Consider the following 288358-nt stretch of genomic DNA (forward strand, 5'->3'; position numbering starts at 1 on the left):
GGAAGCTTCCCCTGTGTCTGAAAGAGCCAATGCCAGCCGGCTCCAAGTCGGACCCGCCGCTGGCCAAGGCCGAGCCCATCAGCAACAGTGGTAGTGCTTCTGCGATAACAGATTTCAGAAGGGAAAAAGAAGTTGCTGGGGCACAGAAACTGCAGCTGGAGAGAGGAGTGAGAACATGTAAGAGAAAAAACCCTGCAGACCCCCAGGTCAGTGAAGAAGGAGGGGGAGGAGGTGCTCCAGGCGCCGGAGCAGAGATTCCCCTGCAGCCCGTGAGGAAGACCATGGTGAGGCAGGCTGTCCCCCTGTAGCCCATTGAGGTCCACGGCGGAGCAGATATCCACCTGCAGCCCGTGGAGGACCCCACGCCGGAGCAGGGGGATGCCTGAAGGAGGCTGTGCCCCTGTGGGAACCTCACGCTGGAGCAGGCTCCTGGCAGGACCTGCGGATCTGTGGAGAGAGAAGCCCACGGAGCAGGTTTTCTGTCAGGACCTGTGACCCTGTGGGGGACCCACGCTGGAGCAGTGTGCTCCTGAAGGACTGTGTGCTGTGGAAAGGACCCATGCTGGAGCAGTTCGTGAAGAACTGCAGCCCGTGGAAGGACCCACGTTGGAGAAGTTCGTGGAGGACTGTCTCCCATGGGAGGGACCCCATGCCAGAGCAGGGGAAGAGTGTGAGGAGTCCTGCCCCTGAGGAGGAAGGAGCGGCAGAGACGAGGTATGATGAACTGATTGTAACCCCCATTTCCTGTCCCCCTACGCCGCTGGAGGGGTAGGTAGAGAATTTGGGAGTGAAGCTGTGCTCAGGAAGAAGGGAGGGGTGCAGAGAAGGTGTTTTAAGATTTGGTTTCATTTCTCATTACCCTACTCTGGTTTGATTGGTAATAAATTAATTTAATTTTCCCCAAGTCGAGTCTGTTTTGCCTGTGATGGTAATTCACTGAGTGATCTCTCCCTGTCCTTATCTCAACCCATGAGCCTTCTGTTATATTTTCTCTCCCCTGTCCAGCTGAGGAGGGGGAGAGAGTGGCTGCGCGGTGCTTAGTTGCTGGCTGGGGTTAAACCACGACAATTAGGCTCTGGAGTAGTCTCATAGGTGTTGGGAGCAGGGGAGAGAAAACAGGAATTTTTTAATTAAGCCTGAAGAATACCAATGGGAAACTTAGTATGGAAGATTCCTGCATTTGCAGGAAGAGGACAGTTCTATTCAGTCAAATCCAATTGGAACTAATCGTGTTTTATACTGCAATAAGTGGATAAGTATTTCTGGATGAATAATTTATAACATCCTCTATGGCCAAGTAATTTGGTGTGAGGGAGGAATATGTATGAATCTTTTTTAAAGAAATATGACAACACTTAAGGTTTTCCTCAATGTTTTACTGTTTCCAGCTGCTGCTTTTTTATTATTAATGCATTCCCACCTGAAAACTTTTCATGCGAACTGCGGTTGCAGTTGCAGAATCTGCTAGATAGTGGTTGCCTGCTCATTTCTTTTGCCTTCTTCCTGGTGCAGAATGTTTTCAGATTTTCAGAAATCTATCAAACATTCTTTGGGAACCCAGTCTGCAGGAGAGCTGCCACATCTTTGGCCTCGGTCTCCCTACAATTTGGAGCATCTCCTGATTGTTCACCAGTCCTGTAGGGTTAAGAGTGTGACTCTTCAGCAGTGTTGTGTGTGCATATGTTGGGTTGGTCTCCTTGAACTAAAGTACTTCTTTCCTTCAAAAATGTGCTTATTCTGCATTTAATGGGAAAAAATACTTTAGCCAGTGCAATAAATGAAAATTAATTAAAATGCAATTAAGTCAATTTATGACAGCCTCTTATCTTTAGAAATTTCAGGCTATTATTCTGAGGAAATTAGGCATAGTCTCTCTATAATTAGTGAGAAAATATACTGAAATGGATAATGCATGTCAGAGGCTGCCAAAATACTTGTTTTTAAAACAAAGATCCTTCAGGGAATGTCCCAAACTCCCAGTTTTATGGAGCTTCAGAATTTGTTTGCAGACCTTTACATTACCAGGCCTGCACAATTACAGGGATTAAACTGTGCCATTAAGGCTGCCTGTTTTCTCCTGATGCTTTCCCTCACACACACACTGCTAATGCCAGTGCAGCTACTGGTTCTGATAGTGGGAGCCCTATCACAGAAGAAGCTCCAGGCAGCTGCCAGCACTTTAAATATTGGTTGTCTAAACCTGCTCAGAGCAGGTCTATACACAATAAGCAGGTGATGCTGGGGTTGGAAGGCATCTTTGTGTTCTCTACTGCAAGGTTCCCAGTGAATCAGTATCAACAATGGTTATTTCTCCCTTCCTTTCTCCTCTCCCAAAAGCTTAGCCTGCAATGTTCATGTGGAGTTTTCCCTTTGTTTCAAGATACCTATGACTTTGCTTCTGTGAGGTGCTGATTCTTCATCTGATTCAACCACTTTTGCTGATTCTTTTCCCTGCTCCTGTGTTGCAGCATGTCTGAAAACTGTGAAGAGCAGTCTGAGAAAGTCTGCGAGGCTTTAATGCATCAAATGAAGTCAGCCTGTAGCCTGCCTGCTTTCCGCTCTCATATTCTTATCTCGCCATACTGAAGTTGTGTACTGCTACCGAACTTTTTAACAGAGACAACAGACGAAGTTGGCAAGTCGTTAAGAAAAATGCACCGTCTGCATTCCCCCATCCCATCTCTGTTTTTATCAGTTACAATTAAATTTTCTACAAAATCAGAAAATGGTTCATTCAGCAGCTGGTTTGCTTTGTGCATTTGGTGGCATTTGATGCATTGCCAGGTAGTTAAATTGTTGGTCTTGTTAGCTAGTAGGGTCTGTGGAGAAATCTACGAAATCTACAAAAAACATTAATTATATTAGATTATTTACAGCTTCCTTTATTCTTTCACAGTAAACTTTGTCTTAAATGAGCTGTGGCAGCAATGGTACTTTATCAGCAGATTGTCAGAATTGCCCTGTCCTGCAAGCTACTCATGGTAGTTCTGCAAGCTTTACACAGCTCTGTTTCAGTTTCACTGATGGGTTTTTCAAATGGGACGTTAACTTCCAGCGGCAGCCCGTTGCTGCTGCAAAGCATAGCCTTGCTGGTAGTTTGAACCGATTACGTTTTGGGTTATCACAGCATGCCAAATCCAGACTCTTTGGGTTAGTGGCACAGCTAGCATATGCAGCTTTGAAATAATACCTCCCTTGGCGTAGGTCCAGACTAAGCTGCAGTTCATGCACTGCCCTCCAAAACAACAGGCTTTGTTAGGACAGAAGTGATTGTATGAGACATCAGATTGGCAGGTCAGAGAAGATCAGTGTTAACACACCCTTGTCTGCTGACAGTGCTGTTTAGTTTAATTCTTGTTTGTTATATGCCATGTCAGAGTACAAAAACCCTCTATTGATGTGAGTACACTTACAGGCAAACATTCTGCAGAATCGGATCCCAAATATAGGCAGTTTTCAATTCAAAAAAGTCTTGGAAAAGTTGTTAGCGTAGGCAAATGCAGAGATATAGCAGAAGTTTTAACATAACCATACTCACATAAGGTAATGGTAAAGAAAAGTTTTATATGAACGTACCTGCTTCAAATATAACCTAAACTCTAAAGGCAGAAGGGCTTAGCAAACACAAAATAGGCAAGTAAACGTTTTTTCTGTATATCCACAATTTTTATGACATAAACATTCTGAACTTACAAATTGCTACCCATTTTGAAGAACTAAAAGTCTTTCCCCTCCTGAGATACAGTAAACCAAATGGAAAATTCTAGTGGAATTCACTGGTAATATTTCCAAATGGTAGATTTAAGAGCTTTTCCTTAAACTGGATTTTAAAATAATTCCAAAGGGACTCTTTAAAATGTAGTGTCTTCAACTCTGCACTGTTTTCTTACAAGAGAATAATTGGTGGAAAAACAGACTTTCAATTGTGTAAGACAATGACAGCTTGCATGCTAATTGTAATGTTAATTAAAGACACAAGTGTTAACGAGGACAACAAAAGGTGCTCTCTTGTGGTATTTTGAAATGTGATAAAGTGCTTAGTTCCATAATGTTTTCTATTCTATTTATGTAACATAGAAAATTGTGCCTTCCTGTCTTCACTCCTCTTTTGGGACAGTTCTGGGTTGTATATTGTTAAGTGACTTGATCATTGATAGCACAGTAACACCTGAAGGAGGCTACATTGTGCAACAACCACAGCTTTGAAAGGGTTTACCGGAACACAGCTTCTTCACAGATTACTTACAAAATGTTATGTTACCACGGTGTCTGGTGACCATAAATGCATTTGTCTTTTGTTAAAGATGTTGTAGACAATGTAAATAAATAACTTTTCCTTTGCTTTTCTCCTCATCCCCAAAAATCCAGTAGTAATCTGAAAAAAAAAAAAAAAGAAAAAAAGGCGCCCCAATGCTGATATAACATTAAGGTGTCAAGTTTGAATACAGACTTTGGAAATGAAAATTAAAGGTACAGTTGACAATTCTCATGGTTGACAACATTGTCTGTTCAGTAACACATACGTTTGGTATTGCGAATGACTTGACCTAGTCAACATGTTCCAGATACAGTTATCAAATGTCCTTAAGCTTATTAGACTCTTAGGTTTCAGTCTTGCCGTTTTGGCTACTGTACAGCACCAGGGACATGGTAACAGAAATATATTAAAATACCTTCCCCCTCCCCCCCACCCCTGCCCCTCTTTTGTTTAAAATAAATTTTAAAAACCACAAGCCAACCACCAAACAGCAGAAGTGTGGCACTGTGGGCAAAGTAAATTGCATGAGACTGTCTCTGGTTTTGTAATGACTACCACTTTCCTCCTGAAAATCTGTCTCCTTGGCAAATCTGCTGCCCAAAAAACCCTGTTTTCAAATATTTGTGCAAATGGAAATAGATTACAAGAAGGTGGCAGTGCGATTTCTAAGTATGAATGAAGCTGCATATGTATTTTTATAATAGCAAATGTTTGTGTTTTAAATCTCTTCCTTGGCATCACTTTTTTGTTTAGGTGAATCTAGGACAAAGAGGCTGACCAAATCCAGAAAATGAGTATTTAAAATAAAGTCACATGAGAATATGCTTCTACTATGGTATATAGGATACATCTCTAGATTGACCATCCTCTCGCTTGGATTTTGTTGGTGCGTTGGTAAGGAAAGTCTGGAAGACCTTATTGCTTTATGAAAAATAGTTAAGCAAACTATTGTCTCTGCTCTGCAACTGTTACAGGCACAGAATTAAAACCTGGGCCCTTTGTCAGGGCTTTTTGTTAGACTTTATAGCCTAAGGGGTAAAAACCAACTCGCATTAGAGTTACTGTACACTGTATAGTGAGATTGATATTCAGATGTTTTACATAACAGTGTGAAGCTTCTACCTAAATTTTGGGTTTCTATTTCAGATCAAACAAATTGCAGTAAAAGATTATACAATTCCCACAGATGCACTTCCAAGAAGTTCCTTTATGCAGAGCTGGAGGGGAGGCAAGATGTTGGCATAGCTGTTGACCTAAAAACCTGCTATGCCAACATATTGTCATCTTTCCTGTCTGTTTGCAGCAGAGGGAAATTCTACATTGTAATGGGCATTTGGAACAGCTTTAGTCTTTATAGATAACTTGAAATGTCATTTCTCTGGCCCTGCTTTTGAGTCAATGTGGCAAGTGTTTATTAGTTGTATAACTACTGAAGAAGGGACAGAATTTGAAAGGATTTTTTGTTACTCAAATGATAAAAAGCTTAACTTGCTCTGAAAAAGTTAGTGTAGAGATGCAGTAAAAAAGGGGCTGGGGAGGCTTGGGGAGGCCATCAGGGGACAGGACAAGAATTGACTGTTTCACTGCCTGACCTGTGCATGTTTGTAGGGAGATTACGAGTTGTCAGTTAGCAGCCTGCATAGCAGTAATTCTGTGTACATATTTTTTCCCTAATTCTGATTATATACTCCCTCCCTATATACTTTTAATGTTTGTACTTTGTCTTAAGAGCCATCTAGTAAAGGGTTTTCAGCAATGAGAATACAGTGGTAGCCAAAAAATGAACGAGCACCCACTAAAGAAATTATGTAGCTGCACTTCACTGATCTGTTTCCAACATTTAAATAAGAATTAAAAAACAGTAAAACTTGATCTTGAAGAAGGTCTCATGATTGCTGTACAGGGAACCTCAAGAAAAATATAAATTACATGAATGATGAAATTGCTACACATACTTCTTCTACATAAGATGTTACTTCACAAAATCAGAGTTCTGCTTTTCTTAGAGAATCTAAAATTAGAGTTTTGATCAGGAGTAGTACTGCTACTTTAAAAAACCATAATGGAGCAGAGCTTGCTTCCAGGTTGTGTACATTTGCAGTAGTCCTTTTACACTCACAACTCTTCCTGTCACTCAAGTATTGAGTTTGACCTGTATATGAAAAAAAATGATATATCTCTTAGGACTAGGTTGTGTCACTGCTAAACCTTACTTTGGGTTAGTTAGTATCTGCACCGACCATAATAAAAGGACTACAAGTTAAATGTTCCTATCACTTTCAGCTATCTAGTCTTCAATTCTTTTAATCTCTACACTTAAGCCATGTATCTGCAGTGGGAGGTCATGCAGGTACTCTATGAACTTCTCATTTTATTATTCTAATGCACTCATGATCACAAACATAGAACAGTGCACTAAATATAGTTGTAGAAAATTCCATCATTCTTGCAAACATACAGAATTCTCCTCTCCTGATCCATGCTGAAATTAATCTGGTATATAAATAACAAGGTCTGAAGGCCAAAGCACATTACATCATTACTTTTGTTGTTAAAGCAGGATGCAGACACAACTAAAAGTTCAGCTTGCTATCCTGCCCCAAGCCTACCATGGGTCCACAGAGCAGCTGTCATCTTTCTTGTGGCAAGATGATTTCTTGCTCTCTAACAATAAGTATCATCCCATTATTTGAGTGCCTAGCCTGTTGTTACTGGACCTTTTATCAGTGCTACTGTTCTAGCAATAAAATAAATCCTACTTGGTTTTCTGAAAGGAAAAAATGGTGGGAGGCTATCTAACCTGTTAGAACGAACTAAAGAGAAATGGAGAAAGGTGTTTGATACAGGAAAACAATTATAATGATCTGGTCTTCATTTTAGTGGCAATCAAGTCTTCAGGTAACTGCTGTAGAACCAGTGTTCTCTCTAGCACCTGACTAGCAGAGATGACAAAAAGATACAACTCATCTTTCTCAAACCTTAGAAGAGAACTCAGACCTCTGTATTACTGACTTCTAAATGCTGTGTTTTGGCTGGAGCTTAGTGAAATCTGCTAAAGTGCCATTGTTGATTACTTTCAAGGGAACAAATTTAAAGCATGTGTACACAATATTCCAGTCCTAACCAAAGTACACCACTAGTGTGGTATCTCAATGCTAGCAATGGAACTGGTTCCGTGTTTCTCTTTCATTGCCTCAGGATCATCTTAACTCTGAAAATAACAGAATGGATCATACTTTGTACTTCCTGATGCAAGTTTTACTTGCTTAGGCAATATGGTAGACCTGCTGTCTGCATGTTGTCTTACTTTTTACAGAAATTCTTTCAAGTTCAGGTAAAGTATACCCATTTGAAGATTGCATTATCCTAAATGTAAAGGAGGTTATTAAACATACAGTGTACACTTTGAATTTAATAAAATTGCACTCCTGCTGTCTTCAATAGATTCAACAGAATTTAGGCTTGATATTTTATCATCAGAAAGAAAAATCCCAATCTTTTTGGCAGTTTTGCTAATGTTTAAAAGCTTAAACTTTTTAAAATTTAAAACAAATTAACTTTCCCAGCATTCATCAAAAACAAATGCTTCTCTGTTTAGAAAACACTTTTTCTGTGCTTTCCACAACAGCTGTGGCTTAGAAGAGTAGCATACTAACCCAGCACAGTGCCATTGACTCCCGTCTTAAGCCAGGGTATCACTATCTGTATGTCTGGCAATTGCAGATTTGCAGGGAATGTACTTCCTTGCTGATGAGTTTCTAGCCAATACCTTTTAGTTTTTCTTCCTAATAAGCAGTGGATATAGAATGTAATGCAAGTGCCAGGAAAGCCCAGTTTTTGCGTAACCATCTAAATAACAGGTCCTGGGTCTTGCAAAATAAAAGTTTCTGTCTAAAGGATAGTTTGCATGTCCTAAGACAGTTTTGGTCACAATTCTTAAGTGTGACATACACTCACAATATTTTTCCTTTCCCTACTCTTCTCTAAACTTGCAAGATTTTTCAAAAGCTATTTGTATTTTTTTCAACTTAAGCTCACTAAATGTGACACTGGAATGGTTTCTGTATTTTTTGTCTCAATTTAGGTGCAGATAAGAGTCTTTAAAACTTACAGCATCATTTAAGAAAGTAGTTGCTTTTTTTCCCCTCCTTTGCATTTGTTAAGAAGGAAGAAGTTATTTTACATTTGCATACTAATATTTCATAGATGTTTCATGGCAGCTCTTTCATTTTGAGCTCTGTTTATGATTATGTTGTTGAATTGTATAGTCTGTATTATGATAGGGCAGTGACCCTCAGAATAGTCTTGCAGTTGTGGGCAGGCAGCCTTCTTTCATGCTAAAACTGCTTCAGAGCCTTAAGTCTGTTGTGTGTCATCTCATGAACCAGCTAAATTAGAATAGGTCTCAAAAAAACCCAGCCAAACCCAAAAACCCAGAAAATTGCAGCTCCAAATTTAAAAGGAAAAAATTAATATAATTCCATTTGAGAATCCTCAAGTGTTTAGTAACAGGCCAACAAAAGACAGGTAAGCTTTTTCTTTTCTAATTTGGAGTCACATTTAAAAAAAAAAAACCTCCATGATTCAAATACTCTTTGTCTGACCCTCCTCCCAAATAAATGTCACTATCATAATGCAAACATGTTACTCCTACCTCATCACTTCAAGACGTTAAAAAAGATGGTTCTTGCAAAATCAACCTGGGCAAGACATTCTTGGATCTGTACTGACATGCAGACTATAGTTTTCTTATACCCTTCACTCTGAAAAATAAGGCATTTCAGCAGCAGAGCATGAAGTTTTGGTATGGGTATTGACTGAACTGACTAAAGCCTTAACCAGTTAACTAGACAGAATGTAGCAGCATTCCTTACAAAAGACAGCATGTTATAGGATGCTTTTGATGATAATCTGACATTGTATATATTATAAATTCCCAGAGTTTATCAGAAAAGGCAACTGTTTAGGTATTTATTTTAACGTGTTAGGCAGTTTCTTTTGTCTGCTGCTTTAAACTGGATTTCATTCAAATAAGAATGGATTGGAAACCAAAACTCACATCTTGTGAAGCATTTAGAATTTTCTGATGTTTGCTGGACTGGGCCAAGAAGTTAAAATTTTTTAAACATTCTGAAAAGTTGTGACTTGGCATTTCTGAAAATTTGCATTTCAGCTGTACTGAAACTTTTTGTTTCAGCTCCAACTTTACACAATGCAATATTTTAGTAATACACCTGTAGAACCTAAAGAGTCTAAACAATACTGAGCCTTATCCTCCACAAACTATGTAGAAATAAGCATATTCTGTGAAGAGAGATGAATTATGGCAAAATCTTATTCTTTCTGTAGGAAACAACTGTGCTGTAGAAACAATGTCTACTATACTATAGATACTGTAAATCATATCTACTATATCATAAGAAGCATTCTCAATAAGTGCACTTCAAGTAAAGGGTAACTTTTTACATACAACTTGCTTTGTATGTGTATAGATTTAAAAATTATGTTAAAGGCAGTCTGGTATGTTCAGGAGAATGATAAACGGTGCAGAAAAGAGCTGAACAAGAACAAAGTAAATGATCCATATCTTTCTTGCCAAATACAAGACTGGGCAGAATTATAAAGAAGAGGAAGGCAAGGGCCTGGGGTGAGATTCTTACCTTACTGGTGTGAGCATAACTACTGTTCCATTCCATCCTTGTTTAGGATGAAGATACAGCCATGGAATTAAGTTTGCTGTTAACAAGGTCTGGTTTAGAACTTCTCTTTTATGAACTACAATCCTTAAAAATGCTCAGGTACTGTGCTTCACTTACTATCCTAACAGATATTCCTTGTTACTGGCACTTATATACTCTGCTTCCCCTTTGACACAGCACTAGAGGGAACTTGGAGGCCTCTTTGTGTTGCCAGAGAAGAAGAGAATTTGTCCAGGAGGGAGCTGGGGAATGCAACACATAAGCACTCCACGAGGCAGACCAGTGGGTGACCTTCATTAGTCATCAAGATTCAAAAGCAGTTGGCAAGCTTGGCTTCTGTGATCATGGAAATAGCTAAATATAGCACAAAGGTTGTCCAAAATAAGAAAACAGTGGGAGGTGGGAGGAGGAAAGGTAATTGAAAACTAGTAACACAAAGTATCTTCAGAAATAAGTGGAGGAGGAAGCAAAGATACTTTGTATCTCCAGTGATGCCATTATCCTCTGGACTGCATTTGGCACTTAGAATCTCTACCTGGTTCCACGTGACTACATTTGTATATAGCACTGATTTTACCCTGCCCTGCTACCTGATAATTACCACCACAATTGAGACATGCAGTGAGGCAAGAAAAGGCACAGAACAAAGGCTTCTGTTGTTTCATACTTTTGTGATCATGGCACAAATAAAAACAAACTGCTTGTTTCATTCTGTTGACTTGTCCGAAGAATAGCTGTCAAAATTGTTCTGGAAGACAAAGGCCTATCCTCATCCAGATCAACTGCAAAACTTCTTTTCTAGGGGGAGATTAGAACTGTTCTCTCACAGCACACACAGACCTACCACATAAGTCAAAACAAGAAATGGGCCACAAACGAAGCACTGTATTTAAAGCCGTTTGTCAACCATTGTTTGCTTCTTACCTTGTAAATTTTTTCAGTAAATGACAAAGATTTTGCCAGCGTGCCATAATGAGTGCAACTGGAAATACAGAAGCTGGCAAGGTGAAGTTACCCCTCCATTACACAAATGAATTTGAATCTAGGTTGGCTGTTGGTCTTAAAACATGCTCTTTCATAACCAAGTAATTTCTTAGATTGTTTCCAAAAGCATACTCATGCTAGTACTTGAAGAATACTCAGTTTTCGATAGCTCCATTGACAAATGTTCCCTAGCATTAAGTATTTTAGATGTACCTAGAACCAGTTTCATTCATGGCTTCTGACAGCTCTGTGGAGCCTGTCTGATCTTTAATTATTCAGGGATAAGTTGTATTATTTCTGATAGATGGTTTCTACACTATTAACTGATTATTAAGATTAGTTACCTACTTAAGTTGTGAGAGCTCACTTTTTGTATTCACTGCTGCATTTGTGTTCTTTTAGAGCTGAAAAGTTTTCCAGTGCTGAAATACATGCCCAACTGGAGAGTAAGGAAGAGGAAAATGGACATAACTGAGTAGGAAATGGAATGAAACTGTCTACTTATTGCCATTCAAGGAGGAAAACGTACGCTTACTTGGGAAAGACAAGACAAGGTTAATAATGGTACTAAAGAAAGTAGTTCTGTTTGCTCAAGAACAACAAGGAACTGGAGGAAAGTTGGCATCCACAGAAGGAAAATCTTCAAGGCTCTTTCCTCCTTTTCCATCACCTGATGAAACTTGCTTATATCTGCTGCTGACCTATATGCATGTGTGTATACAGAAAGGTTTATTGATTGATTCATAGGTAGATAAGTATGTTTGCGCGTGCACAGTAGCAATTCTGAAATATCTTGGTAAGGATCTACTTAATATATTTGAAAATTAACACAGTACCAAGTTATTCTTCAGTTAACTTTCCAACCTCAAAATCAGTCCTTCTCGAACCACAATAAACACAAAAAAGCACAAACACAAATAAACATCTCTTTCATTCCCTCACACAGCACAAAAAGGAGTAGCTACAATTTCTGTGAATAAAGCCAGCATTTCTTACATTTCTTACATCCCTATTTTATAGTCAAAAAGCTGGCAAATAAATTCATATCATTCATAAGAAATTATCATTAAGAGCACAAGAAATTGCTCATGTCTATCTCTAAATGCCTATTGTTTTCAAAGTGTGTATCATTTGGACTAATTTTAATTCAGGCAGTACCTCTTCAGGCAATGTACTGGGTTTACTGAAGTAACCATCAGCTGGATGGTTGCTAATCTGGGCTCTTGGCTACTCACTTATGCAGATATCCCATTTTCAGGCATAATATACATACTGCAGCAAATTGATGTGACCACTTCTCTACCAGTTGCTAAACTATTCTCCAGCAATATCTCAACAAACAGTACACACACTCCGCTGCTTCCATCTTCTGTTGAGTTTATAGAACAGGATGTAAGAATTCACCTGTATATATATTTAACAGTGCTTGGATGAGCATATTCTCATAAAGAGGTCATAAAGCAGATCAAAAGGGAGTAGAAAAGCCCATCCAGAATTTGAGTGGCATGAAAGTTCTCCACTGTAGTGTTACTTCTGACCAGGGGTGACTTTGCAAAAGCCTCACCTGGGAGAGCTCTGCAGCTGCTTTATCCAAATGTCCAGACCTGCTGTAATGATGCTACAAGATTGCATCCTTTTTAAATACTACTCTCTTTGACTTTAGACAGGGTAAAGAAAGGATGAAGAAGAATGCAAACAATAAAGACATACTATCCGTAACTTCAGTACTGTTAAGGAAGCTTATTTGAGTAACTGTGATTTTATGCATACTGCTTACCTTGATCATGTCTCTTCAGTTCCCGGCATATAGCTCTTCAGGGCAGCATATTTCCCTCTAGCTTTTCCATTCCAAAACTGGGACAAAGTTATTTCCAAAAGCAAAAGTCTCCATAGAGTAACCAGCACCCTCTTGTGTTCATGGTTCGCAGAGGCCAAACCCTGCACCGGGTAACTCCGGAGCCTCATTCGCTGCTCAGTGCACCTTCGCCTGCCCCACATCCTGAAGGCTCGCACATGTTCCTCCAATAGTTGGCTGTTGCCCAGACAGGAGAGCAGTAACTAGCAAAACTATATGTATCTCACATGTTAATTTGTGCAAACACCATTAGAAATCTTCAATCTGAACAATTTTTGACCTAGTATTTCTTTGGAGCTACCACCACTATGCTTTCCAGGAACCATGGAATTTTCTCAAAAAAGAGTTTACACCATGTGCTGATTTGGGCTGGGATAGAGTTAATTTTCTTCATAGCAGCTAGTATGGGGCTGTGTTTTGGATTCATGCTAAAAACACTGTTGATAATGCAGAGATGTTTTCGTTACTGCTAAGCAGTGCTTACACAGAGTTGAGGCCTTTTCTGCTTCTCACCCCACCCCACCAGCAAGTAGGCTGTGGGGGCACAAGAATTTGGGAGGGGACACAGCTGGGACAGCTGACCCAAACTCACTCAGGATATTCCAGACCCTATGACTTCATGCTCATCATATGAATCTGGGGGAAGAAGGAGGAAGGGGGGGACGTTCGGAGTGATGGCGGTTGTCTTCTCGTGTAACAGCTACATGGGATGGAGCCCTGCTTTCCTGGAGATGGCTGAACACCTGCCTGCCCATGGGAAGTGGCGAATGAATTCCTTGGTTTGCTTTGCTTGCGCGTGTGGATTTTGCTTTACCTATTAAACTGTTTTTATCTCAACCCACAAGTTTCCTCACTTTTACTCTTTGAATTCTCTCCCCCATCCCACCAGAGGGGAGTGAGTGAGTGGCGATGTGGTGTTTAGTTGCTGGCTGCTGTTAAACCATGACACACCATGTCTTCAACAGAAGGCAGAAAGTCCTCAATGGGCTCTTCAAATTGCCAATGCTTTACTCTGGTAAGGATTTATGAGATGTAAATTGCACAAGAAAGTGCAATAGCAATGAAATGACATAAGTAGATCCAAGGCAGAACAAATACAGAGTTTGGCTAGGGTACAGCACTAGCATCTAAATAAAAGCACAACTGATGCAACTACCAGTGGATCAATTCTCTTACTTAAAAAATGAAGAGGACTGCTAGCCCCTAAACTGTCCATAAATTAAAGATTTTTTCTGTTCATATTACTTTATACAAAAAATCAGAATTGCATAATTTGTAAACAGCTCTCTGGAGAAACTACTCAACAGCTATAGAGTTTAATAGAGAACTGCATATTTTTGCAGCTTTTCAAAATCCTCCTACAGAATTATGTAGCATATACCGTTCTTACTGCACAGCAGTGATTCTCCAATAATCCTCCAGTATGATCACCATTTTCAGTTTAATTCTATGGGTTTCTCTATGAACAAAGATGTCAGTCCAAGTATTTTGCACATGAATATAACCATAATTTATCAGTTTTTTATTTATGCTTATCTACATATATTTTTGTCATCTTTGCTAGCTGAGTTTCGAATAACTTTTCCACATAAGGATATTAGTAAAACTAGGTAAATTTGAATCCAATTTAAATTCACAAGGTGCCAGATATAAAAAGACGTGCAAGAGTTTGTAGTAGGTGAATTGAATACAAATAAAATATATTCTGAAGAATATGAGAAGCAACAATAGTGCTGAATGCACTCATGAAGATACATTTAAATAAAAAATACTTCTGGCCACAATAATTAATTCAGCACCAGGGAAAAGACTTCAATGAAATTTGTGGACCTGGCACTTTCACGATTACCATCAAAAGTAAGTAAAGCATCTCAAAAACCCAGCTTTGTCTCCTGAACCACAGTGCTCCTTACATATATAATGAGGGTGAAATATTACATAATAAAAACAGCTAGATCAGCTCAAATGAGGGCGTGACATACTCCAAATTTCTGTCATCTAATGTGTACCAGGAATACAGCAATGTGTGGGTATGAAGAGATAAGCAGCTGGCAGCCTGCTCTTGCAGCCTAAGCGAGCCACAGTGCACCCAACTTAGGTGGTGTGCCTTCACATCCACTAGCCTCCATTGGTGCATTATGGAGCTCTACCTGTACCACCAGTGTTTATAATACACTGTCAGGAGAAAAAAAGTCCCACCCTTTTTTGGTGTCACACCTACTGCTACTAATAAATGAGCTAATCCATCTTTGATTCTGCACGTCTTTAAGAAGACTTAAAATCACCATCTTTTGCCTACACAAAGTAGCCTGAACAACATAACACCCAGACTGTATTGGTCTGTTCTTCAGGTGAGTTTAGTAATACAGTTTAAAAAAAAAAAAAAAAAAAATCTGTGCTCAAATGCAGAAAAATATCCCCCCCTCCCCCCCCGCTGGACTTTGTAACTATGACTGTTAATTTCATGAATACAAGAGAAAGGTGAGGTTATAACAAACCTACAGCTTGTACAGCATCCTCCATGGATATGGCACACAAAAAGTTATAATCTCTCATTTGCCTTTATGCTTTTCATTATACTCTTAATTTTAGTTGCATTTCGTTTAATACATCAGCCCGTTGTCATCATTAGTCTCATTTCAGTGATCTCTGCTTGGCAAGGATGTGCACATTGGTCTAAAGTGTTACCTGTTTTATGGATAAATGCAAGCAGACAACAATGGCCAATGTTGTCTCCCAAATTCACAATGAAAATGCAATTATACTTTAAACAAATCTTTAGATTAAAAAAGGCTTTATCTTGGCCTGGAAGATACTGAAACAGATTTTTAATGCTTAGTTATTGCATTTCTCAACTGACTCTGTGGAGTGGTTTCTTTAATTCCTTATAGATGTTATGAAAAGGCGATAAAAAAGGAAAAGCGTGGCAAACCTGTAAAGGAGAGTTCTACAACCTTGTTGCAAATATTCCTAATCTCACTGACTATTCTGAAGGCTAAAAAAAAAGCTGAACAAATGCCTAATTGATCTACAGATCTTTTTGGAAAAAGCAGATAAGTTCCTAGCTGATACAACACAGAAAAGTGTATCTGAAAATCGTGTACCATTACTTAACTCTAAATACTCTGGAAATTCGGTCAGGGGAAATGTACTTCGCCCAGATCAGTGCAAACAGTCCCGCCAGAATTCCAGCTCCAGAAGACGGAAGATCACTGCATCTAGTGTGACCTCTAGTGTGAGTAAGACTGTAGTGAAGAATGGTAAGGTATAATGTATTTTCATAGAATCATAGAATGGTTTGGGTGGAAGGGACCTTTAAAGGTCATCTAGTCCAACTCCTGCAATGAGCAGGGATATCTTCAACTAGATCAGGTTGCTCAAAGCCCCGTCCATCCTGACGTTGAATGTTTCCAGGGATAGGGCAGCTACCACCTCTCTGGGCAACCTCTTCCAGTGTTTCACCAACCTCATCATAAAAAATTCCTTCCTTATGTCCAGTCTAAATCTACTCTCTTTCAGTTTAAAACTATTACCCTTGTCCTATTGCAACAGGCCCTGCTAAAAAGTCTGTCCCCATCTTTCTTACAAGCCCTGTTTAAGTATTGAAAGGATGCAATAAGGTCCCCCCAGAACCTTCTCTTCTCCAGGCTGAACAATGCCAATTCTCTCAGCCTGTCCCCATAGGAGAGCTGTTCCATCCCTCTGACCATTTTTGTGGCCCTCCTCTGGACCTGATCCAACAGGTCCATGTCCTTCTTATGTCCTGGGCCCCAGAGCTGGACGCAGTACTCCAGGTGGGGTCTCACCAGAGCGGAGCAGAGGGGCAGAATCCCCTACCTCAACCTGCTGGCCACACTTCTTTTGATGCAGCCCAGGATATGGCTGGTTTTCTGGACTGTGAGTGCACATTGTCGGCTCATGTCCAGTTTTTCATCCACCAGTATCCCCAAGTCCTTCTCTGCAAAGCTGCTCTCAATCCCTTCATCCCCTAGCCAGTATTGATACTGGGGGTTGCCCCAACCCAGGTGCAGGACCTTGCACTTGGCCTTGTTGAACCTCATGAGGTTCACAGGGGCCCACTTCTCGAGCTTGTCCAGGTCCCTCTGGATGGCATCCCTTCCCTCAGGTGTGTCAACTGCACCACTCAGCTTGGTGTTGTCTGCAAACTTGCTGAGCATGCACTCAATCCCACTGTATATGCACTGAGGAAGATATTAAACAGTACTGGTCCCACTACAGACCCCTGAGGGACGCCACTTGTCACTGATCTCCATCTGGACCTTGAGCCGTTGACCACTACCCTCTGGACGCGACCATCCAGCCAGTTCCCTATCCACCAAACAGTCCATCCATCAAATCCATATCTCTCCAATTTAGAGAGAAGGATGTCATGGGGGACTGTGTCAAAGGCCTTACAGAAGTCCAGACAGATGACATCCGTAGATCTTCCCTTGTTCACTGATATAGTCACTCCATCACAGAAGGCCACTAGGTTGGTCAGGCAAGACTTGCCCTTGGTGAAGCCATGCTGGCTGTCTCGAATAACCTCCCTGTCCTCCATGTGCCTTAACATGTCTTCTAAGAGGATCTATTCCATGATCTTCCCAGGCACAGAGGTGAGGCTGACAGGTCAGTAGTTCCCAGGGTCCTCCTTTCTGCCCTTTTTAAAAATGGGTGCAATGTTTCCATTTTTCCAGTCACTGGGGACTTCACCTGACTGCCATGACTTTAAGTATCATGGAGACTGGCTTGGCAGCTACATCAGCCAATTCCCTCAGGACTCTGGGATGCATCTTGTCAGGTTCCATTTTGCTAACCACAGGTTCATTTGTCTACTTCAGACGTTCTTGAAGTGTGGTTTACTTTCTTAATTTGGAGATCAAGAGAGCTGATGACAGTTCAAGAAAAAAATGTTCCTCAAAGCTGCTCAAATACTGGGGTTTTGCCATTAAACCAAGCCATGGCCAAAAAATAAACCAAAGAACCTTTACGGAATCTAAGCCAACATAAACTTAGAGGAACTAAGTAGATCTCTAACAAATTTGCAACATCTAGGATTTTTTCCACAGAAGTTCTTAGCTCTGATTTATATAGCTAAAAGCAAGTTTTGTGTGTCATATCTAAGTGCCACAGTCTCTTGTTTAAAGGCAGTGAGAAATTATTGGGTTTTTTACTGACATGGAAAAAAGATGCTTAGCTATATTAACCGCACCTCAAAAAACCACCTTCTTTGCTCCTTCAAGTTAATCTGTAATCAGGAGATGACTTCCAAAGTACCTCCTTTGTGCCCCAGTCCTTTGTTATTTAGGATAATAAATTTTGCTTTCATATGTCAAAAAGCAGTGCAGAAAAAAACCACAACTGGTATATGTTAATCTAAACTGAGTAATCAAAGGATACATTTATAATGCTGTATCTTCAGAGAGGTATTCTAAAGAACCAAAGGAAAGAAAACAACTTTTGAGGGCAACAGGTGCAATCTGAGAAGGAGAAGGGCTCTTTGCCAGGAACCTTGCAGAGGGATGCCTGTCAACAGCTGGCTCTGCCCAGACTCAGGAGGCCAAGATTCACAGAAATCAGCATGCGAAGAAACTGCTCCTCTTCCTTGGCAAACTCCTCACCCAGAGGGCAATAGTCCCTGTATATACATACAGGAGGCCCTATTGTGCTCTGAAGTACAGCGGCAGAAGTCTAGAGCCCTCAAGCTTTTAAAGCATTCAGGCCAAACATGCAGTTGGTGTCTGCGAGCAGGCCAGACCATAGCGCTGTTATGCCTGCGTGGGCAGTTTTTCCTGGCTGAAGCTGAGATGCTGCTTAAGAGGAAGCCCCACGTCTACTTCTCCTGCCCAGCTCAGATGGGTAGGAGATGGTGCTGGCCTCCCAGCCATTAGTACTTAGCTCAGGTGGTCCCTGAACACAGCCCTGCAGTGGGGTATTTACAAGCCCCCCCACCCCAGGCAGAGTGGTGATGTGCCATGCCTTGGTTCGTACCCTGGCAGACCACACACAAGGTTTGATATGCACCTGGTCTAAGTGTCTGCCTGCATGTTCTCAGCCCCTTGGTGGGTGCACAGAGCATGAAGTCCCTGTCCAACAGGGACAGGGGCAACTGGGCAGTTACAAGCAAATGCTGGGGAGACTGTGCAACATGGCTGCTGATATGGTGAGTGCTGTGCCCTGGATGCATGTTTTGCAGCAAGGGCCGCAGAACTTCCACCTGTCCCAGCAGCAGCAGGGGCCTGTAGGCACCTGGCAAAAAATGCAATGGGTTTCAGTCTCTTGCTGCAGAAGAGCCCTAGCTTCTGGAAACACTGGATGCTGCTGCAGGTGGGAATGCAAAGCAGATGGGGCGAGGGAAGAGCAGGATGTCTCTAGTCCTATTCACTTTCTTTCCTTTGATCTCAGAAACACATTTTGACTTGACCACCTGTAAGTCCTGGCTATTGCTTTTTCCTAACAATATAGGCAGGGCTTAGGAGGGAAACCATGTAATAATATAGCAAAACTATAACAGCAATATATGTGCATATGTCAGTCAGCCCAATATGAAGTATAAAAACTGGATAACCAATAAAATGAACTTATAAGAGTGCAATGGGCTTGGGCTGGCTTCAGCCCACATATTCCTACCCAGTGACTGGGGATGCTTATCTCCAGCCCCCACTGTCTTGATGGCCTCCCCTGAAATCCCTCCAGTTTGTCAATGTCTTCCCTGTATGGAGGGCCCAAAGTGGACACAGTACTTAGGTGAGGTTTGACCTTTGGACTGAGCCCTATTCACATCACCCTGGGTACTGCTGGCCCTTCTTGCTGCCTGGGCACAAGGCTGTTCCCTGCTCAGCTCACTGCCCACCAGGGCCCATGGCCCCATCCATGGCATAGTCCCATCACAGTCATGTTGGAGCCTGCCAGGGAGAGGCAGAACTGTTACCCAGACCTTGGGTAAATGCTCACATCCACATTCCCCACCTCTCAGGCTGGATCCTGTGTCTGCAGTGCGGAGTTATTTCTCAACATTGAAATTAGTAGCTGCAAGAAGGAGAACTACAGCTTATAGAGAAGCAAGCACCTGCCTTTATTTCACAGTTAACCTCACAGTAGAGATGGAGATTCATTCACTCCTTAATGTGAGAGGATGACCTTACATATTTTTGCCTCAGTTTTGCATCAGGACACTCCTTCATACATCACATACTTCACTGCAGTGCTTGTGGACCTGACATACCTGTCCTGTTTCCATTTCCATGACCATATCTGCCCCTGAGTCTGGGAGGATTAAGAGCAGAGAGGGTGGTCTATCCAGAAATGCATCTGTCAGTCACTCTGTATCTGCCTCTATTTTGTGGTCAGTACACTCTTCTGAACACAGCTCTAGAAAGCAAGAGCATGTGCAGTGAAGTGACTTCTCAGAAGTAATAAAACCAGAAGTAAAACCCACCTTAAACCCTATACCAGTTTTCTTCTAGGCCCTGTTCTGATGCCCTGTTCTCTGTAATGTCTGCTACACTGGCGGGAAATGCTTTGAAAAATGACATCTCAGTCAGCATATTTCGGAAGTCAGAGTCTAGACCATCAGGTTTCAGCTTACAGAGTAAACAGTTCTGGATAGAGCTAACTGTGATAATACAAGTGCAAAACGGGACACTAACAGTACTAGCACTGTCAAGCGTTACCAAAAAACATTTTTCTTTATTGCATGTTTGTCCCAAGAGGACATGGCAAAACATATACTGTGGGATGAGCTGGGTTGAGCGAGCAGTGTTCTGCTTCCAGCTCCACTGGAAATGCCCTTGAGCTAAGAACATCGCTCTGAGCCTGTGCTTAATGTGCATGTGAAGGGCATATGGTTAACATCTGCTGTGAATTTTATTTTGCGAATCACCAAATTTTTGGGAAGTCTTCCAGCAGGAAAACACTGCCATAGTATCTTGACCACTCAGAAACTCTTCAGCTTTTCACAGATGCAGTAACACATTAAGGAAAAATGATCAGCAGCCCCAGCCTGTGATGATCCTCTGTCCATCTCCACACCTGTTGAGCTGTCTATGGGCACTGGTGACTCCTCAGCTGAGGGATATAGAAGGCAAGCAATCTCCTTCCCAAATACTTCCATGCAGTTGTTAATAAGGAACTCCACCAGCACTTTCACCTGCACACATAAAACCACTGATTTCAATCCAAGGGGCAGAAAATGCATCAGCCTTTCTGACTCCTGACCCTTTCTTATGTGCAGAAAGCTGCATCCATGTCGATGCTTTTACAAAAAGCTCCTCCACAAGCATTCAAGAGAGGAGACAGCAAGGTACCCCTCAACAGGAATGCTCTGATTGGCCCAGATTGGCAGAGCTGGTTGATAAATTCAGTGTATCTTGTCTTTTACCTCCATCAGCACCTCCAGCAAGAGCAGGTTCTCCTCGCTTAATATATTTGGTCCAATGCAGATGGCAAGATTGCTGGAGTCCATCCTGCTTCTTGATGAGTTTTGCTTGATGTGGTGCAGCAGAGACAGCAACCATTGGAGGATGAGGAGATTGGCTCTAGGCAGTTTGTCAGCCACCCTAAGGGAATAAGAACATAATGTAACACCACTCCAGTGGCTGCTACTTCTTTAAAAGAGCGGATTTCATTAAACTTGTAGAAATGACATGACTTCTAAAGAGAGGAAAGCATGTGCTTTTTCCATGACTTAGCAGCACTACCTTTCAAAAATCACCACCAACAGCCAGTAGTGGGTTAACTGTAAGGTCCACACTGACATGCTAGCATTACTGAAGCCCATGTCTTTGAGGAGATCAACATTAATAAATCATATGTTGTCAAGAGAAATCACTGCAGGCTTTGCTAAAGCAGATGAAAGCCTGCAATTGTGCTGTGTAGCTTTCAAGGCACTCTAAGCCAGCTTTCAAACGTACTTTTCAGGAAAGAAGCACGGTCATGGTTGCAAGCTCCTGGTTTCACTCAAGCCGCCTCAAAGGTAGACTTGTTGTCCAAGCCTGATTGACAGCAGAGGGACTACTTTCACTAAGACAATGCAACTGCTGGCCACTCCTTACAAGAGTCATTTTGTGGAGCAATCTCAAGTGTCTTAAGGAAGTGTTCTGACTAAAGAAATGCTTTTCTGTGCCACTTTCCCCCTAAATCCCACTCCACAGCAGCAATAAACAGCTGTCAGAACCAACAGGATTTTACAGGAAACTGTCAATTTGCAGGGAAGTCCCAGGCCTCTACCAGTCCCTCCATACTGGTGGCACTACTTGCAAAACTCACTCTTTCAGTTCTTCCAATCTCTCCTTCTCAGTAAGGTTCTCCAAAGGTCACATCCAGTCCTTGATAGAGGTAGGCCAACAAGAGTTTCAAGGGCATGTTTCAGAGTAAGTCCTGCAATGCCATGAGCTTCAGATAAGGCTTTATACGCTCCCTCTGATATCACAGGGAACATCCCAGTGACCCTGGGCAGGAAGCAGGATGGTTTCAGCAACCTTCTCTCAGAGCTACCCATCAACGCTGACAGAGCAGGCAGCTGCCAGGGTATGGGCCAAGCGAACTTGCATTAGCCTGCTAACAGGACTCCCTGCTCTTCTCTGCCCTCTGCTCTCCACTAAATCTCAGTGTGCCTCCCTGAGGAGAACACTCAGGAAGACCATGAAGTGAGTTTCCCATGGACATGCCAGAAACCAGGGGCAGAACAAGAGGAACAGAAAAGGAGACAGAAGAAAACACCAAACTTGGAATTCTAAGTCTGAGAACTGGCTACACTGTGGCTTTAGCATGGGCTCCCAGCTAGGTCAAAGCCAGTCACTGGAGTGGGACCTGCAGCATAAGAGGGAGCTCTTGCAGCCTGAAATCAAAAGAATTCACCTTCTCAATCACTGCCAGCAGGTGCACAGTTTGGCTTTCCCAGTCATCATCCCCTGCTGTGTCTAGGGCCTCCTTCAGCTCCCAGTGTGCTTTCTTGCTGATTCCTAGTCTAAGTATTCCCTCAGCTGATGGCCCTTTCACGTGCAATACATCCAGGAGTTCCTGCAGGAAACATGGGAGAATGGGCACTTTAATGAAGAGAGGCCCTGTGGCATGTAAAGCTCTCTTAAGAGACAGAAACAAGTTTGGACAGGGAGGCACACTCTGCTTTCACTGGGATGGGATCTAAATGTTGCTCCAGGGAGATCACGTTGGGAGAAGCCTCATCTTCCACCAGCACAGAAGTAATTTTGTGCTGGGGAACTCCCCTCACTGCCATGAAGGCAGTCCTGCTTCCTTCCTAGAGCGAAACAGAGCACAGGTCAAGTCTTCATGTCCAAATCTCTCCCTGGCCCTTCCCACTCAACCAAGCCAGGATGTGTCCCCGGCAGAGACTGCTTAAGAGGTGGAAAAAGCCTGTCTTTTGGAAAAACTCCCTGTGGGGAAACTGTCCAAGAACCTTGTTAGCCCAAAGACAGTGTTTAGATAAGGTCAGTGGTAGCCCTTTGCTGAGGACTTTTTTCTCTAGAAACACAGAAATCCCTGGAGGTTTCTGATGCTGAGAAATGTTCTTTGAAGGATTTCTGTGAGACCACAAAGATTCATGCAAAAGACCACATCTACTTGTCTTATTGACAGCTCTGGGTTTTCTCCCCTGGAGCTTTCTTCCAACAGAAGTGGTCTGGGCCAGACAAGCCCGGACGTGGCTCCTGACATGTTTAGGCTGCAACCTAACCTGCAAGGTGTGGCTGTCAGAAGTGTGTGCTGGGAGGAAAACACCTAAATCACCATCTCCTGAAGTCCATGGTATCTTTCCTAGGAATGCTGCCTCTCAGGAGAAGCCAAGGGATGGGTACTCCCTTGCCAGGCTTGCTTGCCTGGATCAGCTGGGACAATGTGTCATCTCCCCACAGGAACTAGAGGCTGGACAAAATGCCCTTCTGCAGCCAGATCCAAACTGCCCTGGCACATCTGCAGCAGTAGAGGTCTGTCATAGAGCAAAGGGACAGCATAGCACCTTCATTGTCTTTGTGGTTTCACCTGCTGCAAATGAAAACAAAAATCAGTTTATAAAAAACATGTGAGTGCTCTCCTACCCTCTCCTGTGTGCCATGCAGCCTTAAGCAGCGCAGCAGGAAAAGCAGGGGGCAAACAGTTGAAACTGCAGCTCAGACTCCATGGCATCTGTGGCTCCTCAAAGGCAGTGTGCCATCACAGACTGTCCCGGATCTCGCCCTGCCCTGCTGACGCTCTTCTCCAGGGTGGTCACAGCAGCAGAGGTTGCGTGTACTCAGCAAAACAAGTTCAGCCACTGCTGCCAAGGTGGTTTCCTTGCTCTTGCCAGAAACATCCTTACTTGGGTTGCCAGACCTCTGTTGCAACACTCCTGGGAGAAGTAAGCACAGCTCCTTCTGCTGAGGAACATGAACATACATGGCTCTGACAACCAGAGTGGAGGGAGACACCACATGTAGGTCCCAGCACTGTCCTCCCTGCCGCTGAGCACAAGGGAGAGAGGTTGTTTGGATGGCAGGGACCTGCTGAGGGCTCAGCTCTCTCACTCTGCTGTGTGCTGAGGGCTGTGACTTGCTCTGCATGAAAGGCAGCAGGCAGCATGAGTTCAGCTGAAGGGGAGGAAAGATGGCTGTTCCTCAGGTCCTTTTTTAACCTCTCCTGGCAGAGCCCACTTTCACTGCCCGAGGGGACCAGCAGAGGACACTGTGTGGTGTCAGCCTGCAAGAAGCATGTGAGGGTTACAGAGCAGCCCCTCAGCACAAAGGACCACCAGCCAACTGCCTCAGCCAGGCAGGAACCTGCCAGAAGCTGGGAAGGAGGGAGCACAGAGCCTTCCTCTAGCTAGCCAGAAGTCCCACCCCCATCCTGTCATGTGCTCTGTTGTGATTGGCTGCCAGGACCACCCTCCCCTTCCAATCTACCCAGTGGTACATCAGAACAGGAAGTCCCTCCCCTCTGTGCACCAGGAGCCGCCATTTTGTTTCAGCCACCATTTTATGGCAGGGAGCAGCTACTGTCTTGCCCTGTGATTGGCTGGTTGCTCTTCTACCCATGTGTCCTTTGGCCTCCCTCTGATTGGCTCTCTGCTTCCTGTGGAACAGGAGATGCTCGGCTATGGGTCTACGGGGGTGGATACATAAAGGAGTGTATGAGTATGTATAAATATATATTTTATTTACTTATACATAGATATGCTAGTTTTTATATATATAATACATCTACATTTATATACTTGTATATTGAATATGTATATATGTCTATGCATTTATAAAGATACAGAAATTAAATACACTTATACTTGTAAAAGCGTAGGTATGAAGTAGCTAAACATCTTTTACTAACACCTAAAGGAACAAATAATGAAGTTTTAATATCAACAAAAAGTAATAAAGTAAAAGGCAAGTTTGCCCTCCCCACGCACAGGCGCTGTGGGGCTGCAGAAGAAGCACCAACACGTCAGGGGACACCAGGAGAGGGAGCATGGACTCCTCCAAGGAGCCAACCAAGGGGGCCCTCTGCATCAGTAGGAGCACTGGTGTGTTGCAGAGCTTTTCCACTCAGACCATGATTATTTTGGGGCACAGAGGAGCGGCAGGTGGGACGGTGGTGATAACGGGGCTGGTGGGGCTTATTCTGGGGCCTTGGCTTACAAGCCAGCAAAGCAGTAAAAACGGTTACAACAAAGTACTAATGAGGAAAGGTAAATGAATTTTACATCACTTCAAGCATCATGGTGGCAAGGGGACAAAAGGGCCCTTAAGTGCAGACTGGCCCACATGGTGAATGTCTCACATTGGGGCAGAAGGTGACCCCAGGAATTAATATATGCATCACCCTCCTGTCCAAGGGGAAAAAGGGTTGGAGGATCTTTTAAGCCAAACAACAGTCTTAGATATGCCAAGAGCAGTTTCCTCCTTTTACACGGTGAACATTATTATGGTGTTAGGGATGTCAGAAAGGTATTTGGAATAAGAAAGCTTTATGGGCTTTCTCATACACTCTATAACTTTGGCCACGGCTGTAAATATTATTGCTGGCTCTGTGGGGACAAGGGGAAGGTGCTCTGGCTGTAGGTCTGGGGAGTTTTTACAAAAAGGCACAAGGCCCTGGCTATTAAAAACCAAACCAATTGTTTGGCTATGATTTTCGGTGAGACGTTGTTGTGGTTTGACCCCAGCCAGCAACTAAGCACCACGCAGCCACTCAATCACTCCCCCCCGCACCCAGTGGGATGGAGGAGAGAATCAGAAAAAAGTAAAACTCATGGGCTGAGATAAGAACAATTCAATAGAACAGAAAGGAAGAAAATAATAATGCTAATAATAACAATAATAAAATGACAGTAATAATAAGAAAAGAGTTGGAATATACAAAACAAGTGATGCACAGTGCAATTGCTCAGTACCCGCTAACTGAAGCCCAGTTAGTTCCCAAGCAGCGATCCCTCCCAGCTCCACCCCCCCAGTTTATATACTAGACATGACACCACATGGTAAGGAATACCCTGTTGGCCAGTTTGGGTCAGCTGTCCTGGCTGTATCCCCTCCCAAGATCTTGTGCCCCTCCAGCCTTCTTGCTGGCTGGCCATGAGAAGCTGAAAAATCCTTGACTTTTAGTACAAACATTACTTAGCAACAACTGAAAACATCCGTGTGTTATCAACATTCTTCTCATACTGAACCCAAAATGTAACACTCTATCAGCTACTAGGAAGAAAGTTAACTCTATCCCAGCCGAAACTAGGACAGACGTGTAAGGTCTGTAAAAAACCATCATGAATGTAAAGGCTGGAAGTGTGCAATGTGCTAGAAACAAATCTGTAATGTAAACAAGCACCAGGTATCAAAAATCATAGAATCATAGAATCGTTTAGGTTGGAAAAGACCTTTAAGATCATCAAGTCCAACCATAAATCATGCCTATGATCAAAAATCCAGGAGCAGGGCAGGGTTATGTTGTCTATGACATGGAACATACGCAGGAAACTAGGACACATTTCCCAAACTAGATTTTTACATGGAGATAGCCCTGGATGACCCTTCAGCTGAAGAAAGGGCAGAAAAGAAAATTGAAAGAAAACAGGAGTTTAAAGGTGACACACGTTGTGCACTTTACTCAGTTCTTATTGACACAGAGTTCAGGGCTACACTTTCCTAGCGTGCAATGCCAAAGGCTTTGATGGCTACTTTATTGTCAGTCAGTTTCTGAAAGAAAAAATGGATGCGCCGTTAATCACCCAAGCTGGTAAACTCATGTGTATACATCATAGAGTCTTTAAATTTTTTACCCACAAAACAAAGCAGTCTCCCCCACGCTTTGGGTATTGAGAGCTGCAATGGTTATTTGTCCCATTTTTTCAAAACTGCTGAAAAGGACCACATAAAAAAAACATGTTTTAACACATTGATGAGCACGTGAGCGGGTTACAGTGACAAAATGGGATGGGGAGCTTGCAGAGTGCTTAGTCAGGACCAAACTGCCTACACTGTTGGTCCCCAGAGATGCGCTTTTTGGCAGCAGTATAAATGCCATTTGTCTGTATTACAGAGCAGCCCCTGATGAAAGGCTATATTGCTGTTGTTTTACTAGCCTCTATCCCTTCATCAACAAAACAAAACAATGCCTGCGTGGGCACACCAAAGTTATTTTTGAGAATGTTGACACAAGCTACAGAATATACCTCCACCACCAGCTCCATACAACCCAGGGGTGCCTTGAAAACCAGGGACACCACTGCCAGCCTTAGCTTTATAATAATCCTGAGCTTGGGCTCTATAATAATTTGACATGGATGGGTCAAAACCTTTCTTGGATCTTTCCTTCATTCTAGACACCTTGATGTGGTCTCCCTTTTCAAGCAGAGGCACAGATTCTTTAATTGCAAACACACCCCCACATAGGGTTTTTCAAACCCTTACAGGGTTTGAAGGGTTCACGTCCACATGTTGGGCTCTGATCACTCTGCAGAAGTTATGACTGTCGTTCTTTATAAATGCTGACAACACATCAACGCAGCAAAAAGTGTTGCGTGCTGTAAAATATCTCCAATCTCTTGGTTTAGAGTGCCCTGTTAAAACACTCTGTGATAGAAGCTTTTGCTTCATTATTTGCCAAAAAAAAAATGGTGAACATTACACTGTTTTAACAGCTTATTTAAAGGTTGGTTTAAAAATTCTTGTGTTGAGTTTGTCTGTAATTTCTCAGCCTAGCACTCCCTGATAAAAATTCTTGTAAAGGCCCCGGCTATTTCAGAACCTGTTTTGCCTTGTAGACCAACGGCCCAGGCATGCTTGGGTAATATGTCTGCAACCATTAGGTTGCAGTGCTGTTGCATTTGGAAGACTGTTGCATGTCCACCAAGTCTGCCTGCCACTGTGCATCCACCTCTGCCACAACCACCTTAGTTCTTTTAAAGTGTTTTCTTGCTGCCTTGTGTAAGCTGTAAGAGTCCTGGTTTGCAAGCCAGCCTTCTCTTCACATGGGCAATTCACCTTTTAGCAGCTTCAAAAAGGTCATTTATACCCCCATAGCTTCCCAGCTCCTTAGGAGCATCACAGATGTCTTAACAGAAGTGGAGGTGTAGACACATCTACTGACACAGCACTACTAAACGTGTACAAAATATAATACTAGACTATTAATTTAACACAAATACAGAGAATATTTATTAACAGGGTGTGAGGTGTGCTGGTTGCCAGTCAGGGTTCTCCAGGCTTTTTGCTTTTTTGCCGCTGAACACCACTGTCACTTCCATACCTGTTCTTTTTCTTTGGCTGCTGCTGGCTTGGACAGGAGCACCAGCAGGTCACAGCACGCTTCTGGGTTCTCCATGATCAGACTGCCAGCCAGAGTTTTTTGAAATGTTAGTAGGGTCATTGACCTTATAGACTGTAGAGGAAACACATATAGCACCAGTCTGTGCCCTGTCAGGGTCTTACAGGTTGCTGTAAGATCCACCAGAACCACTGGCAAAGGGAGCCCCCTGCCATCATCTGCCCTCTCTGTGCCACACCTTGAAATGTAATTTGTGGTTCACAGACCCACCAGCTGGTTCTCTGGGTTGGCGTGAGCTTTTTTGGGAGTCCCGTAGGATCCTACCAGCCAATCACAGTAGATCAGAAGAGGGGAGGGACTTCTGGGACAAAGTCTGGCTGCTGTGTGGTCCTTCCATTGTTCCCAGTAGTGCCTGCAGGGGAGAAGGCATTCCCCCCCAGGCAAACCAGGCAGGATCTCCAACCTCCCATCAGGTCAATTACAGCATACAAAACAACATTTGCCATTTACTAGGGGGGAATTAAAAGGGCAATACTTGAACATTTAATCAGTATTTATGTTTTCATTTCCAATCTTGTTACAGCTGGCACTGCAGACAGACCATGTGGAAGGGCTCCAGGCAGGTCCCACACTCCTTCTGCACAGTCTTGCCAGAATCATGGGTACAGCCACCAGCTGCAAGAGGAAGGGCGCAGCTGAGCATCTCCTCCAACTGGTTATCCAGGGCTGCCAGGCTATTTCCCAGGTAAAGACACTGTGTAGGAAGCACTGCATTCCCCTGGGCATGCATGGCCTTGACTTTTGGCTCCTCAACAAATGGCCACCCCCACCAGCTGTGGCAGAGCAGGGTCCCCAAGCCCCTGCTTACCACAGCACAGGGGCAGCTTGTTGCTTACTCAAGAGCAAACAAGAGTGATATTTAAGGCTGAGCAGCCTTAAGTCTCCAATGGCTGCAGAACACACTTTTTCATTTGCGCGTAAGTGCTGTGCCCAAACATCATCACAGCAAGGGCTGTCTGCTCCTCAAGGGAAGGTGAGCTGGGAGCCGAGGTGGACCCCAGCACAGGCAGTGCCCTCACCAATGGGGCACAGCTGGGTGTTGGTAACAGGGTCCATCACCAGTCCCAGAGAAAGCAAGTGATAAACCAGGTCCAGAATCCATCTGGGGAGTGCAGTCAGAGGAGATGGGGCTGGAGATGGGACTGGAGACAAGCTACAACATCCAGACGAGGGGGCCATGCAGGAGACAAGATGCCTACAGCATAGGTCCGAGCTGCCTCCAGGAGACAGGGCTGGGGACTGAAGGCCCATGCCTGAGCTGAAATGGGGCTCACACAGGTAGGGTGAGGGATCGGGGGGGGGGGAATCAAGGCCCCAGGTAAGGCTGCTGAGGTACCTAAGTTGCGTTTTGTGCAGCCTCCCTTCCCAGCAAGGGGTGTCATCACGCCTTGCAGGGATCTAGGTTTAAAGGTGGCTTGCTGGGGGTTGTAAGGAATCACAGATCCTGTAGCCAGGCAAAGTATAGCTGTGTGCTCCGGCTTGCTTTATGAAAAAAAAAAAAAAAAAAAAATTCCAATCCCCAAAATTGAATAATCCAGCCTCCCATTCATCACAGTTAAGCTAACACACTCATTTAGACAAGAAACAGCTGCTTGCTGAGAATTTTATTCCATTACAATACTGCCACCTCTTGTTCATCTGCAGGTTTTATTTTGCCCAGCTCCAGCCCGCGGTGGATCCACAACCAGTGCAAAGGCATTAAGCCCCCACTACGTCTGTTAAACTGAAACCTTACAAGGAATAGCAACTGAGTGGATACATCATGTACTTCCATAGAAGTTACAAACAGGTAGAAAGCCTGAAAACATCCACAGACACGTTACATCAGTATGGACTGGTACGTAACTGTTTTGTCTGGTAATTCAAAGAATGAAGTACTGAAAGAAGGCAGGGCAGGGGAGGAAGCCAATAGCAAAACCCAGAACCCAAGCAGCAGCAAAACCCACCACAGCAGAAAACGTCATAGGATTTTTCCAGGGAGTGTGAAATGTACTGTGTCCATGCAATGTTATCTTCAAACTCGCTGACTTCTGATGTGAATCTCCATTGTCCTCTCAGTACGTGCTCCATTTTCTACCCCAGAGGTTGCCACCCAAAGGCATACATTTTCCTGATGCTGCTTAATGAAGAGCGGCACCTGTTTTGCTTCCACCAGGGACACCAAGTCTGTGAATTGTGTGGAAACCTCCTGGAGAAGACTTGGCTGCAGATGAGCAATGTAAGTTGATCATCTTTGTCTTTGAGTTTCTGACTAGGTGGTTTCTGGGAAGAGGTTCAGCATGCCCTGAAAGCAAGTGGACCAGAAGACGGTGGATCATACTCTGTGCTAGAAGGAACAACATGGGGAAAGCCCACAGAAAGCAAGGAGAAGAGACAAACAGCACAATCCAGCTGGGCCCCTTTGTCCTGCAGCTTGCCATTCAACTAGCTCGTTTGGTTGGGGTTAGACTAGTGACAGAGATGGGTTTTCTGCATGGGTTCCTTGATTTCTAGCACTATATTTCATTTTTATGTCTTTCAGGTGGATTTAGAAGTCAGTTATAAATAACACCACCTTGTGAATTAACACTTCTTTGCTATCCTTTTTCATGATGTCTCTTTGTGTTGCAGTCTTGGCATGTACTGTAGTTGAGAAGGGGTGTAATGTATTTAGCCAGACCCAGGTGCTCGGAGCTGCCAGAAGCCCCAGAAGCTGATAAGGAGCCCAGGCCTACAGCAGCGATCCCCTAGGCAGTGGGGACAGCAGAAGCTGCTGGTCAACCCACTGCACAGAAAGAAGGGACCTGCCAGCCAGTCTGTTAGGAGCAGTTTTCTCTTCACATCTCTTTCCAACTGGAACATCCAGTCAAAAAGAAAATTATGATCTTGAAATGGAGTTGCCAGCAGGCAAGCAGATTTACCATTGTTGAATCCTAATGGGCTGACACTTGAGTCAATGGGGTTTTTTGACTTCATACTCAATAAACACATTATTTCTGAACGATAGGATTGAGTCCAAACTTTCCTGCAGCCCCCTCTGCTGTCTAAACCCAAGAAGAACCCTTAAAAGCTGCGGTGCTTGTTTTGAGCGCTCAGTTAAGTTGTGTGTAGGGCCCACCCTGACAGCGGTAGTATGCTCCCTGGCCCCCTTACTGATGTCGACTAAGACAGCCTCACTTTCTGTTCTCATTGGTGCCCCAATCCAGCCACAGGGCTCCATTAGCTTTTCTGCAGACTCTAGAGTCAGCAGAGGCACAGGATAGTCCAAGAAAGGTTTATTCCTGCACAAGTCTTTCCATGACAGATCAGAACCATGGCAATAGGCATTTGGTCTCTCCACAAGCTGCTCTGGGATGCTGTCCCCCTTTCTGCTATCTGCAAGACTGTCCTTCTGTTTCATCCAGCAATCTGTTGAGGCATGTGTCCTTGATGTTGATCTCGTGACTGACCTTGTACTCTGGATCAATGCCCACAGAGAACTGGGTAGGAGCTGCTCTGCTCCTTCTCTCTTTCTTTTAAGTGGGTGAAAAAGTGATACCTGCAGAACCCAGACCCTTTGCAAAGAAGATGTGAAGCTGAGGTTGCTACAAGGCCACATTAAGTTCCTCTTGAGCTGCATGGTCCTCAGCTGTGTGATAGGAGCCAACTCTCCCACTTGGGCCAAGAGAGCCTGTCCTGCTGCGTGGGGCTGTTCCTCCCCAGAGGCATTTGCCTGTGTTGAACTGCATGGTTCACTTTGGACCATTGTCCAGGTCATTAATAATATGTTGAATGGTACTGACACCAGTTTTGCCCCTGGGATATACCACTGACAACTGGTCTCCAGCCGTCCATATCCTGTCAGGCACTGGGGTGCGTCCTGGAGGGGCTGCTGGGGGCTGGGACCATTAGGGGCTGCCCCCAGGGTGGCAGGGCAGAGCCTCACAGCCAGACCCGTCCCAAGCCCCAGAGAGGGAGCAGGGCAGGCCAGGGGGGCATCAGACACCTCCCCAGGGATGGGGATGGGCTAAGGCCAGGCTGGTGTATCAGCCCATGGGGCCCATGGCTGAGCAGGACACTGCTGTGGGGAGCTGGAGACCAGCACCCTATGGCATCAGTGGGGCATGGGCTGAGGGCCCCAGGCAGGGCTGAAATGGGGTCCTGGGCGATGGGCAGGGTGGGGAAGACATGGGAGGGCAGGAATGGCCCTTGAGACCCATGGTTGCCCTTGGGGACATTACAACCTCCTGTTCAAAGGACACTGGAGACCCCCCAGGGGTATAGGCATTCCCCTGCTTCTAAAACACTGTGACGGAGTGTCTACACCCCTCAAAAGGAAAGGTGAAATCAAGAGATCTTTTAAATGAAAAATGCTGTCATCTCATGTCATTGATTTTAGGAGTGAATAATACGCAAATGCCAACTCTATCCTGACTGTCACAGCACAGGTTTCCGTCCTCACCTGCTTTTTTCAATCTGTACAATAGAAATAACTGTAATGTAATCTAAGTGGCCGTGAGCATAATCAGTGTGGTAAGAGCCCTCAGGCTGGTGCACACAATCTCTCAGAGAGTATTCTCATAATAACAGTGTCATGCAAGTGGACCATAAATCCCAGTTTCCTTAAGTTAGGTTTTGGAGTTATGGTTTTGATCTTTATTTAAACCATGTTTATAATTTTAAGCACTATGATCAGGCAAAGCAAGAACTATAAAATTAACACACAAGCTGTATCATTCTTGATATATTTTAGTCCAGTATTTCATGTTTCAGTCCAATTTTGTGTAAATAAACCTTCAGTAAAAATGTTACGTGTTGAGACAATCTACACGGGACTCAGTTCACTGAGATGGCTGTGGTACCTGGGGCTGGACTCAGTGCTGAGGGGACCAGTGAACAGCCAGCCGACATGCTCCGTGCCTGAAAGCATCCAGCACCTAAATATAAGTGCTTTTTATTGTGTGTGTGTGGGAACCAAACCCAGATGCTACAAAAATTATTTCATTCCACAAGAAATCAAGAGTAAATGCCTCTACAGTGTCTCTGGGAAATACTGTGAAGACATCCGCAAGCACAGTTGCCCATTTACAAAACCTAACACATACCTCCAGCCCTGAGAATGCACTGTCACACCTTTCTCTCCTGCAGGCCAGCACCTACCTATGGGCGCAAAAGCTGCAGTCACAGCTGGTCACCACCTCTGCCTGGAAAATCCCACTGCTCCATCCCTGCTCACTTCATATCCTTTTCTCTTTGTAAAGTCCTCCCTGAATAGTGTTCCCATGTTCCCATCATTTGCTGCATGACTCCTGCCCTACTTTAACACTCCTCTCCTGCCCCCCTGCAAGACACAGAGCCCCCCCCCCCAGATCAGTACTACCATGCCCGTGCACCACATCCCCCAGCCCTGTGGCCCCATCCGCTCCACCAGCCTTCACACTCTCTCTGGATGTTTCCAGCTGCCATTTATTTTCTCTTTCTCTGGGCTAAGAAGAGCTCATCCCTGTCCTGGAACATAATAACAACAATAACAATAATAGTAATAACAATGACAACAACAACAACAGCAACCAGCAATAATAGTAATAATAATAGTAATAATAATAGTAAAACAAACAGTGGCATGTGTCTTTCTGCAATCAGTTTTTCTGTACCTGTTTCAGCCAGGCTTGCTCATGTGCTCTTGCCCTTCAAGAATAAAGCAAGTGCCTTACAGAAATCTCTTTTTTCTCACAAGTCTCTGGATTTCTCACCTAAATTTGCTCCTTTCAGCATCAAATATGAAACCTGTTTGGAGGAGTGCTTTTCCCACATGTCTGCCTTGGCCCATGCAGCCCGTCATCTCCCTGCTGGTAGAAATCAGAGCTGATTCTGGCACAGACACCCACAGATGAATTGTGATCCAGGGAGAGGCACGAAGTTCCTTCAGTGGTCCCTCTTTTATGGGAGTAAAATGCAAAGCAGCAAAGATGATCCTGCCCACAGTGGTTGCCCCCCTGCATTGCCTTCCCAGCCCAGTCCCTGCAGCTGGGATGAACCCTGCCCTCTCCCAAGGGAAAACCTGAGGTCCAAAGTGCCTGTGCTCATCATGGTCCCTCTGGGTGCTGGTGGGGCAGGGAGCAGCCATTGGCCAAGCCAGTGCCAGAAGACATGAACCTCAGTTTCCAGCCCTGTCCTGACCTGGCTGACAGCCTGGTGAAAGCACGCAGTAATGCAGGTGGTTGCAGTAATTTTGGAGTAACCCTCAGCCTCTCCATCTGAGTGCTAGGGATTCCCGTGTGTGAAATGAAAACATCTTCCAAAACACCATCATCAGAACAGTGACTTTATTAACAGAGACAAACAAAGGACTAAAACACATTATGAGTTTGCTGAAACACACAGTATACCTATGGAGGACAGACATATTTATATACATCAGTTCATTGTAGAAACTTGAGCAATTTGGTCTAGATGACTAGGATATCCCCTGGTAGTTTGCAACGGATCCAGACAGCTTTCTCTCCGTGGTGGCTCCGGTAAAGCAACCGATTTCCCCCCCAGTCCCACCCCAGCCAGGCTAGTGCCAGACCCCTGAACACCACCGGTATCTCATTCGGGACTTTCTCCAGCGCGGGGTGAGCACGGTTGGACTCGGCCTGAGACCGGCAGTGCGGGTAAAACCCCGCCGCGGGCTGCCCGCCGCTCCCTCCGGGGTGTGCCGAGTTGGGCCCTCTCAGCTGCGGGGCAAGAAAAAGTGGGGCAGGGTGCTTTGAACACATCCGCTCCCCCCCCCCAACGACCGAGGGGATACCCTGGCCCCGGACCCTCCGGCCGGCAGCGTGTGGATGTTCCCCGCCTCGGGAAGGAGCCGGGCACCCGGGGGCACGGCACGGGGCCAGCCCCGCGCCCGGGCACGGCTCGGCACGACTCGGCTCCGCACCGGTACGACACTTCAACTCCCGGTACCGGCACCTCTACTCGGCAAGGCACGGGCTGGGTTTTTCCTGGACGGACAAAATCAAACGGGGAAGGAGGGAAGGGAGGGGAAGGGGGCGGGAGGGGGGAGAGAAAGAAAACAGCTCCACGGGTGTCGGATGTCACGGACGGCGTTACACGGGCGACACGGAGGCTTCTCGCTGCCTTTCTCGGGCGGACGAGCCGCGCGAAGTCGCCGCCGCCACCCCGGGCAGGCACGTCGGGGTGGGGAGACGTCGGTGCCTGCGCTCCCGGCGGCTTGTCCCGGGGCGTCCCCGCTTACAGGCACTTGAGGAGGAAGGAATTGCACGAAGTCCCCCGCGGGCAGTCGCAGAGCTTCCCGATGCGGGCCCCCTTCCTCACGGCGCACTGCTCCCCGGCGTCGCACTGCGGGCAGCGGCAGGCGGTGAGGGGGACGCTCCGCCGCGTCCCGTCTCGTCCCGTCCTGTCCCGTCCCTTCCCGCCCCGCCGGGGCACTCACCATGGGCACCTGCCCGAACTTCTTCTCGTAGTGCGGGACCCGCTTGCTCTTCAGCTTCTCCAGCACCTCCTGCAGCGCCTCGATCTGCCGAGAGACCCCCACAGGCTCCGTCAGGCCGCGCCCGGCCCGGCGGCGCCCCCCGCCCCCGCCCCGGCCCCGGCCCCGGCTCCCCGACCCACCAGCTCCTTCTCTCGGGAGGCGCCGCCGCCGCCGCCGCCGCCGCCGCCGGGGGGCCCCAGGTCGCGGGTGCGGCGCGGCGGGGTCGGCCCCTGCCCGCGGGCGCCCAGCAGCAGCGCGGCCGCCACGGCGCAGAGCGCCAGCGTCCGGCAGCTCTCCATGGTGCTGCCGCCCCGCCGCCGCCGCCGCCGCCTTTATAGCGCCGCGCCCGCCCCGCCGTGCGTCAGCGCCCCCCGCCGCCGCGCCGCGCCGCGCCTCGGCTCGGCTCGGCCCCCCCCACCTCCCGACCGCACCGCTTCTTGCCCCAACGCCACCCCGGCACGGCTCGCCCCCTGTCCAGGCAGGCTCGGCACAAACAGCGGAGCCGGCTCTGAGGGTGAAGGAGGGGAAAGCGGCCCCGCCCGCCCGCACACCCGCCCGTGTCTTGTCCACGGCGAAGGGCTGCGTTGTCCCCCTGTTGTGCAAGAAGAGTGGGAGGCTCTTCCCTCCACCGTGGGGGTCGGGAAGGAGGAGGGAGAGGGAGGCCGGTGGACACCCGCAGAAGCGAGTGGAGGTTGGGCCGTCCGGGAGACCAGGCTTGGAAATCAACCCAGGGACCTGAGAGGAGGGAGAGTTAGTAGCCCGGGGGCTAAGGAAAAGCATGGTGTGTTGGGAGGAAGACCCGGGATAGGAGGATCAACCTGAAGGAGTCGGGCAGGGGGAGAAGATAAAGATGGTGAGCAACCAGCTGATGAGGATGGGATGCTTGAATGAGGACAGGTGGGGCTAGCCACCCACAGGGTGGGAAGAAGGCTCAGGGCCACGGAGAGCAAGGTAAGCGGCAGCATCAAAAGGCCCAGGATAAAAGTAATTGCTGGTACTCTAAGAAGAACTCTGAAATGGCGCTTGAGGCCAAATGTCGCATTACCGAGCAGGTGCTCAGCGAGCGTTATCTGTCCTGTGTGCGAACTAAGGCCACCTCCTTTTGGAGAGAGAAAAAGCACAGTCACCAAAAGGAGACCTTAGCATCAGTGCACTCATCTCCATTCAGACCTTCTTACTGACTCTTGGCTCTGCAAGCTCGGTGGCCTCATGTTCATCAACACCATGGCCAAAAAGCTCCCTGGCAGGCCTAAACCTGCCCAAGCCTCATGTTCATGGTGGGGGACAGGAGGAAGACGGGAGGAGCTTCCCCCACTAAGAAAAGCAGTGGTGTGCCAAGGAGAGCAAGCAAGACGAGGGGCAGTGCTCAGCCCTCTCCAGGCTCACGTCTCCAGGCCAAGGCTGCGGCAGAACAGGGGGGAGCTGAGCATCAGCTTTGCTGTCATGAGACATTTGACCCTCTGGCGTGATGGTTGTGGGGACAAGGAGGCAGTGAGCAGGGTCTGCCTGCGAGGAGGCTCCACTCCCAGCTCCCAGCTGTGCAGTGGCATGGGGATGTTCCTCCCCTCCAGCTAGCGGCAGCAGGAGCTGGGCTGGGTCTCCCTAGGTGGAGGGAGGATTATCTGGAGAAGGAGGAATTTGGAAAATCTCGTTAACAGAACTCTCCTAGCTGGTCATTTCTAGGGGAGCTAGGAACAGCCTGAAAAGGCAAAGCAATGTGAGGAAAAAAAAAAAAAAGTTGCTTAAAGAAAATTAAACAGGCCCAGGGACATATTTTTCCAAACAGGAAGGCAGTGTTTAAAGGGACCAAGAGGAGTGCGGCTTAACAAGTAATTTTCAACAGCACCACTTTGTTTCAGGCAATAAAAAGACTCCAGTGTCTCTCACTATCATGCTGCTTGCCTCCCAAGCTGTGTGTTCACCTCTTGCTGTTACCTCCTCCCACACTCTCCTATTGATCATCACATCCAGCAAAGGTCTCATTTGTAATTGCTGTTCGGAGTAGACAGCCTCTGTGTGTTTGCACGAATCCTCCAGTCTCATTTTGCCACAGGGAAGGCTAAGATGTCAGATATCAGGCTGGTGGTGAACCAGTCATAGCAAATCCCATATCCCAGGCTGGAGCAAAAATGCAGCTACATGAAGTACTGGAAATGGTGGGATTGCCAAAGCAAATTTTCTTAGAGCACAGAAGTAACACAGGCTAAGAAAAACACAGCACTTCATACAGAGAGGCAGATATATGGCCTATTCAACTTCAAAAGCAGCATCTGTGAAGCCTGACCAAAAATTCAAGCCATATTTTATAGTATGAGGATTACTCATGCAGTGTTGAAAACTACCAGAGATGCTCGGAAAACATCACTGTTTCTTTCCAACTTGCACTTCCAGTAAAAAGCTGAATTTGTTAGTTCCCCCAGTAAAATTATTGTTGAATCTGGAGGCAATTCCAAATTTCTATTTCCAAAAGTCATTGTATCTGTCTGGCTACAGACACCCACAAAACTGTACATTTCTGTGCCTGTTACTGTCTGTATCACTGTCTCCACAAACATCCCTGTCTCCTGCTCCCTATTCAGCCGTTCTTGTAAACTTTTTCTCCAGCACTGGGGGGTAAAAAAGTCATCAGACACAGGATAGCTGAATATCAGAGTGTCAGAAGCTACCATGTCAAGGAGCAGAACAGGGTCAAGGCATAAAAATGCAAAATCACTGTTTACAGGTACAAAAAGGCAGGTACTTTTTGACAGCATCAGTAGCCAGTCATAAGACAACTGGCTGTGAAATTAGGGGAGTCTGTGGCACTACAGAGCTCAGCTCCAGATAATCTACACGAAATGCTGTCAAACCTCAGAGATGGAAAGCTCTGTTGTAGCTCTGCATTAATTCAAGCTTCTCAAAGTTAACTGACTTTTCTCTCCATATGAATGTTACTGCAGATGAGGTACAAACAGGACACAGCCAAACTGCATTAAAATCTGTATATCAAGTGGATAATTTTTGAAGTTGTACACGCTATGTGCTTCTTATAATCACACTCTTCCATCATGATCCATTAATTGAATGTAATTCTAAAAGTGGGAAAAGAATGGAAGTTTCTGTTGATGCTGGTGTCAAAATAATGGAGTATCCACTGAGCAGCTCTGATGCATTTATCTGTTCTAGTTTTGGCTTGACGTAGACACAGAGTTGGATGGATTATATGACTACTAGACTGTAGAGATTAGTGTGAACCATTTGTTCAAGTGTTCTGTTGAATCAGAGCCATGAAGGTGGACATCCGGCTTTAAGTGGATGCTTTAAGGCTTTGCTTGAAAAGCAGCAGGCTTTTCTAAGTGCTTTGTTGAATTGCCTTAATTTATAAACCTCAAAGAAAAAAGTTAACATAACATACCACTGTTGGTTTTCTGAATCAAGACATTTCTTTGGCTGAAATCCGGAACAGCGAGGAAAATCTAAGATAAATTAGGGTTCTGCCACATTTGAAGCAATAATAGAGTCCAGAGGCATACTTGAAAGATAACATCTGTTTCAGCAGGAGATACCAATTCAGGTTGATGAGTAACAGATTGGAAAAATGCCATCTAAATAAAAGATGGGTTCTCACAAGAACAGCACATACACAAATGCCAACACAAACACTGGAGCTATAAACTCCTCATTAAACTAACTCCAAAATGGGTGGAAGAGGGGTGGGAACAGGCACCCAGCCAGTGGCTTCTCAGAAATTACATTTATAGCCTCTCCACTTCTGCAGGCAGAGCTATCACAGAGGCTGTGCACTAGCCACATCTCATGTCAGCCTTGGAAGTAGGCATGCAAGCCTCACAATGATTGTGTGCCAGAGGCTCTGCCCTTGACATTTGTTATACAACCTGCCACCGATTTTGGTTGGTGATCACGTTGTAGCTCCCAGTGGTTCCGAGCACCTTCCTAGTTGCCATGAGAATAAAAAGGAAAATGGCAATGGGTAGGTTTTTATGATCCATCCTGAATTCACCATCTCAGCCCACGTAATTTGAGAAGCACCTTTGTTACTGCCAACAGTACCTAGGGACATGACAAGCAAGCAGCTTAGCTTACCTCTTTCACAGCTTTCTACTTCCTTCTGCGGAGGCTTTTGAAAACACCGTCAAGGTCATAGTATCGGCCCTTTTAAACTCCTTGTACTCAAATGTTGACCTCTCCTAAATAGGCTATGTCCAGCTATCAGAGAGCTGGAACTAGCTAACCTCTTGGCCTTACCTCTGCTCTGAAGCAGGAGGGAGGCATGCAGCTGAGAAGAGCAATCCCCGAGGCAAGACTAGATGGGAGCAGAAAGGTCCCCTGGAAGCCTGGAGCATTGACTTTGAGGTCCTGGTCCACCACTGCTTGTGCACTTGATAATGGCAAAGCCATTTCTCTTGTTCCTCAAATTTCATCTGCAAAATCAGTGTCATTCCAAGTATCATCCTTTCCAGTAAGTAAAGAGATTAATGGTTGTGAGCTGCTCCAATACGACAGTGAATAGGTGACACATAGCCGAGACGGGTAGGACAAGTCTCGAAATACGTCACCCACACCTCTTACATTGCCTCTGCTTTCAGGAATCTTCTGCCCTTGCAGTGGCAGCTACCTTTTATTAGGTTTAACATTTCCTTTCATTAAACATCCAAAAGAGATCCTACTGGTAAAGCAATGGCAATAGGAAGTGAGAATGACTATGTAATGGAGTCCGTGTTAAATAAACCTAAATAAAAAGTAGCTGCCACTGCAAGGCCCCAAGATTCCTGATGGCAGAGGCAATGTAAGAGCTGTGGGTGACTATTTCAGCAAACCCCTGGGCAGCAAGAGGCCATCTTTGCCATCAGAGCGCCATCACACACAATGTGCACTGCGTATGGTCACTGCCTACATACACAGCACAGCATGTTAACCTGCAAAAGCTCTTCCAAAATAGTCTGCTAGGCAGCAGGGGAGTGATAACTGCTAGTGATTCCTTGAATTATTCCTCTGCAGTGAAGGTCCCGCTCTCCCCTAACCAGAACATGCCAATAGGATGCTAAGCCTGTGCTGATGAATTTCATTTGTTTAACAAGTTTCCAAAGGTAAGTATTACTAAGGCAGAACATTCTTATTTATTCAGAGACATGTTTTCGCTTGGCTTGCACACCTATTTAGAGGAAGAAATTTTGATAACCGTAAATAGCCACGCTTTCAGACGTAACAATCAGCAGGGAGTTATGAATCTCAGAAGCATGAATCCTCCCAAACATATCTACTTACACTGTCTGTATCCCAGGATTATCAGTAACTGCCTCCGACTCAGAACTTTATTACCAGTCTCGTTGAAAGAATATATTCAAAGCAAAAATATTATTCTGAAGTGATCAATTTTCTTAGCAGAAAAAGGCACTACTCCTTATGGCTTTAGGACTAACAGACTGGGGAAAGTGACCCTCATAATTCAGAGCAGAAAGACAACAGGTGCCTGAACTGATTACTCAACTGTAGTAGGAGAAAATACAGAGTGTTTATTTTTATTGGAAACCATTAATAACAGACATTTCAGGGTCTGAAACCTTTGTTCTCCCTGGCTATATTTTACATATACATATTTAAAAGTAGGGTGTTTTTAAAGGAATCTCAGAAGTCCAGCAGCCATAAGTAATGTCACTGTACTTTTAGGATAAAGAAATCCCAGGGCCATACCCAACATGTTTACAAATTCGTGTAGTGAGACAATAACAAGAATCAGTGGCACAAAAGCACAGCCCTGTGCCTAGCTGCCATTTACTGCAGTATTTTACTCTCTGCTAGATAAATATTTTATATACTAAGAACATGCATTTGAGCACAACAGTGAGATTACATGTGTGCAGACCTACAGAAGTAGTAATTCTAGTGGTGCAGAACACACCAGGTTTCGGATAGATCTCTTCTCAGTAAAGTGAGAGAGAAAACTGGTCTTTAGTGCAATGTAGTGATGTATCAGACACCCCACTGCTCAGCATATGCTGGGCAGTCTGTATACTACACTGAAAATCCCCATTCCAAAGAATTATTTCATTTTCAGTTTTGCATCTGCCCAAGACACAACTGAGAGGGCTAGTAGCTAGCAGACCTTCCTTCTTCCTCCTGGCTCCAAGGGGAACTCCCCTGCCACCCAAGTCTAGGAAGACTACAGCTAGCGTGTTACCCAGGATGATTACTCCTATTAGCAATCTTTCTTCTCCCCACAGGCCAGCACAGGATAGGACCTCCTTCCATGTACATTAACTCTTCTTCAATTTAATTCTCAGTCAAGAAATATTTCTGACAATAGTTATCTGTGCACCTGTAAGGGCAAAGCTAGGTAAAATCACCTTCCTAGTCCCAGCTAGCACAGTATTTACCTCCTTATTCTAGGCACACTACATGCCAAGCATTTAGTTTCTACAAGGTGCAGTATTTCTAAACAGAACAAATGAAATGACAGGCACTGAATTCTTGAAAACCATTACACTGCAACAAACTACCATAAGTAAGATTAACCAAAACACTACAGCATCTCAATAGCCCTATAGTCAGTGGGATTCAGGCATGTGCTCTGGGTGAAGCATTGATCCACATGGGAAGAATGCTCCATCTTCATGAAACTAAAATTGCCAGAAGGATCACACAGCAAGCTGTTTAAACACCTTTGCAGCTAAGCCCCATCCTCAGAAGTGCTCTCAGCAAGCTGCAGCTCCTACAGATATCAGCATACACTCCCTCCCCAGCTCTTCCACAAAACACTATGCATCCATCACATTCTCCTGTTCTTTTCACTTCAGGGAACCGTACAGGAGAGCAATGTTCTTTGGATGAAAGCCAGAGAAAGGCCAAAATGCCAACAGCTGCATGAAATCTGTAATTTCACGCTGTGTTGAACTCCCTGGCAGCCCTTACAGCACTTCTCTTTTGCAAAAATTATTTACTAGCAAATGTGGATTTTTTTTTGTTGGTTTGCAAAAGTATTTTGTATTTATAGGAGACATATAAAGAAGAATTAAAAGAAATAGAACAGCTGATAAGCACCAAATATGTAGCTTATTTTGCAGATTTATATAAGAGATAGTATCAATGGTTTCTTGTCAAACATTAAACATAACACTAGAAGTTGCAGTTTATTCATGCAGTGCAGTTATACAAGCACTGTGACTGATCTCAAATCACAATCAAAACTCTGAAGCACTGTGTGATGATTACTCAGTGAAAACAAATTATGACATTTCCATTAAAAATAGCATTGTACAACACTTTATATTTTAATCACCTCAATATTGTAGTTAGTTTGCTGTCCAGCCCCAATTAAAATATACAAGGTAATTCTGATGAGTGTACGTTTAAGTTTACATCCTGAAAACCCCAAATTCTGTCTTCTTCGTAGGTGCATTTAATGCTGCACTGAGACTGAGGCCCAAAACTAGTCTTGTGTCAGCTGGATCGATAATTCCATCATCCCATAATCTAGAAAAAAAAAAAATCAAACAATAATAATTAAAGGAAATCAACATATTCAGTGGGTAGATTTTCAAGCACATGAAACTGGAAATAGTTACACTAAAGAGAGTAGACTAAAGAGCTAAATTATAGTCGAAGCCATGAGTTAATTCACCTTAACCATCAATGCAACAGACTGGTGTGTGTTACTCTGGTGTGTGTCTTACAGAACAAAGAATAAATTTTGGATAAATGAAGAACATCAGGTCTACATATTTTAAACTAGATTCTTCATACTTATTTTTAGTACAAAGTCATCACCTTAGAGAAAAGAGACCCTCTGTTTTTCAATATTCACATGGAAAATGACCTTTTGTCAGTGACCTATCTTCTTCTATTAAGAATCCTAGTATTTTAAAGGGCTACATCACATCATTATTTATATTATTCAGTCTAGTTCAGCTGCCAGATGAGAATGATAGAAGTGTTTATTCTTTCATCATTAAAAGAGCCACAATAAATTCCAAGTATTTCCAGTATTTGTTGTATTTATTTTTTCTGAAGTCCATTTCTAAACAACTCTAAGATACCATCCTTAACCCAGCCCTGAAGGCAATTAAATTATGAATGAGCAATTACCAAATTCCCAAGTTCCCCAAAATCAAACACACTTGTAAATAGTCTCTTTGATATTATCCAAAAATTAAAGTACTTCTGGTTATCAGTTCTCAATGACAGCTCCATCCAACCCAAAATAAAATCCATGTCAAAACCCCCAGCAGGCCACAAAACTGTAAATATTTTATAACTACTACCTGCCCAGCAAGATAATTAAACAAGATACCGCACTGCTCATTGCAACCCAGTCTCGCTTAAATAAGCATGCATTTTAATCAGGGTCTGCAAAACATAAGCACATATCTTTAATTAAGATAGCTATGCTCCACCTCCATCCCATCTTTCCCTAGAGAGACTTACTTTGCAATCTTTTTGAACTTACTTCAGTGTTGGCTAATGTTTAATTCTTTGTCTGTGGAAAATGTAAAAAATACAAGGGTCATGAATAGGGAGCTAAGACTGACTATCGAAAGCATAGCCATTCCTTTTGAACTAAAGTTTCCAGCTGCAGATTTCCTAGTTTGAAGATTAATTGAAAAAAATCTTTTAGACGGGAAATTATAAATTTTGCAGTCTTCTCTCCATACTAAATGTGCCAACTTCATCCCTAAAAGAAAGAGGACTGCAAACTGTACATAAATACATGCTGATAAGCTCAAGGCAGCAGCAGACATTTCTGAGTGTTTTCCATCTTTGCTTTATTTTACCATTTGCTGTGAAAGTAGTATTCATCAAATTAGATAAAAATATTAGGAGACTGACAATGTATGCTTTTTATTTTACAGCAAATACATGTATCTATCCTAGGATGCACAAAGTCGAATTGTAATAAAGGACACCTGTTACAAGATGAGGCACGAGGGTTCAGACTCAAGCTTAGGAGCTTGTTCTCCAACTAGCAGAGACAGAAGAAAAAAGATACCCAACTCAGAAAGAACACTGCACTATAAATATATCTTACTATGGTATAGCTCCCCAAGCAAAAGAGACTGTTACCCTAAATGGGGCACAAGAGCAAAAATGAAGTACAAAATGAGAAAGGGGTTTGGAAAAGGGAAGACTTTGCTCTTGGGAAAAATTGTGCTGTTTCTTTTTGGGGACTGAAAACAAAAGCTTGATTACAGAGATTTTACACCACAGCAGCCATGGCACTCACTGACCTGGCTAACAGGTCCCAACCAGCATAGCAAGAAATCTGGAAAAAAAAGAACTTCTTTCAAGGGGAAAAAAAAGCTATAAACTCAAATTACAAATATAAGGACACTGTAGCTCTGTCTAATCTGTTCTCATTTAGAATTCTCAGTGAGTATCTCCTTTCTAGTGGGCTTGTAAGCCATGCATTGGAATATTCTAACAGCCACGCTTGCATCTGTGTGGAATTGGTACCAGCAGCAAATTCTGTTGTAGAAGACACACAAGAATTGTGTATATCATATTCTGGATAAACTGCATGGTATAAGCTCTTGCAGTCTGGTTCCTGCAAATAACTCCTTTCCTAACTGTAGCTTTAAATTGTAAGTAATAACTCATTAAAATATTTTGGCATATTTTAACAATACTCCATTGAAAAGAGACTCAGAGCAAGTGCTTCTTACCATACAACAAAAACAATTAGAAGCTTTTTTGTTCAAAATAACCACAGGACCAAATACAACTTGGGTTTACTGAGACTTATTTAAGAGTTGTTTGAATTCTCTGTTTTTTCCCCAAGATAGCGGTTATACCTGTTTGTATAATCTAGCATGATAGAATGGCCAAGGTAGAGTATTTCCTATACTTTAAACATCATGAAGTATGCATTACCAAAGTTTAATGCATACGCTTTCCTTCTTCTATTTTAGATCTTGATTAAGTTTTGATGAATATAGTTAGATTAATCCACCGAAGGGATGAAGAAGATCCCTATTAATAGTGAAAAGCAAAGTAGTTTTGTGAGGTCAAATCGACCACAATCCCTTTGTTTTCTTGGGGCTGTGAAAAAAACAACTGTTAAGAACAATCTCAAATATAGTAATTTCTATTTTTAAGCAAATTTGAGTTTTTTGACTGTTACAGGGTTGTTTGCTCTGCATATCAACTTTTTTAAATGAACACTTGCAATTAACTTTTTCATTTATGAAACACATTGAAACTGAATGAAGGAATTCATACTTCTTAAAAGTGTTTAATAAATCTGCTAAGGGCCTTAGGAGCGCAGGGATGAACTGAATCAAAAAGAATCATCAACTTAAGGTGGTACCTTCCAAGCTGCAACTTCATAATGAATACCACTGTAATAAACACTTCTAAACATGAAGCACATTTTAATGGCAGATTTGGTTTTTTTATAGCAACACAATTAACTTATACTGACAACCAGAAAGATTTTATGTTGCATGGAAGTCAAGCTGCTTTCATATGGTCATCCCTGGCTTCTGCTTCTCTTTATTTAAAGAAAACTACACTCTCTACTGGCTTGTAACATTAATAATTAAACTATTAAAACCCCATTGCTAGAACATGTCACAACTACACTCATAAAATATCTGTAACTGAGACACTGTGAGTAGAAGAAATGAAGTCCCCCCAAAGTAAAATTCTTATGTAACTTGTTAAGATGCAAACCACAGAAATACTTTTAGAAACCTGTAAGCAGATTAATATAACCCATTAAAAAGCGTGCTGCCTAATGACTCCTGTTGATTAAGACTGCTCACTGTGAAAGGTTCTAATCAAATAATTGACTGAAGTTTGATAAAAAAATACAACTGCAGGGAACAGTATTGACATCCTGTACATATAACAAGTTATAATTTATAAGCAAAATTATATAAGCAGAGTAAATAGGGAAATTGCTTGTATTTTAAGATCATTAGGTGTCCTGGGTTCAGCTGGGATAGAGTTAATTTTTACAGGAACCTGGGAGGTGGGGGGGGCATAGCCGGGGCAGCCGACCTGAACTAGCCAAGGAGCTATTCCATACCATGTGACATCATGCTCAGTATATAAATGGGGAGCGGGCCGGGGGGAGCTCTCTCGATTTTCGGTGGTGGAGCGTCGGGTTCCGGGTGGTGAGCAGTTGCACTGTGCATCACTTTTTTTTTTTTTTTTTTTTATATTCTTTCATTAGTACCGTTGTTGTTGTTGTAACTTTTTTTTTTGTGTGTTGTCCCAGTAAACTGCCCTTATCTCAGCCCTCGAGGTTCCAGGTTTTTTTTTCTTTTCTCTCCTCCGTCTCCTCCCTATCCCACCGGAGGGGGGCGGGAGGAGTGAGCGAGCGGCTGCGTGGTCCTTTCTTACCGGCTGGGCTGAAACCACGACATTAGGGCATTTACCTTCCCTCTCATTAGTACTACTAAAAGCTTGATTCAAAGCCTAATGAAGTCAACTGGAAGGGTCACAACAATCTCAATGGACATTAGGGGTGAGGCAGACCGGTCCCCTTATCTTAGCAAGAGGACAGCGTGAGGCAGCCTCCAAACTGGCTGCACCCAAGCAGCGATACAGGCAGCAGCCTTTCTGCCCATCTATCATCATTCTTTCCTCTCGGTAACGCAAAGCTGTTTGAGTTTGTTGGAGGGATCTAGCTAGCATCTGGCAAAACCAAGGCTGTCCAGATTGACTTTCAATACAGCACCCTGACATTTGGTTGACAGTCAACTGTCTTTTTTACCATGCTTGGGACCAGACAGGAAGCATCCTTTAGTGCAAAGGGAAGAGATTACTTCTCCCTGACCTACGGCAAATGCTTGCCAATAAGCAGCTGATGGTGCTGGCTAACAAATGGGTTGGCTCCAAGGTAGAAGGTGCCTAAATCCCTCCCTCAGGTACATTACTTGCTGCAAAAACTGTAATCCCATTGCCTCTGCTTGGGCAGCTGTCGTGGTTTCAGCCCAGTCAGTAATGAAACACCACACAGCCACTCACTCACTCCTCCCCCCCTGGCCCTGGTGGGATGAGGAGAAAATATAAAGGCAGGCTCATGGGTCAAGATAAGGACTGGGAGGGATCACTCACCACTTATGGTCACGGGCAAAAGACACGCTCAACTTGGGGAAGAAACAAAATCAATTTAATTTACTACCAATCAAATCAAAACAAGGCTATTAGGAAGTAAAACCAAACCTTAGAACACCCTCCCCCCACCCCTCCCTCCTTCCCGGCTCAACCCCACTCCCAGTTCTCTCTCCCTCCTCCCCCCAGCAGCACAGGGGAACAGGGGATGGGGTTGGGGTCAGCTCGCCACACCTTGTCTCTGCCACTCCTTCCTCCTCGGGGGGAGGACTCCTCACTTGGCCCCTGCTCTGCTGTAGGGTCCCTCCCACGGGAGACAGTCCTTCATGAGCTTCTCCAATGTGAGTCCTCTCCGCGGGCTGCAGTTCCTCACAAACTTCCCTGGCGTGGGTCCTTTCCACGGGCCGATCTTCAGTCACAGGCTGCTCCAGCGCGGGCTTTCCCATGGAGTCACAGCCTTCTTCAGGGGCATCTGCTCCCCCGCTCCCCTCCATGGGCTGGGGGGGGACAGCCTGCCGTCTCACCACAGGCTGCAGGGGCATCCCCTCCTCCCCCGCTCCTCCTCCCCGGACCTCGGTATCTTCATAGGGGTTTCTCTCATGTTCCAATCCCCCTACTCACTGCAGGTTCCCCTTCTTAAATCTGTTCTCCCAGAGGCGCAACCACAGTCACTGATGGGCTCGGCCCTGGCCAGCGGCGGGTCTGACTTGGAGCTGGGGAAGCTTCTAGCAGCTTCTCACAGGAGCCACCCCTGCGGCCCCTCCCCTGCTACCAAAAAAACCTGTGCCACACAAACCCATAACAGTAGCCTACTCCACAGTAACGAAAGCTTTTGAGCTATTGGTCCGAGATCTTGCTTAGGAATTAGCAATAAGTGAAGGAACAAGGCACACATAATATTGGCAGGAAGGCATGAAATCAGGGCAGAAAATGTTAAGAATATGTACTGATATACCCAACTGTCTCTACAAGACAGCAGAGAACAATTAAGAGCTCCTAGATGTCCTGGTTTCAGCTGGGATAGAGTTAACTGTCTTCCTAGTAGCTGGTACAGTGCTATGTTTTGAGTTCAGTATGCGAAGAATGTTGATAACACTGATGTCTTCAGTTGTTGCTCAGTAGTGTTTAGACTAATGTCAAGGATTTTTCAGCTTCTCATCCCCAGCCAGCGAGAAAGCTGGAGGGGCACAAGAAGTTGGCACAGGACACAGCCAGGGCACCTGACCCAAACTGGCCAACGGTGTATTCCATACCATGTGACGTCACTTCTAGTATAGGAACAGGGAAGTGGGGGCAGGGATTCGCCGCTCGGGGACTGGCTGGGTGTCGGTCAGCGGGTGGTGAGCAATTGCACTGCGCATCATTTGTACGTTCCAATCCTTTCATTATTGCTGTTGTCATTTTATTAGTGTTATCATTATCATTATTAGTTTCTTCTTTTCTGTTCTATTAAACCATTCTTATCTCAACCCACGAGTTTTGCTTCTTTTCCCGATCTTCTCCCCCATCCCACTGGGTGGGGGGGGAGTGAGTGAGCGGCTGCGTGGTGTTTAGTTGCTGGCTGGGGTTAAACCACGACACTAGACAATGCAGACTGTACCTACATGGATTAAAGACAGAGAAAAACCAGCCTGCACTGTCTCGACCTGAGCCAGTCACACACTGTTCTCACAAGCACTCCTCAGTGAAAAGGTGCATTTCACTTTCATTGCACCTCAGCTGGATTTCAGCTGTGACATTTGACTTCATGTCTCAGCTGGGCTTATTAGCTTGAGTGCAGCATCACATGGACCCAACCACATGCAACCCAGACCCATGTTAGTTCTCAGGCAGCTCGCATCTGTGCCTGTTAAGTTTCCCTTCCAAGCTACAGGCACAATAAGAAATATGTAACTACCCTGCTTTTTTAAATTAAGGACAAGACACCTAGTGATGCCTGAAATAAAGGCATGAGAAGGAAAACTTAACTGTATTGCTGTAGTGATGAACTTTTGCTTGCTTGAACAACTTCGAAACTTTGGTATGTACGAATAAGGTAAGAAAACCTTGAGCTCTGTCAATGGTATGCACCAAAGGCATCAACAGACAAGAAGCGTTGGGCCCTGATGATAAGCCTTGAGTCCCGCTGAGTTTTTGTAATTAAAACCTGCCAAGGCCAGCTAACTAGGAAAAAGAGATGACCCACACTGCGCATGCCCAAAAGGTGGACACTGTGTAAATGACAGCATGAATATGTATATGATTAGAACAATGTAAGCTGTTTGCTGTAGGTAACGGGATGCACACTAGGAGACATTATCCCCCATGCATGCAGCACTGCAATAAGGAATGCCTGCTTTCTAAAACTCCAAAATCGAGTCTCAGAGAGTTTCTTTGACCAGCTTTTTCAGTAACACTAGCATTAAGAGCACTTCCTAACCCCTAGGCTAGGCAAACTTGGGCTGTTTACTGAGGTGCCTTCTGGATTTGCAACCTAACTTCACAAAATGGCCAGGTATTCTGGAAACATAAACTGGTAAAAGTTGCTCAGTAGACAGCACAAAACTGGTGTTAAATACTCATGTTTCATGTCCAAAAATCACTGGACATTATTAAAAATTTAGAATCTGACTTTTTAAAATTCTAACCTTAATCATAGAATCATTTAGGTTGGAAAAGACCTTCAAGATCGAGTCCAACCATCAACCATGCCCACCAAACCATGTCCTGAAGTGCTTTGTCTACACGCTTTTTGAATACCTCCAGGGATGGTGACTCAACCACTTCCCGGGGCAGCCTGTTCCAATACCTGACAACCCTTTCAGTAAAGAAATTTTTCCTAATATCCAATCTAAACCTCCCCTGCTGCAATTTGAGGCCCTTTCCTCTTGTCCTATCTCCAGCCACCTGACAGAAGAGACCAGCACCCACCTCACTACAACCTCCTTTCAGGTAGTTGTAGAGAGCGATAAGGTCTCCCCTCAGCCTCCTTTTCTCCAGACTAAATAACCCCAGTTCCCTCAGCCGCTCTTCATAAGACTTGTGCTCCAGGACCCTCACCAACTTGGTTGCAATCTTACATGTGAACCTACTTTCTTGCAGGTTAGTAACCTACTGTTGTAAATACTGACAATGGTCTGCTGGTTTTGGGGAGAGGACAAGGTTTTATATTGCTAATATACTGAATATATTTTATGTTAAATAAATCCAATGATTTTCAATCATGAGTGCAAAGAGACTATGACTGTGTTGCCAGTGAACATATAAAAAAAAGCAAATGTAAAAAAAAAAAAAGAAATCAAACCATTCATCATCTTCTGCATGGCAGGGATTAATTTTAAATACAGAGAGTTTGACTCATTTTTTAAATGTCGTTATATCACTGGAAAATTCTCCTTAAAATCCAGTTATAAAAGATGATAATATGTGTTTTTATTTTTCCTTCTTGCCTCAGGGCACAAGGTTTTATGACACAGGTACTAGGCTTGATCTTTAAGGGGTACTAAAAGAGATAGCACAAAAGTTTTTAACAGCTGACACCATCTCTCAATTTGGGGAATACCCTATGAAATTTACATCAATTAAAAAGATTTAAAAAAAAAAAATCAAAGTGAGTGTGCCACCACAAAGTCCGTGTCAGTAACAATTCGCGATGTCACAGAAGTATCCTCATTAATTATATGTAAAACCCCCAATAAATTGTAACTTAGTAGCAGTGGGGATTGTACACATGCATAAAACCTCAGGAAGTTGAGAGTATCTATGACTCTCTGCAGCACTACCATACAGGCCTCTGCCAGAAGCGGAGACCAAACCGTGATGAGACTAAAACCCTCCCTAAACCCACTCTATGACTGCACCACCGAAATCTGCCTACATGACACCACAAATCCCGTGCTACATATCCCACTAAGAATACTTATCCCATCACAGCACCAGCCAGGGCAAAATGGCAAGAGCTTCCATTTAATGAAGGCATTCATTTGATTAAACATTAAAATGAATATGAATCCCCCAGGTACGATTATTTCAGTTAAGTTCATTCCACAATCCCAACAGAAAACTGAGTAAAAGCTACCATTAATTTTGTACAGATCATGATAAACAATTCATAAAGGAGCTCACTGATGCTATGCTGCTGCTGTTGCTGCTGTATCAAATTTGTCATACATCAGATTAAGCAGGTATCAAGTTAGATAAAAAGGCCCCCAGATGCCTTCTCTTGTTGGCATCTCTATGACATCGACAGAGTATCTTGCACCCACTTGTTCAGGTAATTTCTGCCTATGATGCCCACATCAAAATTTATCATATCGCAACCACTCTGTACTCTGTTTGTTTCCAGACTCCCCAGCTTGCAGGTAAGAAAAGCATCAGTAATTCTAATTCAGATACACAAAACCATACATACAGCAGACTCCACAGCTGTATGCGACTAATATTCTTTCTGCAAAACATGAAGCCATAGAGGCACAGTAAAGCCCCGTTATTACACGTTACCGTCTTACCATCGTTAGCAGCTGAGAGCCAGTGGAGAAATAGCTTTTGGATATCACAAGCAGCAAAATGTGCAGGAAGATTAATACAGACAGGATAAAACTAATGTAGAGCAACAGAGGCCAAGAAGGCCTCCAAGCTAGTTTCCAGAGGTAACACTCCAGGATGCCACCTTGCTTCATCAGCCTAACTAGTTCCTGGGCATCTACCAATATCCCATTAACCTGAGCACAAAACACTGCAAAGGACTTCTCAACAAACATGAATAGGCTGCACCCATCAGCCAATGCCCTATCTGAACTGCTATCATCCAATACAGTCACCTACCAAGATCATGACCTCAGACTTGCAAATGGCTTCAGGTCTTCCTGAAACTTCTCCTTAACCACTGGCCTCTTCTACTTGCAGAATCCTACTAAAATGAATTCTTCCTAACCCACATGCAGCCACCCATCACATTGTCCAATGGGCTTTAGAAAGGTGACCAGAATCTACACTGGGGAGAATGATATAAAACTTATCCAGAATAAAATACATAGAATATAAACTCTATGCTACCATATCATTACTTACAGAACCAACAGAATAATTCCTGCAAGTGCATGCCTCCTTCTGAAACAGTACATACTACAAAGTCTTAAGAGACTAGACAGACAAAACATTGATTTGAAGCTTGTTGTGTTGTACTGCTGCACATCAAACCCCATCTTTGTTTCAGATTGCGCTGTTCTTCAACACCAAGATTTAGATTTTATTGTTATGTCCTGTGATTACAATTAAGTTTTGGAAAAGTCATTTATATGTTACCTTGCACTGGAATAATAAGGGTTTCCTTCCTCCTCGAACCTCCTAATGATTGGCTCCTTCAAAGCTGCTTCGTCTGCCTCAGATAACTAAAAAAACAGGCAAATAAACAAACACAGATAAGATATTCTTTAATATCTTCTTCCACAATGACAGAAGAGCTTTATATGCAGCATCAAACTCAAAGAAACTGCCTAAATGACCTCCCCAAAGTTTATCCCCCTTTTTACACACAATTATCAATTTAGCATATTTGACAATGAAATTAAAGTACCACTTTTCCAAACGGATGGGTGGGAAAAGGAGAGTAAAAATATACTTAACTGAGTATAAGAATAATTGGGGATTAGCATGTTAAATATTACTGAAGCTACTGTAATGAATAAACCAAATTCTAAGTTGCCTTTGGCAAGTTTTTTTAATAAAACAAGTCTGTGCTATTCTAACACTGGGTTTCTCTATGATCCAGAGTGATCACCACTGTGATTCAGAAAATTTTCAAGTTTCTAACATATTTTACTGACATTAACTACAATTATTTTTCTCAAACTTCTTTCTGGGTATCATCTTTACTGAGAGGGTTGTCAGACATTGGAACAGGCTGCCCAGGGAACTGGTTCAGTCACCATCCCTGGAGGTATTCAAAAAGCACGTAGACGGGGTACTCCAGAACATGGTTTAGTGGGCATGGATGATGGTTGGACTCGATGATCTTGAAGGTCTTTTCCAACCTAAATGATTCTATGATTCTATGATCTTGTCCATCTCAGGGAGTTGGGAAATTAAGACAGAGAGAGAGGAGGGTGAATATATTGTATCCACAGAAAGCCCAAGTAAAGTGTAAAAAAAAAAGAACTGTTGAGATAACATGCACGTACCGCTTCATTACTATGAATAACTACCCATGATAAATACAAGCAATTTTAAGACATCACAATAAAATCACTTCTTACAGAATCAAGATGCCAGTATAAACATAAACCATGTAATTTAAAAAACACAGCAGAAAAGAGTGTACAGAGAAAACAGAAAAGATTATTAAACAAAATACCACTAATTTTCAATTAAAATGTTGAAATGAGTCCAAATCCTTTTTGAACCTCTACAGACTTCTGCTGTTATAAGTTTCATAATTCTCAGTCACTGAATAATTTGAAGATCAGCTTTCTATAAAACTGCCTACTTCAAAAATAATTGGAAAGACACTTTATTCTCACATACTCCTCCTCATACTCTCAAACCAGAGAGGATCCCTGGCTGCTCACCTTGAGCAAAACTAATAATCTGGTGCACAAGGCACAAAGATGATGATATGAGAAATACTCCTCTTTTTAAGCAAAGACAAGGAATGTCATGAATGATCACCACATTTAGAAGATGTAAACAATAACATTTCACAAATGCTTTATGTTTGTCAGTGCACTAGGTGGCATTGGGAGAACGATAGTTCATTGGTGTCTCACTCTGCAACATCCTTCCCTAGCTCACAAGTATGCAACTCCAGTAAAAGAGTAGATGATAATGACATTACTGCAAATGAAAGAAGAGAGACATACCTGTTTTCCCTCCCTTGCTTTTTGGTCCTTAGCTATTGTAGCTAGAACAGTGGCAGCTTGTTCCCCTCCCATCACTGATATGCGAGCATTTGGCCATACATAAAGAAATCTTGGACTGAAAAAATATATATTAAATATTAAAATAAGACATTGCCTTATTTCCTAGTAAAGAACTAATTCTCTCTCAGCTAAGAATTCATTTTTATGCCTGACAATCTTATAATGTATTGGTTTTTAAAGAATGCAAATTAACGTGCTTCAATGCTTGCAGCATTATGTTTGAAAATGTGAAAATTCTCATTTCCTATATTCAAGCACCTTAAAAATTTGTTTCTCTCTTTCTTGAGTCTCTTCACCCCTGCCCCCATGCCCTCCCCTTCCCAAATTTTTCTCTTTAAAAATATCACCAACAACTTCAACAGTATCAGGGACCTTGAAAAATGAAAAAACCATTTATGCGCATCATGTCCAAAGGGTCAAAAAAGTAAATCGTTAGGGGTTCTGCAAACATTACTCATAAAAACAGGCTCATTAAAGTGAACAAGAATTTTTTACACAAGCTGGTACTCTTCATATGAATGCAGAATAGAGGACCAGCCCATACTGCCTAATGATTGTTTAGGACTGTATAATTTTTCCTCCAAGAACTAAAATGGGAGAAAAGCATGTCAGCATGCACATTAGAAGCACATTATAAGATCTCTTCCATCACCTATTTCAAGGTTAATCATAAGCCTATCAATCTCTACAGGTTTGTCAGGTTGCTATTTTCATATGACCACTTATGACCATGACATTGAGAACTCCTGTTTTCCAAATAGCAGAACTTCTGCAAGTTTAGATAGTTTTTCAGAATGGTACTTCAAGGTTATGTTCTCTTAGTCTTACCTCCTGTCATAATTTAAAGTAACACTCACCTATATGCTCTTCCACACATCCCATAGTTTCCAGCTCCATAAGAACCACCAATAATCACTGTTATTTTAGGTACATTGGCACAAGCTACAGCAGTTACCATCTTTGCACCATCTTTTGCTATCCCTCCAGCTTCATATTCTCTACCAACCATGAAACCTGAAGAATTACAACATGAAAAAAAACCTCACTAGCTTTGTGTTATTATACTGTGCTGTATGTCATACCACGTGCTTTACAGCACATGCAGAAAAAACTGAAGAACAAATCATAAGGCAAGGCCTTCACCAGCTGCTGACAGGCTGATTTCAGAAGAGGCTGGAGATGTAGGTACAAGAAAGCACAGAAGATGCTATCTAAAAGCCACAGCCTCAACAGTTTACAGCAAAGCCTATGACATAGCAAAACTTCAAAATATTGAGCTTATTCACCTGTAATATTCTGCAAAAACACAATGGGAATATTTCTCTGGCAACACAACTGGATAAAATGTGTACCCTGTGGAGAGGAAAGAAAAAATAATAATAAAAAAAAGTAAGCCATGAAAAGTTGGATCAGTGAAGCTATCACTACCAGCACTTTGAAGTCTGTGGCATGTCTCCTTCCACTGAAGTCCATGGGAGTATTTGCATCATGAAGCTCTGTACTACTTCTGCTTCATCCAAAGACAACTGCAAAACATGCATTCACTCTAGCAGAAGTAAGAAAATGCCAAAAAATGTGTGAGTCCACGGGTAAAGCAGAAATAATATCCTTAAAAAGCATTACTGCTGATACTGAAAAGCTCAACTGTTTTGACTCAGCCAATAAGTAGTTAAACGACAGACGGCTTCACAGTGTGGCATCTGACATCGAGTTTTGTAAGACTGTGTCATGGAACTTAAGACAGCCAGAAAAAAATATCTCCTCATTTCCTGTACAAAAGAAAATTATTCTCTGAAATTGGGAAAGGCCCACATATACTATTTGCTTATGGCCCTGCCAATTGCTGTAACCTTTCTTTTTTCTCAGGGCAGATGCCCTCTCCCTATTTTCTAGGAAAAGACCATTTTCCTAGCAAATATACAAATAGTACATTCCAAGCTTCTGTTTCAACTAGAAACAATCTAAATCAATAAAGTCCCTCAGGCTATTTACACCCTGCTGGTAAAAAAACATGTATGTAGCACAGCAACTGGAAAAACCTCTAACCTATTCACAGTAAAAAACCAGCAAAATTTATGAAAACAAAAAAAGAAAGAAAAACCATAAAGCATAATCTTTAGCTAGCTTTTTCAGAGAAGCACTCGAAAAGCATAGTGATGATCACAGGAAAAAGATGTGTCACAACTCATTACAAAAATCGGTAAGGGAAAAAAAAGGAGTATTCTTAGATTATGATGCTTACAGAAGCAACATTATCAACAAAGGTCTCTCTAGAAGTGAAACAAGTGAAACTTGACCATCTCCTCTTACAGTACTGATATGCCAGCAAAAGTCAGCAGAGAAAGATTCCTTACATCTTTTTCATTGGTAGGAAAAAAGTTGAAGCACTAAATTATCAGCAAAATACTGAAAGTATTAGAAATATTGAAAGAGTTATTTTCAACTTGGAAATAACTGTGTTAAAACAAATGCTAACCGACAACAATGCCACTTACTGCAGTGCCCCAAGTTGAAACTATTCCTTCAGTACATGAAACTCAATTTTGTGTATTACTTTATTACAGCAATAAATCAAGTAAAATTACTTCCTTTCTCCAAATCTCTCATCAAGGCTTCCTTTTTCCTATAGATTTTCAATACTGATTTCCTCACCATTAGTTTGAGAAGCCTGCTAGAATAAAACTACTATATATAATTGCTATTACAAAAAATTCAACTGACAGTAGTTTTTTGAAGAAATAAAGAACTAAGCCAAACAACACAGAACAAGGTAAGTAATCACTCTGCCATACCCAGAAACTCTTTATCACCACCAATCCTCCAAGCCCAATCTGTAAAGCACTGTTAGCCATAATGCAATCACAATATTCCATCAAAGATGCCCTTTAATTCACAAAACAGGTTCACAGATTTTTATGAGACTGCCCGTGTTTTCACTCATTAGTCTAAGCCAGGAGCTGCTGCAGCAAAGTATGAAAATTAAATCTCTGGTAAACCAATGAACCGAGTACTGGAATCCAGGTTTGAAAATTTCCAAATTGTTATTACAAAAACAATGATGTGGTTTATTGTAGTACTTCACAGTGAAGGTTAGGAATTATAACTAATAGGGTATTTTATGCAATCATTATAGACTTTTCTTGTAATAGCTGTAAGTTTCAGGATATACTATTTCAATTGTGTTGTAGTCACACAAATGCAAATGCTTTTTTTCTAACTAAATTTCCCTATTGACCTACCTCTTTTGTATCAAAAGAATCTACAGAACAATGTTTCTAAAATATGGTCAATTATTTTTACATTTTATTAAGCTATTTCATGTTTACATGAAAAATGTGGAGCTGGTCCACTTCCATTAAAAAAAGTTCCTAATTTCAACAGCAAGTTGCCCACCAGAGTTTTGTTTCTCAATGGCAAAGAAGCTAATAATCTATTTATTTACCTTTTTTGCTGACTCTGAGAAAAGAACTCCATTGTTTCCAATAATTCCTACCGGATAACCAAATATTCTTGCAAATCCTGAAGGAGAAAGACAAATTTTCAAATTTTCACATATATTTTTTTTATCATAGCACAGCTATATTTTAGCATAGCAGATAAAGGTAACACTTTCTCTTGGTAACAGAAACTGCTGTTCTATTGAAGAAAAACATTATTAAAAATATCAGTGGGTGACCCAGACAGAATGAATCCAACTATAAAACCAGTAGGAACATACACAGAATAAATACAATACAATATAATACAATACAATATAATACAATACAATATAATACAATACAATATAATACAATACAATATAATACAATACAATATAATACAATACAATATAATACAATACAATATAATACAATACAATATAATACAATACAATATAATACAATATTTCTAAATACCTGTAATTAAAGTATCCCCATACAAGGCTTTGAATTCATTAAATTTACTTCCGTCTACAATTCTAGCAATGACCTTAAGAAAAAACAGAAAAATAAAATGAAATTCCTAACCCTTCAGAGTTTTTAATTTGTTTAGAAGGAAAGACCATGCTAACATATAACTTAAAATAAATGCTTTCCATTTACACAGCATCAAGCAGCCCACCTTATAAACAGTCTGCATGGCAGGCAAAGCCCGTTTACTTTTTAAAGTGTGATTTACCTACACGTTTATAAAAAATGGCATTTCAAGATTAAGAATATTCTAACCAAACAGTTTAATTATACAGGAACAAAGTTTTCCTGACTAGTTAAATTTCAAAGAAAAACTGCCACCTCTGGTTGTATTAAACATTAATCAACAGACTCACATTTGTAAAGAGAAAAACATATATAGCCATGAGTCACTTTCTTAGAGATTTTATTTTCAGCTTTGCTTAAGTTTGTGACATATGAAAATAACAAAGATCTGTTCTGAAGTTTCTCTGAGATGCAAAGGAGCCATTTTATACAAATATAGATCCACTGCTAGCAAGACATTTGCCAGAAGATATTTATTTCAACTTTAAAAAAACATAAATCCAAGCTATTACAACTTTCGAGAGCATAGTGTGAGACTCAATAAATGTGTTCATCTTTTTTTCCCTTAATGGAAAGCAAATCCTAGTAATTTCTGACAAAGTATTTTAGGAAAGGTACATACTAAGACTCTTCCTAAAATAAATACTTGGTTGGTAGTGAAAAAGGGTCTGAATATGGGATCTACGCAAAATATGAGAAAGGATGAGGTCTCGGATGAAGGTACCAAGGCAAATAATTACACTAGACTTGCAGTAGAGTACAGTAGTCTCCATATGCGGTTGGGAGAGCACTAAATTGCTTAGCATGCTTATACTCCATAAATTTTTAAATATTTGATCTTTACTTTCACAGGATTAACGGAAAAAGAAAGCTATCACATCACTCAGCAAGTCTATAGAATGCTTTGCCAACGCAAAGCTCCCTATTTTCTGGCAGCTTTTTCAGAATGTTACCAATCTCTCATCCTTCTTAAAAGTATAACCAAAAAAAATTATATTTTCAACATGTCATTGCCATTGCAATGGATCCACTGGACAAAAATACTAAAAAATACGTTAGAACACTTCATGAAATTAAAATACTCACTATATATCCCAAATCAGATTTCTGTAGACAAACTATGATGATATAAAGAGTGATTTCCTGCAAGAAAAGCCAGTGCATGCATGTATGGGCATGTGGATCCTGCATTTATATTCATACCTCTTTGACATCAAAGTTTCTTTTTAGCTGGTCGCCAACTATTCCATATATTTCATCAGCAGGAAATAAAGGTTCTTCTGATGGTTCTATGGTAACCTGTAGCAATTTAACAAAACAATTTACACAACAAAGGAATTATTAGTCCACGTTATGACTTAAAACCCCAAACAATTAACTTGCCAACTGCTTTGAGCACAGTCTTCTCTTCATCAACCACATCAAAATGCCTGTACTGGCTTGTCCTCATTTTGCATAAAGATCAAGTTTCTTAAACTGAAGGTTGTTAACACTTTCACACTTACTGTTACCTTTGATTCTACTCCTGCATATAGCTCCATAGGTGCTCCACTTCCATGTTACCAAAAATTAAGCATGTCCTCCCATTTGCTCACTTTCCCCCTGTGTCCTATTAGGCAGGTATTATTATGAAGAACTGATGAAGATTTTTGCCACGCAACTGAATAGAACATCTTGCCTTCCTTCAGCTGCTAAGCTTTTAATCTTCCGTTCACGCTCTTGCATCTCCTACCAAAGCAAATTCAGGAAATTTCTTCCCCATATGCCATCCTGTTTGCTACAAGGAAATTTTAAATCAATACAATACAATAACATGATTTAGGTCTATCCCCTTAGTTTTATACCTTTCATTAATAATCACAGAAAATGTGTGTTCAAAAAGGTGTTTTAGCAGCTATCTAGTTCTAAGTCCATGGGAATTATCATGTGGGCTTAAAATTAAGCTAAGCACCTTGCAAGACTGGGTTAATCTTAAAGTGCAATTCCGTGATTCTGAAGCACTGTTCTAGTTTCTTCACTCTTGCATGTAATCCCAGTGATTTTATTGGGAATAATGCAGCAGGAATGTAATTGCAGAACTGAAACATTAGAGAAATCTTTAAGGATAAGAACCGTAACTTCCATTTTCAAATGTCTAAAGTCAGAGACAAAAAATGTATTGTACAAATCAGGAGAAGAAAAGCATTCCTAATTTAACAATGCAGTGTTTACAGATTCTACATACTTACTCCTACTTTCTTTTGGAGATTTAAACTTCTCACAGCTTTCCTTGCTAGATGAAGTGCATGATTGTCATCCAAAGCATAATGATCTGTTACACCAGATTTTCTGTATATAAATAGCAGTAGCAATAAGACGACTTAATTAAAAAATCTGACAATGAAAACTTGAGGTTTTAAAAACTTCTAAGACCTTAAAAGTTTTATCTTTATCTTTAAAATATAGATGCTACAAGACAGCTCTCCATGTTTTGTTATGAAATCACTTTCAAAATTGAACCCATGCCTGAACTTTTCTTTGAAACAGTGTATTCAAGTTATCAGACATGACATAAAAGAGCAACTCTAGGAAGTAAAAAACCTAAATGACAATATAAAAGATGGCAAACACTGTTCCAATGGAAATTAAAATTAATTTGAAATTATAAAGAAAACATGTTTACAGAAGTGTTACAAACTGCCCTTAAAAATAATTCTTTATTCACTTCAGTAAATTGAAATAAAAATTAAGCATTTGTTGTACAGTAATACTTAACTTACTGTACAGTAATACCTTTGTTTACTGTTCTTTTCATGTTAGAACTTGAAAGTGCATAGTATTGTTTTGTAACAAGTATTCTCTTACAAAAAACACAGAGTATTTTCTTCTTGTTTGTAAGTTTGAACTGGCAGTAAGAAAGACACAATCTGCAAAATATATTATCTTTGTCAATGTGTATTAATCTATTAACACTCAGCATTAAACAGTATAGAAAAGTCCTCCATACTATGCGTGATGCTGCAGTACATTAGACACATAGTATTTTAAAGTAGTAAATGAAGGAAACAAGATCCTAACTAGAGTAACATAAGGTAACTATGCTACTCTAACAACAAAATGATTCATCACCACCAGATAAGGACACAGAAAATCTTAATTTTTAAAATCTAAATATAGTTTAAAGAAGACCTAAATATAAATTGATTAAAATAAAATAAAATAAAATACACCCTGTTAAACTCTAAAGGATGGAAGAAATTAACTCTGGGAAAATATTTCTTTAAACCTGCAGTGAAGATCTGCCCCTCCAAGATCCTCTGCTGATACCTCTTCACCTGTCGCTGCTTTAACCTACCGCAAGGAAAGGAAAATGAGCTTTAGAGTTGACGCTTGTCTTGCATTAATACTTATACTGGCTTAGTTATAGCAATAAAAGAGTTCTTTACAAAATGCTTCTTCATTAATATTTCCTCATTTACTCTCCCTCAGAGCACTTAAAATGTGACAACACAGAATCTTGTCAGAATTACTTAATTTCTCTGATTTTGCATCCTTATTCTAGCATTAATATGTAGTTTTTATTGAGAAAGATTCCCCACTTACTGTTGTATTTATTGCTGTGTCCATTATTACTGTGAGTATGCTTACGCACCCTTTAGATTTATGAACATGCCTTTTCACAAAAAATTACCGCTTAACAAGCAATTTCAAACATGATACTTTCCTGCATTGTTTCAAACAAACAGTATCTCAGTTGAAACTTAGCATTCTTTGAATTTGCTTTCTCTACACAAACTCTTCTTCTGTGAATTTTAACTTACTTATTTAAATATTAACCATAAAACAATCATTAGCAGTTTTTATTTTCTAAATCTTCCACTAAACACACAATAATTTAGTAAGAGTAATTTTCTTTTAAAAAGCTTATTAATGGCATAAAACTGTTTGGATCAAGAATGTCTCCGTAAAAATACCTGCAATGCACAACCTAAATCCTAGATCTGTCAAATCTTAGACCTGACAGGATAATTTGAGACTGAGTGAACTCCTCCTTAAAACAAAGCAGTATCATTTACTGCATGGTAAAAAAAACCCTTGATGCATTTCCACTCTACTGTAACTGCTTTGAAAAGGATTGCTTGCAAGCTGGTGAAACCATTATTCATCACGTACAGAGAGTACAGAGGCAGTGTAAGAGACAAGGGAAGATGAAACTATCATCACTTCCAAAACAGATTTCAGTTTCCAAGTTTCATGCCTAAAACTGAAGCACACTAAACATGTGTGTATATATATATATGTACACACACATACACACACACTTCCAAACTGTCAGATCTGTAAAATTAACTACAGATATTTCTTCACTAGTAGGATTTTTGCTTTAAATTTGAATGGCTACCCATGTAATATGAAGGTGTGGTACTCTGATAGTAATTAATGAAAAGTTTCTGTCAGACATATAATTGAGTCTTCATTAAACAACCAACAGAAGAACATACTTTTAAGAGAAATTAGGAAAAATTTCTTCACTGAAAGGGTTGTCAAGCACTGGAACAGGCTGCCCAGTGAAGTGGTTGAGTCATCACCCGTGGAGGTATTTAAAAGCCGTGTAGATGTGGCACTTAGGGACATGGTTTTGTGGTGGACTTGGCAGTGTTAGGTTTACAGCTGGACTCAATGATCTTAAAGGTCTGTTCCAACCTAAATGATTCTATGACTCTGTTCCATGATTCTGTGAAATAATTCTATACATGTCTCTTTACACATCTGACACAGTATGGAGCTGTAACATATTGTGATTCTGTGACTACTGCAGAACTTCGAACAAATCTGAACAGAGCACTGACTTCCCTTAGCGCAGAAATCTAGACAGTCATTTTAATAAACTTTACAAAAATGGCTTTTTTTCCTCTTCAGCAGAGATGAAGTCTTCCTTCTCCAAATCACAGAATCGGAGTTGTGGAGTCTGTTAGCCACCCCAGGAGACTGTCTAGTTTAACTCCCCTGCTCAAAGCAGGGTTAACCAGAGGAGGTTGCTCATGATCATGTACAGTCAAGTTTTTAGTATCTCCAAGGATGGAAAGACTCCACAGCCTCTCCAGACAACTTGGTTCAGCATGACCACCTTTGCAGTAAAAAAAGTGTTTTCTTGCATCTAAATAGAATTTCCTGTATTTCAGTCTGTGCCCTGTAGCCTCTTGACCTGTCACTGGGCACCAGTGAGAAGCCTGGCTCTACTACCTTTACTTCCCCCTGCAAGGTATTCATACACATGGATAGATTCCCCCTGAGCCATCTCTTCACCAGGCTGAGAAGTCCCATCTCTCTCAGCCTCTCCTCATATCACAGATGCTCCAGTCCCTTCATCATCTCCACAGACCTTCACTGACTCACTCCAGCATGTTCATGTCTTTTTTGGTCTGGAGAGCCCAGAGCTGGACCTAGCACCCCAAATGTGTCTTATGAGGGCTGAGTAGATGGGAAGGATCACCACCCTTGACTTGCTGGAAACACTCTCCCTAATGCATGACCAGGATGTTGCTGGCTGCCTTGGCTGCAAGGGCACATTGCTGGCTTATGTTCAACTTGGTGTCCACCAGGACCTACAGTGCCTTCTTCTGCCAAGCATCTTCCCAACTGGTTGGTGTCCCAGCCTGTTCTGGTGTCCAGGATTATTCCTTCCAAGGAGCATTTCCCTGCTGTGTTTAACTTCAAAAGGTTCTGTTCAGCCCCCTTTTCCAGCCTGTTGAGGTACCTCTGAAAGGCAGCACAATCATCTGCTCTGTTAACCACTCCTCACATGTTTTTATCATCTGCGAATTTGCTGATGGTAAACTTTGCACCATTGTCCAGGTCATCAATGAAGATGTTAAACAGTATTGGTCCCAGTACTGACCTCTGAGGTATGCCACCAGTGATGGACCTCCAGCTTGAGCGCAGCAGTTCAGCCAGTTCTCAGACCGTCTCACTGCCCATTTACCCAGTCTGTACTTCATCAGTTTGTTGAGGATATTACGGAAGACAGTATCAAAAACCTTGTCAAAGCCAACATAAATAACATCCACTGCTCTCTCTACTTCCACAGAGCCAGTCATCTCAGCATAGGGGACTATCAGTTTGGTCAGGCCTGATTTCCCCATTTTAAATCCATGCTCACTACTTGCAGTCACCTTCTTGTCCATAGTGTTTTTGGAAATAGCTTCCAGGATTATTTGCTCCATCACCTTCCCAGGTACTGCAGTGCAAGAGCATTCTACAAACCGTAGTTTAAATAGTACTGACTTTCTTGAAGTTCATTAAATTCTAACAGACTGCAAATAGAGCCTTGACAAGATATGTGGGGATTTTTAAATAAATCCCATTTCAAGCTACTTCAGCTAGCAATCAGGAGAAATCAACCCAAACTTTAGATAACATGTACGTTTCCCACAACAGATCAGGCTGACGTGTAGAAGAGTCCCCAGCACATAAATATACATGAATTTGACAAACTTACTGCTTTTTACCAGACTTTCCTTCACTGCTGAGCACAGACTACCGAGATCTATCTGTTCATGAAGTCATCACCCATCACCTTTCTAAAAAGAAGGCCAAGGAAACTTGCACTTTAGACTTTGGACTGTACCTGCAATTAACTTTTTTTGGCATACATGTCCCAAGACTAATTATAACTAACATCAGGGGTTTTCTTTCACTTCCTTACGATGTTTTATTTTAGGCAGGCAAGTGATAAAATCCAATCCAATTTTCTTCGTATAGGAAAGACATTTGGGGGAACAGAGCATACACAATAATAACTACAATACCTGCTACAACATGGAATGGAAGTTTCTATGGGAGTCTGAAGTAATTTTGATGCTTAGAGAAAGGCAAGCAAAATATTTTCAGTGAGAATACGAAAAGGTCTACCGAACAGAAAAGCTGACAGGTAGTGATATTAAAGTTTGATCTATACGCACAAAGATAAGGATCATTACATCTGCAGGTTGCTAAGGAACAAATTAAATTGGAGGACAGTTGTGATATCTTCCTCTGGAAATGGTGAAAAGTTTCTGTCCTTTCTAACTTCACAACAGCCTTGCAGTCACTGACTTGCCTAGCCAAGTCTTCCCTTTGAGACCTGACTCAGGCCACTCTTTTTCAGCTGCCTATCCTGGCAAAAGTCTCCTGTACTACATCTCAGTGATACACACGTATGACCTAAATTCCCTTGCGAAGTTAAATGATTACCATCCTCTTAGAGCAAGAGTCTGGCTCCCTTTTTTTCAGCTTCCTAGCCAGCTTCCTGGGTAGTACTGGGTATTAGCTGTCTTATTTTGTACCTGCTTAATGCTGGAGCTTGAAAGAAACTGGCTTTGAGTAAGCTCTCCAGGACACATTACTCAGTGCACCCAGTGGGTCTCCCAGGGTCTGATGAACCTCTCCAGCTAAAACATAGCTCCAAGCAGAATCACTCAAGGTGCACAGGACTCCCCAGTACTCTTGCCAGTCAAAATGCCATGTCAGAAGAGCTGAGTTTGCTCAGGTCTTTCAGATTTACTAGCTGAACTTCTGCAACAAATTACTCTGAACCTGAGCAAGCCCCAGAGGCAGTACTGCCACTTTCTATGCCACTGGCTCTAAGCTAAAGAACTGTGCTGGACTTAGACAGGGTTTGTGCTTAAGACAGCTCAGGTATTCCTGCAACCACGGCAGTTACTTGTAACACAATAACCAAACTAGTAAGAGTCTGACATAAAAGTTAATGTCTTTCATCGTCCTAATTTCCTTATCTCAATAAAAAGATGCATGAATCACCCAATGTTACTCACTCAACTAATATCTTCATTCACATTTATGCTACTTTTCATCAAGAAACTCCTAATATATAAATTACAGTGATAAATTTACAGAAAATCGCTTAATTTTGAGGGAAGATTTGTCTTTGTTTACCTATAAACAACAAGCTGAAAGAGACTAATAAAGGTAAAAAGGAACTGAGACCTAGGTAAGGCACTTGAAACAATTACTGCCAAAGAAATTCCAACAAAGCAATTCTAGATTTCTAAATTCTAATGAGCAGTACATAAATTAACGTTAAATGACATAGTTGCTATTAATTACTTCATCTGCTTTTGCTGATTACTTTATTCTTCTTGTCAACTTGGAAAGCATCCACTGAAATAATAAAATAATTCAAGCTAAATGTGTTATTTTATTATGGCAGACAACAAAATATCTTTGTACTTATAGGTGTGTGTCCCCCCCCCACTGCTTTTGATATGCCAGTTACATTCTGAATTTATTTAAGATGTTCTGGAACAGTAATTAGCATTTACCAGCCATAGAAAAGTATGTCTGCATAAATTATAGGACTTTTTTTTTTTTTTTTTTTTTTTTTTAAGATGCTCAAGGATTTAAAATCCATCTATACATTGAACTTTGGAAGAAAAAAAGGGGTATAAAATGCTAAATCAACTTTTAGCATCAAGATGACACAGTGAGGAAAAAAACACCCTAAAGCAAAGGAAAAGAATGAAATGCAAAATCATACTGTGGAAATGAGAGCAGTGCTATGCAAGTGAACACTAAATGACATCACAGGTAAGTTCTTCATGCTTTTAAGGAAATTAACACAATCATGCCTTAGGAAATGGTTAACGAAAAAATCTGTCAGTGGTTGTCTTCCTGTAGTTTAGGGGACCTGCTACATTTTCCCAGTATCTTAAGTGGTGGAGAGAAGTGACTTCCAGCAAAACTCCCCCTCCTCCGTTACTACAGCAATTTAGTGGAGCAGTATCTTCATCAACAATACTGTTACAAACTGATTTCTCCATTTAGGCCTGCTCAAGTTGGAAGGACGTTCGAGAGACATTTGATTTGCACTTGGCTTTGTCACAGGAAGCACACCTCCAAGTTCCCAAAAAACTATATCCAAAACAGAGCCAACATGCTGCCTCAGACCAGTTTGTTCAATGAGACAAATATTTGACTATTTCAGCAAAGCAAGTTTATCCAGTCAGACTTCATTGAGACCAGAATAGTTGTGCTGGGTGCTGCCCCACCTGTTACCTCTAGCACTAACATAACATCTACTACTGGAAATTTCTTTCTTCTCGTAAAGCTTGTGTTAAGTAAAATAATCTTTGTCAGCAAAGATTATTATTTGTATCGGTATAAAACTGAGCCTATGCTAGAACATACACTGGTACAGCTGTTTTTAAAAAAATAAACCCCACTCAGGCACTCCCTTTCCTGTTGGAACCAAGCTACAATTTTAAAGCTGTCTTATGCTGGAATATTTTGCACAGTCACATGAGTTCTACAACAAAGCAAGTTTTAATTCACAGGAGTTCTTCAGTTTCCTTAGAAACAATTTCCTTACTAAGAAAGTTAGAAAATGATGACAAGCTCTGTCGTAAGTCCTTTGTCTGTAAACTGGCATATAGTTCAGTCCTGCTCTTAAGTTCTCTATCTTGACTCTGAGATATAATATACATGCTTTTCATTTTTTTTATTTCAAGTCAAACCTAGACACTGCATAATTGAATATAGAAAGCATTTTTATAATTTAAAATGTGCAAGGCAAAAGCAATACTATAAAAACACCTTAACAAAGTTTGATTTATATATACACCTTTAACAGATAGAAAAGATTTAATTTAAGATGGAAACATTCAGATATACTTAAAAATTGCAAACTAATCGACATAATATCTGGAACTATCTCACCAAGAAAGGTCTCAATAGTTTAAGCTGTACAACTGTCAGTAGCACAAATATTTGGGGGCTATGTTACTAGAAAATTCTGTATCCTTACCAGTGGTGGCCCTCCCAGGAATATTGTTCCCTGTTTGCCAACAATAATACTTTCATCAGCCATGGCAGGTACATATGCTCCTCCTGCCGTACAGGATCCCATTACTACTGCTATCTGTTGGGAAGACAAAAACCACAAGATAATTAATTGTCCAACCCTTAAAAATAGCAAATGCGCATGCTAGTATTATATATTGTACTGATTTTAATACAGGTTCTGGGAGAGCACTGAAAGATTATTTTTGCCTGACAAAGCAACCTTTTTATTTATGTTTTAGCTTTTCTTCAAAAAGATAGGGAATCTCTCTAGTTTTCAGTAGTCTCTTAAACTATGATCTTCAGGCCACCTTGCAGGAAAATCCACATATGAAGTACCACGAGCTATGTATGTGAAATATTTGAAGAGGTGCATGTTCTACCATGAAATTTGTTTTTATTGATGAACGGTAAAAGGTTGAAACCTACAGGTTGCTCCTGGTATTTACACTTAAGTCAGACCTTCGGTTGTTGCTTATTGGCTTAATTTCACCAACATTAACATCCTTTGAAGAAAACTCCTCACATCTGCTAGTACATAATTTCAGTTCTTCAAGGGATCAACTCATTAACTCTGTCCCTTCAAGGCGTGTTGAGTATCTCGTTACAGGCTTTAGCACAAATAATCTCTGCTTCATCCTTATGCCTAATTTTGAGATGAACATCTATCCAATGAACATTTCCTACCAGTAATATTTTTGTGACACTTTTACAAAACTGACTTGACCTCAGACACCATGAATACTGTAGCAGCATATGATGGTGAAAGTGAAGTTTCTCACTTAACTTGTCCTTCAGGGGAGCTCCTCCAAAGACCCTTTCAAAACAGCTTGTGAAGCAGAAGAAATGGAATAGTTATATGGAAAAGGCAGACAGTAAGAAAGTAATTGTCTAATCTATTGCTTTCTTTCACAACCACAACTGCAACCCCCCACAAACACAAAATAATGTTCTTTTGTGTTAACTTTGTTTGGAAATATTTCTAAAGCAACTTCAGGTAGTGTTCTGTGTTAAATAATAATTTAATGTTTGTTCTTAAAAGAAAACAGACCACAGAAATAAAGCTTCCAAATCACATTACCTGTACCTAAAGCAGGAGTAGATGAACTATGTCAACCTGCTATCATCAAATCAAACAGCTTTTTCAGCAAACGGTTTTCAGTATCTTAAACTGTATTCAGAGTCACATGATTAATCTGCAGTATTTCTGTTGTGCATTTAATAAATACCTCCAGGTAAATACAAAGATAAAACAAGCCTCTAGCAATGGAAGAAACCTGGGGAAAAAGTTCATTTGATTTTTTTCCCCAGGATTTGTGGTTTTTTCCTTAATTTTTTTTCTTAATTTTACCTGGCTCATGCTGAAAAATGTGCCTGCATTTAAACTTTAACTCCTCAGGTGTTACTTTTTCCAATATATAAACTGGAATATGTATATATTGGAAAAAACCAAAATCTACTTGTCAAATAGCACAACCTCAAATTCCTGACTAATGTACTACTTCCTGACTTCATTCTTTGAATTACTGCATAGGAAATTACTTAAGAGCACAATAAAAATCAACAGTTCTGAATGCATATGCAGTATTTCATACCCACTGATCAGCTCCCCGTTGTATCCATGCAGCATATGAGTGTGACAGCGCTTAGGAAATGGCTAATGAGAAAATAATCATAGCTTTCTGATTCACAGCCATACAGACATCAATGCAATTTAAAGCTGCAGTAGGAGTATAATAAATTAGTCACAGGTAAAAGTGGAGGGGGAAATTAAAAGCACCATAAGCAACTGGAAAAAGGAGAAAAAAGGAAGCACTTTTAAGGGCAGAATTGAGAAGGGCTGATGAACTGAAGAAACAGACCTTCAGGAAGGCCACAACAAAGAATAGCAGGTAGAAAACTAACAACATACAGACTCCAATGTCAGAAGAATAAACCAGAATGGAAATCAGAGGGAGCATAATTTCCTAACACCATTTCCTAATGAAACATCCTCTCAAACATGGAAGATGATTCTCATGCCTTGAATAAAAGCATGAGAAGGAAAACTTAACTGTATCGCTGTACTGATGAACTTTTGCTTGCTTGAACAACTTCGAAACTTTGGTATGTACGAATAAGATAAGAAAACCTTGAGCTTTGTCAACAGTATGTGCCAAGGCGCCAATAGACAAAAGGCCTTGGGCCCCGATGTGCATCAACAGACAAGAAGCCTTCGGTCCTGCTGAGTTTTTGTAATTAAAACCTGCCAAGGTCAGCTAACTAGGAAAAAGAGATGACCCACACTGCACATGCCCAAAGGGCGGACACTATGTAAATGATAACATGAATATGCATATGTCTAGAATAATATAAGATTTGTTTGCTGTAGGTAATGGTGTGCATGATAGGTGGAGCGATCCCCTGTGCACCCAGCGCTGCAATAAAGAATGCCTGCTTCCTAAAACTCCAAAACCGAGTCTCAGAGAGTTTCTTTGACTGTCTTTTTCAGTAACAATTCTAGTTATCACAGTCTGTTAGCACAGAATCAATAGCAGATTTACAAATGTTAATAGTGGCTTTTCGAAATGAAACAAAGGACAGAAACATCTCCCAAACAAAATACACACGTATTACATCCTTTAAATGAAGGAAGCACTTCAGTATAACACTTTTCCCAGTCTTCTATAAATATTTTAAGAAAGGTAAACTTTCATCAGTGTCATACCAAGAAAACTAAGCTTTCATCAGTGTCATAACAAACAGAAGCGTGTTTTATTAAAAGGCAAATCTTTCCTACATTTAGTTTTTATTGTATAGAAGTACAATGCTAGTCTTAATGCAACACTGTGTGGTAATCAAAATAAAAACAAATTCAACTTGATAAGGAACTTTACAAATACATTAATGTTGTTTCAAGATATTTACGAAAACACCAGCATGACCTTAGGACCAGGCATATCTAGAAAGGTCCTGCCTAACATCAGTAATTCCAGCCTTGCAAACTGGGTTTACATATTCATCTTTGACATAACATTAAAAAACCACTACTCCCATACCACACGATTGGAGTCTCTGGCAAAAATAAGGCTTACCAAAACTTCTCCTAAAAAGATAATTCTGCAAAACAGCCCTGTGACCATTTCCTTTGACACTTGCTGTTCCACAAAAATGCTGGGACCAATTTTACTCACACGTATAAATCTAAAGTACAACCTAGACTTTCAGTGACTCTGCAGGATGGTTAGCTTGTAAACTGTCTTTTTTCCTAAATATTTTTAACTAAACAGTGCTTTTCATCTGGAGACCTAGCTAATCACTACAATTGCTCCACTTTTATGGTTGGAAAGAAGAGAACTGCAGAAGTTAAATTATGTCAGACTTTCTAAAGAGATTTAGTGTATTGTTGTATTCTTCAGCCTTGGATTTCTCTGGAGGCAATGGATTTCAGGATTCTTTGGTAGACAAAAAGATGTTTCAAGAATTGAAGTCTGACTTGCTTCCAAAATGTGCCAAAAAGGCAGCAAGGTAACAAATGCAGTTTACTCAAAAATCATGCAAAGCCAATGTCTGCCATGTAAGGAGGAGTCAGATAGAATACTGTATCCTTGACCGGTGCATCTGCTTCACGTTGAACAGAAGTATTAGCTTCTATTTCCTCCTTCTGGACTAGGAGATTCAAACAAGCACAGCTTCTCACAGAGAATAAATAAAAATGGTTCCAGCCCAACCATGCCTCTCAATGACAGAGGCTGGTAAAAATGAAGAAGATAAAGTCTTATTTCCACTTTACATTAAGATTGAGTTCAACAGTAAAGTATGTCAAAACAATATGTTAGTGAAATACTTCCATGACAGTACTCAGATGAAACAGCAAGTTAGCCAGACATTTACTCTGCTTGAGGATCCAACACCTATTTCTAAGCCTAATGTTCTAACACAATTTTTCTTCTCAGGTGGAATAACCTGAAAATCTCCTTCACCTTCTTTCATCCAGCCAATATAAAGTGATAGGCATTGAACTGACAACTACATCTAGGAACAGGCTCTTGAAATTAAGATAATTCAGCAAAAACACCAGCTCACTGCTCAGCAGTCAGAAAAATCAAAGATGTTAGAACAACTGGCAAAGGAATACAAAAGAGAATAGTGTATATCATTATGCTCCATCATTATTTGACATATTGAGTAGTGCAGTCTGGCTCCTTCATCTCTGTTGTGGTTTAACCCCAGCCAGCAACTAAACACCACATCGCCACTTGCTCACTCCCCTCTGGTGGGATGGGGGAGAGAATTCAAAGAGTAAAAGTGAAAAAACTCATGGGTTGACATAAAGACAGTTTAATAGGTAAAGCAAAAGCCATGCACGCACGCAAGCAAAGCAAACCAAGGAATTCATTCGCCACTTCCCATCAGCAGGCAGGTGTTCAGCTATCCCCAGGAAGGCAGGGCTCCATCACACGTAACTGTTACTTGGGAAGACAAACGCCATCACTCCGAACATCCCCCCCTTCTTTCTTCCTCCCCCAGCTTCATATGCTGAGCATGACATCATATGGTGTGGAATATCCCCGTGGTCAGTTTGGGTCAGCTGTCCCAGCTGTGTCCCCTCCCAACTCCTTGTGCCCCCACAGCCTACTCACTGGTGGGGTGGGGTGAGAAGCAGAAAAGGCCTCAACTCTGTGTAAGCACTGCTCAGTAGTAACGAAAACATCTCTGTATTATCAACACTGTTTTAAGCACAAAGCCAAAACGTAGCCCCATACTAGCTACTATGAAGAAAATTAAGTCTACTCCAGCCAAAACCAGCACAATCTCAAAGAAGATATAACAAGACCTGGGAAAAGGTTTACAGAAGATAAACTAGGACCATCAAAGGGATGGAACGCTTTCTGTAGGAAGAACAGCTAAGCTTGAATTCTTTGGCCTGCCAAAGGGTATAAAAGGGAGGTATACAAGAGGGCTACACAACCATATGAAGAGGCTGGGAGTTGACTGAGTAGACAGCAACTCTGTAGGAACAACCTGGTCATCTGCTTTCCTCGAGCGTTCCTTTATTTGGAAGAGGTTATCTTCAAAGACCGTGGACTCCTCTGCCCTCCCTGGCAGCCTCTCAAAGGTACCTACTGACAATTCCCTTAACAAGCCCAAGACTACTCTCCTGAAGTCCAGGGTCTTTATCCTGCTACCTGCCTTCCTCACCTCCATTGGGACCTTATACTCTGCCCTCCACTTTCACTGCAGCCAAGGCTGCCATCAGCAATCACATCCTCAAGCAGTTCTACATTCTCCGTGAGCAACAGATCCAGAAGTGCACCTCCCCCTAACACGCCACCTGCATCAAAAAACTGACCGCAATGCACTCCTGCAACACACATGACACAAAACCACTTCTAAATCCAGGAACTGTGACTAACAGTAATTCTATGCGTCATTAATACATTAGAAAATAATCTCATTGTTAGGGCAGTTTTATCATACAGCACCTCATTCTATAAAATGGATATAAATATATATGCATACCCCTGTTAGTAGAAAGTATGTCTCATTTACTAGCCATCATGAAAACTGTCCTCACCTTTACAGCGTTGATGCAGAATAATCAACTGTTCCAAAAGATTTCCTAGTGCTTCCTCACGTGGCCCTAACATACCATGTTGTCAAGTCCCTTTTTCTCCTACTCCAAGATAGGAGCAGATAGGTTATATCATTAACACTAAGGTCAAGAAAGAAGACAGCTTCTTCAAAACTATAATGACTTTATGTGGACAGTTACTGTGTTTACAGTGCCTCCAATCCCCAGACTGGGCCACCAGGTCAGCACAACACAGCGCTGTCAAAAACAAAGCATGGGTACAAGCCTTGAAACCAGAAAAAGGCAGCAAGCATAAAAAGTAATTAGTACATTTCATTCTTAAGTAAAAGCAAATTACCTGTGGAATTCCTTGTGAGGACATGACTGCTTGATTATAGAAAATACGGCCAAAATGATCTCGATCTGGAAATACTTCTGCTTGCCGAGGTAAATTTGCTCCTCCTGAATCAACTACAGAGTGAATGAAAATATATTAACATGTCTTTGAACAGTGTTACATACTTAAGTTGTTGGTAAAGTATCTGCACATTACCTAAAATATACAGCAATTACAATCACTAACACTATATGTATTTCTATGACTCTAGGTATATCAGGACATCCTTCCTGGAAAAAAAAAAAAGACAAATCGTTAACAACCCCCCACAAAAACATCTGCCCCAATCATTGTAATGGAAAATAAATTCAGACGTGCTTAGAGATGCAATCGTACCACCCTATAAACTCATCTTACTGCAAAACATTTAAACTAAGAACATCTTCAATGTACAATTTTAACTCAATTATTCTATTGCAATTCTGTCACAAGTTCCAGAAAAGGGTGAGACTAACCACCACTGAGTTCAAGAGGTATAGCATGTGTACCTTCATACCTTGATTATATAGACACACCAAAGACCTTATACTATCTTTAGGAACCTTCATTCACTATGTGTCCTTGCCTCTTGATGTGGCCCTCCAGCTTAGAGGTCTCTAACTGCAGCTACCTCTCCACTCCCAAATAATGAAAATACATCATGTCGTAAGACTCCAAAGAAGAACAGAAGACTAGAATGAAATGCACAAGGAGGCCAAGCATCTCCAAGAACTCTGGCTCCTGGTAATTAATATCAGCAACAGTCCACATGCACATTCTCATGCTGTGTGACTGCAGCCGGTAATGCCCTACATTCAGCTTTACAGTGAAGCAGGGTTTTGATTCCCTCCACCGCACTTGCAGAACCACTCTCCCAAACCACCACCGACTCCGGCAACTAGACAAACTCCAACCTGGCCATCCCTGAACACAGAATAAAACACCCACACCAGTGACTGACTCGGTGACAAATGACACCAGGTGTCCACATCAGAATTAACACCTAGCTGGCTACCACTGAGAGAAAAGGCAGTTAAAATGGCATAAAAAGTACATGGTCAGCAAAGTGCTGACTAACTACGAAGCACTCCCTCTTGATTGCACAACTGAAATGAACTGAAACAAGCCCAGGTACAGAAACTGCAAAGGTAAACTAACTCACCAGGTTTGAGTGATCAGCAGTATATATACAGGGACTATACACCTCAAAGGTGGAACAAAATAATTAAACTTTTGTTTCAAGGCATATCTATGTCCCATGTTCCTCATTCCATAACATCTTATCACAGTAGAATCACACATAATTGCTCACTGATAACTCACTAAAAAAAATAAAGAGTTGTCTGAACAGATAAAATTTGCTGATAATTCAGACTAAAAAAATCATACAGTTGTTTTGCAAGCAGAAAAGCTAAGTTTCTTCTATTTTCTAAGACTAAGATAAAATTTGGCCCTCCCTTTGTCTCCAAGACTCTTTCCATTGCAGTATGACAATCCCACAAAGTCCCCACCCACACTGTCCCTCTATCCACCCCAGCAATACTTTCAAGCTCACATTTCTCCTAATCCCTCTCTCGGTATTCTTTGCATCTTTGGCCTGTCAGCAGGGCAAGAAATTACAAATGCTTATGCTGGCCAGGACCTACATTTATGCTGACTATTTAACTAGTACAAGTGTTGCAACTAGCAAACCAATTAATGCCTCTCAGCTGCTACGTAAGCTGCTAATCCAAGCAAAACAGAAAAGGACTAACCCACCCTGGTTTTTAAATGGAGACAGTGTAAGAGTCTTTCTCCTCTGACACTGACTTACACAAAATCCACGGGAATACACACTGTCTTAAATCTGTCAAATTTGGCTGAAATTGGCTAATGGATTTTAAAGTTATTAGATTGGGAATTGAGGCTGAAAGACAGAGATTGGCAAAGAGCTCTTGTATTTGTACAAAACCAGGCTAAGAAAATACTACCTGTAATACACTAAAGACATCTGTCACTCTGATCTTAATCTTTAATGTAAGTATACATAAGTATACTTACGTAAAGGTTTGGCTAAATACTGATTTAATAGACTAAACTCAAAATGCAAAATAATACACAATGAAATTTCTGCTTCAGTAGAATTCATCCTAAATTGTAAAAATCTGTTGATCCAAACTATTATTGACACTTTTGGCACTGAGAATTTTCTCCTTCTTTGGTATGTTCTTTCATACAGCTACATGCTCCACCAAAAGGCAAAGTAACTTTTTTTTTTAACTGTAATTTGAATTAAGACTGGATAAGACTATAGGATGGACTGCTCAAGCATGGCAGAAGGGAAAGGAGCAAGAAAGAAGTGATACAATGGCATAGTCGTATCTGTATCTTATGAACCGAGCCTTACAGCAGTGCAGAAGATAGTGCTGAAAAGCTATGGGTACTGTCCGGTTAAGACTTGCCACCCATCTATAGAGGTAACACAGTATTGATGAAAATACATTTGAATATGCGTGTCTAAAATACATACCTGGTTAGTCAAATCTGGGGACACATCAGTCTCAACAACATTTATTTAGTGTCTTACCTAGAGATACTGAGCTGCCCTTAACAAAGGACATTTGTTATTTCTGTAATGAGACTTACCCAAATATAGGCAAGGGAGATGGTTTTGCATCGCAATTTCTTGAGCACGTAAATGTTTCTTAACAGTGATGGGATAATAGGTACCACCTTTGACAGTTGCATCATTAGCAACAATCAAGCATTCCACCCTAAAAACAGAACAAGTTTATGAGAGAGGAAAACATTTCTATTGAGTATGTTTATTAAGAACTGCAACATGCCAAGGACTCTTGAAGCCCTGATGCTCAAGAGCAGCCATCCTCACCTGCATTCCCTCAAATGCACATTTTAACAGCAGTCTCAGCACTATGATGTCTTATTTCACAGTCCCTTAACTCCCTAAAATATTGCTGTATAGCATCGTATTTGATTTCAACAGTAGTCTTGGAGGTATTGTTAGTAAGCAAAACTAATTCTTAGCCTAGAATACCGCGCTATTTTTTGAAAACTGCCTTACTGACGCACTAATCTCCTTCCTTCATCAGACACCAGAAATTCCATGTGTGTTCTGCTTTAATATGGGATATGCTAACTAAAAAAAAAAAATATATAGAATGACTTCCTTTTAGCTAAGACTGAACAAATTAAGATACCAATTTTGTTGATTTTTTGGGTGTTAGAAACAAAACACTAAAAATGCTAATAGCTTAATACTGGAAACTGAACAAAATTATACCTTCTTCCTTTTCATACCATCAATAATGTAGATCACTGGTATCTCACCCAGATACTCGCCCAATGCCTGTGATAATGCCTCCTGCCGGTACCTCTTCATTACCATACAACTGGTAACCTGCAAACTGGGAGAACTCCAAGAACGGAGACCTGAATAATGACAATTAATATAACACAATTTTAAAAAGGAACTGGCCATATTTGCCATTGAAGCTCACTTAAAGGTTAAATATTTAATAAAGAGATTTTTGCTTTAAAAAACAGATAAGTATTTCAACAAACACTTCTGTAAAACTCCAACTGTGTTATTTGCCAGTGTTTATGGAAACTAAAGAGAAAACAAGCCTGTTGCAGTACTTACCCACAAAAGAGAACCTGAAGTGTTTTTAGAAAAGGAAAGTACCTACCCGGGATCAATAAGCCTGTCAATTCTCTCTCTAGGTAACAGCTTTCCCCTTGATGTGTGAAGCTTACGAGCTTTTTCTCCACCTCCTGTGATAGAATAGTAAATTGTTAGATTTACTATGGACACAGATAGACAAATCACCACTTATATTAAAACTTAGAATGGAAGCACTGATGAGTTTCCAGTTTTTGAAGTATGTACCTTAATAATGAATTTAATAAATAATGGTTTCTACTTCAAACAGATTTAAGGTATTGATAAAAATGCTTGCTTTTCAGAATCTACTCCATTTCTCCCCTCATTTATATAGTTAGTCTTGAGGTAAAGATTTTAATAAACATAGCTGTCTGGAACTTTCTCCCACTGCTTGGCAATGAACAGAAGGGCTGAAAACACAAACACACAGACAAAAGCACAGCAGTAAGAACTACAAAAAATACTATACCCCAAAATTTGTTCAAAATAGCTATGCTGAGTCCAATCTTGAAGACCCAAGACAATCTGGATTCATTTCCTTAGATCACTCCAAAACAGAGCTCAGACACACAGCATTTATTATCGAGTTTATCTTTGCTTCATTTCAACCCTTTACTCGAGGTCATCCTAAATCATATCTTTTGCTCTCTAGAGCTTTGTGTCATTCAATACTTAAGATTTGTTGACACACCTCAGCCTCTTTGTAACAACAGCTTATACAGTCATTGTCTCTCTGTGTAGACAGATCACTGATCCACCTCATCACTCTAAAATTGTTTCCCCCATCTAAAATAAAGAAGGTACTATTTTGCTAACATTCCTCCTGCGACTTCAAGATTTCTTTGTCATCTAAGCATCACTGAGACAGACCTTGTAAGCCTACCTTTCAAGCCCTTTCTCTCACCTCCTTCCTTGATCACTATGCACATCATTTCCTACCTGTTAGGCATGCCAGAAAGCCCACAATTTATTTCTGATTCAGCCTGTTCATTAGGTCTGTATATCCATCCTAAGTGTACATCTTGTAAACTCTTTCTGTACAAGTTTCTTAAGATACAACCTCTCACATCCACCCACAGAGTTAATACTCTCATCCAAGTTCTCAACATCCCACATCATGGCAATTATAACATTTTCTCTGACCTCCATCTTGCCTTTCTCATTTACACCCAGAGTGATGCTGCAAAAATAATCTTCCATCCTGTGACTTCTGTCATCTCTGTGCGCTCCCCCTCTTCACACACAAATCATAAATGCTTGCCTTCTAGGCCCTGTAGCCATTTTATTGAACATTTCTTTTCCAAGATCAAGATGTTTGCTCTACCCTATACTAGCCTCCATTCTGTGGACTGAGAAGCAGTGTCCCTGACAGTGAAACAAACTTGGAAGCATTTCGTTTGAAATCCCTTTTTTAATGTCTCCTTTACAGTAATGTCTATAAAAACTTCACTGTTACTGCTGATATGCTATGATTGCTGCCAGTCACGGAGACTAAAAGTATCTCAGTTGCTTCTTGTGCTTGCTATCAGAAATCCATCTGTTGTAATTTAGCACAGCCTGTAAATTCTTTGGGGCAGGGACCATCTTCCTGTTGCACAACTGGGGATTACCCAGCAGAGTGGGATATGGGTTCACAAAAGCCCTACCCACTGAAGTAACAGATAAAGAATGAAGCATTCACTACAAAGACCTCAAGCCAAGAGCTCACTCTCTGAAAGACAGTTCTTACAAAGAAAAAGATCTTGCACTTCTCCTTCCAAACTATTCAACCTAAGTACCTAACTGTTCTCATCTACTTAAATGATAGGCAAAGCAATCTCAATCAATGTCACTTCGTGTATTAACATCCTGGTAGAGCTCCCTCAGATGGGGGAAAGATGAGGGCCATGTTCTTGTCCTGTTAGCATGTAATGGGCAAGAACAGGAAAATGTGCAGCAGTGAAGTGGGTTGTGATCATTAGTTCATGAGCCATGTAGGGAATTGTTGAACAGTCTCCACACGCATAAAAGAGAGGTAGTCCATGGGTTTCAGTATCTCCTCAGGAAATCCTGGAGCTTTGTTTCACAGCAAGCAAGAAAAAACACTAAGCACAAAATCTTAACTGTGCTCCATTTCAAAGCTGTAAAAGGAACTGCATTATATAAGAAACAGTGTATGAAGAGACAGTGTCATGATGGATACAAGAAGGGGAGAATGAAAGCTGCACGCTCAAGCTCTGGCAGCACAGTTAAGCATTTATAAACCATTTTCATTTTATCATCCCCATTAATTACAGTCAACTGTAATTAATTTGGGTAATCTTACAAGTCAAGAAGATGAAACACAGATTTCAATCTTTTAAAGTATTACAGACTTGCTTTTGTTTGCCAGCACAACTACAGCTAGAGTCTTTAAAAATCCTATTTGCGCATGAAGACTTACAGGCAACTTGAACAGAAGCACACTTGCCAAACCAATTTGTTATAAAAGCAGGCAGCAGTGGATGAAGCAAGGAAGCAGGTGAAGTGGAAAGTGTATCAGTAAAAGCCTTTTATTAATAATCCTATCTGTGTTAAAAAATATTGCCAGTAGAAACATACAGTCCATTATTACTAAGATCTTAACTGATTAAAAATTAACCGACTCTAAATATCCAGTTCTCACTATCTACTTGCTTACTTTTTGCCTCTCTGGCAATGAAATTAATCCTTTGTTTGACTAAATCAGCCTTGCTTTCATTTATGTCTGCTTCCAGTAATTTAGGGAATTGCTTGCATTAGGATATTGCTCTGATATTCAACTGGCAAACAAAAAAATACGTTAACACACTAGAGACTGTGGCAAACAAAGAAGTGGTAATGGTATGCACGTTTTTCTTAGCTAGCCTGAGTTACTTAAAAAAACCCCTAAATTTTAAACAAAGTTAGCTTAGATGTAAACCTTTTAAGATCTTCAGCTGACAGAACACAGTAAATGTAGATTTAAATAGATAAGCTAAAATTTCAGTATGACTACTATAATCCAGCAAATATGTTGTATCTGAGTGAACTGATTAATGAACATATAGCTATAGGGGAAAAAAAATCCAAAGAATAAAACTGGGTTTTGTACCAAATTAAACAAGTGTTCTAAAATCTAGACTATCATACTTACCTAATCTGATTTTTTCTGCTTGCTCTTGGAGTTTGGTTACCAGCGCTTTCATTCGTTCATAGTTTTCCTAAGTGAAGAAAACCCCAGCATTTTAAGTTTAACCAAGAGCGACAGTATTATTTTTTAATAAACAAACACAGAAAGTACAAAATTGATTTCTCTTCCAAATTTCATTTTACCTTATTAAATACTGGCTCTGTATTGTCTTTAAAGTAATAACATTTCTACCTATGTATTGGCTTTCCTCAAGCATCCCAAAGCATTTAATAAACATGCATCACAAAAACTCTGAGTGCGTTAAGACTGTAAAAGACTAGTTCCAAATTTAATAAACAAAAATAGAATTAGTCGTTTCAGAGTTAAGTGCTATTTTTCAGGTTTTGTTAATTTTTTTACAGGTTCGTTTACTTTTTAAATCTAATTTTGTAAAAAACATCACGTGGATTCAAATTAAGTGCGGCTATGTCTCTTGTACCAAAAGATGAATGACCTAGACCAAAGAGAATTTGCTAAACACTTTTTACATTCCTGTAATTCCTACAGGTAAAAGAAATCTTTTAAAAAACAAGAAGTCTGGTCTTCTTGCCAATATCCCTCTTAGAAAAACAAAGACTCTTAGTTCTGAATATGAGTGATCCAGTACTGAGCTCACCATTTCTATCAGAATTATCCAAAACTCTTGTGTGCTCATTACAGCAGGTTTTTTATCATTTCTTAAGAATTAAAAGGTCTTAGTCAAGCTTAATCTATTTTTCAGACATATTAAGAGCAATGTTACCTCTTTGAAAACCGTAACTGCAATAAAATAACATAATAACTGCTGCATAAAAAAAATCATACTGCCTTGTCTAATTCTCATTTAGAAGATGTTAGAGTCTACTTTGACAGAAAAAACAATCTGGTGACTCTTTATATTTGGACTTGAACACTCACAATTAAGGTTTCCCCTAGAAGCAACAAGTGTTGCAGTTAAGTTTGTTCAGCTCTGTCTTAATCACTGAAAGGCACCAAGGTGTAAAGGAGAAAGAAAATAAAAACATGTACACAGGCACCTCGCATTCAAACTGGTTTAGCTGCACGGTAAGACTTTCAAAAGAACATATTTCTCCCGCTTTGTAATTGCTATAAATAGATTAAAAATACTCTACTGAAAGGTAAAAACCTATCAGGTTAAAACAGGTCTTAGCAATTTCATCAGCTTGTACACATAGTTAATACATAAGGTCAGCATTTAGAGGTTGTCCAGCAAGATCAAGGTGGCATACTGAAACACTGAGTCCAACTCTTGTGCCTCCATTGGCTCTTGGGCAGGATTCCCCCTGTTCTAATGAAGTGCCATCTGCCATATGGCTCACAGCCTGCACTTGTATGAATTTTGTACCACCCAATTGCTAGCCAACACCTAACACATCTCAAGATACCAACTTCAGTTAATGAATCTCTCTGATGTGTGGTGCCATTCTGCAGCCTCCAAACTACTGAGGACATGGGGTGGGGGTCACCAGACTTCTGCATCTCCTCCCTCCCTTGTAAAGCTGTATCAGCATGTCCACCCTATTATTGCCCTTCCAGTCTTTTTCTTTTCATACTTCAATCCTCGCTCTCCCTGCCCTACTCACAGTACAGCTCCAACACCTACATCTACAACAGTTTTTCTTCCTCCTAACCTGTGAAATCACACTGCAATGACCTACTAGCAGTTTTACCACCATCACAGCATCCCCAAAACCAAGAACAAAACAAGCCACGTCTTAATTTGACTCCGATGCTCCTAGGAGAGACTATGGGCAGGAACTCCAGCCACACACAGTCACTGCAGCCACACACCTGCATGCAGCACTGAAGAAAACAAAACCTGCTTTTAATCCTCTCCAAAAGACTCTGTTTACAAGTTAACTTTCTTCCCCTGTGAAAAATCTATAAAACAGCCCTTGTAATGCCATACTTTTAAAAATCTGCAGTTGTCACAACACACATTTTGTTGCATGTGTGAGTGTTTAGCTTGTCCAGCTGGCTCATTTCACAGCATTTCACATAAAATATTTTCCCCATTTCTCCTCATTCACTCAGCCTGTCTTCTCTAAATACACCCATCTTTTGCACACGGTACTGAGCTTAAAAACTCACCTTTAACATAGGAAAAAAAAAGCAGCTAAAAATGGCAGTGGAAATTAAAAGGGGCACAGCAATCACAATCATAGGTTTATTAGATTCTGAATTAACAACCCACTGTAGCTACTTTAGCTACATAAAAAATTGTAAAAGGACTTTTTAGATAATCTATAAAAAATACTGTACTCAAATATCTTAATTTCTTAATCTTAAATCTAAAATCTTAAATTCACTTTGTTTCTATCATTATCTTTCATGTCTTTAAGCAGAACACAACATCATTATACTTTACAAAGGAAAAGTAAAGATGCCTTGAAATCTTACTGTAGGTTTTGAATACACACAGAAAAGCCTCCTCTCAGAACCAAATGTACTAGTTCTACCATGTATTTATGGGCTCTTCATTAACTAATGACAAAAAGGCCAGTGAAATGACACAAGTTCTTTCTGGAAACTGGCCCTTCCACCACGAAGTTGTATAAAATTGTGCTGTTAACATGAGGGCTTCTACAAACTTTAAAGCAAAATCAAGAGGCAAAACCTACAAACTAATCCTACAGTTATTGCACGAGTAACTGAATTACTGCTACACAAGCAAAGCAGCTGTAAGAGCTAATTCTTGGAATCTTTACACATATTTTCCTTTATTTTCCAGAATTTAGACTCACTCATTTTTGGATTACATTTTTACCTGTCTGATTTGAAAGACAGTTTACATTACGAAGGCCAGCCTGTCTAGCTGAATTCACAGCCAGAAAAGCAAACATTAGCTAAAGAAGGCGAGACCTTCATCACATATTGTTATGCCTCCTTGTGTTTGCACTGTTATTCTCTGTACTACTTTTATTTCAGATGGTTAAGTGCCTCACAGCAGGGACCTCAGCTCCTCATGTCTGTAAAGCACTACATGCATTTACAATGCTCTATAAATTATTTCTACCAAATACTAACACCATTAGCTATTTCACCAAGCCTTGCTTTTCTTTTGAGATCGAAAGGTAGACATACACAAATGCAAATCTAGCAAGAGCTTAGCTGAGTAAACACATTTATTAAAATATTACTCTTTGGGGTTTTTTGGTATGCAAAATATAAATATACACACATATATATACACACTTCATATATGCAAGCTTTGTGTACACTACATACTGAAATTTCACAGAAGTTTCTATCACCTAACTTCTGTTCCAACACTTGGTTTCTGCAAAACCAAACACAGCACCAAAGGAACTATTTCAATAAGAATACATGTTGTTGCTTCACTTGCTGTTTGATACTCTACTTGGAACAAATTTGAAAACAAATGTATGCCCACCTGCCAGTTTGGATCCACTCCCAAAACTGTTTTTCTCAGCCTAACCTTAAACATGACTTTTATCTTGCATATGATGACGTTAATAATGCCCCATTAAAAATAAAACAAGTTACACCAGATGCAAGTACTGTTCTCTTCAAAAAGACAACGGGAATTCCACCTATGCCTCCTCCTCCAAAGAGGATTCTTTCTGCCGTATCCCGTTTTCTGGAGGCACGCCCATGACTCTGTAAAACTATCCCACCTGTCTTCAACTCAGGAACTGATTTGCAAACACAAGAAAATTTCCGACTTTCAAATCATCTGACACCACCTTCCACTGCCTACAAATTCCCTGTTGCCACTTCATTAGTACGGTATCGATCTTCAATGCCGAAAATGCAGCAAGAGTTGGCATTCTGGTTAAAAAAAAAAGAAGTGTGAAAAAAATGCCTAACGAAGCAGACGACGTTACAAACCCACATTCTTTTTATAGGGTGCCTTTACACACAGCCTGAATTAAGTAAAATTAATTTGGCGTTTCAGAAGTATGAAAGGGTGAGCAGCGCTGTAGAACTCGGCCCGCGTGCGGGCTGACCGCGGGCCTACGCACAGAAGCTCACGTTTACACGTACCGCTGTTACTAAATGGCCACCCCAACACCAGCTATTAAATGGCCGCTGCCGTACTTTCACGCAGGGCCCACGCCCCCGTCCCGGTTTTGTTCTCCCGCGGACGCTCCCGGCGCCCCGCTGGCGGGCCGGGCCCCACAGGCGGGGCCTGCCAGCAGCCACCGGCACGTTTGTCACCACGCAGGCGTGGAAGCGGCGGGCGGTCGAGCCGCGGGCCGGGGCAGGCCGGCAGGCTCGGCGCTGCCCGCGACTCGGCCCCGCCCGCGACTCGGCCCCGCTCCCAGCCCGGCCGCCGGCGGGCAGGTGTGGGCAAGGCCCCGCCGCGGCCTGGCCGGCCCCTGACTCCCGGGGGTCGCCGGGGCTCGGCACCGCTGCCCGCCCGCAGCCGCCGCCGTACGGGGAGGCAGCCCCCGCCCGCCAGAGCCTACCCTCCGCGGCCCATCGCGGGGAGGGAGCCGGGCCCGCCCGGGCCGGCCTACCTGGTAAAGCGCGGAGCCCGCGTCGGGGCGCGAGCCCACCGCCGCCACCGCCTCGCCGCGGTAGGCGCGGGCGGGCGGGGCGGCAGCCGCGCAGCGCAGGAGCCGCCGCGGGCCCGGCAGTCGCCGCGGGCCCAGCAGCATGGCGGCCGAGCCGTGCCAAGCCCAGCCGGTCGTCCCAGGCCTGCCGCCGCCGCCGCCACTCCCCCCGCCGTAGCCAATGGGCAGAGCGGGGCCCCGGGCGGCGGGGCCGGGCCGGGCCGGGCCGGGCCGGGCCGCCGCGTCCTTGCCCGCGCCCACCGGCGCCCCCGGCCTAGCGCTGGCCCCCGCCCGCTCCGTCCCGCCGCTCGAGGGGTGGCTGTTACTTTGAGAATTAAAGGTCGTAAAACGGCAAAAGCCTTTCCCGTTACAGGTCGGCGTCAGTACACCGCAACTGCGTGCTCCATCCCACGCCCCTGGCCCGAGGTGCAAGATCACGCTGAAGAATGCCCTTTGAAAGAATCTGGATCGTACGCTTCACTTTTCAGACAGGATTACGTACTTGTGCAACCCAGAAAAGCCCTTGCCCTTCTTACAGGCGTGGGGGGGGGTTGTCTTTAACTGCAGAAATGCAGTAATAGTGGCAGATTTTTAAAAAATCCTAGCCTCTCTGCTCAAGTTGCTTCCTCCGTTGAAAGCTTTGCTGTTTCTCAGCATTCCAGTTTTATTTTGTTCTTAAGCAAGGCTACAGAATTTACAGAGAGAGAATACTGGGAAGTCAGATACCAGGTAAATTAAGCTCTAAACCAGAAACAAAACCACATCACCACCACCGACGCTCATGTTAAAGTGTATTCAGTCTGTTATCACCATACAAGCAGGCCTGTACGCTGTATGCATCCCAGGGTTGCAGGTAGAACTTTAGCCATTAATTTAGCCCACGCTTTTGTTAACTTACTATACCTATGAGCATTTAAAAACTGCAACTGATATTCTAAGAAATGGAAACATGGGTGATATAAAATAATTTATTCACATAATTTACACACAGAATATGACTACTTTTCTTTGAAACAGCTTATATGTGATGATACAGGGTGTCAGAGAACTCTAAGCAAAGCAGTCTTACGCCACATCTTTGTAAAGTAACAGGCATTGAGATTTCACCAATCTTTTCTTACATCTTTAACCATTATAAAACTTTCATAAACACCACAAAGTTGTCCTATCTCTATTCAAATTAAATTTGTTCTTTAAAAAAAAAAAAAAATCCTCTAACAAAGTGCATGTGATTTACTGCAGGGAAAAAAAAGTTAGCCCCAATTAATAAGGTAGATAAGGCACCTTAAATCTTAGTAATGAAATAGTTGGGTTTTTTTTTTCTATGTAATATGAATGAAGCTAAAATGTACACAACTAAATGTAGAATGGTTATCAGCTTAGAAAGTACTGAGGGCAATTATTTTATAGCCACTCCCCACAAATCTATTTTTAGGCTCTGTCCATGCAAGTGATTTAAACATGCCACATGTATCAGGATCTAAACACTTGCATACATAAAATAATATCTACAAGATATACAATACATAGCATTTCATGTATAGATTAATCTATTTCATAATGTTTACAGTAAGACAATATTTAGATAAACATTTCAAGTTAAATGGATTAGGCAAAGCACAAGATACTGTATGAACAGAAACTTGGTGGTGCTGTTTCTTGGCGTTTTGGCGGGGGGGGGGGCAGGAAGATGACAGTATGCTTTCAAGTAAGTTACTTTACACTGGGATTGTTAGTCCCTTTTCCATCACCTCAAGAAGATACTGCTGCTGGCAACATTTGATTGACAGAGGCCTGTTAACGTAGTGGTTTGCAGTAACAGTAGCTTTTCTGTGTATCTTTCCTTATTGACAAAATTTTAAAGGCTCCTTCAGAAGCCTTGCCAATAACTTCTGAAAAGGCAAACATTCTCAAACTTCATCAAGTATTTAAAAATTAACTACTTATATGAAAATATTTACCAGTAAATTATTATCCAGCCCAAAGCCGAAGATAGGTTTCTTGAGAGCATAACAATACCATTTAAACATCAGTTTCACGTTCATAATAAATCATTTGTTTTGCAAAAGTACCTGCTGGTATTAAGTAACAGGAGAAAAATTTAGACTACTTTAATCTACACACTCATTTTTGTGTAGGAAGGAGTTACAGAATAAATATTGAATCTTTCAGTGACCACCTGACTTTGAGACTGCATGAACCTAATTACATCATCAAGACAATCTTCTTGATGAGGCAAGTAAAAAATTAGAATAAAATCTAAAGCTACACCAGCACTTTATAGCAAGTTACAGAACAAATAGACATGCAACATGAGGAAAACCATTCAAATTCAACTGCTTCAAAGTAGCAAAGGCTCAAAGCAACCACATGGAATAGTCATGGTTTAACTCCAATCTTTGTGCTACTTTGCACAAGGGAAACCAAGGAAGTTAGCAGATCTACAAACACCTACACTTAAAACCAAGGAAAAGAAATGGTATCTATCCCCTTGCTTTCAAATTTAGAAGGAAATTAGCATTTATACTAGGAAAGATTAGCCTTTTCCTCCCACTCCAATAGGACAGTTGCAAAGGTTAACATCGTGTAGTTGTGTAGCATCTTTTAGTAAATTGTGTTTTTCCAGTTGTTCTCAATACATTTTTAGGGAACTAAACCCATTTGGCTTTTCAGGTTAGGATCTTTTAATTTATGTAATTAAAAACTCTTACAAAAATACATAATTTGGAGATGCTAATAAAAATACCTGCAGTGCTGAACATATCTGTATATTTACTACACTACTTCCAGTATTTGCATCCTTATCTACAGAGATTACACTATACATAAAAGGTTCATTCTTCCTTCTAGCATACTAACATAACATACTTCACAAAAAGAAGTAAAGAACTTGTATAGCCAGTACAACAAGCATTAAAATTCAAAGGGACACTTGTCACAAGATTAAGCATTTTTTCATTGCACTTTTCTGGAAGATAGTCATGCACCCATTATCAGCATCTAAACAAGTGAAACTATAAGCCAGCAGCCACAGGTCTGGTCCAATGACATCAATGTAGCGGTTTAGATTACGTCAACATTTTAAAAGTATCCAGGTCACTTCAAAAGGAATCAGTTTCATCTTTATGGAATTTACTAACAACGGCTTGGCTGACAGTGTGTGGCATAATGAATATCAGAACAAATCAGAACTTCTTAAAAATACTCTTTTTGTTGCATTATACTCTCAGATCCCAGGTTTTTATAAAGCCAATTTCCTATTCTGAATCATCCACTTCCATAAAGATGTCACTGAAAAAATACTCAGAGATTCTGGTTGGCTCTTCTTCCTTCTCTTGATCTTTAGCACAAAGGGGTGGCTTCTCAGATGGCTTGTTACTTGGAACCTAATAGAAAAAGAAAAGGCTGCTCTTAACAGTCTTAATCTGTTTGTGTGTTTAAGAGTGTGTGTGTGTGTATGTATGTGTGTGTGTATATATATATATGCACTTGAGCTTCCAATTTAGATAGGAAGTTAAGCCAAAAAATTCAGAGTTTACTGAAAATGCAAAACAAGTAGATGTATATGCAGAGAAGAAACAACTTAGTTCCCTTTTAAGTTTCCTAGACATGCACAAGTCAGGATTTATTCACTGGAGCAGATACCTCTCTCAAAACATGAACACTACATGCCTACCTACCCACTCCTGAAACAACTAATTCACTGTTCTTCACATCCCAAAAATGGAAGGGCATTCAAAAGTAAACACATACCACATACCGTAACTGCAGCATCAGCAGCTACATTCTTATCCTCCACAGATGATGATGTGCTTGTAGAGGGAAGGAAACAAGACTCCCTGTCATCCTTAGAGGATGGAGTGGGTTTTTTTAGACTTAGCCTTGGAGTCACAATCCGAGGTTTATGGATCTTCCCTCTATTCCCTTTGACATCTTCTGCAGATTCAGAACTACTTTTTTTGCAAATTAAAGATAAAAATCCCAATGGTTTTCGTCCACCCCTGTTGAAAAAAAAATACAGTCAGGATGTCATAGGATTGCTCCGTAAAACAAAGATGTAAGTAATACTACAGGAGCCCAATTCATTACACAGGAAACAAACACACACCTCTGAGATCTGTGAAAATGCTAAGAAAAACCAAAAAGTGATTCTGAGAAAGGCTTTTGTATTACTGAATATTCTGGTACAAGACTTTCTCAAAGAGTTACAGAGACTTGACAATCTGCAACCCTGAGAACAGAAACCTAATATTTGCTACCAAACCAGAGCCTGTAACAAGCTACCAGATCTTCAGAAAGAGGTTCCAAGAGGAATGGGGACATACTCCTAAAGGAACAAACTAAAAAAAGCATCCTTCATGTAATAAATGGAAAAAGAAACTTGATTCCCAAGGATGGGGCCACAGCAGACTGTCTTAAACACCGGAAAGAAGACTACCAGCTGCAGGGTTTCAGCCTATTAACAGCATCATACCTAGTACCAGTGAACTTAAGGAAGTCACAGTAACGACAGAAGTACACAGAGTACCAACTTCTTGTGTTGTTAAGAGTTTACAACTTAGAAAGTAAACTTTAAGGCAAGGATTCTGATGTTAATGCGTCATCAACCCAATTCCTGTGGATGTCCCAGGTACAAATAACCAGTTTTAGTACACACACAAGCATAATGAAAGAGTAAATGACATGTCATGGGTTTGTGTGGCATGGGTTTTTTTGGTAGCAGGGGAGGGGCTGCAGGGGTGGCTCCTGTGAGAAGCTGCTAGAAGCTTCCCCAGCTCCAAGTCGGATCAGCCTCTGGCCCAGGCCAACCCAATCAGTGATGGCGGTAGCGCCTCTGGGAGAACAGATTTAAGAAGGGGAACCTGCAGTGAGCAGGGGGATTGGAACATGAGAGAAACCCCTATGAAGATACCGAGGTCAGTGCAGAAGGAGGGGGAGGAGGTGCGCCGGAGGAGGGGATGCCCCTGCAGCCCGTGGTGAGATGGCAGGCTGTCCCCCCCCAGCCCATGGAGGGGAGCGGGGGAGCAGATGACCCTGAAGAAGGCCGTGACTCCATGGGAAAGCCCGCGCTGGAGCAGCCTGTGACTGAAGATCGGCCCGCGGAAAGGACCCACGCCAGGGAAGTTCAGGAAGAACTGCAGCCCACGGAAAAGACTCATGTTGGAGAAGCTTGTGAAGGACTGTCTCCCATGGGAGGGACCCCACAGCAGAGCAGGGGCCGAGTGAGGAGTCCTCCCCCCGAGGAGGAAGGAGTGGCAGAGACAAGGTGTGGCGAGCTGACCCCAACCCCATCCCCTGTTCCCCTGCGCTGCTGGGGGGAGGAGGGAGAGAGAACTGGGAGTGGGGTTGAGCCGGGAAGGAGGGAGGGGTGGGGGGAAGGTGTTCTAAGGTTTGGTTTTACTTCCTAATAGCCTTGTTTTGATTTGATTGGTAGTAAATTAAATTGATTTTGTTTCTTCCCCAAGTTGAGCGTGTCTTTTGCCCGTGACCATAAGTGGTGAGTGATCCCTCCCAGTCCTTATCTTGACCCACGATCCTGCCTTTATATTTTCTCCTCAACCCACCAGGGCCGGGGGGGGAGGAGTGAGCGAGCGGCTGTGTGGTGCCGGCTGGGCTGAAACGACAACAGACACGATCAGAAGAGACCAGTGAAGCACCACAACCAAAACCAGTGAGCACAAGAGCAATAGACAGCAGGAACTCAAACACTTAAACAAACGTTATAGAAAGGTACATTAAAAAATCCACAGTCAGATGGATAGATAAGAGGAATATCCTCTGAGCTGTCAAGATTGAAACTCCTTTGGGGAAATGACGCATCTTAAGTTAGTCCTAAAAATCCAGTGTGTTGAGTACTATACCAGTAACAAATCTCATTGGCAGAAGGACAAGAATCAAAACTAGTGGGTTGGTGCCTATGTCACAACATTAGACTGAGCTATGGAAAACAACAATTATCCTAAATCTGTATCATAGCCAATGGATGTCTACCTCACAAGAGGCATATGTCAGTGTTTAAATAGACATACCATACATCAGTAGTGTCCCTTGGTCAATTTGCTCATTTAATGAATAAAATAATTCATATTTCAAAGCAGACAGTTTGATCCTTTCTAATTTGCTGAAGGGGATAGATACTGTAGCTCTTAGCCATGTAGGTCACAAACAATGGTACTGCCCTTCTTGTCATACTAAGTGGAAAAAGGATATAAAAACCTCAGTGTCCTGGTTTTAGCTGGGATAGTTAATTTTCTTCTCAGCAGCTGGTACAGTGTGTTTTGGAATTAGTGTGAGGATAATGTTGATAACACACTGATGTTTTAGTTGTTGCTAAGTTGCACTGATCCTAAGTTAAGGTTTTTTCAGTTTCCCATGTTCTGCCAGCAAGCAGGTGGGCAAGAAGCTGGGAGGGAGCATAACCAGGACAGCTGACCCAAACTAGCCAAAGGGATATTCCATACCATAGAATGCCATGCTCAGTTGCAAGGGGAGCTGGCTGGGAGGGGCAGATTGCTGCTTGGGCATCGGTCAGCAGGTGGTGAGCAACTGCATTGTGCATCACTTGTATTTTCTTGCATTTTATTTCTCTCTTTTTTTGTTATATTCCTTTTCATTACTATTATTATTATTATTAATACTATTATATTTTATTTTACTTTAGTTAAATTGTTCTTATCTCAACCCATGAGTTTTACTACTTTTTTTTTTTTTATTCTCCTCCCCATCACACTGGGAGTGAGGAGGAGTGAATGAGTGGCTGCATGGTGTTTAGTTGCTGGCTTGGGTTAAACCACAACAGGAAACAAGGTCTTTTTTACAGAAGAGGCTGACAGAACATTATTGCATAAATACCTGAGTAATGGCATTTTTGAAGATGATGATGCTAGGCTTCCAGTATGTTCCAACTGTCCAGATTCATGGACATCCCCCTGCTTTCCTTGTCCACTTATTTCTGCTCTTCTGCTAGAGGTTAATCTAGACATCACCTCCTCTTCCTGTTTGGATGCTGAATTCTCAAGTGGTGCTTTCCCTAAGTTCTCCAAAGTCTGAAGTTGGCTTCTCTCAGCCAGTGGTGACATAGACTTAGGCACCAACACAGAGTTAACTTCTTTTTCCTTTGCTGAAGCCTGTGTTTTTTGAAAAGGATTCCCTATAAAAGGAGTTGAAAGACATTCAAGGACTTCAGTTACTTAACTTCAGTGATAACACAACAGCCCAAAAGATGCGTGTGATGTCAAGATGGCTTGCACCATTAGAAGAGAAGGGCTGAATTTTTGTTCAGCTTTTTTGACATTTGTTTTTGAAGTCACCACTAAGAATTAGAAGTTCATGGTCTACAAGTCACAGACTAGAAGTGTGGTTTTACAGCAACCCCCCCCCCCCCCTTTACAGCACACCATAGGACTCAGTCAAGTCTTCTAGCTGTTTAAGCTTCTACAATTTCCCTTTGAAGTCTTTTTCAGGGGCAAAAAGTAGTTCTCCAAACCCTTCACAGATCACTAAGGATTGCGTTGTCAGCAATTCTGCTTTCTTTCTGATTCTTCAGAGGCAGATTTCAAACAATTCAAAGCTTTCAATTACATTGTGCATATATTTTTTAAAGAGACAAATACAAAGTAAAATAAAAGAAATTATTTTGGCATAGTATGGTTAAAGTACCAGTTAATACCTTTGGTTATTAGCATCTCCAACAGATGGACATACTTGCTTAAGAGAAGGTATCATGTTTAGTCAAAAAAACTTCCCAATTTCACAAATAGACCAGCTACAGCAATGTTTCTAGAATCATGATTAAATTAATAGCCATTTATGTAATCCAACACATCTAATTTATAGCAAAAAACATGGAATGGTGGTATTAGGGTATTACTGGGAAAATTTGTTTCTTCTTTTATGTTAGATAGCCTCAGACAGGACTGTTTAGCACAATGACAACCAGTATTCAACTGTAATGTATTAAGCATTTACATTCATTCTACTTTGTTTTAGGAGTTTAAGTTTACCTACCAGAAGCTATCATTGGAGCATTTGTGGATTTAATTGAATAACCCTGTATTTAAAAAGAAAAAAAGAAGTTATTTCTCTATTTCTCTCAATATAGAAAAGACAATGAAAGTTGGTAAAGTCATATCACACATATACAGTTCTAAGAACAGGAGTGATACAGAAGACTACATCTTCAGTACAGTTTCATTCATCACTTAACTCATTTCCTGAGCAGGCTTTTCAAGGAGTTCTTATGACAAATGACTCAAGACAAGGATGTCAAGATGAGAGATCAAAGAAGGAAGAGGATTGTTATCCAGTCCTTCCTAGAAAAGCTCTCTGAATCAGGTGGGGAATTATCACCCATTCCCTCACACAGATACACTACACAGTCTTAGCCTACTCACAAAAAAACAGTGGTAGTCACTGCAACAAGCTTGGTCATATTCTAAAAGCACAGAGGGAAACTGGAAATATGCTGGCCAATTTTTATTTGCAGCTTGTTCTTTTAAACTAATACCCACTATGTTAAAAAACGGTAGGTACATATCTAACAACTTCATGTAACAGACACCATGAGGAATTGTAACATTGTTCAGTGAACCTAGACAGTCTGCCAGTCATCCAATATACATCCAGACTTTCCCCTCCTGTAATGTCATTGTCAGAAAGGCTGTGGGGTGAATGAACCAGGTAAGACATATACCAGTCTGCCTACTAGGAAGCCTAATAAAAAAACCTGAGTCTACAGATTCCCCAAAGAATTAGTACTAAATCAACAGCCCCCAAACTGTTGTAGAGTTCAAAATAAAAAACAATCTGTGGGTGTTGATTGCCCTTAAGTCGTACAGGCAGTACATTTTTAAGCAAGTGATACCGTTAAACAATAAACATAATTAAAATGCTCTATTACGTGTTATGCATCTATACTATGCATAAATACTCACTTACCAAATTATCTTCTCACCTTGTAAGTGGTTTCCAAGTTACCTTCCACAGCGACAGTAGACAGAGTTTTCTTGGCAGGAGGAAAATCATTCACTTCAAGTTCAGCAGCTGACCTTTTTTGAGTTGTCTGCGAATTTGGAACAGGCTCTACTGATGCACTCTCTAGTTGTTTTGTTTCTATACTGCTCTTCAAAGGTGCAGCAAATTCATCAGCTGCAGTTGTCAAGGATCCGGTGCTGTTTATATATAAAGTCATTATTGTGACTGTACAAGAAGCCAAAATTTACTTTGTATAACATTTCTGTATGGAAATTACACATGAATCCATGGTGATACTCTTTCTTGCTTAATGTCAATATTAGCTTCAAATGTACTATTTACTACCAAGAAACATTTTGCTGTGCTATCTTGAATTACAGAATTGAGTTTTTCTGTCATAATTGAATCTAGTTACTTTAGAAGCTGTTCTATTTGATTTCCACTTGATATTTTCATAAAATGTAAAAATACGACAACTGATTAACTGCCCTAGAAAATCCTAAAATCCATTATTATTTATATGAACAGTTGAATCTTCATCCCCATGCCCCCAAACCCTTCCACTCCCCCCTCCCCCCAGTATGATCTCAAAAGACAGCAAGACATCTAGGGAAGCATCAGAGACTAGGGAAATAGGGTAAAGCAGTAAGGGAACAGTGAGACAGAAGATGCACCCTAATTCTGCCTATCAGCAATTCTGTCCATCATTAGTTCCACAGGAGTTAGAATTCTTACATTGTGTAGCCAAAATTCACTCAAAGACCTATCCTTTCAATAACTAAGGGAATGCCATGAACATCTGATGTCATAGGGCAAGGTCCTCCACAATGATGCGGAATTGCATCACACTGCTAGTTATGATCTGAGGACTTACATTAATATAGCAATAGTATTTTTTACAACTTTGCAACAATTCCTATTCTTCAAAATGTCTTTTTCCTTTGATGTTGGGTTTTTTCCTCCCAAACTGACCAAGAGATTTAGTTCAACTGTAATGTTGAAATAACAATTTTGTTACACTGCATTGAAGAGTACTCCTAAAAGAAACTCAAACCCTTTGTATCACAGTACTGCAAACCAGCTATTATTCTGTTGAGTAATTAATTTGTTTCAGTTTTCAGCTCTTCTGCCTTTTGAACATGGCACAAACTCAAGAGAATGATATCTGAATTTATGTCCAATGATTATCATGTTCTCCAGAAGACCACTGACACTAAAAATTTGGAGAGCAATTAATTTGCAGAGCTACTTTACAAAACTGTTAAACTAATGTAAAAATGCAAACATGCTTAGATTTTTCATTTCAATTACTTTTCATAATGTTGAAATGCAAACATGCTTAGATTTTTCATTTCAATTACTTTTCATTCTAAGTATCCATGGCAGAATAGACTAAGGCTGGACAAATGACCTCTACTAAAAAAGACGACTTGCTCTAGAGGATAAATCACAATTAAGGTTGACACCAAAATCCCAGCTAACTAGAACACTAATTGTAAACCACTGATGAGATCTTTCTCAAATCTGATTAGAGCCCTTTTCACTTTCTTAATTGTCTGACCAATCTGCCAAAATGATTTCCTCTTGCATTTCTTCTTTTGAGAAGGTCTAATCTATAATGCACATTCTGGGAACAATCAAGGTTCACAAAAACTGTTTCACTTTTCTCAAAAATAAAACATTTACCTTTCCACTGCAGTCATGCTTGTTTCACATGTACTTATTGGGCTGATAAATATTGGGGCTGGTAGTAATGGTTCTGGAGTTTGTTCCAGCAAATCAGATGCATCAAACTCTTTTGAGTCAGCTGGGATTTCCACCAACGTTAAAATGAATGTCTGTTCCTCCTCTGGACTTCTATGATCATCGTTCACTACTATAATTTTTTCAGGGAAATAAAAGAAATAACAAAAATCTGTTATTCAAGTTTGAAATTACACTATTCTCTTCACGCTCTCCCTACCTTGAGTAATTAAATTTTAGGCACTCATTTTTCCATGGAAAAAGGTGCTGGGGATATTCGTGAAACAATATGCCTCCTTTCTTCTTAGACGAGATACGCATTGTCATCCCCTGGAGCCTATTCATTGCAGTGGAGTCCTGATTACCATTCAGAATGAAGAATATTAAAATGCCTAGTAGGGATGGAGCTTTTTTAATGGGTGTTCTAGCATTAAAGAACAATTTGCAGTTTAATTAAACTTGGGTAATGGTGGTCAAATGGCCTTCTGTCTTTAATTGCAACTGTCAGGTATTAAAAGTAACTTCTTTAAATGGCAGGAGTCTGCCATTTTGATGGCAAACACAAGGATTTTTCCCCTCACTGCAGACTTGCAGAAGAGGACCCGAGTATAGTCTTGAATAAATTAAAAATGTAAATAATTTTGTCAACAGATGGACACGAACAGATAACTGCCAACTGCCATCCGTTAGAATGAATTTAAGGAGAAAACGTTTATAAAGTATTCAGAAGATGAAAAACAACAGTGCCACTCCATTACTTGACAGCTCTCATTCTTGATGATGTAAAGCTGCTATTACTCAAACCTCAACTCAGTTTGGTTCTTTATCTAATGAAATATGATTTAAGGTGCTCTGTCCCAAGATCCTTGCAGTAACAGTCTAACAACAGATGTCTAAGAGGAAGTATTAGCCCTATCTTTTGCATATGCTCAGGAGTTACAACTTTGGACTGCAGCTTCCATGTAAAGTAAGTATTCTGGGCTTCTGACACAGCAATTTTCCCATACCTTAGACAAGTATTGGTTTCAAACCAGCTCCATTTCAAATTGTTTTAGGCAAAAGCAGCCATCACCTTCATACCTTTCATCACATCTAATCAGTTAGGCATTAATCTGCTGACTCACTACAGCTAAAAAGAAAAGTCTGGTTGTCATCTTCCTTTTTCTTCCCCTCTTCTTCTTTCTCCCCTGCTCCACACTTGCACAGCCCAGCCCTCCTACTCACACAACTCTGACACTAGCATGCACTCCACAACTTCATGAGCCACTATAGCTCATTAAGCCAGTGGAAAACTACACAGGTTCTCTCCATCATGTTCAACTTTTGACGTGTGAGTCAGAGGCTCATAAAAGGCTCTAACAACTGCTAAACCTAGCATGAGGTAAGCAGCAGGAGCTAACAGCAGGGAGGAGAGAGCAAGAAGTTTCCCTTCCACTGATACTTAAACTTAATGAAGTACCATTCAAAAATTTCCCAAGTCTAGTTTGTGTTAATGAAATGTAATGATAAGAAGCTAGGGAGGGAAATGGCACTATGCTGTGGGTCATTATTTTTGTTGATGAAACCGATTGATTAATCATGTCCATGAAAACATTTTAAATTTTTTTTATTCATCTTCAAGTAACCGCAAGATACACAAGTGTGGGTTTTTGCTAACTTAGAATATTAGCACATTATACCTGAAGTCTCTTCTGTGCTGCTTACACATTGGTTTTGAGCATCCTGAGCACAAACTTCGTTCTAGAAATAACACATTTCAAATAAAACAAGTTAATAAATTTCAGAAATAACTCTGGAAAACAGGAAAGATACAAAGCATGTCAAATGCTGAAAAGCCAAAAAAATCTAATGACATCATCATAATTGCATTTGTTAGCTTTTACTTCTAGTTATTCTAGGTTGAAGGATATTAGCCTGACAAGACAAGAAACATGGGCAATATAAAATTTATATGCAGCTCATTGTCTGTATTGATGGTTTGTCAAAATAAATTTATACTTCTTACAGCACAACTCTGTCAGAGATGACTCACACAATAAATTGCTCAGTGGCACTAAGGAAACAAATTCCCCCAACCATTACAAAACCACTGAGTGCCAAAGAAAAACACTAAGCTTTGCAACTCACCTATCCCTTCCCTTTTATGGCATCTACCTGTGCTAAAACCAAGAATACTCTACGGCAGGTTGCCTCTTCTCACACTCTCTGCTAGTCCTGTAAGAGCCAAATCATTCTTGCACGTTGTTCTAACATGAGATCAGCCTTGACACATCAACAGGTTGCACTGGGGAAACAAGCTACTACCCATCAGCTGTTCCACCGTAACTGCATTTACACTGATCTCAGGCAACACTAGAAAACTTGATGAAACTGAGAATGAACCTTTCTCTCATGAAGAAATAAGATACTACTTGTTTATACCAGAACAAGGATATACAAAACACTGCAAAGAAATGGGTGTGAAAGACATACTGATTGTCCATGATAATATGCGTGTAAAACTCTTAACTGGGTTTTGAAATAAATGGAAAAGAGCATAGCAAAAGATGAAGTTTGTTTTAAACAAAGCAAATGAAGGTGACAATGAAAATGCTGTGTTCAGCAGTAACATTTTAACTTAGTTTCAATTTAAACAAATATAACAGTAAGAGGTCAGACTGAATGAATACTTGAGTCCTAGGTAACTTCTTCCATCAAAACTTTAAAAAAATTGCTCAAAATTTTCCTTATCTCTCTCTCTCTCTCTCTATATCTATATATATCACTCTTATTGTTGAAATGCTATAAACCAAGGCTTGCAAAGATTAAGTTTGTCTGGCAGATTAAGTTTGGTTATGCCTTTGCAAAAAAGAAAGCTTCATTCACTAGCTGAAGTACCAGGTCTTTAAATGGGTGAGTATATTCGCACTGAAAACCTCTTCCTTTACAGAATTTCAGAAACTGGGCACTTCCAGACTGTAATTAAAGTTCTTTACCTGAGTAAAGTTGACTGTGTATATATTGTGCTCAGGAGGACAAGGATTTTGCTCAGGAAATCCATCCACAGAACTTTGATTTGTACAATCCTCTACTCCAAGGTGAGATTTTTCAGGTTTTGGTGATGCATTTATAGCTCTCAAGTCTCCTGAGTTTCCACAAGCATCTCTCATCTCTTTTTCTGTTCTGTAAGGTATGTATCTAGTTAATTTGAAACCAATTGAAGATACCCTGTGCATGGGCTAAATTCTGTATAATTAATTATTTAATATAAAGCTTATGTAGTTACAGAGAAACAGGGCACCTCTTTAAAAACTACATCATTCTACTAAACAGAAGGCATATTGTCAAACAAGCCTACATAAAGTATTTCAGGAAAAAGCGTCCCTAACACCACTAATGGAGACTTTACTACTAAAAGCATGACCGAGCAGGAAGCCTTACAAGCTCATTAACATTTCTAAATTGATCAACTCCTTAACATTTCCTTTCAGATAGTTTCATGGGAAACAATTAAGCAGCAAGGTGATTACTAAGTTCTGAAAGAGCAAACTAAGTTAATGTTCTACCTCCAAAAGCTGCAGGACAACATGCAAGAGAGAAAAACCTTAAAAATAAAAGTCTAAACTGTACACCTACGTGCATAAACACACACAATATCTGTAAGCACACTGTTTCCATTACAGACACATACTACACATGCACTTCAGCTGCATATTTTAAGAGACTTTAAGAATAAAGTCAGTATTAACTGGTGATCCTTCCTACCTCTCAGTTTCATCTACTTGCTTGATAAGTTCTACACTTCTAGTTGCAGAATCATGAAGAACTGAAGAATCACCTGCAGCTGGTCTGACCTGTTCTAGTTCCACCTTCTGCATTTCAGCAGTACCTCCCAGGGTTGTAGACTCTTAAGATATATAAAAATAAAAATTAAAAGAATATTTTGTGTGTGTGCGTGTGTACATACATATGCATATTATTTTTACATATAAGCTTCTGTATATTAAAATGTATGTATGTAGATGTGTATATATAAGCACACTACAAAATAATTAACAATTTTGCTGTATATGTACACATGTATATATATGTCTTATCTTGCCTTTGGTATGTTGTACATTTTGCCAGTGATATGAAGATAATTAAGAGTTTAAATACCACCTTTTTTTGTAACTGCTTTAAGAATATGGAAACAATTCTGTATATCTCCCTTCTGGTTTTAATAGAAGGGAAAGACAGTAATAATAGAAAAAAGTACATTGTATTGTACTGTATTTCTGTAATCGGCAGTCCAGTAATTTAAGGGCTTTCCAGGTAATTTAAGACCTGCATGGAAAAACTGCTATTCAGATTTCATTTAATTTTATACTGAAAGGTATGCTTATATATAAAACTATACCATACACGGATGCCCCACATTACAGTCGTGACAAATCATCTGTGAACATGAACAGAAGGTGAAGACTTCCAGCTTAGTTTCATTTCATGAAGAGAAGTGAATCCACCAGAAGAAACCATTTTCAGAACTCTAGGATAAGAAACAGGCTTACCACTTTCAACTTGCTCCAGTTGTTCCACAGGTACATTTGTATTAAGTGACTCCTGAATTATGTTTTCATTGGACCTCAATACTCCAAAGGCTGCCTCAGGCTTCAGGAGTCTGCCTCTTGTCAGTCTCATACTATTCACTGTAGGCAAAGAGCTATCACTGCAAATAAAAAGGAAAAATGCCATCAATATAGTTCTTGATTTTTGACAGTTAGTGCAGAGAAGAGATGAGAGATGGAATAGATGAGATAATGAAGAGCTGAAATACAGGCTGCAGGTGGCAGAGGAGACAGAAGACTATTTGGCAGAACAAAAAATAAAGATCATCTGGGAATTGGAACAGGCAGGTTGTCACGGTTTAACCCCAGCTGGCAACTGAGCACCATGCAGCCGCTTGCTCACTCCCCCCACCCCCAGTGGGATGGAGGGGAGAAGCGGGGGGGGGGGAAGTAAGACTTGTGGGTTGAGATAAGAACAGTTTAATAGGACAGAAAAGGAAGGGAAAGTCATACTACTATTACTACTAAGAGAATATACAGAACAAGTGATGCACAATACAATTGCTCACCACCTGCTGACCAATGCCCAGCCAATCCCCAAGCTGTGGTGCCCCCTGGCAAACTCCTCCCAGTTTATATACTGGGCATGATGTAATATGGTATGGAATACCCCTTTGGCTCATTTGGGTCAGCTGTCCTGGCTGTGTCCCCTCCCAGTTTCTTGTGCACTCCCAGCTTCCACTGGCAGGGCAGTATGAAAAGCTGAAAAGTCCTTGACTTAGTATAAGCACTGCTTAGCAACAACTAAAACACCAGTGTGTTTGTTATCAACATTATTCTCATCCTAAATCAAAACCACAGCTTTATACCAGCTACTAAGAAGAAAATTAACTTTATTCCAGCCGAAATCAGGACACAGGTATACTGCAAACTAGGATGTTCCCTACCTACAGAAAAAAATGAGAATTGAAGTATTTAAAAAACATGAGAAGATCAGAAATTTAACACTGATCACACGGTAGTAAGTTCTGATTAATAATACAATAAAAGAACCACTGGACTTAAAATATATTTGATTATAATTTTTTAGAGGAATATAATCTGATAGTTTGTTCAAGCAATCAACAAATTAAATAGTCTTTCAAATAATACATGATCACCAGCAGATTTTTTCTGAAAAGGTGTTCTATCAAGCTGTTTCAACATTCACAAATGCTTGCGCAAAATTAAAAACAAAAAGCATTAAAAAACATAATGATAGAAGATCAACTGGTTCCTTGACATCCCTTTGCTCTAAATCTTTGATGTACATCCCACGGCAGCAGTGACACTTAAGCAATTTGCCTTGGCCTGATTAGCTGTGAAGTACTTTGGGAAAATGAGTTTCATAATTAACAGTGATACACAGCAACTAAGCCTGAATATTCTTTTCTCCCCTACCAGGGTAAACTTAACTTCAGGAGTGAAGAACAAATTCTACGTCCCCAAAATTATATACCAACATCTCACAAAAGTTGCAAGAAAGAGACAAGAGAGGTTTTCCAGATTACATACCAAATTACAGAAACTGAGAAACATTCACTAAAGCAAGACTGCTTGCAATTCAATAAAAATGCCAGAAAGAACCTAGCAAAACCAAGCAGTGTCAGAGGATCTCTCTCCCTAAAGAAAATGAAGTAGTAATTTCACCTGGTATCTGTAGCATTTTTCTCAAAATATTCTTCGACACCTATTCTTGTGCCGGTGCTCTGATCCTCTACATTAATGTTGCTTCCATCCTCAGAAGGGACCAATTCCTTGGTAGAAGTGTCTGAAGAAAGTAAATATTGACTAGAAGTTCTATTTTGTTTGGAGTAGGCATGGGTTACAAGGCTATTGGCAATGTCCAACTCATCTTTAGCGGGTAACATGTGTGTCCATTCTGGTCAGAACAATAAACAGAATAGAAAAGCATAATTTAAAAGACTCAGGTTTGGCATGTGCATAAAGCTATTTTACAGATGTTCAGCTTCAAACCTCATTTAACAAAGTCTGCATTCTCCAAAGATGCAAATTCAAATCCCTGGTAAATGCAGTCCCTAAGATCACACTTTTGATAGTAAGAATGCAGAAACTAATATTCAACCAATGAAAGCAAATAATAAATTCTAAATAAAAGTCTAAAAAAAAAAAAAAATAGACTAAACCCAGGTAATTTCAGGTTGTAGCTAGTTAGGCAGAAAAGGCTATGCGTCACGTTAAAGGCCTGAAAAGACCACTGATAGTTATGGTCATTTAAGCCCGATTCCTTTCTTTTGTCCAATTTATGTGACCAGATTAATTCAAACATGTCCTTCCTAAAACAGGTCTCAGAAACACGTTTCCAGCACAGTGATGCAGTTGGCAATATCCAGGAAGGTGCCTTTTTCCAGACAACCTGCATTGCCTAGTCTCACTAGGTGTTACAATTCAGCAGGACTAAAAACATAAAAGACTCTTGACCTCCTGCTGTGCAGGGGCATGTGGAAGAAGAGCTTTGCAGCCACTGCTCCATGCATCCTTAGGTGGACCCAGAAAATACAAGCAAGGCTTTGTCGCATAAATCAGATCATACCTTCAGTACTTGTTTTTAACTGGAACATAGGATCACCCATTGCAAGTAAAGTCATGGCAGCTTCAGTGCTTCCATCATTAATTCCTGCAAAGTTGTTCACACACATTAAAAGTCACAAGCACCTTAACCAGAAATCCACTTACCCATATTCAAAAAGCATTTGACACTATCATCAATATAGGGAAGTACATATTTTTTAAATTGTTGCCATTCATGGATCAAGATGCTTGTAGACAGACAGCAATCCTCACCTACTAAATTCAAACTATTGTAAAAACACTGAGCAGCAACATTATTCCCTTTAATAGCGTACTGGGTACAGGTGGCAAGGTGTTGGCAGCAGGGGGGCTGCCCTGGACACAGCCAGTTCCAGCTGACCCACCACAGGACACAGCTGAGCCTGTCAGCCAAGACAGTGGCACCTTTGGGAAATAGATTTAAGAAAGGGGAAAATGTTGCATAGTAGTGAAGAGTGAGGGAAAAAGTGTCAGAAACAACCCTGCAAACACGAAGGTCAGTAAGGAAAGAAGGGGAGGAGGTGCTCCACGCGTGGGAGCAGAGATCCCCCTGTAACCTGTGGAAGAGACCTTAGTGGAGCAGGCAGATATTCCCTGAAGCAACTGCATCCTGTAGAGGACCCATCATGGAGCAGACTTATCCTGAAGGACTGTACCCCACAGGAATTGCCCCAGATGGGAGCAGGGGAAGAGCATGAGGAGGAAGAAGCAGCAGAGATGAAGTGTTAGGAACTGACTGCAACCCCCATTCCCCATCCCCCTGTGCCCCTTGTGGGGAGGAGGGAGAGGAGTGGGAAATGAAGGTGTGAACTTGAGCCTAAAAAGGTGGGGAGGGGAAGGTGTTTCAGTTTTTGCCTTTGTTTCTCACCATCCTACTCTATTTTGTTTGGCAAGAGATTAAATTTGTTTTCCGCAAATTGAGTCTGTTTTGGTAAGTGATCTCCTAGTCTTTATCTCAACCCAGAAGCTTTTCCATTTTATTTTCTCCCCTCATCCTGTTGAAGAGGAAGAGTGGGAGAGCAGCTGGGTGGACATCTTGCAGTCGGCTGAGGTCAGCCCACCACAAATGGAAAAGAAAGAGGTAGCAGTTTAATCACAGAAATCTATAACCTATAGTGTTGATCCACATTCTAGTTGAGACTCCCAATTCCTAATCTCTATCCACAATACATCCCTTTGCCTATTACTAACTGGTCATATCCAACAAAACATTTCCATCCTCCAAAACTGTTGTACTGAAATAAATGAAAAGAACAAAATAGGCTTCCCCTCCTTCAACTAAGGCAGTAGCCCACTCAATTTCCAGTGCCTAGGAAGATGTATTGAGAATGTATTTAAATTTACAAGTGAAAGCTATTCTAAAAATTAATAGATCCATAAGAGTTTGTAACGTATCTCATATGGTAAGAACACTTGCTTCTGGAAGACTGTGATCACAGTCTGTCACACATGCTATTCTACCAGTTCAGGATATTTAAGTCACAGACCACAGAGATGACAAAGCTATGAACCTGCCCACTCTTTGTATCACTCAGTCACATGTCAAGCAAGCTGCAAGTAAGCACTTGCAAAGTTTCCTCTTCTGGTACAACTAACCAGAGCATGGGAAAGTGATAGACAGGATACACAAAAGGCACATTCTGACCCTGCAAAACAGAACCTTGCAATGCTTGGTCCCCCTACTTGATAGAGAACAGCAAGAAAGAAAATGGTTTAAATCTCCAAAACATAAAAGCATCCAGTATCTCACGAGCAGGTTTTTTTATAAGATACATAAACCTCCAAACTTCCAGCAAGAATAACTACATATTGGTAGCAAGTTAATGGGAAGGATACGAACAAGATAGTTTCATATGTACCTTTATCCACCTCTGGATTTTCATGTACAGTTGTTTCCTTAAATAAAAAGAAAAGCAATATCAAAGTTCTATAAAAAATGAGTCCACAATTTTATTTTAATGCTTACAGGTAAATTCTCTGCCTAAAGGTTACCCTGGCTTTGAAAGGGTATTTTAAAGGCTAACAATATTTACTTACATAGTTTTCCCATAGCTGTGTCCCTCATATCTGTGTGAGACTGCTATTAAGCTATACTGTTACAAGCAGACACGGCAGCCTGACACTGTCCACATAGCTCTGTATGTGCTATGAAACAAAAAGCAAAAAAACCACAACAACAACAACAACAAAAGACATTCTTACAGATGTTGAGGTGTTTACTTTTTCCTCCCTCTCTACCACTGGCTGGACAGATGCATGCGAGAGACTTTCAACATCAGTAGCCACCTGCACATCTGGTATATTCACAACTATTTCCAGCTGTAAAAATAATTTTAAAAGTATTTCAGTTCACCAGCCCCAAAATAAAATTTGTCAAATGCAAATTTTTATAAACCGCATATACTTACCAGATCTTGAACATTTAGTGGGATCCTTCCCAAAAATCAAGTCTTATACTACATACCTTCTGATTTATGAAGGCAGCAGTTGTATGAACTGGAGGCAGAACTGGTAGTGCTGCTTGTAACTAACTGGAAGCATCAGACCTTGTTTCTAGTTGTTTATTACTCCACCAAACTAAGTTATGCAGCTGAGATCTTTCATGGTGGCTGTTTACCTCAAATGGATTTTGTTAGTTTTCACACTTTTTCTGCTTTTTAAGTCTTCAGGAAGGAAAAACAGTCCAGCCTTTTTCCAAAGTAAGACCAGGGAATACACCCCCCCCCCACGGACACCCACCCACCATTTTAGCTATGATTTTTTTTTCTTCTTCAACACTGTCTTTTCACTGAGAACTTCAGACATTTAGCGTTTTCAGAAACGAGAACTTGAAATATGCCAGGAAGGCTAGAGTATTTGCAGTGAGGTTCTTATGAAAAACACTGGTCAATCTGGGTAGCTTTCAAAGGCTTGCACTTTTACAGATACTTTCCACTGATCTATTTAAGTTTGGCAACAGCTGAGTCTTCAGGTATCTAACTTTATCACTTACTAGTACTCATGGCTCCTCTGTGTTAAACCGGGAAACTTGATCATCATCCCCACACATAATACATTCCACATCTTTGAAATGAAGGGATTCAGCAAAACTTTCTGTGCAACAACTTTGCTGTCCATTATTATTCTAGAGGCTCCCTTAGTGTATTGACTGAGCTTTAAATTCTCTTGCTGTTTCACCCAGAGAAAGAAACAGTGTGATTAATTCAGGAGACAAAAAAGCAGGATTTCAATGGGAGAAGAGAGCAAGATGACTAGTAGTAGTAAGCAAAAAGAATTGCAGTGAATGGGAAGAAGTAGTGATGAAGATCTGAGGTATGAATGGAACAGTTTGGATAAACAGATTTGGAACAAAGCAAAAAGAAAGGAAAACAAAAAGAGCTGTGAAGACACATCACTGAGATAAGACAGGCTAAAAGGGACAAAAAATGCAAAGAAGTCACGCTGAATGATAGGTAAAAAAATAGAAAAATGTCTGAACTTTTCAGCACAACCCATTTCAAGGCCTTGAACAGAGTCCACTGCTCCCAAACCTCAACAGTTCCCTGATGACAAAAAAGTATGCCATTTCCTCTCTAGTGACTGGTCTTACTAGACATGATACCAACTCTTGCTACAGTCTTACAGTCTCGAGTTTTACTCTAGTCTAAGAGTACAATTAAAACATAGGCCTGCACTCTAGGCTTAAAATTTCCAACTCTACAAATGGTCCATGAAAGAGTCAAAACATACGGCTTTTGAAAAAAAAAATAGACATAGATGTAGATGGTATCTCACTGACAGCAGCAGGGACCAATGCCCATGCATCTGCCCATGCCAAACAGAGCAGGAACACCCCTGAATGGACTGCAGCCCATGGAGGACCCACGCTGGAGCATGGACAAGGAATGGAGTCCATTCCATTGCAGTGTCAAACTCTACAGCCTGAACCAAAGGGACAAGGGCTGGAGATTTAAATGGATATACGTTTAAACTTTTTTTAATCCATTGAGTTGTATCCTATAGTAAGTACTATAGCAAGAACAACATGAATCAGGGGAAGACAAGCCTCACAAGAAACAAGGCAAGTGCAGCAGTGACCAACCTAAGCTGGCTTTGGTGCCCAAAAACTCAACACAACATGCCACCTCTCCTGAGCAATCACATTAATACATGTAGCCCAAGGCATGGACTAAATGTCCATCAAATGTCCTTTGAGTTATTTTAAGGGGGTGGCCCACAGACCAAGGGAATGATATCCATGTATCTATCAAAGGACAGGAGGAGAAGTTGTGGTTAATAAGGATGTACTGGATAGTGTAGGACCTGAGCATGACACAAGTGGTATGAAATAAAGGGTGAAGGCTGTACTGGGCATGGCTGGGATGAAGTCAATTTTCTTCAGAGCAGCCCACACGATGCTGTGTTTTGGATTTATAACTACAACAGTATTGAAAACACACCAGTGTTTTTGCTATTGCTGAACAGTGCTTGCACAATGTCAAAGCTTTTTTTTTCCTACTCCAGCAAGTAGGCTGGGGCTGGGCAAGAGGTCAGGAGAGCACACAGCTGGGACAGCGGACCCATAATGAATGAAGGGATATTCCATATCATATAATGCCATGCTTAGCAATAAAAGCTCAGGGAAAGGAGGAGGAAGAGGAGGGCATTTGTGGTTATGGCATTTGTCTTCCAGAGTAGTTCTTACATTGGCTGAGGCCTTGTTTTCCAGGAAGTGGCCTGCCAATGCAAAGTAGTGAATAAATTCCTTATTTTGCTTTGCTTTCATATGCAGCTTTTGCTTCACCTATTGAACTGTCTTTATATCAATCCATAAGTCTTCTTACCTTCCTTCTGGTTTTCTCCTTGTCCCACAGGAGATGGGAGTGAGTGAGCAGCTGTGTGTGTGCCTGGCTGTGGGTCAGGGTCAGCCCAACAACACAGTTAAAAGTTTCTTGGTGAGGGGGAGACCAGATAGAGAAACATCTCCCTCATTCCCTCATTTCCTAACATTCAAATGTAAAATTGAAATGCTCCATGTGTTCCACCTTGGGCCTCAAAGCACACAGTAAGCATGGTAGTCTGTGCCTTTTCAATCCCAATAAACGAACTGGTGAGCACCCTGCAGACCTATATACAGTTTGTAAACATAACTGGAACTTAGACTGATGTCGTATTCTGTTCAAAACCAAGTACATGTGCCAAGTAACATCCCTGCTACTCTGAAGGCCATTCATTATGGATTAAACTAAATTGGGATAAACCCCAAGTATTCGGAGATGCGATTAGAATAAAAGCTGTTTAAACAATCAAAACAAAACTACATATGCAGAACCCAGCTACATGATACCTCCTCCATGGTTTCCTCTATCTGAACAGGAACAGGTTTTGGAGATCGAAGACCTATAGGAACAAATACTGGAGCTTTGTTTACTTCCTCTGGTGCAAAGCATTCATCTTCATCATCAGGCTCGAAGTCATCTGGCTCCTCCTCCTCCTCCTCTTGAGAAGCCCGGAGGGTCACCAAGGTTATCTTTGAACTTCTGTGCTTCTTCCCAGATTTCCTTCTACATGTAGTTTTCAAACTTTTGCCTCTAGTAGCACTCAGTTTAACTTCTTGCCTTTGATTCCACTTCTCACTGCAATCAGCCTCACATTCAGAGGCAGAAGAAGCAGCAGTTCTTAGCTCCAAAACATGTTTTGGCAGTGCTATCCATTTTGATGACCTTCTGGACAACCTTCTAAAGTACAGAGCAAAAGCATGTTTACAAAAACAATGAAGTCCAAGACATTCAAAAAAAAGGGGTACCACAAATCAGACTAAAACTCAATGAATAAAAATGGATCATCGTGACCAACAATAGAATCTATTTACTTTCTAACATATAGTGACAAAAATGCATTCACATACAATTTAATCAGAAATAACATGTATGCACAAAGTACTGATGTGTATTAAGCAGTTTCAGAGTGTTGGAAAGCTGCACGATTAAATTTACAAGACACAGAATTCTTTCATTAGAAAAGGATGCATTCATTTTCATTTTGAGAGATGTAGAAGTCACATGCTTTTTACACCATGGGAACATTTCCAGTTCTCTTTTGTTAAAGCTATACTAGAAGCCCGAACTATGATACTTAAGTTGACCAGACTGATGTCTAGAAACTAGAACTGTTAGATGATAACTAGTTATCTGGTCTGGTTTCTCAGACAGCAGTCTCTTCAATAATCAGCTGCTTACTGTTTCCCTCCTCAAAATGATGGGCATGACCACTTTGGGTACCAAAAGTAATTCCAAACTTCCCCCTAAAAACATCCTCCTTGGTAAACTGGTGGGGAGGGGAAAAAAATAGCAGCAGAGGACACTTCCAGCACAGTTTGTTTAGGTTAATCCCACAATCCCTGTGGCTCCAATATGGGGACTTCACAGTCCTTCCCGTTAAAACCAGGAATTCCTGTTGAAACCAAAGGTGGACCCTGGTATGGGGTGGTGGGAGTGCTGGCTGTGTTCATTTTATGAGAGTGCAGGCAGGGTAAGAGACATACGGCTATCTGTATGCATCTAGTAGAGTTCAAATGGAAGACACAAGGACTGACATCCTGCATGCATTCACATAACACACTGTAGAATTATGGCTAATTATGTTTTTAAAACAAAAGCCAAAACCAATCAGTTGAGCTTACAAGCCAAAATTAGTTGTTTTACCTTGTGAGATTGTCTGAATTTTCCTGAGAAGTAGAAAGCTGAGAATCATCTTCTTGTTCTACTTGACTCTCGCTCTCTGACGAAATCTCTGGAGACTGGAGTCTACTATCCTGCCTGATTCTTTTACAAGATGTTTCTTCAACAGAGTCTGTAAAATTGTGTTTTCTTGTAGCCTCTGAGAAGCATGCAACTTCCACTATGTTACTGGAGTTTTGCTGAACAGAGGAGACAATTACCACTGTATTAAGAGCCAAACATTTGTAACTGGTTTTGGTGACAAGAAGATTTAAAGAACTAAGTTTGAGGTTATTTAAAACATGCCCAGCTGTCACCTCTGACAGCTTAGGACGTTTCTCCCCATCTTCTTTAATTCTGGGCTCCATAGCAGAAGTGTCATTAGATGGTATTATCTATGATGCCTGAGTTCCCAGCGCTGCTACTAGTTAATTGACTGAGGCCTTGCTCAACTTATCAAGAGCAGCGACTTTTCAGAAGCTGGAAAGATGAGTAATTTTCTAAAACTACCTATTAATTTAAAGAACAATTTGAGGGAAGGAAAAATTATTTTTTTCCACCTTGTGAACAAACTAGGAAGAAAAAACTACCCTAGTTTACAGAACAGTATTTAAATATTCAAAACACATACAGAAACATATCCCAGAACATAAAAAAACATCAGCACAGTTCTGTCAACTATGGATACTAAATAATATGTTAACTGAAAGATTTTAGTAATCCATCCAGAAAACGAGGAACACCAGATAAACTTGATTAGGTATCGCAACTTTAGACAGAGAAGGAACTAGTCTGGGCTAGGTTAGCCCTGTTGAGCAAATTTAAGCAGAAGGTCTGAACTTTGTTCACACACATTTCAAATTGTAAGTGTATTTATATGGACTTTAGGTAGTATCTAATGTTAGACAGCTGTCTTAATTTCCATTGTTCAATGAATAAAAGACATTAAATTAATTGGTAACAGTGTTAGCATGTATTTATAATGCAGACTTCTGACCGTATAAACTGTAAAACTTAAGACAACATTGTACATTAAACATTCCCACTTTTTTAGATTCTAAGTCCATCTACTCAGCATAATTTCCGATAGTGAATTAAAAAAAAAGAAAGAATCACATTAACCTTTCCCAGCCATATACTGGATTTCTGTGCCATCTATGGTTCCAAGAACTTAAACAGAAGAATTGAGGTATAAATTGGCTCAAAACACATGATCAGCACTTACCATTGATACACCTGTTATTTCTAACTCCAAACACTCTTCTGAATTTCTGTTCTCAGCATTGTCCTCTTCTCTGTTTTCACCTCCTTCGGGATAATCTCTTTTTCTAGTAACTCTCATTAGGTTTGGCCTAGGGTTCCAGTGGGGTTCCCTCGCTTGAGGCACTGTATCATTCTGTTTACTTTCTTCTCCAGAACTTAATATATTATTGGACCTACAAAAATATTTTTCAACTTTTACTTCTCAGGAACTACAAAATACACTCTACAAGCTTGGCTTATTATCAAATATTTAGTACTTCCAGCCAGAAATGAACTTAAGTGCTCTGCATTTTTATGTGTTTAGTTGGAGAAGTTTAAAAAAACATAAAGGAATAAAAAATGTGAAAAGCTGATAATTTGCTCTTCTGCAGTAGTGAACCTTTCTGATTACTTTCGGAAAAATCTTACGGAAGGAAAACAACATTAAGAAGTCAGATAGAGCAGAAAATTTCAGTTATACCACCATACGTCCCCAAAATCAAGCAACCATAGGAACATTATGTTAATTAATTCCAGTGCTCAAGGCACTACTGTTTTTAAACAGGATGAAATTCTAGCATCTGTTCAAGCACTTTCAGATCAGTAAGACAGAAATCTTGGGCTTTTAACCTCATGTCGCGGGAAAGGGCAAAAAGGAGGATCCAGGGAACTAAAGGACAGTCAGCCTCACCTCAGTCCCTGGGAAAGTGATGGAACAACTAATCCTGGAAACCATTTCCAGACACATAAAAAACAAGAAGGTGACTTGCAGTAAGTGAGCATGGATTCACAATGGGGAAGTCACACTTAACTGACTTGATAACCTTTTATAATGAAATGACTGGCCTGATAGGTGAAGGGAGAGCAGTATATCATGTCTACCTTGACTTCAGTAGGGCTTCTAACACTATCTCCCCTAACATCCTCACGGGGGAGCTGATGAAGTATGGGCTGGATCAGCAGACAAAGAGGTGCACTGAAAACTGACTGAATGACCAGACTCAGAGGGTGGTGATCAGTGGCACAAAGTCTAGTTAGTGGCCAGTAACTAAGAGTGTACCCTGTGGATCAATACTGTGTCCTGTCCTGTTCAACATCTTCATTAATGATCTGGACAATGGGACAGGGCATACCCTCAGCAAGTTTACAGATGACACAGAACTGGGAGGAGCAGATGATACATCAGAGGGTCATTCTGCCAACCAGAGGGACCTGGACAGGCTGAAGAAATGGGCTGACAGGAACCTCTCGCAGTTCAACAATGGGAAGTGCAAAGTCCTGCACCTGGGGAGGAACAACCCCAGGCACCAGTATGTGCTGGAGGCACCCAGATTAAAAGCAGCTTTGCAGAAAAGAATGTGGGCGTCCTGGCGGACACAAAAGATGAACACGAGCCAGCAATGTGCCCTTGCAGCAAAGAAAGCTAATGGTATCCTGGGCTGCACTAGAAGAATTGTTGCCAGCAGGTTGAGGGAGGTGATCCTTCCCCCCTATTCAGTGCTGTGAGGCCACACCTGCAGTAATGTACTCGAGCAGCCAGAACTGGTCACTGGAGAGACATGGACTTACTGGATAGAGTCCAGCAAAGGGCTATCAAAGGTGAAGGGACAGAAGCATCTCTCCAATGATGAAAGCCTAAAAAGAGTGAGGACAGTTCAGCCTGCAGAAAGAGAAGGCTTGGTGGGAGTGGGTGAGGAAATCTCATCAACGTATATAAATACCCAAAGGGAAGGTGTAAACATAGATGGAGACAGGCTCTTTCCAGTGGTGCCTAGTGACAGGACAAGAGGTGATGGGCACAAAATGAAACACAGGAGGTTCCCTCTGAACATCAGGAAACACTTTTTCCACTGTGAGCGTGACAGAGCACTGGCACAGGTTACCCAGAGACTGTGGAGTCTCCATCCTTGGCAATATTCAAAAGCCATCTGACATGGTATTGGGCAACCAGCTCTAGGTGGCCCTGCTTGAGCAGGGAGGTTGGACCAGATGACCTGCAGAGGTCCTTTCCTACCTCAATCATTCTATGATTCTTAAATTCCACCATCACAGAAGCCAAGACGACTGCAAGGTAAGGCCCTTGCCTTGTTAGCATAAAGACTCTGGGATATGATTTCAACGTAAGTTATAAAAGAGATTTTAAGCAGAGGCTCAGAGACAGATGGGAACCAGAAGCTAATTTTAGAAAACAGCAAAAGTAAATTGATTTGAGGCTGCTCTGTGTCCGTTAAGATTGAGCAAAAGGTAGCTTATAACATAACCCAGAACTGTTACATGTAAATGGCAGTATCTGCCTCATATTACACATACATAAAAAGCATCCCTTTCACCAAGGAACCAGGACACCGCACATCATTGCATGAACTTCTCCTGCTGGAAAGAAAAAGTGAAGACACTCAGAATACATCTTAGACAGAAAGCTCATTTTATGTTACTCTGCCTACCGCTTCTCAATTATAAGTGAGTACAAAGGGCACTGGTCAGTCTTCCTTTCAAGGGTCCACATTCATAGTGCACTGTACCCTAAGAATGTATTACTGAGAAGTTCAGCTGTCTGAACTCTGATTACTTGCTTCTACTCTCACCTGCAACATACCTTCTAAAAAGGAAAATGGCCTTGAGAAAAATTCTGTTAAAAACTCTTATATTACCTAAGGATGCCATCTAGTGACGTTCACAGCATATAGCATATAACAACTAGTACAGTTCAGAGCCTACACTTCAAAAAGCAAGTGCTGTATGAAAACAACTGGACAAATACACAAAGTTTTTAAAGAGCTTTTTTTACTTTGACAACCAGGAACTTTACCTTTCTATGCTATCCTGAATGCTTTCTATAGCATCTGTAGATAGATGTTCTTGTTCTCCCTTGCTGTGGCAGTTAGGTGATTTTTCAGAGGAACAGAGTGCTTCTGACTTCATACTTTTTGGATTTATGTCTAGATTGTCATTCTTGGCCAAATTCCCCACAAACAACAATACTTCTGTGTCATCCTTAGATTTGAGAAAAAAACCCAACAATATTAGCACAAAATACATCACCTGTAAAACAAAGCATGGCAAGTTATGATCAAGATGTTAATCTGAGACAAAACTTTGCTTAAAAACTTTCAAGTAGTTTATGGCACCCATTACTGTTCCTTACTCCTTTAGAGGAGGTATTTACCTAATAAAAACAGATACTATAACCAATACAGTCTTTCATGAGCAACCACCAAGGAGTTCAGAAGAAACCCAGCACCAGAAATATGGCATTGTCATGGTTTAACCCCAGCCAGCAACTAAGCACCGTGCAGCTGCTCACTCACTTCCCCCCCACCCAGTGGGATGGGGGAGAAAATCGGGAAAAGAAGTAAAACTCGTGGGTTGAGATAAGAATGGTTTAATAGAACAGAAAAGAAGAAACTAATAATGATAATGATAACACTAATAAAATGACAGCAGAAATAATGAAAGGAGTGCAATATACAAATGATGCACAGTGCGATTGTTCACCACCCGCCGACCAACGCTCAGTTAATCCCCAAGCAGTGATTTCCCCCCCCCCCGAGTTTATATACTAGATGTGATGTCACATGGTATGGAATACCCTGTTGGCCAGTTTGGGTCAGCTGCCCTGTCTGTGTCTTGTCCCAACTTCTTGTGTCCCTCCAGCTTTCTCGCTGGCTGGGCATGAGAAGCTGAAAAATCCTTGACCTTAGACTAAACATTACTTAGCAACAACTGAAAACATCAGTGTTATCAACATTCTTCTCATACTGAACTCAACACATAGCACTGCACCAGCTACTAGGAAGAAAATCAACTCTATCCCAGCCAAAACCAGGACAGGCATGCAGGTAACTATTCATGTATCACAAATTTTGTATTTCAGTCATGTTCAAGTGAAGTCTTTAGATTTATTAACAGAAGACTATATATTATCAATGTGTCATTAACAGAATTTTAGAAGACCTCATAGTAGGGTGCAAATACTAAAGAATGTAATTCTTACGAGTCCAAAATTAATTTATCCATTTAAAACAGCTTATTCTGAGGTCTTAAAACAGCTGGTGTGGAACCAAGCATCAGAAAGTATAGTCAGAAGTATCTGAAGAGAATTCTCACTTTTGAGGAAAGAGGTTCCTCAGATTCTTCTACCACAGGCATATTCTCTCCTTTATTTGCTTCTTCCTCAACTGGAGCAACAAGTTTTTGTGCCACTGGAGATTCTTTTTCACTATATACTCTTGCTAGGTCTGGTCTAGTTCTTGGAGATCCATTCCTTATGCATTGTCCTGGTTTCAGAGCACCCAGCTTGCCTTCTTGGGAAATGGATTTTTCAGCACTAGTGAATTTAAAGCAAACAAACAAAACAGAACAACAACAAAAAACCACCTAAAAATGATGTCACTTGACTTTGGGGCCAGGGGGAAGCAATTCTGCACTCATTAAGTTTTGAATCAACGTTAATACAAGAGAGTTAGAGACTGATATACTGTTTTGTTTAAAATCGAGAAACTTATCTTTTCAAATATATATTTCTCACTAGGGGCATTTACGGTTAACTTGTGAGAAGGAATAAAAGGATTTCTTTGTCAATGCATTTTTAACATCAAGAAAAAAGTTGTGCTGCTAACTATACCAACATCAAAGTATCTGCAGTCTCATACACGCTTAAGGTCTTATTTTAACAAGAGCAGCAGTAAAATAGAAGAGCACACTGGGATCTCTGACACTTTGCAAAATTTGTAGCTGTGTATGGTAGCTGTACAAACCCAATAAAAGAAAATCTTGGTCAAAAAGGGCTATAAGCTCGTATAGATCAAGTATGTACCAGATAAACAATGACAAGTAGCTCAGCTCAACTAAAAATGGGCTCTGAAAACCTGGGAAGAAGCTGCCTGTAGGCACTGAAAATTAAACATTGGGGAAAGACAGGTAACAAGGAACAAAAGAATTGACACTTGCAAAGGTGTCTCATTATGCACCAGATGGAAGCTTTTCAAATGCAATTTTGCTAAACTCTAACCTCACCTGCTTTGTTCACACAATACGTTTTCAGAAATAAAGGGCATCTGAGGCACCTCTTGCTGTTCCTGTTCCTCTTTGCTCAATACATCTGCTTGACACAATACAGCTTCATTTTCACCCTTTAATTTCCAATAAAAAAAGCATGAAGAAAAAGAGAATCACAAGTTTTTAAAACAGACATGTATTTTATAAAGAAAAAAACCCCCACAAACCCCCCTACAGATCTCTGTGCTATCTTCCGGATCTGAATCAAAAAAAGAATCACATTATATTTATTGAGGGTAACCTGCCTGAGCACATAATTCAATTTATAGGCAAGCAGGAACTGAAGTCTTCTTAGTCCTGGCCTAGCTAGGGTTAGGCTTTTAAATACTACATGCACCCAGGCATTATGGGTAACACTTTTCTATTTAGCATTCAATCAACTCTCTATTACATGGAGCACTATGGAAACAAAATACTTTGGTAAATGCAAAAGCCTTCAAAAATTGGACACTGCAGACAGAGCACAGCACAGACACACCCAAGCCACTATAACATAACCTCAGATTCAGAGGGGCTTATTAGTTTTACTTCTGTATTTGCTACACTGTTTCCACAAAGAAGCCACCCGAACACATCCCTCAGCACTTCAGGACTGTGACAGCTTTATTAGTACAAAGGAGCATCAGACCTGCTGTGGTTCTATAGATTTGCACAGCACAGAGCAGATGTATGTCCATGGTCCACAGGCCACTGTCTAGAACAGACAAAGCTGAATTGTTGGCTAGGGGTGATCTGACACCATAGCACTGAGAGGGAAACTACAGATCCAGTGCACTCATGCTCCTCTCTGGGAAAGCAGCACACAAGTACTTCAAGCCAGCTCTACACAGATTCAAGAACAAAACCAGCTATAACCACTCCAAAAAAACAAGTCACTCTTACAATGCTGAGCTGTGTTTGAGATCTAATGCAAGTCTACGTAGAGATGCCTATATCCATGACATGATTCATGAGCAACCCGCAAAACAGTCAGAGTTCATCATACTATAATGGCTTTTGAGGATTTCAATACCTTTTGCAGTGCCTAGTAAAGTGTCTGTGGGCATACAAAGTGTAGGTGAATGACTCAATTTACCTGTGTAAAGTAGAGGAGCATCAGGCACTGTAGTGGTGAAGCCAGTCAAAGCTTACCAAATTAGTAAGACTTTTTAAAAAAAATTTTTTTTTTAAACAGAAAAATAGCTATCCTCTGCCTTCTCTTGATACTCCATACTAGATTCCTCAACACAGATTCATCCAAATGAAAGATAAAATGAGCAAAAAAGCTAATTTTTATGCATTGCAATATAAAACACATTTTTATTCTAGAGTTTACCTTAAATGTGCATAATCCTTTTTCCTATTATGCAATCCAATAAAAATCAGATCCTTATTTTCTAGAAGACATTAATAGTACAAGTTGTAGACTTCACTGATTTCATACCTGCAATACCTCAACATACCAGGGTTTGGGGATATTTTTCATCTAGTATGGTGTTTCAGCTTCAGGGAATACAACTTAAATGTTCTAATTTCACTTCATAAAATAGAACATGCAACTTGGAAACATACTTTTGAAGGCAAAGTACTTATTAAGACTTACAATGATGGTATTGGCAGACTCATCTTTTTGCAATACCAGCTGCTCTGCTCCAGGCTTTTCCTCCCTCTCATCTTCTGATATTTGTAATTCCTTCTTTCCAACAGCTCTTACCAAGTTTGGCTTGTACCTCTGGAATCTGCTCCGTACTAACTGGACAGGTTGAAGAGGTGTTTGTTTACTTTCTTCTTCAGTGGTATTTTTACTATCAATGCAAAGTCAGACAGAAAAAAAATAAATCTGAAACTTAATACAAAAGTATGTCATTAACAAACATAAGTTCATTATATTTACATATTAAAACCAACTGATTTTTTAAAAGAAACCATGTAAACGTAAAATTCGGCTGAGTTTAAATTACAAACACGAAAGTCCATTTCAGCAAAAAATTTTAAAGCACTGGTCTCCTAACTACTTCTACAACAGAATTAACTCACTTGGAAGCATTAACTTACTGTCTGCTTATTACTATAAAGCCAAAGCAATTTTCACATGGTTTCTCTGATAAGCAAGCTTGTATTCCTCTGCTTACGTGAAAATGAAACTAGTGTTTCAGATGATGAAACAGCTGTAAAATGAATGCTCATTAATTTAATGCTTAGCACAGAAGTAACTGGAATTTTAGTATCACTAGTGTCAAAAGTATGAGAACTGAGATTTTGTTCAGTATTTTTATTAGATTTTTCTTTGCCGGTTGGCACAATGATTTCCTTCTAAAATACTTTCATTGTTACACTCAAGAAAGAAAAGTAGCGAAGCACTTACCCTGCATTAGTAGTTGAGGTGTCATCTTGGTTAATTTCAGGTAAACAAAACTTGAGTTCACCATCCTCTGATCTTGAAAATGTCTTTGGGGCCTTACAACCTGGCCTCTCAGAAACCTCCTGAGAGCCAAGTGACTTCTCCTTTTCTAAGGATTTCAATGGTTGCAGGACATCATATTTTCCTGCTTTCTGAAAAATGTAAACACAAGAACCAGAAAAAGTCATGATACTAAACCAAAAGGAAACATTACAATGTCCATGAAGTTCAGTACTAATCACTCTCTGAAGTGTTTCCCACAAAAATCCCTCTGTAACTGCTAACTAATAATTTCCTAGTCTTTCCAGGACAAACACACATTTGTTTCTTTTAAACAAAATAGCTTGAAATCTACATTTCTTCTCTGCCATCTTCTATTATTACTTTTCTGTCTTCACTATCAACTCTCCAAGGCCACCTCAGGTCAGAAAGACATCTGGACACATAACAAGAGATACAGAGTGGATGTAATTTTTTTCTCCTTGCATACAAGCAAATGGAAAATACAGGAGTTTTCATGTAGAAAATTTTAGTTTTTGAAAAAATAGTTTCAAAAAAGATTAACTTTGTATTTTTTAAATCATCAGTATTTCATTTCACAAACCCAAAAGCTCAAATGTAACTAAAGAAAAAACCAAAAGCCTTACATCTGTATCAGGAAGGATGTTACATTCACTGTCACACTGTGTCAAACTTTCTTCTTTGTTGGTATCTTTCTGTGATACACCTTTATTATTTACATTCAGCACTTCCTTTCTACTAGTTGTCATTCTTAAATTTGGCTTTGGTCTCTGGAATCGACTCCTCAGTAGCAGAGCTGATGATACAACAGTTTTCTCCTCTTCCTTCAGAGGACCAGACTCCCTACAAACACAAACAAAAGAACAATCAAAGGCATGGGACAACAGTGATTGTCCAAGTCATGCATGACATACTTGTATGTAGCTTTCTCCAATACAGTAGCCAAGTATAAAAATCCTTAGCTGTCTTAGAGCAATAACAAAGTTACTGACATTGTGAAAAAAGATTCAATAAAAGCACATCAAACACCACCAAAAGCCTGTGTATCTTATAAATAGGTGAGCAAAGGTACGTTAAAAAAAGATGCCATTTCAGAACAACTGCAACTTCCAGTCACACTTTGAGAGGCATATACACATTTTGCAAATGCCTTTGTGTCATCATGTTTAAAACTACCCAGTAAATCTTACAGCACAGTTTTGGTTTTTTTTAAAGGACACTTTAATAGGAAACCAAACCCTACACTCAATGACTTACATAAGCCCATAGGGATGCACTGTTAGGACTAGTATGGAGAAGATAACCGCAGGAACTGAGCATCAGAAAAATGTATTTATTTGAAAACTGGGCTCACGGTCTAAAGATCAAATTAATGTCCAAGACCATATAAATTCAGTGCTTTTGAGCTCTTGGGTTTTTGTTTAAGTCCAGTATTGTCTTGATTAAACATCTCACTATAGATATAAAACTTGTTTTTAATGCTGGAATTGAATGTAGAAGTGAAGAATACGTAGAGATATTGATGGTTCAAAACAATGCCTTCTCTCCATCTAAAAAATAACCTTACCCTGTATTGAAATCTGAAACTTGTTTCAAGACATCTGACAATCCCTTTCCACTTTCATAGCTTTCTGCTTCTGAGGACTTTTCTTGGGAACACTGCCTTGTATGTATTGAGATCATCTCAGAATCTGTAGAGACATCCCCTTCTAACATCACACGGCATGGCTGAGTGTCTTCATGAGCCATCACATCCTAAAAGGAATAAAATTTTCACTCTATTAAGATGAAAGATGTGCTCAAGCTCCCTTTTAGAAGAGCAGGGGAAAAAGTCTATTTTAGTATCTCTACAAAAATACTCAAAAAGATCTCTCTTGCTTCCTGTGCATCCAACTAATATTAGTAGATACTTTGAAAGTAAAAATTTGTTATTTTTCTATATATTTTTTATCTGAAGTGATCTCTTTTCCAAGAGACCTTTTTTCTCTGCACTTCTCTTTTTAGATCTGGTATTGCAAATAACACAACAAAGTGACATGTAATCCATTTATCCATGGAAAACAACGCAAGTGCAAGCATGAAGAATTTCTATGACGATTGAGTTTATTCTGAAAGAATAAACAAAGCATGCAAAGGCTATGCTTACAAATTATGTGGTATGTACCTAAAGGCTTCTACTTAGGACCCAGCAAAAGAGCGCACCTAAGCAACTGCTCGAGAAACTTACATTTTTGAGGCATGGATCATTGTTTTCATCCCTACGGTGTATCACACCTTCTTCTACTTCTCCACCTTCAGTCTTCTCTTCGGGATCTTTTTCATCTGTCAGGTCTTTTTGCCTTGCAACAGTTCTTCTTGGATTTGGTTTTGGGCTCTGCACTCTGCCTCTCTTTAGAGGTATTGGTTTCAGCACACTCTGTTTGCTGTCTTCTTGTAAACCAGCTCTTTCATTAGACCTAGAAAAATACATAATATCCCTAAGTACCACATCTGAAAGTGGGAGGACTCTTGGAGAAGTGATTTTTTTTTTCTTTTTTTTTTAAACAGTTATTAACATACACTTATCTAAAATGGAGCCATGCATTACTAACTTCATGAAACAATAAAGTTAGAAGTGTATCTGCTAGAGACTGAAAAAGTCCCTGACAGGTTTAAACTTGTTTGCCCTGTTCTTTTTCTTTTCCCACTGGAGACAGGATACCACACTAGACAGACCTTTTGTGACCCATAAGGGCTCTTCTTGTATTCCTATCTGGTCTAGAGGCAGATGGACCTAATTTAATGAAGGGTTAAAAATCACAAACATTCAGAAAATAAATAACTTCATAATCTTACTAATGTAAAAATATCAGATGCACATTATTACAACTGCCAAATGCTTCTATGCCTTTTTACCCTGAGCACCAAGTTACATAGCATGTTAATGAAAGAACTATCTGCTGAAGCATTTTTCTGGCAGATTATCAAACCCAGTTTACTTCCCTCCACACTCTTCAACTATCCCCCTTTAAAAACAAAAGTTTGGGGGAGTTTTCTTGTTGCTCTTGTTGCTTTGTGGTTGTTGGGGGGAGGGGGCTTTTTTGGTTGGTTGGTTTTTTTGGTTTTTGGTTTTTTTTAATTTCTCCTGTAAAATGTACCCCTCCTTTTACACTACAGCTGCCATTTCTCCACTGAAGAGAAATACGAGAAACACTTCTTAATTAACATGTGCATTAACTTGCCCACATGTTGGAATTTTTTCTCCTAATACCAGATACCTAACACTTAACTACGCTTTAAGAACAAACACTTATTCCTATTGTTTAAATACTTAATCACTGAAACTGATGCATTTCAGTATTAAAGCTAGCGGAGAAGGCTTGTTTTAGTTTTCAAGGAACTAACTTTTCAGGTTTTTTTGCATTTATCACAACTGACATCTCATTTAAAAGCACTGCTTTAAAAACAAAAGTGCTTAATCTATTTGTTTCATGCATTAAAAAAGATTCCTATTCTTTCCTCAATTTCTGTTTCACAGCGGAAGTTTCTTCAGAAACATCTATAATTACCACACTACGTAATACTACCAGAGTGAGAGAGATGGGAAGTTGCTGGAGAGCAGCACATGTCTTCTCATTTTTCACATACTTACTGAGACACTGTGTCCATGACTTTATCATCTTTTTCTGCAGCTTCTTCGCTGGTAGCATCAGACTTACTACTTTGGTCAGTATTCTGAATAGAAATAGAACATTAAGACATTAACTCTCTTACATTTATAACGTACAGCATTACCTAACAGACCAGGTAACTGTCCACAACTGGATACAAAACGGATTGCTTATGACAGACACAGACAATTACAGGGTACATTTCACACAGTCAGAAAGGTGCAGCAAAATCTAGATCAAACAACTAAAGCTATATTTGCTGCAGGACATGAAAGATTATTCGCATATACTGTTTGTGTGAAAAGCTCCCAGCTTAGCTGAGGCCTCTAAGCAGTTATCACACTGTCACTGCAGGTTAAGTAAGTGGCTGATTCCTGGTCATACACAGGGGAAGAAAAGAAAAAACGAAAAAGATAACATTGGTGTTGCACCCAGCAGCTTTTTAGCTAACACATTATCTCCAGTTACCTTAGTCTATTAGATACCTTTTCGGTTTCCCCCTTAGGTTGTGGATGGGACATCTTATCATTTCCTGCATCTTTTTCAGGCTCTTCTTTCCTTCTGGATGCTCTTGTAACATTAGGCTTAAATCTTTGTCGACATCCTCTAACTATTGCCTTTGCAATTACAGTTTTTTCAGGTACTCTGCACAAAGGATCCACAACAGTGACATTTACTCTATAAAATTCAAGCCCATGTAATATTCAGTGACTTGCACAGCTTTCTTTACTGGAATTGGGTTGTCTTCAGAAAGATTTGCACAAACTTATGCAAGTTTCTTCACATGAGAACCAAACTTTGTTTAGTCTTACAGAGTGTGAAAACTCAATTTATCTACCTACTAAAAAGACACAAAGTTATCACACAGGGAAAGAACCTAACTAGACTGTATATCATAGCTGCTTCTGCAAGTGTCAGAAGCAGAGCCATGAGCTGACAACTGAGGGTGGAAGGAAGGCAAAGCTATAGTTACCACTTCCCCCGCTCCCCCTCCCAAATTCCAAGCAGAGTTGGTACTTCTCAAAAGTAATGCATTCCTCAACTTCCCAGAAAAGAAGCACATACCTTCTATCATAGTACCACTTGATATCATCCAAGAAAATGCCAGTCAAATTTACGATTAATATTAAAACTTCACCATTACTGTTGTCTTTTTATAAGAGCACTATATAGAATAAATTAACAATTATAGTCAGTTAATTCCAGGAGACTGGAAAAGCAATTGCAATACCTACTCAGATTTACTATCCAAATCAGTGTTCTCTACTTCTGTGGCTTCATTTCTGTTTCTTCTACTGTCTTCCTCAGAGCACTGGAATTGAGGCAAGGAATGTTACTGTTGGCCAAGTGTGCAGATACCTCAGAAGCAGTTCTCAGAATACCATGTATCAGACTGTAGCTGGTCCACAGTATCAGCATTGATCAAAACAGATACAACATCAAGAGCATAGCATATTAAGCAACATCCTTCCTTCTGACCTTTTTATCTGCATTCACAAGGTTTGGAGAGGAAGTCTCGGCCTCCATTTTCTCTTGGGTTGCTGCTTCTCTCTTTCCAGATGATCTCACTAAATTTGGTTTAGGTCTTTGCAAGCGCCCTCTGTCTAATGGCTTTTCAGTTTTGCTTAAGATATAAAAAAAGGTGTTATTATCAAAGAGAAACTTAAAGTCTTATGTGGTCCAAGATGTACTTCAAGAGCACCACAGACTGCATGGGTAATGCAGCAAGACAATAAACTGAAAAAATTATATTACATCTTTCTGATATTAGAAGATATGCTACTACTTAATGCAAAGAGTGTCAAATAACCTTAGCCTTACTGGCTTTCAGTGGAATCTACTTTAAAATATTCAAAGGAAGCATTTCTTGCTGTTAAATAGGAACACCTCTTTCTCCTAGGGATTCACAGTTGATGTCAGTGTGAACAGGCTTACTGATTTCAATAGAAACAATAGAAATCTGCTCCAAAGTAGAGCAGATTTGCTTATATACAACATTTTGCATCTGTCTCTCCTGTCCCTCCATCACAGAACTATGAGCTGCTCTTTTCAAACACCTTGTCCTACTGCCAACATTCATACATTACTGAAGAATGGGGTACATACATCAATCTCTGTGTCCTTAACCATTGCGATAATGTGTCCTGGGATTCACACACTGTTTGACAGAGCCCTGCAGCTTATCAGTAATATTCAGATTGGGAACTACTACCTTTTCTTATATTCTTCCTAGGACAGGACAAATAAAGCTTTGACAGTCTTTACCATAAGAGTGAGTTGCCCTTCAATAAAGGAAAGACAGAAGCATGAAAAACAATTTAGCATTAACTAGTAGCCCATCCCTAAATCACCTTTGAAAAATTAAACCATGGAATAGGAAGTTGCTGATCACACAAAAACGGAAACTTTAGGGACACACTTGTTTAAACACCACCGCTCAGTTACAGCAGTAAGCGTAAGAACTAGTCACAAAGATTAACTTAATAAAGGAGCACAGGTAAGACACAGACAGCTTGGATTATCTTCTAGAGAGGTGTGTCTCAACTTAGACTCTTGCACTGAGTTCCAAGGAGCAACAGTTTCCAATTAGGATGGTATGAACACACCATACACATGATGTGTAGAGCTAATAAGCTCTGACGGACAACTGCTAATTTCAAAGAGTACAGCCAGGCCCTTTTATTAAAAAAAAAAAAAAAAAAAAAAAAAAAAAAATACAGATCAACTTTCACAAGCAAGGTTCACCGACAAAATGGCAGAACTTCTTCAGAGAAATCTCTCATTCTTGCTGACTGTAGAGGGGCTAGCTTTTTCCTAAGCTTGGTTAAGCCTTCCTCCTCGTTCCCATGCAACATTTCAAATCTTAGTCAAAGCATTGCTCCTCTGTGATCAAAGTTTCTGTAAAAAAACTTCATTGAATATGGAAAAAAAGTTATCATGATCTACCGTCTAGTCCAACCTACTATGGTCAATCAGAATTATATTCAAATTAAGTAAATGCAGGTTTAGACCAAGTACCACCACAAGGTAAAAGAATTACACTTACATGATTTCAGACTGCGAATCACTTTCTGATGCACTCTGCTTTTCATCCAGTCTATGTAAGTCATGTATGTCTTTGTTCTAAGTAAGAGGAAAAAAAAACAAAGTTGTAGTGAAGAAACGATAAATGTAGAACTCTTTGCTGTAAGGTGAAGAAAAGCAGAAACAAAAACAAGATTCACAGAATGGTTGAGGTAGGAAAGGACCTCTGCAGGTCATCTGGTCCAACCTCCCTGCTCAAGCAGGGCCACCTAGAGCTGGTTGCCCAATACCATGTCAGATGGCTTTTGAATATTGCCAAGGATGGAGACTCCACAGTCTCTGGGTAACCTGTGCCAGTACTCTGTCACGCTCACAGTGGAAAAAGTGTTTCCTGATGTTCAGAGGGAACCTCCTGTGTTTCATTTTGTGCCCATCACCTCTTGTCCTGTCACTAGGCACCACTGGAAAGAGCCTGGCTCTGTCCTCTTTGGGCCTTTCCTTTAGGTTTTCATATAGATATTGACGAGATCCCCCTGAGCCTTCTCTTTCTCCAGGCTGAACTGTCTCTGCTCTTTCAGCCTTTCATCAGAGGAGAAATGCTTCAGTCCCTTCACCACCTTTATAGCCCTTTGATAGGGTATCTCCAGTATGTCCATATGTCTTACACCAGGGAGCCCAGAACTGGTCACAGTACTTCAGGTGTGGACTCACCAGTGCTGAATAGGGGGGAAGGATCACCTCCCTGAACCTGCTGGCAACACTTCTCCTAATGCAGCCCTAAATACCACTAGCCTTTTTTGCAGCCAGGGCACATTACTGGCTCATGTTCAACTTGGTGCCCACCAGGATGCCCACGTTCTTTTCTGCAAAGCTGCTTTTCATCTGGGTGCCCCCAGCAAGTACTGGTGCCTGGGGTTGTTCCTCCCCAGGTGCAGGACTTTGCACTTCCCTTGTTGAAGTTCATGAGGTTCCTGTCAGCCCATTTCTTTGTCTTTTAATTGGATGAGGCTGATAACAGACTCCTCAGGCAGTATCAGCTACCATTACTTTCCAGGTCTAGTATTTAATTCATTTTCCTAGAGAGCACTAACCATCACTCTGAAAATGAAAAAAAAAAATTTGACAACATAGCAAACTAATCACAATTAAAGCAAAGATTTTATGGAATCTGTTTAGTGAATTAAGGTAAAACTAGTTTTAGGTCAGTGATTATGTTCATATACTTTTAAAATTAATTAACCACAGCAAGGCAAGAGAATTAGAACTGACATAAAAGGTCTTTTGAAATTATCAGTTTTAGAGATTATTATGCCTTTTTCTCATGTCAAACAGCCATAATTAATCAGCCAGAGAGCTTAGCTACTCAGGCTACTGACACCACTATAGGCTGGTGTATACAGCACATTGCCCCGTTCACTTCATTGATTTTTATAAATATTATTCCAACTAATGTCAGGAGATTGTATTGTTGTAAGATTTCCAACTACAGGCATTTAGTATTTGTGAAGATCCTAAGTAGCTGATTTTCTGTTAAGATGAAGACATTATTTTAGGTAACAGAATCCAAAATAAAAGCCAAATGACAAATAATTTGCCCGTCACATTAGGGAAACACACTTAGAATTTCCTAATCTCTCACCACAAACTTTAGCCGTAAGATCATTTTTCTTCTTAGAAAGCACAAGAGAAAGTAATTAATTCCCCCTCAGCACAAGTCTTTAAACAGTATGATATTAAGTTCCAAAAATGACAATGATGGAAGGACAGAAGGATGATCAGAGGAAGGGAACTTTATATGAGGAGAAATGTAAGATTAGGACTCCTCATCTTAAAAACAATATTACTGGAGAGAGGAAAAAGTGGCATTATAAACAAGAATAGCTTGGAGAAGATGAACAGGAACATAACAATAGAAGTACAGTGCATCTTAAACTACCAGGCATCAGGTTTAAAACAATCCAAAGAATACAGTCCTGCTCAAATCAGTTTCCAACATTGTGCTGGCACGGCAAATGAGATGATACATAACACAACTCCAAGAACAAGCGCCTCAACTCTAAGAGCCAATAAATCAACACTGTGCATGAAAGACTGAAAGACTTAATGTCTCAAATATTGAGATGGGACAAGTTCTGGATAAGGATGAACCCTGCATAGCAACAAACTGCAGGTAAGAAGTCGGTTAGCAACAGGGCACAGAGGGTGTGCTGTTCTCTGTTCTGACACACAGAGCGGGGCAGCTCACCATGTATGGCCAAAGGTCAAAGAACAGTCATGCCTCCAGGGAGGGAGAAGTTACTCCCCAAACGATCCCCAAAGCCCACTGACCCATTTCTCAAAGGTTCTGGAAGCACAAACCACGCGTGACAGCTAATTAGCCTAATAAGTTCAAGTGCCTGTCCAAAGGAGGGGCAAGGAGATAATAAAAGGGCACGAACTGAAGCCCCATGTGTGTGCGCCCTCCGGAACTGGACCTCTAGGCTGGCTAGACCAACACTGGACCCAGGACTGGTGAAATCCTTCTTTTCTTCTTTCTGTCTGTCTCTCTCCTCCCCACCCTCCCACCCCCCCTCCTCTTTTTTCCATAATCCCTACACCTCACCCCTTCAGACATAAACCATTCACCCAGGCTGGGACTAGGAATGGATTCAGCCACCCCTGGGCTCCTCTCTGAGAAGGAGTCTAGAAAGCAAGAGAGTCCGCTCTGAACCTCCTGACTCAACAGGAGAGACCTCCTTCTTCCCTGAATTGATGTACGTGGTTACCCTGGGTTACACGGTTTACTGAGGTAGTTCCACTCCAATTCCTGTTGTGAGAAACCCTGCCACCTACTGTTACACCTTCCAAGTTCGGTTTGCTTCTGCCGTGAATAAAACCTTCAACCGATCTTTTGGTGTCATTTCACCTTAATTTAGCCCGAGGAATTCTGAACTCCCCACAACCCTTCCCTGGTCTGTCCAGCACGGGTCATAACATTGTGACCAGTGACTATTAAACTAATGAATGCTTGTAACAAATTTGTTTTAACATGCCCTGGTCAGATCTGTCATTACTTCAACCCTTCATGCCCCACGTTGGGTGCCAAAATGGACTGTCATGGTTTAACCCCAGGCAGTGACTAAGCACCACACAGCTGCTCACTCACTCCCCCCCTGCCACCCAGTGGGATAGGGGAGAGAATCAGGTCAAAAAAAAAAAAAAAAAAAGTAAAATTTGTGGGTTGAGATAAAGACAGTTTAATAGGACAGAAAGGAAGAAACTAATAATGATAATAATAACAATAATAAAATGACAATAATAATAATAAAAGAATTGGAATATACAAAATAAGTGATGCACAATGCAATTGCTCACCACTCACTGACTGACGCCCAGCTACTTCCCAAGCAGCAATCCCCTCCAGGCCAACTCCCCCCAGTTTATACACTAGACATGACATCACATGGTATGGAATACCCTGTTGGCCAGTTTGGGTCAGGTGTCCTGGCTGTGTCCACTCCCAGCTTCTTGTGTCCCTCCAGCCTTCTTGCTGGCTGGTCATGAGAAGCTGAAAAATCCTTGACTTAGTACAAACACTACTTAGCAACAACTGAAAACATCTGTGTGTTATCAACTTTATTCTCATACTGAATGCAAAACATAGCACTGTACCAGCTACTAGAAAGAAAATTAACTCTATCCCAGCTGAAACCAGGACACACATAAAAAATAAAAATACCTTTGTTTCTCTAGTTTCTTCAGATTGTCTTTCTTTGCCTCTAATCTCTGAAACCGGTAAATCTGAAATCTGGCTTTCCTGTGATGTATCATCTCTAATATCTAGGGCTCTCAGTTTAGCAGATTCCATTTCTAGTATAATATCATTGCTATCTTCGAAGCTGAAATCAACAAAAGGACATAAAAACATTGTATTAGTGTATTTTAATAAAAAAGCTATTATTGTTTATAGATAGATCAAGTTGCACAGAAAAATTATGCAATTTTGCAATTAAATAACTACATGTGTTTCACAGAATCTAACAAGTTTTAGTGATATTTGCAGGAAACAAGCTTTAAAACAATGTTTGTACTTTTGCAATGCTATTACAAGATGTTAAAATCCCATCTGAATATTCTAGACTAGATAGTTTTTTAGAAACAGACTTTAATAAAATAAACACTGTATGCACAAGCTTCCCCCCCCCCCCCCCCCGATCTTCCATAACAATCTATGTTGAGTTCAAAGACAAATACTGTTCCTTCATATGCTTCCAATGAGGTATTAAGGCACACAAAAGTTGCTGGGAATCTGTATGAAACAACAAACTATTACAATACAACTAAATACAATAATTAACATGCAAAACTCTGAAGTAGCACTAACAGCTTCGTAACATTTTTTTAAATTTACCACTTTCTTATATAACAAGTTTAATACACTAAAGCAATTCACTTTCTTTCTAGTAAAAGAATGCCCAAAAGCTTGCCTCCCACCCAGGTTCTGCATAAATAAAAGTCCAAGCAGCATTCCTTTCCCACAAGAACCATCTTACTAAAAACAGATATAAATTCCAAGTGTATAGCAACACTACTTGGCAACATTACCAAACAGTGCTTTGACAGAAATATTAGGAGTTAGGATAAGCCAATAGTCTCCACGAACACTCAAAAAAAAAAAAAAAAAAAAAAAGGAAAGGAAAGCCGTTTTGGATGGGATTTTAGTATTAATATAAATTAATTTTGCAAGGACTGCCTATCAGGGCAGAGAATATACTGAAAGTGTAAATGAAAAACAGCTTACTAAAACTCTGGACAGTCCTCAGAAACCAAAAACCTGCCCATTCTGTGCCAGTTAACATGATGGTAAGCATGAATAAATAAAACCAATATTAAACCTTTAAACTATTTTTTATTTTGCCTAAGCTTTCCATTGTAAACATTACCTGCATAAATTGACATCATTTTCTCTCTCCATTATGTCATCCATTGGTAAACAGGACTCTGATCTCTCTTCCTCTGTAACAGCAGTCTCATCTTGGTTTTCTTCAGTAACACTACCCAGTTTTTCTCTACAGGTGGTATGACCATCATTGTTTGCATCACATACCACTTTTTTTTCTGCTAATGAATAAGAATTACATCAATTTGGACATTCTGGGCAACATCTTAGAATTCCGATTCTCAAATCCTCGCTACAGTGAAGCAAGAGTTAATTTAAGACAAAAAATCCCAGTAGAAAATGCCTAAGTATTAAGATTCAAGAGACCTGTTCCCTTAAAATAAAATGTTTAGATTTAGTATGAAAGCTGATTTTGAAAGGCATTGTTCCACAACCTCCCAAGGCAGATCAGTGATATAAATCAAAACCCAAGTTCTCAAGTTTGCAATGTCTTTATATAAAATTTATATTTGAACATTTGAATCTGAGCATTTTTGCCTCTTACTTTTCTCAGAGGATTTTCCTTCTTCAGCTATTTTTGAAGGTACAGCCATTTCTTCTGGAAGATTCTCCACTTCCTGTTCAAGATCATCTTTTCGCCTCTTCTTTCTCTTCTTTTTTGCTAACGCTGGCTCTAATGCAACCTGTTCTTCTGCCTGTTCAGAAATGCCCAAAGATTCCTCGTTTTCCTTCTCAGCTGTCACAGCATCTGCTTCTGCATCAGAAATTCTGGCTTCCTGAAGATCATCTTGATCATTAGCAGCTTCTGTGCTGGTAGCTTTTGCTATTGAGACAATATGGTCCCTGGTTAATAGACTCATGGAGTATTAGGAGCCATAAATCGCAAAGATATTTCCACTAGCAATGTCTTGTGAATTCATACTTCACTGCCAATATACTGCCATGAGCAGGACCATGAGAAGTTAGCCACTGACTTAACAGAAAAGCTTCAGCATAGATTAACTTCAACACTAAATTCAAAACACATTCTGTACATGAGACAACACTTCACCAGGGTAAAGTCAATACAGGATATAAAGCCAATTTAGTAAATGTTCTTGTTCCTATACTTTTTAGCAGGCTACACAGTCACTTCTGGATCCAGGAAAAACAGGCATTCCTGGCTATTCCTGAAAAGAATTATCATCTCTCTGAAGAAAGAGGAGATGACGGTTGCAGAAAGTATGCCATGAAAAAGTAATTTTGATTAATAAATGTATTGTAGTTAATCATTCTTATTTACCTAAGAAAGCTGAATTATTATCTAGCTAATAATTCACAAGTTCTTTTCTCTGGGTTTAACAAGTTTCTAAAAGTCTCCTCCCTCCCCTTTTCAGGACATTTTGTCTTGATCCTGTATTTATGCAGAATGTCAACCACCAAGAACCTTTCCCTGTCCTTTTTATTATTCTTATATGAACTTGGTCCGCTGTAATTAAGAAATCCCAAATGCATGAGAAATAGAAAAGCATACTCACATTGCTTTACACATTAAGTACCTTTAATCTACCATTAAAGTCTACAAACAGAATTTCTATATGTGGCTGTGAGTCCTAATAGGTGGGACATTTTACTTAATCAAATCTGAAATCAAGGCTATAGAAAAGCAGTAACTATGTCAATTTTAAGAATTAAACAGTGATGTTGCTTCCTAGCTAGCATCCCCTTTAAAAGGTTGTTCACTTGTTTGTTCCACAATACCACTTACAAGAAAATGGGGTTTTGTGGAACAAACAAGTGAACAACCCCACAGAATTAGCAGGGAATTTATGAAATGGTGTCAGTATAACCGTTTTTAATTTAAGCATAGCTATGAAAGGTCCTTTCACAGGTACTCAGGTAATAAGACACTACATGGTGATCAATAGTAATTAAACGTAATCTTTATCCTTTATTTTCAACAGACCAGAAAACTAAAACAACATTTACAAGACTCCCTGAAAAGAATCACACCCTTCAGACTTAGGGATTCAAACTATAATTAAAGGAGAAACAGAACCCTTAAGAGAAAAGGGTTTTAAATGTAAGGAAAATTTAAATTAGAAGTCACAGAAGAGCTTGCCAAAAATACTGTTTTCGCCCAAGGATTCTAGAAGTTAATTTGTTAGCAACTCATGGAGACACTTATCAACTCTCAAATTAGAATATCCCATTTAGAGTATCAGTGCTTCAGTCTGTGGAAGAGCACTAATCTCAGTGTGGTCTCACATTCCTGCCCAGAGAACATGCACCTCAGGAAACCAGCTGCTACCTATTACTACCAACCTGCACATCAGTAAACAACATCTGAAAAAATTATGCTATGAAGCTATTGCCCTGTCCAGAACAGGGAAGGAAAACACTCCCTACGTGATTTTTTTCCTCTGCTAGCAACAGTATTACAGAGCAGTGGTCAGTAATGTATCTCAAGCATTCTTTTGAAGTACCTTTTGGCTTCTTCCGAGGCCTTGATAGCTTCTTCTCCTTTGGCTTCTGGCTTTTAACAGTCTTTTGCTTCCTCTTTTCCTCATCTGCTAAGACCTTCTCAAGCAGCTGGGCAAAGAATTCAAAATCAAAGGGCCGCTTTTCTTCTATCAGATTAAAGCAAAGAAATAAGAAAAGATTTCAAACCTGGTATTTTTTCCAAGTTTCTGCTTTGTAAAATAATCAGTGGCACATAATTATGATATAAAAAAGCAACGGTTATATAAATTGAAACAGATAATTCTTTTTGAAAATACTTTCTGTACCACTTGAGCAGGGACTAGAGTTGACATATATATGGATTATGGTAGCTTGGTTTTGAAAAACAAATGGTAAAAAAATCATAGCACTTAGTAGTTTAGGAAATTTGAGAAGCGACAAATACGTGAATTGTACCATAGTTTCAAATAATGTATTAACATGCTGATCTAGGACTTATGTAGCTCATTCAAATAACACACAAAGCCTTTAAGGATTCTCAAAGCAGTTTACAGTAAGTAACTGTACTAGAAATTCCCATGAATCAGAATAATCTTCAATTGAATATACATATAGAAAAGTTTATATTAATCTCATTTATCAGACATATAGAAAAGCCAGAAATTAAACCTAAAGATCTTTACTGTGAACGATGCTTGTTATAAAAACCTAAGACTCCCCACCTTCTGAACTCACCTATGAGCAAAAACTTTTCCTTATAATTAATTCAAGCAAGGCAAAGCGCAAAAATTACCGTGAAAAAAAGATGACTACCATTTAATGACTCATTGTAGGGTGGGGTACATTTACTTTACTTACTGAAAGCTTTGTCTATCCTCCATCCATTAGTTTTTTCCTCACGTTTGAACTTATTCTGAAAGCAAAGGTATATTTGTCTTTTTTAGTAAACAAGAAATGCAATATATTGTACAAAATGGCAGCTCAAGATAAGCCTTCTTCAATGCAACAAAATTTTCTACGAACTAAAGTTGTTAAAACCTACAAGCACACTCACAGAACACAAGTTCGTAATTAATTTTTAAACATAAAATCTGTCACCAATTGATATCACCCGTCATAATTTTTTATTATTTTCCATATCTTTGTCCTTACTTCCAATCTAAACAGGGTTTGAAATATCAAAGGTTTTCCCAGCCGGATACCATGGAAAAAGCAACACAGAAGACCCTCACCAAACATCTACTTATGCTTATCAGCATTCTTCAATTAAAACAAAATCGAGACAAACCGTGTCTAGGTATGCTAGACTTACTAGATATGTCGATCACAATTCAACCCAGCATATTAATGTTTCCGATACTTACTACCCCTTGGAAACAGGTATTAAAAAAAAGCAATTAGCATCAAAATTATCAGTATTAATAGAGGAAGCATAGGAAGAGCAAATGAGAAACAGAAAAGTGAAAACAGATGTTTAACTGCTTTACTGAGTGCTTTAATTTTTACCTTAATTTCTGCTCTGGCTCTATGAGGAAAAAGCCGTCCAATCAAGGAGAAGTCTGTTCCTACCATACTGATAGCTAAAAAGAACATGTCTGTTTCTGGAGTGGGGGTGGGAAAGAAAGAGATACACACACTTAAGTATTTAGTTAACCATCCTTCTTGCTATCTAAAATAAAAACACCTTTTAAACTTAATGCAACAAGATCAATAACTTTAAGGTTATCTACTGTGGCTGCAAGTTCAGCTGAGCTGGAGTGTGTGTGTTATTTTACCTAAGTACCTCTAAAAAGATTTGCTGAATGAACTAGTAACAGAAAGAACTGTCTAATCTATTACAAAACTGCAGAATGTGAAATACATTTTGTAAAGCTAGTAAATCAAAGCTAACCAACTCCAGAGTGTCAATGTTCATTTTTATTACGGACAAAACCACAAACAGAAATCAGAAAAAAGCATTTGTAAAAATACCATCTCCATTATTATTTGCTAACAGGAAAACAGTGCATTCCAAAAGCAGCACAGTGAATTCTGAAGCTAATTTTTCCAGCTACAGTTGTAAAAAAATACTTCCAATTGTAAAAAGTCTTGCACAGTGTTGTCAGCCTAGAGATAATAATCAATTCGCAGCAGGTATAATAAAAAAAACACAACCCACCCACTCATAAAAACACAGCTGTCCATGTGCACTGAAATCAGCCCACATAGAGATGGCTTATATAATTTATTCCTGCCCATGCTGGAAGAACCAAGTAAAGAAGCTGTTAAGAAGTGCTAACTGTTCCATATAGAGCTCCAATATCTGGACACCAGAATCCAAAGTTACGCTTTTGATAAGGCAGACTAGCATTTCCACAGCATCTAAACGTCCATGACAGAAATTCACAGGTAGCCAGCATATCATAAGGCACTGGATTTTTTAAACATGCTGATTTTCACAGTAAACATCAGAGCTCTGCTTGTTTTAAGAGTTTAGAGGGTTGAGACCATGTCACACATAAGTAGGTCCATTTACTCCACTGGAAATAAAAATTGAGTACAAAGCATAGATGGAAAACTAGGATTCTTCTGCAGACTCAAACCTTGAAACCAAAAACATACTCACCTTTATTTGACCACGGTTTAGTGTAAAAACTCTTCCTGAAGCTAGAATATGTAGTTGTAGAGCCACGCTCAAAGATGGGATCATTTTCTTCTACAACACATGGACCTTTTGTTCTTAGAACCTCCACAGTTAAACTGAAAAAGCAAACACACAAAGAGACTTACCTGAAAATATTTCTAATAAGACACATAGCAGATGTTTATAAGGCAGTTATTCAGATTTTTCCTGCCACAAGTCAGAGTTTGTACTGTGTAACCAGGTTTACTGATTACATTAACATGTATTTTAATAGCAGAATGCAGCAAGAAATCATTATCCTATTCAGCCTGTGCAACTAAATTTGCTTTTCCGTTTTTCTAAGATACAGTACAGACAGACATAATTAAATACCTTAAAAAAAAAAGATTGTCTTTTTAACATTCAAGAAAATTATTTTGCAAAACCACAAGAGCCTCTCCATATCCTTTTAGAACACTTTTCAATTCTTTTACCAGGACTGCTCTATCCTTACACCTTGGCCTAAATCTGACACTAGTAATACATTTGGGGAACTCAATAATTTGATAATTTAATACGTTAAAAAAGCCATATTCTCAGCAAAGTCACTGAAAAGACTGATAGCTAAATAAAGCAGCAATGTGCAAGATGCAAAGACATAGCAAATCATAGTGACAACTGAGTAACAGTAAGCAGACACAGGCAACTGTGAGAAATGAAGTTAACTATATAGAAGACATTTGGAAGTTTGACAAATACTCAGTATTCATTCACTGTAATAAAATAAGACATGTTCCTCTCCATCTCCTTCTCCAGAAACATTTTTCATAGAGAAAGTTTGCCACTGCTGAGATGCAGGTAACTGCTGCTCACATTTTGCCACATATTTGCACTGTTTCCTAAGTTAGGATAGTTCAACTCTCAACACATAAATGCACTCACATTTGTCCCCATCCAAAGTAACTGTTTCCTTTTCACAGACTAAGCAGCAAGGTAATACATACTGTCCATGAGTCAGGCTCAGAATTTGTTACCTTTCTTCATCCAGAATAATTGAGCCATCTTCTGCTACTTTCACACGGGGAGCTAGAAGTGGACCGTCCTGACTCTCTTCCCCATTCTCTGCTTCTTCCTCATCTTCTTCCTCATGATCAGGGGTATTCTTCTCCTCCTGTCTACAATTTTAAGAGACCAAGAAAAAAATTACTTTTGTTAGTGTTTTGAATTGCTGCTCTGTATGCCAGACATTCAACGATTTAATGAACCACCCTGCAATACAACCCATCAGCAAGTTAGTCAACACAAACTCTGGAATATGCTTTTCATTCTATGGTAAAATGGACAAATCCAAAACCATATTGAAAGCAAAATGCTTTTTAACCACCCTCCCCTCCCAAATTACAATTTGTTATAAATAAGGGCTGTGATATTGAAACAGAAAAAAAAATACCCACACTGTTAGTATTACCACAGAAACATGGGGGGTTTTTAAAAAATACCAGAAGACTTTTTGACTATAAGTACTTCCATAACCAAGACTTACTCTTTCATTTGACCCAGTGCAGAACTTTTTTCTGTTCTCTTTTCTTCTGCCAGTGAAGACCTACAATTTTATAAAAAGCTAGAGATGAACATTTGTACAGATACTTTTCTGCTTCATTCCACAAAACCTGCTTTTAGTGGATAATGGACAAAGAAACAAGGCTTTTTTTCAATTCTTTGTACCACATCTAGATTTGAGTCTAACCGAACAACCACCACTGCTTAATGAATTTTGATTTTTTTTTTTTTTTGGTATAAGCAAGGACAAAAAAAGATATTTCAAGCAGTAATCCATTGTAAGGGTACAGGGAATGCAAGACCACCTGGTTCAATACCTGCTTAAGTGTAAAAGAAAAAAAACAACAAGGAAAGTGATAAGTAAAACACACAAGCACACAAACATTAACAAGCTGGTGATAACAGACAATAACAGAAAACTCATCTGCTACTGAGAGGAAGAACAGGACTTGGATAGCTGTACTTATGTGTATGTGATTATTTTTGGTAGTTGCAGGTAAAAGGCCCTGCTCTGTCTGTGGTGGTCTGTGCAGCCAGCAGCATTAGTGTTCCCTGTGTATGCGCACCTCTGGGATGCTCACTCAGTCTTGCTACTAGTGAAACCTGTAAAGGGAACACTAGCAGATACATCCATCCAGCTAGAACGGAGAGACCTTGTGTGTCCTGCAGTGCATTTTGTACTTCAGCACCTAGGAAGGAGAAATGCTTAGCTTCCTGTAGTCCACTAGATTTGGCCGGTAGTCATAACATCCCTAGAAGCCATAACTAAAAATTTAACGGCAGCTAGTGTCAAAAAAAAAAAAAAAATTCTATTATTCTGCATTTGTACAGAGATAAATCAACACTGGGAACAGGTTCATGCTTTTATATTTCAACAAGTACCCTAATCTCCATTCTCATTTCTGTATGAAGATTGAGCAGACGTGAAAATATCTAGAAGCTTTTGTTACCATTGCAACAATACTGCATCTGTGCTAATACTCCAGATTTAAGAATTCTCCTTTTCACAGTTATTAAATTGGTAGAAAGAGAAAAATCATTTAACCTAAGGAGAGAGAAAGAGAATCATACTTACTTCATAGGATTGTTTTCTGGCAGATAGTATATCAAGTCTCTCATGGTCATTTTAGAACGATCTGGTGGAGAATGTCCTTCAGTTATTGGAGGTCTGTGTTTCAACTGTTTCCATATATAAAAAAAAACAACCTTAAATTCACCTTGAAAGTACTTCATGTTTCACAAATGAATATTTTTCTTTGTTTACAAAGCACTCCATCCATGAAGTTTTGTTGCTTCCCCACCCCCAACAACTGAAATAGGTTTATCTTAATGTCTCCCTTTGTCAAAGAGGATGCCACAGACCCTTAAGTGACTTACTCTGTCAGAGAAATTCAATACTTGGCACAAGTAGAAGTGAAAAGCTATTCAAAATTACAGAACTCTGTTGTCAACAATCAAGTTGAAAAGCTTATAGCATACTTCCCCATTGTATTACCAACTGTGAAACTTTTACAATTGGAATGTTGACTATAACATAATAGCAGGTCTCATGTCAAAAAAGCTTGTGGGTCTAATCAAATGAAAAGATATACAATTTCTTGTGAAATCTGTATTACAAGGGAACACAGTGCTACTAATGCTTATAAACAGACTAAACCCATACAGAGTTATGAGATATCATAGACTACTAGCAGTAAGCAGCTGATGATCATCAGAAAACACAACTGCAAAGAGATAACGTATGTTAGGTGAATCACAAGTCTTTGCCTTTCACAGATCAGCACTGCTCAACACAGAGGCCTACCATCCGCTCCTTCTTCAGCTCTTCTTTAAGCATTTCTCTTAACTTCCGAGCTTTGAGGATCCTTTCACGGTCAGAACACGGTCGTTTCTCTTTTATGGTAGCAGGTTTCATAAGTAGTTTTTCCTCCTGTGCTCCTGATCTTTCCTGCGTTGGTCTCTCCTTGAGTGGGGAGGGTACATTCTTCTGCAAGGAATCATCATTTTTTTGAGCAGCTACACCTACAGTTTGCTCTCTGTTCACCGATTTTTTTAGTGGGGAAAACTGTGGCACTTGTGGCACAGGTGTTTTCTTTTCAGGCAGCATGGGAGACTTTAAAGAGCTTTCAACATTACTCTTTTCTGATGGAGAGGAATCCTTCTGAAGTGAAGCACTGCCATCAGGAGGCTGTGATGCTCGCCTCTGTGGCTTTGATGCAGAACACTGAGCAGATGAAGGTCCAGCTCTGGGTTTGACAAGATTGGGCATGGTGGAGATCCGTTTTCTTCTCTGCATAGGCATCTCTGCAGGTTTACTAGCTTCTCTGGCATCATTTGAGCTATCAGCTGTGTCACTGCTGGAAAATTAAAAGAGTATCCTGAAATACTTTACCAGTGAGAGATTTGTAACTCTTACTTTCAAGGTATGTTTACGTACCATTCGCTATAAACATAATGCTATAGGAAAATACAGTTATATACAACCAATCTGTAGCTGCTACTTTCTCATAAACTAATCAGCTATAAGAACTGGTATGTTATTTTCTAATCTTAATTACTATTAATGTTACTGTTACAAGCTAGCTGACCAATAACACTAAACTCACATGTTCCTTCCCCCCTTGCTGCCCCCCCCCGCCTTTTTTGGGGAGGCTCTCTACTTTCAGCTGAGAATACCAGATATCATAATACAATAAAGCTTTATAAAAAATAACCCACATCATATAGGTGACAAAAACATTTTAATAAAGCTACATGCAACAAGCAATTTGATGATTTTTATTACAATCAATCTGAACATTCCTCTTAACACATTTTCAAGTAGATGATATGTGAACTGTGAATTAGAAAAAAATTCAGCAGTCAAACTGGCTGCTGTTATTCTACTGCTCACACTTAACACATCAAAAGTAGCCTTTTAGAAGCAACAACTTTTAGCTTCCCTGGAAAGCTTTCTTATTTAAGTATTTTTTCCATCCCTTATGCAGAAAAAATTTTCAAAGTTCAAGCAAAATTGCCAACCATTATTATGATCTTCCTCAATCTGCAGACTCCTTCAGCGTTTGGCTCCTTTGGCTGTTGCTCACAGTAAGACTGCAGCAGAATTATAACTGAGTCATAAAGATTTTTTTTTTAAATTTACATTGTAACTATGCCTTGTTTCTGTACATAAAGACAACCACACCCATGGTTCACTTAGCCATCTTCTAAAACAGTCAGAAGCACATGCCTTTGAAGGAATATAAGAACAGCATAAACATACAGTGAAACTTTTCCAAATCCTTTCCAGCTACTGTCTGCAACTCAGGCAAATGCTGCAGATGATGTTTTTGTCTTTAACAGCCTCTGTTAAATGGCTGAATCAATTTGTCCCCCACTGAGTTCATATGCATTTTTAGTACACAGAACATCCCTCAGCGAGGAGTCTGTGTGTTTTGAATGAGACCCTTGCGAGTTCCATTCAACACCTTCTGGTTTTTGTACAGCAAGAGACAGTGGAAAGTAATTCTTCATTCACTTTCTCCATACCACCTGTGGTTTGTGGAGTTTTTAATCAGAGCGCCACACCAGATTTTTGAACAGTTAAATACATCTTAGCAGAAACTCTATTTAAAAAAAAAAAATTCTCATGCTCAGAGAATTTTCATTTCCCTGGTAATCAGCAAAACCCATTCAGCATTCAGAAAACAAAACAAAGGAAAGTAACTGACACTACAGATACAGGTTTGAGCAGCTACGAATAAATGCCTTAGGTTGGAAGGATAAATATGCAAGATATTTTCACGTTGGCCTTTACTTTTCTTGCAGACCACACAACAAACACATTGTGCTGTATGTCACCAATTACTGCACTTAGGAAATCAAATTGTGTGACTTCCCTCAAACCTACTCTTCCCCAATCTTCAGAGACACCCAGGTGGCCGGTCTTTAAAATGCATTATCTAGAAAGACAGCTCCCCAAGAAGCTAATACTGCCCACTCTGCAATAAATCCCTAGGCCTGCTTTCTCCTATTTGGTTGCTATATGCCTTCAAAAGTGACCAAAAACTTTAAGAACCAGATATTCAGTGGAATGTAGGGTGATCAAATGGGGGCAAGAACGGAGCGGCTTTCACCTGTGCCTTTGCTACTTGTTCCCAGGACTAAAAGTTCCCCTAAGAGTCTCCCAGCAGTTTTATGTTGGGTACTACCTTCTCCCTCCAGCTGAGCTGTGAAACCCACCACAGTACTCCAGCGGTCCACATGTCTCTTCTTCTAAGTGCATCATTTTCCAAACCTGCACTTCTCCAAAGAAGCTCTTTCCCAGCCACATCTCACACATTTCGCTGTGTTGGCAAACTGAAGAGGTTTGTACATTCAACATGAACAACTTTCATCACAGTCTTAAATTTCTTATAACTGCTATACTTTTTCTTTGAAACAGCAGGATGTGGTTTTGTATGCTTGGGTATATTCCACATTTATTGAGGAAAATATTTTATGAGCCTGTTACTTATATGGCAATGGTCTATTTTTCAAGTCATGTGAATAGATCCCTTAGAATATTCTTCCTTCAGAATGGCATTGGTGTCTAGTTTTGAAAAGTACAATTAGATTACACTGAACCATCCATTAAATTATAAACACAAAAGTCTTCAATAAACCTGCTGAATCAGCAACAGTACCACATAATTGAAAAATAGCAAAAGTATCTTCATTTAAGAAAAAAGTATTGGATAACAAAAGATCCGGTAACATGATCTCTATAACATATAAATTTTATAAATAAAATTTGAAAGAAAAACATCATTATAGCGCAACACAAAACAAGTATAAAAGATGTAAGATACAAGTTGAATGAAAGGCAGCATGGGTTTACTAAAGACATGCCATGCCAACTAGTCTGACACCTGAATTTCTAGTCACAGGAAACAGAAGACTGTAAGAAGACCTTGTACTATGTCACAAACGACAAGTTTCAACTAAAAGAATAGAGGTATTCATGCAAGATGCAAAACCAACTAGTTAAAAGAAGTAACAAGGTTGTTCTGAAGAGCAATCATCAGACTGGTTAAATGTCCTGAAGGACTGGTCTGTACTGCTTTTAGCAGGGATAGAGTTAATTTTCTTCACAGTAGCTCATATGGTGCTATGTTTCAGATTTATGACCAAAACAGTGTAGGTAGCACACCATGTTTCAGCTATTGCTGAGCACTGCTTACACAACATCAGGGCCTTTTCTCACACTGCTGCCCTGTCAGTGAGTAGGCTGCAGGTGCACAAGAAGCTGGGAGGGGACACAGGCGGGACAGCTGACCCCAACTGACCCAAGGGATATCCCATACCACCTGGTGTCATGCTCAGCAGTAAATGCTGGGGGAAGAAAGAACACAGGGGGACATTTGCAGTTATGGCATTTGTCATTCCAAGTAACCACTGCATGGATGAAGCCCTGCTTTCCTGGAGATGGCTGAACGTCTGCCTGCTGATGGGAAGTGGTGAATGAATTCCTGATTTTGCTTTGCTGGCATGTACGGCTTTCGCTTTACCTATTAAACTGTCTTTATCTCAACCCACAAGTTTTTGCACTTTTGCCCTTTTGATTCTCTGCGCATCCCACAGCGGGGAGGGGGGGGGGCTCGGGGGGCACAAGGAAGCAGCTGTGTGGGGCTTTGCTGTGAACCAGGGTTAACCCACAACAGGGAGGTCCTGAAAGACTGGTCCTAGGACCGACCTCATCATACCTTTCCATTGCAAGAAAAAGCACTTAAAAAATTAAACAATCAAAAAGGAAAAACCCAGAAAGTTCTCCCTCCCTAATGCATGAATAAGTGAATACAAACAAGGAAGTGCTCCAAGAATGCAAAATCAAAGTCATCCAGTTACAGAGGGCAAAGAATTTTTGCTGTGCACAGCAAACTGGAGCTCTCTGCTACTGCAGTGCCAGAAAAACTGAGTATCAGACCACACTAGGCTCCTCCTTTGCAGTCTTAACTTATATATTATTTCAAGCACCTGCAACGCAACCGCAGTAAAGAAATGTGGGTTTTGCTTAGGTTGCAAATGCGTCAAGCACCCAGAAGACATTGTCCGATTACCACATACACAACTGTCACTCGGCGCCGACCGGAGAACAGTGCAGCACCTCTATTTCAGGAGGTCTGCAAGAGGAGACAACTCCAAACCAAAGTAGGGACAACCAGGAGGTGACAAGCCGTGACAACATGCGTTACTGGAGAGCCTGCTACCGCTACATCCCCAGGGGCCTCCGAAGGCCGGCCGGGGGCGCCTCCCCCCACCTCCCCTGGCCCGTCCCACTCCCAGGGATCCACGGCCGGGCGGCGGCAGCGGCCCAGGCAAGACCCCGCCGGGAGAGCCCCGCGACATGGCCCACCCCACCTCCCTCCGTACCCGCGGGGCCTCGGGAGCACTCACCTCTCCGCCTGCCGCGCTGCCAGCGGGGCCTCGGCCGCCGCTCCCGCCGTCGCCTCCGCTCTGGCAGCCACCGGGGAGCCCGAGCCCGAGCCCTCCGGGTCCGCCGCGCCGCCGGAGCCCCTGCCCGCGGGTCGGACATTGGGCCGCACGTTGAGGCGGGCCCGGCGGAACATGGCGCCGGCGGCTCGCTCCGAACGCTCGGCAGAGAGAGGCAGGCACGGACGGACGGACGCGGCCGCACGCGAGCTCGGCGTCAGCGGCGCGCGGCCCGGTAACGCCGCAACGCTCCGACGTCTCACGGCATGTCACTCGCCTCCGCGCCCGGCGCGCCCCGCAGCGTCATCAGCGCGCGGCGGCAGGAAGAGGAGGGGCGGGGGGAGCACGGCCCGCCCCGCGCGCAGCGGGGGGAAGGACAGGGGGGGCGGGGCGGCGGCGCCTGCGCGGGAAAACCATGAGGGCGGTCGAGCACGGCGCCGGAGCGGCCTTCAGTACCTCAGCGGCTCAAAGCCCCTTTTCCCCCTTAATTCAGGCGTCTCGTAGACGGCTTCCCAGGCGTTAGTTTTTTCCACGGTGATCAGTGCTTTGGGTTGTTTTGCTTTTTTTTTTTTTTTTTAACTCTCTTCTGTGGTTTTAACGGACAGCGGTCTGCAGCGATTTCCTTTTCCGCTCGGTTGTTGACCAAAAGCCACGTGCTCCCACACAAGGGTGTTTCGGAAACTTACTACCTTCCTTCCGGCGTACAAGTCCAGCCTCCTGTGAAACCTCCCGCCCCCGCCACACCGCCGCCCTGCCTGGCTCCGAGGCCGAGCCAGCCGGCCTCGTGCACCGCGGCCTTTCCGCCTCTCGTCACTTGCCAGAACCTCGATTCTCTGAAAACTGGCCGCCGGGAACGGCGCGGCGCGCAGCACCCCTTCCGCATTCACGCCACAACACCCGCGGTCGGGGTGACAAACCCGCCCCCGCGGGGCGGGCGCGGGAAGCGGAAGAGACGCCCCCGCGCCTGGCGCCGGCCACGCCCTCCCAGCCTCGCGTCAGCAGCGCGCAACCCACTGATTGGGTCAGGCCTTTGGGGGGGCGTACCGCCCCCGCGCGCAGCAATGACGTCATGGGCCGGCGGGGTTTATAAGGGGCGTCAGCGGCGGGCGGGGTGATAGAAGGTTCTGGCAGCCGAAGGAGCGGTTGGTGCGTTGGTCGGTCAGTCGGTTGACCGGTGGTGGCGCGCGGCCCGAGCGTCTCGTGATGACCCGTGAGTGCCGGCAAGGCTCAACGGGGGTGCTGGGCCTGGGGGGGGCCCGTCGGGCAGCGGGGGGGAACGACGGCGGGCCTTCGGCCGGCTCCAGGCCTGCGGAGAAGCGCGGCCTGGGCGCGACGCGGAGGGCAGCCCGGCGGTCGGTCACGGGGCGGGGGGTCGGCCGCGGTGTGGTGCTGTTGTCGGGTCTCGGTACTTGTGGATTTGGCGTCCCCGTGGCGGAATCCCGCGGCGAGTGCGTGAGCCGCCGGGGCTGAGGCTTCCCACGTCCTGCCGCCGTCGTTCCTAGGCTTAGAGGAAAAACATCCTCACACCCTCCCCTGGCGTAGCTGTGTTGGGGGGCGGGGAGGAGGGGGAAGGGTGGCGATCTGCTGGAGCAACAGTAACGCTCAGTTTCGGTCCTGGCTACCGTCCAGTCTGTAAATAAAGGGCTGTTATATCGCTGCCAAGCACTTAGTACTACGTTGCTTAAATGGCGGTTGTAAAGGCTGTCGTTGAAAGGGCGGCAGGACTTGCTAATCATCGCCTAACTCAAAAGTAACGTTGGTATAGCTACTCTAAAATGGCGGAGAACTGTGAACCAAACCTAGAATGCTTGGGCCTTCCTAACTGGTGGGGTTGCTGTTTTGGCTTCTGTGTATTACACTTGGAAATACAGATACTGCCTGTGTTTAATTGAGGAGGTCCTTTTACATTCACACTTAAAAATACGTAGCTTCAAAGCCACTGTACTTCTGGAAGTCCAGATAAAGGCCTGGATCATAAGCAGTTTGTGCACAGATCAGACCTTGAATGGGAAGAAGAGGCGGGTTTATGGCTTTTGTTGATTCCCCCCCCGTTCTGCATGATGCTAAAATAAACGTAGCTTGAGGTTAAAAAGAGGCACAGTGTCTCACACCTGAGCATAGCAGAATGATAACATTTCATTTTAGGACGACCTAGTTTAATGCAGTGTCTGAAATACTAGAGGTGTGGTTGTGGTGTGCTACCATACAGTCTACTCTTAGCTTTAGTACATGTTTCCGGAGTTCAGTACTTTGTTGTCAATCAGGCCTGGACTAGGCCCTGTGATTTCAAATGGACATATAATAAAATAGAATAAGAATGGCTTGCTTATTTACAACTCCTTAACTGTGCCTCCCAGTTCATAAATTCATGGTACTTGTTGCCCTGCCAAATTTCAGGGTACCTGAAAACAGTAAACTTGTGAAGATGGTGATGGCCAGATAAATTGGAGGGGGTTTTTGTCACTTGTATTCCATTATTGCTTTGTCCTTGCATCAAAAGGCTCTGTTTACTTTTGCTTTCTATTTTTGGGACATGGTGGCAGGCACTTTTCTTCTGCTTTAAGTTCTGACATATGATCAGATCCTTTGCTGCTCAGAAAGAACTCTAGGGATGATGATCTCAGTAGCCAATCCTTACTGCCATTCTCTTTGACCTCCTTATGGTAGAGATGATTACTCCTTGTTCCAGTGCTATTCAGATGTCTTTTGCTTATCCTTGTTTTCAAGAATACCTGCATCTTGGAGTTGGAAGAGCAGGGACAGGTTGAACTAAGGCATATGTCTTGCAGAGGCAGGCCAGGATGGGGATGCTCAAGCATATGTATAAGCAGCAAGGGTGTACTGGCCTTTATGTGGCAGTTCATGCTTGAATTTCACATTACAGGAAGCTGAATGGTCTTCTGTCAGGACTGGACCACACTTCATGGAAGATTTAGGTTGATCTTACAGAATGTAGGAAACAGCACCGTCTCCCTTGGAGCTAGGGATACTCATGTGGTATCCCAGGTGAAGTACTGGGCCTGAACAGTCCATGGCAATGTCTACTTGGAAGCAGGGATGGTACAAGTAAGTTTCTTTTCAAATAGTTGTTTGGCCCTGTATGCCTTGTGTGCATACTGTATTGCTCTACATTTATACCTGCTCTGCTTTGCTGAGCAGAAGTGGCAGCCAAGCTTTTCAGTGATGCTGTTCAGTTTGGTTCTTAAGTTTACAATCTTACCATGTGTGTGGAATAACTCTACATGTAGACACCCTGCACAATGTTTGCTTGGAAAGGAAGTGCTTAAGGTTAAGGGTGGAGGATAACTGCTATATGAATTCTGATGATAGCAGTGTGTTTTGACTGCCTGCCTCTTTTTCTTTGAGGTAAAAGAAGATGCTTCATTTCTTATAAGCACTACAGAGAAAGAGAGCTGTTTCATTGCTGCTAACTTGTTCATATGACATTCATGCCTCCTGAGCACAACAAAACTCAAGAACCATTTATAGCCTGGAATGTATCATCTGCTCATGAGTCATCCAGTTCTAATCAACAACAGTACTGCCAGAGACAGATAGCTGTTTTACTTCAGTTTTCTGAACAAATAGTGGCCCTTCTTCTACATGGACTTTGGGGACAGGATCTCACTGAGTGCTAGTGAGGAGGATGGAGCAGGAGTTCTCTTAGCTTTTTCAAAAGGTAGTACTTTATGTCCTCTCACAGATGAAGTATATCTTTCAAGGCAGGAGCAGCCCTCAGGAAGCAGCAGTCATAATACACTGTTTTCATTTGGGCTTCTGGCACCTCTTGCCAGACAGTACACGTACTGGTGTGAAGAATGCATAGAACCCCTGCTTCTGCAGGGTTGCTCTTGTCTACTTGTTGACATGGCAGGTACCTTTATCAGGTCAGGAATGGGGTGAGTACAAAGCTGTGGATCGTATCAACAGGTTGCTGTTTAAAATTGACCTAGTCCTAAACTGCTTCCCTATACCTGAAATTATGGGCACCTGGAGAGATCTCTGTCTTCAGGATTGGAAGACAGCATAGGTGTAGCCTTCAGATGGGAGAGAGACTGAAAAGAGGCACAACAGAAGTTATGGGGAGATGGAGCTTTCATTTTTGAGTGTAGAAAAACGTGATCATGTTTGACAGCACAAGTGATTATGCCTAGTGTATCTGGAACATGTTGAGTCCAAAAGAAGCAGAGCAAGAGGAAGTACCAAGCAAGTGAGCCAGCTCTGGCAGGTTAAAACAGACTAGAACTGCCATAAGGAGGGGGATACTAAGAAAAGATTGTCAGCTAATGCAGAAGAGTTTATAATTGTGATGGCTGTGGCCATTGCCTGGAAGACCCTGAGTATTTAGTGGGAGAGTTGCATCTGCTCTGAGCAGCAGTTGTGTTGTGCTGGTTCTGATGTCATGCCCTTGGGAATGTTGTCTCATCAAAAAGATTGCATGCCTAACTTGCCAGCAGTTTAGGGTGTTGGTAGTCCTGGGGAAAGTTGGCTGTCCCCTGGAGAGCTGTATTCTCTACTGGCAACAGTGATGTGGTTTTGTGTCTTTATATATATATATGTATAATGTTACTCTTCTCACTTTTGTTGAAAGTGGGGCTAAACACTTGCTAAGGCCATGCTTAATTGCTGGACTTCATTTCAAACAAAGTATCTTTTGAGGTCACCTCTTTAATAGTACTTGAGTATAATTAACTGAAGGGACTAAAAGCCCATCACAAGCAAAGTAGGTAGAACAACTATAACGGTGCCCTTGCTGCCAAGTTAAGGGAACACCTACATAGAGAAACTCATAAAATGAGTAAGATTGAAAAATACAGAGGTTGGTTTACAATGAAATCTAAAAAGCACGCATGGGAAAGAAAGCTATGAACAGAAGCCTGTAATAGTGCATGGAAGGAACCTTCCTGAATGCTTGTTTGCCAGTTTCTTCAATAGCATGAAAATACTCTCGCATGTGAACAGCATTAGGGTTGTCCACCCTGTGCAGGGACCATATACACACACCTGTTTTGGGAAAGTGTTAAGTCGTTTTATTCAGAACAAGGTGTCTTGATGAGGAACTGGAGTTCTGATTGTATCTTAACTTCAGCTTTGTCAGCCCCACTTCTTTTGCAGGGGGCTTTGTGGTATCATGGTAGGTAAACAGAATCTTGGGCTGAAGCTCCATAGCTGGTGGTAGCCTCATACTGCATACATGTCAGCTGCCTTGGAGCAAAAATGAATTAAAGCTGCTTGTGTACTATGTGGCCGCCTCTGCTTTCATGGTTCCCAGAGTAAGGCAGCTCTAGTATTTGATAGCACTAGCTGAGCTTCAGGGATATGAGTGCCCAATAATGCATTATTAATGCTGTGTTAAGTAGTTCAGGAGACTTTTATCCAGTAAAAAGTAAAGCCAAAGTTCCCATGTGTATTAACTATACTGGTTGTCTTCTAAGTAGCATCTGCAGAAGTGTATTTGTCCTACAAATACATGTGAGGCCCCTAACTGCTTTTACTAAGTATGAGCAAGACTTTAAAAGTTCATGGTGCTTGACCATGGGATGTTACAGAATCTGTCAGTGATTTTGTATGACAGCACTACAGACTGAAAGCAGGTAGATGTTTCTGGATTCCAAATACTTACAGCCATTTGCTTTTTGATTTCTTAGAGGGCCTTGGGAAGAGTTTGAGGAAGTTTATAAACTCTCAGGCTGCCCTCATTTTAATGCTGTTCTTTCAGTCTAAAATTAATTTGTAAGCTGTATTGGATGCTAGAATCTGTCTGAGAGAGAAAGGATGGCACCTCTTTGGATGAGTTACTGTCATCATTTTGCCCAGGCTATGGATGGGCTGGTCTGCCTTCAGTCTTTTATGGGAAACTGCATTGCGTTTCTAGAAGGAATGTGGGAATGGATTTTGGTGATCTCTTGAACGTGACCTGTAGAAATATAAATGTGAGAACTAACAGGCTTTCATGCCTCCTATTGTGCACTGGAGGGGGAGACTGTGATGGAAGTTAATGCCAACCACAGAAGATACTGCTGTACCAGCTCTACAGATTGAGCCAAACCTTTCCACCTTTATAATAGACTTCTACACAGGCAAACTCTGTGTAAAAAGTGGTAGTACCTGAATAGACCATATATTGTCTTACAGGTGGGAACCAGCGTGAGCTTGCCCGCCAAAAGAACCTGAAGAAGACTCAGGAGATCCACAAAGGGAAAAGGAAAGAGGATAGCTTGTCTGCTTCTCAGAGAAAACAGAGGTAAGATCTAGTAAAGTTGAGTGAAATGGTTGGGCAAAATAGGAGGGGAAAATGGGTCAGAGGGAATCCAGTGTCTTAGCTGAAACAGCATTCAGGTGTTTTGTTTTGATTCATGGTCCATTCACATGCCAGAGCATAAACCATGGATGTAAGTTTTTAGTGTATCTGCTGTTAAACAGATTTATTTTTGGTAAGACCTGTAAAGCTTTTATTTCTTTTGAGCAGCTTTTTGCCTGGTATGAACAGGAAATGATTGTGTAATACTTTCTTGAAGATGTTTGATCCATTGTGTCCTTTACTTCTAAAACTAAAAGAATTATATAAGGTCTACTAATAAAGTAACTTGTCTACCTCATGGGGTACTGTACTGAAAAAAACAGGATAATACAAACTATGCTCATGGCTAACTGAGAAGTTTCATACTGATCTTTTACTGTTCTTGAAATGGGGGTTGCTAAAGGGTAAAAACAAGCTGAAGGAGACTCTACTTCGAAAAACAGTGAGCCAGTATCTGAAATCCAACTTTTTTTTTCTTCACAGAGATTCTGAAATCATGCAGCAGAAACAAAAAGTGGCTAATGAAAGGAAGTCTCAGCAGGCAGGCGGAAAATGAGCTGCCTGTATGGAGAAGATAGTGCACCACTTAAGCAGAAGGGCCTAGAAGATTTCTAAAAGTGTCTGGCCACTAAATGATTAAATGTCTGTCTTGCAGAGTTGTTCAACTAGCATTAGTTTAGAGTATTTTCTGGTTAACATAGGCTTAGTTGTCTGGAGTGCCGTTTCAAAACTGACTGCAGTCTTCTGCATGCACATGAATAAAAGTACCAAGCAATAGCTTTAATCCAGCTTTTGCTGCATTTGTTGGTTTCACTTAATGTTTCCACTAACAATGAACTTAGACCAGATTTTCTTGTTTTAGTTCTTGAAGTACAGCTTCATTCAGAATGGAATGCACTTGTAAGATGTGCTTAACCCTACAGAGGTCTGAACTGTAAATCTCAAATTATTTTTACAATAAAATGTCGCATGAAATACTGTCTAATCTGAAATGGTTATGCTTGATAATCAGTTGATTTCTCAGAAGTTACTGTGACAGAAAAGGACTTCACTGCAAGGTTCAAGCAAACGACTTGAACTTCACTCACAGACTTAACTGCAAGGTTCAAGCAAATGATTTATTTGAACTTCACTTACAGACTTAACATGCCACTATTGCAGGTTTAACAGATACAGTGGAGGAATGCACTACTGCAATTTTTTAAGGCAAGTGTAGTACACTATTACAACCACAAGCACACATGCGTTTATAAACTTAAAGGATAAACAATATTCACTTACCCCTCCAGGTAAGGGCTGTCAATCCCAGGGAAGCTATCTTGACCAGCGTCCTGATCAAGGGGGGGGAAGGGTTTCCTTCACAAGCCAACTGTATAGTTGAAGTGACTCCCCCATTTCCAACATGAATCTTAAGAGTTTTTATCCCCTGACTTGTGGAATGGTGTGTATGACTATGTCTGAGTGGATTATATATGGGTAGATGGATTATGTATATCTGAGTGGAGTTTCCCCTTATCTTTCCTTTGTTGGTCTGTGATTGTTTGAATACACAAGGTTGTCATTTGAAACTGAAGCTGAAACCCTCGATGTTTTGGGTTTTTTTTACCTTGCTTCCTCAGGCAACTGAATAGTGGTTGGATTGAGACTCAGGGCATACTATTTGTTAAGGGATTTCAAGGCTCAGTTCAGGTTTTGGTTCTTTGAATGGCACAGCCACCTCCCTGTTTAGTTTAGGGTTTATCAGACAACCCAGGGCTAAGCTGTCTACACAGCTCCCCATGAGTCATCTGCACAGAGACAGGGCCTCAAGGCAATCCAAGGCTGGGTCGCTTTTGTTAACCCCCCATGAGTCGCCTATGTGCACTAGACATGGTGAAGCTCATTTGTGAACTATGAGCCACACAATCCACACAGTTACCAAGAACACAAAGAATGTGGAGAATGCAATATGAGTATGTAAGTATAATAATACAAGTAAGATTTATAATATAAGAAATGCATATTGTAGGCAATATAATATGCAGTGGCGAGTCCATGCTATAGAAGAAGATGCCTATGGAGTTGCAGACTTGAATGGCGTACGTAACTGACTGTGAACCTACGACTAACTTGAGAGGAGCTGCAGGCTTGAAGTCGCTGAGCTGTAGATGTAAGCAGATCTTGAAATCGCCGCTTAAACTAGCCTCAAGAATAAAACTCGGTGCAAGAGAACATGGCGCTCGCTTTACAGGCATGCTTGAGCGTGCTGGCCAAGGTAGAATGCGTTTTGAATCTGTGGAAGGAAGAGCACTTTGAAGCCTTTGCTGGTCTAGGCCGTAACGGATCCGTGTGCATTTATTATTTATTAGCAGGCACCTGGCACGGCTCGAGGGGAGTCTGAAGGGAGAGGTAGCTGGTTCTGGCCATGCAATACCTGCGGCTGGTGCGAGACTGAGCTGACCTTTTTGCTTGCCGGTGGCTGGCTCGGTCTGGGTTCCTGCTCTCGACCCGGCCGGGCTTTTCGGGGAGGGCGCAGGGGGCACTTGCTCGAAGCCCCGGCAGGGTGTTGGGAGGACGCGGCCTCGCCGACAGCGGGACCGGGCGCTTGGCGAGCGTTCCGCCTGGCCTCCCGGGCAGGCTGGCGGCAGCTACGGTAGCGGGCAGGGCGGGGCCATCAGCGCTGACGCGCGGGGGGGCGGGGCCGCGACGCGCCGGAAGTGGCGGCGCGGCGCGTGCGCAGCAGGCGGCCACGCGGGGCCGGGGCAGGCCATGGCGGACAGGGTGCTGTTCCGGCGTGGGACCGGGGAGGTGGGCGCCCGCCGGGGCCGGGGCCGGGGCCGGGTGGGGTCGGGTCGGGTCGGATCGGATCGGGTCGGGTCGGGTCGGGGGCGGGGCTTTAGAGCGGCGGTAAAGCGGTGTGTCGTCTTCGCAGAGCGACGACTCGGACGCGTGGGACGATACGGCCCTCATCAAGGCGTATGACAAGGCGGTGGCCTCCTTCAAGGTAAGGGGGGCGGCCCGGGCGTAGCTGGACCCTGGGCAGAGGCCGCTGGGTTGCCCTTTATTGTTTTCCTCCTTTCTTTTCCCGAAGAACGCTTTAAAGAATGGAGAGTGTTCGGAGACCTCGGACAAACCGGAGCAGCGCCTGAGGATGAAGAGAAAAAACAATAAAAAGAACAGAAACAGGAAGAAGAGCAACGCAGTGCCTTTGAAACAGGTCACCTCGTCTGCAAATGCTAGTGATGCTCGTACTGCATGTTGTACTTCTCTGTGGTACTCTAAAGTAGTTTTTTCATCGCCTTGAGCGTAACATTCTGGGGTGGGGTGATGATAATGTTGTAGACCTTATTTATAGGTTACATTGACCAACTTCACTAAATACAGAGGAAAAGCTTTCTGGGTGGGAGTCATCTTTCTCGTGGTTGGGACAAAAAGTGGTTTAGAAAAAGGCACCTTTCTGTCCAATCATTGGTGTAGGTATTTATTTGCCTCTCTTGCTTCTGTTGCAGTGGAAAGTTGGTGATGGCTGTAGTGCTGTTTGGTCTGAGGACGGTAATGTGTACCCAGCAACTATTGCCTCCATCAATCAGAAGAGAGGCACATGCGTTGTTACTTACATGGGATACGGAAATCAAGAGGAGCAGGACCTGTCTGATCTACTTCCCCTAGCCAACGATGAAACAGTAAATGGGATGGGGAATTCTGGGGAGGTGAGGGACACTTTTTCATTCTTCTGAAAAGGAAAAAGAAAGTGGGAAAATCAACTTTTTCAGTATTTCTTGTACCATTGCGGTATTCAGAGTGAGAATCGATACCCGATTCCACTGTGAACGGACGGACACAAGCTGATGGAGGGAATGAAAGCGTCCCCTTACTTCTTGAACTCAGCATGGAAGAAAGGAAGGGGACAACAAGAAATGAACGAGTGAAAGATAACATAGCTAAAACAGTGAGCCGATAAGATCATGGGGTTTTAAGATCTTTCTTGAGGAGGACTGGGAGGGCTAGAGAGAAAGAAGGATGTGGATGGGGCTTTCCAAGCTTTTTCACACTAAAATTGCTGCAAGCTCCCATTCAGTGCATCTCACAAAAATGCTCTTGGTCTTCCAGAATGACAATGAGACCCCATATTCAACAGACGAAAGTGAAAAATCTTCCCAGTCACCTCAGAACAAAAACAATTGCACGAAAGCAAGATTCTCCCCTCAAAACCTACATTTTCCCGCACCACCGGCAGCCCCAGGCCTAGGAAGGGTAAGCTTAGCCTTAGCTGAAATAATTCGTATACCACTGTTAAGCCTGGTATTATTATAAATATCATCCTATTGTCTCAGAGTTTGTTACTGTCTAGAAACCGACTAACAGCATTTCGAGGATGGGTATCCAGATACGCGTATTAGAACCTGTTGGTATGTCATTTTATAATAATCTGGCCACAGTGTAGCCCTTTTGCAATGCTGCTGTCTAGTGAGGAGAGCCTTCTCCTTAGCTAACACTTGCTTTGCAATTGCCTTGTAACGTAGAGATGTTGTTCCCTGGACTGTGATAGTGCTGTTAATGATACCAGTGTTGATGTTTTAAGATTGCACTTTTTCTAGCCAATTGATAAGTTTCACTACACAGGACATTGAAGGGAGCAAAAGTGATGTCCAGATGTCACGGAAGCTCTCGGCTGTAGCTTCTCTATTGAATTTTGAGGGCTGGGGTATTGATATACTCTTCAGTTTTCCTGTTGTGTAGGAGTCTGAATAATATTGCAGTTGAACACAGCATTACGTTTCCTAAATATTATGGTTTGTGCAAGATTTCTTCATAAGGTTTTCTTTTATCTTTTTTTGTTTCATATCAATAGATTTGTATCTCGACTCATTTTAAAGACATTCACAAGCATAATGGAATTTAGTCAGCACACAGCTGAGCCACACAGGAGCAGAGAAATTATCTGTGTGCCTGTAGGCAATATTAGATATGTTTCTTCATCTGAGAGTGCAGCCACTGACTTCTATTTAGAAAAAAAAATATAAAATGGTTGTCTTAACTAGAACCCTGTTTCAGCCCTGTTTACCTCAGTGACTCGTGTAGTCTAAGTTTACATTTCCAGTCATGGAATGCTCCACAGAGATAGCTAACGTGTGTCGTTATTGCAGTTTCACTGAATTGCTGGGATGTGTTGTCTTTAGTTTAAGGTATGTGAATTGCTTCAGATAAATCTCTTAAATAAAAAGAAATTTCAGGCATCAGGATTTTAATTTGCACTATTCAATTTTTCCAATGTAGCCTGGATCAAAATTCAGGGCACCTCCATTGTTTTTACCTTTCTGGCCCCCACCCTTCCCAGCAGGACCACCGGTAAGTGATAGGAGAATGAGGAAGAAAGTGTCAAGAGATGAGTATTGGTGATCTCAAGTTTTCTAACTGAATATGCTCACCACCTGTGTTTTTAGCACACATTTCTGTGTTAGACTCTGTATTTTCCAGGTATTTGATAACACATTCAGTTACAAATATTACAAGAATCTAATGCATAATGTCTGGTCTGCACTTATTTTTGTGACAGTGAAGCTGTTCGTAAGAATATCAAGAGAAAAATTACTTGAAGAAACTACACCTTACATTTGATTAACAGCATTTCACTGATGCAGATAAATATTTTCCCCTAATAAAATTTTTGTGTACAGTCAAGCTACAGGAATCCTCTTTCTCCCAGGGCTTGGAAATTAGATGTTTTCAGAAAATATCATCTTAGTTGACTCCTTTTCAGAGAACGTATTGAGGATATGTTCCTATTTTGCAGTTTTATATTGATCTTTTAGAATTAGTTGCTTTCTAACCTGGGATAAACCCTATTGAAACACAGACATTTCCTTTGTGATTTCTTAGTTGATTCCTCCTCCACCACCTATGAGGCCAGACTCTGAGGATGATGAAGCATTGGGAAGCATGTTGATAGCCTGGTACATGAGTGGTTATCACACTGGGTATTACCTGGTACGTGCCACTTTTGTCTTGAAGTGTCTTTGTAATTTTGCTTTTGTGCTGCTGCTGCTGTTTTCAGCAAGAAGTTAGGGAGGACTGCTTTTTTGATCTCTTATTCTAATTTATGGTAGCTAAATTTAAGGGTATTTTGTATTGTATAAGTATTCTTGCCCTTGAATAGGAGTCACGTGAACCAGCCTGTATGTATAGTCGATGTTGTTTTAGTTCTTTGTTCCACTGGAGGGGTTCCATTACGTACTTTTATAGCCAGTGTTTTATAGCCATTCTGAAACAACCAGTTCTGTCGTCATAGACAGTTGGAGTAAATCTGAATATGTTTATTATTCAGTAGTCTTACATGTAATTTTTTTGGAGTATGAGTGGTAGTTTCACATTTAGGATCAGATTTGGCATTTTTGCAGAGACTATTCATCAGTAATGGTTTCAAGTGATTGTGAAGGTCCAGCAGGACAGCTGTGCTATGTCAGCATAGTTGTGAAAAATTGTGACATGAAGTATTGATTTCTATTTTCCTTTGTACACTTACAAAGAAATAAAATTACAGGAGGGATTAAACTCTTTGCATTGGAGAAGTTGGAAAGGAGGGATTTGGTGCCGTAGGGTATCTTCAAAAGACTAGTTTTAGAATTTCTTGCGTCAGATTATATATAAGTGTGGATTGCTTTAACTTACTTTTAATTGAATAAGAAATATATATTTGAAGTTGTTCTGTAGAGCCACTGATTATAAATAAGACATGTAGTTTGGCTTTTGTCCTTTTTAAACCGCCCATTCTGATTTCCCCAAAGAGTTAAAAGCTATCTTGATTTGTAAAGGACTAAAAAAAAATTGTCAAAAAATATTTTTGTTCTGCGACTAAAGGTTTTATTTCTATGTTGGTGAAAACAAGATTTTACTAAATTGTATCCTGTAGGGTTTAAAACAAAGTCGAATGGAAGCAGCACTGGAGAGAGAAATGAATGCAAAATAACTGAATATCCATCACTGTTTTGAAGGATTGTAAGTATTGTAATTTTGTGCTAAATGAAGATAAAATGTTGCTTGACAAATTTGTTTGGGACTACAGTTCATTTGACAAACTCTCAAGAAGTTTTGAATTCTGTGCAGAAACAGTGAGCTTCGGGACTTCCATCCACTCTTACGGCTCCCTACAAAGACCACTTCTGCCAGTATTAATCCCTTCTTTCCTTAGCAGCTGTGGAATAGTATGTTTTTTGGCTAGAATGAAGGAAAGTATTTTATTGCTCTGATGAGAGGTTTAACTACAGCATCTCTCTGCATCAGGATTAACAGCACAGCTTACTTGAGTTATTTAGAGTTACCTTGTTTGTTTATGGGCTATTTTGAAAAAAAGAAGGTTGTTAAGTGAAATGCAGTTTTTTCATTTATGTACACATCTTCAGAAGCAACTGCTTCATTATACAGATGGGATAGCAGGTTGTGTAGCTAAACTTTGTTTTCAGGACAAGATCAACATTTCAGTTTGATGTCGTTGCGCAGTTCTGTTCTCATTACTTCAGTGCTTGTGCTTTTATTTGAAATCCTTTGTTTAGAATTCTCCAGTATATTGTTCAGTTCCTTATAGAACAAAACTATATTCTCTTGGGGACTTGTTTTTCTGTTTTTCTGTGACAACATGTAATTTCTGTGCAGTTGAGTAATTCTTGTTTGTTCAAAACCAAAAAGCTCTTGTATACTAATTTTTCTTCTTTTTTAAAGCCAGGTACAAATCTTTCCCACTGAGAGGTGTATATCACTTATGCACTAATGGTTGTGGTGAAGATCAGAACTTTATCAAGACAATTAATCATAACATTTTCTTAACATTGAGCTGCCTCTGATAACAAGTAAACAAGTAACTTGAGACTAGTTATTATGCGTGCATTGAAATGAGCTATTTCTTGAAGACCTGTAGTCAAATGTATTTAGAAAGCACTGCAGCAATAAAATATTTATTTTGTACTCCCTGAAACATTTCTTTTTTACCACATGATAAATTTAAGTCTTTTAACCCCACATAACAGGGGTGTCTCATTTAAACACCTCTTGTATCCCTCAGACTTTTTATCTGAATGACAACACCAGAACTAGGAATTACAGTATACTCTTTTGGGAGGCAGCTATGGCAGCAGTGTATGTCACAGTGGCCACTGGTGGCAATGGCCTGGAAAATGGTATACCATCATATTATGAGAGGTATCTTATGTGTCTGATTAGAATCCTGAATATGACAGCTGGATTGAGAAGGGCTCATTTTTTGTTTCAAATGCTTGTTAATAAAGTTCTACTCTTCAAACTTTGAATTTAGGGGAGTGGTTTGTTTGGCGGTGGTTTTTATTTTTAGCTTCTGTAGACATCTGTCTGTTGGATGAATTGCTGAAATACACCAGAAAGTTTTGCTGCGTGGCCTTTTTCTGAGTACCATTACTAAAAGCAAATTAGAAAAAGCAGACTGTGGAAAGGTAATGGTAAGTCTGGACTTAGATTTCAGCCCTTACAATCTTAACTCTTGTAGAGTAGAGGCTGCAGCCACAAAACTAGACTAATTTAGTTAATGCCAGTGGTTTGCTTTTCATGGACACTAGCCAAATACAGGCCTGAACTTTGCTGCATTCAGGTCCTTTTCCTGCTGTGGGCAAGTGTCAGAAAATCAGTTTTCCCACAAATAATTTGAGCAAAAAGAGAAACACATAATCTTAACTTCCCTAAGCCATGTTGAAGGCTTTTGCTTAATTGTCTACCTGCAGTGAATTAAGATTGCTTGCAGTGATGCAAAGCTTCTAAATCAGCTGTTCAGCAGCTGTTCATTGCTGTTTTGATTTAACCCCAGCCACACAGCCACTCACTCACTTCCCACCCCCCAATGGGATGGGGGAGAGAATTGAAAAAAAGTACAACCTATGGGTTATGATAAGAACAATTTAATAACTAAGGTAAAATAAAATATAGTACAAAATACAATACAAAATATAATACAAAAAATACAATAATAGTAATAATAACAGTAATGATAACAATAGCAGTAATGAAAAGGAATAAAAAAACCCTGAAAACAAGAAAAGGCAAGTGCAGTTGCTCACTACCTGCCGACCGATGCCTGAGCAGTGATCTACCCCTCCTGGTCAACTCCCCCCAGTTTATATACTGGACATGACATCCTATGGTATGGAATATCGCTTTGGCTAGTTCAAGTCAGCTGTCCTGGCTAGACTCCCTCCCAGCTTCTTGTACCCCTGCTTGCTGGCAGAGCATGGGAAACTGAAAACCCCTCAACTTAGGATCAGCACTACTTAGCAATAGCTAAAACATCAGTGTATTATCAACATTATTCTCACTAAATCCAAAACACACCGTACCATTTACTAGGAAGAAAATTAACTCTACCCCAGTTGAAACCAGGACACTGCCCCAGGGGCGATCAGAATTCGCATCTGATCCGCCATCTCCTGCCACCGGTACCTTAAAAGGTGGGGTGGTGTAAGGCTGTTTAAAGCGTTGCTTATGTTGGTGTTTGTGTGAGAAGGAATTGCCTGTGATTCCTCGAAGACTCTGCTGCTTGCTGACTTTTGAGCTCAGAGAGCTGAAATCTGAGGCTCTACTCTTTGCCTATGCCAGGATGCACTTGGCGTATCTGTTACCACCCGTTACAGCCAGTAAATTGGTTCACCAGACCTATCTTTTCCGTCGCAGGAAGCTGATGAACATCGCCTTCAATGACTTACTTAAACCCCTTCCCCATGAAAGTGCTGAGGAACCGGTGGTCAATGCACAGAGAAGAGCTGGAGGCAGAGCTGTGCGAGCTGGAACAGATCAAGGCAGCCTATGTGAAAGAGAGAGCAGAGCAGGGGCCTCAGGACCTGAAGGAGGTTGTTAGTGAAGAGGAAGAAGAGATTTAACAAAAACAGAGTTCCTCATCACTTCCCTCACGCCTTGCAGAAGGTCTTCAGAAGCAACTGTCTGTAAGAGATGGAGCAGAGGGGGAGAGGTGGTCACAGCAGAAGTTCATCTGCCCCAGGAAGCGAGACTGTCGGTATACGACCATTTGGGGACCAAGCCAGACTTTGTAATGGATTAGAAGGTGTCAAAGGAGTTTTATCTTCTTCTGTACTTCTCCCCATTCAGCCCACCCTGTCCTGTGCAGTTCAGGATTACAGCTGAAGGTCCATGGGAAATACCAGTTGCGGTACCATGACAGAAGTTGACGTGGTGCAAAAGACCCAGCCAGGCAGGGCTCTTCTATCTTTTCTGATGGAGGCATGAAAGAGATCTTTATGTACAAGTAAAAGCACTGGAAATAATGAACCAAGAACACTCCCTCGTTAGTACCTAAAGCTTCTAAATTGGTCAGGAAGGAAACTGGCTCTTTGAAGGCATGGTGTCTTCAGTGGCTAGCCTGCCAGGAGAGCGTGTGTTTAACATGGCAGTTACTGTACAAGCTACTAAGAAGAAAATTAACTCTATCCCACCTGAAACCAGGACAACTGCTAGAGGCACAACTGCCATCTGCCTCAACCAGCTAGTCCTGTGTTAGTATCTGGCATTACATAATAAAAGTGGCCTTTATCAGTTTTTTACACTAGTGAAATCTAGCATCCAATATTATTTTTATTGCAGTCCTGACCATAAAGGGTTTTATGATGTTTATTTCATAAGGGATTCATGTAATTGATTTCATTGCAAGCAAAACAACTGAATAGAATTTATTTTAAGTAGGCTTTAAGCAGAATTTTACATTTTTCTTTGGAAGATATCACTTAGGTACAACCTTGTGGCAGGTTGGCCCTGGCTGAACGCCAGGTGCCCACCAAAGCTGTTCTATCACTCCCCATCCTCAGCTGGACAGGGGAGAGAAAATATAACAAAGGGCTCATGCGTTGAGATAAGGACAGGAGAGATCACTCAACCCATTACCGTCACGGGCAAAACAGACTCAACTTGGGGAAAATTAATCTATTACCAATCAACCAGAGTAGGGTAATGAGAAATAAAACCAAATCTCAGAACACCTTCCCTCCACCCCTCCCTTCTTCCCGGGCACAACTTCACTCCTGGATTCTCTACCAACCCCCCCAGTGGCGCAGGGGGACGGGGAATGGGGTTTAGAGTCAGTTCATCACATGTTATTTCTGCCACTTCATCCTCCTCAGGGGCAGGACTCCTCACACTCTTCCCCTGCTCCGGGGTGGGGTCCCTCCCACGGGAGACAGTCCTCCACGAACTTTTCCAACATGGGTCCTTCCCATGGGCTGCAGTTCTTCACAAACTGCTCCAGCATGGGTCCCTTCCACAGCACGCAGTCCTTCAGGAGCACACTGCTCCAGCGTGGGTCCCCCATGGGGTCACAAGTCCTGCCAGAAAACCTGCTCTGTGGGCTCCTCTCTCCACAGATCCGCAGCTCCTGCCAGGAGCCGGCTCCAGCGCGGGGTTCCCACAGGGTCACAGCCTCCTTCGGGAACCCACCTGCTCCGGCGTGGGGTCCTCCCCGGGCTGCAGGTGGATATCTGCTCCACCGTGGACCTCCATGGACTGCAGGGGGACAGCCTGCCTCACCATGGTCTTCCCCACGGGCTGCAGGGGAATCTCTGCTCCGGCGCCTGGAGCACCTCCTCCCCCTCCTTCTTCACTGACCTGGGCGTCTGCAGGGTTTTTTCTCTTACATGTTCTCACTCCTCTCTCCAGCTGCTGTTCCTGTCTGTCCCAGCAACTTTTTTTTCCCTTCTGAAATCTGTTATCGCAGAGGCACTACCACTGTCGCTGATGGGCTCGGCCTTGGCCGGCAGCGGGTCCGTCTTAGAGCCGGCTGGTATTGGCTCTGTTGGACACAGGGGAAGCTTCCAGCAGCTTCTCACAGAAGCCACCCCTCTACCCCCCGCAACTACCAAAACCTTGCCACACAAAGCCAATATACATTCAGTCATCACCTCTGTTACCTTAATAACATGGTTTCTACAGGTTATAAACATTTGATTTCACCTTACTAAGAGATAAGGTAGAGTTGGTATAAACAGGTGTATTATTAAATCTGACTCGCCAAATTGAGACTTCTGCAAACTCTGATCAACCACTGCCCTTGTAACGACAATAGCAAGTATCTTGAAGCCTTTACAACCAAAATGGAGGCAAAGAAGAGACATAAGCAGGTGAGATTTGAGCAAGATGACACAGGTGATTGGTAGATCCTAAAAGCTTCATCTTGTAGCTTAAAACCTAGAATGGCCTCAGTAAATCAACATGCCTCTATCATCTCAATTCTTCCATCTCAAAGCCATGACCGAATGTTGCTAGCACATTTTGAATTTCTCCTTAAATTAAGAAAAAAACAGGTGGCAAAACATATGATGCCAAATGGAAGATGGGAATTAGAAGTGAGAAATAGAAAGGAAAAATCAAAGCAAGCAATTGTTTTATTGCAATATTTTTAAATTTCAAGTGTTTTCAATATAAGTAGTGACTAGCAGGAATTGCATAATCCTTCATGAAAACGAACTGGGATCTCATCATCACAAAATGAAATTAATTTGGCAATGAAATTTATTGCCAAACTCGTACCACCAATACTTCTCTCCAATAAAGTGGTATTATTAAATGTCTGGTATTTATACTAGTCTTCTCGAATATAGCTTATCTTGTAGAAGTAGTAACTTTTTGTTGTTACTAGTACTGTGGTAAGACAACCGTAGGAAATACTTTGCTATGTGATGGTTCAGAACACAGCAAACATGTCTACAGTTCAGCTCCCTATAGTCAATTTCTGCTCCCCCCACCTCCAAAGAGCTTTGCTTTGTTTTCTCACACAATTGAGGGATCTTAAGAGATTTACATTTACCAAACAAATTCATCCTTAAGAAAGTGATTCTAAATCCATTATCTCCAGCCTGTTGTTTTTACTTTTTCACTGGCTATAAGAATCACATTCCCCTCTCATAGGAAAATGTGTGCTCAACAATTTAAGTGCTTTCAAATCCCACAGCAAAAACTGCTACAAAAGTTGTATAAGTCTTCAAATTCTATCATATTTTGAAAAATTACTTTCATGAATTGCACTATGGGCACCACATTTATTTTTCCTAAATATGGAAACGTGATTCTCATTCAAATTTGATGACATTTAAAAAAAAATAATTCATCTACTCTCATTCCTTCAGCCAGGAGTCAGCACAATCCAGTAATGCTTCAGAGTTAGTACTATATGGCATTTTTTCATCCATTAGCTACATCAGAATCTAGAATTAAAACTGTTCCTCACATTGCATGAGACAGACCAGCATGCCATCTAAGTTGTTCAGGAATTGTGGTTCTTATGCCAAACTAAAACCAGACATTTCTTTTACTCATATTTTAATTAACGTATTTTCAGCACTTCCAGTCTTGGAAATTAGTTACAACTGTTAATACAGATGATTATACTTTCCTTGCAGGAATAAAAGTTAAGTAGAAGGAAAGCAAAGGCACTCACCTTTCTGAAATCCCCTTCACTCGACATGGCAGTGCGCTCTCTAGTCTCACTGTGCCTTTCAGCCTCAAACTTCTTGCTATAGCTGTGGCACCCACCACAGGATGTTTTTGTCTTTTCATCTCTTCCCTCAACACTTTATGTCCAAATAGTGTTATGCAACATCTTCAGGAAGCAGAATTTCTCACAGGCCTGCTAATAACCTCACTGATTGACTAATCTTGTGGCAGATCATAAATAAGAAAATACAGGAACAAGAATTAAGCAGGTTATAGCTTCCCACAAGCAAAGGAAACTTGAGATCCAGTGAGTCACAAAGAGTACAGATGAAGGAAGCATATCCTCCATGCTGCTTTAAATAGGAAGGCCACAGCTGAAATTCTTTACACATCAGAGAAATGTTGCCCCGATACCGATTTTTCAGGACCTATTTTGAACTGCTCTTCCTATCCAATGAGAAGGGTGGAAAAGTACAAGCCAAATTATTACTCAGACCACATGCAGATAATGGAGTATATGGCCACAACTTCTACACAGCTTCTACTTCCAAGTATGTTATTTTGGTATCTAAAAAGAGAAAAAGCTAGAAAAGATTTAAAGTGTTTTGACAAAACCTTTTTTACCATTAGGAAATGCTGATTGTAAAGATGAAAATATTATCAGAAAACTTCATATCAAGATGTTGTCACCAGTATCAGAATATCTAAAAGACAGAGGCTTAGGGCATTCCTTTGGCTTGGAATAGCCTACTAGACCACACCAAACCCCATGAATATGTCCTTTTTCTGCTAATTTTTAGGATACCCTTACAGTAACAGGCACTGCAATCACCTGATAGCACAAAGGGTTTATAGGCATTGTTTGACTCTGCACAAAATGAAACACAGATGCCAAAACAGTAATTTTTCTGAGAACACAGTAGAATTACTGCATTCTAGCCAGCCTGCAGGCATAAGTAGTAGAAAAAGCACAGAAGGAGCTATGTTAACAATTGAGAATTTTCATATTTAAAGGACTTGAAATTAAAACTGTGAAAACTGAAAAGTAGCATGTATTGTTTGTATGTGGTGAGCGTGAAAAACAGGGAACTAACTTAAGATGGGAGTTTGCTTTTTTTGTTTGTTTGCACTTTTAAGATTCAGTGGTTAGGTTAGATTATTGCTGTTCCTAATCTGACAACAAAGCTCACAATTTTAAAAATTAAGTCAGATGCATCAGTGTCTGAGTTACTCTGGATGTATTACAAACGTCACAAGAGGACTTCAGAAGACCAGATGTGACATACTGCTTTAAACACTGCACCATCACAACCTCCTCTTACTGAGGTGTAGCATGTTACATTCTCACAAGTTCAAACTGCAATCACACTTGAAGAGACACTGTAAAATGGCAAAGAGTGTCTTGCACTTGTCTCAGTTTTCATTCTTCAACGTAAGGACACGTGCTTCCCCTTCTCCCCCCACCTTATTGTCTGTTGCTCTGGGGGTTTAGCCAAGGAGAGAAGATGACTTGCAGTTCTGGCAATTCATTCTAGCCTCAAAACCAAAACAGCACCACTGTCTTCAATATTATCACCATCAAACAATAGTTTGTATAATTTCTAAGAGCTGTATTTGAGTTGCCTTACTGAAGGCCAAAGTGAATAGCCCAAATACTTTAAATTAATATTTGAAATGTCCCCCAACTAATTGCTCAAAAACATCTTTTGTTAAATTCTTAAAAAAAATATTTTGATCTAGAGAACTCCACCATCCACCAAAACCAAGAGCTAATAGCAATCGATATATAAAATATATTTTCAGGGCTTGTTTTTTGAACAAAAAAATGAAACAAAGATGAATCACCACATTATCATACAAACCAGTTTTATCACTTTCACATTTACAAATATACATGTTACTCACAATAGCATTCAGAAAAAGCCAGAGCTTTTCAGACAAGAACAAAGAAAATAAATCAGATACAGGTAATTCAAGAATATATGAACAGTAAACAAAATCATTAATACGTTAGGTAAAAATTAAAGTTTGCTCCCAAGCCAGTGTTCATCCTTCTGTAATCATCTACATCTTTCTTGTTTTGAGATGCCTCAGCGAAAGCTATGGCTGAATAAACAAAATAGATTTATGCAAGAATGACATAGATATGACAATTTCTAAGAAGAGATTACTTCATACAGGTATGGGAGCAGGGTGCTCGTGAATACAGCCAGGACAGCAGTGCAGAGAATCATGAACAAACAAATCGCATTCCACACAAAATGCATTCTGACACACTTTACATATGAAAACCTGTGTGGAAAAGATAGAAAACCAAGTCAAATTAGAAAAAAATTATCACCATCATAGCACTATAGTAGGGCAACAGTTGTGTCATCAAGACAGCATAAAAAGACTATATTGCTAACATCACAGAAATCCAACTGAATTGAAGTTTCTAACAGCAAGTATGTCCAAAGGGCTGAGCTCAAGTCACTGTAGATGCTTTCAAATGGCTAAGAGTGGAAACTTATGCAACTCTCTAGGAAATCCCTTCCCGCACTTTTACAGACTTTGCAGTCTAAAAGGCATGACTAACAGACAACTCTAGTTAACCATGAGATAAACTTCCACAAATATTTTTCTGGTCTTTAGAAGACTATACCAAAGGATCATCTCTACTTCTGACACCCCTCAATGCAAATTCCAATGCAGTTCAACATACTTACACTTTGATCTTTCATTTCTCCCTGGCAGCCTTGACAATACCTAAAAGCAAAATCGGGTATTTTAACTGAAAAAACAGTCAAGATTGTGTAAAACGGTGTTTAAAAAACATCTCATACACAGAAACAATTTATGGCAATTTTTTCAGCTATTCAACTGAACACACATGGTAACTGTTAATGGGAATTACAAATATTTCTTATTGCCAGAGGTACCCCAAAATGCCCAAACATTCAGCAGTGTCTCCAGCAGCAAAGAAGCTGCTGCCAGCTATTCTTACTTCTGTGACAAAAAAATTACAGGGTCCACAAGTACACTCATTATCACAAATATGATTTGCATACCGTTCCCCCTGATATTCTGCCAGGGGAACTTCCTGAAAGGCATCCAAAGGAAACAAGTGATGGTAAGACCGAGCCAGGTGAGGTGCAGACACTAATGTAAGACCTGTGAATAAAGAGACCTCAAAATTATTACAAGAGAAGACTTACTGAAAACCTTTTCTGTATTAAACAAAGCAAAAAGGAAAAAAGATTTTTTAATTACTCAGTGGATCCGAGCTTTTAAGAATTAAAAAACAAAATTATTTGTTAGCTTCCATAATCCAAACCTGTAATCCTTTGCAGAATTAAATCCAAATATAAAGATCAAGCAAATCACCTGAATTTCTAATTAAAAGGTTTAACTCAGTCTTTAGAAGTACAATTACAATGCAAAGTTTTAATTTAGCAAGTTTTTCATCCTCATGCCATAAAAAAAAATGCAACCATAGAAGAGTCTTCCAATTAAATCTAAATGCACAACTCCTCTCTGGCAATGACAGTTCTGCTGTTTCACATTACCAGTTAAAATGGTGCCCAACTACAAAACTCTACTGCAGCCTGCTATAATACTGCCGAAGCCAGACCATAGCCCTCTTTCAGCTAACACAGGTCTGCTGGTTTTGGTTGGGATAATTTTCTTCATAGTAGCTTGTACGGGGCTGTTTTGGATTTGCGCTGAAAGCAGTGTTGATAATACAGGGTTGTTTTAGTTATTGCTGAGGAGTGCTTACACAGAGTCAAGGCCTTTTCTGCTTCTCAGCCCACCCCACCAGCGAGTAGGTAGGCTGGGGGGGCACAAGAAGTTGGGAGGGGACACAGCTGGTTCAGCTGACCCCAACTGGCCACAGGGATATCCTGTACCATATGATGTCATGCTCAGCAATAAAAGCTGGGGGAAGAAGATGGAAGGGGGGACATTCAGAGTGATGGCACATGTCTTCCCAAGTAACTGTTAAGCATGATGGAGCCCTGCTTTCCTGGAGATGGCTGCTGATGGGAAGTAGTGAATGAATTCCTTACTTTGCTTGGCTTGTGCACATGGCTTTTGCTTTACCTGTCTGTATCTCAAGCTGTTAAATTTTCTCACTTTTACCCTTCCAATTCTCCCTATGACAGATGCACTCAACCCCCCTTAACCAAACCAGCAGCAGTTTGGTATAGGCTCCAAAGGGGGTAAAGGCCTGAGCTGTAGCTGGGCCAAGAACTCCTCTAGGAAACACACAAAGGAGCAGAGTGACACAGTGAAAGTCATGGGTACAAGGAGTCTCATGCATACCTCTCCCATTGTATGCAATTTGACTATGACCCAACCGCTTTATCCCATAAATACGACAGCCTAAGTGAGCCTTCTCTGAGCTACCCCTGCTAGGCAGCATGGGGGTGATCTCCAGCAAAGAGATCTTTTACCAACAACAGATTGTTGGATGAGCCCAATTTGAATTCTCCCTGGATGGCAACTGGACTGTACACCAGGCAACATTCCCCTTGAGCAGGGATGCCTCTCAATATTAAGAAATACCAGTTGTTTAGCTTAAATAAGTAGGTTTTAAATAGAATGAATTACTTAGAGTTACAACATTGTGTGATTTAGTATGCCGTTTGCTTAGCTTTACATACTTAGCATGAGCAGCTAGATTTGCTGAAGCCTTAGGCTGCAAGCTGTAAACTTTCACTTAGATTTACCGAACATGTACCCAATTAGTCAAAACAGGGGCCTCCACAGACAGCGTAAATCAGGAGACAAGGAGGCTTCAAGGCTACAACCATCAAGTGCACCTGCAACTCGACAAGATAACGAAAGGCCTGTCTGGAGACAGTGAAGGAATCCAATGAGTCAGAAGGTGTCAGGCCAGAATCACTATGGGACCAAAGGGTGCATGGAAGATGTGTGAAGCGAGTGTGAAGAGTGTGTGAGGGGTGGGTGAATAGTCTATAAGGGTATAACTGCCCAGCAATCTCTTTGTTCAGGTTCTTTCTTCATCTCCTTCTCCCCTTCCTTCCATCTGTGCCTCCCTGGAAGCACCCAGCTGGAGCTGATCCTGCTGCTGTACCACTCTATTAAATTATTTATTTTTATAAGACTCCATGCCTGAGAGTCTGTTTCAGGAAATCAAGGCCTGGAACTTCAGAGCGAACTAACACCAGTTGCCTGGATGGATCACATGCTAAACTTTGAAATCCTAACCAAGTCATATATGGGTTTGATTGTCCACATATAGTCTTTAAGACGTAAAGCACCAACCAAGTCTGAGACTAAGTCTGGATCCAGCCGCACCTAGACTCCTCTCTGAGTTTAGAAAGAAAGGGGGTCCATTCTGAATCTCGTGACTCAACGGGAGTGTCTCCCTTACCCTTTCGCATCTCTGATCTCTGTGCAAATAATGGAAAATCGATTCTAACTCAATTTTCCTTTGTATGTTTCTCCCATGTAGTAAGCAACAGAGTGAACCTTGCCATCGAACTCTATTAAGTTGCACTTTCACAGATTCTTTAAATCATCTAAAACACTCATCGATGACACTCCCCCATCCCACTGGGGGGCAGTGAGGGAGCAACTGTGTTGGGCTTATTTGCCAGCTGGGGTTAAACCATGACAACAGGTTAGCTGGGGAACAGCCTGGCACAAACTTCTTCATTGCTCACTCACGTGCCATGTAAACTTCCAAGCTCTTGTTCTGCTGGCAGCTGCAGCTGTAGACAACCTGTTGCTGATACATAGCATTTCTCCAGTTACACTATTACTTTGCTGAAATGAGACTCAAGCTGATGTGAAAACCTTGACATGAAACTAGGACAAGGTGACCCAAAACTAGAATTACTTCATCCTCTTGCCAAATACACGCATTTTGATAATACCCATCACATTTTAGTCATATGCCTGTAGAAGCTAACAGCAGGACAGCTGTCGGTCACACAATATTAATACTATAAAAAATGCTAATCCTCCCTCATGTCCTCATTAAGGGGGTGTGGGAGAGAGGTACCATTGGTTGCACAGTCCATTAACATTTGCAAGACCAAAGGGCTTCCATTTACAACTCTATAGCCTTTCATGTGTCACTGTGCAGCCTGCCCTTGAGTTCAACTTCAAAACCTTTCATCTACATACTCCCATAGGTGAGGGGGTACTTCTGTCCTTTTACTCAAAAGCACTCTTTATCTTCATGGCCTGGCACTGAGGAGTCTGAAACGTTGGTGTGTCTGTTAAATCAACATTCTTGAGGAAATTATTACCATTCATATGTGAATCACCCTTCTTCCCCCCTTTGCTTTAGGGCTTTTCATTTATAATCTTATACTGGGGAATATGATACAGCTTGTCTGTTACAGGTATAGTCCTGAAAGTCCCTTGTATGAAGCTGACATCCCAGGACACAGGAATGCAGGTTTCTTAAAGCAGAGCTGGCTTTTAATTCCTAAGTATAGTTGAATTTTTCTACCCCTTCACTCTCTTACCACTAACTCATAATTCATCTGCTCACCTCTTCTTGCTACTCACCACAGATTTTGCATTCCACAGGAAGTTCACAGTATTTGGCTCTGCACTGGGGACAGAAATACCCCCCCAGCGTAAGACCTGGCTCACTGTTGTTTTCCAATTGCCTAGAACAAAGAGAGACAATTTAATACCGAAGAGATAACACCATAAACACCATACTACTACATAACTATAAATACTACCTAATTCTCACAACAAATAGGTTTAAAAGTTTCAGTAGCTTCCATGCAACAGTTCCACGTGTACAGAAGTGTCAGAAAGCAATTGATAGGGAGAGATATCAGTAATCACATTTTCCCACAGAAACAGAAAAAAGACCAAATTTTTCCCAAAAAAGGAACCCATATATCTTTAAAAATTAGTTATGAAAGACAACAGCATTAGTATTTCTACTTACGCACTCACAAATATTCTGTATTGACTTTAAGATGCATGTTAATACCTATTCTTTCAAACAGCTGACACCGTTTCCTTCTGAAAATTCAGACTCCCTTATCATTGCTGAAAACTATGCTTCCTTTCATTGAGAAGAGCTCTGGTACCCTAACCAAATCAGGCTCTATTTTAAACTTCCTTTTAAAGTCACATTAGTAAACAGATAAAAAATACTTTATTCCAGATAATACCCATCACCCTCATCATTATCTTTACAGTGACAACAATACTTGAATCAGGAAATGCAAGTAAAATTGGTAGTAAGTACTTTAATACCTTGTACCACCCTTGTGTTCTAATTACTGCAGAACACAACTAAAAGCCATTTACTACATACAAAAAATTTTAAATGTAAATTTTAAAAAGCATATTTAACAGAGGTAACTATGGCCATATACTGGATGGAAACAAAATTTCTACTGAGAAGTCACAAGACATACTCACTATTTTTTTTCATGTTATTTTGCAGTATTTTCACTGGGAAGCAAATTTTCTAAATATGATTAATTATTATTGAGTTCTAATCAGCTCACTGAATTCTAATCAACTCTACTTACACCATACTAAAGGATGGCTTTGCATCTTGATCAGATAAAGAAGCAATAGTATGCTGAGGAAAACCTGAAGACAAAAACATCCCATATTACAAATTTTAAACATGCAAGTAATCTTTCAGTTTCTTACTTCAGTGGAGAAGTTCAAAGATTATTCTAAAGATTAAGGCCTATCTCTTTTTTTGTTTGTTTGTTATTACAGGAGAAGTAATACACTCTTACTAGGTATCAAATTCTTCCTGGAGGTCTCTACCTACATCAACCAGCAAATCCCTTATTGTATTTCCCCCAAGTGAAAAATACCTTTTCATAGACCTCACATTAACCGAAGCTCACTGGAACCCCCTTTTTGCAGAAGAGCTCAAAAGAAAATGATGTGTGCAATGGTAGGAAAGCAGAAGGAGCTCTACATGAATGTTCACTTGAACAATGCTTTCTAATTAAGGGGAAAATATTTTTATATGCACACGAAGCGTATATTCACCTTCCAAGTGCAGTATATTACAGATGAGACTATAGCACACTTTACCTACAGGAAGTGAATCTCTTCAGTATTTAAATCTACACACAAAAATACATACATTCTTATCTGTGAAAATGGGTGGATGAAAGTGAGAAATCAATGCTCTAATTCGTGGCATTAGAGTTCCTATCCTGGTTTAACTCCAGGCTTTAAATTTATTGAGAAATACATCAGGAGAAGAAAAGGTACCCAATCCATCTGTTGAAAGAACACCACAACATTGCTCCTAACAAACATGTACTACATGACCAAACAGATGGCTCTTACAGTCAATTCAGCTTATAATAGTTGCCTTCTGCAGGGAAAAAACCAGAGGGAGAAACAAAATAGTTTTTCATCCTTCATTTCTAAGTATTACATTTATACCTATTAATGTACAAGCAATATCATTCCACTTTATTGTTTCCAACTGCAGTTGAGTAGTAATTTGTCTTATTTGTTTTAATTCTTAACTTTATTTAAAAGCTGATTATTTTGCAGGAACAGCATCAGGAAAATTTATATCTCTTTAGCAAAGTAAAAGTTAAAATAAAAAAACATAATTGTGCAATGTCTTTAACACAGAAAATGCAAAGAAAGAAAAAGACAAGATTCACAAATCTTGTACCAGGACTTTAACAAAACCATATCCTACCCATTCGAATAAGGGAGCACTCAGAGCTTGAACTGGCAGGTGGAGGACTAACATGATACATCAGCAGTTCCTTATAATGACTTTCATCTAATATAACGTGGTATGTTCCTGTCATGAAGAAAGAAATGCCTTATGATTATGAGCAGATAAGAACACAAACATATGCTCCAAATGACAGAAAACAACTTAAGTAAAAAAAATATAGCCAACCCTGTTCCTAAAAAACAGTCCAGTTAATGCTACTGAAGATGACAAGTTTTAAAATTAGTAACACCAGAACGTTTAATTAGATATGAAGGCCCATAGCTTTTTATCCAACATTACACTACAGTAATGATATTGTGAGAGTTACCACTGTTGTAATTGATATTAACGTGTTACAATTAAGTTCTACATCACATAGCTTTTTACGTGGAACACTAGGTTTTAAAAAATGAGTATTTCTTCTCTCTAGAGATGCAGCTACCAGCTCATAATAATTTCACTAAATACTGTGTATTTTGTAGGTTTGGGAAACCCTTAAATTTTCTGCCAGCACAACAGAATATATTATCCTTAAATATCAAAATGCATTGATGCATATATGACAAAATTAGTTACATAATTTTAATTTTAAACTTGTATTAGTAGTATAACTACTGAACTTCAGATACATACCACCAGTTTCTCGGGCAAGTACTGTACAAACTCGAACTTCAGCACTTAAGCCGATGATAGATACTCTGATCTTAACTGCTTTTAAGCACTTCAAATGGAAAAAGAAAGCATACTCAAATTCATTTGCAGAACAGAAAACAGTAAAAAGGTTCAAAGTTTTAAATGAAAAATAATTAGTGATGACACTGCAACTGTCTGGTTTTAGTCTAATAGCTTGAATGTTCAATGCAGTAGTCAAACTTCACTTCTGTACCTTAATTAGATCATAGATGTTGGCTGGATCACATGTCGTCAGACTGCTGAAGACTATCAAAACCTCTCTGCTTGTATGTCCTGGCACATGCCTAAAGAAAGTATATAGTTAATTTACTTCTGTACACTAAGCTACTTGAATGCTGAAGTTTCCAAGGACTTCAACGTACTGAAGTCAGAAGACGACATGATATGAAGTCCCCTACAAATTATAAAAGACTGTGGCAAGATCCTTCTTAAAACACCAGAATTTCACCTTCCAAAAGCCAAACCTTTCCAGTATCTAAAATACAGTATTTGATTCTGTAGTTGTTATCTGATTGTTTGCTCTAATGCTTAAGTTATCCCCGTACCTTCTCTGTACTCTCACAGGCAAAATTCACCTTCAAACTAGCAACACTGCAGTAAGTCTTCGTGACTTCTTAAAATAAAAATCTAATCAGTTTATAGGTGTAAATCCATTAAACTACTGTCTTTTAGTTCTTAATGGAAAACTCTCTTCCAACTAGTCATTCAAATAATTTTATGACATTGACTACTAGCTTTGTTCTGTCAAGTGTTTCTAGCTACAATTATTTGTTAAAAGTCTTCCACAAATGTTTATTCCATCTGAATACTTCACACAGCAAGAGAGTTGTCTTAAAATCTGTCCTACCTGAAAATTTACCTTTCTAAAGTATGCCAAAACTCCCACCAGATTATTGTGATTCAGTGCTGTTTCTTTTCCTGTTCTCTTATCATTATTAACCGCTAACTCTGGCCTCTCTCATACCTTAGCCCTCTAGTAAAAAATAATTGCACAGTCTTTCATCACCATATTCATACACGACATAAAATCACCTACTTTAAAATTTTGTTGCTTTTTATAAGCAGCACACCTCTAAATAGAAGCATCTTGTCTTAGAAAATTAACTTCTGCACTACTAGCATGTTTAACTTCTTAACAGTTTGTATTGTAAGATGACATAAAGCTGCCTTTTAAAGACTCGGGTCAGGACTATGCAAGATGCTACTTGTAAAAAATACTGTCTCTGCCCCTCCAAAAATTCACAATCAGCATTATACTGATTATGGAAAACAAAGGAAAAAAACTTCCATATATATACTAACTTTAAAGTCTGCATGGCCAAATTTAAGGAGTTATATAGAGATGGCTCGCCACTGCAGTTCATATCCACTGCTTTCTTCAGAGCAGTTACGTGCTTTTTTGAGTTGCCTGTAAGTGAAAAAAAAATTCACCTGAAAAAACAAGTTAAGAGAATTGAAATATTTAAACTATATATTTAAAGAAGCGTACTTGTACAACAACCACTTTCAAACTGTAACTTGTAACTCTATGCTTCTCCTTAGAAACTGACCTCTTGATCAGAATGTAGAAAACAATAAAACAATATATTAACAGAAAGACATTTACCCTACAGGCACTCAATTGTTAGAAACTTTAAGAAGTCAAAAAGAGTAAAATAACTGTTGCATATCATTAAGCACTTAACATGACTGTGAATTATCTCACAAAGTGTTTCAGCACAAACAGAGTTTAACTTCCTCCATTGTCCTCAAAGTACTGTTCAAGGATTGATTGATCCTCAAATCCCTCAATAAAGTTGCTCCAGTTTTACAGGTGAATAAAAAGAAAAAATTAAGATTTCATCTCTGAAGCCACACAGATTGCTAGTGACAGAAGGCAGGAACCAAAGAAACCTTGCTTCTTAACATCAGATCAGATCTCACAGAGCACACAGATGTCGTAAAATACAAAATTAACAAAGAGGGTGAGAAATTAACTATAGGGGAAACAAAACATATTTTAGGTGCAGTCTGGATAAGACTTATCATGAACAAGCATGCGATGACAATTCTAGATCAAACAGATCAAAGTAAAGACTCTGGTTTCAGATAACTTGCAGTAACTTCTCTTTTAAATCAAAAATACTATGTTAACGCTACTTCACTTTCAGCAGTGTCATCCAGGTAGAACTTGTAACATCAACACAAGAGATAAAAACATCTCCAATTTAAAAAAAATACACTACCTCCCTACCTGAAAGTTCTGTCATTTTTTCAGCTCTTTTACTCTTGGTTACAATTAAGCCAATCTGGAGAAGGGAAAAAAAAAAAAAAGCCAAAACTTTTCTTAGCAAGTTTTAAAATAAGTTGATATATGTTTTTGCTATATTTTACCTAATACTTCTTTAGGGATCAGAATTAACTTAACTATACAAGTTTTCTTGTAAGTGTAACAACAGGAGCACAATTACTATGCATCAGTTAACATACACTCCTGTATTTCCCGTAGTTTTGCCACGAGGTACGAGAAGAAATCTTCTAAAATTCTAAACGCCTGAAAACAATATAATTAGTCTTCTGTGTTCGAATTTATGTTTCGGAAAAAGGGAATAGATGGGTTCTTATTTTCATTAGTTCAGGCAGAAATAAGAATTTCACCATAATAAGAATTAACTGATGAGGAAGGGATGGGAAGGAAAACATCAATTGAAAACAGTTTATTAGATAGTGTTAAAACTAACTTTTAAAATTGTTTTCAGTTACTTGTTTCTTGCATGGTTCTACATACCTGACTAATAGGATTTTGGTCAAAGTACTCTTCAACAAAATATTCCAATAACTATAAAGAAAAGTTAAGACAGTTAAAAACTACATACAGTTTTATTTCACATACATTAAGCAGGTGGTACTTGCAAAACATCCAGTATCATTTAAAAAAAAAAAAAAAAGTTGGGGAAAAAAAGGGGGAATGAGCCCTTACTTTCCATTCTCCTTTCACCCCACCCCTTCCATCCTTCTCCTTCCTCCCATGTTACCAATGCAATGTAAATTTCAGAAACTAGCCACCACTTATTTTATTCACTTCATATGTGGTAAAGTTCTAGATTACTTTTGGTTCAAATCAAAGTTTGCAATACTAAAAATACTAAAAGCATCAATTTGTACAAAATTATCAAACCCCAGGATTTCAATGCTTAGTGTTATTAAAGACGACCATATAGTAGAAGATGTACAGTTCAAGTCCTCCACAGTCTGAAGCAGCAATCCAATTCAACCCCTGTCTAGCATCCATTCAAACCCAAATTCATCAAAACACAACTGTAAGAAAAAAAAAATTCTAGATGTGTAATGAAAGCATGCTTGTTCTTCTTTCATCCCTTATTATGGGCACCACTTCAGCTTAATTTCCACATACTTTTCATACTGTGTCTTTCCATAGTATGTCCTTAGAAAATGTTTTTACTCTACAGAAGTACTCATGCAAGGCAAACTAATGTCACACAGATTTTACTATTTAAAAAACAGGAAAATTACAGACTAGCAACAGAAACAAGGGAAAAAAAAGTAAGGATGAGAGGAGAGATGAGGCTATGCATGTAATCTAGTCACAGGAGACTGCCATTCTTTTAAAAGCAAAATGGAACTGGTTTACAGAGAAACAGTGGATTACTAAGAGAAAACTTCTGAGTACGGAAATACCTTCAAAGTGCAAGTAAGTCTGTTCGGTTTTAAATCTTGGTCCTCCATAGTTCTTGATCCATCAACAACCACATAAAGGTGACGCATCTGCATTTTCACCATAAGTGATAATCACTTACAGAACAAGTATTTAAATGAACAGTTCATTATTCCATTTACTTAAAAGAGCAACTACTTCCTCCCTCAAACAGGGAAAATTCAGTATACTGAGCTATGCAGTCAACAGCAACTGAAAAAGTAATGCATTTTTTCCACTTCTCCTTCAAAATGAAAAAAAAAGACTATCTTGAAAAATGCACACTGTTCCTTTCTGCTCATAAGCTACAAAATACGCATAGTTTGCACCTTCACCTCTTCACCTGAAGACCTCAGCGTTGTATAAAGTAATGTTGTCATTTACTAATCATTTAAATTATGCCCATTTTTCACATGAAGAAAAATTGACAATGCAAGTGTGTGTGATCTGATGCTATAGCAAAATACACCCGATACAGCGAACATGCCAAAACTCATGCTTCACATCCCACACTGGCAATAAACAAAGAATGTTTAAAAAAAAAAAAAAGTTTGGTGGAAAATGCAAGCTTTGGTCTCAAGCACATTGAGTCAGCAAAGCTGTATTTCAGATTAGGCATACCACCTCTATTCAAGTAGTTCTGGACTCAAGACAGATAAGGGTTAAGACATTAACATACCATTCCAAGTCGAACTTGTCCATGGTGTTCATAGAGTCTAATAAAACACAAAAGGATTTAAGTAAGATGTAAATGAATGAATGGTTCCTTAAGAAGAAGTCTGGAACAAATCCAGTACCAGCAGATATGAAGCAGTAACAAACCACAGACACTTATTTACACTGAAAAAAAGACAATTTAATTACAAACAGATTTCATGCCTCACAGAAAACAAACAAAAACTATTTCTTACTACCAGGTTCAATGGAACTTTAGAATTTTATCCAAATTTGAATATTTTAACATAATGTGAAATAAAACAAATCTAGAATTTATCTAGCAACTTTTCTGACACCTGGAAATACAAATCTGGTGCCATGATACCAAAACCCAGCTTGAAGCACGATTTCTAGATTAAAAAAGCATTGAAGGATTTTTCTCTAAGCAGTGCGAATTGCAATTGCAGTGCTCTGCACTGTGTGTCATCAGATCAAGACCTTGCCTTTTTAGCTACCCTACATCTAGGCTATCTAGCCTGTATACATTCAGTCTTAGGATTAAAGATAAAAATAAATTTTACTATTTTTTCTGGCACAATTAATAAGTAGCAGGCAAGAAGCATGCATCTGGAGCTCTGAAAAGGTAAGGACACAAAAATATGCTGCAGGTGTGCCGACATGCTTACTCAACCCGGAGGACCCAGTTTCAGAATGATTAAGCCCTTATAACTGACCCAACCAGTATTACGTGGAGGCTTGTGGTCACGCACAGTACCTTTTCCTCTTCGCCTTGAAAAGAATGTCGTCGATGGTCGCTTTCAGCGATCCGGATTCATCTTCTTTAAGAATTTCCCTACGCAAAACAGACTGTTACTGAGCCGAAGGGCGGTTTTTCTCATCTCTCACCAACCAGAAGGTGAGGAGGGAAAGGGAAAGCCTACCATGTCCTTTCGTAGCCTCCCTCCCAGCGCTTGGTCCGTTCGGGTTCGTCATCCATCTCCGCGGCTTGGCTCTGCCGCTGCCGAGGGCAGCGACGGCCGCGCTCCTCGCTACACCGAAAGCCGCTAGCCCCGGCCGGGGAGGCGCAACTCCCGCCTGAAGGGAAGCCCCGTTACGGTGCCACACGGCGGGTGAAGGGACTGCCAGGCGGGACCGGCGCCAGGCGGGCCGCCGGCGACTGGCAGGGCTGAGGGGAACCGAGCCCGCGCCTCCCGTCCGGCCCAGCCGCCCCACCGCGCCCACCCGGAAACGCCCGGCCCCCCCTTCTTCCGCCTCGGTGCGCCGCCAACCCCCTCCCGGCTGCCGCCCGCGCCGCGGAGCGATCGTTCCGGGGAGAAGGGGCCTCACCCGCCGGCAGCCCGGGGCCTAGCGGCCCCTGGCAGCGGGGAGCGAGGCCGGACCCGGTGGCTGTCGCCGGTAATGCGGCGCTTAATTTGCCCTGAGCTTCAAAATGCTCCAAAGCCGCAGCCGCCCAGCCCAGTCTCACCCCGAGGCGGGAAGGGGACCCCGGGGGGAGGCGGGAGCGAAGCTGTCCGGCCTCTCGGCGGCTCCCGTGAGCGGGCGACCCTCGGCATCTCAAACCGGGGAAAATGCTGCTGCCGCTGCAGTTAAACACGGGATATTTGTCACAACAACATCAAAACACTCTAATTAAATTATTAAAAGGATGGCAGCGGAAACGCGTCGTGAGTACACCACCACCGTGGGCGTGGAGCCCACGGTAAGTGTCTGTCAGGTCAAACCGGCCCTCGCTCATCTCTCAGGGACCAGTTGAACAGCGTTAAGGTACTATCTGGGTTTACGTGGTAGTTCTGTAATTAACCGAAGTAATTTCAGTATTAACAGAAGAATCCAGGAGCCTGGAAAAACACCATTATTTACCTATACTGTAGCAATGAATTTTAAGGCATAATTGTGCTCATCAGTTACTTAGTGAAAATAACTGCCTATTATCTCAGTAGCAAAAGCACTGCTTTAACGCTCTTCTAAAACACAGAACTTGAAATTCATTCATTGCTGCAAAGTTTAAGGTATTTTTTCTGTGATTTTAATGTGCTCATGGGAGCAAACTGAGTAGTGGAGTAATATAAGTTTTTGCAGAACACGCAGAATGATCTCACAGTATTCAGAATCACCCCTTTCAGGCTGGGTTCTCGTTTCGTTGCAATAGCTTTCTTTGGGGGTTTCTTTTAATAAACTATCACTATAAAGCTGTGAACAGTTAACTGGCAATTGCCTTTAAAAAGTGGGTCAGGATGCTTCGTATTCCATTGAGTGTGTGTGTCTTAATTGCTCTGACCAAAAGAAACGTAGTTTTTCACTAAATGTTGTGCATGTTCCGTTTTTACAATACCTTTAAATTTACCATTTGTCTCCTTTCCAAGCATACAATTTATTTTTAAAGGTGTCCAGAAAGATAGAAGAAGGACTCTTGTTCATATCCAGCAGCTCTTGGCATTACAGATTACAGCAGAGAGATTTTGAAATACTGATTAGTGTCATAGAGTGGTGCCTGGTCAAGATACCGGGCTGGATGCCTTCTAACCATACATGCTGATGAAATTTTTAAGAAGTTTATTTTTGGTCTATAAAATAGCACAAGTCTAGACTAGATGATGCTGTAATGTAGAGATTTCTTACAGGTGAAAGCTTCCTGAAGCTACAGCTTTTCCTTTTCACTTGCTTTTCAAAATAGGGCAACAGGCTCTTTTGTTTGCTGTCCTGGTTTCAGCTGGGATAGAGTTAACTGTCTTCCTAGTAGCTGGTACAGTGCTATGTTTTGAGTTCAGTATGCGAAGAATGTTGATAACACTGATGTCTTCAGTTGTTGCTCAGTAGTGTTTAGACTAATGTCAAGGATTTTTCAGCTTCTCATCCCCAGCCAGCGAGAAAGCTGGAGGGGCACAAGAAGTTGGCACAGGACACAGCCAGGGCACCTGACCCAAACTGGCCAACGGTGTATTCCATACCATGTGACGTCCCATCCAGTATAGGAACGGGGAAGTGGGGGGCAGGGATTCGCCGCTCGGGGGACTGGCTGGGTGTCGGTCGGCGGGTGGTGAGCAATTGCACTGCGCATCATTTGTACATTCCAATCCTTTCATTATTGCTGTTGTCATTTTATTAGTGTTATCATTATCATTATTAGTTTCTTCTTTTCTGTTCTATTAAACCGTTCTTATCTCAACCCACGGGTTTTGCTTCTTTTCCCGATTTTCTCCCCCATCCCACTGGGTGGGGGGGAGTGATTGAGCGGCTGCGTGGTGTTTAGTTGCTGGCTGGGGTTAAACCACGACATTTGCACACACAAAACTCTGACTACACACTAAAAGAAAGCATCAAGAAGAAAATCAGTCACAGTTTTAACACCCAGTAGAAATACTACGTTTTTGGCTGGTACATAGATCTGGGAAGGGCTTTTATTGTTCTTTCCAAAGAATAAATATGAAGCACTTGTAATAGTGATTATTTCCCTATGCAGGCAGAAAATTGTGCTTCTCACACTGAAAATGCACTCTTACATTGTCATGGTTTAACCCCAGCCAGCAACTAAGCACCACGCAGCCGCTCACTTACTTCCCCCCCACCCAGTGGGATGGGGCAGAGAGTCGGGGGAAAAAAAAAGTAAAACTCGTGGGTTGAGATAAGAACAGTTTAACAGAACAGAAAGGAAGAAAAAAAATCACAACAATAATAATAAAATAATTGGAATATACAAAACAAGTAATGCAAAATGCAATTGCTTACCGCTCACTGACCGATGCCCAGTTACTTCCCAAGCAGCAATCTGCCCCCCCCAGTTTATATACTGGGCGTGACATCATATGGTATAGAATACCCCTTTGGCCAGTTTGGGTCAGGTGTCCTGGCTGTGTCCCCTCCCAACTTCTTGTGTACCTCCAGCCTTCTTGCTGGCTGGGCATGAGACGCTGAAAAATCCTTGACATAGTATACTTAGCAACAACTGCAAATGTCAGTGTTATCAACTTTCTTATCATACTGAATCCAAAACATAGCACTATGCCAGCTACTAGGAAGAAAATTAACTCTATCCCAGCTGGAACCAGGACATATATTTATAGGTGTTAACTATTCACCTTTCACAGCTACTGTAGTAACAATTATAAAACTACATTTAACTATGTAACAGTAACTTTCTTCTATTACCCTTACTTTGCTATGCCCAGAAATTTACAAACAATTCTGCAGTAGTATCATACCAGCTGATGCCAAATGTAGCACAACATGGTCCCTACATTCAGGAGGTTACAACAGCAACTAGTTCACATTGTTACACCTAGAAGATGATTTGTTTAAATACAAGAAAAGCATTTTCAGTTGTATGGATTAATGTCAGACTCCTTGAGAAGAAGACACAGTGACAAAATGTTGCCATAGGATGGATTGGCCTTTGTGAGAATGAGGCAGCAGGGAAAAAACACAAGAGTCCAAGGGAACAGAGGGACAGATTTGTTAGCAGAACAAACTCACTAATAGAAAAACAGGATCAGAACTATGGAACACTCAAAACTACCAAGATCTGAAATCTGCTGTGAAAAAGAAAAAAATTATTTACATATAATTTACACATGCCTATATATAATTTTTATATATCTCCAGAATGGAATACTACACACAGTGGTAGAAAAGGAAAATTACTGTAACTACTCAATTATAGGGAGAGAGGAAGAAACCCAATGACATCTACAGAGTGCACATATTTTAGGAATAGTAGGGAGTAAGGAATCTTTCCAGATGAAAGAATACATCATAGCCATTTTGCATGTTCTGGTAATTCCACAAGGTTTTTGTCTATATTTAAACAGGATTTCCATGCAGGTTCTAGAACTGTACGAATGTCTCTATTTATTTTGTTACAGTGAAAATTACATGTAGTTTTAAAAGCTTGCAAATATTTGCTTTCCCACAACGTAAGCAAAAAAATGCAGTTATGCAAAAGTGTACTTTCATGTGCAGTAAGAGTTTGAGATCTTTTCATATTAACATCAAAATAGAAGAAGAGGTAACAAATGTGTTTCAGGTATTTTGATGTTACATGATTATTTTCGGTAGAAGCAAAACATAATTCTGAGCAGCACTGATCGATCTCATGTCACCAAGAGTTTCCATTTCATAAGCATCACAGTGAGGATTAGCTCAATAAAGCTAGAGATCGTTTTAGCCAATTTCTCTGCAGAGCAATCATAACTTTACTGGATACGGTGGAAGTGTGCCAAGACTGGGTTTGAGCTCTTGAATTACAGGAAAGTTGCTGAGGATCCGTTTCTAAGGGGTGTCACTCTGCATCCAAGTAAGACAATAAATGAGGAAGAAAACATTTAAACAGCAGTAACATTTCCTTAAACAGGAGTGGGGAAAAACTCACCGCTTCTGTATCCTTCAGTCTGTTGCATTTATCAGAAGCAATTTATAAATATAGGGGAAACAGAGGAGAAATTAATTAGCTTTCAATTAAACCATACCTGGGAAAAATCCCAGATATTTTGAAGGAAAGCAATGAAAACTACTGAAGGTGGAAAAAGGGAAATTCTTGAGTTTATGAATTCAAGATTTGCTTCTAGGAACTGAAATAAAGTTTTAGTTTGATCTACTCCCATTAGATCACATGCCATCCTTTCTTAAGAAGGAAAAAGTCCAATTCATAAAACATCGAAATGGAAAAATGGCTGCAAGCTGACAATTTTAATAGAAGAAGAAAGAAATGAGACTTTTTTCAGAAAAGGGATATTTTTTATTGTTAAGGCCAAGAATTTCAATGAGGGACAGGAACGCAGGATATACAACCATTTTGTAGATTATGATTGTCCAAATGCTTCAAATCCCACCACAATTTTGAGATTAATAAAATAAATACTGGATAGCTTCTTCTACCATTTCAAGTCAATTAGGTTTTTCATTGCCACAAAGTATTTTTAGTTGATTCGCTGTCATGAAAGCTAGTCCACCCTACTACGCAATACAAACTTTTGGTTATATTTGTTAGGCACTGCTTTATCTGCCCTGCAAAAATGTACAGATTAGTAAAGAGTATGCAGATGTTGCCACAGTTGTCTTGATCAGGGATATCCTATCAAGACCCAAAAAAAAAAAAAAGCCCTTTTATTGATTTATTCAAGTCCAGTTTGAAAACTATTAATATTCCTGGAAACTGTAAGTCTCTTGGACATTTCCCTTTGTAGATCTGTGGAGCTAGGCAGCCATTTTCTAAGAGGAAGACTGAAGGATAAAAGTTCTTGTTATATACACTCAGTGTCTGAGGACAGGCTGTAATTGAAAGTGGATGCTGTATGCGCATTGATGTAGGGCAATAGCACTTGGTAAGATTCAAATAAATGTTAACTACCTTCTGCAAAAACCCAATCACGTGAGCAAGACCACATAGCAGACAGTTTACACATACATGCAACAATGTAGTTTCACAGAGTTGAGACTAGGGAGACCGATAATCATCTAATAACTTCAGTTTTGTCTGAAGTATAGCTTCTATTCCTTAAGGATATCAAGAGACCACTTTCCCTGATAGTTCTGATTGTAACTAATTCTCACTCAATTTCCTCCCAATTTCTGTCTTGCATTTGACTTGATCAAACAACCAACTCCAAGCCACTAATTCTTATTTCATTAATCTCAATTTCTCTAAGAGATAAAAATGTTTCTTAGACTAATATTTTTTCTTTGGCATGTTCAGAGCACTGTTGACAAGACCCTTTTCAGTCCTCCATTGATAGGTTAGAGCAAAACCAGCTCACCAATTGTATGCACCCAAAGTGCCTGCTTAGCAGTGCTGAGGTCCTAACAGATTCAGGACTGAGCAAGTAATTTACTGTAATGGTTGCAACGTGTTGCCCTGCTGGACTTCCTAAGCTGCTATGGTAAATGCCTTCTCCTGGGGCTCCATGCTCAGCACACCCCACTGCCATGCACCACACTAATCCTATTTGAAACCCAAAAGGCTGGCAGAAGGGAGTATTCTTACATATCTTCTCTCCACAGCTTTTGGAAGATCCACTCAGCCACACCTGTGGCACCTTGCTGGGAAACACAGAGCAATCCACACACAGCTGTCTCTGCTTGGTTTATTTCCTTGTTCCAGCCACAGGCATGGTGTCCCCTTTTCCCAACCCATTTGCAGGAAAGGACAAGTACGATGCTTCTGCAGAGGCTATTCAGGCACTGTCTGCGGGGCCAGGAGCCAGTTTCTCAGAGACCAAAACTCAGACCACTGTCAAAGGGAGCCTGGAGCTGGGTCTCAGTGTCCTGCAGGAGGAAGACCTACTAAGGGTGCAGACTGTGAATCTTCCAAAGAAAACATAAGAGTAATCTCTGCTTTTTAGCACTTTATAAACATCCTTAAACTTGGACCTGGTACTGATGCAATGCCCAGAACTCCCACTGAGAAAAAAATGAGAAACCCGTGTGTACAGTGAGAGGAGGTCATTTAGATTGCAGGGATTTGGCCAAGGACATCTCTTACAAAGAAAAGTTTAACAAGTATACAGCACAATAGGTATAAAACACTTGGCCCAGCTCCTTTATAAGGTAAAGATGTTTCTGGTTCAGGCTTCTGTTCTTTTCAAAGAAGAGGATAGAGAGAAGCTTGAAAAGAAGGAGAACAAGGCATTGCACTGACTGTCATCTGACTTCAGACTGATGAAAATATTGAGACACCCTCCAGGTAGATAAGGCTGAAGGCTTTCAAATGAAGAGGTGCCAAATTTTCAAATCTCTCAGTGTTCCCATGGTGTCTTATTTACTTCATCCACTAAAACTCCTGGAATTAAGTGGCTGATAAAATTGGAATGTCATCTTTTAAATATGAAAGTGGGTTTGTAGCTATCAGGATTGCAGTGTGAATGATAAGGGCTCAAAAATCAGAAGGGATATAACTGCCAGAGAGAGGTACATTAATGCATTTCCAGTACTGAAGAACAGGTGGTACTACCATCACTGTTCTCACCTGGAAGCAGCTTTCCTGATGTCTTGCCTTTAAATTAAGGCAAAAGTTGAAAACTTTCTTTTAAAGAAAAAATGATTGCTAACAAAAATTTGAAATAACCTTAATCAGAGCACCTTTTTCTAACAAAATGCTTTTATAAGCAATAGAATAACACAGTGTCGTGGTTTAACCCCAGCCAGCAACTAAACACCACGCAGCCGCTCACTCACTCCCCCCCACTCAGTGGGATGGGGGAGAAAATCGGGAAAAGAAGCAAAACCCGTGGGTTGAGATAAGAACGGTTTAATAGAACAGAAAAGAAGAAACTAATAATGATAATGATAACACTAATAAAATGACAACAGCAATAATGAAAGGATTGGAATGTACAAATGATGCACAGTGCAATTGCTCACCACCCGCCGACCGACACCCAGCCAGTCCCCCGAGCGGTGAATCCCTGCCCCCCCCCACTTCCCCATTCCTAAACTGGATGGGACGTCACATGGTATGGAATACACCGTTGGCCAGTTTGGGTCAGGTGCCCTGGCTGTGTCCTGTGCCAACTTCTTGTGCCCCTCCAGCTTTCTCACTGGCTGGGGATGAGAAGCTGAAAAATCCTTGACATTAGTCTAAACACTACTGAGCAACAACTGAAAACATCAGTGTTATCAACATTCTTCACATACTGAACTCAAAACATAGCACTGTACCAGCTACTAGGAAGACAGTTAACTCTATCCCAGCTGAAACCAGGACACACAGCTACACTGGTGGGTTTTTTTTCAAATTAAAATATATTTCAGAACAGACAAATTGCAGTTGTAGAAAACTGTACAAAGAAACTATCAATGCTTCTAACAATTTTAGTAAGTAAAAAAGTAAACAGATGTGAAAAAGGATACAAAGAGAAAATGTACTGGCTTATGAAAATGTTTGTGTATACAAACTATCCCCAAGATAAAATATAATAATGTATATTGAATTTATGCAGATATGCTCTGGAAAGCATGTCTATTAAAACATTTTACCTGGCCTTATAAGGATACTAATAATTTATACTTTGAATGAGAACTAATTTTGCTGTACTTACTCTCTGAATGCCAAATTCACAAACAGCTGCTATGTAGACAAAAAGTCCTGTTACTTGCTGATGAAGAATAAAGTGTTTTGCCTTTAAACCCAAGGTTTCCTACTAAGATGACGCAGAAAAGGCATGCAGAGCATAATGGCCTATAGCAACACTAACAGAACACTAACATGAGCCTCATCCTGTACCTCTATTCCTTTAAGGCCATATATAAATTTGTTGCATCACCTCTAAAGAGAGGAACAACAACAAAAAAAACCTAAAACCAAATACCCCCCACAGTATGGTTGCTTAAATAGGAAGTTATTTTCCATCTCTTGTTGGGTAAAATTCCAGATAATTTCTGACATAGAGCAGACCATTTGGAAATACAATACAAAAAGTCTTATTAAACTGATTTTTGACTTGCCAAAATTATTCAGTGTGATTAAGGACTCCACCAAAGCCCAGCCAGAAAGAACAGCTCAACTCCTTCCTGTATCATTAAGATGTCAGCTGTAAATAAAATCTGTAATTGTTAATGGCATTTCTGTGCAAAGTTTTCACATGGTATTTAGAATTACTTTCTCTACTAGGCTTTGCAAGTTTGCAAATACAGTATTTAAGAGGCCAGACTGTGTGCTGTCTAATAAAAGCAGAACTTTAGCACAGGTTTTCTAAACTAATCTGATAACTTCATTACATTGATTTAAAATTGGATCTGCATACAAAACCTCCCAGTAATGTACAACATCTAAATAAGTGACAAAGTGATTAAGCAATCCCCATAGGTGTACTGTTCTGAGAGTAAATAAATAGTTTAAAATACACATATCGATTTAAAAAATAGGAAATAGTATCCACAAAGTGAAGGCATAGCTAAGTTTCTACATTCCAATTCATAACTTTATCATAGTCCTGAATCCGTTGTTTTATGTGAGAAAGCTTATTCTTTAGGTATTCACAACGCTCCTTTTTCTCCAGAAATGCAGGATCCTGTCAAAAATACAAAAACCTTTACTTTAATATATTATATGTTCTGACTCTTCCAAGAATAGTCTATTATCAGTAATGCTCTTGATTAAGGACAATATATAAATATTCTCCCCAAATCACTCTTTTTCCCTGGCCACAATTTCTTATTTCCTGCTTCCCGTTCCTTCATGAAAGGCTGGAAAAAAAGGTTCTGCTTTTATATACTGTAGTTACATAGTAAACAGAGCAGTTTTTAAACAGAAATCTGCAAATGTAAATGACATCCTGCTATATAATTTAGATTTTATCGGTGTCTTGTGGTATGTCTAATAAATCCCTCCCCCTCAAAAAGCAATAAAGTTTAACTAACATGGACACAAAATTTGAATTCCATGAAAAAAGGTATTTGTAACGTATTATGTTTCTAATGGAACAAAGGTACACATATACTGCCCGCATTTAAAAATAACAAAGTGAAACCTCGTAGATTACACTGAAAATTACGTTTTGAGAGTCTAAGTCCCATGCCACAAAGAAAATACAAAACTTCTTTTCAAGGGTAAGACTATGTTTTCTGTTGTGAACTTATCTATGTTGTATCACTGTGTCAGTCAGTGAATATAAATGAACTGGATCCCCCAAAATAACCAATCTTATAATACTAAGAGATGAGACATACTCTCGAAGATGAAAATGCTTAACTGTTGTGGGTTTTTTTCCCACACCTGGCTAATGGAATCATTATTCTCAAAACAGGTTGTTGGCATGAGTGGAGGGGGTTGTGTCCTAACTTGCCAGAGTTTTAGAAGACAAAATATACAAAGTCCTGTAGTAGCTACAGATACCCTGAGCTAGCAAATTGTACCTAGTGTAAGACATGTTGGCTATTTACGCTCTCTTTGCTAGATTCATTAGCAATGTAAAGCTGAAAACACTCACATTTTTCTTCTTCTTGTATTCTTGCAGAACTTTTGATATCCTTTCCTGTTCCTAATGAGAGAGACCACACATTTTTAAACACTTTGAGTGTACTCCATAACTTCATGTAAATTCTACAAAATGCTCATCAGAAGTAGAATTCTCATTTGATCAATCCATTCTAGTTGTAACATTTTAATTGTAAGTCTTGTATTTGAGAAATAGTGAACGTAAATTAACTGTAACTCACTCAAACTTGAAAGCTACTAGCATGAAAAAAAAAACAACCCACAGAAAAAACATGTATACAACTTAATTGCAACTTGGTATCCTTGACTGATGACCAAAGAAGAAATAACATATTTGGGGAAACTTTCTCTCCCACAGAGTCACTGCCAGCATTACAAGACATTGTGCCCTAGCTAAAGACAGCCAGAAACTGTCTAATACCACACCTGTTCTCCATGAGCCCATTTCACAGGTACTTACATATATGCTTTCAGGATGTTGAGGAAGCTGTCTAAGCAATGCATCCAGCTCATCAAACTTTTTTAATACAGCATGAACTTCCACAGACAGTTCTTTATACTCAGCAAACTGATCATTGAATACTGCTTTGTACCGGTCTCGCATTTCATTTGTTTGAATTGCTGGGTATTTCCTTTTAAAAAAAAAAAAAATTCAAGGACTTGTTTTAGAGTTAGGACTTCAACAAACACATGGAGCCTTCACCTTGACAGTGTATTTCTGTATTGTTTGCTAATCTCATAACCTGCTGAAATTTGCGTGTATGTAAAGCATTGAAATCACAGAATGACACAATGGTTGAGGTTGGAAGGGATGTCCAGAGGTCATCTGGTCCAACCTCCCTGCTCACGCAGGGCCACCTAGACCAGGTTGCCCAGGACTGTGTCCACACAGTGTCTGAATATCTCCAAGGATGGAGACTCCATAATCTCTCTGGGCCACCTGTGCTAATCCCTACACTAAAAAAGATTTTCCTAATATTCAGGTGGAACCTCCTGTCTTTCAGTTTGTGTCCTAGTCTATGGCAAATAGTATAAAAATTAATTTATGATCTCATACTTCACCATGGAAAGGGCTACGCTTTAAAAGGAAACATGTTAATAGATTTAGCACTTAGAAAGTACAAGAGTAGTCAAATTTCAGGGGCTAAAAAGACAAGTAATTTCCCATGCATTTTATTTTTTTCTACATTGTCTGTGTGGTGGTCTTCTGTTCCTTTGGCAGTTATAGTATTTGCTAGATTATAACATTCTGCTTTAACATTTGAGGTTTGGGTGGTTTCTTTTAAATTTAAGATTCTTTATTTATATCACTGGTTCTATGCCATTGATACCAGCCCCCATCCTCTCTATTGTTAACATTAACTTAATAAAGAATTATGAGTTCCCATAGCACATGCATGGCAGCGAAACCAGGAGTGTATATATGAGAAATGCTCAGTGAAAAACATCATTCAAGTATTCTCCATTAAGTTTGTTCATCAAAGTCAAGTTACTTACGCTAAGTAGTCTGGCATCACTATAGGTTTAGGAATGTGGCCTGCAGGTATATGACCATTAAGTAGTTCTGGTTTTCTTTCCACCGATTTAAGCTGCCTGTAAGTGACCTCTTCTCTTGGTCTGTCATCACTTTCATACTGTTTTAGAAGAAAAAAAAATAATTCTTATTGAAGTCAGTTTTACTTCATATGCAATATACATAAACCACAAAATACCCAACTCATTTGAAGACAGAGATAGAAATATTAAGCAGCAGTAGAAGCAAATCATAGGTTTTTCTTACAACCCTTACTGTAATTAGAAAATAAGTAAAGAGTTACAGTAATGTTTCTCACACAGTATCCATCTTCAGTTTGTCCTAACAGTGGTACCAATGACAAATATTTCTTGGGGCTTGGAAAGATTGGTCTTGTATGTCTTAAAAAAATGATTTAAGGAAGTTTCCTTGGATATCTAACTGATTTGTGAATGAAAAGGAATCACTCGGTTCTCTGGAGTTCCCTTTTCCCCCTGTTTCCTATTGCACAATTTATTCCTTGATCCAGAAATAAAAGCATGTGGAGTCTTGTTGGAACACATAAAAAAGGATCCTGATCCAGTACTGAAGCAACAAAGAAAACAGTGGTAGGAAATTCACAGTATCTAACAGGAGACATTTAAGACTGAAATAAATGCACCATAAATTCTCTGGGAATCAACATCTGCTGTTAAGATCCTATACAATCTTTGCAGCATATGCAACTGCATCTTTGTGCGGCAGAAGCACTAACATTGCTGATACTTCAGAACTGGCAAGGACGTCTTTGGAGCAGTCTCAGAGACACAGGAACAAGTTCAACTCACAGAGTACCTACCACTATGCTTCCACTGGCTCTCCTCCAAATTAAGCAGCCAGCCAGGAGGAAAGAGTCTCTAAAACCTACAATGCCATCAGATGACCTGCTGTTCTAGCCATGTCTGCAAAACTCTGTGATAAATGCTACAGAACTTGTAACTTCATAGAATAGTGTAAGAGCACACACAGTCATCAGATTTGCTATTTACAGTAAATTTTATAACCTAGCCTGACTAGTAGTAACTTCTTTAAAAGCTTGTTCTGAATCTTCTAGGTAGGAGAATGTTGTCTGGACTACATTAAAGAATTAAACCTCTCTTCCAAGCCAAATAAGTAAATAAATAGATAGGTCAATCAAAATAGTGACATGAAAAAGAACAACCATTTGGAAATACCAGTAAACAGAAGAATAAACTCCTATTTCCTACCTTCTTTTCTGGAAAAGAGGACTGTGTTTTCATCTATCAAAAAATGGAAAGAACTGTAAGTTTTATTTTCAGCAAAAACAGTATGCAAAAGCAGAGTCTTAAAATCTAAACTTTCTTAAAATCATGCTGTACAGAGAATTACATTTATATTTAGGTATGAAGAAATTTAGCATGAGGAATATTTTCAAATCAATTGATTTAAAGACTGTTTAAGAACAGTGGAACAAAAACAACCACCCAAAACCCAGAACAAAGACAGGATCTCCCAGAGCACAGCTGTAAGGAACAGCTTGCAGAAAATACTCCATCCACTTCCCAGTCTCCTTTATTATTTCACATTCCAGCCCATATTAACTCACTGACACTCTGCAGCCTAATTCATTGCCTAGAAAACACAACAGTGTGCTAACTGGTAGCTCAACCAGCAGTTATTTTGCACAGCACTCTCCAGAGCCTAATCTATATTATAGAAGAATTCCCTTTAGAAATATTAAGTACCTGGAATAAAAGAACATGGATTGTAACAGGGAAGAGTGATTGAATGCCTTCTGTATAATTAATTCCAGCAATCACCTCATTCTTGCAGGACATATTAAAAGTGGGTTAAAAACTTTGATAGAAGAGCTGCAATGTACCTTTCGAAAGGGGAGTCTCAGTTTTATGCAAGATGGTGGAATGGAAACCAGTGTTAAATGAAAATGCTGCAAATCAGACAGCAGTCACAGAGCAGAGGACATGCAACTTTAAACTTCCGCTCTCCTACTAAAATCACTTAAATGCTGACCCCTCCTTAAGTTAGGCTTATGTAGGCTTCACAAGTTAATTTTTATGCTATATTAAGTTTTATTAATTTTTTTAAGGTCTTTTTGGTGGTGTTTTCAAGTGAAGGAAGTTCTACACAAATGACTTTGAATTCTCTAGTTGAGAGGGCTAAGTCTCTACTATTACAGTTTATCATTAACCAGGTGAGTATTGAATGCTTCTAGTAAGGGCAAGGCCAGCAGCAGTGCAAAATACTTGATGTGAAAAAGATAAAGTTGGTTGAAATCTGAGACACCAAAATCTAGCCAACTCTGTTATTACTATTATTTTCTGATAACTAATGTAAGGAAAGCTGAAAAGACGTAAAGAAGTAGCTTGGAGTTTTGCTTGCAAAGTAAAAATCAGTATTTCATGTTCTTATGGTCAGTCATGCTAGCCTGTAATGTGCTGAAAGCACAGTCTTCAAATAAATGCTAGGTGGCTTTAAGCCTAACCCTACCGAACAGCTGAACAAGCACATTGTTCATTGCTTCCTTTGTTTGGAAAATACGCACCAGGAAGTAGTTCATCAGCTGACGCAGGAAGAGAGCTGAGTATTACAAAGAGAACAGAGCCAGCTCCTTGCCAAAGTGAATGAAAAAAAAAAAAAGCCCAAGAATTTGGATCAGACATCTTAAAAACACCTTTCGTTTGGCGATCTCAAGTACTGTTAAGACTGGTGAAAGCTCACCCTCAAAGCCTACGGACCTGGTGCAGAGAAGACACCTGATACGACTCCGTCTACAGCATGGCAAGATCTTACAACTGCTCCCCATCGCACCTTACCCAGGAGATACAAAATTACTTACGTCCCGTTCCATTAATTCCCTGTGCCTCCTAGCTGCCTCATGCCTCCATAACTTTAGAGAAACCACCGCACTAATTAGGTAGATGATCACCGTGACAAACAAGAAGATGATTGCTGCTGTCTGACCTCCCTCTACACGGCAAAAAGATGCATTTATCGGCGTCTTAAACAACTGGTAGTAGCAGAGCCCACCACGGTTGGTGTCGTTGACGTACACTATGGCAGCTGACATGTACAGAAGGAACAAGGCCACGTTAATTCCGAACTCAGTCAGCGGCCACCAGTTGGAATCAAGAAGGATAGTCCGGTAGTACATCGACATGCCCAGCACCAGCAGCACTATAGTGACTATCCACGCCATTCCCGCCACCACCAGGATGAAAGGCGTTTTGGGTCCGCTGTAGGAGTAGCCTCCGTAGGCGCTGCCGGCCCCATAGCCGTAGGGCTGCGAGTACCCAAACATGTTGTACCACTCATTATCCTTGTGCACGTAGGCCGTGACGCAGGCGAAGATGGCGGCGCCCAGCAGCAGCTCCGCCACGCAGAGGATCCTGAGCAGGCCGGCCCAGGACTTCATGTAGGCGTACCGCTGGTTGTAGGCCTCCACCCGCTCGCTGTAGGTCTGCCCGGTGGCTGCGCGGTGCTCCAGCGACGCGAAGGGGTCCCCGGGCAGCATGGCTTCGGCCTCCTTCCGCGAGTCGTAGCTCCCGCCCGATCCTCCGTAAGGATCCTTGTAGGAGCCGGGCACCGACCTGGGCTCCGGCTGGAGAGGGGCCGGGGAGGACGGCGGCGAGCATTCCACCCCGTCCGAGATGTACCTGATGTCGGAGGCCGCGCTGTCCCAGCTGGAGCCGTTGTTGCGTCTGCCTTTGAAGAAGTTCTTCCACGAGTCCGGGATGAACCGCCGGACAGGCTTGAGCTCGACTGGCCCGTTCGGGCCGGGGCTGCCCTCGCCGGGGTAGGCGTCGGGGCCGAAGGGGGGCCGCAGGGGGAGCGGGGGCGGTGGCAATGGGGCGGCGGTCCGCGGCTCCGCGTCCCGGGGGAGCGGGGAGCCGGGGCCGGCCCCACGGGGCAGCAGCGACCTGCCGGGCCGCCCGCCCTCCGAGCCGGCGCTCCTCGACATGGCCGGCGCTGGGGCGCGGCGTCAGGCGCTCCCCGGCCCCGCTCGGCCGCCTCTTATTCACCCGACGGGGGAGTCCAAAGGGCGCCCGGCGCCGGGCGGAGGAAAGGGGACGGTGCGGCCGAGGAGTGCACGCGGGTGGCCAGGCCCAGGAGCAGCCGGCGCCCCGCTCCGCTCCCCGCCGGGCCGCCCTCGGCACCCGCACCTGTGCCGCCCCGCCCGGGCAGCCACACCTGCGGCGGCCGAGCGGCCTTGGCCCGGGGAGGCGGGAGCTTCCGGCCGGCGAGCCCCGGCGGAGCCGGGCGCGGGCGGCACGGCGTGGGGAGCGGCCGCTTTTCCGCCCGCTGCTCCGCCGCTGCGGGTCGGCGGGGGAGCGGGGGCGCGGCCCGCCGGTGAGGTGCGCCGGGGCCCCCGCGGGATCGCCGAGCGCGGTGAGTCACGGCAGGGAGGGGCGTGGGGCGTCTCGGTTACGGGGGGACTCTGAACAGGCCGCGCGGGCAAGTAAGAACCACTTTTCTCGCGTCCTTTATCAAACCCGGGGCCATTCTTTCCCCCAGCACAACCGCAGTTCAAGGAGAAAAACGGCATGCTGCACCGTCGACTTCTACGGAATGCAAAGGGCGCGAGGGCTTCTGCTTGATTGTTGAATTTCCCCCCTTGATAAATTGCGGAAATATTTTCAAAAAAGGCGTTCCAAATAATCTCTCGTACAACGTGTCCAGTTCATATTTTTTAATATTTTTAACTACTTTAAAATATTTTTTATGTTTTCTTCCTATGTCATGTTCACATAAAATATCTGTTGCAGAGCGCGAAACAGCATTAATGCAGTAGGAGTTTTATTTACATCATCAGTATGGGATATAAAATTTTTACATACATGCTTTGGTCTCTTCTTTTAGGAGGTTCAAACTTCCAAACAGCAATTTTTTTCGAAGGTGCAAATTTTAATAAAACCTTAAAATGCCGACAACTTATCAACTGTGGACTCCGGAAAGATGCCGTACAAATGCAGAGTAAATAAAAATGTGTTAAAAATAAAGAGTGACACTGCCTATCTACAGTCTCTTTCTTAACTCTGTTAGTCTTAATTTATTGTTACCTCTTTTTATAAATAAGGCTAACTCCTGTGGCTCAGAACAGGCAGGGAATGGCTTGTGATTTAGTATTCAGCTCGGGTCTCATCCTGCAAGTTAAGGGGAAGCTGAGGAAACTTGTCTGGACGCTGACTTGGCCTTCCAGCCCACCTACATAGCTAAAGGAGTACTCTTGTGCAGACTATGCTCTCTTTAGCAAAGGCTGTTGTAGCATATTAATCTATTTCAGTGAATTAGTGGTTGATAATTTGTTATATTCAGTCACTACCCTTTTCCTGTATTTTTAATTCATCTTCCTCCATGATTGCTTGAGCTGCAGCAGGCAGAGGCTTTGATGGCAAGGCCATTCGTTTCCACTGCATTGGCTGGAAGTAAGAGGGAGTCCATCCCATTCACTCACATTCATTTTGCTTTTTTCCATCTGTTCTGCCATCTCCATATCATTCACATCAGTGGGGTCCCCCTCGTAACTAACAAGTGAGTCTGGTGTGCCAGGATCTTTATCAGTAAGTGTTTCAAATTTTAACCTCTGAAATTATCACAGCAATGGTAAGTTACGATGGAATACCCACCACGTTTCCTGCGCTCTCAGCACAGAAATTACAGTGGAAAAGACTGCCCGCATACCGCACAAGTCTCCCCCCTTCACTGATGCTCAACAGCTTTCAACTTTTCTGGCAGTAATAACCTCTATTCACCACCATTAATTCAAGCCATATACATTCTTTTCTTACATCACTACCGTCAGTATTATGCTTTATGGCTCTGTGCACATATTCCAATTATAGGTATTTGGGCCCATAACTCAACACTATGTAACCTACATGAGAACCCACAGGATATATGGAAGTTCCTCTCAGGTAAAGCTTGAAATGCTATACACCCAATTTATTAATGCAGATACAAAAGGTTTACCAGTATTTAAATATAGGCTGCGGACAAAATTAATGGCATAAGGAAGTCTACAATTAATTTGTAAAGTTATAAACATTTTGGCTTATACTAGTGTGGTCAGTTGACCTTGGCTGGCAATTTTATTCTCACATAAATCTTTTTGCTTGCAAAACCAAAGATTTTATCCAGGTCGTGCCCTGGACAAACAGACCTATGCCTAGGTCAGAGAACTAATATTTCATACAATGGAAGAGAAGGCTAAACAAGAGTTAAAAACAAGATCGTAGTTAAAATGTTGCTACTAATGTTGTAATTCTAAGTAATTTGAACTGAAAAAAAGTTTTAACAGCCAAAATATAAAATTATAAAGCTGCAGATGAGGGAAAATGTCACATTACAGGTGTACACTAAAGATGTTTCTGTATGAAAGGATTCTTAATGTATTAAGAAAGAAGTTGTTCTTAAAGTACGTGTCAAGTTTACCTCCCAAAATGTCTTTTCAGTGGTAGCTTCCCAATATCTTGGATAAAGGCAATCTGAGCTGAGAAAAATAATCACCAATGTCATATTGGGTAGATCACAATGCACATAGAATTAAAGACACTGGAAAATAAATAATTCATATGTTTAGCTAAGTGGTCCTGTATGTATTTGCATTGGATACCAAAACAGTTTATATATATTTGAAGTGTTTATCACATTACCATAACATATTTACAGACTGCCTCCACAGAATAATAAATCCCTACTGTCTGTCAACTGTGTATTTATTATGTAGATTTATTATTACATAGCCTGCAAAAATAATTAATCAGGGTGGTAAAGCCTTAGTTAAGACATAAAGCCTTTTATTAGAAGTAATTAACATAGCATAGATGACCCAGCTGTCTGAACAGTGATTTTTGGATTACATACACAGTAACCACCTGCTACTGGATTGCCTCATGTTACACAAATTTTTTAAATGCACTTCAAACTTCAGTTTTATTTACTTTATCTGGGAAAGGCTTTTTAAAGCCTTTTCAGGCTGTTGATGTTACTTTAAAGGGATCAGTAAGCAATGAAGATCTATTTAATATAGTCTATGAGATTTCCAAAAGGCTTCTCACCAAGTCCCCTAATGGCTTTTAAAGGAAACCTTAAGCCTTAAAAGAAGCCTTAAGCCTAAAAGAATGACTCAGTAGTAAAGTCTGATAAATAATTAGCAGATAGGAAATGGGGGAGGGGAGTATGAGTTAGCTATTAACTCCTGTAGTGGAGGAAAGTTGCCAACACGGTTCTGCAGAGATCAGTGCTAGGACCTGGTCTATCCAGTACATTCCTAAATGTAACCCTGTGAAAAAAGGGGGTGAAGAGTGAGACTAGCAACTTTGCTGGTGATACTGTTAGACAGGCTAGTAAGGATGTGGGCTGTCAGAAGAACTGTGCCAGGACTTCATGAGACTGAATGGCAGGGCAATAACATAATGAAATTCAATGTACACGGATACTTGAAAACCATGCAGTAAAAAAAGGGAAGAAGGATTTAAAGTACTGCAACATGAGGACCCTGACTTACGTGTTTATAAAGCATCACATATGCCTCACTTCTAGCAAGACAGATACTTGTTTAATTTTTTCAGTTAAATAAGTATTAAAAATGTTCTTGGTGGTGTTTCAAACCTAACAGCAGGGCTTGAATCTTGGCTCTGTGACTAGAAACATATTTATGTAACCGCTGTATGCATATACCATATGTATTTTTTTTTAGGTAGACAAAAGGATAGATAGTATTGACATTTTGGGTTATAAAAATGTATCATTATGTTTACTGATAAAAAAAAATCTCAGTGCAAGAGTTACACTGATCTTACCTTGGTTTCTCATAGAGTTTGCAAACATAGCAATAGCTCCATCTTCAAGACACTCTGGTGGTAAACAGAAGCTTGAAAAGAGATTTTTCAGCAAGACAGTTTTCTTGATGCTGTAAGAGTTGGGGTGGGGGACCAAAACCAAGTAAAAAACCTGCTAAACTATAATTAATGTATATATTCTGTACCATAAAAAGCAGCATGATGACTTTAATAACAACTGCACACAAGCTGCTGAAGAATGAGTCCAGAAAAGAGATAAGCAGTTAGAGTTAACATATAGACATCATAAAAATGGTGAATTCCTTCATTTTTTGCCTTCACTGGATATTAAGGGTTCCTGACAATTTTTATCCTTTGATTACAGATTTCACCACCAATGCAGGCCAACATATTTTTTTTGCTAGACTCTGCGAGAGTATTGATTCAAATGTAAAAAATTGCTGAGAGCTTTGGTATCTCATGAATAAGCTGTTTCTGATAATCATATAAAACACGACAGCAGTAATTTTTTGAACTTACACAACCGTTTAAAGTGGTTTAAACTGCACAAGCTTAAACTTACTCTTAGGAATACTTTGCAGTATTTCAACACTAATTTTGTATCTGTGAACGTGGGATTAAGACTCTCCCAGAAGTATGGAGACAGAATAACCTGGACACAGAGAGCAGACTTTGTCAGAGGCCTCCAAAATGTACCTCTTCAAGCAAGTATTTTTTTAGAAGTAGCTTATAGTAAAATAAGATCTTTGACAAGTCTAGCATTGCATGCAAATCTCATCTGAACCACTCACTTTTCTAAGAATCTAAGTGTAATACCTTCTTCAAGACATCAAACATTTACCTTTTTATTGTTAAGGAACCCCTGGGGCTCATATAAAGGCCAGAACCCCATTCCTCCTTGGCAGTGGGCAAAGGCCCTGGATGCATTTGAATGCATCACCCCTCAGGTAGCCACTGGTGCACGGTAGTTTTCCGTGCCAAATTGTGACTAAGGTAGAAGTCAGGCATTGTATGAACTCAAGGTCTCTGTACAGTGTGTCACTTTTGAAGTAGAGCACACTCTGTAACTGCAGTGACACAATGTGCCCAGAAGATATTCAGGTTACTGTGGAAAGCAACTGAATGAAAAAGCTAGTTCGAGTGCTTTAGGTAAAAGGCATAGGGCCTCTGATACATTTTTAGCAAAAATTTATTCTACTTAAAAATACTTTGTGGAATATTTTACAAACACTATGACCCACTGTAATAAAATGCTGACAAAAGTTGGACAAAAGCTGTACACAAATGGCCTGCATCTCTCCTACTTTTGATGTAGTTTAGCATTCATTAACAATTCACTGTCACCTATACTATATTAGATATTTGAAGCAATACAGCTTGTAAGTAAATAATTGCCTTCTGTCCTTCATGAACACTTAGAGAAAAACCTAGAAGTTCAATTTCAGAGTATAAAAAATGTATCTATGCATAAAAAATGACATCTACATTCCTGGGTACCATTCCTACAAAGGACACCAGCAGTACTCAACTATTCATTGGTTCTTACAACATCATCTACATCAACAAAAAAAATCTACATAGTTTTGGTGAAGGTATAGATAAACATGCTTGCAGACATACGTGATTTTTCCACAATATCCTATTTAAAAAAACAATCAATCAATCAAACAAACAAACAGAAATAAATTTTAAAAAATCAGTTCAGGTTTCACACATTGTAAAAAGGAAAAACATCCCATAAAAGTTATGATACATTTAGATGGTTAGGGAGCTGGTGCTCATGACCTGCAAAGGGATGCTCATATACAGGAGGGAGGTTGGTTTCTTCCCAGAGAAGACTAATGGTGGGGTGGAGAAGCAGAAGTCACTGCTGCCTTCAGCTTTCTAATGGGTGGTAAGAGAAAGGTGAGCTCAGATTCCTCCCAGCAATGTGGAGCAGAAGGATAAGAGGCAACAGCCAAAGGTCGCAGCAAGGGAAATTCCACCCTCCACCATGAGTTGGTCAGAGAGAGAGAGAATGTCTGTCAAAATTAGAATATAGATGAGAGGGAGCAAGAAGAGAGATGTGTAACTGCACAAATAGCGACTTTCATGTATATTGAACAGGATTTTTAGCAACTGCTGACTCTACCAACAATTTTTAGTTTTCAGTTCCCAGGACATTCTTGGTGCAGGCGTTAAGTACTTAATTGTATAGTCAATATTACATGGTAGCCAACATGTAATTAGTTACATTATGCTTTATATAATAAAATTAATCTAATTATTTTCATATCCCCTCATCTCACTATTTCTCCTCAAGTGAATTTGGAACTGATAATGTGAATTGTTACCTAACCATGGGCAGCCAATGGCATTATAGATCCTGATTTAGCTGCGTGCAGATAGTACTGCAGTATAATAAGTATCAAATTCTTATGAATCATAGTTTTTAAATGTTAAAAACCAGTACTGTGACCATACCTGGGGAGCAGATAGGAAGTGAATTTACAGAACCCGAGTGTATAAAACATTGACTTTTCAATAGTAGGAAGGTGGAAAGTATTTTGGAGAGGTGGGAAGGGAGACAGGGTAGCAAAGAGAGGTGGAAGAGCCTTTCAGCCTTTCATCAAGGAGTTGAGAGAAAAAGTAGGGAGGAAAAGACAGCAGAAAGAATCACACCCACATACACAAATAGGGGAAGCAGTAGCTGAGAGGCTGCAGGGCTATTTTGTAAACTCAAACTTTAAACCCACGATTTGATTTAGTGACAGGTCAATGTTCTTTATTGAACTAAGGGAACTTATCCCTTATGTATATATCTGCCTCTTCTCCCATGATTACGTGGATCCATTTTATCCATTAATACTGCCAAAGTGAATATATCACTTGTGCTACACACACACAAACACGCACACACAAACGAAGAAAGAAATTACATATGTAAAAAGTAATACTATATTCTGATGGCACTCAGGACATCAGCATCAACGTGAGGTCTCTCCAAAATTTACAAAATACCATTGACTACCAATCTGTTATCTAACTGAAGCACCTGAACAGCTGAACATTTTCTATTTGACAGGTCATCTCTTCTCATTAATCTCTGTTAAATAAAATGTGAGACAGAAGTGTTCGGTGCACTATGATTTGAGTATCTAATTCTGACATGTCATGAGTAGAAGCTGTGAAACTCTTACCTTTGTTTTCTCCCAAGTTCCTTTGTAACTCTCATGTTTTTATAGTTCCAGGTGATTTATTTAAAATTTGAAGTTGTTTTAGGAGTATTTAGATTTTCTACAGTATGTATGAACTCTTTACCATCTACTAGTGAGCTATAGTGAACTTTTCTTGGGTATTCCCAACTGTTTACCCATTTCATGGCATTGACATCGAAATGCTTTTGCTGAGAGGAACTTTCCATTTTTTTTCTGATGCACACAAAACAATACAAACTTAGTAGGCTAGAAGACACCACCAGAAGAATTTCATTTCCATGTTTTCAAGTTAAACCTAGAAAAATGACTCTCTTCCCTCTGACATACAACAAACACAGCTAATACATCTCACTTATAATCCCAGCTCTTCAGTTTACCAGCAGCTGTGGCCACTCCAAAGCAAAATCAGTAATTTCAGAAGTGCCATACACAAAGTCAGTGAGTTATTTCAGAAATGCTGCAAATGTAGAAGTAAGGACGTAGAGAAGTATACAGAACTGAGCAATGAAAATACCTCCTCCAAATTAAGGTTACATCATAAAAGCTTTGATCAGTAAAGACATACTGATAACAAAGCTATCAAGAATAGAGGGCATTGCATTAAATTACATCAACACTTGCATAACATAACTAATATTGTATTTAGTTAATTTTGAGGGTTTATATATAACAGACATAACCTCTCTACATACTCACTGTCAAAAAATATTATTCCTCCTCTAGACCAATAGATCAAAAATGTTTTGCACAGCTCACTTTACTGAGTTTCAACAGTGAACAGAATACTTTACAACAGAACTGGTCAAAATGCATTTAACTTTCACAAAAACCATAGGCCTTTACGTTTCCTAGAAGAAAATTGCAGGCTGTTTATTACACATCTTATATCATCTGAAAAACCTTGCAAATCACATCCAGAGAGGTTCTTCCATGAGCATAATTCTTTTCTTTATTCTGCAAGGAAAAGATATAATTTTCAACATCCAAAGTAATAGGAAAAAGTAGGAAAGGGAGAATTTGAAAATTATTCTGCACTTTAATTACAGAGTGGCAAAATGGTTGAGGCTGGAAAGGATCTCTGGAGGTCGTCTAGTCCTTCATCTTCTCTACACCCACCCTTCATGTATTTATGTACATTGATAAGATCCCCCTGAACCCGCTCTTTACCAGGCTGAACAGTCTCCGCTCTCTCAGCCTTTCCTCATAAGAGAAAGGCTCCAGTCCCTTCATCATCTTTGTGGCCCTTTGCTGCACTCTCTCCAGTATGTCCATGTCTCTTGTGTGTGGGGAGCCCAGCACTGGACCCAAAACTCCAGGCGTGGCCACACCAGTGCTGAGCAGAGGGGAAGGATCAACTCCCTTGGCTTGCTGGCAATGCCTCTCCTAATGCAGCCCAGGACACCATAGGCTTTCTTTGCTGTAAGGGCACATTGTTGGCTCATGGTCAACTTGGTGCTCACCGGGATGCCCAGCTCCTTTTTTGCAACACTGCTTTCCAGCTGGGTGGTCCCCAGCATGTACTGGTGCCTGTGATTGTTCGTCCCCAGATTCAGGACTTTGCACTTCCTCTTGTTGAACTTCATGAGGTTCCTGTCAGCTCATTTCTTCAGCTGTCCACATCCCTCTGAATGGCAGCACAACCCTCTGGTGTTTCAGCCACTCCTCCCAGTTTTGTGTCATCTGCAAACTTGCTGAGGGTACACTCTATGCCATCAACTGGATCATTAATGAGGATGTTAAACAGGACTGGAGCCAATACTGACCACTGGGGTACACTGCTAGTCACTGGCCTCCAACTAGACCTCACACTACTGATCACTACCCTCTGGCCCTGGCCATTCATCCAGTTTTCAATCCACTTCACTGTCTGCTTATCCATCCCATACATCAACATCATCTCTGTGAGGATCTTGTGGGAGATGGTGTCAAAGGCCTTACTGAAGTCCAGGTAGACAATACCCACTGCTCTCCCCTCATCCACCAGGACAGTCATTTCATTGTAGAAGTTCATCAGGTTGGTTAAGCGTGACTTGCCCATGGTGAAGCCATGCTGACTACTACTGCTGACTTTCACATTGTTGATGTGCCTGGAAATGGTTTCCAGTATTAGTTGCTCCATCACCTTCCCAGGGATCGAGGTAAGGCTGACTGGCCTATCTTTCCCTGGGTCCTTCTTGCCCTTCTTGAAGATAGGAGTGACATTTGCTTTCCTCTGGTCCTTGGGAATTTCCCATAGTTGCTATGATTGATCAAAGATTGTTGAGAGTGGCCTCACAGTGACATCTGCCAGCTCCCTCAGCACTTGGGAGTGCATCCCATCAGGGCCCATGGATGTACATATTTCCGGTTTGCTCAAGTATTCCCTGACCTGATCCTCTTCCACCAATGCCAAGTCCCTTCTAACCTCAACCATGCTGTCATGCTGTGATCTCTCCAAAAAGCCAGAGAGGCTCTCTTGAGTCATAAGAACACTACATTCAGAGAAGTAAGCAGATCACAATTGTGTAGCAAAGGCCACGGCAAAAGGAGACCAAGAAGCAGAGGCAGCAATGATTACTGCAGAAGAGAAAATGAGCAAAGGAAACACCGGCAGGGTTCTGCTTTTTGTACTTATAAGATGGTTGAAGAGTGTACTTATAAGATGGCTGTGAGTGCCCCTGCAGGAAGAGGGTTCAATCTAATGTTCACTGTTCAAGGCAATCTACTAGTCCAGAATAAAGGATATAATCCTTTACGAAATGGAGAGGTCTGTAGAGACAGAGGGAACCCTGCAGCAGATACTACTGCTCTGACAAAAGATGCAGGTCAAGGAGTGGATCAAGCAACAGACCAAGGACCACTTCTGGAGGGATGAACAGAATGAAAAGTGAAAATCTTGGTGGAAAAAGGAAATACAAAACTTGCCACCTGGAGACCGCAGTTGAGGAGCATGCAAGTCCAGCAAGAGAAAATGACCCCGAGAAAACTTTATCATAATTCAATGACTGCTACACAGGTGAATGCAGCCTTTCAGGCTATTTAGCAAGTAGTGAGACAAAGCTTGAGAAAAAGAAAAAAAGGATGAGAAGTCCAAGTGTGGAGATAGTCTGTGAAGGAAAAGTGATGGACACAATGAGGCCTCCTAATAAGAAAAAGCAAAAAGAAGAAACACTGGAAACATCACATACGTAACTCAGCACATATCTTTATTTAGTGCCATTTTGCAGTTACTGCACCTGAAATCATCCATTCCAGCTTTGTTCCTTCTGGGTAGCTGAGTGTTTCTGATCACCCAGGGCTGTTTTTCTGTGAATTGCCACGAGATGGCAAAGTATTTCCCAGCATTGCCTCCAAGCCTGCTTGCCAGCACTGCAGGCTGGAGCTGTGGCTTCGGGAAAGATGAAACTGGCAGAATTTCTCTCTCCTTTGGATTAGCTGCTCCTCTGCATGTCCAGGTGTGCCTCTCCAACAGCCTCCAGAGACCAAGAGCTGCTCGTTGTCACTGGTCACTGGAAGTCCGAGGCAGAGCACTTGCAGTATTAGGTATACCTCTGAACCAGAAAAATGACAGCAAATTCCATCAAAATAATAAAAAAGGCAAAGTGAATCTATGATACAGTGTGCTGCATTAATGCCTTTTTAATGGATGTGGCAAAAAAATACCAAATCCTGCAAATTGTTGAATATATGATTAATGAATGCAAAGTCATGGATAAATGCTTTAATCAAAGTTCAAAATCGGTTCCCCAAATGAGTTGAAGTAACATGTATGGGAAGTGAGGATCAGACTGAAAGCAGTGAAAGGATTCAGGCTGGTTTAGATCATGACTGGAGTAAGCCTACTGTAGGAGTCGGTCAGAAAATCAGCATTGTCTCAACATCGTCATCAGGAACATGAACAGTACGGACAGAAAATCAGCATTGTCTCAACATCATCATCAGGAACATGAACAGTACAGACAGAAAATCAGCATTGTCTCAACATCGTCATCAGGAACATGAACAGTACGTTATCTGACAACGGCCTGTTTGGGAGTGCAGTGGCCGATCCCTAGAACAGAATGCGCAGTACAAGGCTCTGTTAGAGATAACCGCACAGCTACTGTCCAAAAAGGATGGATTGCAATTGTTACCATAACATCGATGAAGAAATCATGAACTTTAGACGAACTTTGCTTCATTGTAATACCAAAACACACCTCCAAGACTTACCACGCCTCAGACACTGACCCTGTGCCTGCGTAATAGCCTCGCTCGAGAAGGGCGGAGACTCCTGAGGCAGAGGTGGAGCAAGGTGTGTTACTAAGCATAAAAGATGACTTCTGAACAACGGAAATTTGGAGCTTCCCCACCAAGGACCACGATGATCGATGATGCAGCATTAGCTGGACCCGGGACTGTTAGGACGTCTTGAGATCAGCGGTAGTAGCTATAACTTCTCTTTCTCCTCTCTCTAAACTTAACTTTACTTTTCTCCTTTCTTTCACCCATCTCTAACTATCGCGTGCCTCTTCACAGGCAATACAATAAAGTTTTACTGTGTGATTATTGCTATCCCCTTTGGTGTTGGTCACCTTAATTTTGCACTTTCGAGATCGTAGCAAACGAACCATCACGAGTCCACCGAGTGGACCGTGACACCTACCTGCTACAAAGTAGTATTTTCCGTGTGATCTGTGATGAGAAAAGTACATTAAGGAAGAAAGGACTTGCCTCTGAACAAGATTTTTATTTAATTCATCTACACATATACCTACAGAGACATGCAATGGCATATCAGTACAGTAAGAAAAATAAAATGAAGGGAAAATGAATTGTTTAGGGTAGCACACTTGCATTAAAAATTTTGTCATCAAGCTGCCGCAATTCAAGTAGTGTTTAAGAAGTCACAGTCATGAACTACAGACTTACCTTTTTAAAACAGTTATTTACTGGTAAATCAATGCAAAAATTAAAGCATTTATGACAGCTAGTAAATTATTCTACAATGGTTATTTGCAGTACATGGACATGTCTGTGAACCCTATTTTGGAGGGTTTTGGAAACCCTCTATTCCAGCTATTTTGGAAATTTTTAATTGAATTGATTCAATCCAGAGTGGTCTATCAGTTGGCAGTTCCACTGGAACCTGGGGCTCCTCCTTTGTTCTGGCAAACCAGTACCAACTTTAACAAAGCAGAAGGTGGTTTGCTGGTAGACATTATCAGACAAACTGATAGAGTGGGAAAAATTAGATCACCTTTTGGGTGCTCAGACCTTGAAATCTGAAGAAGGGCTTGAGTGCCTTGAAGTTTGGCCAGTTCTTCCTATCACATCAGTTATTTAATAAAATGTATTACTTCTTCCAGCAGCCCACGTACCATCTTTTTCTTTAGACCATCATGTTTATGAGAAAGTATAATTCTGACAAAGGCACAACCCACCACACAATAATATAATTTAATAATAATCCAACAGTCACTTTTACAAATAAGATTAGCTGTTACATCTTAGATGTTTACTCAAGAAAAGGGTGAGTTCACCAAGAACAAAACTGTGACTCTAATCCCCTCAACTGGCATTTGTAAACTGAAATTTAAAAGGCTGTTTTCTACATCATTTAAGTGCTTCCCATTTATGAACATCTGAAGAAGATGAAAACTTTCTTTTCCTCCCTGGCAATTTGCCACGCTTCCACAGCGTATGCAGGGCCTGCTTATCATTTGTTTGGTGCTAATTTGAAACACCTGTTTTGAAGAGGAATGCATACAAGCTATGCAGATACAGCACAAGAAAACCTCAGTATCTGACTTACCAGCCATGACACCAATGAAAGACAGAAGAACAGTTCTTGCACCATCTGACAGCCCTTGTGTATACGTAGACACGCATGCATATACACACACACAAACCGATACATTTGCACAACGGTAGGAGTCTATTTTTTCTTGGCAAGACTGGAACAGATTTAGTTTTAGCTGAATAGCGGCACAGCCATGCAACACATGTATGTAATACTCTATGGGGTTATATGCTGCATATTAATGCTGCACATAACAGAGCTACTGCACAGCTGCTGGGATTTGCGCTGGTCACAGGAGCTGTGAACCCTCCCAAATCATTGTGTTCACAGCTACTTCAGCTTTACCCCATTTCATTTGCACTCACACTTGAAATGCAGACAGTTCATGCAGTGATCAATCAACTCTCAAATCCCCAGCCCAGGAAGGTGAACTGGTCTCCAAATCCAGTCATTCTGTTTTGTTTTGGAAGGACCGCTTCTGTCATTACAGGTACCCTGCTGGTGTACTAATTCTTAGCATGGTTAAAAATACATCAGGAGTTAGGAGGAGAAATATAGAAGAAATGCAACTCTTATGTATCATCAATGAGATGATGCCACAGGATTTTTGAAGTTTAAGAAATGATGTCAGGATAGGCTCCAAGCAATAGACAGGAAGACTGTACAGAGTCTTGTAAGAAAAGAAAAGGAGTAAAAGTTGGTAAATCCTTGTCAATATCACTTGGGAAGACAATGATTTTGTCCAAGTTCTGAAACAAAGTCCTATATTATTATAATCCACTCTTTGTGGGTTGTATTTTTGCAGGCACAGCACAATAATGCAGTGTGTTTCCATGAAGAAGTAAGGTAATTTCCCCTTCTCTCAGATGCCAGATTTTATAACATTGTAACCTTCTAAATAGGCAAATCAGGTCAAACTGGTATTATGTCATTCCCTCAGTACTGGCCAGGGCTATACTTGATCTTTCTAAACACTGAATAGAGAACTGTTCTGTAGACAGCAAAAAAGGCAATATTACATATTTTTCACAGCACGTGTGCCCAGTATTTATTGTGTATGTTTCAACAATTTGGGTCATTAGACTTTTGGCATGGTGCTAATGCCTGTTTGGGCCACCAACATGTGGTGGGAAACAAACCCCATGGTTTTCATTGATGGGGAATGCTGTCCTCCATGGAGAGCCCATCTCAGCAGATCAGCTCCCGTGCTTGGACAAGCATATTCTATCAAACCATTTTCAGCTTAATATGTTACCATACCAAGGTGGAAGCTGCGGTGGCTGAAGACCCAACTGTGAGTTGAACCCCCTTCCTCCAGGAGAACCAAGTTCCACCAGGAGGGGCAGGCAGGGTGACAGCGGGGGTCGCAGGAGTACCCCATGCTTGCTTTATGCCTGCCACCACACAGCTGCTAGAGCCCTAAGTGAACCCAGCTGAACCTCAGCTGTACACGGCATTCGGCACGTCCTGAACATGTACTTACCCAAATAAAACAGCCAGTGTTGCCTATACCCTGTTAGGCACAAATTAAAAGCTCCATGCAGAGAAATATTTGACTATGCTACAAAGACTGGCTTGAGCACAGAGAATTCCATCAGCCCCCTCAGAAAAATCCCACTGCTCAGAATTTTATCAGCGTCTCCTTGTATAACTCACTTCCAGCTTTCCTGCTTCTTTCATGAATTTGGATCGGCACATGTCCACATATGCCATCCAGCATCAGAAACTCCATGCACTTGGGTGATTATTTTATTAATACTTAAAACTCATGGAAGGTTGCCATGGATAGTCTACATTACGTTCAAGTGTAAATGTTTTTCCTTTGTGCGTTCTGCAGCTCCTACACTCTCATTTTGCCACCTCAACCGTCTGGCCTTCTAGCACACATACAGAGAGCTCTGCAGCTTTCTGGTCCCATAATAAAGTATTACACACATAGATATAATTCTGTATGTGCATTGTTCAATGCTTTTGCATTTTACATTATATTAATTGCTAAAATTCATGAGGTTGCTCTTCCCTTATGTCCATAGTTTTCCTACACAAAGATATGCAAGTCATCTTCCTCAATAGCTATTTCTCTCTCTTTTTTTTTTTTTTTAACAGCCTCCACAATGAATCTATTCTGGTTCTGTTTATAAAGAGAACCAAAAGATCTGAAAAGACTTTGTCCCTAAGATTACCATTCATTTTTTGCTTAAATTTTAAGGTCTGACCTCACCAAGTGCATTAACAGTGTAAGACACCTTTTTTTGATATTAAAACTGCAAGTTACCCAAATAAAGTTGTCACACAATTAAAACCACATTCTGCTGTGCTAGTTCTACATCAGTAATTGCACTTGTACATATTTATGTTGCTGTCCTCTTTCATGGTGAAGAGGAAATTCAAATTTTAGTTGCTCAGCAGTGGTACGATCTGGCATGGAGTACAAGAAGGCCCAGCTGCAGAAAGGGTTGAACTAGCAGGAAGCAGTGATGACAGAGACGGAAGGACTCCTGGCAAGGGACTGAAGTTTCCCTTCATGATAAGAAACAGCCGCAGCATAGTCTTGTGGCCATCCTGGATGGGAGTGCTCAGGGGCCACTGTTGGGCAGAAGAGCTGGGCTGGGGGATGGACCGATGGCTGGGCTGAGGTGCCCCACGCAAATGCTGTCAGGATGGGTGCTGGTGCAAGTATACATAAGGAATAAGCTCCTGACGCATCTTTGCAGACTCCATGTAGAACTGCTTATGGTGGTAGGACACTGCACAATGAAATCTTCATTAAATTTTTCTTTTAAATTTAAGTACAAATGTGAATTTAATTAGCATCAAGGAGTACCACGAGAATTGCCCAACACAACACAGCAGATGTTTGCTGTTTGCAAGCAAGGACAAGCATAATCCCTAATCAGGTGCAGTTTCATGATTAGGACTATGAGGAACAGCAACTACAGCTCCTTCCTGCGTATGTAGGCTCAGGCTCCATTGCTAGCACTTTTGAGGACCACCAGTGCAACGGTTGGCCAGGAGCACCAGCTACCAGAAGCATGGCAATCGTGGTAAGCGGAGAGGGACCTGGCACCGTGGGCGAGTGCCAGCGGGAGTGGATGGGCCTGGAGAAAAATGCCCCTTCAGGCTTCTCCCCGCCGGCGGGGGGCATGACCCAGCAGGCCGGGAGACTCTCACCCAGGGCTGGCCACTAACCACGCAGGTCCCCTCTGCAAATCCCGGCATTGCGCGGGGAAAGGCAGCCAGCTGGGGGACACGTCACCCAGCCGCGGGCAGTCCACGCTGACTGTTCCCACCAGGCTCCCCCTTGCAGGAGACCTCTGCAAGGCTTCAGGAGTGGGGATGAGACACACAGTCATGGGCGTGTGTTGCAGGTGACCAAGCCAGGGCAACATGGAAATGTAGAAGATGAAAGCAAGAAACGCTATTTTCTTTTTCTCCAGATGCTGTGCACCTGTGGGGGTGGAAGGCCGAGCGGTGGCCTGTGACATCAGTGGGCGATGCACTGTGACCTCGTGTCCCTCGCTGCTTGTCTTCGGGCACCAGCAGAGCCTGGGCCAGTCTGGCTCGTGCTTGGACTCCTGCCGAGCGTGCCTGCGAGGTCTGGAGGGTCGAGCAAGGTTTCTCCTGGTGCTGGGTGGTGCTTTGGTGGCTGCCATCGGCAGCTCTCAGTGCCCGTCCCAGAGCCATGCCCTGTGTTTCCCCAGTCCTGCCTGGTTCAGGCAGCTGGGCACCGCGGGGTGCGCTTGCAGCAGCGGAGGTGAGCTGTGCGGGGAAACGTCCCCCCTGAGCAGCCGTGGGGCAGGTGATGGGGCTTGGGGAGCCAGGAGGGTGTCCTTCTCGAGGGGCCTGGGCATTTCTTCCTCCCTTCCCCTCCCCGGGACAGCGAGTGACCGTGGCCTCTCTCCATTTTGCAGCGCACGACAGCCGCCGCTGCAGCGCCAGCAAGAGGGAGCAGCTCCTTATCCTCAGCGCTTCCCAGCTCACCTCAGCATGCAGAGAGCATGGCCACCGAGAGCGAGTGGAGCTGCCCCATCTGCTGCGACGATCAAGACGACGTCGCCTACATGTCGCCTTGCCTCCACCAATTTTGCTTAGGCTGTGCACTGCGCTGGGTACGGCAGAAGCCAAACTGCGCCCTGTGCAGGTCGGGGACGATGGCCATCTTGTTCTCAGTGCGGTCAGAGGATGATTTTTTGACATTGGATGTCCCAAGCCTCAGAGAGCCAACGGCTGAAGACCACCAGGACGAGCAGGGGCCTGCGGGGCTGGTGCCCTGGGCTCAAGTGGGCAGCTTCCCTCCTGCAGTCTGGGCAGACTTTTTCAAGAGCCACCCCAATAACATCAGGCCCCTGCTGCCCTGGGTGCGACATGAGCTCGGGGTGCTCTACGAGGAGCGGTGGTGGGAGGTGGCTGCCGCGGAGGGGATCATTGTGGCCCACCTGTGCCTCTGGGGTCTGGACGAGGAGGTGTTGGTGCAGAAGCTGCAGAACTGCCTGTCACAACACACGCGGACATTCGTCCCCCGGCTCATCACCGCCGCCGTTCGCCTGTGCGGCTGGGCGATCCGCCAGCACCTGGGCCAGCAGGACCCCCGCGCTGCCGGCGGGGAGGACAACGGCCCTGCAGCCAGCCCCAGCTCCACGGCCTCCCCGGGGCAGACTCCCGCTCCCCACCCGGCCTCCTCCAGCAGCGCTGCAGGCCCTGACGTGGAGGAGGAAGCCAGCACGTCAGAGGCCACCCTCCGCGGGGGTCCCGACAGCCTCCCATCTGCGCCCATCCCTGCAGAGCAAGATCAGCCCCAGGAGGAGCCGGGGGAGGCGGCGGCGGCAGGTCCCTCTGCCCAGGGCTGCAGCCCCTCTGCTCCTGGCCGGGGCAGGGACCGCTTGCCCAGGGCGCCCCGGCGCCCCCCAAAGAGGAAGGCCTCCGGCCCCCAGGACTCTGCCCAGCCCTGCAAGAGGCCACCCCGCCGGCGGCACTAGCAGGGCTCCGTCAACCCTCGATTCAAGGAAAAGGAAATAAATTCCTGTTTCCCTGACACAGTCTCCGGGTGCTGCTTTCTCCCCCTTCTCCTGGTGCCTTTCCCGGAGCCCCCGTGCCCCACCACGGCTGCCGCCAGCCAGCTGGGGGGCACGGCCATGGGTCCCTGGAGCCCCAGGGCCGTGTTGGTGGTGCCTCCTCCTGCAGGAAATCCTGCTGCAGCCACGCACCGGCAGCACAACAGATGCTGAGGGCAGAGCGGGCAGGAGGGGAAGCTGGTTTCGTCACAGGTCCGATGGGGACCGAACTGGGCATCACCCGCGGTCTCTGCTGGCGTCCCCTGGTGCCCCCACCCAGTCCCAGTGCCATGAAGGGCATCCTGAGCTCTGCCCGGCTGGAAGGAGCATCCTCGGAGCCCTGGACCCCGCTGTGGGGTGTTGCTGTGGGGACAGCAAGGAGCGGTCCCCCCCAACCCAGGTGTGCCTGAGGGGCTTGGCAGGGGCTTCCTCTCCCAGCTGGGCGCAGCAGGCTGCACACCTACGGCCGGAGCACTCCCGCCGCCGGCGGGAGGGGTGTGCAAACAGGGTGGGGGGCTGACAAAGCTCTTCTCCTGGGACAGCTCACCATCATGAAGTGGTGCTAAAGCGATGCCAAAAGTCTTGTTGGGAAAAAGATTCTTGTGCCTCATTTTGCAAGCTGAGCTTCCTGTCCCCTTTGAAATCCATTCAGTCTGATCCTTTGTCAACATCTCTTCCTTTCCGTGATGGGAGTTCACCAGTCCTTTCAAAGCAGCTTTGCTTGAGAGAGAAAAGGTCTGGCTTGCCATTCATTGTTGCACTGCAGTCCTTAGGAAATCACTTGCTTCAGTCCTTACCCACCTTACTGTCACAAAATTGCAGGGGAAAGACCAAAACTTTGCCAGCTGTGAAAATGGCCCAAAGAGAAGGCAGTTATGGGCAAAATAATGAGAATTATTATTGTGTTGGCACATCTGGTACCAGGTGGGTGAAAAAGAGGACCCTAAAAGATCTGAAACCAGCTCAGCTGACAATCAGGGAGGGGAAGGTGCAAAGAAAGGAAGAGATAGAAACATCAAAGGAAGGAAAGGACAACGTGCAGAAGTTGAAAGTAGCATAAAAAAGAGTAAATGGATAAAACAATGAAAAAATAAATTTAGTCTGATATTAAAAAAAAAATTTAAAAAAATCGACTGAGCTTGAGTTCTGTTATTGTCAATAAAAGGAGTTGGGATGAGCTATAACCTTGCCACCTCCAGCACTCCTCTCTGCATCCCACAGAGCATGACAAAGCAGGAACCTCTCCAAGGTGGGTAGAGGTTTGTCCTGCTGGAGGTGTCTGTGCCGGTGCCTGGAGGTTCGTGTATGTGCGTGCAGAGCTCGGTTTCAGTCATCTTTGGAAGCAGTGAAGAAGCCGGGTGTGGAAGGCAGCGACCGGCCAAGGAACAGGCTGAGTAATCCCATGAGTTCCCCTGTTTCGAAGGCTTCTCGTGTTCAACAGCTGCCGACAGCACCAGTTCTTCAGTGCTCGCATCTGGCGTGCTAGTGTCTTGGAGGAGGCAGTGTCACAGCCATGTTCCCGGCCGCAGATAGCCAGTGGATTTGTGATGGTGCAATCGTGGAGAACGTTCACAAGAAGGTGCAGAGAGCTGACCTTTCTGCTGCTGGTTTCCGCAGCTGCATGTTACATGGTGGTAGGAATCACAGCAGCATGCTCCTTTGTAGATGTCTGATTGCTTCTCTCCCCCAAAATTGCATTTTGAACCCTGCTATATAACACATAGTCCCTCCTCCTTTGGCTGTGCCTTGGCATTCAGAGGAGCCCAGCTACTTTCACAGGAGGCGTGAGAACACAGACACATAGACAGAACGTGCCTGTTCCTAGATCTCATCCCAGCACAGGCGGTGCAGAGAGGCAGTTCCCAAGGTGAACCGGTGTCTACCCCCTGGGAAATGCTTTGTCAGCTTTCTGCCTGTCTCTCTGAGGTGCTTTGGTTTCAGAGGGGACACCTGAAATCAGGAGGCAGGGATTGGTTCTGACAGAGGAAGGACTTTCTTAACGACGTCCTCTGTTCGCACATGAACCCATCCTCACCCTCCCTCGGTGCCCTGAACTGTGCGGGAAACAACTTCTTGGTGTGTTTGGGGGAATGCAGGAATGACTGGTCTCAGCATAGGCAAGGCTTGTGAGTCAGAGCTTCTTCCACGGCTCTCTCGATTCTGCTTTGCCAGCTGAGGAACGGATGGGTGCTCCGGCTTCAGCGTCTCTGTTTTGCACCCAAAAATTGCAGACCAGACAGGGAATCTCAAATCACCCTGATCCTGAGGACACGCCTTCAGTTTCTCCCATCTTGGCCACAGCCAGCGTCTCCTCTCTAGAGCAGCCGTCACAACAGAGGCACAAACTCAGAAAGCACTGGCATCACCAGGCGGCGGCATAAGTCACCACCCTCTATTTCTGGGCGGCACTGTTTCCATACTCTTAATTCCTTCCCGAGACCTCTCCAGCTTCACGGCAGGTGCCTTTGCCAAACCATCGCTGTCGCAGTCACCATCAGCTGCACAGTGCAAAAAAGAAGAACGGGAAGCACGGCGCTCCATCCCACAGCTCTGGTTTCCCAGATAAACTTCAAAGCTTGCTGGAAAAAACAGTGAGCAAAGACTTTTCCAGGATAAAATGCAAAATTATGCGTTTCATAGGCATTGTACTTTGGGTAAGAGGGGAGTGGGAGAAGCAGAAAAGTTCTGGCAACAGCGAAATATTCCAAAGAATATTAAGCTGTGAATACTATTTAACTGTACAAAGTCAAAATTAAATATTTTTTTTAGTATAAAATGTCTCATCCATCTGAAATGAATCTTTTTATAAGATTTCTCTTATTAACAGTGTTGATGCTAGGGCGGTACACTCCAGCTAGGCCCACACTAACATTTCAGAAGATCAGGATCTAGGGAAACGGTTTCTGCACACCCCGTGCTTTTCTCTTGGTTGCACAGCAGAGGGAAGCACGAGGCCCATGGTGTGATGAACATGCCCTTCCCTCATCCTTGAGAAACCACAAAAGAGGTCAGTTTATTAAGGACAGAACATTCTTCCGCCGTACCGTGTAGAGCCCGTGAAAATGGGTGGCAAAATCAAACATGTGAGGCAGAATATCTGCGTTGTAGATGTATGGCAAATTTGAATCACTGGCAGTAAGGTTGTTGGTTTTTGGTTTGGTTTTTTTTTTTTCCTGTCCCTGTAGTGCTGTGTCTTGGATGATAGTTTAATTGCGCGTAGCATGACTGATCTGACGCTGAGAGAGAATACCTGGTGAAGGAGTTTTGGTCTGCAGTAATTTCTTCCTTTACTCCAGTGCTGTTAGGATTTCCTCACGTCTCACTGCTGAGGAAACTGGTAATTACAAGTTCGTCTGAATTCATCTGTACAAAGCTATTGAATGCAGTCTTTTATTCGTAGGAACCTCATACCTAAACTCCGCTATTGGCAGGTATCGCTAGCGTGATGCAAGAAGCGTAATCCTTGGGCTTTTTTCCGTTCCTCGTACTGGAAGAAAAGTTTATGCTTGGAGTATTGTCAAAGTGCAAAAATGATATGAAGCTTCAGGGAAATAGTTTTTTGTACCAAAATGGAAGCTCCAGCTTCTTAGCGTGATGTATTAGTCATGACATTGGTTGGGACACATACAGTGAGGTAATCCTTATTTCAAACTACAAGGTTGAAACTAGTAAGACCAGTCCGGAGAAACAGAACGAACGTGATGGAAGTAGGACAAAAACGACCTGGCAGTGTGCCCAGGTGGCCAAGAAGGCCAAGAGCGTCCTGGCTTGTATCAGAAATAGTGTGGCCAGCAGGACCAGGGAAGCGATCGTCCCCCTGTACTCGGCACTGGTGAGGCTGCACCTGGAGTACTGTGTTCAGTTTTGGGCCCCTCACTCCAAGAAAGACACTGAGGTGCTGGAGCGTGTCCAGAGAAGGGCAACGAAGCTGGTGAAGGGTCTAGAGCACAAGTCCTGTGAGGAGCGGCTGAGGGAGCTGGGGTTGTTTAGTCTGAAGAAAAGGAGGCTGAGGGGAGACCTTATCGCTCTCTACAACTACCCGAAAGGAGGTTGTAGCGAGGTGGGTGCTGGTCTCTTCTCCCAAGTAACAAGTGACAGGACAAGAGGAAACAGCCTCAAATTGCACCAGGGGAGGTTTAGATCGGATATTAGGAAAACTTTCTTGACAGAACAGGTTGTCAGGCACTGGAACAGGCTGCCCAGGGAAGTGGTTGAGTCACCATCCCTGAAGGTATTTGAAAGACATGCAGATGCGGCACTTCGGGACATGGTTTAGCGGTGGACTCGGCAGTGCTAGGTTTACGGTTGCACTCCATGGCGTTGAGGGCCTTTCCCAACCAAATTGCGTGTACGATTCTATTCTCACAGCTTTGTTCGACCGCGAGCCCCTGCGCCTCAGGCCGGGAGTGCCATCTTGTGGGCAGGCGGCCATTAGCCGCGGGCGAGCTGGTCACGTCCCTCCCCGCTTCCCCTCGAGAGGGGTCCCGGGCACCCGGGCCAATCAGGACGGCCGACGCTGCGGAGCGCGCGGGCCCCGGCCCGGTCGGTGGGGCGGCCGGTGCCGGGGTGCCTCAGGCCCCTCCGGCCCGTCAGGCCCGTCAGGCCCGTCAGGCCCCTCAGGCCCGGGGTGCCGGCTGCCTCCGCCGACGGCCGCGGGAGTTTTGTGTGTGCACAGTGAGCTCGGGGTGCGGCTAATGAGTTAACACTCCCGCCCTGCAGAGGGGCCAGGGTCAAGCGCAGCTTTGGTGGTAGCAACAGCTGCGTTGCGTCACCGCTGCGCTGAGGGTGCCTGGAGGACCGCCTGTCCCCACAGCGCTGGGTGGTGGTGGTTCAGTCTGCTTTCCAGTGGTGTGCGGCCTCGAGGGGCAGCAAATCCTCAGCCAGGGCCCGCCACGTCCCGACGTCTTGGTAACGTGGTGCGTGCTGTTGCTCTGAAGACGCACATTGCAACCCTACATCCTTCTCGCTGTGAGCGGTGCGTCACTGGCCGTCGGTAGCTGTCGGGCAGCCTGTTCTTCATCGCAGTGTGCGCTTCCGCAGGAGGCCCGGCTGACGGCAAAATCTGATGCTAGTTGGCGGACAAGCTACAACGAATGCACCCAACAGTGCGTCACCACAGGAAGAAACGCAGCTGTGCATCAGTGGTCAAGAATGCAGTGATCCAACGATGCCTTTGAAATGCTCTACATCTGTGTTGATGTGAGTTTCGCGTGGGCTTTTTCTGTTTGTTTGTTTGTTTGTTTGTTTTTAAACAAGTAATTTATTCTCTCTGTTTCTCACCTTAGACTTAAAAATTGGACTGAACATCTCCGTACTGCGTGGGTGTTAATGAGGTACAGCTTGGCACAGTTGCAAAGCAAATGTGGGAAGTGTCTGCATGCATGGGAGTGAAGGAGATGACACTTGGGGGAGGCAAGTCTGTGGGACGGTGAGTTTGCTGCTTCTGCTGCTGATGGGGAGGTGAGGGCAGGGAGGAGGTGCTGCTATTGGATGGGGGAGCCTTCTCAGGCCAGCACTTCATGCATGCCCTGACTGTCTCTCGGTAGCAACGTGATGGCTGGGTTTCTGGCGCGCCAGCACAGGCAGAGCAAGCAGTAGGATTGTGGCCTTTTGCAGCCTCTTGAGGGTAGTGGTACCATCGGAGAGCAGCAACCCGAGGAGTCAGCCGACTTCTGCTGAAGTCCCCGTTCTCTGTTGACCAAAGGCATTGTTCAGCCTGGTGAGATTTCGTCTTCCCTCTTTCTTTTTCCTTCTTTTCCCCAGCAGATGGTTAAGTGATCGAGACTGAAGTAATAGCAACGATCGTTAGCAAGAGTCAGAAAGAGAATTGCTGTGCAAAGCAAAGAAACTTTCAGCAGGATTCCATTTTTAGTATACTCTGCAGCATGTTTAATAATGTAATTCTCCAGTGTATCTGAACGTTTCAATATCCCTGTGAAGGAGGAGAGTCACTGGCTCATGCAAAATTGCTCTGAAGTATATCATTACTTTTGATACACTGAAAATTCAGCAGGGCTACACTGAGTTATAATGTTGGGCCTTTTATTTAACGCAAATGAGAAACCTTTTTCTTCCACGCATGCAGATTTTAGGTAAGGTGGTGACTCTTGTTTTAGTGAAGATAAACCTCTTGCCTTTTGGAGCATATACGCATATCTGACATTATGTCCAGAATAGCAAAAGATTTTATTGACACCGTGCGAGGTCCCAGGAGAAGCCTAAACGTGGAGAGAATATAGATTTTAAAAGAAATTGCTCATTGCCTTGTCTGTGAGCAAAATGCGCGTTTGCAGGACCTGGGCAGATGGCTTTTATATTTTGAGAACCTGTCAGGTTTTTGCTTGGAAAGCGAAGAGTTTGGGATTTTTTTTCTCGACCTTTCATATTTATCTCTGTTCCCTTTTTCACGCTTGTGAGGCACCTCTGATTTTATGAGGGAATAGTAATTTCTTTTTCACACGCTGCTTTGTGCCCTTTGCACGGTATTGAACCGTGTCCAGTCCAAGATCCACTGTATGTGAGCGTTTGTCCTCTGAGTAACTTAGGCAGCTGCAAGAATTTTTAGCTGGTGCTCTTTGCGATCAGCTGTGTAAGCGTCAGTACACCAAAATACGGAAAATACGTGGATACAGCACAGGATCATGTTACATTCAAGATGCGGGCATAGCTCACGCAGGCATGACCAGAACAGTCTAAAGCCGGCTCAGCCATCTTCTTGTAAGAGCATAACTGGGAAGTCTCAAATCCAGGCAAGCAGCTTGGTTTGTACATGGAATATTCACCTCTGCTGCTGTCTTCTTGTTGCATCTCTGTTGCCATGGGTGTCTGAATTAGCAAATTTTGAGGTAGCTCAGGCATATCTTGCAGACAACATGCTTGGTCTTTGTCAGAAACTTGCAGAAGCACAGCTCAGGGGTTTCCAGGCTGTGGTATACATGGCGCCATTGCTATGGGGGACCGGTGGTAGCCAGCCCGGTGCAGAGCCCGGTTGCAGGAGGTGCCCCAGCTTCCCCTGTTTCTTGGCAGACTGACTAAATCTTGCTGGTGCGTTTAATGGTATTGGCGTGCCCAGCCCGCTCTTCTGACCGTGTGACCTTTTAATGCAGTGCTACAGTTTATCCCATATTCTCTTAAGCCACCATCTCCCAGGGCTTTGGAGAGCTCAGTCTGTGGTGGGATCGCGCCACAGTGAGGAAGCAGTGGCAACATCTCTCTCCTGTCCTGGGAACACCATGGCTGAGTCGAAGAGGATCACTTCAAGTGGTACGTCCTCTGTTGAGCAGTGCGTGTGCTGAGCACTTGCTCTGCCTGCCCCAGCCATTTCTGTCCCTCCTTGCTCTGGAGGGAGGGTGAGGTGAACCAGCCCCTTGCCCTGCGCTGCATTTCCATCCCCACGAAGCCCATGGTATTGCTCTCAAATCTGGCAGGACTCCGTCACTGCCATCAGGTCAGAACGGAGATCGCGTTGTAAGAACTTTGCCGAAACCAAGCGATGCCAGGTGAGGGCTACAAGCTGCTGCTATGAAACCGAGTTTGCAATTTGCCATTGCTTTCTGCTTTTGTGGTATTTGTACCGCTGCAGACGAGGCGGGAGAGCTTCGCTCTGTTTATTCTGTGGTGGGTGTGAGTAGCCGTGCAAGCTGCAAGGCAGTGAGTGGGTAGCGTAGCTCTCCATTCAGGAAGCCCGACTTCATTGCAAAGAGGCCTACTGAAGAAAAACGGACTGACTAAATTAGACTCTTTCAGTGTGGACTAGGAAAAGTGGGAGTATATTTTAATGTCAAAGAAGAATGAAATGTTTCCCTGTGAAATTGCTGTCTACAGAGAAAAATGGTGGTGATCAGGGCACTAGGTGAATCAGCAGCAGTAGTGATGTCGGAGTGCAGTGAAAAGTGTGGCGATAGCTCGTTACTGGGCAGTAATGCTTCTGTTAATGTCAGCAGCCTAGAACATTAGCAGGCATTGAAAAACTGATGAATAGAAAAGAACTTTTCTTCCAAGGCAATGTATCTGACCTGCAGTGCAAGACAGTCTACTGGGAGATAACAGGTGGAAGCTGTGTGCTACAGGCAGATGAAAAAGGGGCAGTGAACCATGACGGAGGGAAAATTGCCTTTCCTTCAGGAGTTACTAGTTGAAGGAACTCTTTTGAAGCAAACACGCAGTAAGGCACCTGAAAGTAAAAGTAGATTTCCTTTTTATTTACCTTCTCAGACAATATGTTTCTGGTGGAGCCTGCAGAAGTTATTACCACTGGTGAAATTAATATAGCTGCTGTTCTCATCTGTGTATCTATGTAAGTCGTCTTTCATGTGAAACAGGTGTTTTTCTCTAAAATCCGGTGCTTGAAGGCATGACCGCTGTCCTCCCATCCGGGAAGCATGCGAGAAAACTTTTTGTTGAAATCCCGTTGCTGATCTCAGCAAAATGCCAAGCTTCTGCTAACAGTGGAAATGAAACAGCAAACCAGGGTGGCCTGTCAGATGGGCTTTTGGAACTGACAAGCCCTGAACACGTACCTCCTCTTTGGACCTGTTGTGGACTGGTGAAGAAGCCGTAAGAAAACGAAGAACAGGTATCCGTTTCCTGCCCTGCCTCTTGGGGAAGCTATCTGCAGGTCTCTCAAGGTCTTTCCTCATTTACAGAATGGAGATGGGATTCCCTCCATCTCGTAGCTCTTCCATCAGCTCAGGGATGCGCTAGGTGAAACACAATACATCTAGGGACTGCCCAAGGCAGTTTTCCTCAGGATGTCAGCAAGGACTGAATCAGAGTCTGAAGGTTTGAAACTATGGGACTGAGCAAAAGTTTGGCGCCCTTAGGTTCTTACATTGTTGTCCAAAACTTTGCTGTGCCTACAGCTGATCCTGATGCTGCCATCCATAGGAATTGTTTCTAAAGAGCTACTAAATGCCGTTTTCTCCGCCCAGAAGTCTGTGGAAATATTGGTGGTAGGTTTGCAGCAGCCAAAGAAGTAATTCCGTCAAAGGCGTGAGTGTTCTTGATTTTTAATTGCATAATCTAAAGCAATTACAGTGTCCCTAGAAACCCTGTTTGACAGCATCCTTTCCTTTGTGGGCCGCCTACCCCATTTTCAACAGGAAAGGAGGCAGTAGGTAGGTGGAGGTTCCTCTCCTGGTGTTTTGTTAGTCTGTCTGTCTCGTGCTGTCAGGACAACTTGGAGAACGTAACTGATACTGCAGCATCTGTTGGTATCGGCAGAGGGCCTGAGACTTGTCTAAAACCCAGAGCGATCTCACTATGTTCAGTGACTTTTGATTTGTATGCCAGTGGTACTTTGTGCATACGTGTTGCTTCATTCTTTGAAACGTCAAGAGAAAATGAAGTATTTGACTGCAAAGCCCTCGAATGATCTTGAAAACCATGAGCAAAAAGCAGACAGGCTGAGAAAAGTTGTGGATTGATTAATTTTTCCAAAGAGGGCCTTGACTTCTGTTTGTGAAATACTAATTTAGAGTGAAGCCTGACTTCCTTTTCCTCAGATGCTGTTAACTGTGTAGCGACGGGTTCACATGACTTCTGTCGAGGGCTATTAATGAGTCAAAAGAGCCAAAAGAATCCAAGTCCAGGCTGGATGCAGAGAGGTTCCTTTGGGAGGCCATACCAGCGGAGTGGGAATGCCTGAGTGCTGCCAAAACCACTCCCAAAACACACCATTAAACCACCCAAATTGCATCCTTCAGGACAAAATAGACTGTGTTTACAGAAGACCTCCAAAGCTGATGAACAGAGGTGGGTTGCTGGTTGCTAGCAGCCTGCCCCCGAACCTTCAGTCAGGTCAGGGAGCGTGTCTTGGGGGAGCGAGGACGGAGACAGCGATGGAAGCAAACTCTTCTTCTAGGTCGCACGGCAAGTGGGTGGCAGGACTGTGACCTGAAGGCCAGGCTAAGGGATCAGCGGGCTTCTGAGAAGGGAGAGTTGGTGTACAAGTACCGTCAACGACGGCATGCAGCAAATTCTGGTGACTCAGGATTTATACTGGTTCTAGCTATCAGTCCAAAAATGTTCTGGTGAAAGATGGATGGAAGGTGTTTTTTAGGACAACTGGATGGCCTGGCCTACTTTGGGCTGTTTTGGAGAGTCAGAATACCATGACAGCAGATGATGTCTTCTCAAAAATTGAGCACAGAGCTTTGTCTCTTGTTGTGTAGTCCTAGCATTTTATTTGCAGAGATGCGTGCTTGGTGATACTAGCGTCACAGTCCAGGAAAAGAAATGTGTTCATGATTTTAATAGCATATGTAGAACTGAGTAGCCCAAAGCTCCTGTTGTTTGCACAAGAGTAAGTAGGGAGTTTGGTTTTGGCTTATGCAGGTGGAGGAGCAGTGTTGTCAAAGTGGGAGAATAATAGATGCGGGTGATGGAATAGCTCAGCAGCACTAAATTATTCAGCAATGTTGATTCCGTTCTAGCAGCTTGGTAGCTGAAGGTGTTTGGAAAAATTACCATTCCCTGACAAAATCTGCCAGCATCGTATTTACCTGAGCAGAGATCTTTGAAAAGATCATTGTTATTTTATGGACTCCTTGCAGGTGGTTGGTTCCTGGTGGACTGGTTCTTTCCGTGTAACAAGACAGCAGGGGAGGAGGAACACACCCTTCCTGCGGGAGCTATTTATTTATAACCTTTACTGAAGGATCCTGATGTTTCATTGAATGTTGCCAAGTCAAAATTCCTGTGCTTAAAGCTGAATGTTATGGTAAAAAAGCAATGATGGAGTTATACTCCATTGCAGCTTGATGGATGCATGCATTCATTGACTGTATGAGGTAGAACTGATGGAGCAATTCAGGTTGGAGAGGACCTCTGGAGGTCGCTGGTCTAATCCCCCTCTCAGAGGAGGGCCATCTGATTCAGGTTGCTCGAGGCCTTGGGCAGCAGAGTTCAAATATCTGCAAGGCTGAATACGCCACAGCCTCCCTGGGCCGCCCGTTCAGATGTTTGACCACCTTTGTGGTGACCAGAGATCTGCTTGTCTCCAGCTGGGACGAGTCTGGCTCTGCCTTCTCCATACCTCCCCTGGAGGCAGCAGGCAAAAGTTCAAAGTCGCTCGAATGACTGTCCCAATTAATAGGTCTTCTGCATTTGTGATTCATGTAGGTTTGCGCCGTGAGCTGGAATACCTTTGCTTCATTAACTTTGGATTTGTATCTTTGCTCATGTCTAAAGGGGAAAAAATAAGAGTTTTCTGAGAATTTTGTCTGAAGATTCTGATCTTGTGAAACGAACAGTAAAATATTCAAAGTCTTACTCTTTAGGTGCATTTTTTTCCTACAGTCTGCCAAGTTCTGTTAGCTAAAGCATGGCCAAAATGTCACAGTACACATGAGAAAAGACAGTGGAGTAACCTTTGCCAGCTGCTGTGTAGGACGCTGACTTTTGTACAGCTCGGAGAAAAAATGGAGTATCAGCTATCTGGGGCGGGGAAAAGGAGCACATGATGGTTTAGGTGAGAGAGGGCTATGAAGAATCTCTCATTTCAGTTAAAAACTGTTTATAATCCTGGTTTACTCAGTGGAGATACCATAGTCTCACCAGCAACAATTTGGTATGGTTCCTGGCAACTGATAATTGAACTGCTTTAAAATTGGAGTGACTGCTCCTCTCAGCTGTGACGCAGAGCAGCCTGTGGTTTTCTCTGCAGCAAGGAGCCGCTGCATGGGCAAGGGGGAATTGTTGAAACTGCTTCTCTTCCGCTTCCACTGGCAAACGGGGATGTGTTTTTAAAGCACAGTGTAAAAGGTGATTGCTGCAGTAGCTGGGGAAGACACCGCTGCAGTTCATGATTTTGCTGGCTGTGGGTGCCTTGCAAGCTATCGTCGCAACATCAGCAGTAGTGGTCGCGTTAGGATGAAAGCGGCACTGGTTAGCGGGAAGCTGTTTGGTCCTTTCTGCTTCTGGCAGCACTCCTGAAGAGAGAGGTAAATTTAGTTCTTTCATTAGCTTTGTCTTGGTCATGTAGCTTCATCACCTTAAACCGAGTCGCGTTTGAGCCAGAAGGAAATGGGCTCCTGTCTTCAAAGGCCTGGCTGGTTGCTTTTCAGGACCTACACAAGGTCCTTGCAATAGCTCGTGCCACGGGGCTCTTAGACTAAATGTAGAGTTTCACTTCCTCTGGCTGAGCAGGACACACGGTTTAGCATCTTTGAGACGTGGCAATTCATCTTCTCATTCCGTCTGCACTACAGAGCTAGCTGTGCTGGAGCATTAATCCACCTGACGTCCAGCAGCATAAAAGAAAAAACTGTCTGTGAGAGAGAGACTGCCCAGATCAGCAGTGACACCAAAGACATGAGTGTGTGACCACAGCCCTGAAGCACCAAGGTTCGGCAAATCCACACCCAGAAGCTCCACCTTCTTTCTGCTTGGTCCCTGTACTAACTGATTTGAAAAAACAGTTCCTTCTTTCTTGGAGCAATCCAGTCCTTGCCTTCTTTGTCCTTCATACATTTTGAAACCGAGTTTTCACAAACTGTGAAAAGCAAGTTCTAGTTGAAATGAAAGCGATTGGAATGTCTTTTGAAGTCAGGGCTTTTTTCCCCCCAAATGACGTTTTCTATTGGAAATCATTTGTCGCGCGTCAAACAAATCCTCATGAAACAATTACGAACTCACTTTCTTTTTCTTAGGAAGGACTGATGTTGTCATCAAGGTCTGGGAATTGCCATTAGCACACGAATGCCAGAGCTTGAGTGTGAAATACAGATGTTGTATCATTTTTACATTTCACAGCTCTAAACACACTCGTGTGCTTGGGTGTCCATTCATTCCCCGAGCAACATGCTGTGTGTTGCCTGTAGCTTACGCCTGTCTGTAATGTGGTTTTACTGGTTATTAGATTTCCAAGATCCTGTCAGAAATTTACCCCTCCTGTTTTTTTTCTTTTCTAAATGGTGAACAGTGTGTCTTAATATTTGGATGTGTAGCTGCTCTGACAGAATTTCAGGTATCATCTGGTAGCTAGTGAGTGGGAATAAAGTGGATTCGTTTAACCTGAGAGAGTCAGTGAAGAAAAAGAGATTCTAAGAGAAATGACTGTTGTCTTTTTGTGAAATGTTATTTGGTTTTGTAAGTGGAACTGATGAATAAACTGTCAAAACTCTTTCATGCCTTACCATGTGGTTGCCAGAATAAGTAATTCTCTTAGAGGAGGAAGTATTCATGCACAGTTCCGGCATTTCAGAAGACTAGCGTCGTTCCCTGGGCTTCAGTGAAAATCTCTGAAATACACTTGTCTGGGTGATCCCTGCCGCTTTTTAGCGGACAGCTTGAAAACGGCAAGTTTGCAAAACTTCTCTTTTGCGATCGGATGCAAAGTATCTCCCAGTGTTTTCCCCACTTCCCTGTAGTTTGCAAGGTGAAGCCTCAGGACCGGTCCGGAATGCCTCAGGAGAGGTATGTCATTATGTCAGGAGTGCATGCCAGGGAAAAGAGGTGACTAGCAGAATGCCACTTTACCAGGGCAGTTTGTGCAGGCACACAGGCTGCTAGAGCAGAAAGGAGATGGTTGCTGGGTTGAGACTTGAAATGGCTGTAGCCCAACTTTGCCAATGTGGCCCACAACCGGATATCTATTCCCCATCCACGTGCTGAGGAAGGTTTCAGGTTTTTTTCTAATCTTCTTCTTAGGAGCCACCAGAAGGACCCTTGCTGTTTCAGCAATGGAAGGCACTTAGAGTGGCATAGACAGACAGAAGAGGAGAACCTCCACCTTGGAACTCCCAGCAGCGTGCGAGAGTGAACAGAATGAAAAATTGGTGGACGTCCAGTGCTGTGCAGGTATGCTACCATGTTTTATCCCACTGCTGTCCCCTCAAGTGCTAGCTTCTGGGACACAGATTTATCCACGAGGAGCGATCACCCTTTCGTCAGCTATTGCAGGGAAGGTCTTGCAGGCCAGTGCTTGGCTGTTACCAACCTGAGGCCAACACTGTCTGTGTAATGTAGAGATGGAGAGTCACGCACACTCTTGCTGGTCGTTGGAGGCACCTGCTCCCTCTTGGAAGTAGAAGAGAGAGGGAACCTTGCTTCTTCGTAGCTAATCGTGTGACTAATGGCATCACTCCTACTAATTGTTTCCCAAACTGGTCTGGGAGGGGGAGAAAATTTGGAAGTTGTGTAAAATAGTGACGTTCAAAGCAATACCTGTCATTCTTGTGTTCTTGAACTGCCCATGCTACAATGTGCGAAACAACCTGCATTCAGGAGGCCAGTTTCTTTAAATTTGACACTTTTCTGGATTTGCAGTATCTAAAGCGGGTGGGCTGCCTATTTCCTGAATGTCATCTCTCTTGCCTCCTGCTGTTTCTGCATAGATCCATGAAGTCTGTCTAGGTTTCTGCACACAGATGTATTGCACTGCAGGTTTAAATGACGGGTTCGTCCTCTCCCGGAAAATCTTAATGGACAGGTTCTAATAATACTTTCACAGCTGAGAGTAACTAGAATCCAATTAAGTAAGTGAGAAAAAGAAAAGCAGTCATTTACCGCCCTGCCAGAGTAAACGAATTTTTTGGAGAGGTTGTGCGTCTGAGCAACGTGACATTTGGCACTAGCCCGTCAGTTACATAGAAACTGCTTGGCACAGTGGTAGCCAGCATAAGCTCTGCTTGGGCAAAACTTTACCTGACCTCCACAGGCACTTAAATAATGTTCCCTGGGACCTGTTCTGTTGCATCGTTCAGAATGGAGGGATTCCTCCAGTTCCTGCTAGCTTGGCAAAACAAAGCTTCCAGCCTCAACATGCCACCAGACAGAGAACAATCCTTTCCCTTAAAAGCAAGTTGTCAGTGGTGTAGATTCACTGTGCCGGGTACAGAAGGAGTGTTCTTCAGAAAACAGGGTCACCAGTCACTTTCCACCCAGTGCTGAATCACTCATGAGGTTTAGAGAATGGAGGTGATGCTTTAGCTGCTTTACATCATTTGTGCAGACCTCTCTCCAAGGGCAAACATCACGGTGGAGACCAGTGTCCTTTGGGATACTGATGGACTGGCTGGTGTAGCAGGGTTGTAACTCACATTGCCCGGGTCCAGGACGGCCACAAGCTTATTTGACATGGCATCTAAGCAGGTTAGCCAAGCAAGGGGGTTCAGAGGCAGCGAAAGCTGAACTTTATTAAAGGAGAGTATTGTGGTGTTCAGTTACTTGCCCTGGCTTAAATTGGGCAACAGCATGAGTAACTGCCCAGGTTTGAGTCTTTAGTCAGACTGCCAATTTGCCAGTTCCCAGCACATGCAGGACATGTCCCTGCTACTGCCAAGCCTTAGCCAAACGACGCAGCGTACGCTGGTGGGTAGCGTGCTGGGGGAGTTTTCGTAGGAAAGCTTTAGTTTCTTTGCTTACCAATCTTATTTTTTTCTGTCCTGCTCGAAACTGCATTAGGAATCAACACTGCGTGGTATTTAAATGAGTAGCGTGAGAGTCAAGTTGTGAGTGAATTGCAGTCGCTGAACAGTGACAAGAAAAAACAGCATGGTAAGCTGTAAGCAGAACCTGGCAATTTTCACCCAGAGAAGTGTACTGAGTGAACATACTACTTGTTTGCAGTCAGAAGGTATGCGGAGAGTATATTGGTAATTTTCATCTTGCAAGGAGGAGGCACAGCCAGCTTCTGTTTTGACACATCAGGCTGCCAACTTAACAGCTTGGCAGTGAGGTGGTTTTTATCTAAATTTCCACAGTCAATTAATTAGCAATTATGTTACACTGTTCTTGCACTCTGCTGATTTCAGAAGAAGTGAGAGGTGCTCTGGATGGCTTTGGGCCCGTAGGCATTAATACTGCACTAGGAAGAGTAGTTGTAAGTACGAAAGTTCTCCTTGCAAAATCTCTAGGAGGTGTGCAGACAAACTGAACTTTTTATTCATAAAGGAAAATCACTAGTTAGATGCTAGTCTTCAGTTGAAAGACGTAAGGAGTTCTCAGCCCCTGTAACTTGCATGTTAGAGGAGTCTGTGTATTGTCTAAGAGTTACATATGCATCCTGCTATCATGAGACATGTTTTGGACTACATCTGCCACTGAAGTGTACCTGTGCGAAACCTGCTTTGATTAGATGCATCCTTTGGGCAAAGCACAAGGTTGGGAGGTTCAGGTCTCTTGCCTTTGGCTGATAGACTTCATCAGAGAATGTTACAGCTCTCTATGGAAGAAGATTTTCTGTCACCTTGTGTCGTGGTTTAAGCCCAGCCAGCAACAAAGCACCACGAGGAGATATGCCTGGGAAGATGGTAAAGGAGAGGTAGGGAAGCTCTCCTATTGCTTACCCCACCCCTTCTCTCCCACCCCGGTTTCAAGCTGTAGTTCACTTGATTGCCTCCCAGTAATTGTCCTACAGCAACCCAAGGAGGCAGACAATACCCTGCCGTGGGCCTGGCTGGAGCGCTTTACAGCTCCCTGCAAGCTGCAGGCAAAGCGGCTTTGAGCGTGCAGCAAGAGGAAGAACAGATAGACCTGCCCTTTGAGCCAGTATTCAGAATCCCCCTATTACTACCTGTCCAAAATTTGCAGCCGGGGAAGGAGGGAGGGGTAGAGGGAAGGTGTTCTAAGCTTTGGTTTTACTTCTCGGTATCCTTGGTTTGATTTGATTGGTAGTAAATTAAATTGATTTTGTTTCTTCCCCAAGCTGAGCCTGTCTTTTGCCCGTGACCATAAGTGGTGAGTGATCCCTCCCCGTCCTTGCCTCGACCCACGAGCTTTTCTTTATATTTTCTCCTCATCCCACCGGGGCCAGGGGCGGAGGAGTGAGTGAGCGGCTTCAGGGTGCTTAGTTGCCGGCTGGGCTTAAACCACGACACGCTTCTTGATCGCGCTCTCCTTCCTGATCAAGGAGGTCAGTGGTACAACCTGGAAAAGACATTTTTATTGTCTGTCTGTGCTTTCCACCCACATCCATCCTGTGACGCTTTTCTTTTCTGTCATGCTTTGATACTGTTGCTTCTCTCCAAGTCTTTCTCGCAGAGTGCCATTCTGCCCCCTGACCACCTTATCGCATCGTTCCTATGAAACTGGCAGCCAGGTAACATTGAATCCCATTGATCCTCCATACCCCAGCTCTCTGAGATGCCCACTGTATCAGGGCGCTCCTTGAAGGCAACTATTTCAGCCCCCTCACTTCTTTTTCAGGCTCCAGGCATGGGGGTGCCAGCACCTGTGAGTTTTGCCCTTACTCCAACACTTAATTTTGTGTGTGCCAGTCAACTGACATTAGCAGTCTCATTTGTTTTCCTTATTTATTACAATTGTTCTTTTCATTTCCCTTATTTATTACAATTGTTCTTTTCATTTCCCTTCTGGTATTTCCTGAGGGGCACTGAACCCTAGCTGTATCCACTTTTCAGATCTCATCAGTCTGAACTGGGTGCTCTTCCGCGCCTGTGTGCCTTCCCGCAGCTTCTACTTTAGATATTCCTCCTGAACCCTTTGAATTGTCAGTGCCAGGAACCTCGGTTCGTTATGAACAAAGTGCAGCCTTCTCCTCTTGTCCCAGAAGGCTTCCTAGTGCTTCACGGATCTAAGTCCTTCCTCTCTACATCTCAGTCAGGCACTAAGACTCTGGATTTCCCTGTATCCCTGGCTTCACATGTGGAATTGACAGTGTTTCACGGAAAGCAAGGTCCTGATCCTCAGCCACCTGCCTGACAGCCGAAACTTGGCCTCTTCCATTTACCTGCATCACTGGTACAAAGATGGACCAAAATAACAAGCTCTGGTCCTGGAGCCTCACGTCTAGATGTTGCATGATGCTTGCTGCCTTTGTGCCCAGCAGCAGGTCGTAATGACACCGAGAGCTGCGGAGTCATTCTGGCTTTGTATCAGTGGGATTAAAGGCTGGTTTGATGTCAGGCAGAGTGTTTCACAGGTGACAGCACCTCCTGGTGGTTACCACACTCCATTCTTCACGTTTCCGTAGCAGCCTACTGTTCTTCCAACCTCCATCCACCCTTTGACAAATGTTTCTTCTAATTTCCCTTGGGGCAATTTTCACTGAATTCCTCATTACGGGTGTGCCAATATGCATTAGAGAGAGTGGATTCTGGTGTGAATTACAGCTGCTATTTGCAGATTGTGCTGCTGACCGGTGCTGGGGGCAGCAGCCACCAAAGGCCACCCACACCCCAGGAGAGGGAGCACCTCTTGTGCATGGGGAGCAAGCTGGGCACTCCTCAGACCTCCCAAACCTGGCACACAGGCTCCTCTCACTGCTCTGTCCCCTCTGTCCTCTCTTTCTCCCTCCCTCCCTTCCTCCCTTCTTTTCTTCCTTCCTTCCTTCCTTCCTTCCTTCTTTCTGCCTTCCTTCCTTCTTTCCTTCCTTCCTTCTTTCTCCCTTCCCTCCTTCCCTCCCTCCCTCCTTCTTTCCTTCTTTCTCTCTTCCTTCTTTCTCCCTTCCTTCTTTCTCCCTTCCTTCTTTCTTCCTTCCTTCCTTCTCCCTTCCTTCCTTCCTTTCTTCCTTCCTTCCTTCCCTCCTTCCCTCCCTCCCTCCTTTGTCCTTCTCTCCTTCCCTTTCTTCCCCCCTCACTTTTCCTCTTTCTCTTCCCCCCCTCTCTTCTGCCTCTCTTTCCCCCTTCTTTCTGTCCTCGTTGAGATACTTCCTCGACACCCAGTGGTATTGTGTTCTCCGAACACCAGAGCAAAAGGCAGGAAGAATTTCTTCACCAACAGGCTTATGGAGCACTGGAACAGGCTGCCCAGGGAAGAGGTTGAGTCACCATCCCAGGAGGTATTCAAAAGACGTGTAGATGTGGCACCTGGGGACATGGTTTTGTGGTGGACTTGGCGGTGTTAGGTTTATGGTTGGACTCGATAGCCTTAGAGGTCTTTTCCAACCTAAATGATTCTATGAGTCTATGGTTCTAAGCTCTCTACAAATTGACTTTCCAAATTTGTGAAGAATCAGGTTGGAAAGGGAAATGCACGGTTGCAAAAGAGTGGCCTCATCTTACAGAGATTTAAACCTGACAGAGACAAGTAGTAGAACCGAGTATTACAGGGCTCTGTAAATAACATACCTATTGGAAATGCCAGCCTCCGTAGACAAACGCATCCCATCCTGCTTGTTAACAAGAGGTGGCTGGGGAGGGCAACCCGCGGTCAGCCAGTCCGACTGCCAGAGGCACGAGAGATCCTCGTCCCCGAGGATGCTCAGGTAAGTCCCTGATCCAAGGAGATGGATGATTGGGGGTTTTTTAACCTTTTCCTCCCCTAAGAGCCGGAACCCTTCTAGGGATCCTGCCCTTAGGAATGACAACAACCCGCGCAGAGGGACAGGCCAGGTGACAGTTTCGGTGCCATCCTCGGCACTGAAGGGGGTCAGTGCAGGGAAAGAGCTGAGACAGCATTCAGACCGACCCTCCTGTTGATGGAGAACCAGAGATACCGGGCTCATTCACCAAAGCAGCAGGAACTTTGCTTTAGAAGTTTCAGTTTGTACTGAATATGAACTAAACTACCTACTCAGCCAGCAGTGGTTGAGATTAGGTATTTAAAGGCTGAAGAAAGTGGGGTTGTTCAGACTCCTGTGGTGTGCCCAGGGATTCCTCCCTCGGAGATATGCCTGAGAAGATGGTAAAGGAGAGGTAGGGAAGCTCTCCTATTGCTTACCCCCACCCCTTCTCTCCCACCCCGGTTTCAAGCTGTAGTTCACTTGATTGCCTCCCAGTAATTGTCCTACAGCAACCCAAGGAGGCAGACAACACCCTGCCGTGGACCTGGCTGGAGAGCTTTACAGCTCCCTGCGAGCTGCAGGCAAAGCGGCTTTGGGCGTGCAGCAAGAGGAAGAACAGATAGACCTGCCCTTGCTCGCGTGGCCCAGTCAGTGGCCCACAGCAGCACAGGGGGGATGACGGCAGCTCCATGACAGGATAGGTTTGCTCCACATTTTTGATGGGTTTGCCTGAAATTTTGCTTGTGCACCTCTTTTCCCATTATCTGTCCATTCTCAACATTGTTTTGGAACGGGATGAGAGCAATAGAAGGTTTTAATGTAGTCAGTGAGTACACAGTGTTGGTGTATCGGAAGATACAACTAATACTGGAAAAGGAAAGTTGAAGAACTTTAAGTATGATTTCTTTTTCTTTTTAAACACTCTACGTAAATTTAGGATTTGTATAATTCATACACATTTTCAGTTATTCAAGCAGTTCTGTAGTTTGAACAATCAGGAAAGGGCTTTCATTTGGTCAGAAAGGAAGGTGTTAACGACTGAAGCTTGCTAGCATAGTACCCTTCAAATTCTTAAGGCTTCATACGGTTAGGACAAGTTTTCAACAAAACGGTGTAAGACAGAAGGAGAAGACAAGTATAGCTGCACACCTGGCACCATGGGAACCATTTGTAAATTTGCAGATTTACTTTATTCAGAGGCCTAGATGCTGTGATTTTGTATAGGTCCTTCTCATTTTAGAAACGTTCTCAGGATGGAGGCCTGTCCTTGTAAACATGCAGATGAAACAACTGTTGCAAAAACAAATTGCAGAGAGAACTCATTCCTGCGTTTAGCATTCCCCTACTACTAGATAGCAACAAGGGGACCCACTTTTCTGGGCAAGCATTGCAGAGAAATTGTGCAGCCCTGCAAACAGAACCAAAGTGTCTTTGTGCCCATCACACCCAATCCAGTGGGGCTGTAGAGAGGAAAAACTCTTGACTTTAAAAGCAAATGGGCAAAAACTTTGTGCAGAGACTGGCCTGAAATGTCTGGGTGTGTTTGCCTCTCCCATTGACGTAGACGAGAAGCATTGGGAATAGCAAATATGGGCTGTCACCTCACGAGATTTTAATGGGCAGACCCCCGTGGCCGACTTACACAGCACCCTTCACTCTCCAGGCAGTCAACCTTGAACAGAAAATGCTCTTCTGAAATAAAAAAGAAGGGCTTGGACTAATGACTATAAATGATTATAAAAGCCAGAGGCAGGAACGGATGATGGGACAGCACGGCCCACGCGGTGATCGATCCCGGGCTCCCCGGAGTCGTGAGCAGGGCGCCTGCGGCCCTTCTACCGTACTCTGGAGGGACAGCAACTACAGCTCCTTCCTGCGTATGTAGGCTCAGGCTCCATTGCTAGCACTTTTGAGGACCACCAGTGCAACAGCTGGCCAGGAGCACCAGCTACCAGAAGCATGGCAATCGTGGTAAGCGGAGAGGGACCCGGCACCGTGGGCGGGTGCCAGCGGGAGTGGATGGGCCTGGAGAAAAATGCCCCTTTAGGCTTCTCCCTGCCGGCGGGGGGCACGACCCAGCAGGCCGGGAGACTCTCACCCAGGGCTGGCCACTAACCACGCAGGTCCCCTCTGCAAATCCCGGCATTGCGCGGGGAAAGGCAGCCAGCTGGGGGACACGTCACCCAGCCGCGGGCAGTCCACGCTGACTGTTCCCACCAGGCTCCCCCTTGCAGGAGACCTCTGCAAGGCTTCAGGAGTGGGGATGAGACACACAGTCATGGGCGTGTGTTGCAGGTGACCAAGCCAGGGCAACATGGAAATGTAGAAGATGAAAGCAAGAAACGCTATTTTCTTTTTCTCCAGATGCTGTGCACCTGTGGGGGTGGAAGGCCGAGCGGTGGCCTGTGACATCAGTGGGCGATGCACTGTGACCTCGTGTCCCTCGCTGCTTGTCTTCGGGCACCAGCAGAGCCTGGGCCAGTCTGGCTCGTGCTTGGACTCCTGCCGAGCGTGCCTGCGAGGTCTGGAGGGTCGAGCAAGGTTTCTCCTGGTGCTGGGTGGTGCTTTGGTGGCTGCCATCGGCAGCTCTCAGTGCCCGTCCCAGAGCCATGCCCTGTGTTTCCCCAGTCCTGCCTGGTTCAGGCAGCTGGGCACCGCGGGGTGCGCTTGCAGCAGCGGAGGTGAGCTGTGCGGGGAAACGTCCCCCCTGAGCAGCCGTGGGGCAGGTGATGGGGCTTGGGGAGCCAGGAGGGTGTCCTTCTCGAGGGGCCTGGGCATTTCTTCCTCCCTTCCCCTCCCCGGGACAGCGAGTGACTGTGGCCTCTCTCCATTTTGCAGCGCACGACAGCCGCCGCTGCAGCGCCAGCAAGAGGGAGCAGCTCCTTATCCTCAGCGCTTCCCAGCTCACCTCAGCATGCAGAGAGCATGGCCACCGAGAGCGAGTGGAGCTGCCCCATCTGCTGCGACGATCAAGACGACGTCGCCTACATGTCGCCTTGCCTCCACCAATTTTGCTTAGGCTGTGCACTGCGCTGGGTACGGCAGAAGCCAAACTGCGCCCTGTGCAGGTCGGGGACGATGGCCATCTTGTTCTCAGTGCGGTCAGAGGATGATTTTTTGACATTGGATGTCCCAAGCCTCAGAGAGCCAACGGCTGAAGACCACCAGGACGAGCAGGGGCCTGCGGGGCTGGTGCCCTGGGCTCAAGTGGGCAGCTTCCCTCCTGCAGTCTGGGCAGACTTTTTCAAGAGCCACCCCAATAACATCAGGCCCCTGCTGCCCTGGGTGCGACATGAGCTCGGGGTGCTCTACGAGGAGCGGTGGTGGGAGGTGGCTGCCGCGGAGGGGATCATTGTGGCCCACCTGTGCCTCTGGGGTCTGGACGAGGAGGTGTTGGTGCAGAAGCTGCAGAACTGCCTGTCACAACACACGCGGACATTCGTCCCCCGGCTCATCACCGCCGCCGTTCGCCTGTGCGGCTGGGCGATCCGCCAGCACCTGGGCCAGCAGGACCCCCGCGCTGCCGGCGGGGAGGACAACGGCCCTGCAGCCAGCCCCAGCTCCACGGCCTCCCCGGGGCAGACTCCCGCTCCCCACCCGGCCTCCTCCAGCAGCGCTGCAGGCCCTGACGTGGAGGAGGAAGCCAGCACGTCAGAGGCCACCCTCCGCGGGGGTCCCGACAGCCTCCCATCTGCGCCCATCCCTGCAGAGCAAGATCAGCCCCAGGAGGAGCCGGGGGAGGCGGCGGCGGCAGGTCCCTCTGCCCAGGGCTGCAGCCCCTCTGCTCCTGGCCGGGGCAGGGACCGCTTGCCCAGGGCGCCCCGGCGCCCCCCAAAGAGGAAGGCCTCCGGCCCCCAGGACTCTGCCCAGCCCTGCAAGAGGCCACCCCGCCGGCGGCACTAGCAGGGCTCCGTCAACCCTCGATTCAAGGAAAAGGAAATAAATTCCTGTTTCCCTGACACAGTCTCCGGGTGCTGCTTTCTCCCCCTTCTCCTGGTGCCTTTCCCGGAGCCCCCGTGCCCCACCACGGCTGCCGCCAGCCAGCTGGGGGGCACGGCCATGGGTCCCTGGAGCCCCAGGGCCGTGTTGGTGGTGCCTCCTCCTGCAGGAAATCCTGCTGCAGCCACGCACCGGCAGCACAACAGATGCTGAGGGCAGAGCGGGCAGGAGGGGAAGCTGGTTTCGTCACAGGTCCAATGCCCTCAGCCTGCCTCCAGTCCCTCTCTCTGCCCACCTACTGACACTTCTGCTCTGGTTTCTCTTTGCTGTCTGATGTTGGCCAGGGCAACCTCGCTACTGGGAGGGCTGTCAAAGAAGGATGGACGAAGGGCAGGGAATGAGGAGAAATGCAGAAATACCACCAGAGGAGAAGAGAGAAGGAGCATGATCTTGGGAAGATGCAATGTTGACAAGAGGCATGTGCTCAAAGGTCACCTCTTTGCATACTCCCTGTACCCTCACATTCTGCTAAAATCCCACAGTTATTCCAGAAATCCCAGGACGGCTTTAGTAGCGAAGTGTCATCTTCTAAGCTGAATTCTACCAGCAGTAGCTCCTGCTGTAGTAGCAGTTCCTTTTCCTTCTTTTCCCTTTCCCTTTCCTTTTCCCTTTTCCTTTCCCCTTCCTTTCCTCTTTCCTTTCCTTTTCACTATGGTATTCTAATTCATCACCAGACTGTTTTCATGGAGGTGCTCAAGTCATTCATCTTCCCCTGGCATCACAGTCTAGCAGTCAAAAGAAAGACGAGCATTTGTGTTTCATCTGACCTCACCTTCCTCCTGGAGAAAGACAGTGTGTTTCAGTGTGTTGGTGGTAGAGCAAGGCACAGCTGGGAGCAGGAGACAACAGGCTCCAGAGGAGAAGGCTGTGGGTTTGCCTGGGCTACTCTGGTCCCCTCTTCTCTGGCTCTCACATCATCTCCCTGTGCTTTTGCTTCCCGCTTTTACATTGCAGGCTGTGGGAGCATGAATTCTCTTTTACAGCATGCCTCACAGCCTTCTTACAGCAGGGGCTTGGCTGGGCCTTCAGGCTGTTATTGTAACACATGACCAAAGCAATTCCTGAACACCGGTATTAATGACACAACTGACCATGAGATTTTCCTCATTGTGTATCTGTTGGCATGAATGATAATCTGATGGTGTAGTGAACTCAGGGGAACAAGGTGGCTGATTGTTTTGTAAAGTATTGCAAAGTCTTTGGAAATAAGGATTAATAAATCAGACCGGAAAAATTCTCTTCTCTGCTTGCCTAAGGTGAGTAATTTTGAGGGATGTGAGTAACCATATTTTTTCCCATTATCAGTACAATAGAAAGTAGATTAATGGTTTTGTTCTGGGCATATGTTGAGGTTTTTTGTAAAAGTTTTCCCAAATAACTTTCTCAGGCTGCTATCCAACTGCAAAGAAATACTTATCATCATCCTCATTATTATTATTATTGCACCACCAGCATTACCATCACAATTATCCATCAAAACATCCAATAGCTCAATTGTAGAAGATCCCAAAGGACATGCCAGAAAGAAAAATCCAATTTCCAATTATCCTCTTGGAGCTAAAATACTCCCATTATTAGTGGGCCTGTTCTGCAACATCTGAGAGACTGAACCCTTATAAGAGATGCTGATATATACATTTTTATGATGGCTATTACAACTTTCTAATACAGATGCCTACTTTTCAGTCAACAAAACCGGAAGGATTTCAGTCCACAAAATAGCCCTACCAGGTTAGATCAGTGCTACATCTGCCATAGTATTCTGTTTCTGACAGTTGCAGAAGGGGAAGATACTTAGGGACAGCATGTGCCCCTGCCCACTGTCTGCAGTCCATTACCCTTTGATTCCCTAGGACCCATAACACAGATGAAGAAATACATGCTTGCCAACCCTTTCTGTATCTGTTTATAGACCTGTTGTCTGTGAATTTGCCTAACCCCTTTTCGGATCAGCTGCTACTCCCTGCCTTCACAGCCTCCTGGGCTAACAGCTTCCAGAAGATTGATATGCCTTGTGCAAAGTAGTCTTCTCCCTTTCTCTGTTTCAAATTGATCTCCTGGCAGTTTCATCGGGCTCCCCCTACATCTCAAGTTGCACTGAGTGGTGAATAAGAGTTTGGTGTTTGCCTGATCCATGGCCCTTTCCCCCTTTTCTTGAGCACAAATACTGGAACACCAGAATGTGGCATTTATTTGGCCTATCATCTTCTCTGCTCCATGGTAAAAATTAGTTGTACACTTGTACTTGTTAGAGAACAGCCAGGTAATGGGCAGCCCTACAAGAGGGGATGTGGTACTGGACCTGTTGGTCACCAATGCAAGTGAGCTAATCAGTGATGTCAAGACTGGAGGCAGCCTGGGCTGCAGTGATCATGCACTGGTGGAGCTCGCAGTCCTGAGGGATATGGGACAGGCAAAGAGTGAAGTCAGGACCCTGAATTTTAGGAAAGCAAACTTCCAGCTCTCCAAGGAGTTAGTCAATGGGACCCCCTGGGAAACAGCCCTCAGGAACAAGGGAGCAGAACAGAGCTGGCAGATCTTTAAGGTCTCTTTCCATAGAGGGCAAGAGCTCTCTATCCCCAGGTGTAAGAAATCAGTAAAGGAAGGCAAGACACTGGTATGGCTGAGTTGAGACCTGCTGGTCAAACTAAAGGGCAAGAAGGAAATGCACAGACAGTGGAAGCAGGGACAGATACCCTGGAAAGAGTACAGGGACGTTGCCTGGTTGTGTAGGGATGGGGTCAGGAAAGGCAAGGTGTGGCTGGAGCTGAACTTGGCAAGGGATGCAAATAATAATAATAAGGGCTTCTACAGATATGTCAGCCAGAAAAGGAAGGTCAAAGAAAGTGTACCCCACCCCTGATGAACATGACTGGCAAACTGGTAACAACAGACAAGGAGGAGGCTGAGGTACTCAAGAACTTTTTTGCCTCAGTCTTCACTGGCAACCTCTCTTCCCACACTTCTCAAGTGGATGGACCTCAAGACAGGGACTGGGGGAGCAAAGTCCCTCCCACTGTAAGAGAAGATCAGGTTCAAGACCACCTGAGGAACCTGAACATATATAAGTCTATGGGACCTGATGAAACGTATCCCAGAATCCTGAGGGAATTGGCTGATGTAGCTGCCAGGCCACTCCCTGATATTTGAAAAGTCATGGCAGTAGGTGAAGTCCCCAGTGACTGGAAAAATGGAAACATTGCACCCATTTTTAAAAAGGACAGAAAGGAGGACTCTGGGAACTACTGACCTGTCAGCCTCACCTCTGTGCCTGGGAAGATCATGGAATAGATCCTCCTAGAAGACATGTTAAGGCACATGGAGGACAGGGAGGTGATTCGAGACAGCCAGCATGGCTTCACCAAGGGCAAGTCTTGCCTGACCAACCTAGTGGCCTTCTGTGATGGAGTGATGACATCAGGGGACAATGGAAGAGCCACGGATGTCATCTCTCTGGAACTTCTGTAAGGCCTTTGACACGGTCTCCCATGACATCCTTCTTTCTAAATTGGGGAGATATGGATTTGATGGACAGACTGTTTGGTGGATAAAGAACTGGCTGGATGGTCACATCCAAAGGGTAGTGGTCAACTGCTCAATGTCCAGATGGAGATCAGTGATGAGTGGTGTCCCTCGGGATCCATATGGGGACCAGTACTGTTTAATATCTTCATCAACGACATAGTGTGATCGAGTGCATGCTCAGCAAGTTTGCAGACAACACCAAGCTGAGTGGTGCAGTTGACACACCTGAGGGAAGGGATGCCATCCAGAGGGACCTGGACAAGCTCGAGAAGTGGGCCCCTGTGAACCTCATGATGTTCAACAAGGCCAAGTGCAAGGTCCTGCACCTGGGTTGGGGCAACCCCCAGTATCAATACAGGCTGGGGGATGAAGGGATTGAGAGCAGCCCTGCAGAGAAGGACTTGGGGATACTGGTGGATGAAAAACTGGACATGAGCTGACAATGTGCGCTCGCAGCCCAGAAAACCAGCCGTATCTTCGGCTGCATCAAAAGAAGGGTGGCCAGCAGGTTGAGGGAGTCTCATGTCCCAATTTCTCAGGACGATGACTCCGGTTTGCTGATTCCCAGGTCAGGATTAAGGTGAAATGACAACAGGGATCCTTTAACTCACAAAACTCAATTTTTATTTGCTCACAAGAATTGGCATGCTCACTACCAAAATTGGTATGCTCACAACAAAAATTGGCATGAAACTATGTCAGTAAACTGTGTAACATGTGCTAACCATACATCACCAAACATATACTACAGGCCTTGCTTATTTGGGAATCAGTTCAGGGAAGACAATAAGGAGAGCCCTCCCATTGAGTCACGAAGTTCAGAGTGGACCCTCTTGCTTTCTAGACTCCTCCTCAGCAAGGAGCCTAAGGGTGACTGAATCCGCCCCTAGTCCCAGACTTGGTCAACAGTTTATGTCTAAAGGGATGAGGTGTAGGGATTATGGAAAAGGAAAAGGGAAAGAGAGAGAGAAGAGAAAGATTTCAGCAGTCCTGCATCCAGTGGTGGTTCAGTCAGCCGAGGGGTCCAGTCAGCCAAGGGGTCCAGTTCCAGTGGGCTTGCGCACATGGGGCTTCATTTTGTGTCATCCTTGACCCTCCTTCAGGCAGGCACTTGAAGTCATTAGGCTAATTAGGTAGCCTTTGGGCTGTGGGCTTGGGTGGTCATTTGGGGAACAGGTTCCCCTTCCCTGCAGAACTTGCCCCACCACAATGTTTGAGATATTAACTCCTTCAGTCTCTCACAGGGAGGTGGCTCTGCCCCTCTACTCTGCTCTGGTGAGACCCCACCTGGAGTACTGCATCCAGCTCTGGGGTCCTCAGCACAGGAAAGACATGGACCTGTTGGAGCGGGTTCAGAGGAGGGCCATGAAAATGATCAGGGGGATGGAACAGCTCTCCTATGGAGACAGGCTGAGACAGTTGGGGTTGTTCAGCCTGGAGAAGAGAAGGCTCCAGTGAGACCTTATTGCAGCCATTCAGTACTTAAACAGGGCTTGTAAGAAAGATGGGGACAGACTTCTTAGCAGGGCCTGTTGTGATAGGACAAGGGTAATGGTTTTAAACTAAAAGATGGTAGATTTAGACTGGATATAAGGAAAGAATTTTTTACAATGAGGGTAATGAAACACTGGAACAGGTTGCCCAGGGAAGTGGTAGATGCCCCATCCCTGGTGTGGGAAAATGACGGAAGATTGGTTAGGAGGATTGTAAACACACTCAGGTGACTTGCAGCTGGGTTGTTGAAAAGCACATATATCATACTAGTCATTGTTTAGTCTTGTATGCTTGACAAGAATAACATCTGTGTGTAGATAACATAGGTCTGTGATAGACTTAGAGGTACCCTATTCAACATGCTTCAGATTCCTGCCCTGCTGTGGAAAAGATCAAAGCACAGTGGTAAACTATGGCTGCACAAATCCTAGAAAAACAGGCAAAACCAGCAGCTTTGGGGATCCTCAAGCAAGGACCAAGATCCATGGTGCCTGCGTGCCCACTTGTGTGCCTCTGCCCAGGTGCTGCTTCAGGGATCCCCCAGTTGGTGAGGTAATGAAAATAAATTTACTCTTTTCATTTCATCTAAGGTTTTGTGGTTGTTCCTGCATCCTGTGTTGGCTCACACACCTGGAAACATTCAACGTCAGGTTGGATGGGGCTTTGAGCAACCTGATCTAGTTGAAGATGTCCCTGCTCATTGCAGGGGGGTTGGACTAGATGGCCTTTAAAGGTCCCTTCCAACCCAAACTATTCTATGATTCTGTGACTGCATCAACCTGCAGGCTTGCTACATCATGTGAAAACAATCCTTCATCTATAACATCTTTTTGGTGCATCTTGGGATCCAGGGCTTGTCTCTGCTTTGCCCCTACTATTGTGGGAGTTTGAGACAAGGAACAGCACCTGCTATAGAGCTTCCTTGCTTTCACCAAAGAACAATTGTGAGGACAGCTCCGAAACTCCCCTCAAAGCAAGAATGGAGGAACAAATCTGTGTGCAGAACTTTGTAGGGTCTGGTATTTCCAGCAGTGCCAAACAGTTACCTGAGTGCACAAGTTTGGGGGGAGTGATGGCTCTGAGTCTTTCAGAATTCCCTTGTTTCCCCCTTATCTTCTATCACTGACCTTTGTTTCAGATCTGCTAAAGCTTTTCCTGGTGACTGCTGCCTGGAGAACCTTCATGGAGACTCGGGAGCTTGTATTTTATGACAGGCCATTCCTTTGCTATTGAGTGCTGAAGGCACCCTCTGTAGTGGCTGGAGGATGTTCTTTGAGTGCTTCTGGAATAAATGCTCATATCATGGTTGGTGCATCTGCAGGAGATGAGATTTAGTGATCCAGGTAATCCCTGGTTTTGGCTTGCCACGTTCCTAGGAGTTCAGTGGAAGTAGATGTCTCTGTGTGCCATGAAAAGCGTAGATCCCCTTGAGGGATTAGGGCCCACAGAGGAGGAGGCACATCCAGATGGCCCGAGTACTAGGTTAGCACCAGCCTCCTGGGGTTTTTGTTATGACTTTAGAACTACTTTTAGTCTAAGCTTATTGGGAATTGGGGCTATCTCAGTATGCACTATGGGTATCACAAAGATGGAGGGGTTTATCATTATCTTTATTGCTATTTGAATATAGCAAAAGCTTTTCTGGACTTTCTCTGTCTAAATATCCCAAGTCAGTAAGAGTGTCAAGTGACAGTTTGTGTTCACCAAGAAAGTATCTCCTTACTACAATGCAGGGTTTGATTTGTCAGTAAATGGAAATGACAGGAAGAAATACAGATCCTGCGGTGATTTCAGGCTGTTGAAATTCTCATGTTACAGCAAGACATCCCAATTTCAGCATTTCTGAATACCTTCCAATGCAGAACCTGGCCCCTGCTACCCATGGGCATTGTTTTTCTTTATGCATTAGTAAACAAGTGCATTACCAATGTGTTTATTAGCACCTCCTTCTCTGAATCAATCATCCTTACCTGTATGAAACATTGCCTCTATGACTTGCACAACTTCAAAATTTCTATTTGGTTTTTGTATTTAATTGGATTCTTTTGTCATGCACTAGTGTCAGGATTTATAGAAAGTTCAGTCCTACAGAGATAAACTGAAGGTAGGCAGCAGCGTCTCTGTCTTGGCATTCATGAAGTGCATTTATTTACACTTGCAGACATGTGCCATTCGTCCCATTTCGTTATTGTGGTGCATTCAATGTACTTCTTCCTTCACACTCTTGTCCAATAAAGTGTATCAGTAAACTCACTGCTTCCAGCCAAGTGCTCAGAAGCAATCCTATTTTACAGCAGTCCTGCACGCACACAAGGTCATGAGAAAATGTTATGGAGAGGAAACAGATAACCCAGGCCCAATGTTACAGAGTGCTACAGACTTCCAGGACACCCACAAGTCTTTTCCTCTTCTGCTGACTGCAGTGGGTGTAGGAGTTTTGGCTGCCAATAGACTCAACTTGCAACTCCTGGGGTTTTACAGGATAACTAAGAGGAGATTTCAGTTTTTGATTATTCTTATGTGCAAGTACAGTAATCTGTAGGAAGATGTTTTCAAAAAGGAAATTCCGGCAAGATAAAACTTGATTTCAATGTGTTGTTTCAGACATGTTGTCATGTGCTCTGTTCCAGTGTATTGTAAAGAATAACACTTTATAAGGAAAACTAAATTGCAATATTTTGACTGACACATCACATACTTTCACTAAAAAAGTTATTTTCCAGTGCTTTTCAAAAATCATGATTGTATCTTGAAATGCCGGCAGATTTTTTTTGAAGGTGGAATTTGCGAGAAGGTAGAAGTTCCCCTTGCTGTACAACTCCACTTAACAAGGTGTAACCCACTAAGGGCTTGGCCCAGGGATTTGTGTAAGTGATGAAACACAGCCTCATTTTCTGCCCTGTGAATTTTCAGGTGTTTGGGGCTTTTGTTCTAGAGAAGGGCAAGTGTGGTGTGGTACTGAGGCCTTTAATGTCTTATGTATCTTTGACTATGAGAGAAAGGGATGTGCAGAATTGGTGGGCAGCTGACCATCTTACATCAGTTCAAGACGAGCAATGACACCGAGAGCTGCAGAGTCATTCTGGCTTTGTATCAGTGGGATTAAAGGCTGGTTTGATGTCAGGCAGAGTGTTTCACAGGTGACAGCACCTCCTGGTGGTTACCACACTCCATTCTTCACGTTTCCGTAGCAGCCTACTGTTCTTCCAACCTCCATCCACCCTTTGACAAATGTTTCTTCTAATTTCCCTTGGGGCAATTTTCACTGAATTCCTCATTACGGGTGTGCCAATATGCATTAGAGAGAGTGGATTCTGGTGTGAATTACAGCTGCTATTTGCAGATTGTGCTGCTGACCGGTGCTGGGGGCAGCAGCCACCAAAGGCCACCCACACCCCAGGAGAGGGAGCACCTCTTGTGCATGGGGAGCAAGCTGGGCACTCCTCAGACCTCCCAAACCTGGCACACAGGCTCCTCTCACTGCTCTGTCCCCTCTGTCCTCTCTTTCTCCTTTCCTTCCCTCCCTCTTCAGTCCTTCCCTCCCTCTTCAGTCCTTCCCTCCCTTCCTCCCTCACTTTTGCTCCTTCTCTTCCCCCTCTGTCTTCTGTCTCTCTTTCCCCCTTCTTTCTGTCCCTGTTGAGATTCTTCCTTGACACCCAGTGGTATCGTGTTCTCCGAACACCAGAGCAAAAGGCAGTGCCTTGCCAAAAAAATTATTGTCTCATATCAATATGTTAACAATCCCAAATCCTTTTCCCTCATGTTTGATTTCTTCCAGAAGGAAAATGCTGCTCCTCAGTTCTTGATATCCTGCATATCAAAAATGTCAACATACTTCCTTTTTGGTAATTTAGAAAGAACATTCATTTACAGTAAGGAATAAACAAATCTGCTGTTCTTGGCATCAGGAAAATATGTGTACATAAATTTAGGAAAGAATACCCAAGACACAGATAGGAACCAATCACATCCCTAAAAAGAAAGCTCTTGCTTAAACCAGGAACACTCCACCAAGTGGAGACCTCTCATATATGCAGCTGACCACTGACTGTGCCCTGTCACACATGCCTGGCAGATCATGACAACCTTCCTGTGGGAGCACACCAACAAAATGCATTCAGCTACTAAACATGTACCTGAACAGTCCAGGCTGCTGAAGGGATGGCATCCTGCTGTATCATGTCTCGTTCACTGCACTCCGAGCTGGACAGTGTCTCATGGTGAGATACAGGCCATGAAAATATTTAGGAAGTCCTGTTCAATGGCCTTTAGCTACAGCATATCCCATATCACTCCTTTTCCTGTTAGCCCACCTGCAAAACAGCCTGTAAGGCTAAGAAACATAAACAGAGACACACAAGGCAGTCAAATTGCTTAAAATCACTGTTGCACACTGGTGATGTCCTGGATTTTGTCAGCAGGTGGGGGAGAAGGCATGAGTGGGTCAAATCAATCTGCTTAGAAGTATCACGAAGTAAAACCATGTTATGCTTACATAAGATCTTGCCCTGAGGTTTGTAACATGGGCTTTCTAATACAAATCATGAACCTTTTGAGAGCACCTACTGTCAGGTAACTGGAGTATTTCCTAAGCTGAGTCAAGTCACTGCTTCCCCTCATGTCTCACAACACTTACTCGGTCAAGATCAGTAGCATCCTCAGTATGCGCACGCCATAACCTCACTTTTCTAGAACCTGATTTGACAGCTGTGGAAGTCAAGGGGAGGAGTGTGAAAGACTTTGCATCTGTCTCATTTAGAGCCTGTGTTAAAACTCTTGGTTACATCTCACCCCTGGAGGACTGCTCCTCCACTGAGCTATACAGAAGCAGGAGTTTAATCTGTTTTTAACAAGAAAGCAGGTGACATTGGAAGATTTTAATCACTTCAAGGAATATGTCCATGGTCTTACTGACAAGCAGAATTAGCACTCATCAGCAGTAAATGCATAGAAACTACCTCAGCGGCTGAGGGAAATAACTCAGTAGTGGTAGTGAGGATTGATAAGACTTAGTTTTAAATAATCATTGACATTAGATGATGCTCCCCTTACTGGTAGATTTCTCCATTAGTATGACTATGTCTACTTCCTGTAAAGAGCCCAATTAGGCAGAAGGTAAAGGCACAAAACATTTGCACATCAAGAATAATGATTAGGAGACACACTTTGATGGCACCTGAAGGTAAATCCATACAAAACCCTCTGAAGTCAATAACAATGATTCCAGAATTGCATTAGACAATGTAAATCTGAGTTCTTGATAATATGCAATAAGCTTGCTTTCTTTTAGAGATGTACAATGTAACTATAAGCTGCAAAACCCCACACTACTTGGGAAACTGGGTCCCTATCACATGATGAACTTCACTCACATACCAAGTGTGGAACCTGTCCTAGAGTAACCTGGTGCAGTATACCAGCTTTCTGCACACCGATGTGTTACACTGTAACTCCCTGCTGAACTGCAGGGTGGGGCTTTAAATATTTCTTTCAATTGTTTTTGCCATTGCATAAGTCATACAAAATCCAGGTTGCAGTGCCCCTGATGCAGTTGTGCCCTGTGGCAGCCTGGCAGTCCAAAAAACTGTTTAAAATGGGTTGCAGTGGTCCAGAGCACATTTCTACTTCCTCCTTGATAAAAGCCTTCATCATCATACAAATCAGCTGATCTGCTGACTCATCTTTTCACTTTGTCTAATTTTTTTAATTTTTTTTTTTGTAAGATGATCAGCTTTCAGTGGAAAAGTGCTTCAGACCACAACTTACCTTAAGCTACTTTCAAATCCTGGGTGCCAGGCACCTAAAAAAACCCCCAGACAACTGCTTGACCATAACAATAACACATCACTGAAAGAGAACTTACCCATGCTTCTAGACAAAAGCTTTTTTTAATCCAAGTACTGTAAATATTCTTGAAAAATTTTGAATGTACAGCAACCAACACTGGAGAAACACAAACAGCATGAAAAAGCCATTTTGGAAGGTGCCACACAGAGCAATGATGCCTACTCTATCTGGTTTTTTAAACTTAACTGGTATGTGCCAAGATTCAGCAAGAAGCTACAGAATATACAATATCTCAAGTCACACATTTAGTTACTACATATTTGAAGTTTATATCTCATCATTAGACAACACTAATTGGATGCACTTTTCTAGCTCACCCCATATTAACCTTGTATCTACAGAATCAATGTGAGAAGATGCAGTATGTCTAAGTCATTCCTGGCACCTGTAGTCATATACTTTGAATTCCACTCCAACAAGAACAGGTTTATGGATATTACTACCTGCACTGCTGAAGTGCTGAGCAAAGAGCCAGTAACAACACTATCTTGCTGAAACATGAGTTTTTCCAGTGACCTGAAAGCACAGCCAATTATGAACAGCAGTGAACTGGTACACTTCGTGATGTACAACAATAGAAGTAACGATCAAGTGTCAGGGGCAGATTAACTGTAATGTGTTAAAATAAAAGTTGACTACTCAAATCGTTATTCAAAGCTTTTTTGAAGAATAATGCTCCCCACTCCCACATGCAAACAAAACAATTAGACCACATTCATATATTAATTTTTATTTTTCCCATACAATATTCACAGGGTCTGCTTTTTCTCTTATTCAAACTAAACTTTTTTTTTTCCCCCCAAACTAAAACAAGAACTGACAAGGACATGAGAAGAAGTTCTGTAAACATAAAACATCCAAGGAATAGCTGAAACCCAGGGCCTTTAGCAATTAAAAACACAGTTATATCCCCTTTAACACAGGGTGTTTACTCATGTATCACACCCTTAACCAAACTATTCTTTTCATATATTAAAAAGATGCAGCTTTAACCAAAAGTCACAACGCATTTCTTCACCCACTGCGTTAGCATGTGTTTTATTATATCCTATTCAGTCACTTATTTTAAAAACTATATACAGCTATGTTTAAACGTGTATTTGTGCCATGTTTTTAGTAACACAAAAATAAAGGCATTTTTAAGCTATTGCTGCATATTATGCAGCAGGATATCAGAAGATTGGTTTGGATACCTAACTTCAATGCAAAAGTCAAGTCCACTAAGCCTCTGCAGTGGGAGTAATATTGAGCTGAACAGTCCCACTTCACACATTCAAACATGAAAGAATAGAGATACATGTATGTGATGGCCAATCATTATCTGTTTTACCCCATTGTTTACCAATTTTGACAGCACACAGAACAAGTCAGTGGAAGAAAAACCAAACACGTTTCAATCTTTAAAACAAATGCTTTTGTTGTGATTAAAGCTACACAAGTGATATTCAAACTCCAGATGACGACAGTGAACACTATCAAAATTAAATTATGTTTTCATGTGACACTTGCACCCAAAATGTACCACTTGCTTCATTATGGTGTGCAACGCAGCACAAAAAGTACTGAATATTAGTTGCTGAAACACAAGAATAAAGCATAAAGGTACAATCAAGAATATTGTGTGCAGGCACAGATTTGTATCATAAGAAAGCACTATTTTTTTTGTTTTCTGATCTTTTTGAGTCTGTTTCTGGGAAGCTTGCATCCCAAAATGGGACTGCAATATTTAAAATTCAGTACAGGACAGAAAAACATCACATATAATCCTGAATTTAACCTATGTTAAGCTTTAATACCCCCATGACCTTTTAAGTAATTTTTGAGCTGTTTGAGGTTTTTCTTCAGTTTCCAAAAGAGCAGTCGTTCAGTTCACAACAGGTGAACTTTTATTTTTTTCAGCCACCACAAGATTTTAAAATCAAGTAATCTCAGATCAATTCTTCAGACTGCTCAAGCGTTACCTGTACATGCAATTTCAAATTTTTGCTAGAAAAAATACAGGCAATTATTAGAGGTTTAGCATTCTTTCTCTGCTTGCTGAGAACTTGTTTAAGAAGCATCTTTCGAATTAGCCAGCAATATACAACAAAATTTTTCACCTTAGTTTATTTTGTGTGCACTTAAGAACTGGTCAGTCTACATATTTCTCCAGAGCCAATTGAAAGAGTTTAGCCTTATTATGACCAGCTCAATTCAAACTACTTGTATGTACATACATTTACTACCTTCCATATCCAAATAAACCAAGACTTTACAGTACATAAGCTATTAAAGACATGAGCAGTGGAAACAATGTAACTATAACTCTACCAAAAAGATAACCTGAAATACTTAAAACACTTCCTGACCACTAGCAAAAAACAGTGGCAATTAGATGCACAAGGCCATCATGTATCAGTGCACCACACACAGGAAAGTAAAATTTACAGCACTTGTGCAATGCAGTATCAATATCAAATTGGCCTCTTAATAGGAAAACAATTTAGTAAAAAGCTTTGTATGTGCCTAACACATAATACAACCTCATCCAGTGCTGGTGCTGTGCTGCTTAACAAACCAAGCTACTTCTCGTCTTAAATCCAAAAAGCAGCAGCAGCAGCATATACGAGTACAGAAACTGTACAGCTTCAGTGACAAAGTTACAAGACTCCCTATTTTATTGCATGTTTTTTAAATAACCTTGGAGATTTGGATTTTTGAATATAGGAAGTGGATTTCCTGAGTAGTCTCAGCTTACAATTTCTTCAGGAAAATGAACATTGTAAAAGAGGAAATGGATTTATTTTAATATAGAAGAATGTAAGTTTAAGCAAACGTACTCAAGTATAAAATTTAGTAAGCTTTGAAGATGGAGACTTACCAGGCTGATGAAGAATTTGCACCATGATGTAGTGTCAAGCTTGCAACAATTTTACAAATAAGCAAGGGGTACCATTGGTTATTTTTTTTTAACAGCAAATCAAAACAATGCACTACAGTTCATCACATTTGGTTTTATAATCAAATACATTCAGCCTGAAAACAAAAATCAAATCAAATTTTCATATATATTGCCTCATGTCAGACACTAGACTGGTTATTTTAAAGTGTTATACTGCAGATGGCTAATCTTACTGGTAAAAATCAAACTCAGTTTGGATTACAATCAGTAGAAATAAAGAGGCTGGTCACTGCCAGATATTTAATACAGGAATCGGAAAGCACTTAAGTTCTGAAGTATTTTTTAAATATTTCAAATCTTGTTTCCCTTTCATAACTTTTTGGGTTTGTTTTGTGATTTTTATATACGATATGGGGTAGACACATTTGAATGTTGCATATATTCAGATCCTTTGCACTTACAATTAATTGGAGAACAGTTAATTTTTACAGATGAGTACACACAATGACCTGAAGCATTACCACTACCAGTTATGATCCAACACGGGTTGTTGTGGATCTTTTATCCGAGAAGAAGCTTTTGAGGAGAAATACCTGCCCGATACTAACGACAAGAAGAATGATTGCTTCCCCTATTGACCAGTAGGCCACCCTTGTGTTTAAATCCTCTGCTCTGCTGCGGCCCTGCGCTTCCCTCAAGCGGAAATGAGTCTGATAATCGATGACAGACTTCAAAGCTTCATGAATTGAAACACATGCAGACTCCATCTAGAGAAGCAAACAAATAGACACCACTGAATTAATAACCCTTCTAATGCCTTTTCTGCAAAGTTTTCTGGTTTGATATTGAAAATTAGGATTCATGTAACTTTGCAAGCTAAGGATTAACTCAGTCCATTGTCAGACTGAAATACTGTAAATGCCATAACATTTAACTTACACTGATCAAACTCTACACAAAGGAATGCGACAGACTGTTAAATGCAGAAGCGTGTAAAACTGTAGATGTAATAAAAAGCAAGGAGCTCTGAGAATGACTAAACAAATCTTAAATTCATGTATATTTGGGTTCAAAATGAACATTAGAAAGATTTTTGAAATGTCAGTGATGCCCCCATTGTTAATTCCACACATACCAGGAAAACAAACAGTTGCTTATAGCATTAAGATGCACATAGTATATATTAAATGCTCCTGTATTTCACAAGTATGACATTCTTCGTTGCATAATTCTTACTCAAGTTGCACAATATCCTAAAATCTACATTACTAAACTCAACATGTTCTTTTGGCAGAAGACCCTTCTCTTAGTCAGTGCGCAAAACGTGGTTAACAAATTGCTCAACTTCATTGTCATTTTTCATTTAAAAAAAAAAAAGTATTACCAGTTTTTTAAGCCCTAGATCATTTTTCACTTAACTCCTTCCACTTTCAATTTATCTTCTGTAAGTAAAAGTCAGTACTACTCACTGCGTTTTGATCACCAAGAGATTAATCATAGATCTTCAAAATACCTTCTTTCTAGTCACAACTTGTTTTTGTTTTATGGCTTAAAATTAGTATTTCCTGAAGATCAAACAGCACGAACTATTATAAAAGGAAACATTTAACACACTGATAGGACCACTCTCAGTTACTTATATCTGTGTCTAACCATCTTTCAAGTTGATGACTTAAGACAGGTGTCTGAACAAGTCTAAGATATTCTTCTCAACAAAATTCAGGAAGAGGTTTTCCAAACTAAGTTCTGCCATTGGTCTCACTGATAAATTACAGAGCTCTCCTAGTCTGTAGAAGGGATTTAAACACAAAGTCACTCTGGTTTTAGGGATTTACCTTTTACTGTCCCTGTGAAAGGCTGCCCTGATTTGGTCTTCCTACAAGCCTCAAGAAAAATGCAACAAGAACCTTCTTACCAAAGGTGTGTTGTACTCTGAAAATTAACTTTCCCTTTCCCAAATACCTTATTTGCATTGTGTAAGCTACAACCCAGTGACAAACTGTTTTTTTATAAATCTTCTCCCACAGGCTGCAAGGGTCTGCAGAGATGCTGGACCCAGGAAGCACGTGTTCTGCATTCTCAAAATCCCTCTGCTGATGCCAAGATAGCAAAAGGAAAACCAGATGTAACAGAACACGCAGACTGAACAGAATGAAGACTAAAGTAAGGAAAAGAGATGGAAAGATACAGGATGAAGAATCAGATACAAAATAAAGCAGAGGAGAAGAGTGACAAGAAGAAAGAGGTAAGAGCTGTAGTTGAAGTCACAGCAAGTCACCTACTCATTACAGATCTCAGCTACTGCAGACTTATGTGAGGTAAATTCAAGTAAGACTGGCATTTGGGAACCAGTATCTATACCGTTGAGTTGAGACTAGCAAAATAGTGACCACATCCAGCATTCTTTAATGGTTGTTTAAAATGAGGTTTGGTGATGGTTATAATGCAAGGACATTAGTGGGAATTCATGAAGCGAGTGTTCCAAGGGAAGTTTTGATGGATTTAGATTGGGTAGAGGCAGTACAAAACTGTAAAATCCTGAGAATATAATAACACTCTGACAGTTTGTAGTGTCTTATAAAGGACAAATAGCCAGCTAAATATGGTTGATTTTGTTCATTTGTTTATTTTGCTAGAATTCTCCATTTTAAAAATGGCAGTTACATGAGAGGTCAACTTAAGTCCTCCCCCGCAAAAGACTCTACGGTTTTAAATATAAAAACAATTCTCAAAGTTTCTCCAAAGTTTGGAAATTTTTAAACCCCTGATCCACCAATATTTACAGTTTGTGAAATCCACACTTCAAGAGGCACACAAACATGGCATTAAAAGGAGGTTCCCTTAAAAAAAAAAAAGTGGCCTAGAGTTTAAGTTACTACCCTAATTTTCTCTTAAGCACTTGCTGATTCCTTCTCAGCTGTTTTGTGTTCTATAAATCTTATCTTCAGATAGAAAGCTTCTCTGTAGTAATTCAGATTATTTTAAAAGCTCCAATCTGTTGATTTTCAAAACTGATATAAATATCTAACGCAGCTGAACTTGAAAAAAAAAACATTGCCTCCACCTAACAGCTGCTGTCAAACACAACAGCATCTTACCTGGGTAAGTGCAGTTACTCTGTTCTCACTAGGGAACAGTGGTGGATCTTCTCCAACCTGGAAATCAAAGTACACAGTTTTGTGTGTGAAAGTAGAGAATTCATTGCTGAAGCAGAATTTGTATGTTCCGTTTCTGGATGCAGTAAACGTGAAGCTATCATATTGTTTCTTCATCTCTTTGTATAATACAATGCCATCAGGATCTTCCAACCGACAGTCAACATCATAATGACCTCCAGTGATCACCTGAAAACAAAACCCAAGAAATTCTCCTTTTAACAAAACAGAGATTTATACATTTCTTCTAAGAAGTATGACTTGTCAAGTGGCACTGCAAGATTTTCTGCTTTAACAAATGTTTTAAAATATAATGCATTAATTTGAATATGTTTCAAAGCAAGTCTGCAAAATTATTTTCTTATGGAAGACACAAAGAACATAATTCAAAATACTTTAGGTTCAGCATATGTAATGTCAATTATATTTTCAAACCGTTTATGAGAGCAATTTTAGTTAGTTTGTTATAAATAATTGTACAACATAAAAGGCTACAGTGGATGAAACTTGATGGGGCAGCAAAGACTTTACTGCAACAAATCAACCATTTGCTGTATGCACAAGTCCTCCACGGAACTGATTTCAGCTGCCTGAGATTGCTAACATGCAGTAAAACAGCTCCTTTCTGTTCAGCCAAAAGAGTGCAACCACCCTATTAGCTCAAGCTGCTTTAGGCTGCAGGAATGGTGTTCGACCAGTAGAACAGGTATTTCAACCTGGCTAGTCTTCCTGTGTGCTTGTGAACAGAGCAATGTTTGGGGGGTAGGGTGGGGTGGTCTGCTGCCTCCCTCCTGCACAGTTAGACACAGCATTTCTTCCCAAAACCAGCACATCCAGATAATGCCTAACGAGTGACTTGAATCTTCATGATTGTCTTGAGGGCATTTTTTTTCAGGCTTTGATCATTGTTGGTCTACAGCATATTGCTGGGTAGACTAGCCATCCCACCTCTACAGAAAGACTAATCAGTAGCTTAGGTATTCATAACTTGGTGTTCTGATGACTCTTAGGCTAGTACTTTCACACTTAATCCTTGCTCCAAACTTTTTGATTTTAAGATAAAGCATGCTGAAGGAGGAAGAGACTTATATCTAAAGGCAGGTCCCTTTTATATGTGTGCTGAAATGACTGAAAAATTTTAGTATCTGAGTAGCTGCACTTCGGTTCACATAGTGTTATTTAAACTGACATCAGTTTATTTAGGTATCAAGTTATTAAAATGATAACATTAATGGTACAACTGAAATAACAAGAGATCTGAGCAGTAGCTGCTCTGCAAACAGGAAGTTTTAAAAACATTCAGTTGGCAAGCAGCATCTTCATAGTTTTTCCAAAAATGTGATGACAGGATACAAAGAAAAAAAAATTTTTGGAAGTCTGGATCTCTGGATGTCTGCATCTAGTTGGGATTTTCACACAGAAATGCTTACCTGGTTGGAAGGAAAAACAAAAACAAGATTTTCTGTAATGAAATGATGGTTCACTTTTGAAGTATGATCTCAAAGTTGACAGGGGCCATGCCTTTTGCCAATTACATGAAAGTCACTCCCATTCAGTTATATCACACACTCTGGAAGGGCCAGTTTACATACACATGGTAAAGATTTGCCAGAGCTTTAAAGTTGCCCTAGGATTCCTTCCCACAGAGCTTGCTTGAGCCTCCTGTCAGCTCTTAAGACATACTGCCAAAGGACATGCACACAGCACTTCGGTCTACTGGCAGCTGGCCAAAGCCAAACTTTCCTTTTAAGAAAGCTATTCCTGTTCTGATCACCGACAAAAGCGACAACAGCCGGCTTATCTGCCCAGCAACCTCCAATGACATCCACTTCAAAACAGGGGGGAAAAGTACTGCACAGAAAAGACTTTATGAAGGTAACTGGCAGGGACAAGAAGCATTTGGGTAGGGGAAAAAGATATCTTGAGAACTAGAACATGTAGGACAGAGTAACAAGGACCAATATTTGGCAGCAACATTCCCCAAAATACTAAAGGTGGGACAGCAGGCAGGAAAGAGAAAAACACGGAACTTCAACAGGAGAAGTCAGACCATAAAAGTACACGGCCCCTTCAAAAGCCCCCAAAGGTAACTGTGATTCCCATTGCAAAGGATGATTTCTCTCTCATGCTGCTGCTGTACTGTCAGTGACTTCACCAGCTGAAGTGACAGACTGAAAGGTTCCAACCCTGCTGATACACTCAAAGGCACCAAAACTGTCAGAGCTGTTTGCTCAAAACATCTTGAAGCTGAACAGCATGCTCTATCATCATGATAGACCTGCATGTTCAAACTGTTAGAAACTGGGAAAAGTAAGAAAAAACCGTGCAGCCTCACTTAATACACGCATGTTAACCATAGTCGTCAATAAGATGTCAGCTGCCCGCAGGTTTTATTTTTTGTAAGACTCTTCCCTGTCTCGCTATGTGCCTGGGACACTGTGCTGATACCGCATACCTACTCCATGACTTTCTTACTGTTTGCTACGTGACCTCAGTTTGAGCCATACTCCAAAATAAGAAGCATTAGCTCCTTCATTTGTATCGTGCTCATGGTGCAAATGCTTCGTAAACCTCAAGGAAACCGCTTTCACGGCATCTCCTTGGGCAGCTGTTCTTTAGGTATTCTCCACGCCGCTGGGCTGGGACGCTGCGCGGCAGCGATCAGGGTAAAAGACGCTGCCAGTTTTCAGGGGCAACTTCGTGTGCCTTTCTCGGCTCTGAGCTAAACTCGCGCCCCCCGCAGAGCGCGGGGCAGCGTGCACTATTTCCTCAGCCGAGCTGCAAACCCAGCCCTGGCTCCAGCTGCCGCTCACCCCCCACCAGGCGCTTCTCCCGACAACTGCTCGCAGCAGCCCGCGGTTCACGAACGAAGCCGAGCGGCTCCCCCGACAGCACCCGCCCCTCGGCCACCGCTCCCCGGCGGCCGCCAGCGCGGCACGCCCGGGCCCGGGCCGGCCCTTCCCCGCGAGGCCGGCCCCGGCCGCCCCGCTACCTGGAACTCGAGGGTGCACTTGGTGCCCTGGGCGATCTCCTCGTAGAAGCACTGCTTGGCGTTATCGGGCAGCTCGAAGGTGATCTCGGAGGCCCGCGCGGCGCAGGCCGCCAGCGCCAAGAGAAGCAACGGCGGCGGCGGCAGCAGCAGCAGCAGCCGCCCCCATGGCCCCGCGGCCCGGGAGCCCCGCAGCGGCATCGCCCGGCGCGGGGAGAGGCGAGGGGGGGGGACGGGGGTGGGCGGAGGACGGCCCGGCAGGAGGAGGCCGAGAGAGCGGCGGCGTGGCAGAGGAGCCGAGCGGGTAAGCGCGCTGCTACCCGGAAGCACCCTCGCTGGGCGGTGTCGCCCTCCGGGAGCACTTCCGGGTGAGCGCCCCCACCCCCTCCGCGGGTGGTTTGCGGGCGTGGAAGGGGCGGGGCCTCGGGGCGGGGGCGCGGCCTGGGGCGGGGCCGGGGTTGCCGCCGGCGTCTGTGGGAGGGGGCCCGGGGAGGCCCGGCCCGGCCAGGCCGCCCCGGTGCGGTCAGGATGTTTGGCTCTGCGTCCGTCGAACGGGTTAAATTGCCTTCGGGGTCCCGCGGGGCACGATCTGGAGCTGAGATAGAGGGCTGTCGCCGCCCGACAGCCGCGGAGAGCGGCCTCGGAGCTCTCCGCCTTAGAGAAACGGAACGCGCAGGAACGAACCTGAAGGGCTCTGCTTCACAGGTCGTTAAACATTCATCCCCCCCCTACGGAGAGAGAAAGCACCGATTAAAGTGCTCACCCTGGCTGCAGTAATGTCGGCTTTAAGTTCTACTCCAGTAAATACTCAGTTGTCGTGACAAGGTAACACGGATTCGGGAGAAGAAATCAAAGATAACCCCCATCCTTATGTTTATTTCAAGTTCTGTGGTAAATCAGGCAGGGCAGGGCAGGAAGAAGAAAACTCGGCTCCAGTCTCCTAGGCGGGAGGATGCACTCGTCAGGGGTAGGCCTGGCCTCCCATTTTGCTCCTCTGGAAAAGGGCTAACCTGCTTGAAGCACCTCCTGGCTTCGGAGGCATCCCATGGGGATGTCGCTTCGTAATCCTCCAGTCTCAATGGGGTGGCTCCTGAGCTGGCTTGTGGAGCCTGCGAATTTCATTCTCGGCACTGCATGAGCAGCCTGTGCATCTGTTGGAGGACCCCAAATTCGTACATTGAAGGCTCTGGTAGATTTGCAGGTGTGGATTAAAGTGAGATGGCAGATGCTTTACCGTGTATCGCCCCCACCTCTGAGGCAGACATTATCCACCTACAATTAGCCCTCAGATCTTTGCTGTTTTCATTTAAAACACTAGTTTTATCTCGGATTGCATTTAAGTGTCGGCCGACAGTTGAGATAGCTCAAAAGCAGATTATATATCTGTGCCATAGGAAGCAGCTTCAGCCATTTTACTTAAATCAGTGACTACAGGCTTGTAGGACCTGTATGCCCGTGCAGAGCATTCCCAATCACCTTCTCCTTTGTGTGGCAAGAGATACATTTCAGGAAGTCTCACTCTGTGATTTTTCACAGCAACCCAAAGTGATCCTGTACATCTTACTCTTTCCTAGGTCACCCTTTCCAGCTATTTTCTTAAAGCCTTGCTAAATAGGCAAAATCGGGCTTACCTAAGAAATGATGGTTGGAAACCTGTCACCAAATAAACAAACAACGAAACAGAAGGGGAAAGATGCCTGGTAAGACCAAGACAATCCTGCAGAGCAGGCAAGAAAGGTGTCTGGTGGCACCTTCAGAATAAGCAACACCCAGAACATGTCCCAGTCCCCCAAGTAAGTCATCAAGAGCAGATGAGATCACTTCCTTTCCTTTTGGATCCAGGACGGAGAGTATAAAACATCAGTTGAGTAAAGAACAAAGACGGCAAACTGCCTGCAAGGAGGTCTCAAGCCTGATCACCTTGGTCCTGGTGACTAAGGACTGCCATGGAGCGCAGCCATCAGCACTAACTACGTAGCATCAGCTCCACTGTGTTGTGTACTCCCAGCTCATCTGGGATAGATTTGTTAAGGACTAATTGTTTTGTGTAAGTAGCGATAATGATTGATAGTAGTTAAGAATTAACTGTTAGCAATGTGAACTGCTTATGAACATCAGTACTTCTTGTGAAGCTTGAAACTGGCTTATTTGTCCATTTCCTAAATACCCCAGTCACAGCGATACCCAATTCCCTAAATGATACATGGAACTATATATTAATTTGTAACACTAAGGATCTGAGCTTTCCTTATTTAGAAGAACATTACATATGCCTTTGTACTTGTTGATTTCATTGTAATTTTCCTTGAGTTAGCCAGTTAATAATTGGTAATTCTTACAAGGAATAAAAAAAATTAATCAGGTTGCTGGTTTTCCAGGTTGCTGGTGCTGCTGTTACTGTTACCAGATTCTTCCCAGCTTCCATTGTTCTATCTCCATGTGTAACCATTCTGTTTGTGATATAATAAAATTTCACATTGTCTTTATTCTCTTACTGCGCAAATAATATTTGAATGTTAAACCCAAAATAAGTTCAATAAATATATTTTAGAGGAAGTCATATGTAGAGTTTTTCTTTCATACTGGACAATCTATTTAATTAGGGTGAGACTAAGTTTCAGATGCTCTTCAGCGTAGTTCTTGCTTGAGAAGAATCTTTATCATTTTTCCTCTATTGTGACAGAATATTAGCAAGCAGAATTCTGAATTATAACCTCCCCCAAACATACACACACAGCTAGATAATTTTATTAATGTGCTTTTTTACCTTACGGGTAAAGTTGGAACATAGTTGTCAAAGACTAGAAAAAATAAGGATTCATTTCACTGTTAGATTGGTTTGATTTCAAGTTTCTAAACGTATGTTGCCACTTTCTATCTGTGGAAAATTAAAATTGTCAAACAGCAAGCGTTTCTCGTGCAGGCATTCATTAACACATGCTCTCCTGAAGAATGCTAATGAACTGTAGTGGTAGAAGCAGTTCATTTCTTCAGAAACGCACATGGAAGCAGCTGTGGAAAGACTGAATAGACCCACAAAGTAGAGGAAACTCAGGTGTCTGTATTTCTTCTTCTCTGCTTTGTAGCTGAGACAAGTTTCAAATCTTTTCTCCTGAGGCAGTTAGAGACCTTTTGTCAATATTAGAGGCTGTAGATATGGATGTAATTTCAGGCAGATAAAATGAGATCTTATGACTGAAATAACATTTCCTGTTATTTGAGTAGTAAAACAGAAAAAGCTGTTCTTCACCTTTACAGTCCTCTAATATGCAATCCTCCCTATTGAAGGTTTTGAAAGGTGTTTTCATAAAATTCCTTAGTCTGTGTGGCCATCATACCTTTCCAGAAATCTAGTTGTGTGTAACAGTTAAATAAATCCATTTTACCATTTTAATTCTCACTGAAAGTACATTCCACGGTGTGCTTTATCTCGCTGCTCAAACCTACCTAACATGGTAAAACTTCACCACTTTAAGTACCTCAGCTTTGAAAATCTTTGCTTTGGGCTTGCTTTGACAGATTTTACATAAATAATAGACCTTGATATCCAGTTACTAATTCCTGCTTACTTGCCAGTACAGTGCTCCATTTTTGATAAATTACTAAAATAAGCCAGTCAGGTTATAATACAAATTAATCTTCCTTTTCATACTTGAAGAAGCAACCCTGAACAACTTCGGCACCTGCAAAACACTTGAGAGGTGGTCAGGTATACTAACCACTAACACAGTTTCATCCCACAGTTTCAGTGTGATTTGTGCAAAGTCATGCTGTGGAGGAAAAAATCACCAGACCTTAAAACTGCTTGAGTTTATCCTTTCTTTTAAGGTTCACTGCATTTTCTAACCTCTGTTCTCATGTTTTGAAAACTGCAGTGAACAAGAAATGAGCTTGCTTGTGTCTAAAAAGTCAGTGCACTACTGTCTATGCTCATGATAGGTGATTACGTAAAAGCCAAAACACATCCAGACGGGACACCCCAAGAAAACAACACAAATAAATGTTTTAGATGAAAAAGAAATTTAGCTGCATCCAAAATCAAGCATTTACTGTATTTCCACATGTACGGCTTCACAGAGGAAGAGGTTGAGACCTGCTGCAGTACAAGGAGTTGGCCAGCATGGAATCAGAAGAAGGGAGATTACTGGGAAAGCTGTGACCTCTGTTACCTTCTGAAATAACCCCCACGCACTCTTGCAGAGCCTCCAGTCTTACTGCCAAGAAGAATTTGTGAACCTGTATTCATGAAAACATAACACTTTGAATTTCAACATTTTAAAAAACGTATTTGTAAGTAAGAAGTTCAAATGGATAAGAATTTGTTTCAAAATGTCAGTTCCGTCGGGTTTTTTTCTTTCCCTTTTTTTTTTCTTTTAAGACAAATTAGTGAAATAAACATGATTGCAAATGTTGGAAAAAGTTTTTACGTTACAGAAACGTACTTCCACCCTGCCACGACAAAGCTCAGGACGTACCCGGAGCAGAGCTAAGCCGTCAGTTCGGGAAGCCGCGGCCGGGGGCTCGGCCCGGGACCCCCCCCGCAGGCTGCCCTTGCTTCTGCAGAGGTGCTGCCCCCGCTGCACCGCCCCAGGGCGAGACCTGCGCGGGCAGGGACCTTCTGCTCTTGCTGTCATACGCAAGAGGGAGCTCTTGGTCGCAACAACTTCCCTTCGCTCTCCCCAATTTTTGTTGAAAGCCTGTTCCGTCCCTAAGCTTTTCTTACTTTCGAATTGGCTCTTTCAATTCAAGGACAAATGGCTAATGGAAAGCTTAAAAAAAAAAAAAATAGTGACAATCTCGGCCGTACATAATGTAGGCGTAGCTCAAAGGAATGGGTTACACCAAGGCTTACGCGCTGGTCAGGCTTACAGTTCAGCAGTGAAAGCCACATGTCAATTTAGGTCCCAGGACTCACTATATATAACATATAGAGATCTCCAGCAGTGAGACTTACAAGCACCCGTGTCCTGAGGCAGGGACCTGCAGAAGCTGCTCCATGGGACATGTCAGTGTGTTCTGACATCCGTGGCAAACATGGCCTGCTCTCAGCAATAGGCAGGAATTAATCTCTGATTAACGTTCACAGCTCCCAGTCCTCTCCGGGGACAAGTGCCCACACCAGCCCTGTTACACAGCATGTAGCACTGGGGTGAGGCAGTAGGGCCCATCCCCATCAATTCAATTTCTTTAGGACTTGGAGGGCTTGGGATATGCGAAAGGCCTGTTCCTGTCTGTTCTCTGGCTGAACCTGGACTTTATTGGACTGTGTGAAGGGGAGACAGCTGGGGAAGGGCTGAAAAACCTCAGAAGGAGACAGACAATGAAAGTCTGGCTGCACTGAAGTAGATGGGAACCCCGAACGATGCCCTGGCCAGATTCTAAGTGAAGAATCTGAAGAATCCAGGCATCCTCCCCACAGCACTCCTCCAAGTGACTCACCTTTTTTTACCTTTTCTTTTGTTTTTTTCTCCCAGTCATGGCTGAATTTGGCTAATGCTGTTACACTTACCTAATGAAAGAAAGACGTGTTCTTTCATATGTGCTCATTTATCCACTCAGATTTAAGGTACTTATAATATGCTATAAAACACTTAAAATGGTCCACTCTTTACGACTATATGTAGTCAGTCTAATAAAAGATATCGGTATCTCTACAGAAACTGTTTCAATTAAAGCATTTTAAGAAATATTGTGGCTTCATAAGTAATGGACAGGTTTAAAGAGACCAAGAAAACCTTTATGCAAAAATAATTCTCTATATATTTTTCTTTTCAGTTGTATACCTAAATGGTTCTTCCCATTCATAGTAATCCCAGCTATTCATGCTCAGGCTGTAGTTGTGCACTGAAAAATGAATATGTTGGTCTGTTACCTTCTGTCATCCTGCAATTATTGCCTATAAGCAGCAGTCAATTGAACAAACAAAGCCTTTAGCATGACTGGCTCTCTAGTAAACATGCTACTCTTAATATTTCCCAAGGGAAACAATACAGAACTTCATATAAGTGAATAAGGATACCCATCTGGTACCCTATCTGGCTACCCAAGTGTAGTCTGTTGATTCAAAACCCATCTGTCTTAATCTTGGATAAAAGGACACAAGATATTGAATATTTAAAAGATACCAGATAAGCATTACTATCTTAAGTATCGTCAGTATTCTAAGCCAAAGGAAGTTTCCACATTTCCTTTTAGACATAGCCAACACAGCAACAGCGTGGTTAATACCTTGGAAATGAAATAATCAGATACACTGTGAATCAGCTGACATTTTGTTTTGTGGCTTTTCTCATTTGTTCTGTATGCTTTGTTGCTTTTAAGATATTTGGCATGTTGGTACATTCAGGTATTCTTTCAGAAAATAGAAAAATCTGAAAAAGCAGTGTATTGTCAAGGTGTTTAAACATAGGAGTCCAAGCCTGGATGTGGCAATTTGTTACAGATGAAGTCTAGGCAAAGATAATCCATTAAATAAATCCAGGAAAAAAACCATGTAACAGTGTCACATGTAGATAACAGAGAATTGAATGTGTTGCTTGAGGTGGAATAAGAAAGGGGAAAAGCAAGCATCTTAGGTGGGAATGAAAATAAGAACAACAAAGCTGCTACCCAGAAGCTCATAGCTGTTGTAAAATTGCCCTGCCATTCTGCAGAACAGGATACAGACACCTGAATGTGAATTTTCGGACATACAGTTAGAGGAAGAAACATGGGAACTCTTTATAGTTATTATTCTTCTCTTTTTAGCTGCAAAAGAAGTGAAGGGTCTGTAAAGTGCATATCACAGCAAAAGTCACACTTGTACAATTTTTATATGATTCACCAAAGCATTCAACAAAAATATCTGACAGGTGAAGACTGGCTAGAAATGCTCAGAACTTGGGTGACAGGAGATGACAACTTCTAACTGATAGACAGGAGGGGTTGTCTACCAGCATCACTAAGAAAGTGAGAGAGATGCTCTTTGAACAGTTATACAAAATGCTTCACAAACACAATGCTATTATGAGTGCGTCCAAAAAACCTTGGTTCTAAAAAGTGCCTCAGTTTGTAGACTTGTGCAAAGACACTACAGACACCGGCTTCTGGAATTGGTAACAAGAGAAGTGGAAAAGGAGCAGGAAAGCCCACAAAATTATTTGGCCTCTTGCATGTCCACAAAAAGATGAATAATGTGCTAACTGTTTTAGAGCACAGAGCAACCTTGGATTTCACGTGATGAAATTTTGGTCATGACAGAGAATAAGCTGTTGAATCACGTGTTCCTTTTTCAGAAAGAAAAATCTATGTGCACGTGCCGTTTCTTTCACCCATTTGTATAGAAAAAAGCAAAGGATTAATTAATTAACAGGCAAGAGGTACAAGAATACAGTATGCCTCCCTGGTTTGTTCCACAACTAGTCCGCATAAAGAAATACAGATACAGAAACCTAAGAACGATTGTATCTGCATCTAAATCCAAAGCCTAACTTGATGGAAATCTCAGAGAATATGCTAGGACAAGACTGATAATGAAGATCCTCTGCCCAGAACACGGTCTTTCAGAAAATGGTTCTCTTTACTACAAATTGGCTCAGACTAGAAACCTCTAAAAAAACAGCTTTACCACGGACGCACAGAGTTTTCTCAGTGCAGATTGCTCAAGACTGGGCTGGGAGCCTGGAGTCAGAACTGAACAAAAGCCTGTCTGCTTAAGAAGAATTTATTTCCAGCAACCTCTGTTCCACAATGGCAGTGCTCTGCCAGCCACATGAGGCACAGCAGGGGGAAGAAGAGAATCCAAGAGGAAACTTGGCTTTGCACCTATTGCAGCTTTAGTCATCCTTTTTGAACAGAATTCAGCTGTCAGCCATGTGGAAGACAAACACCTGCAAGGAAGTACAGAAACAGCTGGTATTAGAGGTGATATTGCAACCAGAGTCTGCTGCACTTTTTACCACGTCCTGCTGTTCTGCTAGATGAAAACAGTAATGCAAGTCCTGTCATAAAAACTAATGCATTGGGGTGAATGAGGACATCCAACAGGCAACTGGGGTAAAATTTTCTGTGAAAGAAAGACAAAACAAGGATGATGCTATGTTTTTATGGGTTGATCATTGTTGTTGCAGTTCTTTACTGTATTTTGGGCACAGAGAAGTAGTAACATTGATCGAAAATAAAACCTACTTACTTTCTTCCTCTTAAGGCTTCTATTCCAGACTCATAGTTTCTGTTTCAATACCGTGTAATTTCTCTGGTAATCATCTCATCTGGGCCTTGAAAAGATATTTTCAAAGTATCTGCTCAGATAATCCACCTAAATTTGAATTGTTTATTGTTTGTCTTTATAAGGGATACTATAAAGTCCATGGGACCTATCACAATGATGTAAAACAGGTAGCTATCACTAGGTTAACAGATAACCAGGGCTTATACCAGTATTGACTATGAAACCAGAGACATCTCCATGCTTGTTTTTTGAATTACATATCAAAAGCTTTGATGGTGTTTGGTACTTAATCACAGACTTGGAAAGATGATAATGCTTGTGCCAATCTGCAAAACTAAATGTATACCCACAGCTGTCTTCAAAAGATCCTTCCAGTGATTTCTGCTGGCAGTTTTGTGACATACTTTGTGTCTCACGAGCTCGAAGGTTCTTTCAGTGCAAAGAGTTAATTGTTTTTTTAGAGAAAGTGGCAAACAAATAATCTGACAAAGCTGGTCTCCTGTGATACAGGTGTTTTAAAGCAGAGAGGGAAGAATGTTAAAGTGGCTGTGGGAGGGAAGAAAGACCAAGAACATAAGGGTTTGCTTCAACAGTTAGGTTTGCTTATAGGCAGAAGAAGTAAGGTTAAGATACTACTGAAGATGAGTGAGAGGCTGTAGCAAAAGTCAGTCTGCTGGGACAGGTATTTATTCTGCATTCTTGAGTGACTGTAGATCTTCTTGGTGTCAGGAACTGCAGTTATTAATTTTTTCAACTTCTTTTTACAAGTTAGGATACTGTTACATGTTTTCAGTACAAAAATAAGAGAGACTGAAAGCTGACTATGGTGTAAAAGTATGTAATAATTAAAGTTGCATACAGAAATAAAAAAATAAAATTCTGGCTTAAAGTTGTATTTTTAATTTGCTTAATAACTTACCAAGGTGCAGAAAGAATTTTGACAAGGGCTTTTTCTACATTAGATGAAATAGAAAGCTGACATGAAGAAACACTGCAGAGAAAAGAAAGTATTTTAAGGGCTTAATTTAGAAAACTGATTTCATTTTTGAAAGTCCCATGAGCCTGCATTTTAATTCCAGAGGGCTTTAAAAATTGTATGTGTTATTACATCGCAAAATATTGATGTTGATATTAATGAACTCTGTAGAATGAGGCTGTATGGAGGTTGAAATGAGTTCATGCTTTTTTTTCTGGAATTTAGATGCTCAGAGTATACATTCTGATCATTTGTCTAAGTTAGAATTTATGTCTCTGGGTTGACGTTATTACTAATTAGTGAGGCCTTAAAATTGTAGGGATGCGTCTGCAAAAATTAAAGTAATCATCATTACTGCAGTCTGAAAGTCTGGACACCGATACATGTGGTTCTGGTGACAAAGAGAAAGGTAGTTTCTTTCATTCACAGATACCCTTTGCATATGTATGTTTTTAATACACTAGAGGTTGCAAAAAGTGGGAGAACATGAGAAAGTAAAAGTACTGTTTCCTTCCTGGAATAGTAGGCATGTCCTGTATTTGCGTTCTTGAAGCACCTTTGGGCCTGGACAAGTGATAAAAATAAAACTGAGACTATGAGTTATACTTTTCATAACAGGGAGTTTACAAGCTGGAGAAGGAACCCTTACAAAATTACTGGATTTTTTCCCCCAATATATGTGTCCTTTTCCTTTTTAAACATATTGCTACATCTCTGCAGATTATCACTAGCTGTTGATCATTCTTAATTTTCTGTGTGTGTCAAAGGACATACGTGCATTTCTTCCTTGCGTTTGTCTATTCAGAATACTAGCTGTAACTTAAGGGGAAGAGGAATCCAGCATGGCTGTCTTCAACAGGACTTTCCTATTTTATCAATGTTATGTAGAGAGAACTCTTTAGTCCTGAACTCACCTATCCCAGAAAATAAAGGAATACAAGCAGTGAAAATAAACATATTCTTTTTTCTTTCTCTAGAAATAGCTAATTCTTCCACTGTGAGATCAGTTTTTCCCAGTCCAAAAGGATCACCTACTTGAGTGCAGAGATATCCAAAGTTTACCATGGATCAATACATAATCCCTCTAATGCAACCACCTGATCATCTGTGCACCTGCACCTACAGGTCACCCAACTGAGGGCATCACATTCTGTCCTCTGTTACTTCTACAGCAGGACATAAATGTTACAACTCAGCACATTTCTTAGAGTAAAAAGGTGAACCAGCTAACTAGGTAGAGTGTTATTACAGACAAGAACTATAGCACTGAACATGATATATTCAGCTGGAGCATAGCAGCATCTCAAAAATGAAGGTGTTCTCTATCATGTTTTCGTATCAGTAGGTTTTTAAATTGCACATTTATACTATTAGTCATTTGCCACATTAATTAAAATAGGAAGAATGTGCAGTTATATAATGGGACATACGTGGTTGCAATTGCTAAATCACTTCCACCTGTGCAAAGGGAATGCAAAATGGAGCAGGTTTATGCTTGCTTTGCAAAACGGATATAGTAGTAAAAGATCGGGGAAATAGATGTAATCAGAAATGGTGATTTTGGGCAAAGGAGGATCCTGCATCACTCATTTCTAATAAAACTAAGTGGCTGGCAGCAGTGATTTTATAGACTGGTGTGCCTAAAGAAGGTCTGTATCTTAATTTGTGCTATAACATAGTAATATGTATGCTTGTAATGTTAAGAAAGCATTCCTCCCACCTTCCCCCCACAAAAACAGGGAAAGAACCACTGTCTTTTTGGACAACAGAAATTGTTAATACAGCTAGAAAACAGGATGAATATTTACTTTAATGGAAAAACACAGAAGGTCAGTTGTTCCAAGACTCTCTTCTGCAAATCAGTTTCCCCTGTCAAGACATGCATTTCAAAGGAAGACAGATTTGAATAGTAAGGTTAACATTTACCTTCCTGAAATTCCTCTATGGTTTAGCTATATTGTTCAGGTCCTCTTCCAGCATATCAAGTGTAAGGCCTCCTAGGGTTAGTTGCTCATCTTCCTGAAATGATGCTCTGTCCTGTTGATATAATTTTTGCAATTGTTGCTCCATATCTTGCAATGACATACAAAGCTTTCTTTCAAAACTTTAAAAACCTTGTTCTTCCCCTCCTTTTTTCAGATGCATTTAGGCAATCAACAGAGATGTTTGGCTCAGAAAAAAGCAACAGTGCTGAAAATCGAGTATGAAGGTTATCTAGTACCATATAGTTTGGAAAAATCAGTAAAAAACCCCCACTGATTCAACAAGCTGTGGGTGAAAACCAGGCTGTAAATTAAGTCAGTGGCAAAAATCCCATGATACCCTTAGGCCAGATTTTCTGCCTAAATACCCAGTAGGTAACTTGAGATATAATACTTTTAGGTATTCACTGCAGTAACAAAGCAGTAGTTAGAGCATTGCAGGAATGGATTGGAGCACAGTACTGAGACGCAGCTTAGTTAAGAGCCTTAACTCAAACTTTGATTTTATCTGCTTGTCAAACAAAGGATCAGCTGTACTATAGCTGCACCTCTGCCAGCCAATTAAGGTCAAAGAAAAGGGTTTTGTAGTGCTTTAGATTAGATTGCTCACCTTCTATTTAAGGAAATACACAAGTAATACATATGTAAAACTAAAGAGAGTTTTTTCTTTCTTCTGTTCCTACTTTTTGATCCTGTAAGTGAAGAAGAACACTAGGTCCTTGTGTCCTAGAGAACCGGGCTTGAGAGAAGCTGCAAAGTTTATTTGTAAATTAGCCTAATGTCTGCATTATTTCACTTCTGAAATTAAGATCCTTTTTACTTTGTGAGTCTTGAGCATGAAGAACAAAGGAAATAGTGGCTCAAAAATGGAGAAGAGCAAAAATTGATTTAGGAAGAGAAAAATAATCTTTCTTAGGTTATTTAAAATGTTGGGGTGGTGGTGGTTGTTTGTTTTGCTAATTGCTATTTGTCTTCAATAAAAAATTATTGTAGTGAAAATTTCAGAGGTGGACTTATCAACATTGTTTCTGTACTTAGGAACTCGTGGTGATCTCCTTTTTTCTTCTGAGTAATTGTTGAACAAGCTCCCAAATCCAATGTTTCTGTCTTGCACTTTTCGGGCTGGAATAACAAACGTCCCTTCCATTCTCATTTAAAACCTCTCTAACAATCAATTTTCTGACCCCCTCTGCAGCCATATGGATGTAATATCATCCAACAGTCATTGCCTTCTACTGCTCCTTATGTACCTAAAGCGTCCACAGAAAAATAACCTTCCAAATTGATGGTGATCTGAACAACAGTCATGTTACCCAGCTAAAACTCTCCAATCCGTTTCCAATGAAACACTGTGCTCTTGCACACAAAGCATGCATTTATGCTGATTAAGCACTGTTTTTTATCAGCAGGGTGTGCACAATCAAACATATTTGACTCAAATACAGAAGCATAGATTGGTTTACTCAGTTAAAAGCTTTGATCTGGCAACGACAGGTATTAGGTAGAGCTAAAGGAATCCACAGTGCAGCTAAAGGAATCCACGGTGCTTAGGGATCCTGATTTACTTTTGGCCTCTAAAGCAGAATGCTAAGAGTAGGCAGGAATATTTTCACTGGCATTAACAGAGCCTTGAGTTCCTGAGAGTGAGAGATGCGTTATTCCTCCTAACAGCTTTGCTTCTTCACATGGCCTTCCCTTGCTTGTCTGACACAAATAGGCTTCTAAATTATCGTTATGCCACATGTTACTACAAAATATCAAGCATTCCTGGCTGCGTCAACTCAAGACAAAACGCTAGCTGCAAGCTGTAGGAGCTTCAGTGAGACATACTCAGAAAAAGAATCCTGCCCTTGGTCAAGGGCATAAAATTTGCTTTCTGATTTCATTCATTTCAGTGGGTGGATGAAGGCAAAAGGGGTATTTATCAAAAAGGCTACATGCATTTTTTTTTTTAAATATTCCTTTAGGCTATGCCTGCCATCCTAAGAATTGGAAATAGTCAAAATACTGTGTTCTGTCCAAAGAACTGCTACAAAGGTAATAAGAAATTTTTATGACCATTAACTTGACACCAGTGCAATGATTTAGCTATAATCCTCAAAATTACTCATCAACCTTTTTCACCTAGTCAGCTATTTGCTGTGACGTGAAATGGGGAAACAGTTGCTTGGATGAGATAAACAAGCAACTTGTTATCATTGCAAAATTGAAGTGTGCAACTGCACAAGCAAAGTAGCTTTTTACATTCTATTTTTAGCAGTTACTACTTGTTGTCTTATTGTTAAACTCCATCTGACCATTTCTGTATTCCTGCTTTGTGTTACTTTAAAAAAACAAACCAATTATCCTTCCTGCCCACTTTTTTTTTTAAAGCATTTGCCACATTCCCAGCTGTTACAAGAAATTTAAGCATACAGATTAGTTTACTCAGGTGTTTTGGCTAACAAAGGTCAAGAGGATTGGGTTATAAATATGTAAATCATTAATTGTAGTGTGTGTTCCTTTTACTGTGTTGCTGAGAATTGCACAGGAGAACAGAGATTAAATACTTCCCTATAGGCTGCAGTTGTTTTCCCTCCATGCTGGAGTTAACTCTGCCCTGGTGCAAGGCGGCATCCACTCAGTTGTATTGGTTCCTTCTGTCAGCCGCTTGAACATCCATAAAGAAATAACGTTACATAGAGTTTTCTGTGATTGGAGTCCTTGCTTTTTCCAGAGAACAGAGCCTTGGTTTAAAGCACTATGGTATCAAATATTGTAAGCATGTCTATCTGCCATTTTGTCAGATGTTTCAATACACATACATGTTTATAACAGCAAGGGACTTTAAGTAGGTCTGGGAGCTCATAGCCTCAGGTGACTGATCCAAGTGCATTTAACATGTGAATACTCCCATCGAGTTCAGTGGGAACATTTCTGACCTTCAAGTGAAGTGTGTGGTTTATTAGTTGCTTATTGGTGTTTATCTGAATACGTGGTAAATAAAAGACTATGTCCCAAAAATCTGCTTGCAAGTTATGGGTCAAGCCTACTGCTGTTACAGTGTGGTACGCTCTCAGGGTAGACATTAGCTGTGGGGTAAAGACCAGGGATCTAGGGCAGATCCCAGCTGGTGCAGCCTGTGACTTTTCAAATTGCGGTGGTTAGTCACTGAGTGCATTCATACAGTGTTAACAAGGGTCAGGCTTGGGATGTCACTGACAGGGCAGTACTGCACTCAAACTTAACATGCTCCATTCCTGAGTGGAAGTTTGGACATATTTTGAGGCTCTAAGAAAGGGCAGGCTGTGCCCCTCAGAACGCGTCTGCAGAGCTTGGGCTGAGGCAGCCTCTCAGCGGGGCTTTGGGGATTGCAGTGTGTCTGACTGGCAAATCCAGACCAAAAAGCAGGCTTGAAATGCACTGAACTGGTACTGCAGACGTATCCAGGGCAGGCAACGCTTGATACATGTGCTTCCCATTGCAGGAGAGGCACCTCCATCAATAGCTACCACTGAAGAGGAAACTTTTAGTGTGCAAGATGTTTTCTTACCAGCGGCAAGATTAGCGCTCAAGGAAAACTTGGAAAAGTAAGCAATGAAAGCTTGTAGAAGAGGCAAAAATTGCAAACTATCTAGCTTTGGAAAGGATGTGTAAGAGCTGGTAGTGAGAGCCTTGCTAATGTTTTGGCATCCAAATGCAACTAGGAACCTTTGACTTTATGCCAGTTCAGCACTGGGTGTGAAACTCTTGGCAGTTTGCCTCAACTTCATAGCACTTTTAGGTCTGGAGACAGAGAGAGAAAGCAGAGAGGGAGAGCACAGAGACCTGAGTATTTAGAGATTTTATAGGTCTTGTTTCTGTTTCTCTTTTCTACTTACAAGAATCTGTTCATGCCTTTTGGGACTATGGAGGATCTAACTTGCAAGGATCAGGTTAGGGAAACAAACCACATTCCCCATTTCTTTAAAAGTGCTATTTAGAAGTATTGAAATGTATTTTGTGCTCCCTTTACACAAAAAATATTTTTTGTCAAGGAAAGATATTATCAGATGCGATTTTCAGGAATTGAGCTATCTTTCCAGCTTGAAACACCAAACTTCCTTGCTAAGAGACAGGATTTTTTTAACACCTTCCCCTCTCCCAGAAATATCAGAACTGCTTGGGGCATCTGGAAACAAATGGTCACAGCTCCTAAAAAAATTAAGAAAAGTAAAAATGTAAGAATGTTTATTTAATTATTTAATTTGTGTTTGCACAACAAATACACTACATCATGATGCTTAACCTGATGCTTCAACCAAAGTAATTTCAGATTCAAAGGGTGCTTTTCCAATTCAGTGGAATAATTTTCCTTGTGCTTGCAGGTGTGAGTTTACCCAAGTCAGATGAAAATATTATGTATATATATATCTCTAATGTATGGTATAAAACCAGAAGTCCTCTCACTAATCAAATAACCCTGTTTCTAAAAGTTTAAGTTAACAGGAGCAAAAGTATCTCTGAGATTCTGATAATTACAGAATTTGCTTAGAGGTCTTTTGCCTGTCTGCTGTTTAAGGCAGCAGTCCTCCACTCACTCAGAACTGTGCGTGGAAGGAGAGGAGGGGCAGGTTGTGCTTCCCAGCATCACTGCTACAGACCTTTGCTGCAGAAAGCCCTGTCAGGCAGGGGGATGATCTAGAAGCAGCACAGTCAGCAGAGACAAAGCCTGCTAACCTTGGGTAACCAGCATGTGAAAGGATTCCACTGGCTCTTTTCTTCTTTGCTTGTATTACCATACAGTCATGTACACTGATGTTGGTGCCTGTAGTACCAGCTGTTATTGCCATCATCTTCCCCTATGGGCAGCACAACCCACAAATTTGTTACTTTGGTTATTCCAGCATCACTTTGGGAACCTCAGTGCCAAGCATGACCATGCTACTTCAAAGCAATGATCCTGCAGGAAGATATTGTGGCAACTCTTACAGGCATTACTGAGAGCAGTAGTGTATCCCACAGTCTGCCAATGCACATGCCATTTTTTTCCCACGCTGGCTTGGAGAAGGAGGCAGAGCAGCAGGGACGTTCATTTCTCCATGTTGGCAAATCCTATATACCCTGTTTTGTACTATTCACACTGTTTTGTTCCCCTGCATGTCTTGAATAGGATTAACAAATAAGAGTTTTTCATTTAAGCTCTGGTGAACTTTACTAAGATACTCAGAAACTGCATCAGAAATTTTAAATAGTCTTTCTCACTGGTGGTTCTCTTGGCACCATAATTTTTTGTCTTAATAGAGGCACTGACACTTTGTCAGTGACAGTTCTTGTTCTATATCACCATCAGAGTGTGTGACATATTAACTTTCAAGCAACCTAGAGGTTTTATTTGCTGTCACAGATCTCTTTAAATATTGACCTCTTTAAACATTAAACATTACGGACAAACACCCAGAACTGATGATGCAGAGATTGCAAAATAAATTACTGTTTAAACCATGGAATGTGCAGCATGACAATTCAGAGCAGCTGTCACGGCCACCTCCAGCTACCCTCTGGAAAATGCTCTCACCAGCTGCTGTATTGCTGTTAACAGTGGTTTCAGACTTACTTCAGGAAGCATTATCATCAAATAAGCATATTGATGAATTGCTTTAATGACGCCAAATCAATCTCTTACTGTCTGTCCCCTGATCTGTGGAGTTATTACTTTCTGAAAAATAAAGTGTTGCTAGTCATTTGGGCACACCAAAAATGAAAGTATATGACTCAGGAGGTTTAAAACTTCAGTAGTGAGGCTTGTATCTTGGTAATTTCCTCTCCAGGTAAAAATGTATCAGTCAGTTCTTTGGTTGTTGAAAACACTTTGGCATTTGTGTCTGTATTGCCTCAGGGAACTTGCCCTGGTCCAGTTTCCAGTTCTTCGAGTCTAACACCTTGCCTGAAGAAGGGAGTGCAAATTCTAAGCCATTACCACCCCCCATCTGAGTTTTCCTGGTGGATCTGTCTGCTTTTCACTACACTTAAAAAATAAGAAACAGCTGTTCTCTGGCATGTCTCAGAAGAGTGTAAACAATGTCATAGTTATATGCTATACACCAGATATGTTTTACTTCAGCTCAGAAATAATCCTTTTGCAAGCAAGTTTACCTCTAATCCATTAGGAAGAATTCAATAAGGGAAGAACTCACAAGACCATATCCAGACTGTACACTTATTGCAGGATGTACAACTGATGACCTGTCTTCAGGACAGAGTGAAAAACCATGCTTCTACATTGCATTTTAGGTGAGACCAAGAGTGCAACTTTGAAGCAAACCTCCTGATTTTTCCCACGTACCACACTGCAGAGAGGTCTTGAAGCATATTATCTGGATTACCTGCAGATAACACTAACCCAGAAGATGTGTCCCTGGAGCGCTCCAACTACTAATGAGTTTTCCATTCACAGGCCAGACCACAACCAGTCTGAAGTAAAACCTACCGAAATTAATATATTGTGGAATATGAAGTCCTCAGCACCAATTGTTTTACTCTACAGATCCACTCCTACTGTGTTACCCTACTTGTCTGTAAATGCATAGCCCAAATGATCTTCTGATATTCGGTTTTCAACTGGAGTATCACCTTTGGTAGGTGGTGAGTAATTCATAAATAAACTAACGAATGAAAAAAAGCCCACCAAAGCAAAACAAAAGAAATGGTCTCTGGTTCAAAACAGGAATGTCATTTCTCTCTAACACTTCTGCTAGTGCAAACAAAGCATGTGAGGGAAGTGCCAAGAGCCAGGGCTTCCAGCCACAGGCAGGATTCAGGCTCAAATGATTTAGGTCACTGTTATTTCATTGACTTCAGTGGACAAAATAACTACACATCCCAGATGAAGATCTAGACAAAAAGTATTTTGCTGTAAGCACTGACTGCAAATTCAAAACTCAAGGATAGATTTTAATGACTACAATGAGGATACTATGCCAGGACAAATAACAAGATCCACCCAGCTGTTTTCTGCTCTTCATTCCAAGCCTCCAGTTTTACTACATTAGCAAGGACCAACTGGAAGGATCCCTGGTGCCAAGGTGAGAGCCACAGGAAACACAGCTCCATCCCACACAGCTCCACAGAACTTGAGCCAAACCCCTACACTTTAGGCTTCCCTTTGGGTGCTAGATGTTTCTGTACGTGTCCCTCCATCTATCCACATGCATATATCCTCAGTTCAGACAGTATCTAGAAATTATTTTTGCCTCAGAAATTTACATTTGTTTCCCCTTGTTTGAGCACTCTTGCATTGATTTGCTTTAAATTAAGAACATGGGTTATACCTCATAATTTTAAGGAGGTTTATCCCAGCCTGCATTCTAGCTAGCAGTATCCCCCTCAGCAGAAGCTGCAGGCTAGTTCTCCACCTAAAGGTTCACATTTGTGTCTTAAATTTCCAGATCTGTTTTCTAAATGAAGATTGATATGCTGAAAAGGAATCTACCTAGAAGAATCTCTTTCTATTTCAGAAAGAGTTCCCTCCTTGGCAGTTGCAGTTACTTAGATGCCTTCCCCGTTCACCATTTTTCAAAGATACTGGGGTTCCATCCATCTCCTGTGTTTGCAGTGCTGCTAGGTCTTGGCATTTCAGAGAATTTCTTTCTTTTCCCAATGACCAGAGAATTGCAGACCTTCCTACCAAGTGCACCTGGAGGTAGGCAACATGACTGCTATAAAGGGAACATTGTTGAGGGTACATAAACTGGAATTTTACTGGGGCTAGTTGAATTTTAATATCTAAGTGGAAGGTTACAGTCAGCTGAACTGACCTTAGAGGACCTACAGATAAACGACACAGGTTAATTCAGCTGTAAATCTGTGCAGAATGGCATAGCAACGGAATGACTGTCCGAAGGGGAACTGCTGATCTAACTTTAAATAACTGCTGAAAATTATTTTCCTGAAAACATAACAATTCTAGAATAGATTTATGCCCTTCCAAAGCAGATTAACTGGTATGCAAAAGATGCCAGATGACTAAAAAAAAAGGCAACCCCAAATTGTTGCATATAAGCACAAAGCAGTTTATCCTGTAAAAAAATCAACTTTCCCACAAACACAGGGCCTAGGACACAAAGCCTTGGGTTTAATTTTCATGAAAGAACTTGGAGTCCCAGCCACCTCTGAAAAAACTGACAGCAGTGATGCTGCTCTGGAGACTGCCAGATATTGGATGAGTTACTAACAATTCTCGTGCCATCTCTGGTGGAAGTTAAATCCAAAACAAGTTACAATAAAAGCAGCAGATAAATTGGCAGCTTTAGCCAATGTGCCCTTTAATCCAAACAAGTCTGAGTATTCAATTTTGCAAGTATGATTGTGCAACTCAAGATAACTGCTCCACTTCTGTCCCAATGCTCTTTAGTTAGTCACCACCTGCAATGTTTTCCACAATATGTCATTGAGACTATCCTATACAGATGACTATAAACTTATATGTATGAAAAATATTTTCTTTGTGTATGTGAGGCTCTTCTGTTCCTACTGCCTCTTAAAAAACCTGTTTCTCTTTCTTTGCCTCCATCACTGCTATCTGCAGTTCATGCTCAGAAAGACTTTAGTGCAGGAGTAACAGCCTCAGTGGAGCCAATCATGGAGGAAAAGCAAAACATCTCAGAAGTTGGCCAGCAGTTCAGCATTGTGTTTTTCACTCTTTAAACCTATAAATAGTTCCAATTATCCCGTATTTAAAGTCAAGGATATGCTTACATGACTTAATTGAAGTGGGACATTATGCAGAAGATGACTTTAAGCCTGGCTTACCTACTGCTCTCTGCTGGTGTTACCAAAGAGTCAGGCTGAGCCTGTGACACCAAGTGCAATCAGCATTTAAAAAAGGAAACAACACAAACTCAATCCTGATTCTTCCAGGTAAGGAAATCACTCAACTTGGGGATTTATTTGGCAGAATATACAATATATCAGACCTGACTGAAGATCTGGAAACTGCTCAGTGTCTTGCTAATACCTTTAAAAGGGAAACTCACTCAAGAAGAATACAATGACGACTGCAAATGCTTCATGAATGTGAATAAAAATGCAACCAATCAACTCACACAGCTAAGAAATGCTTTTCTAAGGCACGCAGCTGCACTGTTGGGCTGCCTGATGGTCAAATCTCAGAACACAAGCTTTCCTCCGCCTGACAAAGAGCATTCGATTTTAAAGAGTTTATATGGCCAGCTTTCTAGCTGCGAAAGGCTGTTGAATTATTTCAGTTTTGTTTTTCACACACTGTCAAAAGATTTTTTGTTTTGGCTTGTGTGCTTCCAAAGGCACAACAGAAATATTTACAAAGGCACTATTCATGTCAGTATTTAACTGTTGATTGGCAACTCTTCTTCTGCATGCTGGTGAAAGCTTGCTGAACCGTAGCTTTGGCTGGAAGGAGCCAACAGTGAAATTGAACACCTCTTCATCATCAGTGTGCCATCTGACAAGAGGTTGTTAGCTTGTGTCAGGTGTTTTCTTTCCTCCCATATCAGTTCAACGAAGTTCAACGAAGCGAAGTTAAAAATGCTGGCAGTTCTTATGTTTAAAATATCTATAGTAGAAAAAAAAAGAAAAGTTGAAGAGAGACCCCTTGCTAAGTAATGAGACCTTGTTTTCTGTACATGTCACTGGAAACTGCCTTTTCAAGGCATGAGTTAAAAACTGTAGAAGTAGGTGTGTATTTTTGGTTTCACATCTTACAACAAAAAGTGGTTTCAATGTTTTTAAGGAGCATTTACACACAATTCTCTACTAAAAGGTATTCAGCAAAGTTTCCATAAAACAGCTGCCACTTTTACTTTTTTTCTAATATTTTGAGCTCTCATTTTTGAATCTCCCATTTTAAAACACTCAGATAAGTATTGCAAGACACACATGCTGGACTTTGTCTTTCAGATACATGGAAATAACTTGCCATTTGCATGGGCCAAGATACTTAGAAGGGTTTTAATTTCAGAGGTTGAATTTTGAATGATCATACAACAAGTGAGACAGAATCAGCCCTAATATTCTACAGTATAAGAACATACCACGAATAAGGGGTCTACGTCTATATTAGGATTTGAATTGTCTCTCTGGTACAAGGATTATTTATGTAATTTAATGTTCCGGAATACTCTGACACATCAAACAAATGTGATATAATTGAATCAACAGAAATATCAAGATGATTATTTTTAAAAGAATGACAATAAAAAGAGGAGAAAAGCAGCAAAAAGAGATTAGCAAGGTATTCATAAATGCACATTTCCTATCCAGCATTTTGACAAAATTTTGTGTGAGATTTTGTTCTCTGGGTGCCCAATAGTTTTGCCACACTCCTAAGTGTGTAAACTCTGAAAAAGTCACCTTTGTCTCAAGAATTTTTAGTTATTCCCCCATTACTTGACACAGAACAGACTTCCTTGCTCTTCACATTCTTTTAAACATCAAAACAGAGAAGACAGCCATGGCAGTCAGGCAGAGGAGCCTTACGTCAGCTTTTCACAAAGTCTATCCTAATAAAGGACGTGTTTTCTCTCATTACTTTAGTAAAGCTGCTTGGGTCATCAGCCTCTCAACAGTCAGCATGTCTATGGATCTCTTTGCAACCTTACCTTCAAGCTTTCATTTGAAACTATTATTTTATATTATTCTATCAGCCTTTTATCATGACCTTAAAGACTACATTTCTCCAATTATTGATTTCACTCTTGAAAAAAATCAACGACCATTTGCAGACATCTTATGGACAAGATTTTGTAAGCACAATGGTGGAAGAAGAGAGCTTTGAGTAGAAGGAATAGATTTAAATAGCAATTTTGTCTTCCACTTTTAAACTCCTTCTTACATAAACTTAAACCAGCAAATCTTATTTTAAATGCTTTCAGAGGGAAATCAGGAAAATTATTCTGTCAAAATAAAATTAGAATTTTGCCTGCAGCTATGCAGTCATCACTTTGGTAGGGCCTATGTACATGAAGTGCCCCAAGACTTAAAAAAAAAAAAAAAAAGCAACCCCACAAAACTTCTTAAGACTTCAGAAAAGAAATTCTTTCCCTTCATATAAAACGAAGCCTCTTCCAGTCCTACCTCCTTAAATGATATTGCCTTACAATCCTTTCTTTCTACGTTATATGCATCTAAGTCTTGTACATGCATACTGAAATACTTAGATGTGTGTATAGGCATAAACATTCTTTCAATTTCAATTTTCCCTAAGGTTTTCTGAAATTCAGCCTATTCCAAAACTTGACTCCCAGGTTGCTGCAGGAAACAACTGTTCTAAGATCAGAAGCGCACTGCCAAACTCAGTACAAGAGCCTTAAAAATTCATAGTAAACTGTACCAAATGGCTTCAGAAATGCATACCTGTTTTATCAACATTAACATGGGCTCTGTCACAAGCATCAGAATATTTTAAATAGACCTATTCTGTGGTACTTTCACCCCAGCAGTAGCTGTGGTCAGTTGAGCAAGGCTGTCTTAGAACTTCATCTAAACCCTCACAGTCCCTTTTTGCCAGTAAAATCGATTCCACTCTTCCCCATGTCTGTCCCAGTTTGGCTTCCAGCACTACCTAGAAGTTTGATCCAGGTTATCTTTCTGGACAGCTTTTTCCCTTGCATTACAGGAGACATAGACACACTATGTGTAGACATAAACCACCAGCTGATCTGAACTACTTTGATTTGTTATTATGTATATTTACACTGTGCCATGCACATTGTTAAATATTGCTCCAAGTTGCAAAACAGAGTAGAAGAATACTCTGGTACTTTGTTCAGGAGCAGTGAGTGCAGTTCCTCAGAACACCACAACCCCTGGTAGCTTTGAGCAAATCATTCATCTTTCTTTGCCTACAGTTTTTGTCTCAGAAACTGGGTAGTAATACTTCCTTTCCTCAAAAACTTTTCCTTATTTTATCTTCGGACACTGTAAGCTCCTGGTGCAGGAAACTTCTTGCTGTGTCTTTGACTGGAACCAGAATGAGAAAACTCTGTCTCACCTTCAACTTTTTGTGCACTCTGTTGGAATGACACTAAGTAAGTGCTAAAAATATTTGGCCAGTTCTGTTGAGGCCATTCAAACTAACATTACTTTTGGCTGTTTTCAGCTTTTTCTCATTGTGCAAGATGGTAGTTTTAAATATGTTATTGCTAAATTAGTTTAACAGTTTCTGTATAAACATAACTAGTTACCATCTAAACAGCTAAAACACTGTTTTTCACGAGGTGCCTCGCCAGGGGGAATTTCCAATAAGAACTGACGTAATACTTGCTTGTGAAACAGACAGGCAGGGTCACCTGTGTCATCCCTGGGCTGCACTGCAAAGGCATATCTTTGTGTCAACAGGGCGATGTGACCTGTCCTCATCACTGATGCAAAAGTACTGGCAAGTTTGGAGAACTACCGTTGGCAAAGTTAGAAGTTAGCTTTGTGAGTTTCACTTGGGGTCGGATGATGGGAACAGATACCTCACTTTAGACAAGCAAAAGAAAAGAAAAACAGGTTTAAAATGGATGATGTTTTTGACATACCCTCTACATCTAGAGAAAAGCAAAAACTAATACATATTCTGACCAAAGGCCAAACGGTGAGCCTTGACTGCATATGCTTGGCTCTCATTGTAATCAGCAGGAACTCTATGTGAGTATATCGAAGGTCAGAACTGAGCCCTGATTTGAGCTCAGATCAATATAACTACGTGATTTCACCAGCTCCACCTAAGTATAATAAAGTAGAACTTAAGCCATCATATCACTGATTAATGTATTTCATGTTTAAGTAAAGATACTGAACTTTATTTAAGTAAAACGCAGTCCAAGGAAATGAAAATTGGTGTAAACTGAGTTAATGCCTTGCCGTACAAAATGTGAAAAACCCAACCATTCTTCAGAGTGTAGCTTAATTATTCTGAGTGCAAGACAGTAAATATGAAGGAGTAAGAGTTATGCTAAGAAACCTGACATTAAAGCTGCAGAGGGAGAAGCAACTGATGGGTGGATTTAAGTCAAACAAGTCACCTCAACCGCAGCGCACAAGTTTAAAGTACAGCAAGCAATCTTTATCCTTAAGTGCTGATGAGAACTGGACACTTCCAGCTGGATCCAAGAGAAAAGTACACAAACTGTTCTGCCATCTTTCTGCCACTGAAGAGAGAAGTATTCTCCCTTTTGAGACTCCTACTGCCTTGAATTAGCTTTGCATCCTCTGCTTTGTCTGTGCGTGCCATGGCGTCAGACTACAATGAACCTTCTCCTTCCAGAATGTCACAGTTTTCATTCCATCCTCTGTTGTGGCTGTTCCTTAGGAAGATGACTGTGTGAACCACAGGCTCTTATGAACAGCATGAGTTAAACCCCCAGGCTGACTGCTTTTAGCAATGCAGGGTCTGAAGTACAGGACAATGCTAACTCCACTCCAGCAGAAGCCATGCAGGACACCTGCTGTAGCTCTGGTCACACTTCTGTGCATCCTATGAAGGCAGCCAGGCAGGAATTGCTATTTAATAATTATTTTATTAATAATTAATTAAATACTTCCTATTTCCTTGTTTGTAAGCAGGCATATATACTAGCTGTGCATAGAAATATAGAATCAGTTGTTTAGAGTTGCTTGGTTATACACACATAGATACAGTTGGTTGTGTATGACAATCTGTCCTACACTGGCACATCTCTCATTGTAATTATTTTTATTAAAAAAAACCTTTTGGCAAAGAATCTTCCTCATCCATTTGGGATGCACTATTCAATTTACATTCTTAGAACAGGAAAAATTACCCATCAGAATCCTTCCAATTTGTTTTTCTGTGAATATTCAGTTTGGCTAAGTTTATATATTTAGAAAGCAGGTAATATTTTGAAAGTAGAAAATTAGAACAGCCAAGGAAAGTATAAAATGTTAAATAAATCTGAAGTTTTTGCATGTTACGAAACAGTTTTTTAAGTTTCTGTCTTTCCAAGTGAAAGTGGAGATTGTGCGTTATGGTGTGATAGTGCTCTATTTTAAACTGTATTATGATTTAAAATATTTTACTACTAAAGAAGAATCACTCAGATCTTAAACCAGCTAGGCTCAGAGTAAGAGCCAGATGTAATTGTAATGTAATGTCTTCCAGCTGGTACTGTGCAACATACCAGCAGACCCTTTCTTGTTGGCTGCTAGGGTTTATGTTACATTTAACCTTGAGCTGTTCTGGTAATGTGGGGCATGGTTCCACTTCCCTACTCCATCATGGTCACACTAGTGTGATGATACATTGTCAATATGGCACAGCAATGTAGATGTCTACCAGGGCTCCCCCAGAAGATGCTGAGCATTTTGTTTGCACAGACAGCAGATCTGGCTCTTGAATTCTTTTTTCCCTTAGCCATATACAACCTTTGAGACTTTGGTCTTAAGCATTAAAAGGACTCCCAATAAAAAGTCTTGCAGATTATGGTGACTTTTCATTCTGAAATGACAATTTCTTTGTTATTTCAATATCCTCCTCCTTCAATGGCCTAATTGTAACCACAGCATCCCATCTATTTGACTTAAAGCAAGAAGCCTTAATGCTGGCAAATATGAGATCCCTGAGGAAACAGAAACCTCTAATGCACAGAGACCTGTTAGCCTTGATATAACCACCACTGACGAGGAGGGAGAGGGGCAAGACAGAGAATCCTGTCAATTTGGTACATTTATTTAGCAGGTTCAAGCCCTGAAATAAGATATAGTTTGAAGATGTTTGAAAAGAATATGGTAGAAGAGTGGAAGAAAAATCTACACATCTTTCACACTAGATGTGTTGCTTTGTCTATTCATTTAAATCGTCCACTCTGCTTTGTCAGAGCTTCTCCACATAATCAAATTCCCTTTCCTGGCTGTAGCCCATGATGTATACAAAGTAAGATGAAGGCAGTGTAGGGGGAAGAAACTAGTATAGAAAGTCAGGAAGAAAAAGGAGAGAAAACAAGATGGAAAGAGGGAAAAAGGAGGAAATAAAAACAGATTGTGAACTAATACTACATTCCCGCAGGCCCAAGATAGTGAAAAATAAGGTACAAACAACATCAAGACTGTGCTTCAAAATGTCTGGCATATTTTCACTGCTTTTACTCCAGTGAGTTATTACTGGTCAGCATCCAGCAAAGACGACACCCTCTTAACTTAAGAATGTCTTCATCCACACTAAAAAATACAGCTGCAAACCAACCAGCGTTCTTCAGCGAGTAGTAATACTACTTACAGGAGTAAAGCAAAAAGTGGGAAAAAAATGTATCTAATCGGAACTGTAGGGGAAAAAATATGTCTGTGGAAAAGGTAATTTCTGAGTTGAAAACTAACCAGGAAAGAGGCTTAAAATAGTGGAAAACAGTAAACAAATTCCTGTGAGATGAACTAACATTGTGCCCTGCAATGAAAAGCAATTGGAAAGTAAAGAAAACAAGGGGATTGGAGCCAGAACATGACAAAAAACCATCACAGAGTCTCAGATCCCAGCTAGCCCACACACTTCTGGTGTTAGGCACCTCTTGGAAGAACAGTCTGTCTCTTGTTCAACCCAGGAGAGTTCACAGGCATTTATAAATGACAGCTGCCTCTGCTGAAGGGGACCTAACAGGTTTAAGGAACATTACTGCATTGGTGCTGCCCTTTCCAAACCCACAACTGCAAAAACTCACCATTACATCATTACGATAGAGGGAGATCAATACCACTCAAACCAGTGGTACTTCTGTGGGAGTCAATGGTAAAACTCAAGTTTTATTACAAAAACACTTGTCTGAAAAGCTTTTCTGAACTTAAGCATTGTCTTATTTTGCAAGTTTCCTCCTGCCAACCACATTTTATTGCCTTTTTTTGGGGGGGGAAAGTGGGGCTGATATTACCCTTCTATAAAAGAATCCCAATTCCTTCAAGAACCTTCTGTAAACCAGCAGATCACCATCTTAGACATAACTTTCTTCTGAGATTAAATCCTATGTGCTCATTGTCTCCATGGAGGAAAAGGTTGTGTGTGCCTGAAACTTGTCCAACTTTCCTGATTGTACTAGCTGATCTAATGACTCTTGTGGAAAGAAGTGATGTTTTATTTTGTATAGGTCTCTGGGGCATTATTCTTACTAATTTATGAATTATAAAAATTAGTCACACCCCATTGCAAAGACCCCCCATCATGATCATCTGTAAGTCGGTTACCTTCTTTGTGCCTCATCCGGAAATGCAATACCAAAGGATAAGTGCATGGAAACTACTGACAAATCTGGAAGAGCCCGTGGTAACCGGAGAAGTTACCTGAGAAAGCAGCTGGCCTGTGAGGTCCTCTGTCAACACACAGGTAGCTAGTAAAATATCTGTGCTTAGGAGAAATACCAACAGAGCTGCAGCATCCCAAAAGCATTTAAGAGCCCAGTGTGTACCCCAGAACAGTGGTCCAGTGAGTGTGCTGCAGCAGATCTCTATCAATCAGCACAAATGCACAAGTCCAGATATACCCATGATTCATTCAAGTGAGATGGTGATACTGGCTCCTATAACCCATGATGTCCCCACCCTTATAGACAAGGCCATGTACTTTGGCCCCTAATAGGAACTTAATGTACTTACTAAACAAAAATAAATCTCTTCTCAGCACTCTTAATGTTTGGTATAAGCTATTTGCATCACAATAATATGGGTAGCAATAACATTGAGAAATCAGCACTTCTTTTAATAGCTAAGTCATTGCCCTTTCACCAATCAATAATTCCAGATCTTTTCTAAGGGAATGTTTTCCCCAGAGTTCTCAAGGGAATCTTACATGGGGATACCTTACGTGATCTTAGGAAGCAAAGACTGTGAGTTGATTGAAGACTTCCATAAAAAATTAATTCGACATCTGGTTTGTGTAGGCAACTCTGGCCTTAGAGCCTCATGTTTACTGCCAGTAGGACCGCTTGGTCTGAGGTCATCATCTTTCCTTCTTTGCTACATGGTTCCTCATGCATGGCTATTTAAATTATGTTTATTTGAACATGGGAACCCAAAGCATAGGGTAGTATGTAGGTATATCTGTGTGCTAACTTAATGTGTTGCTGCTTTTCATTAGTGCCATGAGAAAAACCAAGCTGAAGCTGCTTCAGGCCACTGTATTTCTTTAACAACAAGGTTAGAGCACCTATGTAGAGGGTTAAAGCAACCACTATTAGTTCCAAGTTGTCATGTCAGTGAGTAGTGGTACAATACCAAAATGTTTTCTTCCTTGCCATCCTAAGTATGAAAGAGGTAGTTGACAGTTGAAGTGGTTGCTGCTTCACTGTTTATTGGATATGACCTGACCACCACACTTTTCTTTCCACCTTGCACCAAGGACAGCTGAAAGTATGTGTAGATCCTTATGAACCCTGGTGATTTACCACTCCGCATGTAACAAATCTGGCACCAATTTCAGTGTGTATTAATATGCAGAGCCGCAGATTGTGCTGGCTCAGAAGCAGCTTCAGCCCGCTGTGAGGCTCCAGCCTCCAGAAAGGGCTGGGCAGGTAGGTAGGTGGAGGTAGCAACTGCCTGGCCTATCTGTTTTAAATCACCAATGAGTCTTGGTCCTGCTTGTTCCTCTCTGAACTGTACAAATGTCTTCACACAGTTAATCCCAGGGAGCCTGCAGCCCATGGCAAAGCCTGAGCTTTGGAATCTCTCTGTCATACAGTATAGCTGGCTCTCAATAGGAGTTGCAAACCCAACCTAGTGGCGCTGTGAATGTGCAGACATTTGCAATCGCTTAGTTTTTTTCAAGTGACAGTGAGATATCCCTTATACCTATTCAAATAATAGAGAGAAGCAACTGTTTCAAAGAAATGGCTTATAATTAAGGTAAGCATTTAATGTTGCAGTGACTCCGTGAGTCACTCCTGTACTTGGGATCCTCCTACTAGCTGCTTCACAGGTGCAAATAAGGGAATTCCAAAGGAAGTCAATGTTTGGGTCTTGTTTTGTTTAGAACTAACTGGTTTCCAAAACCCTGCCTTTATTTTAGTATGAGTCTATGGAAAGAATTTTCCATTTGTTTTGAATCATTTTCAGTTCTGTGGAAAAGACCTGCACAAGTATTTGGGACTTTTTGATTATGAAAGATGCTTTTATTGAATGTTATGATTGTGACTTCAGAGTCAAAGACCACTGCAAAATATCTAGTGTTATTTCCTTTGGGAGTGGGCTTTCCCCGTAAAGGAGCACTTGATATTTCTAGGTCTTACTTCAACTTTTTAGTCTTACAATAGAAGTGCAAGGTAACTGAATTATAGATGCTCTATAAGAAAATTTACTCTCCTTGTATTTTAGCTCTCCATGGAAGATTTTTTTCTTTCAGGCAGCAACAGAAATACAGACTAGCTAAATGGATTGGAAACTAGCACGGGGTTTGCAACACTTTTGTAGAGCTCTCTGTCCTGTCTTACAGAAGGTCACCAATTTCACTGTGCCTCAATTCCCTTATTACTAAAGAACTTAATATTACTCACCTGCCACAGGCTTGATACAGTAGGAATAAATATTCTCAGGGGCTCAGATGCTGCAGCAGATGAGGCTATACAAGTTACTTAGGCATAATTTAGCTCATCTGGTGTATCAAAGTCTAATTCTCTACTACCTATAACATACTTCCATGATCCATGGAGGAAAGGCACGAGTGATAACACTTTGCACGTAAGAAAGAAACAATAATTTACATTCTTGTACCTTATGCATTTCATTTTCATTGAGAACCTTGAGTACTTTTCCTGCCTGGTTTAAGAAAGTTTACGATCAGAATATTGCACTGCTGTGCAAAATGCCCTAACCACTGTGTTAACGAAAATTTTAAGTTTGGGGAGTCTGTAGATGTGTTTTCAAGTGCCTTGTGCCAACAAAGCAGGGGCCAGAATTCACACCATAAACCTTAACCCAAGGGTTTTATTTTTCCAAGTTAACAGAACCCCAAAGTAGGCATAACGAAAGAAAGGACCTCCTTAATCTGAGTTTATGTGCAATGAACCAATGAAGTGAAGTGCAAAAGCACAGAGGTGTGCTATTTGTTTTAACTGATGCAATGATGTAGGAAGAGGCTTTTCCTCTCACACTTGCCTTTTGTCTGGAGACTCTAATTCTGAATACTCCTCGCCAACATGAAACACCGGATGTTAAAGTTCTTCTCAAGCAGTACCTTTTTGCTCATAAGTAACCATGTTCAGGGAGGGCCACCGTTTGAAGTCTCAGGTAATAAAGTAACCAGAATTAAGCACTCAGTCCCAGTAAAGGCTTAAAACAAGAACCATTGTTTTAACCAATGTAAAACATTGTAAGTCAGTTGACATTGCTATTCCAGCCTATATTGGATAAAGATCTAGCCCAAAAAGGTGATAAGGCTTTCTCCAGCCTCTGAGTATAAACAGGACAATTTTACACATTTCCTTTGAAGCAAGCTTATACAAATACTTCCCTATGAATATGCTCGGTAAATATTCCCATGCCAGCAATCTCAGGCCCATTTGGAGCCCTAGTTATGACAGAGGAATAGCTGTATGCCACAGGTCTGAGTGCCTCCCAGCAGGTTTTTCAATATTTCAGTGAAAGGTTCAAACCATGGCTTCTATGACAGTATGTAACCAAACCTCAAATGAACTTGGTCTTTGCTGTAGCGACAGACCCTCAGCATTTACAGAGCAGTTCTCTAATCTCCAGAGCTATTCCCGCTCCTCAGGATTGCCTGTCCTTATGCTTAGGACACGCACTTTCAGGGCCGTCCTCTAAGTGCGTGATCGACAGCAGGTCTCTGCACCTTGCGCCAAGCACTCACACAGCTGTTTTGCAATTCTCTTAAGGGCAAAGCTTTGTACCTGCCTGCAGATAGAAACAAGGGAAGAAACTTTTTTCAGAATACTTGTTTGATCAGAGTGCTCATTGCAAACAAGTGATGTGTTGCAGGGGCATCTTTTTCAGATAGGGAGAGAAAAGGAGGTTAATTTTTCTGGCTGCTGCTCTCAGAAATTCCTGAGAACGTGAATTACAAAGAAGATCAAACATTTTGCATTCACTAAGTGATTTAAAATACAAACAAAAATGAAAAACCAGAGATACTGAGGGTCTGAATCTGAATATGAGTGGGAGCAGAGAATAGGATGTAGCTGTCTTGCAGCAGAAGTTTTGCTTTTCAGTCAGGGAACATGTTTTGCGTGTGGTAGCTTTGTGATTTGTGTGGATCTCAGGGAAACTGGCCAGATCAGAGTAACATGTGCCACACAATCCTCTTATGTCGTTTCTTTAATTATTATGAATTAAGGAAGCAGGTTAATGAAGTTTCATGCCCTAAGAAATACATTAATTCACATTTAATCCTCATGTTTTAAAATGTTCTTCACCACTGCTGGCCATAGGTCAGCCAGTTAGCTAAACTAAACCTGGGAGAGCAGAGGGCCCTAAAAGAATATAAATCTAAAACCAAGAGCAGGATGGGCATGAAAAATAAACCAAAGCATGAGCCAGTGAACAGCATGTACACTTTTATCTTTGTGGTTCAGAAAAGGATTTCCTACTGGGAAGTGCAGTACAAATAGAGATGATTTTGACATTATGTGTTCCTCTGAACCTACAATGAGACAGGAAGGAGGCACATCTTGGATGTCAAGAAGTTAGGCTTTAAGAGAAAATAATGTACTCATCTGTCTGTACCAAAGGTTTTTAGTGAATTGGAGAGCAAAAGCAAAGAGGAAACAAGTCTGGAAAATACATAAGATGTTTCATTATTTGTTAAAAAAAGCCCAAACATTTCTTGTGTAGCGTGCAGGAATGATCAATTAGGTTAGAAGAGTTTGTCTGTCCCTATTTTGCGGGTCATTCATCCTGAAGAAATACAGTGTAAAGTACCCACAGGATTCAAAGATTTGAGATCTAATTATTGAATAAAGTTTCATACCAGCTACAAGGGTCAGAACTAGTCTTGAAGGCCTGCACAATTAGTCCCTGGTGGTTTTTCTTCCTTCACCAGCCAGAGAGTCTGGAGCTACTGCCCATGCCTGGAACATAAGACTCTCTGACATTTAAGGACAGCAAAGTCTTTCATCAGCTAAACTGGCAAGAGCAGAATATATAGTATGGTTGAAAAGTATGAACTTCATGTCGTTCTGCTAGTCTCTACAAACACTCACTGTAGGCAGGTCACCTCTTTTAACCTTGGGAAGGCTATATTCTTGCAACACAGCTTTCTCTTGGCCATGAGAGGAGTGTGAAAAAATATCTTTAAGAACTAGCTAGTGAATAGCACATCTTGTATCTTTGTGCTTTAGGGGAAAAAAACTTTGTAATGGAAGCAGGGTTACATATAGGGTGGATTTTGATTCTGCTATGTTCCTCTATACACCAACAATGGAAGAAGATGAATAATGCACAAACATCAACAGCCTTATATAAGTGTCACCCAGGCTTAAATAACAAATTGAACTAATTTGTATATGCTCAGATTTTGTAGTAAGTTAGACAGAAAGTAACTCTGGGCAAAATTACCCACAAGAACATTAAGGAACAGTGTTTACACAGCAAGGGGCCCTCTCTGAGCAACAATTCCTGTTAGAGGCTTCAGAGCTCCCACACCTCAGCACAGGGAGAAAAAGAGCTGCTTACCTGCTGGTTATACATAGGTGAAAACTCCCAGAACATGTCTTGAATTTCTGTGAATCTAGTCCTCACTGGCCACAGCCACAAAGGCAGGGACAGCATTTCCATTCCCGGAAGAATCCCTGTTGTCAGCTTTTCTCTTGCATATGGCATATGGCTTCCCATGGACACTTTGCTGCACAGCCTTTCCATGCAAAACACGTCTTTGATAAACAACTTCTCTTCTGCAAGATGTCTAATTATGACTCTCTAAACCAAAAACAAAACCACCAAACCCTTGCAAAATGCTGAATTAATGTAAATATTGCACTTCACTCCACTCCTGGCATTACTTTGCCTCCTTATGTATTTCTGTTGAAGCTCCTTCACTGAAATCTTAGTTAATGCACCAAATCATAGTTAGACTGAGTTCCTCCTGCTGTTGCCAGCCTGAATGATTTAGTAGTATTAATTGTTTAGGGCAGTATCTCTTACCACTTAAGGATCTTAGCTGTAACTCAGGTAAATGTTTTTACCTCTTTTCAATTTACTGTGACACTGCTCAATAGCACCTTCCCAGATGAAAGCATGTGAAACAGAACATCTGTTCATTGCCCAATGAAAGCTAGTTGTCAGCCTACAGCATATTGCTACCTTGTCAGCTGGCCTGTTAGCACTACTCCAAAGCTCAAGTACTTTCAGGTGCTAAAAGGTTTAATACCTTGGGTGTTCAGCCATAATAATGTGCAAATACTATTCTGTTGTTACCGGTTCCTATGTTTTAAACCAGCACAGATTATGTGAACATATTTGTGTAAGTGAA

General features: G+C 41.9%; 10 protein-coding genes and 2 long non-coding RNA genes across 34 annotated transcripts; 5 read left to right on the forward strand and 7 right to left on the reverse strand.

Annotated features, from left to right (window-relative positions):
- The first annotated feature begins 4790 nt into the window (after window positions 1–4790).
- LOC128137735 (uncharacterized) lies at window positions 4791–13633 on the forward strand. Its single transcript, XR_008233814.1, has 3 exons — window positions 4791–5152; window positions 10135–10239; window positions 11344–13633. It is a non-coding gene; the product is annotated as an uncharacterized LOC128137735 (long non-coding RNA).
- Window positions 13634–34870: 21237 nt separating this feature from the next.
- CARTPT (CART prepropeptide) lies at window positions 34871–36346 on the reverse strand. The gene is made up of 3 exons (XM_052777961.1): window positions 36179–36346; window positions 36000–36083; window positions 34871–35905 (listed from the first exon to the last, which is right to left on the reverse strand). The coding sequence occupies exons 1-3, from the start codon at window positions 36335–36337 to the stop codon at window positions 35798–35800; spliced, it is 351 nt and encodes a 116-aa protein (XP_052633921.1). The 5' UTR covers window positions 36338–36346; the 3' UTR covers window positions 34871–35797.
- A 6736-nt stretch (window positions 36347–43082) lies between these two features.
- On the reverse strand, window positions 43083–86428 carry MCCC2 (methylcrotonyl-CoA carboxylase subunit 2). Of its 2 annotated transcripts, none has more exons than XM_052777959.1 (17): window positions 86065–86428; window positions 81545–81611; window positions 78437–78521; window positions 78078–78179; window positions 77376–77503; window positions 74733–74845; window positions 68786–68899; window positions 62270–62334; window positions 61233–61332; window positions 60208–60303; window positions 58885–58957; window positions 58431–58507; window positions 56275–56341; window positions 55846–56002; window positions 54929–55043; window positions 53376–53461; window positions 43083–43508 (listed from the first exon to the last, which is right to left on the reverse strand). In XM_052777959.1, exons 1-17 carry the CDS (start codon window positions 86203–86205, stop codon window positions 43391–43393), a joined length of 1704 nt encoding a protein of 567 aa, XP_052633919.1. In that variant the 5' UTR covers window positions 86206–86428; the 3' UTR covers window positions 43083–43390. The 2 variants fall into 2 exon arrangements, with proteins under 2 accessions (XP_052633919.1, XP_052633920.1); XM_052777960.1 differs by lacking the exon at window positions 86065–86428 and adding an exon at window positions 84809–85203.
- Window positions 86429–87054: 626 nt separating this feature from the next.
- Window positions 87055–144245, reverse strand: BDP1 (B double prime 1, subunit of RNA polymerase III transcription initiation factor IIIB). Of its 9 annotated transcripts, none has more exons than XM_052777951.1 (43): window positions 143923–144245; window positions 139313–139862; window positions 138584–138687; window positions 137492–137551; window positions 136983–137123; window positions 135952–136085; window positions 134853–134947; window positions 134205–134259; window positions 133370–133513; window positions 131449–131727; window positions 130948–131125; window positions 129744–129903; window positions 126048–126124; window positions 124481–124625; window positions 124237–124313; window positions 123487–123646; window positions 122983–123065; window positions 121579–121807; window positions 120919–121106; window positions 119978–120194; window positions 119295–119482; window positions 118533–118734; window positions 116909–117024; window positions 116000–116219; window positions 114702–114886; window positions 114203–114265; window positions 111876–112086; window positions 110636–110850; window positions 109279–109669; window positions 106155–106271; window positions 105812–105848; window positions 103936–104019; window positions 103032–103263; window positions 101346–101503; window positions 100561–100702; window positions 99792–99978; window positions 98496–98556; window positions 96760–96949; window positions 95054–95270; window positions 94108–94150; window positions 92953–93250; window positions 89861–90101; window positions 87055–89486 (listed from the first exon to the last, which is right to left on the reverse strand). In XM_052777951.1, the coding sequence occupies exons 1-43, from the start codon at window positions 144093–144095 to the stop codon at window positions 89358–89360; spliced, it is 7176 nt and encodes a 2391-aa protein (XP_052633911.1). In that variant the 5' UTR covers window positions 144096–144245; the 3' UTR covers window positions 87055–89357. The 9 variants fall into 9 exon arrangements, with proteins under 9 accessions (XP_052633911.1, XP_052633913.1, XP_052633910.1 ...); XM_052777953.1 differs by having other exon boundaries at window positions 130948–131122; window positions 139313–139865; XM_052777950.1 differs by having other exon boundaries at window positions 114203–114262; window positions 139313–139865.
- An 814-nt stretch (window positions 144246–145059) lies between these two features.
- On the forward strand, window positions 145060–151234 carry LOC128137439 (small EDRK-rich factor 1-like). The gene is made up of 3 exons (XM_052778373.1): window positions 145060–145168; window positions 150094–150202; window positions 150743–151234. The coding sequence occupies exons 1-3, from the start codon at window positions 145162–145164 to the stop codon at window positions 150813–150815; spliced, it is 189 nt and encodes a 62-aa protein (XP_052634333.1). The 5' UTR covers window positions 145060–145161; the 3' UTR covers window positions 150816–151234.
- A 1684-nt stretch (window positions 151235–152918) lies between these two features.
- LOC128137290 (survival of motor neuron protein-like) lies at window positions 152919–160533 on the forward strand. Of its 9 annotated transcripts, none has more exons than XM_052778094.1 (9): window positions 152919–153046; window positions 153171–153242; window positions 153330–153455; window positions 153748–153948; window positions 154349–154492; window positions 155516–155587; window positions 156119–156226; window positions 157149–157234; window positions 159926–160533. In XM_052778094.1, exons 1-8 carry the CDS (start codon window positions 153008–153010, stop codon window positions 157203–157205), a joined length of 819 nt encoding a protein of 272 aa, XP_052634054.1. In that variant the 5' UTR covers window positions 152919–153007; the 3' UTR covers window positions 157206–157234; window positions 159926–160533. The 9 variants fall into 9 exon arrangements, with proteins under 9 accessions (XP_052634054.1, XP_052634052.1, XP_052634053.1 ...); XM_052778092.1 differs by lacking the exon at window positions 159926–160533 and adding an exon at window positions 157343–158538; XM_052778093.1 differs by lacking the exon at window positions 159926–160533 and adding an exon at window positions 157959–158538.
- A 5003-nt stretch (window positions 160534–165536) lies between these two features.
- Window positions 165537–178676, reverse strand: GTF2H2 (general transcription factor IIH subunit 2). 3 transcript variants are annotated; one of them, XM_052777699.1, is made up of 15 exons: window positions 178371–178676; window positions 178205–178282; window positions 177452–177488; window positions 176757–176843; window positions 175846–175896; window positions 175312–175366; window positions 174381–174486; window positions 173272–173362; window positions 173019–173106; window positions 172362–172469; window positions 171208–171271; window positions 170216–170319; window positions 166738–166840; window positions 166396–166435; window positions 165537–165979 (listed from the first exon to the last, which is right to left on the reverse strand). In XM_052777699.1, the coding sequence occupies exons 1-15, from the start codon at window positions 178424–178426 to the stop codon at window positions 165860–165862; spliced, it is 1188 nt and encodes a 395-aa protein (XP_052633659.1). In that variant the 5' UTR covers window positions 178427–178676; the 3' UTR covers window positions 165537–165859. The 3 variants fall into 3 exon arrangements, with proteins under 3 accessions (XP_052633659.1, XP_052633660.1, XP_052633661.1); XM_052777700.1 differs by lacking the exon at window positions 176757–176843; XM_052777701.1 differs by lacking the exon at window positions 166396–166435.
- A 7480-nt stretch (window positions 178677–186156) lies between these two features.
- Window positions 186157–194038, reverse strand: MARVELD2 (MARVEL domain containing 2). The gene is made up of 6 exons (XM_052778577.1): window positions 192748–194038; window positions 191138–191170; window positions 189875–190011; window positions 188838–189009; window positions 188370–188420; window positions 186157–187451 (listed from the first exon to the last, which is right to left on the reverse strand). Exons 1-6 carry the CDS (start codon window positions 193867–193869, stop codon window positions 187335–187337), a joined length of 1632 nt encoding a protein of 543 aa, XP_052634537.1. The 5' UTR covers window positions 193870–194038; the 3' UTR covers window positions 186157–187334.
- A 15666-nt stretch (window positions 194039–209704) lies between these two features.
- LOC128137008 (uncharacterized) lies at window positions 209705–211700 on the forward strand. Its single transcript, XM_052777559.1, has 2 exons — window positions 209705–210422; window positions 210580–211700. The coding sequence occupies exons 1-2, from the start codon at window positions 210351–210353 to the stop codon at window positions 211642–211644; spliced, it is 1137 nt and encodes a 378-aa protein (XP_052633519.1). The 5' UTR covers window positions 209705–210350; the 3' UTR covers window positions 211645–211700.
- Window positions 211701–232957: 21257 nt separating this feature from the next.
- Window positions 232958–234864, forward strand: LOC128137219 (uncharacterized). Its single transcript, XM_052777978.1, has 2 exons — window positions 232958–233586; window positions 233744–234864. The coding sequence occupies exons 1-2, from the start codon at window positions 233515–233517 to the stop codon at window positions 234806–234808; spliced, it is 1137 nt and encodes a 378-aa protein (XP_052633938.1). The 5' UTR covers window positions 232958–233514; the 3' UTR covers window positions 234809–234864.
- Window positions 234865–246484: 11620 nt separating this feature from the next.
- On the reverse strand, window positions 246485–255045 carry TMED7 (transmembrane p24 trafficking protein 7). Its single transcript, XM_052777904.1, has 3 exons — window positions 254799–255045; window positions 251750–251995; window positions 246485–249418 (listed from the first exon to the last, which is right to left on the reverse strand). The coding sequence occupies exons 1-3, from the start codon at window positions 254994–254996 to the stop codon at window positions 249182–249184; spliced, it is 681 nt and encodes a 226-aa protein (XP_052633864.1). The 5' UTR covers window positions 254997–255045; the 3' UTR covers window positions 246485–249181.
- A 3744-nt stretch (window positions 255046–258789) lies between these two features.
- Window positions 258790–266447, reverse strand: LOC128137662 (uncharacterized). 4 transcript variants are annotated; one of them, XR_008233783.1, is made up of 7 exons: window positions 266357–266447; window positions 265907–266017; window positions 263924–263995; window positions 262402–262663; window positions 261489–261542; window positions 259711–259834; window positions 258790–259031 (listed from the first exon to the last, which is right to left on the reverse strand). It is a non-coding gene; the product is annotated as an uncharacterized LOC128137662 (long non-coding RNA). The 4 variants fall into 4 exon arrangements; XR_008233782.1 differs by lacking the exon at window positions 259711–259834 and adding an exon at window positions 262966–263050; XR_008233784.1 differs by lacking the exon at window positions 259711–259834 and having other exon boundaries at window positions 262599–262663.
- Window positions 266448–288358: the final 21911 nt, after the last annotated feature.

This window comes from Harpia harpyja, chromosome Z, assembly GCF_026419915.1.
Source record: "Harpia harpyja isolate bHarHar1 chromosome Z, bHarHar1 primary haplotype, whole genome shotgun sequence".
NCBI lineage: Eukaryota > Metazoa > Chordata > Aves > Accipitriformes > Accipitridae > Harpia > Harpia harpyja.

Bases quoted from the DNA above. Each gene is read 5' to 3' on its own strand.
- CARTPT (XM_052777961.1), bottom strand. From the start codon at position 36,337: ATGGAGAGCTGCCGGACGCTGGCGCTCTGCGCCGTGGCGGCCGCGCTG. The intron at 36,084-36,178 runs GTGGGTCGGGGA...GTCTCTCGGCAG, and splicing joins CCTCCCGAGAGAAGGAGCTG to ATCGAGGCGCTGCAGGAGGT. The intron at 35,906-35,999 runs GTGAGTGCCCCG...CGCTGCCCGCAG, and splicing joins AGTTCGGGCAGGTGCCCATG to TGCGACGCCGGGGAGCAGTG.
- MCCC2 (XM_052777959.1), bottom strand. From the start codon at position 86,205: ATGCTGCTGGGCCCGCGGCGACTGCCGGGCCCGCGGCGGCTCCTGCGC. The intron at 78,180-78,436 runs GTAGGTACTTTC...GTCATTATTCAG, and splicing joins GACAGGCTTATTGATCCCGG to GTCTCCGTTCTTGGAGTTCT. The intron at 43,509-53,375 runs GTAACATATAAA...TTTTTTTTCTAG, and splicing joins CCTTATTATTCCAGTGCAAG to ATTATGGGATGATGGAATTA.
- BDP1 (XM_052777949.1), bottom strand. From the start codon at position 144,095: ATGTTCCGCCGGGCCCGCCTCAACGTGCGGCCCAATGTCCGACCCGCG. The intron at 136,086-136,982 runs GTAACAAATTCT...TTGCTTTTTCAG, and splicing joins ATTATTCTGGATGAAGAAAG to TTTAACTGTGGAGGTTCTAA. The intron at 116,220-116,908 runs GTGAGGTTAGAG...TAAATTCACTAG, and splicing joins GTATTGTGTGAACAAAGCAG to TGCTGAAAAATCCATTTCCC.
- LOC128137439 (XM_052778373.1), top strand. The intron at 150,203-150,742 runs GTAAGATCTAGT...TTTTCTTCACAG, and splicing joins GCTTCTCAGAGAAAACAGAG to AGATTCTGAAATCATGCAGC.
- LOC128137290 (XM_052778089.1), top strand. From the start codon at position 153,008: ATGGCGGACAGGGTGCTGTTCCGGCGTGGGACCGGGGAG. The intron at 154,493-155,515 runs GTAAGCTTAGCC...TTTCCAATGTAG, and splicing joins CAGCCCCAGGCCTAGGAAGG to CCTGGATCAAAATTCAGGGC. The intron at 155,588-156,118 runs GTAAGTGATAGG...GTGATTTCTTAG, and splicing joins CCTTCCCAGCAGGACCACCG to TTGATTCCTCCTCCACCACC.
- GTF2H2 (XM_052777699.1), bottom strand. From the start codon at position 178,426: ATGGATGACGAACCCGAACGGACCAAGCGCTGGGAGGGAGGCTACGAA. The intron at 170,320-171,207 runs GTAAGTAGAGTT...TCTTTGTTCTAG, and splicing joins AAGCCATCCTTTAGTATGGT to GCAATTGGAAAACAACAGTG. The intron at 166,841-170,215 runs GTGAGTAGCAAG...CTTTATTCACAG, and splicing joins TGTGGAATGCAAAATCTGTG to GTCTTACATTAGTGTCTGCA.
- MARVELD2 (XM_052778577.1), bottom strand. From the start codon at position 193,869: ATGTCGAGGAGCGCCGGCTCGGAGGGCGGGCGGCCCGGCAGGTCGCTG. The intron at 189,010-189,874 runs GTAAGTAACTTG...TTTTTTTAAAAG, and splicing joins GTGATGCCAGACTACTTAGC to GAAATACCCAGCAATTCAAA. The intron at 188,421-188,837 runs GTAAGTACCTGT...CTCTCTCATTAG, and splicing joins AACATCCTGAAAGCATATAT to GAACAGGAAAGGATATCAAA.
- LOC128137008 (XM_052777559.1), top strand. From the start codon at position 210,351: ATGCCCTGTGTTTCCCCAGTCCTGCCTGGTTCAGGCAGCTGGGCACCG. The intron at 210,423-210,579 runs GTGAGCTGTGCG...TCCATTTTGCAG, and splicing joins GTGCGCTTGCAGCAGCGGAG to CGCACGACAGCCGCCGCTGC.
- LOC128137219 (XM_052777978.1), top strand. From the start codon at position 233,515: ATGCCCTGTGTTTCCCCAGTCCTGCCTGGTTCAGGCAGCTGGGCACCG. The intron at 233,587-233,743 runs GTGAGCTGTGCG...TCCATTTTGCAG, and splicing joins GTGCGCTTGCAGCAGCGGAG to CGCACGACAGCCGCCGCTGC.
- TMED7 (XM_052777904.1), bottom strand. From the start codon at position 254,996: ATGCCGCTGCGGGGCTCCCGGGCCGCGGGGCCATGGGGGCGGCTGCTG. The intron at 251,996-254,798 runs GTAGCGGGGCGG...TTTTGTTTTCAG, and splicing joins AGTGCACCCTCGAGTTCCAG to GTGATCACTGGAGGTCATTA. The intron at 249,419-251,749 runs GTAAGATGCTGT...TTGCTTCTCTAG, and splicing joins GAGTAACTGCACTTACCCAG to ATGGAGTCTGCATGTGTTTC.